Source organism: Callithrix jacchus, chromosome 3 (assembly GCF_049354715.1).
Source record: "Callithrix jacchus isolate 240 chromosome 3, calJac240_pri, whole genome shotgun sequence".
NCBI lineage: Eukaryota > Metazoa > Chordata > Mammalia > Primates > Cebidae > Callithrix > Callithrix jacchus.
The window spans coordinates 171327320-171615677 of NC_133504.1; the positions used below are offsets into that span (position 1 = coordinate 171327320).

The 288358-nt window shown below is 39.1% G+C and overlaps 1 protein-coding gene and 1 pseudogene across 2 annotated transcripts; one reads left to right on the forward strand and one right to left on the reverse strand.

Moving 5' to 3' along the window:
• Positions 1-4799: 4799 nt before the first annotated feature.
• On the forward strand, positions 4800-138412 carry ADGRA3 (adhesion G protein-coupled receptor A3). 2 transcript variants are annotated; one of them, XM_002745946.6, is made up of 19 exons: positions 4800-5308; positions 46885-46956; positions 55962-56033; positions 62368-62439; positions 76956-77027; positions 79297-79457; positions 81572-81785; positions 86066-86230; positions 87439-87640; positions 88619-88774; positions 100837-100998; positions 103882-104085; positions 111443-111656; positions 111865-112073; positions 122076-122200; positions 123633-123756; positions 132894-133039; positions 136608-136703; positions 136843-138412. In XM_002745946.6, exons 1-19 carry the CDS (start codon positions 5058-5060, stop codon positions 138080-138082), a joined length of 3957 nt encoding a protein of 1318 aa, XP_002745992.4. In that variant the 5' UTR covers positions 4800-5057; the 3' UTR covers positions 138083-138412. The 2 variants fall into 2 exon arrangements, with proteins under 2 accessions (XP_002745992.4, XP_035149846.3); XM_035293955.3 differs by lacking the exon at positions 46885-46956.
• Positions 138413-182589: 44177 nt separating this feature from the next.
• On the reverse strand, positions 182590-182687 carry LOC118152642 (small nucleolar RNA U13; annotated as a pseudogene).
• Positions 182688-288358: the final 105671 nt, after the last annotated feature.

The window sequence follows — 288358 nt, forward strand, 5'->3', positions numbered from 1 at the left end:
GAGCAGAATAATGGACTGGCAAAAAAAGAATTCACTCCTTGAAAAAAAGAGAGGACAAACTTTTGCCTATCACAGCAAGTTTACACTTAGGACGTGTGCTTGCAACATTAGCACATCCCAGCCCAGCTATTCTGTCCATGGCATGTTTAATTCCTAGAGAGGCTGTCTCATCTGCCACAGTCAGTGTCTTTCTGGGACAATGATGCCAAAATAGTGATGTTTCTTCAGCATTATAGACTTCTTCCGGCATCCAATTTTCATCAACGATGATCTTGGCAAACTCGTTAATGACTTTTCCCACAGCTTTCTGATCAGCAGATGCTTTATCACCACAAATCCTTAAACATTTAATGCTGTGTCTTTTCTTAAATTTCTTCAATCAGCCTGTCGAATAGTCACAGTTCCCTTCAATTTTCAATTCATCGTCATAGATCTCTGCTTGTTTCATGATGAGTATACCATTAACTGGCATGTGGTCACTGTGATGCTGATGGATCCACTCTTTCAATACACAATTGAGATCTTCGTATTTTGCATCATGCAGTGTTTTTCTATTTTTCATTAACTTGTGTTCATCACTTTTTTTTTTTTTGAGACAAATTCTCACTCTGTTGACCAACCTGGAGTTCAGTGGTGTCATCTCAGCTCACTGCAACCTCCACCTCCTGGGTTTAAGCAATTCTGACTCAGCCTCCTGGGTAGCTGGGACTAAAGGCACAGCTAATTTTTTGTTAATTTTTATTAGAGATGGTATTTCACTATGTTGGCCAGGCTGGTCTTGAATTCCTGACCTCATGATCTGACTGCCTTGGCCTCCCAAAGTGCTGGGATTACAGGCGTGAGTCACCACGCCCGGCCATGTTCATCGCTTTTAGCATAGATCTTCAACAGTTTATTTTCTGTTTCTTCAGATTATACACGGCAGTCATTCTAACTCTGCACTTTTCTGTAAGACATTTCACACCTACACCATCGTCCAGTTTCCCTAACAGCTTGACTCTCTGTTGAATAAACATATTAAATGCTTCCTCTTTTTCTTATCACTGATACCGATAGGATTAACTCCAGGCTTTTTTGATATTTCTTTTCTTTTTCTTTTTTGAGACAGAGTCTTGCACTGTCACCCAGGCTAGAGTACAGTGGTGTGATCTCAACCCACTGCAACCTCCACCTCCCAGGTTCAAGCGATTCTCCTACCTTAGTCTCCCGAGTAGCTGGGAATACAGGTGCTGGCCAACATGTCCAGCTAAATTTTTGTATTTTTAGTAGAGATAGGGTTTCACTATGTTGGCCAGGCTGGTCTCAAACTCCTGACCTTGTGATTCACCTGCCTCAGTCTCCCAAAGTGCTGGAATTACAGTGTGAGCCACTGCACTGGGCCTGATATTTCTTTAACCAACAATATCTTCACACCACAGAGCAAAATAAATAAATAAATAAAACAAAAACAAAAAAACAACAAAAAAAGCAAACCCACAGTGAATAATGCATGTAGATAAAGACCCCATCTGGGCATTGTGGGGAACTTGCGCTTGGTGAATCCAGCCTGCGCACATGCCATTTTATTACCTTTGTGGGGCGTGCTTGCATGGGGGCATGCCCTGAAAAGATATGTAGCAGCAGAAAGGGGCTTGGAGGGTCTTTTTCCCCTTGGGGATGCTAGTAAACTGTGTAGTATGCCTGCATTTTGATGGTGACCTATCACATGTGATCAGGTGTGGAATTTTCCAATTGAGGTATTACTTGTCAGAACTCAAAAAGTTTTTGATTTTGGAGCATTTCAGGTTTTGGATTTTTGGATTAGGGATGCTCAATGCTCAATCTGTAATACATTTTTATCTTAATTAAAAAAACAGATAATGATTTTGTTAGGGAATAATAATTCTTCAAATAAATTCAAGAGAAATGTAATCCATTTCACCTACCTTAACACAGAGGCACCAGTTTGCCTTCTAAGGTTATTGATCTGAAGTCTCTTAATGGTGGGGATAATCTCCCACATTTTCTGTCCATCATAGTGTCTGGACTAGTGTTCAACACCAATAGGGTAGTCACTGGGCATTTATTTATTTATTTATTGGGATAGAGTCTCGCTCTGTCACCAGGTACCAGGCTGGAGTGCAGTGGTGCAATCTCAGCTCACTGCAACCTCCGCCTCCCAGGTTCAAGCAATTCTCCTGCCTCAGCCTCCCGGGTGGCTGGGACTACAGGTACATGCCACCATATCCAGCTAACTTTTTTGTATTTTTAGTAGAGACAGGGTTTCACCAGCTTCCACTGGGCATTTAAATTCAAATGTAAATTCATTAAAGTGAAATGAAAAATTTACTTCTCATTACACACTCTCTACCTTCCACACACTATATAGCCACAGTTGGCCACCATATTAGACAGTAAATAACTAAAACAGAAGGGCCGGGTGCGGTGGCTCAAGCCTGTAATCCCAGCACTTTGGGAGGCCGAGGCGGGTGAATCATGAGGTCAAGAGATCAAGACCATCCTGGTCAACATGCTGAAACCCCGTCTCTACTAAAAATACAAAAAATGAGCTGGGCATGGTGGCGCGTGCCTGTAATCCCAGCTACTCAGGAGGCTGAGGCGGGAGAATTGCCTGAACCCAGGAGACGGAGGTTGCGGTGAGCCGAGATCGCGCCATTGCACTCCAGCCTGGGTAACAAGAGCGAAACTCCATCTCAAAAAAAAAAAAAAAGAACTTAAAAAAAACCCAGAAAACCAAATGTCAGATGTTCCCACTCATAAGTGGGAGTTGAACAATGAGAACACATGGACACAGGGAGGGGAACATTGCACACTGGAGCCTGTCGGGGGCTTGGGGCTTGGGGAGGGATAGCATTTGGAAAAATACCTAATGTAGATGACGGGTTGATGGGTGCAGCAAACCACCATGGCACGTGTATACCTATGTAACAAACCTGCACATTCTATTATACAATCATAGAATGTATTATTAGACAGCCCTGGACATGGTTGGGTTGGTCAAATGAACTGCTATTCAAATTTAAATACAACAGTGTATGATAAATAGAGACAATTTATTTGCTTCCCAATGAGAAAGCTCTAGCCAGATAGATTCCTGGAAATTGTTCCTTGTCATAAATTTTGTAGGGACCAAAGGTAGTAGTGCCCTTGGACCCAGGTCAGAAAAACTGTGCTCTGGGCCCCCATTTTACAGGACACCAACCTGACTCTTCTTATGGGGTGACAAATCTCCAGGCCAGCACCCAAAGCCTAGGTACCCACTAAGTCCCCAAGACCCAGGACCCGGGGATTCCCTGACTGATATTACCAAAGCCACTTCTTGGCCCTGAGCTAGCCACTTCTGAGAACTGTCCTCCCAATGAAGGACCCAACAACTAATATAGGCATGCCTGGGCTCGAGCAGCAAAGTGTGGCAGTTAGAAGGTGTGAACAGAACTTGGGTTCTCGGGGTGCGATATTCACACACAGGTACAAAAATCCCCTCTTGTCCCTGAAGCTAGCTGGGCACAGGAAGTGAAGGTGGTGAGAGTATACAGGCCAAAGATTTGGATCTCTGACTCTCTCCTACCTGCCATGTTTCAGGGAGAAACTCCAAGGTGTCTGAGAATTCTACTTACAAACCTTTCAGGTTGTTACAAAGGTAATTTCTCAAGGCAGGAGCACAGAACATATTTTATTTGTTAGCAGGATACAGTCCTTGTCAAATTTTAAACATAGGGTAGGTAAGCCCTGGGCTTGCAAATGTTAGGGGGAAGCTGGAAGTCAGAGTAATCAATTCTGTTGGGGTTTCTCGGAGGGTTTGTTCATTATTGCTCGAACTGGTGAACACCTGCGGTATCTTTGCATGTGAAATTTCTTCCTTCCTTCCTTCCTTTTTTTTTTTTTTTTGAGACGAAGTCTCTCTCTGTCACCAGCTGGAGTGCAGTGGCGAGATCTTGGTCACTGCCACTTCCGCCTCCCGATTCAAGCGATTCTCCTGCCTCAGCCTCCCGAGTAGCTGGGTTTACAGGTGGCCGCCACCGCGCCCACCTAATTTTTATATGTTTAGTAGAGACGGGATTTCCCGATCTTGGCCAGGCTGGTCTCGAACTCCTGACCTGGTGATCCACCCACCTTGGCCTCCCAAAGTGCTGGGATTACAGGCGTGAGCCACCGCCGGCCCAGCATGTCAAATTTCTTTCAAAAGGCTGCCTTTATAGTGAGGTCCGGATGCATACTCTAGAGACCAGAGTTGTTGCTGAAGGCCAGAAACAGCTTCGGATTGTTGATGGTATTGAAGAGGGTACCTGTTTCCTGGCTCCAGTGTATTTGGGACAAATGAGATTACCATAGTGAGGAGAGAAGGCGATTCCTTCCCAGGTAACTTGGTTTTGGGTACTTTCCCCATAGGGTTGGTCAAGGAAATTCCCTGCTTTCCTCCCTACTCCATCCTCCGGGCCAGGTTCTTTGGGCCACATGGGCAGTTTTCAGAAGCGCACAGGACGGCTTTGTCTGGAGCGCGGTGGAGGCGAAGGGAAACGAGCAGGAGAGTGGCCACCGCGGCTGGAGTTTGGACTCAAACTTTCCTTCTTTCTCTCCACGAGTTACCGCCTTCCCGCGGGCCCCCCACAACTCCTGCCAGGAGGCTGAGGCCCGGGCGCGCAGTCGGACTCAGCTGGTCCCGGGAGCGCGCGCCTCCTCTCGGGGCCCCCGGCGGCGGCAGACGCGGGGAGAGCCGGGGAGGAGGAGGGGAAGGGGAGGGTGCGGGGGCGGGCGGGGAGGAGCCGCCGCAGGTTCTGGCCGGGGGAGGAGGCGGCGGTGGAGGAGGAGGAGGCGGTGCTCGCGCCGGGCGGTAGAGAATCGCTGGGACCCGTGTGGCCGTGACCCCCGGCTCCCTGGAGGCCCAGCGCAGCCGCAGCGGACAAAGGAGCATGTCGGCGCCGGGGAGGGCCCGTCCTCCGGCCGCCATGAGGCTCCGGGCGCCTCTGGGCCCGCGCCGCGCTCCTGCCCGCCCGGGCTCCGGGGCGGCCCGCTAGGCCAGTGCGCCGCCGCTCGTCCCGCAGGCCCCGGCCCGAAGCATGGAGCCGCCCGAACGCCTGAGGGGCCGCGCGCAGCCGCCGCTGCTGCTGCCGCTCGCGCTGTTAGCGCTGCTCGCGCTGCTGGGAGGCGGTGGCGGCGCCGCGGCGCTGCCCGCCGGCTGCAAGCACGATGGGCGGCCCCGAGGGGCTGGCAGGGCGGCGGGCGCCGCCGAGGGCAAGGTTGTGTGCAGCAGCCTGGAGCTCGCGCAGGTCCTGCCCCCAGACACTCTGCCCAACCGCACGGTCACCCTGTGAGTATCGCCCGGGCGCTCGATCCTCTCCCGCTCGGCTCTTATCTCTCCGCTCAACTTTGGAGAGGGGTCCTGCCGGCACCCACGCGCCTTTGTGTGGAGCTGTAGTCAGGGGGTGGTGCTAGGAAAGAGCTCGTGTGCTTGGCATGGGTGCAGTCCAGGGAAAGGCAACCCAATCTGCGTCCGAGCTGCTTCCCAGCTCCGCTAGTTGCAAAGTAAAGTTTTCGGGTTCTCAGGCGCGCCCCGCGCTGTCCCGAGCGCAGCGCTAGTGCTGCGCGGTGCCACGTGAGGAGGCGAGTAAACACGCTGTTGGCAGAGTTAAAGCTCATTCATCCTGGGCTGGGGTTTCCAGAAAACACAATGCTCGATTACAAGCGCCAGTCCTTCTGCTTCTTTGCAAATTAAATTACACGTATGCGGTAGAGTTTGCAGAACACAGGGACTGTGTGCGAGCCCAAACCCCAAGACGCTTCCTTTGCCTTTTGCTATCTTAGTTTTATTGCAGCTAAAGAGCACCTTTTAAGATAGAGTTGTTATTGAGGGCTGAAAACATTTCAGATCAGTCTGTGCATGTACCTTGCAGTCCCGTTTTCATGTCTGTGAGGCCTCATATTTAAAAGCCAGGAACTTTGGAACTGAAAACTGGGGGTTTGTTGAGCCTTCCAACTCGAGGGACTTTTGGTTTTCGGATTGAGTTTCCACCTGGAAGGAAAAATTTTGGTTACTCACTTGTGCTGGGATTCTCGGTTCGGTTTTGCAAACATCTTTCTGCCAATTTAGCTGAACAGTTGGCCCCAGTGACTGTCGACTTTGTTTTCGGAAGGATGAATTGGTTTGGAAACTTTTGAGTCTTAGTGTTTCTCATGGATATTTTGTTCAACTGAAATGTGAGTCCCTTGGCTCCGCGTTCCTCTGTGTTGTCTTGGTTGGTTTCCTAAAAAAAGAAAGCGGCCACTATACAAACAAGGCAAGGGCCGCAGCATGATCTATGAAAACACTTGAAGTATGGTTTTAAATGTAACCCCAATTTAGCAGGAGTATATACAGGTAGGCCAGGCATGCAGTTCATTGCTAACACCTTTGTTTCCATTTTTTGAATTAGGAAACATTTAACCATGAAAACTGTGTCTACGTGTCTATTAATGGAAGCATGAAGATGGGTGAAAGGGTTTTTGTTTTGTTTGCCTCTTTTACTAACCCGTTACCATTTGGTGGTGGCAGCAGTTATATTTATTTATCTCTTAGCCAGATTCTTTGAAGTGGAAATTTTGGGTATAGGACTTTAATTACACTCCATGTGGAGAGAATCCCAATGTTGGAGAAGATTTTCTAAAACTAGTCAATCGTGCAGTTACGTTATAAACATTTAGGTTTTGGGTCAATGAGTGGCATTTATGTTGACTCATGTTTAGGTGCAGTTTTTCTGACCTAAAAGTGTCAACAATTCCAGCTGGAATTGGTCAGCTACTTGTAAATTGTTGATTTTGCTTTGCAGAAAAAAATAGGGGAAATTGATTTTCAGCATATTATCAATTAAACTATTTCACTGCCTTTTATATGAACTGGTTAAAATATAAGTAACTATGAAATGTCATTTTTATCCAGGTTTTATTTTGGTGCCGGAAAGCTCTTTAGATGAAAATAAAATCAAGGTGGGGGATGGTAGCTCACACCTGTAATCCCAGCACTTGGTGAGGCTGATGCGGGTGGATCACTTGAGACCGGCCTGGCCAACATGGCAAAACCCCATAAAATACAAAAATCAGCCAGGTGTGGTGGCGTGTGCCTGCCATTCCAATTACTTGGGAGGGTGAGGCGGAGAATTGCTTGAATCCCAGAGATGGAGATTGCAGTGAGGTAAGACTGTGCCACTGCACTCCAGCCTGAGCTACAGAGTGGGACTCAGATTAAAAATAAATAAATAAATAAAATTTATTCGGTGAATAGAAAGAAGATACAATTAAGGATCAATTTAAGTTGTTCTGCTGTGGTGGCTCACGCCTGTAATTCCAACACTTTGGGAGGCTGAGGCCAGTAGATCAGCTGAGGTCAGGAGTTTGAGACCAGGCTGGCCAACATGGTGAAACCCTGTCTTTACTAAAAATACAAAAAATTAGCCAGGCGCAGTGGTGGGGGCCTGTAATCCCAGCTACTCGGGAGGCTAAGGCAGGAGAATTGCTTGAACCCAGGAGGCAGAGTTTGCAGTGATCTGAGATGGTGCCATTTCACTCCAGCCTGGATAACAAATGCAAAACTCTGTCTCAAAAAGAAAGAAGGAAAAAAGAAGAAAGCTGTTCTGGCTGAAGAGGGTTCAATGTATATGAGACTCCCCCCATATAGAGTCTTATAGGCCAGTTTCCTCATTTTACTAAAGCAAGAGTTAGAGTTACTGTAAATAAGGGACTCCCCAGAATTCTCATAGTGGAGTAGCATCTGAGTCCAAGTCCCAGACTCCCGCCAGACTCCCGTCCTGCAGTTCAGATGCTGCTTTCTCATTAACCCGTCTTGCCTTCATCTTAGTTGAACACAGTTTTTGTTGATGGCCCCTAGGTAGTAGGTAGCCTGTTGAAGTTTGGACTGGGTGTTAGTGCCTAGGGCTGCTGCAGATTACTACAGACTTGATGGCTTGAAACAACAAATTTAATCTCATAGTTCTGGAGGCCACAAGTCCAAAATCAGTGTATGAGCAGGGCCATTCTCTCTCTGAGGACGTTGGGAAGAATTCATGCTTGCTTCTCTCAACTTTGGGTTTTCCTTGGGTTAGGGCAGCATCACACTGAAGCAGGAAAGGCTGTGAAACAAACCTCTGGAACACCAGACTGGGAAGGAAGTCGTGATTTATTTGGCCGGGACTTGCAGCGGGTCTGGTTGCCCCAAATAGGAGAGCTCCCCTAACAAAGAAAATCCCTGCTCTTATAAAGGCTTACAACTCTAGAAATTATGTGTGATAGGGTCTTGGTCCACGGAGAAGGGGTGGGGTATGTGACTTAGGTGGGGGTTTGATCGTGTTTAAGTAAAAACAATGCCTTCCGGAAAGATTCCTCCATGCCATGCCTTTGGGCGATTAAAGGTGGCCCCCAGTCAGCCAGCCTTTACTTTATTGAAATGCAGTGTGGAAGTTAAGGGGGAGGTGGTCTTAGATGCCTAGCGTGATTAAGGGTTTCCTTCCTCAACTTCAGTCTCTGCATCTCTCTTCCCTTGGCCTTCTCCCTATGTGTCTGTGTGTCTCAAATCCTCTTTTTTCTCTTTTAAGGATACCAGTTATTGAATTTAGGGTCCACTCCTAGGTCCAGGATGATTCATCTCAAGATTCTTTACTTAAATACATCTGCAAAGACCCTGTTTCCAAATAAGATTACGTTAAAAAGTCAGGACTTGGGTATTTTTTTCTATGAGACACTGTGCAGCTCATGACAAAATACAAATAAGAACATGGTCTTTCTTCTCCAGGAACTTACAGATATTTGGGGAGAAAGATTCATGACTAAGTCCCAGAACAGTATAGTCAATGCGCTATTACCAGGGTGCACATGTAGCAAGAGAAACCCAGAGGAGGGTAAGCAAGGCTGCCTTCTCCCTCAATCCTAGTGGAATTGAGGATCCTGAGCCAATTCTGGAAAGAAGAAAAAGGTAAGTGTGGGCCTGGCACAGTGGTTCACACCTATTATCCCAGCACTTTGGGAGGCTCTGGCGGGCAGATCACTTGAGGCCAGGAATTCGAGGTCAGCTTGACCAACATGACGAAAACCCATCTCAACCAAAAATACAAATATTAGCTGGGCGTGATGGCTTGCACCTGTAATCCCAACTACTAGGGAGGCTGAGGCTGGAGAATCGCTTGAACCCTGGAGGCGGAGGTCGCAGTGAGCACTGGTCATGCGCTCTACTCCAGCCTGAGTGACAGAGTGAGACTCTGTCTAAAAAAAAAAAGTGACCGTGAAGAAAATGGTGAGGGGACAAGGGGAGGAAATGATGGGGTTGGAAGTGGAGGACCCCAGGTGCCCATGGGTATGGAGAGGACAGTATCTGGTTATGCTGCTGTGCAGTTGGTGTTGCTGGAATGCCAAAGGCAAGTGTCTAGTGCCCAAGGTGGTCAGAGAGGAGTCTGTAGGGGCTGAGTCGAGGACAGGAAGGCTCCCTGGTTTGAACCTTTATCACTTAGGTGTGGCCAGGCATTTCTAGCTGAGTTGTGATGTGGCCACAGAGAGGAAAATTAATGGATGGGAATTGGGAGAATGCCAAAGATGAGACAGAATTTATTTTTAATCATGAAAAGTAAAGCTATTTCTATTTACTGGATGAACTGGTCTTCATCGTAGCCTATAAATCAGACCCTTCAACAGTATTAATGAACAACATTTGTTTCTGTAGCTATGCTTTAAGAGAGGTCTGGCAGATACCCTCGGCTTAACTGTGTATTCCCCATGTCTCAGGTAGACTTTTGTACTGAGGGATTAAACTGCCTCTATTATTTTTTTTAATTTTATTTTACTTTATTTTTTTGACATGGAGTCTTACTCTGCTGCCAGGCTGGAGGGCAATGGCATGATCTCTGCTCACTGCAACCTCTGACTCCCTGGTTCAAGCGTTTCTCCTGCCTCAGCCTTCTGAGTAGCTAGGATTACAGGCATGTGCCACCATGCCCAGCCAATTTTTGTATTTTTAGTAGAGACGGGGTTTCACCATGTTGGCCCGGATAGTCTTGATCTCCTGTCCTCGTGATCCGCCTGCCTCAGCCTCAGCTGGGATTATAGGTGTGAGCCACTGCACCTGGCCTATTTTTTTTTTTTTTTTTTTGAGACAGAGCCTTGCTCTTTCAAACCCAGGATGGAGTGCAGTGGCATGATGTTGGCTCACTGGAACCTCTGCCTTCCAGGTTCAAGCAGTTCTCCTGCCTCAGCCTCCTGAGTAGCTGGGACTACAGGCACCCGCCCCCACGCCTGGCTAATTTTTCTGTTTTTGTTAGAGACGGAGTCTCACCATATTGGCCAGGCTGGTCTCGAACTCCTGACCTCGTGATCTGGCCTCCCACAGTGCTAGGATTACAGGGCATGGACCACTGCCCTGCCTCTATTATAATACACAAATTGAACAAAAATTTACCTACACTTAATGTTTTTGTTGAAAATATACTTATTTCCTATATTTCTGTGATTTATATTCAATCTTGCTCAATATTGTAAGTTTTGAAAGTTCTGAGGACTTCATTGAAAGAAACTTTTACAAATGTATCACTGCTTTTCTAAATGCGGTTTCCTCATGAGGCTACATGGTGATTCTAAACAAATAAAAACATTAAAAAAATTACTTGCAATTTGTCAGATAACTTCCAGGTTTTTCTCAGAAGAACACATTAAAATAGTGTGTAGAGTTTTGGTTCTTCATGTTCGTTATCAAATAACTAATAATTATTTGGACATAGCCGGTGTGGCTCAGTACCAAGTACAAGAAAAATGCTCGTATTGTTCAAAATCTTAAATCTAGTTGGGAAGGAAGGATTAGCACAGTAGGATGCAGACATTTAGGGAACAATTAAAAGACTGTCCCTAATTAAGTAATAAATCCTGTGCTGGAGACTGTTTCAGTGCTTCAGGAAGCCCAAACGGGAGAGATCAGTGTGGGAAGTCATGGGAAGGTATTTTATTTTCCTGGAGAAGTTAGGACTTGAGCATAGCCTGAAGGGAGGGAAGGATTGGATTGAGTGGGGAGAGGGTGGAAAAAGGGTGGCAGGTGTTGGCTGGCCCACCTGAAGTAGAGAGACTCTATCAGGCGACTAGTGGAGAGAGCTTTACACAGGCCTGGCTGGGGGCCAGTTAGGGGAGAGTGAGCAGAGGGGAGAGGAGGTGGCCCAGGCAGGACCACACTGCAGCATGGAGGAGCCTGAAAAGGAGGCTGAGAAGGAGCCTCTGCAGAGGCTGGAGGGAGCACCAGGAGAGAATCTCATCCCAGAAGGTAAGACAAGTTTACGTGTCAAGACTGGAATGGCCTCCTCAGTTGAGGTGCTGAGATCAAGCCAGAAAGACCAAGGAATAGCCAGCACTGGATTTGATGGCCGGGAGTCTGGTGCCCTCCTAAACAGTGTCCCTGCATCACAGGTGAATAAGCCAGGTTGGGTGGCCTGAGGAGAGAAGTGGGGTTGGGAGCACAGATGAAGCGTTTGGCTTTTGATGGCAGCAGGGAAGTTCAATCCCCATGTGTGTAATCAGCACACCAGATAGTAATAACAAGCTTAGCCTGAGAATGACTGCATGCAGGTGCGTCTGAATGTGGTTTGGCGTTCCAAGCTAGGGAGCCCCAGAGTGACCCACCTGGAAAGCCATTTTTCTTAATCTATGAGGAACATGGGAGTCTCCATCTTTTCCCATGGACATGGGCCATATTGGGGATCAGGGCCCTTTGTTTGGGGTTAATTGAAGGTTGTCAGGTGGAAACAGTTAGTGGGAGGGTGCTAAGTGAAGATGCTGCGTGAACTGCATGCTTTTTGCAAGTTGCAAGGTTCTCTGCTCTGCCTGTAGCCACTGGGCTGTGCAGTTATCCTGCCCAGCCGACCACCACTGAACTGTCTCCCCTGCATGTAAGCCCTCAGTGAAACTCCACGTTGTCTGTTCCGTAGCCCTGAGTTTTTCTTCTTGAACCTGGTGTGATCCCTTATGGACTGGGTAGGGTTCAGCACAACACCTAGTCATGGGAGAAAGGGTGGAACACGGGTGTCAAGGCAGGTGGGAGGGCAGTGGGGTGCAGGTGGGAAGAAGAAGGAATTCTAGCCCCATTGCTTTTGTTTTCTCAAAGACATTTAGGTAGGGCGAGGGAAAAGGGGGCCAAGAGGAAGGTGAAAGAGAAGAGAAATGGTTCTTTTGGAATGTCAACCTACTGGGGATTGCTGGAAAGTCAGCAGGGAGGATCTTTTTCCAGTTTTGCCTTCTGATCAGATTGAAAGGGAGATGGACAGCGCGATTGTTTTTCTCCACCTGGATTCAGCCTAGAAATGGGAATCCTTGGGTGTGGCCAGATTGTTTCTTTGCCAGGTGAGTGGAGCCAAGGGAGAGAGGAGCAAAGTGATTGTAATCAGTAGGCCAGCAAGACGCCATGGCCCGAATTCTCACCAGCAGAGCCACTGGATCAAGAGTAAGATTGTTATCTTTGAATGCAATATCTTACATACCTCTGCAGCCTGATTTCTCAATACCCAGCACAGATTACTTTTTCCCTGGACGTCGGTTGAGGCGGTGTTATGTTGTAAACACAGTGCCAGGGGTTCAGGGTTAAAATTTGACGTGATGCTTTCATCCAAGCATCAGTCTTCTCTACAAATGCAACGTTCCCTGAGTAGAGTTTGTACTTTGCTTCCTGTGTGCCTTGGGTAAGGCACCTTTGCCTTGGAATCTCAGTCTGGGAAATTCTGGGATATTCTTCAATAACCGACTCGGTTGCTACAAACTCTTCACTGTTCTGGCATTTTGATCCTTTCCATCTCTGAATCCAGGCAGCTATTAGTGTTCGTGCTCTTGTGTTGCTTTCTATGATACTGGTGCTGCTCTCGGAATGCACATAATCCTGAAAGGAAGGACTCTGACTTGTCTTTGCACAGCGCCTCGAGTATGGGTGGGTACATAATTGTTCTTTATTGGCAAGAGTAATGCTAACAGTGATCCTGCTAGGTGATGGAAAAGCAGGAAAAGTTGGGGACAGAAGACGGCTGCAAATTCACATGTTTACCTTATTAAAGCAAATGATAACATATGTTTATTTAGTTTGTTAGGTTCATAGCTGTGGGATCCCTGATTCAAGGATGGGTATATTAAATCTATCTGCGGTCACATGTGATCTACTTGGCAAACACACGTAGACTGTGTTAGGAAGTGGCTTGAATTCCTACCAGGAATATTGCTCAGAAATCTTGCAGGATTGAGGGCACAGTTTGGCATTTGGTCCGTTAATGCAAGTTGCACACTTTTCTGATAGGATGATAGGGTTGCGTATCACCCAGCCTCGAAGTCCTGTTGTTTCTTGCCTGCTTGGAGTCCTCCAGCACCGGGAAAGTACGTGAGAGACGTTGGTGGGTTTGGCAAGATAGCAAGTCCCAAAACAAATGAGTCTGGTAACATTTGGTGAGGTTGCTCCCAAAGCAGCTCCAGCTTCTGTTCCCAGGAGCCTGTAAAGATGGTTTAAAAAACAGACAAAGACAGAAATAAGAACTCCAGAAAGTAGCTCAGAAAATGATACATGATGAAGGTTCTTGGAAGACTATTCGGTGACTTCTTTTTCCTTTCGGCTGCTTCTCAGGAAGCAGTCGTTTACTGACTTGATGCTGTGGGGGAATCTTAAATCCAGAGAACATAGCTCATTTATTGTGTCAACATTTGTCTTATACACAAAGATTAGAATACAGAGTGCTTTGAGTATTAGTAGCTTATTAACTCGGTTTTGGCAAAGATTTGGAAGCTATAGATGCAAACTTGCTCAGTAAGTTTTTAACGTTAAGACAATATAATTTTAATTCTTGATGTATGGGTATGGTTTGGCTTGCATTTGTATTCACATACAGCCAATTTTAGTCTGAAGAGGAAGCTTTACAAAGTACACTATTCCTCCCAAGGTTTCTTGACTAAAGTTTCAGAAATGTTGCATGTCTAGTAAGGGAATTAACCTACGTGTAGCGGTAGAGTGGGACAGAGATGAGGTAGGTGGCTCCCAGAAGGCACATGTCTGTCTTGGCCACTTCTAGTACCACGCTGAGCACATTGCAGATACCAAGCTTTGCTTTTGCCTTGTCTTTTTTTTTTTAGATAGGGTCTCACTCTGTCACCCAGACTGGAGGGCAGTGGCATGATCTTGGCTCAGTGTAACCTCCGCCTCCCGGTCTCAATTCTCCTTCTCAGCTTCCCGAATAGCTCTGACCACAGGCATGCGCCACCATACCCGACTAAGTTTTTGTATTTTTGCTAGAGATGGGGTTTCACCACGTTGGCCAGGCTGGTCTCAAAACTCCTGACTGCAAGTGATCTGTCTGCCTTGGCCTCCCGAAGTGCTGGGATTACAGGCATGAGCCACTGTGCCCAGCCTGCTTTTGCTTTTCATCCAGCAAAGCATTTCTTCTCACATCCTTCCTGTTCACGGTCTGAAGGGTAAAAATGGAAGGTTTAAGAGGTTGATAGAAAAATACTCCAGCACCACCTTCCTCCTTCTCCCCTGATCTTCAACACATTGATCTTCTTGTTCTTATTTGTATGTAAATGGTGAATCCCAGGGTAAATCTGTGCCTTCCTATATACAGTGTGGGCTGGCCAAAGACCAAAAATGTCACTTTTGATTTTTACTCTTCTCCAGTCACATTCTTGATAATCTGTTCTCCGGTTTCCTAAATTTATCCTGAACTTGCTTTTGCATTCACTTAGCGAAGAGTTATTCAGTGCCACCCCTGCTTGTGGATGTATGTGACTTCTTGTCTCTGGCTTGACTTTTCTTTGGGTCTGTTAGACCAGTTTTATCTTAGTTTTGTACCTCTTCCTAGCCTCTTGCCTTCTAGCTATTCATTATCTGTCATATCTCTCCCTGGTTAGATGTGACCATCCAGCTCCTCTTGATGTGATTTAACCTGCACCTTCCTTCATTGTTATACTCAACAGGGGGATAGCAGGTGGAATTTTAGAAATTCTTTTTTTTTTTTAAGACAGGGTCTTGCTCTGTTGCCCAGTCTGGAGTGCAGTGGTGTGATGTCTGATCACTGCAACCTCCGCCTCCTGGGCTCAAGCAATTCTCCTGTGTTATCCTCCCAAATAGCTGGGATTACAGGTGCCCACCACCACATCCAGCCAGTTTTTGTATTTTTTGTAGAGACAGGGTTTCACCATGTTGGACAGGCTGGTCTCGAACACCTGACTGCAAATGATTCACCCTCCTCAGCCTCCCAAAGTTCTGGGATTACAGGTGTAAGCCATGGCGCCTGGCCGGAATTTCAGAAATTCTAAATGGGCAATGGGAGTTTCTAAAGGAAAATTTGCAAGACTGTTTTAAGCACAACCTTGCTAAAAGGACCGATGGGTTTTTTTTTTTTTTTTTGCTCTATGACCATCATGGCTTTTCTTCCCATCTCCCACTGCTGGGCACAAAACCTGTCCTCTATCTAGAATGTCTTAGACTTGTTAGTCGACTTACACAGTCATCTGCCTTATTTACAGCAGTTCTAGCCAAGATTTTTCATGCCATGACACAGATAGACGATGATGATATCCGTACTGGAATGAAATGGTGAAGGATGCTCCTGGCCAGAGCCCTTTGCGCTAGGCTTGCATCCATTTAGGTCCCAGGGTCAGGGGAGTACTTATCCCCACCTTCTGATAACCTGGTTGGTCAGTCTGCAGTTGAGGCTTTTTCAACTTTGCATTTGAATCAACAGAGAGCATTAAAAGTTCAGATGCTTGGGCCACAGACCCCATGTTCTGATGCATTGTTCCGGGATGGAGCCTGGATGTTGGTATTTTTCGGAGCCCCATGGGGTGGTTCTGTTATCACCTGGGTTGAGAACCTGCTGCTTCATATTCCAGTGATCTGAAGGGTTAACCCTAGTCACCGTCTGTCATCTGCCACAACAGAAGAAAGTAGAAGAAAGCACAGGAGCCAGTTGAGGGCAGCTGCCTCATGTGGGAGGGAGTGGCTGGTCCAAGTAGATCAAACACGGTGAAATCAAGAGACATTTGTAGGACACAGAGCTGAGAGCTTCTAGACAGGGCCTTATTCATAAGAGCCAAGAAAAACAGCCATTGGTAAAGCCGAGAGTGACGTGCAGAAGCCAGGGTTAAGGACAATAAGGTTTTAGAGATGTATTGTGGAGTTAAATGAATAAAACAAGGAGGTCTAACCACAGCAAGCATCTGTGTAACTGTATTTGAGGGCCTGCTATTGACAGGCATCTCGGAGACACATGAGATTTTGTCAGGACATGTAGGTTTGCTGCCAGGCTGCAAAACTGAACCAACTTGGGTATCAGGCATTTGCTAGTTTCTTTTAATGCCTCATCATTTCAGATGACTGACATTCTTGGTTCTTAATTTAAATACAATTTTTAAAACTTAACATATTTTTCCTTTCCCCTGTTTTGTCTTCTGAAGTTTAAATTGCATAATGTTTGAATCGTTATGCACCTTAACAATCTTTTGTCTTGAGTGCTCACCATGGTTGAGTGCAGATAGAATTGTGTATTACACACACAGAAGGCTAACTTATCCATAACCCTCACCATGGACAATTTAGGCTTCAGTCTATTTAGGTTTTTAAGCCCTTTTTATGATTCTGCTTGAAGACAGTAATGTGTTAAGCATGAGAAAATCTTTTCTCAGGATTGCTAACTCTGTATGTAAACGTACTTTCCCCACCTGTTTAAGAATTGTACTTGAAAGCTAAGATGTCTCTACCCAAGAAGAATAAATGTGTCCCCTATCACGGCTGGGGGATGTAGAGGTTCCCTTAAGTTGTCTAAGCTCCCCAATCCCAGTGCCATTCTCTGCCCTCTCCCCAAGCACTGGAAATCATACACAGTATGTGATTAGTAAAGGCGATTGCTAAATGTTTGAATTAAATTCACTCCTGATATGAGAACATTCCTCAGTTAGAATACATGGTTCCAAGTATGTGACCTGGTCCTATCTGGAATGTCAGTTCTTTTTGTTGTTGTCACCCAGGCTGGAGTGCAATGGTGCAATCTCAGCTCACTGCAACCTCCGCCTCCTGGGTTCAAGCAATTCTCCTGCCTCAGCCTTCCAAGTAGCTGGGATTACAGGCAAGTGCCACTGTACTCAGCTAATATTTTTGTACTTTTAGTAGAGATGGGGTTTCTCCACGTTGGTCAGGCTGGTCTCGAACTCCCGACCTCAGGTGATCTGCCTGCCTCAGCCTCCCAAAGTGCTGGGATTACAGGTGTGAGCCACCGTGCCCGGCAGAATGTCAGTTCTGTTGAGGTGACAGACTTCGTTTCCTCTTATATCTGTATCACCTAGTATAGTGACAGGCATTTAACAGCCTCGGCTGCCATGGTCTCGTATTGTGGGTGGGATAATAGAAAGCAGGTTGTACGTTGTGCTGGAAATGATACTTCAGTCTAAACCCTCCTTCTATTTAATTGAAAAAAAGTTAGAGCAACTATGGAGATGTAACTGTAATGCAGGTTCTTTAACATAGTTGTTAAAATGTTCTTTCTGTAAGCCTGCTTGGATCTAAGTCTAATTAAACTGATTCATTATCCATCAAGATAAGACTTAAAAGCATTCTTTGTTTTCTTGTGCAATTCTTTCTGATTCTTTTCTCATGAAAAAGGCAAAGAGAAATTGATTACTGGTGTATTCATCTCCAGGGCGGTGTTTAAGATGGATATCCTTTCTATTAGATTTATTATTATCATTTTTGGTGTTAAAGATGGATATCCTTTCTATTAGATTTATTATTATTATTTTGAACCTGCTGTTTGTTTATTTGTTTTAAATGAGACCAAATGTAAAGTCTTCCTGTATGACCAAGAGGCAGTTAGAATTCTAAAGTCTTTCCGGTAACCTGGAAGTGCATGTAGTCTAGCCCAGTGGACAGTGTTAGTCTGGCTCCTCTATTCCTTGGGACGACCTCCTACCTCCTGTTTGCTTGCATTATGACAGCTGTCATACTGTTTTGGAATTATTTATTTGCAACCCTGCTTCTCCTACCAGATTGTAGACTCTTGATGGCCATATTTATCTCTGCATCCCTAGTGTCCAGCACATGAGCACTCAGTAAATCTTTGTACAAAGAGGTCTCATTTTTCTTACTATTTGTTTTTCCTTAAGTAGGACTGGGAAGAATCTGTCACGGATAAATTTGAGACTCTTCAAAGCAGCATAACCAACATACAAGGTCAAGGCTTAAACTCCCACTCTTCATCTGATAGTAAAAAGTGTTTTTACCCGGATTTTTTTTTTTTATTTCTTGATCCAGTTTTCACCTATCTCTTGAGAAGCCATCGCTTTTCTTTTTTTATCTTGAACTTCTCCTCGAGTTTGTAATGGTTCTCCTCATTGTATGTAGCCACTTCCTTTCCTCCTCTGTTAAAAAAGCTCTTCTTCTTAAAATACTCCCTTGCAGCATCATGACTGAATGACCACTCTTTCCTTCACAAGTGAACTTCTTGAAAACTAGCTTGAATCCATCGTCTTCATTTCCTTACCTCTTATTTCATTTTCAGCCTGTTGCTGTCTAGTTTCTGTCCCATGTTCTTGCGGAAGTCTGCCTAGATCAGAACGTTTTAAAGTTCATCACTACATACTTCTTTCTCTTGTGGTCCTTTAGCTTGATGGACACATCCGGTTTCACCCTTACTAATTATTGCATTTGGCAACTGTATTTGCAACTTAAACCATTCTTTCACCCTCACATGGTTTGGGGTGGGTATAGCTCCCAGGAGGACCTGGCTAGCTTGGCTGCGTGGTTCCCTGCCAAGATAGACACCGGAAGGAGGGTTGTACCTCCTAGGGGATGCTATACTTTTTGCGATAAGGCTCCTGGGAATTGGTGTCATCTAGTCTGAACCTATGAGAAATAGAGATTGCTTGAGATTATTGCCTATTTAAAGAACCTTAGTGAACTTTTCTATGAGGATTTGACTTTTCAGGGTTCCTTGATGAAAAAAAAATTACACATTTGGGTGCTTCCCTCGAGGATAAAGTTGAAAAACTTGTCCATCAGCTTAGCTAGAAGTTAGCAACCACAGACAGAAACTTTGTAAGACTTTTTTTTTTAAAAAGCTTTGTAATATTCTTAGTTCTTTTATTAGTTTTTTCCATCTTTTCCCTTTTTAGTGATTATAAAACCCTTTACATTGGAATTGTTCTCTTGTTACTGTGTGTAGCAAAAATGAGAGGGAAAATTCTATACTAAGTCTTAGTATATGTAGAGGGAGAGTAGATGGTGGCAGCCTTAAAATGGAAGGGAAACGTGGGGAGTCTCCAGGACCTGCAGTCAATGAATAACAGGCTCCCTCTGTGGCTGGTGAGAGAATTTTGGGAGGTGAGCACAACATGGCTCATTCAGGTACTTTCTTGCTCTTTAATTTCTATGATATTTTGCTGATCTGTGAAAATGATAAGCCTAATGGTTGTATTTTATTCTGACCCAGAGTTTATTTTCTAGTGCTGCCTTTATTTTTTTGTTGGGATGTTGCTGGATAGTAAAGTAGAACTGGAGATCCTGGCCTTTCTCATTGTTCTCCTTCAAGAAAATGGATTTCAGAAAACACTTCTCTTTAACCTTCTCATGACATTAATTTCATAGACCTGTTTGTCATTGTCATGTAACCCCGGTAGAGTTACCTAATACAAAAGTGTATTAATATTTTCTAGGGAAACAGAACCATTGGGATAGATGAAGAGATACGAAGAGATTTTTTTTTCTTTTGGAGGTGGAATCTCCCTTTTGTCACCCAGGCTGGAGTGCAATGGTGTGATCTCAGCTTATTGCAACCTCTGCCTCCTGGGTTCACGCAGTTCTCCTGTCTCAGCCTCCCAAGTAGCTGGGACTGCATGCACCTGCCACCATGCCCAGCTAATTTTTGTACTTTTAGTAGAGACAGGGTTTCGCCATATTGGTCAGGCTGGTCTCAAACTCCTGACCTCAGGTGATCTGCCTGCCTCGGCCTCCCAAAGTGCTGGGGGATTACAGATGTAAGCCACCGCGACTGGCCGAAGAGATAGATTTAAGAGGAGAATTGTAGGAATTGGCTCACATGGTTATAAGGAAGTCCCATGATCTATAGCCTGGAGGACTAGGACAGCTGGTGGTGGTGGTGTTCAGACCAGGTTGAAAGGCCTGAGAGTCTGAGAATCAGGTGGAGGGGAGGGTGTGAGTCGTGGGCTGGATCTGAAAGCCTAAGAACTTAAGCCGGGAAGCCTGGGTGTCTGAGGGCAGGAGATGAGTGTCTCAGCCTTAGCGGAGAGCGAATTTGCCCTGCTGCCTTTTTGTTTATTCAGGCCCCCAGTGTATTGGTTGATGCCCACTTAAAGTAAGCAATCTACTTAAAGAGGACCAGTCTACTTTGGTCTTCCCCAAAGTGGATTAGAGAGGATCATCTACTTTATTCAGTTACCAATTTTAAATGCTAATCTCTTCTGGAACCGCTCCCATAGACATACCCTGAAATAAGGTGTTACCAGCTATCTGGACACCTCTGAGTTTACATTCACGAGTAAAATTACAACAGAGTAAAAATTCTGTTTTTTTTTTTTTTTAAAGGAGAGATTTATTTCTGCTGCTAGTTGACTCTGATAAAACTGGTAACATTTGTGAACTACTCTGAGAGAGAAGCTCCAGGTGTCTGTGGAGTTCTTTGACTTTCAGAACTTCGTTGTTAGCGTCCTTAACTGATTTAAAAGTTCTAATAACAACCAACATTGGAATATTTATCATGTGCTAGGTACTGTGCCAAATACTTCCGTACAACTTCTCACTTGATCGCTGAAACAGCTTTATGAGCTCCGTATAGTTTACATTTTACGGGAGTGCTAACTGAAGCGTGGACAAGTAAATTGACCTTCTCAGGTTACACATAGGCTGCTGGGCCTGGCTCCTGGCCTTCAATTCTAACTGTTGTTATGTTCATAAAAGTCACACGTCAAGTGCTTTCTTTGGTGGTGGTGGTGTGGGGGTAAGCCTTTGTGGAGCAGTTGGTACAGAAGACTTGTTTACATTGAAGGATTCCTTTAGAGATGGCTGACAGATGGGAAACCAAAGTGCAGGCTGAGATTCTCAAATATGAAAATAGGAAATCCTAAATGCTCCAAAATCCAAAACTTCTTGGGACTGACATGATGTTCACAGGAAATGCTCTTTGGAGCATTTTGGATTTCAGATTATTGGGTTCAGGGTGTTCAGCCAGTAAGTATAATGCAAATATTCCAAATTCTGAAAAGACCTGAAATTAGAAACAGTCTTGGTCCCAAACGTTTTGAATGAGGGATATGCAGCCTGTAACCGAGAATTTTCACCGAGTGCGTATTATGTCCAAGTAACCAACTGTTGAAGGAATGAATTTTAACATCCCATTTTGCTATCATCTAGTGGTCGTGGAAATGACCAAGGGCACTTATACTTAGGTTTGCAACATAACCTGTTTATTATACAATCAGTGTTTCTTTGCTTATCTGCTGCATTCTTGAGATTGAAAATTTTATCGTGGAATGATAAATGACCCTATCTCAAACAGCTGCGGTATTAAGATGAAAGGAATGAGAACATCGTAGGGCGAGTAGATGCATTTTTGGGAGGTGTCCATCTGAAGTGACATCAATTCATAACACTCTAGTTCTCTCTACATATCGTGCTGTTGCTGGGTGAGCAGGGAACCGTCATTCCTACTCTTTATTTAATGAAGATGACCAGAATGGAGGATACAGGGGAAATAGCATGAGATGGAATGGATGTGGGGATTCACGTTGGTTTTGCTACCAAGTAGAATTGTGTCGCCCAGTAAATCACAACATTTATGGCCTTCACTTTCCTGACTAGTAAAGTGAGGTTTTTTAACTAGGCTATCTTTAATGATTCTTTAACTGCTAAAGTTATATGATTTTACATATGAAACCAAACCTAACAACATTGCTAACATATATTTTTTAAAGCCACAGAAGTTACATGCACATTTAATGAAGTGCTTTATTAGAAGTGGTTGATTGTACCATGATAATGCATTAGAATAGTAATGGTGAGGGTTGTTTACTTGTTAGGGGGAGGGGGACATTGGGGCAACTGGTAATTAAGCTTCAGGCCTGCCTGGTTCCTCAGCTTTGCTTGTCTTTTGTCACCATTAATTGCCCCTCACTTACAAGCTAAGACCTGCCCTCCTTCCCTGGGGCTAATGCCAGCTTTGGGACCTTGAGCTCTCTTTTTGTTAACTGGTTTTCTTTTTTTGTCCTTGAGTTCCGTCTTTAAGATCTGAGCATTTGCTCCCCCACCTTTTTTTTTCTGAGACAGAGTTTCATTCTTGTTGCCCAGGCTGGAGTGCAATGGCTTAGTCTCGGCTCACTGCAACCTCCACCTCCTGGGTTCAAGTGATTCTTCTGCCTCAGTCTCCAAAGTAGCTGGGATTACAGGAGTGCACCACCATGCCCGGCTTATTTTGTATTTTTAGTAGAGATGGGTTTTCTCCATGTTGGTCAGGCTGGTCTTACTCCTGAACTCAGGTGATCCTCTTGCCTTGGCCTCCCAAAGTGGTGGGGTTACAGATGTGAGCCACCGTGCCTAGTCCTTTTTTTTTTTTGAGGTAGAGTTTCACTTTTGTTGCCCAGACTAGAGTGCAATGGTGTGATCATGGCTCACTGCAACCTCCGCCTCCTGGGTTCAAGCAAATCTCCTGCCTTAGCCTCCTGAGTAGCTGGGATTATAGGCTTCTGCCACTACACCAGCTAATTTTTGTATTTTTCCATAGAGATGTAGTTCGCCATGTTGGCCAGGCTGATCTTGAACTCCTGACCTCAGATGATCTCCCTGCCTCAGCTTCCCAAAGTGCTGGGATTACAGGTGTGAGGCACTATGCCCCGACCTTTTTTTTTTTTTTTGAGAAAGGTTCTTGTTCTTTTGTCCAGGCTAGAGTGCAGTGGTTTGATCATAGCTCACTGGAGCCTTGAACTCCCACCTCAAACAATCTCCTCCCACCTCAGCCTCCCAAAGCACTGGGATTATAGGCATGAGCCACCACACCTGACCTGAACACTTGAGCTCTTTCTCTCTCTCTTTTTTTTGAAACAGTGTTTTGCTCTCGTCACCCAGGATGGAGTGCAATGGCATGACCTTGGCTCACTGCAACCTCAGCCTCCCAAGTAGGTGGGATCATAGGCACCTGCCAATAGGCCCAGCTATTTTAAAAAATATTTTTAGTAGAGACAGGTTTTCACCATGTTGGCTAGGCTGGTCTTGAACTTCTGACCTCAGGTGATCTGTCCACCTCGGCCTTGCAAACTGCTGGAATTACTGGTGTGAGCCACTGTGCCAGGCCTCACTTGAGCTCTTTTTATAGGTGAACTCTGGTTACCCCTTTGCATATCTCTGTTCCTCCCCCTGCTATAGGAATATAGGTTTTTAAACCCCAAATCCATGAGTAGACCAGCCTGGTTCTCTGAATTCTGAGAATTTAGAGAATTCATGTGACTTCAGATAAACCTGTAGCGTGTCATGTCAGAAACATAGACTTTTTTTTCGTAGTGAAGATGTCCTTTATGACAGTGTACACAAACACACACATATATATTTTTTAAAAAAAATTAATATCCAGACTTTATGGACATCATGCAGATTCTATATCACATCACAGTGTTACTTTTTTTGGATTTTCCCCCACCTTTTATGGCTTTGCCTGTATTACCACATATTTATTACAGAATCCTTCGACACCAGTGTTCTGGCTGATTGTGTTTGATGGCAGTTCCCCATCGACCATCTGTCGTCTCTCCTGGTTCCCCACCTAACTCTAAGTGGGCAGACCTGTTTTTGGTTATGATTCCCCCCACCACTTGTAAAAGTACATTTGGATCATAGTTGCCTTTGATGGGTTCTGCAGTAGAGTCAGTGGGACCAGGTGATTTCTTGAATGTCTGCCCCAGTGAATTGGGAGTAGCTATCGGAAGTGGTTTGTGAGCTTATCAGGGAAATGACAGGACTGAATGATAATCTGTCACGGGCATGGTTAAGGGGGTGGCGGCACACGTGCTATCATTTGCCAGTGGCTCTGGAAGCCCCAAAACTCTGTTAATATACCTTGGTTGTACACCATTGGACTCATAATGGCCTTTTGTACCTATCAGGGTTCCTCAGAGTTCGAAGTAGAGTTTCAGTACTTTTAACAGTGGCTCAAGCCACTTATATTTATAAAAGGTCTCAAGATTTCTTACTGGTAGAACTATTTAGATTTTGTACTTAATGCTAAGCAATTTCATTTTTGAGTCATGATTTCCAAAGTGTGCTTTTCCAGTATATTCTGTTAGAGAGAGGCTTCCAGGATTTGGACCAGGGACTGTATTGAGGAAAGGTGCTGGTTCCTAGGTCTTAAGAACTGATGTAGATTAGTAAGAAAAGACAGACGATCCATTGAAAATGTGGCATGATAATAACATTTAATGTTTGCTGAGCGTGCCAGATCCAGTAGTAAGTGTTTTAAATGTTGTGTTGGTTGCTTTTCATAGTTCCCTAATGTGATCAGTATGATTATTCCTATTTTATGCCTGAGGAAGTGAGGCATAGAAGCCCATTAATTTCCCTGAGATCACCAAGACATAAGTGGTGAAACCAGGACTTGAGCCTACACAGCCTGTCTCCAGAGCCTGTCCTCACAAGCAGTTGTCCTAAAGGTCAGAGGAGGTTTCTGGATCTTCATAGAAAGAGAACACAAATTTACATGGACTGATATAAATTATTTTGAGGTACCACTTTTCACTCCTGAGATTCAAGTGTGACTCTGACAAAAAGCTGATATATATACTTACATTAATGGGATATATAATATCTTTTTAAAAAAGTGATGTTTAGCAGCTGTTGCTATTGTTGCCTAAATCAATTATATCATTATTAGTTGCAGAATGATGATACTCTAATTTTATCGTTATTTTTTCATGTATTAACTCTGATACTTTTATAAAAGAAATTTATTGCTGATCAATTACTTTGCTTTTTGGAAGTCACTTTATCCAGGAAGGCCAAGATAAGTCCTTGTTTGTTTTCCTTTTTTATCTATTTCCAAAATACTAGTCCCCCCCTTGTTCATGGTTTTGCTTTCTGTAGTTTCAGTTAAATGGAAAATTTCAGCAATAAATAGTTCATAAGTTTTACTTATTTATTTTTTGTAGAGACAGGGTTTCACCAGGTTGTCTAGGCTGATCCCAGACTCCTGGGCTCAAGCAGTCTGCGTCCCAATGTGCTGGGGTTATAGGTGTGCACCACTGCACCCAGCCATAAGATTTAGGTTGTGCACCATTTGAGTAGCAGGATGAAATCTTGGGCTGTTCCGCTCCATCCTGCCCGGAACTTGAATCAGACCTTTGTCAAAGGCATCCCTGCTGTCTATGCTACCAGTCTGTTAGTTATTTAGTAACTGGCTTACTTATTAGATGGATGGATCATAAGAAGAGTGAACAGAGTACAATGGGATGTGATGAGAGAGACAGAGAAACCACAGTCACATAATTTTTATTATAGTACATTGTTATAATTGTTCTATTTTGTGATTTAGTTGTTGTTAATCTCCTACTGTACCTGATTTATACATGTGTAGGAAAAAACACAGCGTATGTGTAATTTGCTACTATCCATGGTTTTAAGTATCTATTAGGGGTCTTGGGACGTATGCCCCGCATATAAGGGAGTCTGCCGAAATAAGTTGGTTCTCTTTGTGTATAGTTTTCACCTTTGAAATCGATAAATGTATTATTTAGTTAAAAATAACTAAAAATAATATTTTAAATGGAAAGCGAACACACAGAAGATTTAATTAGAATTTAGGATTTTGACTATATAACTTTAGTTTTCTAACAAAATAACTTAAAAAAATGTAAAACTTCACTCAGTTTATAGTAATTTGTAGTGGTTTTATTTAGGGTCATTTATGTTGTAGTTTTCTTGATTGTAAGAGATAGCATATGTTACTCAGGAGGTTCTCAAATTGTTACAGGAAAGAGATCCTGATCCAGACCCCAAGAGATGGTTCTTGGATCTCACCTAAGAAGAAATTTAGGGGGAGTCCATAGAGTTAACTGAAAGCAAGTTTATTAAGAACATTCAAAAATAATAGAATGTCTACTCCATGGAGGAGCCCCTAAGAGCTGCTGGTTGCTCATTTTTATGGTTAGTTTGTGATGATATAAACACAAAATAATCCGCCTGTAAACAAGGGGCAGATTATTTATTCACGCCTCCCATTTTTAGACCATACAGCGTAACTTCCTGATGTTGCCATGGCATTTGTAAACTGTGATGGCATTGGTGGGAGTGTAGCAGTGAGGACGACCAGAGGGCAGTCTTGTGGCCATCTTGGTTTTGGTGAGTTTTGGCTGGCTTCCTCGCTACAACCTGTTTTTTTAGTGAGGTTTTTATGACCTGTATCTTGTCCTATGACGTAGAATGCCTGTCTGGGAATACAGCCCAGTAGGTCTTAACCTCATTCTGCCCAGCTCCTACTCAAGATGGATTTGCTCTGGTTCACATGCCTCTTGACAAAATGAGTACACATTAAATCCTCTGGCAGGGCTTGTTAAAACAGATTGCTAGGCCCCACCTTTGATAAAACTCCCAATGCTTTACCACATTGGTAACCTAGTCCAAGGCACAAAAAGGCTGGGAGTCTCTGCTTTGGATCCAACGCCAACTCTGCAGGAATTAGCGGGAGAGCAGAGAAACTATCAAAACAGCACCACGAAGACCCACCAAACCAGTCATTCTTTTTTTTGTCTAACAAAAATAGAGGTTGGATGGTGCCGTCATGTTGCAAGGGACATGCTCAGGATACATGTGTGGTCTTAGATACTGGTTTGGATAAATCAACTATGAAGGATCTTTTTGAAAGATCATTGGAGGTCTTCTTTTAGAAACTTGATTATTGCCTGAGTATTACGTGAGATTAAAAAAATACTGAAATGGAAAGATGGAGGCCGGGCACAGTGGCTCACGCCTGCCATCCCAGTGCTTTGGGAAGCTGAGTCAGAAGGATTGCTTGAGGCCAGGAGTTTGGGACTGTAACCGGGTGTTTTGGGGTGCGGGTAAGGCATAGTTTCCCAGCAAGAACATTGTAGGTTCTTGTTCTCTGCCCCCTCAAGAATGAGAGAGGGGACCACAGCAGGTACATGGTAAGCTCATAAATACCAGACCCAAGAAGCGTTGCAGAAAAGTTATTTTAGGTAGAAAAAGAGAAGAAAGGAGAAGAGAGAAAGATTTCCACTAGAGAGAGAGAGAGTGTGTGTGTGGAAGGGGATCCAAACATGAAGTCTGAAGGTATGGAAGAAGGGGACTTTTAACCTGGGAGGAACCCCCACCTTCTCTAAGACTCCAGGCCAATGAAAGGAGTTCCTTAGAACTTCCGCTGGAGTGATTGACTTTTGATTCTTAACGCCCAGCGAAAATGAAAGCAGAGATCATTAAGTCTCCCTTATGGAGAGAGATGGGAGTGGGGCGTGGCGCTGGGAAGTTTTGCCCTTAAAACTATGGCCCCTTGTGGACCCGGAAAGAAAACACATTCCCTTAGTACCAGCCTGGGCAACATGGCGAGACACCATCTCTACCCTCCCCCCTCAAAAAAAATTAGCTGGGCCTGGTGTTGCGCACTTGTGGTCCCAGCAACTTGAGAGACTGAGGTGGGGGATTTCTTGAGCATGGGAATTGGATGCTGCAGTGAGCTGTGATTGTGCCACTGCACTCCACCCTGGGTGACAGAGTGAAACCGTCTATGTATGCAAAATGCACACTCGTAAATATATGTGGGTGAGAAGAAGCTTTTTTTTTTTTTTTTGAGACGGAGTTTCGCTCTTGTTACCCAGGCTGGAGTGCAATGGCGCGATCTCGGCTTACCGCAACCACCGCCTCCTGGGTTCAGGCAATTCTCCTGCCTCAGCCTCCCGAGTAGCTGGGATTACAGGCGTGCGCCACTATGTCCAGCTAATTTTTTGTATTTTTAGTAGAGACGGGGTTTCACCATGTTGACCAGGATGGTCTCGATCTCTTGACCTCGTGATCCACCCGCCTCGGCTTCCCAAAGTGCTGGGATTACAGGCGTGAGCCACCGCTTCCGGCCCAAGAAGCTTTATTAAGGTGTTAAAATGGTCATCTGTAGATGATGGGGATATACTTTTATTTTCTTGGTTTGGCTAGTCTTTGTTTGCATTGCACACCTGCTACTGTAAAATAAAAATCATTTAGAGAAAAAGCCATGTTTTCAGGGAGAATGTCATTTACCACACTCTTTAAAAAAGAGAAATCCATCCAGCTGCACTTCCATGTCACTGTTTCTTATGTTATTTTTCTCAACAGAAATTTTCATCAGCTAACATATTCTACATTTTGCTTATTTATTTTTTCTTCCACCCACTAGCACATAAACTCCATAAGGGCAGGACCTACTTTGTTCTGTTTTCTCCAGCACCCTGAATGCTATCAAGCACATGGTAGGCACTCAGTAAATCTAAAATTAAATATGTGAATGAATATCCAATGTCTATGTATATTGGGTTATTGAAGGAAAATAGTGAGTTGCAGTCAGGTTTAAAAACCACTGTGCACACAATTAAAAGTTCCAGCCAGGCCTAGTTATATAGCCAGTAGGTTTCTGTTATTTCAGATCGATCTATTTCAGTATTCTCTTTTTTTTTTTAATGGAACTGGTCTTAAGGAAATAGGGGGAGACAAAGGGCTGGATGGGATGGGCTTTCTTCCTTGATGTACTTTTTCCCCTGAGGCTTTTTCCGTGTTCCTGCATTCCCTCCTGAGCTACAAATGGAGTTTTTCCAATGCTACTGTGGTACTGTCACATGGGGAGTGTATTTGGAGGGAATATGTATATTAGGATTTCTTAGCAATTGTATTTTCTCTATCTTGTGCATTCTCAAGAGCCAGGATCAACAGACTACAGCCCTACCTGTTTTTATGTAGCTTGTGAGCTAAGAGTAGATTTATTCATTGGCAGTTGATCTGATGATTGGGAGCTCCGATTAAGTGAAATGCTATACCCCCAACAAAAATAAATCCATTCTTCTTATAGTTGACCAGTGTGTTAAAGTAAAAAACTATTTCAATACTTGTTAAAATGGTAAGGAAGACTTTATTTAGGACTGTTGTGATGGGTATAAAGATTATCACAGGTATGGGAGGAAGATTGGGTTCAACTCCAGATACAACAAGAACAAGTAGAGGTTTATAGCCAAAGAGGTTGGAGAGTCAGTGGATGGGAAATTACTAAGAGGAGACATCAAGGGTATCGAGATTCTCGCTAAAGGACCCTGAGAGGATTCTTACTGAAGGCAAGCCAGGGTGATCAGATATCACCTGGGGGGTGTTGGAAGAGATCCCCCAGATATCACCTGGGGGATGTTGACTCAGATATTGTGGGTGAGAGCACTATGTCAAAATTGACTTTGGATGATTCTTGCTAAAACAACTCTGCAGGGACAGGCATTGAAGGGTAAAGTGGAGGTCCCCTCGAGAAGAGGGCTCATGGAGCCTGACTAAGGGTTTGGTTGAGAGCATCTAAGAGTACTAGAAAAAATTATACTCAATTGATATATTTTTATTTTTGTCAATAAAAACTTGTATTTGTATGCTGTCATTATATAAGTACCGACACTGTATTGTGGATCTTGCCTCTTGGCCTGCAAAGCCTAAAGCATTTGCTGTCTGGCACTTGGCAAGTTTCTTGACTTCTGCTCTAGAGTTTTATTACTCCTCTCGTGAATTTTAACAGGCTTACATTTAAACAAAGTTTTCCATTGTTAGGAGGCCCTTATGCTCATTGTTCTGGGAGTGCTGGCTACAGGCAGAAAGAGCTTATCTCATTTAGCCCACATAGTTTTCCAGTTTTTTTCCCTGGATGTTTTCAGCTAGACACCCAGAATGTCTGCCTGCCTGTCTTTTTCTGACCACTTGTTTGCCTTCTCCCTCCCTACTTTGCCCCATTCATGAACTCAGGAACACCTTCACTATTGGTATCTCGGTTCTCTGGCTTGAGGATCTGCTTACTCTGACTAGAGGATCTGCTTACTCTGTGCCTGGACTTCCTACCTACAGAACTGTGAGCTAATAAACAGGTATGGATTTATGTAGCTCAGTGGTAACTTGTTACGCAGCAATAGAAAATGAGTCCAGGCTCTGTGGCTCATGCCTGTAATTCCAGCACCTTGGCAGGCCGAGGCAGACAGATCATGAGGTCAGGAGTTCGAGACCAGCCTGGCCAACATGATGAAACCCCGTCTGTATTAGAAATACAAAAATTAGCTGGGTGTGGCGGCACACATCTGTCATCCCAGCTACCCAGGAGGCTGAGGCAGGAGAATCACTTGAACTCGGGAGGCGAGGTTGCAGTGAGCTGAGATGGTGCCATTGCACTCCAGCCTGGTTGACAAGAGCAAGACTCCATCTCAAAACAAAACAAAACAAGGTTATCTCACTTTAAATGATTTTCCCCTTGTCTGTCCTTTAAATTTCCACCAGTTTTTTTTTTCTTTCTACAGCAGAGTTCAGAAATATTTCCTCTAATTATCTTACTTTTCAGCAACATTGAAACTCTGTATTCCCCTGGGATCAGTTATGTATCCCTCTTGTGGCACTTAACACTTAGTGTACACATGTGTAATATTAGTCTTTGAGGTCTGTTTTTGTATCTCTGCTGTCACTCCCAGCACACACTAGTTGCGCAAATATATTCTAAAATAATGAGTAATAGGTATGACATCAAGAATTTTGACTGAAAAAAGTCAGAGACTCAAACCCCTACAAGAACCATAGGATGGATGGTCCCAGTAGAAAGCTTTCAATTAGGTTAAAATGCCAAATAAAGTTGCTTTTATTATATTCATAAATATTAAGTGTTCAGTGTTCTTTGTGATATGCAGACACCTTAAAAAATAGGCTATCTTTTCTCATGAAGCTAATGTGTTCATAAGATATGATAAAGTGTTATTTAGTAAACAGTTTTCATTTTTAGGCATTTTTGAAAGATACCTGGTATGGCATTACAAGCACTTCAATTTTTCTTAACCAGATGCTATTTAATTTCATACAGTTTAATGCTAAGGCAGAAAAATATGTTATTTCCTTTTTATTTATAAGACTGCTAAATAAAGAATTGAAAATAGTAAGAAAAAATCAGACCTTCTTTATTTATTTTAAAATGTCAGATCTTTGATAAGAATGCCTGGAAACTTGAATGGTTATTTATTGAAACATTTTAGGAGTTAGGGGTAACCATGAGTCCAGGTTGGAATCTGTTGTCTCTGTAGTTATTAATGGCAACATTTTTTATTCTCAAGTGTGTTTGCTGATAAATTATAATGTGACCCTATAGTAGTATGTTACCTGTTGATAGGTTTGACTTGCTGTCTCATTTTGAATAATTGCTAACCTTGCAGAGATTAAAACTAGAAGCACTATTGTAGACGGTTTGGGAAGGCAGAATATATTGAACTTTCCCCTATTCACCAGATTTGTAGGAAAGATACTAAAACCAAGTGATAGAAATACCTACCCATTTTCATGTCTGTTTGGAAACTTGAAGGATCATTTTTCTTTATTATGGAATTTGGAAATTTTAATAGAATGTGTCCAGATATGCTTCTTTTTCATCAGTTTCCCTGGCCCATAGTTAGTCTTACAAGTCTGTCTTCAAATGAAAGGTATTTCCTTTTCAGTTTTTTTTTTTTTGTTCGTGTACACATTTACATTTATACATTACTTTTTTTTGTTGTGGGGAAACATACATGTTTATCATTCTAACTGTTTGCAAGTGTTCAATTTAGTGCCATTAAAGACATTTGCCTGTGGTATAAACATCATGATCTGTACCCAAAATATTTTCATAATTCCTGATATGGTTTGGCTATGTTCCCACTCATATCTCGTCTTTACTTGTAGCTCCCCCATAATTCCCATGTGTTATGGGAGGGACCTGGTGGGAGATAATTAAATCATCAGCTGTTTCCTCCATACTGTTCTCAGGGTATTGAGTAAGTCTGACGAGATCTGATGGTTTTATGAGGGGTTTCCCATTTCTCTTGGCTCTCATTCTTTCTTGCCTGCTGCCATGTAGGATGTGCCTTTCACTTTCTGCCATGGTTGTGAGGCCTAACCAGCCAAGTGGAACTGTGAGTCCATGAAACCTCTTTCCTTTATAAATTGCCCAGTCTCAGATATGTCTTCATCATCAGCATGAAAACAAACTAAAACAATTTCCAACATAAACTCTGTGCCAATTAAATAATATCTCCCCAATCTCTCTGTAATCTCTATGCTGCTTTCTATGGAGGCATTTCCTTTTTTAATTCTTTAATTATTGCCACTCTTCTCCTCTTTACTCTCAGGAGACTTCTGTTACCTGCATATACTGTAGGTGTCTTCATGATTTGCTTCCCAGTAGTGGCTTTTGTTTATCTACTGAATTAAGAGAGTCAAATTATGTTTTCCCCCAATTTTTAATTTTCTGTGCTGTTATGGAATCTTCTTAGGTTGACTCATTTCTCTCTGTCTGCTTTTATATTTCTGTACAGTTACCTTATATCCCCTCTGATAGCCCCATTTCCTTAGAAGCAGACTTCTGGGTTGTTCCTGTGTTTTCTCTGGCCTCTAGATCCCTGAAGTAGCCATGATTTTCTCTGCCTCCCATAGTCCTCTTCACATTTAAATTAACTCCTTATAGCTCTTAGAGCTCTGTTAGCCTGTGAGTTGTGTGAGGCTCAGGGATGGTCCCAGCACCCTGAAGCCTGGTGCCGTAGGCGCCAGCAGAGCTCATCTGGGGAGATAAGTGATGTCAGATCTCCACAGCCTAAGATTTTGAGTCAGTTGTTTCGGGGGGTACCACGGCTTTGGCTTTTTTTTTTTTTAGCTTCATAAATGATTTTGATGTGCAGCCAGATTTGAGAACCAATGCTCTGCACCAAGGGTTGGCAAACTCCTGCTGTCTAGGCCTGGCTAGTAGATATTTTAGGTGTACAGTCTCTGCTGCAGCTATACAACTCTATACATGTGAAAGCAGCCATAAAACAATTCACAGATGAGTGAATGTGGCTGGGCTCCAATAAACCTTGTTTATAAAAACAGTTTACGGGCTACAGTTTGCTGACCCCTGCTCTACACAAATCAGCACCATTATCCCCATCTATGGATTCTGACACTGAAGGTCAGAGCAGGGATCACTTGTCACTTAACAGGTTATACTCATGTCAGGTGGCTGCATGGATTCAGATCCAGCCACCCTGATATCCAGCACCCCAAGCTCTGGCTTCACTAGCCACACCTTGCCTTTTGATTTCCAGGCACCTGGCAACTGTACTTCAACTTTCTGTGAAGTGGGTGTGGCAGGCCATGCAGTGTTGTCACTTCAAAGAGTTTCTTGGTTAAATAAATTGGAGAAATATTGAATAGCACAAATTTGAGTAAGTATCTTCAATTTAGAATGGTTTGATTTGGCAGGTAGTGCGTGCTGAATGCATTTGGCCAAAGAGCCTTTTGGAGAGGCAATGTCTTCAAACTCTCATCCTGCTCTGTGGCTCTTTTGTTGGTGAAAATAGTATACAGTTTCCAACTTGAAATGGGTGCAGTGTGCCATCATCCTACTTTGTCATTAGATTCCACTTATACTGTTATTTAGACCAAGGGTCACCAACCTCTGGGGTGTACCAGTCCATGGCCTGTTAGGAACAGGGGCTGAACAGCAGCAGGTGAGTGGCAGGTGAGCAGGTGTTACTGGCTAAGCTCTACCTCCCTCTGTGTGTCAGAATTCTCATAGGAGTGCGAACCCTATTATGAATTGCCCAAGCAAAGGATCTAGGTTGTGGGCTGCTTTTGAGAACCTAATGCCTTTGAAACCATCCCTGCTTCCCCATGGAAAGACATGGAAAAATTGTCTTCCATGAAACCAATCCCTGGTACTAAAAAGGTTGGGGACCACTGATTTAGGATATATTGTTTCAATTTTAATTTTACTCATTTAAAAATACTTATCTAAATAGTACCTGTAAGTTGTAGGTTGGAGTTATTTTGCCATGTTAGTGAAAACATGTTAGTGGCATGTTTATGAACCCCTAGAGGTGTGAGTAACAGTTGGGAGAGACTGGTGTGGTGCAACAGATGCCGTTGACTTTGTTGGGAAAGAGCATAGTAGCCCAGCCTGGTTGGTATTCAACCAGTACATGCTGCTGATGAAAACATCTAGTATCAGCTTTATTATTCCCTAGCTGGGAGGTCTAGTTGCTTGGATCTTAGAAAGTAGCCATTGGGCCTGCTTTAAGTGCTTCACCACACATTCTCATTCAGATTTACAAAAGCCTTGTATTGTCTCTTAGAAAGGCCTGAGATGATATACAGATGAGGCATTAAGTAACTGAGAGTTTAAGAACTTGTCCAAAGTCCTGAAGCCAAAACCTGGTGTTAACATTCTAATTCAAGTATTTTGTATTCCAGAGTCTGCCTTCTGTGGTTACTATTAAATACTCAGTAATTACTGAGGGAGGGCAGAGACTAGAAAAATGACCCTAAGTACAGAATGGGTTAGAGTTGCCAGCCAGGCCACCAAACCACATCCTCAGGCCTCGCAGTTTCCCCTCCTCTTTCTAAGTCGTCGGAGCAGGATGACTGTACACTTTAAGGATGGCACATCCTCACACTTTGCAGGTCCCCCTGCCTCTCTCTCTTTGAGCTGTTGGAGCAGGATGACTGTGCACTTTAAGGATGGCACATCCTCACACCTTGCAGGTCCCCCTCCTCTCTCTCTGAGCTGTTGGAGCAGGATGACTATGCACTTTACGAATGGTTGTGGTCAGGGACATCTGACTGTTTTACAAAGCTGGGACTTTAGCTTCGGTTGACATATGAGGTTTTCCTGTTTTACGCAGTTACCCTTGTGATTGAACGTAATAATTGTTTTAAATGAAAGGTGGTTAAGCTTTTTCTATGAGTTGTAGCTTTCCCTGCACGATGGGGGAAAAATGGGCTAGAAACCAAACCTTCCATGAATCACTTAGTATCCAGAGAGGACATATAAAAAAGGATGGAGATTCTACTTTTAGGAAATGACCCCTTTATGGCCCCCTAAGTGGGTATACAGTGAGCCACGTCTGTTTACTTTTTCTCCTTTCCTTTCAAAATTCTGTTGAAAACAATAGAAGAAACATAAAAACGTGAAAAGACTCATAACAGGGCTGAAAAATGAGAAAGCTGCTCTAGAGGCCCCGGAAGCATTGAGGACGTTGTGGAATAAGTAAAGCAGATGGGATCAGATTGATGGTGAAACTCCACAGCAAAGGAACTTACAACCCAATAGAGACTGAAGTGGGAATACCTAGAAAAATGGATTTTCTTAACAGCATCCTGGATGATTCCCAAGAACTGAAACCGTAGTGGGTGGCAACAAAAGTGGCTAATGAGAGCTCCGGCCAGGAATTAATAACCTGAAACAGCTGCTCCAGTTCTGCTCAGTCTGGCTCTGAGGGGATGGTGGTCCAGTTTGCTTCTGCGACAAAGCCATTTAGCTTAGTTTTAAATAATCTGGGAGGTTTGCCAAGGCAGAATATAGTGGGTGACTGTGTAGCAGGAGGGAGAAGTTGTAGCAGGTGCCAGGTATCTTTTGTGTCTCCATCTCCAAGGATATGAGGTTTCTGAGTCAAGGCAGTTTTGCTCTATTCATTCACTATTATTTTCATGTGTGCTAAAGAAACCCTCTGCAGCAACTAATAGTGAGCATTCCAGCCCCACATTTGTAAATATGAGCCAGCAACCAAGAAAGATTATCAGACGTTTGAGAAGAAATCAACAGAATGAGAGGCCACCAAACAAGTCCTGTGAAGCCACTGGGGAAAAGTTAACTCAGGAAAATTCTAATTTATAGTCTCAGATCCCAAGAGCACAGCAACTGATAAAGTAAAACAAAAACAAAAACACATCTCTTGGGAAAGGTAGAGAGAGCAAAGGAGTCCTCACAGTTAAGTGAGGGATTATAATGAAGAAGCGCTGGTATGGGCCAGGTGTGGTGGTTCAAGCCTGTAATCCCAGCACTTTAGGAGGCCAAGGTGGGTGGATCACTTGAGGCCGGGAGTTCGAGACCAGCCTGGCCAACATGGTGAAACCCTGTCAGGCATAATGGCCCACGCCCACGATCCCAACTACTTGGGAGGCTGAGGCAGGAGAATCTTTTGAACCCGGGAGGCAGAGGTTGCAGTGACCTGAGATGGCACCACTGCACTCCAGTGTGGGTGACAGAGTGAGACCCTGTCTTACAAAAAGTAGTGCTGCTGCGGGTGTGAGGTCAGTAGGTGGGCTGAAGGGAGAAATGGAAATAACTGAGGACTTAAGAAAATTAGTGGTCTGGAAAATTAAGCAAAGGATTTATTCCAAAATTTAAAGCAGAAGGATTAAGATGAAAATTCTGAAGCAGAATTAAGAAATGTGAAGGTTGGAACTAAGAGATGGAATATCCAACTAAGGAGCAGATGGAGAAAAAAAAATGCACCCTAAACAATTCTTTGATTTAAAGATGCTATCAACAGTCAGATGCCTATTTCCAAACAACTTTTCAGCGAGGAAGCCAGAGACATAATTATTCTTAGGAGCTTATTTCTCTAAACGGGTATATATTTTTTTCCCACCTCATGAAATGCCACTGTCTTAGTGCCTGTATCACCCCCAGCCTTCTCAATCATTAAACCATTTGTGTTCTGCATAGTGTCATTTTAATGCAAAGCTGCTTATACTTTTTTTTGAAACAGGGTCTCATTCTATTGCCCAGGCTGGAGTGAGGTGATAACCTCACTGCAACTTCCACCTCGTGGGCTCAAGTGATTCTCTTGTCTCAGCCTCCCGAGTAGCTGGGATTATAGGTGTCCGCCACCACGCCCAGCTGATTTTTGTATTTTTAGTAGAGACAGGGTTTCACCATGTTGGTCAGGCTGGTTTTGAACTCCTGACCTCAAGTGATCCTCCTGCCTCGGCCTCCAAAGTGCTTGGTGTATAGCTGTGAGCCACGGCACCTGGCCTGCTTACACTTTTTATTTGAAAATAATTTCAAACTCACAGGAATATTAAAAGAATAAGAATAATGGGTAGAACCTCTGTATATTTTTTACCCAGATTTACCTGATTTTACTATTATTAGCATTTTACCGCTTTATTATTCTTTTTAAATTTTATATATGCATGGTAAATATATTTAACATCATTTTAGAGTATGTTGACTGCATCTTATATATTGCACAATTCATAAAAATGATCCCGACGTTTTCTTTAGCATCTTTAGGTTATGATAATTTGGATGTCTGTGTTAGGTTTTGCATTTTTTTAACTTGGTTAATTTAACAAGCTTTAAAAAATGTAATCATGCATCATTGGAAGTTTGGCTGTGTTTCGGATAAGTTAGCTGGCAGCTTACCAGAGTTGTGAGCTACTTGAATGATAGTTCTCTGACACACGAATGAATCCCTCCAGCCTCTCCTAAATGTCAAATTCTGAGAGATTTGATATTTCTCTGCCTTTAATTACGCTGACTGTCATAGCATATGCAATCTTCTATTACGCGACTTGTTTATTTCAGTGCTGCATCATAGTGAAATCTTAATGTATAAACATTAAGCCATAATTAAGGATCCAGACTTAAAATTCAACCACAGTTTGTATGTGTGCCAACAATGACAACCACTGATAAATGCTTAACTTCCTCCTTTTCCTGATTGCTGGAAGATTCTTTTTCAATCAGTTTTAAGATGATTTTAAGTTTAGAAGGTCTAACATGTAGAAAAAGTAGCTTAGGACACTTTTATTGCAGTATGAAGAGAAGAAAGACTACTAGACATACTCTGGTAGAATTTTTGATTTTCAAAAAGAATCCCATAAGTCTTAGAGGAAGGAATAAGGCTGGGACTGAAATTTGTATTTCTGATCTGTCCCACTGGATGCCAGTAAATTATAGGTGCTATGTCATTATGTCCTCAGGGAAGGATCTTTGAACATAGAAACTGAAACCCAGTTTTATTTTTTATTTCATTCAATCATTGCACAGACGTTGTGGGACCTGGTCTGTTGGGTTTCCTGGGAAGCATATTCCAGTGTGGAGCTAGGCATCTAAGATGTTTACTAGGGGGAATTACTATGAGAAATCAAGAGAGAGAAAACAGAAGCAGGCATGAGAAGCCTTCAGGTGGGAATTGCAGGTCTAGCACCTGTGAAAGGAGAGGGGCAGGGAAGGTCTGAGACTGCCTTACAGCCGTGAGAAAAGTTTGGCCAGCCCTTTGCGAAGCTCTGGTATTGATCGCCCACCAGAAGTCTACTGGATAGAAATGCAGAGCCCCACTAACACTGCTGTGCTGAGTGTGGTCTAGACCCGGCCTGCAAAGTGCATGGCCTCTGCTCGAAAATCCAAACGGAGGCAGGTCCTCTAGACATCTGTGGCTGGGGCCCTCGGCTAACTGCCCTCCTGCCCCAAGGCCTCTCTTGGCAAAACAGACGAGTAGGGCCATGTGGTTGCAACAGTCACTCATACCTGACATTGTTGGAATGTTAACTCTGCCATTTAGTCTGCATGTGAACCTGAGCAAGTTAGCTAACTTCTTTTGTCTTGCAAATTGTTGTTGTAAGTGTTTTGAAGAAAACAATAATATCTACATCATGGGTTTTGTTTTGTTTTGTTTTGTTTGAGACAGGATCTTGGTCTGTTGCTCAGGCTGGATGCAGTGGCACAATTATAGCTCACTGCAGCCTCTATCTCCTGGGCTTGAGCAATCCTCCTCAGTCAGTCCTCCAAGGATCTGGGACTACAGGCTCACACCACCATCCCTGGCTATTGTCTTTACTTTTTAGAGTCGGGGTCTCACTCTGTTGCCAAGGCTGGTCTCTAACTCCTGGGCTCAAGCAATCCTCCTGCCTCAGCCTCCCAAATTTCTGGGATTACAGGTGTGAGCCTCCGAACTCAGTTATATCATAGGGGTCTGGTGAAAAGTAATTGAGTGTATCACAATGTGATCACTCAGATATTCACCATTATGTTCTTTTTTTATGGGGATGTAATTATTGTCAAATGGAAAAAGATTTCTATACTTTATGGAGTTTCTCTTGTGGGAGAAATGGTAGATACACAAGTGCTTGAACAGAGTGATTTCAAATAATGAGAAGTGTTAAAACTAGGTGAGTAGAGTGAAGGCAAAACATTTCTTGACATGCAAGAGCTAAAGCATACCACCCAGAATTATTTTCTGAAAAAATGAATGAATGAGTCAGTGCATCCAAAGGAGGACACATTGCTGAACAAAGTAACTTACTGTGCTTATGACAAAAATGTATGTAATCACTGATGCTATGTGGAATTAAATGTAATTTTTAATATGAAGAATAATCAGATGGAGAATTTTGAGATTCAGTAGATACTATCATTTTTGCTAGAAAGAATTTATTTTAGAAAATAGCATTTGATTTGCATTTATCTGAAAACAGAATAAGCTGAGACAGAGAAAAACAGGAATTGGCAATCTTTTACTGTAAAAGATCAGTTAGTAAATATTTAGGTTTTACAGGCCAGAATGTCGGTTACCACTACTCGACTCTGCTGTCCTAGCACATCCTCAATATTTGGTAACTCCTGGCCCTATTAGATGTCTTCTGAAAGGGAAAATTTAGGGAAAAGCCTTTGTACAAGGCTGGTTTGCTCTGTAAAACTTTCACAAGAACTTATAAATAAATGAGAAAAAAAAAAGCAGCTATTGGCAATATGTAAACGAATGGGCATGGTTGTTCTCAGCTAATTTTTTTTTTTTTTTTTTGAGACGGAGTTTCGCTCTTGTTACCCAGGCTGGAGTGCAATGGCACAATCTTGGCTCACCGCAACCTCCGCCTCCTGGGTTCAGGCAATTCTCCTGCCTCAGCCTCCTGAGTAGCTGGGATTACAGGCATGTGCCACCATGCCCAGCTAATTTTTTGTACTTTTAGTAGAGACGGGGTTTCACCATATTGACCAGGATGGTCTCGATCTGTTGACCTCGTGATCCACCCGCCTTGGCCTCCCAAAGTGCTGGGATTACAGGCTTGAGCCACGGCACCTGGCCATTCTCAGCTAATTTTTAAGGGCATTGAAATTTGAATTTCATACAATTTTCATGTGTCACGGGGTAGTATTGTTCTGATTTTCTTTCATGCGTTTAAAAATTTAAACACATTTCTTAGAGGTCTTAGGCTTTAAAGAAAATCAGCGGCTGATTGGGTTTGGTTGGTTTCTGAACTAGAACTTTGAAGAATGTTGGGAGTCAGTCACCAATTTTCCTTAGCAGAGTAAATGAAGGAAAGCACTAAAAATTCGTTTTTGACTAGATATCGTTTCTGATTTTTTGCTTGTCACAGGTGGCCCAAAAAATTTAAAATGTGTGCCAGTTGAAGTTAGTGACTCACCTGGCCCCAAATCTAGCCAAATTTCCTTTCTTATCTCTTTTTCTTATACTTGATGAAGAATGTTGTAGTAATAACACATATTATTATATGTGCTAAATACATATTATTATTATACGTGCTAAATCTAACACAGTATCAATTTACATTGTACAGTTTGTAAAATGGCAAATCAGAAATGTCAAGGAGTAGAAACTTTTTTTATTGTTTTGAGACAGGGTCTCGCTGTGTCACCCAGGCTGCAGGGCAGTGGCCAGATCCTAGCTCACTGTAAACTCAAACTCCTGGGCTCAAGTGATCCTCCTGCCTTGGCCTTCCAAAGCACTGGGATTACAGGTGCACCAGGGCCTCAGGGAGTGGAAATTTTAAATACGTAAATGTATGCCTTGATCTTCCTGTGTGAACAGCTAAAGTGCTTCCTCTCCCTATGTTGTACAAGCCTCCATCTTTCTGGTATTTCATTTGGTAGATAGACAAAAGAATTCCATAATATTCTCTACTACTGGAACCAACATAAATATCCAGCAATTAGCTTTTACAGACAGTAGTGCAATGAATAATTTTGTTGTATAAGTATATAATTGTATAAGATGTAATATGTAATATACTTTGTGCAAGTGCAAGTTGGTCTTTAGAGTCAATTTTCGGAAGAGGAATAAATGGATGAAATAGTATATATGTGTTTGTACTTTTACCCTCTGTAGTGATTGTTTTGATTTGTTTTGTTTTGTTTTTTAGAGGCAGGGTCTTGCTATATATCACCCATGTTGATGTTGAACTCCTGGGCTCAAGCAATCATCCTACCTTTGCCTCCTGAGTAGCTGGGACTACAGGAGTTAAGATGCCATGCCCAGCTGATTGTACTGATTTATAGCAAAATATGAGTGGCTCTCTCCCTCAGAATATAAAATGTGTGATCACATTTTACCCCCACCGTGAAAAGTTATTTGTGGCATCTTATTTTAATTTGTATTTCCTTCAGAACTGAGATTGTCGGACCTTCATTTGATTGTGATCCACTTGTGTTTATTTTTTCTGAACTATCTGTTGAGGGATTTTGCCTTTTTTTTTTTTTTTTTTTTGAGACGGAGTTTCGCTCTTGCTACCCAGGCTGGAGTGCAATGGCGCGATCTCGGCTCACTGCAACCTCCGCCCCCTGGGTTCAGGCAATTCTCCTGCCTCAGCCTCCCGAGCAGCTGGGATTACAGGCACGCGCCACCATGCCCAGCTAATTTTTTGTAATTTTAGTAGAGACGGGGTTTCACGATGTTGACCAAGATGGTCTCGATCTGTTGACCTCGTGATCCACCCGCCTCGGCCTCCCAAAGTGCTGGGATTACAGGCTTGAGCCACCGCGCCCGGCCTGCCTTTTTTTTTTTATCTTAAATTATACTTTAAGTTATAGGATACATGTGTAGAAAGTGCAGGATTGTTAACATAGGTATACGCGTGCCATGGTGCTTTGCTGCACCCATCAACACGTCATCTACATTAAGTATTTCTCCTAATGCTATCCCTCCCTAGACCCCATCCCCAAGAGGCCCCAGTGTGTGATATTCCCCTCCATATATCCATGTGTTCTCATTGTTCAACACCCACTTATGTGTGAGAACATACGGTGTTTGGTTTTCTGTTCCTGTGTTACTTTGCTGAGAATGATGGTTTTTAGCTTCATCCATGTCTGCAAAGGACATGAACTCATCCTTTTTTATGGCTGCATAGTATTCCATGGTGTATATGTACCACATTTTCTTTATCCAGTCTATCATTGATGGGCATTTGGGTCCAAGTCTTTGCTGTTGCGAACAGTATTGCAATAAACATACATGGTCATGTGTCTTTATAATAGAATGATTTATAATCCTTTGGGTATATCCCCAGTAATGAGATTGCTGGGTCAAATGGTATTTCTGGTTCTAGATCCTTGAGGAAATACCACACTGTCTTCCATAATGGTTGAACTAATTTACGCTCCTGCCAACAGTGTAAAAGCATTTCTATTTCTCCACATCCTCTCGAGCATCTGTTGTTTCCTGACTTTGTAATGATCGCCATTCTAACTGGCGTGCCATCGTGGTTTTGATTTGCATTTCTCTAGTGATAGCGATGATGAGCTTTTTTTCGTATGTTTGTTGACCACATCTATTGGGGAGCTTTTTCTTCTTCTTTTTTTTTTTTTTAAAGAGTTCTTTGTGTATCTATATTTTAAAGACTTCTTTGTGTGTTTGGAAAATTAGTCCTTTGCCTTTAATAGGAGTTATAAATATTGGTTGTTTATTTTTAACATTGCTTATGGATTTAAAAAAATCAAATAGTAATTTTAAAAATGTACTACATTTTAAAATGTATTTGCTCTTTAACTTAGTTCTGGGAAATCTTTAGCTTTTATGGGTTGTGAATCTGGTTGTCTTCACCCTTTTGTCTCTTTCTGAGGCTCATCCCTGCCTTCATCTTCACAGAGCCTTGAACTTTATCTTCTCTTCTTCCATTTTAAGACGCTTGCATTGGGTTTAGGGCCTACCCTAACTCAGGATGTTCTCTTAGAACCTTAAATTACAACCACAAATACATTTCTTTCTTTTTTTTTTTTTTTAGACGAAGTCTTGCTCTGTCACCCAGGGTTGAGTGCGGTGGCACAATTTTTGCTCACTGCAACCTCTGCTTCCCTGGTTCAAGCGATTCACCTGCCTCAGCCTTTCGAGTAGATGAGACTGCAGGCACCCACCACCACGCCTGGCTAATTTTTTTGTATTTTTAGTAGGGATGAGTTTCACCCTGTTAGCCAGGATGGTCTCGATCTCCTGACCTCATGAGCCACCTGCCTTGGCTTCCCAAAGTGCTGGGATTACAGGCATGAGCCAATGCGCCCGGGCCAAACACTCTTTTTGTAAACAAGGTCATATTCACAGCTCATATTCCAGTCACATTTACAGGTTCCAGGTAGATGTCTTTCAACCCACTTCAGCCATGCAAGCCTCTACGATAATCCTATGAGATTGTTTATCTGATTTTTCCCTACAATGGTTGATGCCAAAAATTATATAATTCTAACATATTTGATCTGAATATTTAATACTCTTGAAATTGATTTTCAAATTTCTCAAAAGGATAATTATTTTGTGCCTTCTTGCCATACAAGGTATGAGTGCTTTCAGTGATTCACTCCATTCTGGGACTTGTAGTAGCAAGCAACTGAGAACTTCTAATACTACTTAATTTTCATTTCTTCTGCTTCATAAACTTTTGATTTTTTAAAAGACATGTCCATAGTAAGTCTCACTCCTGTTCTCATATTCCAGCATGAGCAATATACCGAACTTAAACTTGGTACTGTGTTAAATGGTAGCGACGGACATCAAGGACTTCCTCATGGTGATTAAATTCAAGGGACGAGAGCTCCTTTTTTTTTGAAAAAAAGGAAGAAAGAAAGAGAGAGAGAAAGAAAAAAAAAATGAAGGAGAGGAAGAAAGAGGAAGAGAGAATGGGAGTGTTGTTTTATTGCCCAGGCTAGAATGCAGTCTAAAAATGGGTATTGAAAACCTCTTTTATGCCAATAGTTGTGCTTAATAATAGAGACTGTGAAAAATGAGGGAAGAAAATAACAAACAAGCAGCCAACCAATATTTCATTTAAACCTGTGAGTAGGTGTGATGTGGTACTGATAAGAGTGTATATCCCGTGTATTTAAAGTGGAGAGTTCTATAAACGTTTATTAAGTTTACTTGTTCCAGATCTGAGTTCAAGTCCTGGATATCCTTGTTAATTTTCTGTCTCATTGATCTATCTAATATTGATGTTAAGAAGCTCTCACTCTTGAGGCGAGAGCTTCAAGTAGCGTTTCTAAGCATTGTCTATAGATCATGTGCGGTAACGTCATTAGTATAGAATAGAAATGGGTGTATATAAGCTTTATGGCTTCAGTCAAGTTTTGTATTTTTCATTTAGTTACCTCCTACAAAGTTTGAAATTTCAACGATGTCAGCAAAAATATTGATTATGAATGGGTTTTAGGTTTCTAATGATACATGATATTACGCCTTCGCTAGTTCCACAGTCCCCATTTCAAAATTGAGTATAAAGCTGTCTGCAGAGTAGATTTATTCATACTGATCCTGTTTTCTCGCACAAAATCCTTAAACACATCAAATAATGTGTAGACTGAATATATTAACTTGAGGTTGTAAACTGTATTTTTAAGGTTACAGTTATAACTTTTTAAGTGTGATGAAATGCCTTCCTTTTTATTTTCCTCAATAAAATCTATCATTTCTCGTACTAAAGCTTTTATGACTGAGCAAATGACAGTCCTTTGGCTGAAGCATTCCTGAATTGCAGTGAGTGTAATTCAGTCACTACCTTGGCCGTTCTTTATAAGCTACTTCATTCTTTACTCAGAAACAGGACGCTGATGTCACTGAGCTTGGTAGTTTGTGTAGTTTTCATTTCCCGGTTCTTTGGTTTACTGTAAGTTCTTAGTCACCATAAAGTTTGACAGCTTTACTCATTAAAACATAATAATTAAATATAGAAAATTAAAACTAGCTGGAAGGGATCTCAGTAACCACTAGTTTTTTTTTTTTTTTGTCTTAAAGATGAAGTTGAAGTCCACCTAGAAAAGTGAAGTGACTGTCACACAAACTGAATCATTTATTCCTTGAGGGGTTGCGGCTAAAACCCTAGACTCTGAATGCAGCACCGTTGTTTTGTGCACTACTTTTAGTGCCTGTTAAGTTTCTCATGTCAGTCACTATATAAACACTTACCGAAATAAAAATTTCAATAAATAAATGGGACCCTTTAATCTCAAAGCACACATTATTCTTCACTTGTTTTTATTTCTAAGATATACTCAAAAATAATCTCAACCTCAAGCTGTACTTAGCAATTAAGATTCTTATATTTATTACCAGGAGGAAAAATACTTAGAATATAAGTCTTATTTTAGAGATTTCAAAAGATATTGCAGGATTATAAAAAATAAAAGGTAAATTGGCCTGGTGTGGTGGGCCACACTTGTAATTCCAGGACTTTGGGAGGCCGAGGTGGGTAGATCAGCTGAGGTCAGGAGTTCCAAGACCAGCCTGGCCAACATGGTGAAACCCCATCTCTACTAAAAATACAAAAATTAGCTGGCTGTGGTGGTGGGCACCCAAATTCTTGGAGGCTGAGGCATGAGAATCGCTTGATTCTGGGAGGTGAAGGTTGCAGTGAGCCAAGATCGCGCCACTGTACTCCAGCCTCGGTGACAAGAGGGGAAACTCTGTCTCAAAACAACAACAACGACAACAAAAAACCAAGAAATAATAAAAGATAAATTAATCGAAACTCATCACTAAAGTAGTGAGCATTTTGATATGTCTTCTTCCCAATTATTATTTTTGACTATGCAATGACTCTTTTCAATCAGTGATACCGGTTTTGGTGTTTGCTTTTTTTTTTTGAGATGGAGTCTCGCTCTGTCGCCCAGGCTGTAGTGCAGTGGCACTATCTTGGCTCACTGCAACCTCTGCCTCTCTGGCTCAAGCAGTTCTTCTGCCAACACCCCCAAGTAGCTGCCACTAGAGGTGTGAATCTTGCTTTTAGTAACTAACAAACAGCTTGTGGGGGTGGGATGGGGACAGAATATAATTCAGTAATATACTTGGATTGTAAGATACATCTGGACTTCAGAAAACTTCTTTTTTAAAAATTATTTATTTCAATAGGTTTTGGGGAAACAGGTGGTGTTTAGTTAATGAATAAGTTCTTTAGTGGTGATTTCTGAGATTTGATGCACCCAACGTGTAGTCTTTTATCCCTCACCCGTCTCTCACCTTTTCCTCAAAGTCCATTGTGTCATTCTTATGCCTCTGCATCTCACAGCTTAGCTCCCATTTGTGAGTGAGAACATATGGTGTTTGATTTTCCATTCCTGAGTTACTTCAGAAAACATTTAAATGAAGGAGGGTGTGTGTCTCAGAACCAAGGAAACAATTTGAATCTTAATGGCTACTCATTGAGTATGTCATGTTAAATTACAAATAATATTCGGCATTATCAAAATAATATCTAGAAGATAACCATTTCTTTATAAAGTATTTTGCAAGATCATAGGTTATGCATTTTTTCTGTTAAATTTCCAGTTTTAAAATGAGTTTTCAACTTGCATAATTTGATTAATTATATAAACATACATGGTTTCGTATTCTTTACACTTATGTTGAACTTAGAGCTATTACATACTGACTTTTTTCTCTTTTAAAGTTTTGATTATTTGTGATGGAAATAATTTAGATGTGACAAGATGCATGAATGAACTAAATAGTTGGTTTCTCAGAGAAAGGGGAAGACACGCATTTTTTGTCAGCCAACTCAAACGTTCTAGCTAATAAATGCTGTTTTAGAATTCCTCATAGTTTTAAGCTAAATTACTTTGATATTGGTAGTATATATTATGCAACTTATGGTTTTTTTTGGTATTTTTTTAGGATTCTCAGTAACAATAAGATATCTGAGCTGAAGAACGGCTCATTTTCTGGGTTAAGTCTCCTTGAAAGATTGTGAGTATTCTTTAATTATCATCTCATTATTATTTTGTTTAATGTGTTTTCATTGTAAACCTATTACTAAACTCCCAAGTATTCAAAACAAAAAGAGTTTTTCTGACTTTTTTTAATGAAAAGTTTTAATAATTTATTTTAAAAAACAAGTAATGATCTAAATTCTGTAAAGGGCCAGATAGTAAGTAAATTGGGTTTTCACAGCTGGCCACAAGTGACTCACCTCTGCCATTGAAGTGTGATTGAAGCCTTAGATAATAAGCCAATGACTATTGCATAAGACAATACTTAGGAATAATAAATGAATTGATGTGGATGTCTGCCAATAAGTCTTTACTTATACCAGAGGTCATGGACCATACTTGGTTGACCTTAAAGTATGCTAGCTTAAAGCATAGATGCTGTGTTGAAATTCTGTATCCTGAAATATGTATGCTATGTTAGGCCATGCTTGCATTGTTATGGAGAAATACCTGATACTGAGTAATCTACCAAGAAGAGAGATTTAATTGGGTTACAGTTCTGCAGGCTGTACGGGAAGCATGGTGCTGGCATCTGCTCTGCTTCATAGGAGCCCCAGGAAGCTTACAGTCATGGTGGCAGGCCAAGCTTGCATGTCACATGCCGAAAACAGCAGCAGGGGTCGGATGTCAAGGGGAAAAACACTTGTATAAACTTTGATATTTTATTCAGGTGTGTTTGAATGTGATATGTGTATATATATATTTTTTTCTTAGCAATTAGGTCTAGTTTTGCTTGTGGTATGTTACAGGTAGCATTCATATTTTTGGTTAGGTGAGTTTCAGACCATGGGCATTTAATTGACTTGTATTCTGAATGCTCTTCCGGGGTCACGTTTCAAATTCCCCTGTAACTCCTGTATTTAGGATACAATTTCAAAATACATAAGGGAGCTACACTGTGAAACCATCTCCGTTTCCGTGGAATTACAGACTGTCCTCATTTCTCTTAATTCTCTTTGCTCAGCTTCACTTTCTCCACTTCTCTCCATGGCCTTTTCTTGACCCTTTCACCTAGAGGCTTCTCCTGTGATTGAACTCCCGAAGGACTTCAGTGCTTAGGTTTCTGATATGTTATATAAATATATATGATATAGAGTTCTTCATTTTTTTTTTTTTTTTTTTTGAGATGGAGTCTCACTCTGTTGCCCAGCCTGGAGCGCAGTGGCATGGCCTTGGCTCACTGCAACCCCTGCTTCCCAGGTTCAAGTGATTCTTTTGCTCAGCTTCCTGAGTAGCTGGGATTACAGGCACGTGCCAGCACGCCTGGCTGATTTTTGTATTTTTAGTAGAGACGGCGTTTTACCATGTTGGTCAGGCTGCTCTCGAGCTCCTGACCTCGTGATCTGCCCTCCTTGGCCTCCTAAAATGCTGGGATTGTGGGAGTGAGCCACTGTGCCCAGCTAGAGTTCTTCTTTCATTTAGATCAGATGTCTTTAAGTTAGGTTGTTTACACGCATATATAGATACATACAGAAACACACAGGAATATTTTAAAATGTACTTGGCACGGTAGCACTTTATTTCAATATTCCTGTCATGGTCTACGTTGTCCATGTGCTTTAGACTATGCTGATCACACCCTTGGCTCTAGGCCTGCCTAAGCTAAGGACGGTCCTTCATATACATTTCATGGTTCAGGAATGGACATTTGGGGCCATCAGGAAAGCAGACAGGAAGCCTCGGAGGACCTGGCAATGCATGACTGCCTTAAATCATTGTGTGAGACTGTACATTCTTATATTTTTCATTCCTTGCAAAGAAAAGTTAATGGGTTGACAGATATCCTTTGCATATAATGCATTGTCGGGCATTTAGTATGTGCTTGGTTGATAATGAAAGGAATTAGTGTGGTCTTCCCTTTCCAAAGGAAGGATGGCAGGCACTCCTAGGTTATAAATAGTGTCTGCTGTGTTTAGAAACACATTTTATTTTTGGCACCTAGGATTGATGTGGCTGTTCATGTACACCGTAAAAAGTATAGACAGCACAGCTAATGTTCTGTGCTGTGGTGTGAATTACTACTCTTTTTGCATCTATTTCTTAATTTCCCTTGTCTTTGACCTTATTTTCGGCCATTTAAAGCTGATAAATCTCTGCACATGTTGGAAACCAATTAAGTAGCCATTTTGGGTGATACTGAGGTGCTGTGATTGTTTTTAGCCAGGGGTCTGTTTATTCCTGAATCGCAGAATACTTCCCCACTCCTTTGTGGGACCAGAGAGATAAATATATAGATAAGGGACCTTGAAAGACTATTTTATTAGTGGGGGCTTCAGTGTGAAAGCCCAGTATTGACCCTGCGACCTGGACCTCTTGTGTTGGAGAACGTCTTTACCTACGCTGGCCCTAAGCTCAGTATATCTGAAGTTCACACACGTCAAGGTCCAGACCTGGTCTTAGCTTCAGTCCAGCAGTGTGGGGGAGGCCATGCCTGCTCAGGTGCGACCTGCCTCCCGTACTGTCTTTGTCATAGAGCAGCCCACTTTAGAAAGAAAGAGAAAGTAATGAAAGGACTGGGCTCTTCTTTTCCCCTGTATATACTTTTTCATTTTAATTTTTAAAGAAGTAGCTGGGATTACCGGTGTATGCCACCACACCTAATTTTTTATTGTGGGTAGAGATGTGATTTCACCACGTTGACCAGGCTGGTCTCAATCTCCTGACCTCAAGTGATCTGCCCGCCTCGGACTCCCAAAGTGTTGGGATTACATGCATGAGCCACTGCGCCCGGCCCCATCTCTGTCTTCATTGCATAGAATTGCCATTCTTATATAATGCTGTATATTTAGTTACTGGTATTTAGTGACATGCCTCCCCCGTTTCCTCTAACTGCTGACACTACAGTTGCCTCCTCATCAGTGTGTCTGACTTTCCAGTGTTCATCCTACCCCTAGGCCACCAAGGTCATTCAGTTTCTCTTCCAGCTATTGACAGAGTCTGTCATAGTCAATAAGAGATGAGGAGCAGAGCAGCCTGCTGTGGGGTTTGGAGAAGGATTTCCTAGCTTTGAAGGAGAAGTATGAGAAGAAAGTGTTCCTTTTTGACTTTGCCTTGGAGGTGATTTCTGAACCTGGGATACCATGTTGTGAGTGAGGCTCAGCCTGGAGGCACAGTTGCATTCTGCAGATGGTGGATCTGAGAGATGGATGGAACCAACCACCAGCCCGATTTCTTGATGGTTGGTAATGCCAGAGAATTGCTTTTGTGATTGTTGAAGCTGTTTCGAGTTCAGGGTTCTGATACTTGGAGTTAAAGGTATCTTGCCTGGTATACTTCATGTTCTTTCCTAAAGGAGGTCATTCTTTTGCCAGCACTTAAAATATTCCTTTAGTTCTATTTAAGCAATTCGTGTGCTTTTTATTTCATTTATGCTTTAATGATCCAATATATTCATATTTAGCCATAGGTCCTGAAGTCAGACTCCTGTCTCCTAGAGAAGCTGTGGGTTAGTTGGTGGGGGTGGGGGTGGGTGGGTGGAAAGGGGATGGTAAACAAGAGAATCTGACTATAAATATCTTTTGGCAATGCCTGATTAATATGGCTGTTATTAAATGTTATATAATATGTCAAGAATTTTTTATTAGAGAAAAAGAACATATTTAAATTATATTACAGTGTCCTCAGTTATTCATGAGAGGTATTTTGTAGAAACATATGCAGTTCATCACTGACTCCAAATTAATGTACTGCTTTACCTAAATCAGTTCCTTGTAGATGCTGTTTAAAATCTGAAAAGGGAAACCTATGTTTTAAAAAAAATGGAACTGACATTATATATTTCTGTTTACAGAGCTTTTTAGCTTATGCAAAACAAGTCAGAAACATAGAGGTTTAATTTTTTCATAAAATCATCTTATCTTCTTGAAGTGAGGGTCGGCTGGGGAGTTGGATGGAGGGAGATAGGAACTAGTAAGTCAAGCCTGATGAGTAACTTTATTCCTGGGACATAAAACACTGGGGATTAAAAATTCGATTATGAACATTTTGAAACATACAGAAGAATTGGAATGGCAATGCCATAATCTTTCATATTACCAATTTACTGACGCAGATTCAACAATTCAATAATTATTAACAATAGTGCCATCATTTTTTCTTCTGTATTGGAATATACCTACACATGTTTGGTGAATTATTTGAAGGTCAGCGGCAGACATCGTGACTATCTACTTTTATGGAGAAATGTAAATGATTCTGAATGAGATACTGCATTCTCTTCATTATCTGGGTTTATGAACATCCTTGTAATTTTGTAGCCAACCATAATTTACTAAAAATATTTTCATTGAAAGGTTAATGTAATTCTGTCTCCCAGCCTTGGTGTGTTCTTTCATTCATTAACATATCCATCCACACGTTCTATATTGAATGTCTCCCTCTCGCTGAGTGGAGCAGATCCTGCTTTCTTGGAACTCGTGGTATTTCAGTAAAGACAGTTTAACTGAGGTCCACTTGGTACAGCGTGAGAAGAGATGCCACAGGACAGGGTGCAGAGCTCTGTTGTTCACAGGTATTTTTCTGGAGGAAGGAATGGAGTTTCATCCAAGGCCTCAAGGATGTGTGGATGAAGAGAGATGGAGGTGAAGGTGTGAGCTGGAGGAGATTGAGATGTGTTCAGGACAGGGAATCCAAAGTGTAGAGGTCTAGAGGTGAGAGGAAATACCCTTTCTAGAAACAACTTGCCGTATGACTGATATAAATGAAGAAAGACAGGGTGAGCGTTAAGGGAAGATGCTGAGCAGATGGGAAGTGAGAATTGTAGAAGGAAAGGTGGGCAAGGCCAGGACCATGGGTAGCCTTGGAAGTTACCTTAATGCACCTGAACTTCCTTCTGAGGAGACTGTGGATCTTTTTGAGGTTTAAATCAGAGCAGAGAGTTGATCAGGTCTGAGTTTAAGAAAGATCACTTCAAATGGAGAATCAGACACAGGTGAGTACTTGTGTGGTTTACAACCTGGGCAAGGGTAATAATAATGACCAGGACAGAGAGGCAGTGACTTTGAGGCCTAGTTGGAAGACTGGGTGATACCACATAAAATAACTTAGTTTTTCAAACATATGGAGAAGTTGAAAGAATTTTATCTCTAGCAACACATGACCAACTTTTCAGTGTGTTTGCTTTACCTGTTTCCCTATTATTGTAGCTATACATTTACTTGGTTTCTTTAGTGAATCTCCACTGCCTCAATCAGAAAGATACACTTAAATCTTGGCCACTTATTACGATCAAGAACTTGGCCGAATTTCTTAATCTGTGTGTGAGTTTCCTCACCTGAAACAATGACACTGCCTCTTTGAGTGATTGTAAGGTCTTAATGGTATGATAAGTGATAGATACCAACTCACTGGATTTAGTGGTTTGTGTAACTGCACAGCCCAGAGTCATAGGTGGATTTCAGGCTTGGCTGGATCTCAGTGCTCACCATTTTTCTCTTCCCCTCTGTTGGCTTCTTCAGATTGTGGCAAGAGTACCATTAGCAGCTCCAGACTCAGATCTTGACCTCTTATCAAACCAGTGGGGGCTGGGCGCGGTGGCTCAAGCCTGTAATCCCAGCACTTTGGGTGGGAGGCCGAGGCAGGTGGATCACGAGGTCAAAAGATCGAGACCATCCTGGTCAACGTGGTGAAACCCTGTCTCTACTAAAAATACAAAAAAATTAGCTGGACATGGTGGTGCATGCCTGTAATCCCAGCTACTCAGGAAGCTGAGGCAGGAGAATTGCCTGAACCCAGGAGGCGGAGGTTGTGGTGAGCCGAGATCACACCATTGCACTCCAACCAGGGTAACAAGAGCGAAACTCCGTCTCAAAAAAAAAAAAAAAAAAAAAAAAGAAACCAGTGGGAATGTTTATGCTCATACCTCCCTCCCCTACAAGTCCTAGGTTTAGTTAGACCAAAGTCATATAATTACTAAGGCCAGGGTATTTGAAAAATCTGGACAAGATTGATCAGGTGTCATCCCTGAAGGGATGGTGCTGAAAATTTGGGGGCACGACCTGTACGATATGGAGAAGTAGAGGGGTTTCCACCTCAAAGCAGTGGAGAAGGCTGACACCCCAAAAGAGAAAATCTAAACATTAAATAATTGATAGCAATCACTAGTGTTATTACTGTTAAATTTTGGAATCTTTGATAGTTTCAAACCTTTCCCACTTTCACTCACTGTAGAATTTTTGAATGTTTGAGTGGCTTCTGGTTTACACCTTTCTGCTCTTTATCCTCAGAATGGAGTGGACAGAGTTTCCTTAGGTCTCTGCTTGGCCTGGACACTGGCTAGTTCACAGCAGGGAACTTATCCTCTGAATAATATTCCTCTTTCTGTTGAAATTGCTACACCAAGGACCATCTTCTTACTCCAAGTTAAGAGGAGAACTTAAAAGCTGGTTTGAAGTCCAGAGAGAAGGATGGGATTTGTGAGTTTACCGAACTCCTAAGAGCTTTTGTGACCATTTAAGTGTATTCTGTGAAGCTCTGACTTCTTCAGATCTTTTCAGATACTTTATTTAGAAAATGGCTTAGAGGCCAGGGTGCAAAAAGCAAAAAAGTTAGGGTAGCTACCAGCATTGACAAAGCTGTTTTCATCTTGTGGAATATGAAGTTTTCAGAATCCTGATTAATGAAGTACTTATTCAGTGATGGTAATCAGAGCGTGGACTTAATACTGAAGTTTAATGATCATTTTGTTTTTTAAAATATTGTGAGGTACTGGTGGTGGTGGCGGCAGGGGTTCAGTTTTATTTAGGAACACCTGGCTCTGATTGTGGGGAGGTGGTAGAATTGCAACTCCAGCCCTCGCTACTGAGGAATGCCTGTTAAAATGAGGATGAGATGCAAGAAAGACCATAGAATTTCTGGAAACCACAGTGATCCCAGGATTTATGGTTGCATTTCCAGAGCAACGTCCTTGGGAATTTCTAGTCCAGTCTCTATCACCACGTACTAAATAGCACCCAAGTGTGGGAAGCCTCAGTGCCACGCACATCAAAAATGCTGGGCTTACGGTAAATGAGTGACAGCTGCTGTTGAGCAAAGGGCCAACCTCCTCAGGATGTTTTTGTGAAATTTCTGGGAAATCTGTCCAGAAACCAACTTTGATGTTGTAATTTTTGCATCTGGATGGAATGAGCCTGAGAAAAACCTGGTGTGTTATGAGTCATGTCATATATAGCAGTTAGCTTTCAGTAGCTGGTGGGACAGTAAAGCTGAATGTGCCTCTCATTGGATGGAAGAAAACACATGAATCTGTGCTTATTGCAGCGAGACTTCCTCAGAGTCCTTTTCTGTGACATAAGTAGAGAAGGGATACGCACTGCTTTTTGATTTGGAGAGGATGGAGAAGGCAAACTGGGGATTTTCCTCTACATAATTTAGACTGCCTCGGCACAGGTGAGAATGTCCATGAAGGAGCAATTGTTAATCGAGAGCCTAGCACAGTGGTGTGCTGACAGGTGGCGCCAGTGGTCCAGGGTCCACTTCCAGGAAGGTCTTGTACATTTCAAGTAAGTAATAGACTGAGGAACCCTGGAGATACTGGTTACCTTGGCTTCTACTGAGCATTTCTCTACATGTCTGTTTGTTTCACCAACGGCATGCGCATCCTTAAATGAAGAGTAGTGTTGGAAGCTGACACGTGGCTGTGTAAGGAAGGGGCAAGGATGCCGCTGTTAGGTAAGGATGTCAGGAAAAGAAAAACTGAAAAGAGTTTCAGTTCACCATCTGGCTTCAGCTTCCCTGAGAGATGAGCAGAGGCCACTCTGGCTTCAGTAGACGAGGTTGTAGGTGAGTCCTGACAAACAGATCCAGCTGAGGGTGTCCCATAAAGCTGAAGTATGCACCAGCCGCTCGCAGGATTGTGGTCTAGGGGAAAAGGCTGTATTTAGACTGTTAGCTTTCTGCAGAGGTCTAGCCAAACACTTGTAAAGGCAACTGGCGATTCCCTGCCTGAGCCCAGCCACCAGGAGGGGAGCTGTAGGCAGAGCCTGTCTCCAAAACCACACGGAAGACACTCACTGCTGCCTCCCACTCCCACGTGGTCATGCTCTTGCCTGAAGGTGCCAGCATATTTGAGAATAATGAGGATCAATGGTGACTGCTATTAAATACCACATGGTATGAAGCTTGTGCATCTTTGCTTTGAGTTATATATTGTGGTTTACCACACATGTATTTTATATCCTCACTTCATAGAAAACCTAACCATAGGCTGGGCGTGGTGGCTTATGCCTGTAATTCCAGCACTTTGAGAGACTGAGGCAGGCAGATTGCTTGAAGTCAGGAGTTTGAGACCAGTCTGGCCAACATGGCAAAAACCTGTCTCTACAAAAAATACAAAAAATTAGCTGGGTATGGTGGCATGTGCCTGTAACCTCAGCTAATCTGGAGGCTGAGGCACAAGAATTGCTTGAGCTGGGAGGCGGAGGTTGCAGTGAGCTGAGATCACGCCACTGCACTCCAGCCTGGGTAACAGGGCGAAACTGTCTGAAACGATGACAACAACAAAAAACCCCCAAAAACCTAAATATAGAAGGCCAGAGAAGGGAAAGTATATGACCAACCAAAAGATATGAATTTAAGAGTGTATATTTTGGAAGATGGTTTTAAAAAATTCAATTGAACGATATTTGTCGCAATTGTAATTAGATTTACTTTGATATCCAAAGTATGGCATACTAAGGAAGAAATTGATCGTGGTTCCTTGATAATTGTGGAGTTGAATGATACTACATCACGTATTTCTTTTATGACATATATTTTTATTCTTATAGTGACCAAAACAAAAGGCTTTGGAGCCAGATTTGTCAAATTTGAATTCTGACTCTGCCGTTTACTGCTGGGCTGATCTTGGCTTAACCATTTTGGCATCAGTTTCCTCCCATTATTATTCTACCTTTTTTTTTTTTTTTGTATAGCCGGTAAGTGTAATGTGCCTGAATACTTGTTACAGTGTTGATATGCAAATAACTTTTCTTTTATTTTTAACAGGGACCTCCGAAACAATCTTATTAGTAGTATAGATCCAGGTGCCTTTTGGGGACTGTCATCTCTAAAAAGATTGTAAGTGTTTGAATTGCTTGTTTATGAGTTTGAATTGTTCCTTGTATAAGTAGCTGTCAACTTTAGCATGATGAAAATGGACATTTAATAACTTTCAGAGCTTCACTTGGCCAGGTCCCGATAGAGAAATGGAAAGAGGCTAGGCGCTGTGGTTCACTCCTGTAATTCTAGCACTTTGGGAGGCTGAGGCGGGAGGATCATCTGAGGTAAGGGATTCAAGACCAGCCTGGCCAACACGGTAAAACCCCATCTCCACTAAAACTACAAAAATTAGCCAGGCGTGGTGGTGCCTGCCTGTAGTCCAAGTAACCTGGGAGGCTGAGGCAGGTGAATCACTGGAACCCGGGACGAGGAGGCTAGAAGGAGCTGAGATCACACCACTGCACGACAGAGCGAGACTGTCTCAAAAAAACTAAAAGAAAAAGAAAAACAGAAAGAATATTTTATAGAAGTAGCTGAGAAGAGTAGCTGTCTCTCCATTCTTTATTCTTTCAGAAAGCATTTACTGAGCACTGGCCACTTACCATTCCCTGACTTCTTTGGAAGATCTTGCAGACTCTTGGGTAGGGGGGTAACATAATATAAGGGAGGAAAAATAATTCTCCCTCCACCCTTCTAGTTTCTCAGCTTGGACTTCTGACAAAAGACAGATTAACAAGAGAAAAACAGAAGCTCAGGAAAAGAGTAACTCTCAAAAGAGGTGGCTTAGAACTCTGGCTTACGTAGCATTTCAGCAAGGAGCAATACATTTTCAGAGAAGTGCCAAGACAAAGGAAAAGGACCTTGAGTCTCTTAAGGGAAAGCAAATTGTAGGAAGGCAAATATATGGGAGACTAAGGGTAGATAAAGTCTAATTAGTAATGTTTGTTATGTAGATTCCTTTGGTGCCTTGTCTAAGCTGATAAGGGTCTAAAGCCCTCTCCTGGGAGGAACTTTTGTCCTTTCTGGTGGAGAGGGGAGGAGACACACCTTTGTTAATTTATGTCGTGCTTTTAGTCAGATAGGGTAGAGCAGAGAGCTTTTCTTATATCTGTCTGCTTCTTTTCAATTGCCTGTAGCTCAAAATAATCCTTATGCCAGCATGACATGTTTTTGGGTGGCATGCTCTGCTGCCTTCAGTCGTTAGTGAAAATACATGTGAACATGCACACAGGCGCTGTAACAGGTAAAATCATAAACGTAACCTGCTAGGGAAAGGAGAGAGCACTTGCAATGGAAACAGCCTGTCAGGAGAGCCACTGACTTGTTTAGATTCGAACTTGCTCCTAAGGGCTGAATATGTATTAAAAAGGCCTTCCAAACAGGGTGAGCGCAGGTGTGCAAGAATGTTTCTCTTGGGACAGAACTTTTTGAATATGGAATTGACATGATGAGATTTGTATTTCCGAATATTTCTGATGGCAGTAAGGAGAAATCACGTAAGTGTAGGGAGACCAGGGACAAAAGATCAGGGAGAGAGACCAGATGTTTGGTTTTATTTTCCTTATAGTCATCCTGTTGGCTGGCTCTAGCTCTTGTTTTTTGGGGGTTCTTACATACTTAACTTTGAGTTTTCTTTTTTTCTCCCTCCAATGTATGTGGGTATTTTTTGTGTCTTACTGGTTTTCTATAGTATTTGTATAATAACACTGGGTATGGTTGCTTTTAGTGTAATTATGCTGTGTCTTAAATGTTGACATTGACTTTCCATCCTAATACATTTTACATCTTCTATTTTATTTAGTCATTTAAAACATTTCTTTTTGTTTTCAACTTTTTAGTTCAGCGATACAAGTTCAGGTTTGTTGCATAGGTAAAGTTGTGTCATGGGTGTTTGCTGTATAGATTATTTCATCACCCAGGTGTTAGGCCTAGTATTCGTTAGTTGTTTTTCTTGATCCTCTCCCTCCCCCCATCCTCCTCCCTCCAAAAGTCCCCAGTGTGTATTGTTTCCCTCTATGTTTCCATGTGTTCTAAACATTTAGCTCCCACTTATAAGTGAGGACATGTGATACTTGCAAAACCTATTTCTTTTTTTGTCAAATCCAATTGTAGAAATTGGACATGCTGTTTTTGCAGAAGATTTTTTTTGTTACTGTTTTTGCAAGTAAGATAGATACCTTTCATCTAAAATCTATCATCTGTAGCTTTCCTCCCATTTCTTTCTCTTAGGCAGTCTTAAGGGTCAGAAGTCTGTAAGATTAAGAATGGTAGGAGTTAAAGGATTTTCTCTTTGTTTTTTAAAATTAGTTACAATTTGAAACAGTAGGGGATTTTAATACCTGTAGTTTTTGCTGGGGGTGGGTGGTGGTTCCCTGTGTTTATCAGTCTTTGTCTGCTCTCATTAGAAGCTCAGGGACATCTGGAGGAGATCTTACTATTAATCAATTTTCTTCTCTTCCACTTATTTTGCACTTTATTATTTTTCAGTGGAGGCTTTTAATGAAACGAGTTAGAAAAACTGGCTGGTCTGGGGTAGGTGATAGTGGAGACTGGAGCTCTAGGTAAGGAAGAGAAGAGGGTGGATATTATAGGAGTTATAGGAGGGTGGGTATTAGGCATCAGATTGCATGGGACCAAGCCAGGTTTACCACTCAGTACAAGTGCTGTCAGCCAGGTATAGCAGCACAAAGTGGGTAAGGCAGTGATCGGCATCCGTTCAATTCAACAAAAATTCATAACATCTATCCTGTGAGCCCAACTATTGATGCTCTGGGAAACAATTTCATTACAGCTATACTTACTTAAAATGGTACTTAGATATTGATAATGGGTTTTTATTTGGATTGAGAATCAACTTAAATTTGTTGATAAAACAAAAGAGAAACTAATGGATCTAGGATTCATGGAAGGCTCTAGAACAAGGCTATGGAGACACACAAGTAAGTCAGGAACCTCTTGAGGGGTTTGCAGTCTGATGGAATTGCAAACACCGACCAAGAACCTGGATATGGAGTTGAAATGCAATTACAAAGAGATGAAACAGTAGCTAGAGTTTAGCTGCAAAGTGTCTTGGATGTTGTTAGGCCTCAGCTATCCAGACACAGGCAGGGGATATGGAGCATGACCATAAACAGGCAGTGCCTCCAGACACAGGGTCACTAGGGAGTGGAGGGCAGCAGCAGATGAGCATGATTTATAGCAGTGAGTCACTTTCTTTATGCTTCTGTATATGCCCGGAGCCAGTTTTGCACCCATGTCAAGTAGGAAGCAAAAGTGCAGGGGCTATGGCCTACCCTAGCAGAAACTCTGGGGCTGCTGCTAGGTGATCTTCAGCCATCCCTCCCAGGGATTCTGATGTGAAAGTATGAGAACTTTTTAGAACATATTCCCCTCCAATCTGTCTTTACCTCAGTGGGAGGAATGTGAAATTACACTATCAGACAGGTTCTTTTCTTATCTCCTCCCTCTGTGTTCCACACTATTGTAGTCACAGCTTTTAGGTAATAAAAATGTTGATGCTGATTATCATATCTCTATGCTGAGATATACGTTGAAGAAAACATGGCTGTTAATAAAAAGCAGTTTCTTCAGGATGTTTTAGATACTGCAGACTATCTTAGATTCTCCATCTAGTTCTTTATCTTGCAGGAAAAATCTCTTAAACACTGCCATCCGAAATGAATTTTAAAAATTCTCGTTTAGGAGTATTTCATGTAATTACTGATATTGTACCAGCCATTGCCTTAGTGGTCTTTCATTGCATTACATGTTAAGTAGTCTCTTGTGTTATTGCTTAAGAAGGTAATTGCCATTCATAATATTCTTCCCACTAGAAGATACATTCTTAATTCCAAATAGATGACTTATAATTAGCTTAGGATACACAACTTGCAAGCTGAAGAAGTCCTGTATGTAAACTCAACCGCAGATAAAGATATTTGGCAGAAGTAATGTTTGCTAATTGCTTGTAGATAGAGACCCTTTTTCTTATGGGTTCTTAAGTCATTAATTTCAATTGTGCATCTCCCTTAACAAGCACGCATAAAGTATTTTTGTTATGATACCATGCCTTTGCCTTTAGTTTATAGATAATTTGAATCAGGAAGTTGAAGTGACTTTCTGAAGAATATACCATCAGAAGTAGATGAAACCTAGATCCATCAGTTTCTTTTGTTTATCAACAAATTTAAGTTCTCAATCCAAATAAAAACCCATTATCAATATCTAACTACCAATTTAAGTAGGTATAACTGTACTGAAATTGTTTCTCAGAGAATCAATGGTAATTGAACCATTTAAAGCTCAGAATTGAGACAAGATTATAAATAGAGCCCAGATATGCTTTTTAAAGCAACAATTTACAAGATGATGCCTAATTTTCTTAAACAGTGATATCCAGAAAGTAAAGGAAAATCAACTGAAATTTAAAAAAAAGCCCCAAATGATTAAATACTTAGGAGCTACAGAACAAGGACAGATAAAGCCTTGCATTGCTTAAGATTCTTTGATGAAAAGTTGCCATAAGAGTGGGAAGGTAGAACTGTGAAATTACTGAAGACCAGGATTACTTAAGGTGCTGTATTAGGCTTCTCCAGAGAGAGAACCAGTAGGAGATATGAGAGGGGATTTATTCGGGGGAATTGGCTCCCATTATCACGGAGGGAGAGAGGTCCTACAGGAGGCTTTCTGCAAGCTGGAGGGCCTGTGAATCCTGTAGCATGGCTCAGTCTAAGTCTGGGGGCCTCAGAACTGGAGAAGCTGACGTTGCAGTCCCCAGTCCAAGGCCAGAGGCCTGTATACCCTGGGAAGCGCATTGATGTGAGTTCCAGAGTCCAAAAGACAAAGAACCTGTAGACTGATGTTCAGCAAGAGAAGGAGAAGAGGTGTCCTACTCTGGAAGCAGGAGAGAGAGCAGAGAGAGACAAGCCCTCTCTTTTGCCTGTTTGTCCCAATGGGGCCCCAGCTGATTGGATGGTGCCCACCCATGTTGAGGGTAGGTCCTTCTTCTCTGCCCACTGATCCCATACCAGTCTGCCCTGGAACACCATCACAGACACACCCAAACCAATGCTTTGCCAGCCATTGAGGCCACTGAGTCCAGTCAAGTTGACACCTAAAATTAACCGTCTCATTTTAACTTTTGCAATTGTCAAGGAAAAAAAAATGAGTAGGTACCCAATTCAGATGCTGTGCTCTTAGAGTTTCTGGCGAGACCAATACATCTTCTGCCATTACCAAGTACACAGTTCAGAATCCAGTAGTTTTAGTTAGAAATGGATGGTCTAGATTACCTTAATGAAGAGTAACTCAAAGAATGTGTACTTCTCTATGACAGAGAATAATAGGGACATTGAAGGAAATACAGTGAAAACATTTTTGAAAGTCTGACTTACGGAGCTTATTCTAATTATTTTGTCAGAATTCAAAGTGTGATGATGATTCCAAATCTAACAACTAATAAAATTTGAGATTCATACCTTTAGGGTTTTCTCGCATACGACTTACTAAGTTCACTGAAAACAGTGATGAAAGTCATGCCATCCCAGATATTGTCAGTTGTTATCTTCCAACATAAAGTTTTTACTTTTAAATCAGTGCAGGCCTCTGATTAAATGTAAAAACGAAATTGTGTTCATGGTCCTTGGTGTCAAGCAAAGTCAATGAATAAGAGTAGAACAAAATAGTAACTAAAACTTTTACATAGGTAAAAAGAAACGGTTTCGTTGATTGAGGAGAAGTAAAAAATATTTAGAAGGTAGCATTTAATAGAAAATAGAAATGAGGAGTGATTGCAAAAATAATTGGGCCGTATCATAGATATTGTTAAAGTACTTTGGCTTGGAGTCTAAATGATAGATCTGTAAACTGAAAGCTAACACAGTTGTTTCTTTCATTATAGTTGAAACTTCTGAGTATTTAAGGAATAAAGTTAGACAGAAAGTGGTATTTGCAGATGGTCTTGAGGAAATGAAATTTCCATCATTCTAATAATTTGCCCTTTTCCCCATTGTCTGTCATTTATTGGCTGAATTTGGGTCAGTTCTCCAACTGCCCCAGCATAATTAACTGTGTAGGTCATCTAAGGAATTGTATTGCAGGCAGCAGGATAGATTGAGTTTCATTTTTACTACTCCAGTTTTATCTTGAGTAATTTTGCAAGAGTAAGTGCTTGAAATATAGAGGGCAGTATAATTGAGCAGCGTTGAGTCTGTGTGTGCCAGCAATTAGTGAAAGCAAGGATCATTTTCGCCCTCACTGCCATCCTTGTCTCACTTGAGTTGGATAAATATCTCAGAGATGCTAGAATAAAGGTCTTGTGCAATACCTGGGTGCTGTTCTTGAATACTGAATGCATGAGACCTTCATTAACCAAGAGAACTAATTGAAGACACTTTTCCATCCTTCTCCTTAGGGACCTGACAAACAATCGAATAGGATGTCTGAATGCAGACATATTTCGAGGACTCACAAATCTGGTTCGGCTGTAAGTACGTCTTTTCTTTCCCATTAAAAGATAAGGAAGCATTTGAGCCAGTACCTAAATACATATGAAACCTAAGATATATTTAATTATAAGTAGCAAATGTAGGGTTTTTAGTAGCCATAAGGAACACGGAGCTCACAATGTAATAATGGGGATGTAATGCCCTCAGAATATAATGGTACATTGTCACACCACCCACATGGACACATGTACACACATACCACATAACACAGTGTAGTACATGCAACAGAGAGCACGTTCATCCTGAGAGGTACTATCAAAAGCTTTGCTAGTCTGGGAGAATTTCTAGGAAGTGGTAAAATACAAGCTGATGGCCCAGAAGATTTGTAGAGATCTGGATATTTAGAAAGGAAAAGAAGCCAAACCAATGATACATGGCGGTGGGAAGAAGAACAAAACCATTCGTCAAGGGGAAGGCTGGTGGATTAGAGTAAAGTAACCATTTGAATTGTGCCTCTGACCATGTGATTTGGAGGGAGTTGTTTGATTTTTTGAACTTTTCTGCTTTTCACCTACAAAGTAGGATTAATAGTACCTCAGTTATTATAATGATTATTTAAAATTTAAGTCATCTATATCTGTTTATTTTTATTATAATTTATATAGAATATAAATGTGGACGAACTTTGTATAAGTCATCAGGTATGTTTTTATCTTTTGTTTTTAAATACAGAAGTTTCTAAGCCAGGCATGGTGGCTCATGCCTGTAATCCCAGCACTTTGGGAGGTCGACGTGAACAGATCACTTGAGGTCAGGAGTTCGAGACCAGCCTGGCCAACATGGTGAAACCCCATTTCTACTAAAAATACAAAAATTAGCTGGGCATGGTGGCACACGCCTGTAGTCCCAGCTACTCGGGAGGATGAGGCATGAGAATCGCTTGAACCTGGGAGGTGGAAGTTGCAGTGAGCTGAGATTGCGCCACTGCACTCCAGCTCTGGGTGACAGCGAGACTGTCTCAACAAAATTAAAAATAATGGTAATAAAAAAGAAATTCTGTCTGGGAGTAATTAGACATAAGACTGATTATTTATAATAGAGCTTAATTTTGAAATGTATGAAAAGTAGATAAGGGCTTAGAACTGATTAAACAGTGGGAAGGCACTGAAAGACATTTATGTTGGAAAATGGCATGAAATCATGTTTTAGAGGCAAGCAGTCTGGGAATAGGGCTCCGCATGAAATGCCAGATGTGGAGTGGAAGGTCATTGTAAGGATTGTCTACTTGTGATGCTTTCTCCTTGTAGGTTTTTAGAATGTTTCTTGTATTTCAAGTTACCTTTGAAAAACCAATTAGGGGCTTAAGTGATGGGATTCTTTCATCTATACAGTAAGGGAGGAGACTTCAAATCAGTGATTAGAGTAGAACAGAACGTTCTTGCTTTGTAGGAAATTTGTAACTGTTTCAGTGTGTCCTTTCATTTTCAGGGAAAGGTATATGGCCTGATTTTTTTTTTTTTTTAATTTTTATTATTATTTATTTAAAAATTTTTTTTATTGCATTTTAGGTTTTGGGGTACATGTGAAGAACATGCAAGGTTGTTGCATAGGTACACACATGGCAGTGTGATTTGCTGCCTTCCTTCCCATCACCTAAATCTGGCATTTCTCCCCATGCTATCTCTCCCCAACTCCCCACCTTGATTTTTCTTTTTAAGTAAAACACTAATTTGGTGTACACCTTTACTCATGACTTGCAGCTACTTAAATTAGTTGCATCGTAACCCCTTTGTAACTGTCTTGCAAACGTTTCTATCTCAGTGCTTTTTAAAATCTCTTCTTGAGATTTTTGTATTTTTACCTTTGAAGACTGCGTTAGAATTGACAAAATCATACATTTATAAAGGAAGCCTTTGTTATATGTTTGGGTAGGTATGACTGAAGTAATGAAAAACAAAATAGTAAACTGGAGTCTACTATTTTGTTGATTTTTAGTTTTAGATTGATTTCTAGCTTTGGCCTGGGGATTTGACACCACATCAACAAATGTTCTTTAGGCAAAAGAGCTGGTGGGACAGGAGTGAGGGCAGGTTGCTATTTTCTTAGTATTTTTGTTGCCTCCTTTGTCAATAATTAAAATTTTTGGAAGGTCTAGAACTTGGGTTGTCTTTTACATTTTTACCAATTATCTGATACCTGTTGTGAGACTTTATACGTCATGGAACACAATGAACATCATCCAAGTAAAACATTAAAACATAAAAATAACATTCCCAAGCTTCCCACTTTGAGATTTGATTGAGAGGATCTTATAGCTCACGTAATAGATTTTTGTGGCTTTAAATTTGATTTATTTTTATATAGACTTTTGGGGTACAAGTACGGTTTTGTTATAAGCATAGATTGCATGGTGGTCACGTCAGGGCTTTTAGGGTATCTATCACCTGAATAACATACATTATACCCATTAAGTAATTTCTCATCCACCCTCCTCCCACCCCCTCATGCTTGTGATTCTCCACTGTCTGTCATTCCTATTGTGGATCTTCTAAATGGAACAGTCTGTGTGGCATATACAGCAGTATACCTGGCTTACATCTTTTAAATACTTTTTAAAGACAGCACGGCAATTAAGGAAACGACTTACCATTCAGCACTATATTTCAGTGACACTGCTGATCATAATTTGGGTTGATATAGGTCTAGAGATGTGGATCAGGAAACTTTTAAGTGTTTTGCATGGGCTGCTGCTGTCCCCAGATTTTTGAGCTCTTGAGCCAGGCCATATGTAGGTTGTGAAGGCTGGTAACAGCTCAGATTTCAGATGTGGAGAATAGTGTTTTCTCAGTCCAGTGTGTGGAAAAGAGAATCTGATTAGGAATAGAGCATGCAGTACATTTTTTAAGATTAGGAATCAGAGATCTTCTTCTTACTATTTCCCACCCAAAAGAGAAGGTATATAAAAAGAAGTAATTCTAGAGTAGATCTAGGAAATAGTCCCCAGCTATTTCCTCTGGTAGCTCTTCAGTTGGGGGCCTCGAACTGAATGGATCCCTTAGCCAAGGAAGTTGGAATCTGAGGTCCTTTAGTACGTTGTTGAGACCTTGGTGGACAGCCTAGGCATTCTCGCCCAGATTTCTCATCATTTTAGAAGAAGTCTTGGCTTTGAAAATCTAAGTTAAGAATTTTTTTTTTAAAAAAAACAACGCTTTCTTTAAGTGTGTCAGAGGCCTTAGTAGACAAGGGTGGGGTGGGGTTATAAAATTGATTAATTCTATATATTGATCTCTGCCTTTGCTGATGGAGAAGTTCTCTTGAACAATCTCAGAGAAATATAGTCATAAAGGTTCTCACTCTGTCCTGCTGTAACAGTGGACAAGCTGGCAGACCAAATGGGGAGCCGATAATGGACATCTGTGAAGCCTGTGGAGGTTAATTACTTAGGAGGTTAATTTCCAGAGAAATTGTCAGGAGATCTACAGACCCAAAACTTTTCAAATCATCTATATGATCAAGCTAATACCTGTATTTTTTCCTCAAGAATTATACCTTTAGTATTTCCTAATCAGAAATAGGTACGTTTATAAGAACTTCCCTTTACAATTTCCTTTATATAAAAATGTGTTGTATGTGTACATATTTATGTATATAAATATACATATACAACTTATATATATGTATGTGTATAAAGAACTGTATGTAGAAAAAAGTGGATGTTATTGAGTAATAAAATCATGTGAATGAAAAATTAAATTTCCCTTCATCACTTCATCACATCATCCTGAGATAACTTGTATTAATGATCTGTTGTACACACACACACACACACACATTTTTTTCTGTTATACCCAGAAATGCATAGACACAAATACAGGACTCTAAAAATGCTCTCTACTTGGCAACTCAGTTTAAAAATAATTTACCAACATATTAACATCTTTTTAATAGAGTACATGTTGATTTAGTTCATGCTTGTCAGTGGCTACGGAATATTCTAGATGTAGAACAGACTATAACTTAGTCATTCCTCTGTAGATGGAGATTGCATTGAATTGCATTTTCCTTTCTTTTACCAAATCTGCCCTGATAAAGGCTCTTGTATAAGAGAAGATGCATCATATACACATACAACTCTAAAGAATTCAAATATATCTGTTTAGCAAAACATAAGTAAATAAAGTCAAATTGAGAGTAAAAAACAATGATGTCTAGGCACAGTGGCTCACACCTGTAATCCCAGCACTTTGGTAGGCCAAGACGAGTGGATCACTTGAGGTCAGGAGTTTGAGACCAGCTTGGCCAACATGATAAAACTCCATCTCTACTAAAAATATAAAAGTTAGCTGGGCATAGTGGCATGTGCATGTAGTCTCAGCTGCTCCCGAAGCTGAGGCATGAGAATCAGTTAAAGCCAGGAGGCGGAGGTTGCAGTGAGCCACTACACTCCATCCACTGCACTCCAGCCTGGGCGACAGAGTGAGACTTATCTCAAAAAAAGAAAGAAAACAGGATAGGAGTGGGCGGGTAACTCAACTGCTACTCCTTTCTGTGAGCTTATTCTGACATGGGAGCAGTGACTATGCTGTTGTTATTCTCAATTCCCTCTTAGTTTTATTTATTTATGTATTTATTTGGTGAGCATCTCAGAGCTGGACTATGATTGTAATGTTTTAAATGTGTCATTGTTTATGGTCCCCAAATCCAAGCCAGCTACTTCACTTGTGTTCAGCTATACAAATAGCAGTCTGTTCCAACACTCAAGGAAAAATGACTTTGCATTGGGATTTACTGAGAGGATGGCATGTCCTTCTCTAATGTGATCCCTTCCTTTGTGATTTCCAGGGGAGATATCTAATAATATGCATATTAGAACTTATTGGTAGCTGGGCACGGTGGCTCACGCCTGAAATCCTAGCACTTTGGGAGGCTAAGGTGGGCAGATCACAAGGTCGGGTGTTCAAGACCAGCCTGACCAACGTGGTGCAACACTGTCTCTTCTTAAAAATACAAAAATTAGCTGGGTGTGGTGGTGTGCACATGTAATCCCAACTACCTGGGAGGCTGAGGCAGGAGAATTGCTTGAATCTGGGAGGCAGAGGTTGCGGTGAGCTGAGAGTGCACCATTATAATCCAGCCTGGGTGACAGAGTGAGACTCTGTGTCAAAAAAATAAATAAATAAAAGAATAAAAAAAGGGGGGAGGACTCAAGATGGCGCTGTGAGAACAACCCAGAATTGAAGCTCTCGCTGGATGCGCGGAGAAGGTGAGTCGGGGACGCATTTCCAGACGGATCTTAATTGCCCACAGAACGGGGAAATTCCCAGGTATAAAAGAGACGCGGGACGCCAGGCAGAGGTCTCGGCTGGTGTAGGTGGCAGCCAGTGTGGCTCCGGCCTGCGTTGGAGCGCAGAGGCACTCCACAGCGCTCCATACAAAAGCGCACTGTTACAGGTGCCCTGTTGAACCGGCAAACTGAGACCTGGGAGGGCTGAACTTGAGACTGAACGGGACGTGGGCAGTGATCCAGCCCAGGAAATCCCAGGGACAAAGCATCTGGGCTAGCGCAGTGTGACAAACAAAATGGCGATTCCAAACCCTCCCGGTGAGGAGGTTTTCTTAAAGCGCAGCTCCACGGGGGAGGGGCGTTCACCATTATCGAGGCAATCAGCCCGCACTGAGGTACACGACCATTACTGACGTAGCCTGCCGTTGCCGAAGCAACCCGGTACAACAGAGAGACTCCGCTACAGGACGTAGCCCGTGGCAACAGGGTGGAGACCTTGGCAACAGGGCGGAGACCGCAGCAGAAGGGCAGAGCCTGCAGCAACAGGGCGAACCTCACACCAGCAGGGCGGAGCCTCGGCAGGCAAATAGTGATTTGACTGCCTCCTAGCTGGACAGGACAGCGAGGTGGACACTCACAAGGAAAGCCTCAACCCCCCCCCCCCCCAGACAGAGCATCTGAGGAAAAAAGGGTTTATATCAGCCTATCAGCCCTGAATGAACAACAGAGCTCACAGCTCAGCATTGAGCTCCTACAAAGTACAGATTGTCTCCTCAAGCAGCTCCCTGACCCCTCTATATCCAAAAGACTGACATTTGGCAGGCATCATTCTGGGACAAAGATAGCAGAAAAAGAAACTGGTAGCATCCCTTGCTTTTCCGCAGCTGCTATAGGTGCACCCCAGACAAGCAGGGCCTGGAGTGGACATCAGCAGTCGTACAGCAAAGGGGCTAGACTGGTAGAAGGAAAACCAAGTAACAGAAATACTTCATCATCAATAATCTGGGTGTCCACTCAGAGACCCAATCGAACAGTCAGCAACTACGCAGACGACAAGTGGATAAATCCACAAAGATGGGAAGAAACCAGCGCAAAAAGGAGGAAAACACCTGAAACCAGAATACCTCGCCTCCTAGAAAGGACCAAAACTCCTCACCAGCAAGGGAACAAAGCTGGACGGAGAATGACTGTGATGAAATGACGGAATTAGACTTCAGAAGGTGGATAATGAGAAACTTTTGTGAGCTAAAAGAACATGTATTAAATCAATGCAAAGAAACTAAGAACCTTGAAAAATATGAAAAAAAGATTTGAGGAAATGATAACAAGAATGGATAACTTAGAGAGGACTATGAATGAATTAAAGGAGCTGAAAAACACAATACGAGAACTTTGCGAAGCATGCACAAGTTTCAATAGCCGAATTGACCAAGCAGAAGAAAGAATATCAGAAGTCAAAGATGAACTCAATGAAATAAAATGAGAAACCAAGATCAGAGAAAAAAGCGCAAAAAGGAATGAACAAAGTCTCCAAGAAATGTGGGACTATGTGAAAAGACCTAACCTACGTTTGATAGGTGTACCAGAAGGGGACGAAGAGAATGAATCCAAGCTGGAAAATACTCTTCAGGACATCATCCAGGAAAATTTCCCCCACCTAGCAAGACAGACCAACACTCAAATGCAGGAAATACAGAGAACACCACAAAGATATTCCACAAGAAGAGCAACCCCAAGACACATAATCGTCAGATTCAACAAGGTTGAAATAAAGGAGAAAATACTAAGGGCAGCCAGAGAGAAAGGTCGGGTCACCCACAAAGGGAAGCCCATCAGACTCACAGCAGATCTCTCGGCAGAAACACTACAAGCCAGAAGAGAGTGGGGGCCAATATTCAACATTCTTAAAGAAAAGAACTTTCAACCCAGAATTTCATATCCAGCCAAACTGAGCTTCAGAAGTGAAGGAAAAATAAAATCCTTGCGAACAAGCAAGTACTCAGAGATTTTGTCACCACCAGCCCTGCTTTACAAGATCTCCTGAAAGAGGCACTACACATAGAAAGGAACAACCAGCACCAGCCATTCCAAAATCACACTAAATGCTAAAGAGCATCAACATAATGAAGAGTCTACAACAACTAAAGGGCAAAACAGCCACTTAGCATCAAAATGGCAGTATCAAATTCACACATAACAATATTAACCCTAAATGTAAATGGACTAAATGCACCAATGAAAAGACACAGACTGGCAAATTGGATAAAAATTCAAAACCCATCAGTGTGCTGTATCCAGGAAACCCAACTCACATGCAAGGATACACAAAGGCTCAAAATAAAGGGATGGAGGAAGATTTACCAAGCAAATGGAGAGCAAAAAAAAGCAGGAGTTGCAATTCTCATCTCTGATAAAATAGACTTTAAAGCAACAAAGATCAAAAGAGACAAAGAAGGCCATTACATAATGCTAAAAGGATCGATACAACAAGAAGAGCTAACAATCCTAAACGTATATGGGCCCAATGCAGGAGCACCCAGATACATAAGGCAAGTTCTTAATGACTTACAAAGAGACTTAGACTCCCACACAATAATAGTGGGAAACTTTAACACTCCACTGTCAATATTAGACAGATCAACCAGACAGAAAATCAAGAAGGATATTCAGGGCTTGAACTCAGACCTGGAGCAAGCAAACCTGATAGACATTTACAGAACTCTCCACCCCAAATACACAGAATACACATTCTTCTCAGCACCACATCATACCTACTCTAAAATTGACCACATAATTGGAAGTAAAGCACTGCTCAGCAAATGCAAAACAACTGAAATCATAACAAACAGCCTCTCAGACCACAGTGCAATCAAGTTAGAACTCAGAATTCAGAAACCAACCTAGAACTGCACAGCTTCATGGAAACTGAAAACTGGCTCTTGAATATTGACTGGGTAAACAATGAAATGAAGGCAGAAATAAAGAAGTTCTTCGAAACCAATGAGAACGAAGACACAACATGCCAGAATCTCTGGGACACATTTAAAGCAGTCTCTAGAGGAAAGTATATAGCAATAAGTGCCCATATGAGAAGAATGGAGAGATCCAAAATTGACACCCTATCGTCAAAATTGAAAGAGCTAGAGGAGCAAGATCAAAAAAAACTCAAAACCCAGCAGAAGACAAGAAATAACTAAGATCAGAGCTGAACTGAAGGAGATTGAGACATGAAAAACCCTTCAAAAAAATCAATAAATCCAAGAGCTGGTTTTTTGAAAAGATCAACAAAATAGACAGACCACTAGCCAGATTGATTAAAAAGAAAAGAGAGAACAACCAAATAGATGCAATAAAAAATGATAAAGGGGAAATCACCACAGATTCCACAGAAATTCAAACCATCATCAGAGAATATTACAAACAACTCTATGCACATAAACTAGTAAACCTGGAAGAAATGGATAAATTCCTGGACTCCTGTGTCCTCCCAAGCCTAAACCAGGAGGAAGCTGAAACTATGAATAGACCAATAACAAGGTCAGAAGTCGAGGCAGCAATTAAGAGCCTACCACACAAAAAAAGCCCAGGTCCAGACGGGTTCACAGCCGAATTCTACCAGACACACAAAGAGGAGCTGGTACCATTCCTTCTAAAACTATTCCAAATAATCCAAAAAGAGGGAATCCTTCCCAAATCATTTTATGAGACCAACATCATCCTGATACCAAAACCCGGCAGAGACCCAACAAGAAAAGAAAACTTCAGGCCAATATCCATGATGAACATAGATGCAAAAATCTTCAATAAAATATTGGCAAGCCGATTGCAACAGCAAATCAAAAAACTTATTCATCATGATCAAGTAGGATACATCCCAGGGATGCAAGGCTGGTTCAACATACGCAAGTCTATAAACGTAATTCACCACATAAACAGAACCAAAAACAAAAACCACATGATTATCTCAATTGACGCAGAGAAGGCATTTGACAAAATTCAACAGCCCTTTATGCTAAAAACCCTCAATAAACTTGGTATCGATGGAACGTATCTCAAAGTAATAAAAGCTATTTACGACAAACCAACAGCCAATATCATACTGAATGGGCAAAAACTGGAAGCATTCCCTTTGAAATCCGGCCCTAGACAAGGATGCCCTCTTTCAGCACTCCTATTCAATATAGTACTGGAAGTTCTAGCCAGAGCAATCAGGCAAGAAAAAGAAATAAAGGGTATTCAAATAGGAAAGGTGGAAGCCAAATTGTCTCTATTTGCAGACGACATGATAGTATACCTAGAAGACCCCATCGCCTCAGCCCAAAAACTCCTGAAACTGATAAACAACTTCAGCAAAGTCTCAGGATATAAAATGAATGTGCAAAAATCACAAGCATTCCTCTACACCAATAACAGACTTAAAGGAAGTCAAATCAAGAACGAACTGCCATTCACAATTCCTACAAAAAGAATAAAATACCTTGGAATACACTCACAAGGAACGTAAGGGACCTCTTCAAGGAGAACTACAAACCACTGCTCAACGAAATCAGAGAGGACACAAACAGATGGAGAAATATTCCATGTTCATGGTTAGGAAGAATTAATATCGTGAAAATGGCTATACTGCCCAAAGTAATTTACAGAATCAACGCTATCCCCATCAAGCTACCATTGACTTTCTTCACAGAACTGGAAAAAACCACCATGAACTTCATATGGAACCAAAAGAGAGCCCGCATAGCCAAGTCAATTCTAAGCAAAAAGAACACAGCGGGGGGCATCACACTACCGGATTTCAAACTATACTACAAGGCTACAGTAATCAAAACAGCATGGTACTGGTACCAAAACAGAGATAGAGACCAATGGAACAAAACAGAGGCACCGGAGGCAACACAACATATCTACAACTATACAATCTTTGATAAACCTGACAAAAACAAGCAATGGGGAAAGGATTCCCTGTTTAACAAATGGTGTTGGGAAAACTGGCTAGCCATGTGCAGAAAGCAGAAACTGGACCCCTTCCTGACACCTTACACTAAAATTAACTCCAGATGGATTAAAGACTTAAACATAAGACCTGGCACAATAAAAACCCTAGAAGGAAATCTAGGCAAAACTATCCAGGACATAGGAGTAGGCAAGGACTTCATGACCAAAACACCAAAAGCATTGGCAACAAAAGCCAAAATAGACAATGGGACCTAATGAAACTCCACAGCTTCTGCACGGCAAAAGAAACAGTCACTAGAGTGAATTGGCAACCAACAGAATGGGAAAAAATTTTTGCAGTTTACCCATCTGACAAAGGGCTGATATCCAGAATTTACAAAGAACTCAAACAGATTTACAGGAAAAAAACAAACAAGCCCATTCAAAAGTGGGCAAAGGATACGAACAGACACTTTACGAAAGAAGACATATATGAGGCCAACAGTCATATGAAAAAATGCTCATCGTCACTGGTCATCAGAGAGATGCAAATCAAAACCACATTGAGATACCATCTCACGCCAGTTAGAATGGCGATCATTAAAAAATCTGGAGACAACAGATGCTGGAGAGGATGTGGAGAAAAAGGAACACTTTTACACTGTTGGGAGTGTAAATTAGTTCAACCATTGTGAAAGACAGTGTGGCGATTCCTCAAGGCCTTAGAAATAGAAATTCCATTTGACCCAGCAATCCCATTACTGGGTATATATCCAAAGGACTATAAATCGTTCTACTATAAGGACACATGTACAGGAATGATCATTGCAGCACTGTTTACAATAGCAAAGACCTGGAATCAACCCAAATGCCCATTGATAATAGACTGGATTGGAAAAATGTGGCACATATACACCATGGAATATTATGCAGCAATCAGAAATGATGAGTTTGTGTCGTTTGTAGGGACATGGATAAATCTGGAGAACATCATCAGCAAACTGACACAAGAACAGAAAATGAAACACCACATATTCTCACTCATAGGCGGGTGATTAAAAATGAGAACACGTGGACACAGGGAGGGGAGTACTAAACACTGGGGTCTACTGGGGGGGAAAGGGGAGGGCCAGTGGGAGGGGGAGGTGGGGAGGGATAGCCTGGGGAGAAATGCCAAATGTGGGTGAAGGGGAGAAAGGAAGCAAAACACACTGCCATGTGTGTACCTACGCAACTGTCTTGCATGTTCTGCTCATGTACCCCAAAACCTAAAATGCAATAAAAAATTAAAAAAAAAAACAAAAAAAAGAATAAAAAAAAAAAAGAACCTAGTAGTTGCTGTAAAATGCAATTCTTTTTTTTTTTCTTTTTTCTGGCAAACATGAGTTTTACTTTGTCACACCCAGGCTGGAGGACAGTGGTACCATCTTGGTTCACTGCAACCTCCGCTTCCCAGGTTCAAGGAGTTCTCCCACCTTAGCCTCCCAATAGCAGGGACTACAGGCACACCATCATACCTGGTTGATTTTTGTATTTTAAGTAGAGACGGGGTTTCACCATGTTGGCCAGGCTGATCTTAAACTCCTGACCTCAGGCAATCTGCCTGCCTTGACCTCCCAAAGTACTGGATTACAGGTGTGAGCCACTGCACCTGACCCGGTTCTTCTGTTTATAGTTAAGTCCTTCATTTGTACGATAGATGTTTATTTCCAATTTACTCTTATGGAATCTTGCAAACATTTAAAGAAAATAAGAGACAATTGTAAATATAAGGAATGTCTGTGTACCCATTGCCCTGTTTCAGTGCTTTAGTTTTACCTATCATGTCTTGTCTTCTAACCTGCATGATTTTAAACATATTCCAGTAATCATGTAACCAAAATGAGATAGCTTTATAAACATACACAATTCTTGATTGTAATTTCATATAAGTTACTTTCTTAAAGTTGTTTTTTTTTTTTTGAGATGGAGTCTTGCTCTGTCGCCTGGGCTGGAGTGCTGTGGTCTGATCTTGGCTCACTACAACTTCCATCTCCCAGGTTCAAGCAATTCTCCTGTCTCAGCCTCCCAAGTAGCTGGGATTATAGGCGCTTACCACCACACCCAGCTAATTTTTGTATTTTTAGTAGAGAGGAGGTTTCATCATGTTGGCCAGGCTGGTCTTGGACTGACCTCCAGTTATCTGCCTCGGCATCCCAAAGTATTGGGATTACAAGTGTGAGCCATCACACCTGGCCCTTAAATTTTTTTTTTTTTTGAGATGGAGTCTTACTCTGTTGCCCAGGCTGGAGTGCAGTGGCATGATCCTGGCTCACTGCAACCTCTGCCTCCCAGGTTGAAGTGATTCTCCTGCCTCAGCCTCCAGAGTAGCTGGGATTTTAGGCACGCACCGCTATGTCCAGCTAATTTTGTAGTTTTAGTAGGGATGGAGTTTCACCATGTTAGTCAAGCTGGTCTCAAACTCCTGACCTCAGGTGATCCGCCCACTTCGCCCCTCCCTAAGTGCTGAGATTATAGGTGTGAGCCACCATGCCGGACCAAAATGTTTTTTATCTTTTTTACTTCCTTAAAGTGTTAACGTGATTTATACTTCCATGAACATATCTTTCTCACAATTCACAATTGGTATCTGCTCTGATAGGCCAAAAAAAAAAAAGAAAAAAAAGGAAAAAAGACATCCCTTTCCTTCTTTCAATTTTCAAATAAATACTCATTTCTGTTTAAGTTCCTAGGTACTTCTATGAGAGTCCTTGAATTCAGCCTTGTTACTACAAAAAAATTATGACACATATATAAAAACCAATGCAGTGTTGTTCTTCTTGAAGGTCATTGTGTATTAATTTGTAAAGTGTTGGCTATGGTGAGGTATCAGGTCTTCGCATCCAGTAACGTGTTGCTACAGGTGTCCCTGGAACAGCTGACCTCTCCCTGATCTGGTCTTTTCTCTGTCTCCACTTGGAAATCCATCTGCCTGATGGTTACTCTCTCCCACATATGAAGGATTCAGACCAGATTCCAGAGAAGACGTTGTAGGTCATGGGATTTCTATCCCATCCTCTGCTGTGTTCCACCCCACCATCTCATTTCTAGAACTCTAGGTCTAAATTCTGTCTGTTCTCGATCCCACAACAGGCATAGAACAGGTCCTGTGGTGGTTGAGCATATGCCATTTTTCCAGAGCTCTCAGTCTCCTCTTAGCATTAGAAGTTCCCTGAAGGTGAGGTGTACATCCTGAGCCATCAGCAAATACTGAGCACCATTTATACTGCAGCATGTTACTGGCTGTCAGAAGTGCCTGCATAAACAGGCCCTCCTCCTCCAGCTCCAGAGCTCATAGTCCACGGAAGAAATACTTCGGTCAAATCATTTTATGTGTAACAAACAACTCAAATTGTAGAATAGGGGTTTCTGAATTCCATTTATTCAAAACGCTGTAAGGCTCAGGTTATGTATTGAAGTCCTCAAACACAAGGAAAAACTAGAGAAGTGATTTGCCCAAGAGTAACGTGTTATTTCTCATTTTAAGCCCTGAACTCATTCCTCACTCCTCATGTTTTTCTGTCATGCACAGTATGCTCCTGCTGCTGATCATTGAGGCCATCCTTTTCCTTTTGCCATTTTTTAAAGTTTTAATTATTTGTTATTTTCTATTTGTTTTTACATTTTTATTTGCTGCTTTCCTTTTTTTTTTTTTTTTTTTTTTTGAGACAGAGTCTTACTTTGTCGCCAGGTGCCAGGCTGGAGTGCAGTGGCACGATCTCGGCTCACTGCAACCTCTGCCTTCTGGGTTCAGGCAATTCTCCTGCCTCAGCCTCCTGAGTAACTGGGACTACAGGTAAACGCCACCACGCCCAGCTAATTTTTGTATTTTTAGTAGAGACGGGGTTTCACCATGTTGGTCAGGATGGTCTCGATCTCTTGACCTCGTGATCCACCTGCCTCGGCCTCCCAAAGTGCTGGGATTACAGGCTTGAGCCACAGCGCCCGGCCTGTTTTCTTAAATTAGATGAGAATGAACACCTAGAGTAATTCTAGTGGGAATTCAGAAACGTATCTTTTAGGTTCAGCTGGTATGTGACAGAAAATTTTTTATCTAGCATTAATATGTTTTTTAATAATTGTATTTATTACTTTGTATAAGGTGAAGAATAATTTTCTTCTTTAACCTTGGAGGAAGTATTTGCTAATTGCTCTCTCTTTATAAGCATTAAAATAACTTTTATGACTTCTTTATAACATTATTTAATGAATGTAGGATGCTTTAGAAAATAGGAAATAGGATAAAATGATAGATACTTATATATTTAAAAAGTGGAATTATTGTCTGTTTTTCAGAAACCTGTCGGGGAATTTGTTTTCTTCATTATCTCAAGGAACTTTTGATTATCTTGGCTCATTACGGTCTTTGTAAGTAAGAATTTTCTCTTTTGATTTTCACATCTTTTTGAAAATTAAAAACATTTATTATATGGTTTCAGAGACCTTGTGAGGACAATATTGTCAATTTTCAAAAGTTAGAATCTCACTTGAGAGCTGGTATTCACATAGAAAAACACACAGGAAGCCTGAATAATGTAGTTTAGACTAGGACAGCCATTTTCTGCTTAGGATACTGTTATCACTCTATATTTAGAGTAAATAAACTGGTAATTGTTTCTTTTTAACTTTATTTCAAATTATAAAATGTTGTATTGTTGGACTAATTAAATTTCCAAAGTATAAAATATCCCTATGAAGAATTTGTAAGAATATTTTGTGCTTTAGGAATTAAATTTTATCCTGTAAACCCACCCTCCCGCCCCTCACTTAAAATCAAATTTACAGCTTATTACTGATGTTTCTAGGGATGTTTATTTAGAATGCCTACTTTATGAAATCAGTTTAAGTTCTGATTTACACAGAGCTTTAGAATTGGTTGATTTTTTTTTTCCGGACTGTTTTGTTAACTGAGATTGCATAGAAGTTACTTTTGAAAGTAACCATTTTCAGATAAACCTTAACATATCTCAGACTATAAATTATCATTAGTTTATTGGAATTACAGTTAAATATAATGTTTTTCAGATTTTCGTTGTGAGTAATTTACAGGATTGAGTATCTTTCTTCTAGGGAAAGAGTTTTTCTCTCCTGATTCCTCTGTTCAGTGTACCCTGACTTCTCTCATCTCTATTTCTTTCCTACAACTATCATTTAAATCTCATTTAGGAGTCTTCCTTTGGATGTAGCTAACAGGTTAGAAGCCCCGACTAGCTCCTCACCATCACAGCAGGCATGTGTATGTATTTCTGGAGTCACTTTGGCTCATACTCCATCTTGTTTCTCTTTGTGGCACCCTTATCATTCTTATCCAGACTATGTTTGAGCAGAAACATCTCCTTTTGGCATATTTAGTGGGCTCAAGCCAGCCATTTCTGCAAAGATTAGGAAATAAAAAAGAAAAGATAGTCTGGCTTTTGAGATCCTGGGTAGCAGGAACATGGGAATTATTTTCATCCCCCAGATGGGGAATATTGCCAGTGTTTTTACCTGGTAATGTTAGGAACTGACCAGAAGGTGGTGCTTAGGAATTAGGAGTCTGTTTTGTCCTCTTTCTGGTATTGTTTAAATTTATTTTCTATGCTGTATTCCATCAGACCCCCTTTCTTTTTTCCTTATTCTTTTTTGCCAAAACTGAGGAGGTGAACCCTGAGCTAACACTCTAGCTGTCTTAGAAGCACACACGCTTACATTATTGCACTTTGTTGATTTATTTTTATAGAACATGTTGCATTCTATTTTACCTATGTTTACATTTTGATTCTTCTGTGATATGGTGCCCTCCATATTGGCAGGAACGGGGTCCTGCATTTATTTTTATTAGCTGGACTTAGCAAACGTGTGGCACATGAATAGTCAGCACCTAGTAATTACAGTGTTTAAGAGATTTTTGTGCTTGTATCTCAGCTCTGTTTATCCATTTTTTCTTCTTGCACCCAAGTGCCAAATTATAAAGCTTTTTGCTTCATATAAAGACATGCCTTTACTATCTGTTACATCAAAGCTGACACAGTCTTATTTGTATGCTTTTGATTTGTTGGGTCTTTATCTCTTACATTTGTAAATATCTGTGATGTCACTTGGTGCATAGCAGAAAGGGGTCAGAAACAGTCCCTACCCTAGGGGAGCTCACAGTTTAGACATACAGAATATAACCATGCAAAACAATCTGTATTGCTTTAGGTTGCTGTTTCATTGCCCAAATCAACAGAGTTTGTAGGCATTTAGGCCAAGAATATGGCAGTAATGCTGGAAAATTGACGATGGCTTCAAGATCCAATATTAATGCCACACACTTCATGATAAATGGTAGAAGCTTGATAGACAGGATTGGGATTTGGGATCAGAAACCTGGTGTTCAGTAGCTTGTCACATAGAAGAGGGATATCTGCCAAAGAGTCTTCACCTACCAAATTTCATCTAAAACAGAAACCCAGGATCAGCTAGGAACAGTGTTGGAGTCCACCACTCTGCAATTCAGCTCCCTGGAGAAGAACTGTAACTAGTCGATGGAATGTACTGTAGGTGTGGTATGGGTGAACAGTATTGTGCTTGCCACCAGAAATGTAACCCAATATAAAACAAAAGTGCTATTTAATTTTACTCACTATAATCTCTAAGTTTTATTTGCATATTACAGGGAATTCCAGACTGAGTATCTTTTGTGTGACTGTAACATACTGTGGATGCATCGCTGGGTAAAGGAGAGGAACGTCACAGTACGGGATACCAGGTGTGTTTATCCTAAGTCACTGCAGGCCCAGCCAGTCACAGGCGTGAAGCAGGAGCTGTTGACATGCGGTAAGGGAGAAATCCAGACGGAGAAAGCATTTGCCGTATTTTGACTTCCCACCGTGTTTTTCTTGACAAATTGTAAGATTCTGTTTATACTTGGACAGAACTAGTATGCAGCCATTAATCATTATGGATTTGATAATATTTAGTTTATGCCAACAATTAAGCCAGCTAGATTAAACGACCTTTTTTTTTTTCCCAATTGATCTTTAAGGTAGCTGTGTTTAGGTTCCCAACAGCTTTCTTTAGGCAAAGCAATTTCAAAGAATAGATTTTCAAATTTTCATGAGTTGGCAACTCGTGAATTTGTCAGTAGTAACACAATCTCAGGATGCACAATCCTGTTTGTGGGTGGGAATGTGAATGTTACAGCTTTTTTGAAGCAACAGGTTTCAGTGTTCTTAAAAGACTGATACAGGCTGGGTGTGATGGCTCATACCTGTAATCCCAGCACTTGGGGAGGAGGCAGGTGGATCACCTGAAGTCAGGAGTTCAAGACTAGCCTGGCTAACATGTGAAACTCTATCTCTACTAAAAATACAAAAATTAGCTGGGTGTGGTGGCGGGTGCCCGTAATCCCAGCTATTTATGAAGTGAGGCAGGAGAATTGCTTAAACCTGGGAGGTAGAGGTTGCAGTGAGCAGAGCTCATGCCATTGTACTCCAGCCTGGGTGACAAGAGTGAAAGTCTGTTTCAAAATAAAAAAAAGGTGATATGGTTAGATCTAGTAATTCTACATCTTGTAGTTAATTCTTAGGAAATGATCAGCTGTGTATGTAAATCTTTAGACTCTGTGTATAAGCATATTCTAAATTCTCAAAAATAGGGGATTGGTTTAATTACTAGTGACATATGTATTCAATGAATGTAACTATTGAAAATCGTAATTTCGAAGCATATCTGAGGGAAATGACATATTTGCCACGTGTTAAATGGAGAAAACAGAAAAACACACACCTACACACACAACCCCATAAAACCAAAACGGTCCTAAAACGATGACGGGAGGTCCCAGTTTAGTCTTTGTTTTGAAATGAAAACTCTATCATATTTGTTTCCTTTTCTCTTTATTACTATTTTTGTATCACAAGTAAAATATGCTCACTAAATGAAAATTAAGATTTGTGGAAAGAAGAAAATGAAAAGAAGGAGAGAAACAAAGCCCATGTTTATGTTCGTGACTGAAAGATAGCTTGTGTTAAGACCCTTTTGTATCATCTTCTGTGACTTTTTGGTATATTTTAACAAAAATATTGTCATACTCTAATAATATTTTATAACCTTTTTAAAGTTGAATTAATGTAAACATATTTTCTTATTTAAAATAAATGCATATCAATCCATTCTCTAGATGTAGCCATAATTTAACAACTTCTATATTACTGCATGTTTCACTTGTTAATAATTTCTTGCTTCATAAATGATGGAAGGACTAATTTCTTTGTATGCATTTTTGCATATTTTCTATTATTCTTCCGGATACACTACCACTAAAAGAATTGTCATGTTAGAAAAATGGACTAAATATTTTAAAGTCTTTTAATGACCAATTTGTGTACATTTTTGTACATATATTTAAAATCTTTCCCTTTTATTTTTCTGACTGAAAGGATAAAAACTGATTATAATATATGGGATCTTAAAATACTGGTTTTTCCTTTTTTCTTTAAATGTTCTGATTTTTCTGCAAGGAACATGCATAGTTTTACAGCCAAAAACCTGTGTTGTAATCAAAGGTTATACAGTTTCCAAAGTGTATTTTAAAGTCGTAAATATCAGCATTTACTTATCATTGATGCCATTTTCTAGAGCACAGCTTGTTCTCTTAGTTCATTTCTGTAATTATCTGATAGTGTTGTGATCCACTGAAGAGGAATAACACTAAATGTCAGAACTGAGTAGGAAATGGTTTCTTTTTAATTTCGTTTTTATCTGTTACCACTAAACTCAGTAGCAGCCTGGTTGGTATTAGCATTAGAATGCTGGTTACTAGGGAATATTTGTTGTTCTATTTTTATAATTTTCTGTAGAATTTCTGTAAAAGTAAAATTCTGTAGAATTTTAGTTATGGTGTTTGAAAATGGTATTTGTTTACTGAGTCTTTGTTTCGCTGTCTCTAGGTCCTCCACTTGAATTGCCATCTTTCTACATGACTCCATCTCATCGCCAAGTTGTGTTTGAAGGTGACAGCCTTCCTTTCCAGTGCATGGCTTCGTATATTGATCAGGACATGCAAGTGTTGTGGTATCAGGATGGGAGAATAGTTGAAACTGATGAATCTCAGGGTATTTTTGTTGAAAAGAACATGATTCACAACTGCTCCTTGATTGCAAGGTAAACTTTTTTTGTTTTAATGAAGAATTGTGCCTGTATATTTTATTTATCCTTTTGGAGTTGAAATGTTTAGTGGAATTTGAATTACTATTTTATCTTCTTATATTTAAAAATGCAGACATCAGGTATTTCCTTTTCCTGGTTTTTATTCATCTTCTGAAATTAAATAGCCATCTTTTTATCCAGTTTTTAAAGAAAAGGCTTAATATAAAAGACAAACTTTAGAAATTAGACTCTGTAAAAGTTTTTGGAGGAAAAATGTAAACTTTTAGTGCTAAACCTAATTTCTAACTATATCTTGCTGCTAAGCTTATCTATTCTCTTTTAGTAGCCACATGATACTGACTCTAGTCAAAATATTGACTAATATGATATTTTAAGGTGCTTGCCCTCTCCGCCTACTAGTATAAAAGAATATAACATCTATATGTACTATCAACCTCAAGACTGGTGTGGATGCCAAAGTAATTAATTCAAATAAACTTTATAAAGTATAATAGACTAGGAAAATATATGATATTACCACTTACTGGATATTTTATTTTGGTAAAATTTTTACCTCTGGACATTGAGTTTTCCCCTCCCTTTCTTCTTTTCTTCCACCTACATAGAACTTGGCTTATATTCTTATTTCAGTAAAGCTACAGCTTTCAAACTCTCTGCTAGGACCTCCTAAGGTAACATCACAGCAAATTCACAGGGGTGCTATGAAAGATTACTGAAAAACTAAAGGTTTTGAGTTGACATTCAAGTCTCAGGGGTTCTCTGAGTTGAAATTCATAACTTATCAAGTCAGTTATTTTATAATTTCTATTTTATAATTTTTTTTTGAGATTTCATGTCTACTAGAAGTGTATTTTCATTTGTATATTCTAACATTTAGAGTAGTAGATGCTTGATGTTTTTAAATCCTTTTCTGCTAATTCCAACATGTGGATCATCTTGTGGTTATCACCATTGGTTGCTTTTCTTTTAAATATGGTTCATATTTTCTTTTTTTAAAAAAATGTTATTTATATGTCTGGCAATGTTGGGTCATAGACTGGATGTTATGAATGATTTGCTGTGGAGGAGAGATTGGTAAAGTACAGTCTATGAACCAAATCTGGCCCACTGGGCCCGTGAACTAAGAATGTTATTTACATTTTTAAATGGTTATGTTTCAGATGGTTACATAATTACCTACTTAATATTCTCAATATTGCTTTGTAGCCATCAAAGCCTAAAATATTTACTGTCTGGCCATTGAAGAAAAAGTCTGCTGACCTCTGACTCTGGATTCTGTTGTATTCCCCTGAAGAGAGATAACTTTTGTTTGGTTAGACAGTTAGCTTGGCTGAACTGACTCCTAGCTCTGTCCCCTCTGGTAAGCAGAAGCTAAAGTCTTGGTTTCTGCCCTACCTACAAGTGTAGTTCAGAATCAGTAAGAGATCTTAGTGCATTTTATACATGGAAGTTTGGACTTGCAGCCAGACTTCTTTCTACCTCTGTCTTGTGATTTTTTAAGCCAATAAGATTGTAAGTTTCTCTTTGAATGGGGCCTATCTCTGGACAAAAATCATTAACAAAAAATCTCATAGTTACTTCCCAAATTAAATCCCGAAAACCCTTGTTTCTCATATTAACTCTTCACTTATTGCCTGCTTTTGATGAATCTTCATGTGTTTGAATGATTGTTGTTTTATAATTTGTCAGGGGCATATAATTGTTAGCCATGGGAAGAGTATAAATATGAGCTACTCAGTGATTACTAGAAGCAGAATTCCTTTATTAGGGGATAAGATTAATCATTAGAAATGATATATTTATTGTTACACTAGTTTTACTGTAGCAGTAATTTCACATGCATATACATATGTCAGAATTCATCACATTGTACACTAAGCAGTTTATTGTATAAACACAATAATTGATGTATAATTCAACAATAAAGTCTTAAAAGTGGAACAATTTCTGTGTAAAAGAGCTTTGATTAATTTAGAACTCTAAATTATTTGACTATAAAATAGGTAGATTTACTTTATAAATCTATTTCTGCAGGTCATGCTTAAATTAATCTAAATTATGTATAGCAATACAAAAAAAGTTAATTCGAAGGATGGTAAGTTAGCCTAAAAGTTTTTTTGGTAGGGACATTTGACTAACATGAAAATCTTTCATGTGAAGACTGAGAAAGTTCATTATCTATATTTTGCCCCAGAATAATAGTAGAGGAAAGAAATATGTGGTTATTGCATTGGTTAATCTGAGATTCCTATTGATTTTTCATTGATCTCCTCATGTCTTTGCTTCCTCATCAGTAAGAAACAGCATTTTTCTTAGGAGATGAAATTGAAGGTATTTCTTATTCTTTTTTTTTAATGTCCAAATCTGCTTCTTTGAGGATTCCTGGAAATTTTATTCCAGTGATTGGTTTTAGACATTAAAAGTATTATTAAAGTTATCCAGAAAAATTTGCAGATTTGGAGATTGAAGGAGAAAAAAGTAGTAAGAAAACTGCAAACTCTGCTTCGATAGTGTCATACGTTGGGATACTGGGCTTTGGGCAGTTACTGTGGTACAAAGTGAGTAGTGTGATTCATAGTCACTGTAGAACAAGAAATGAGCATCGTTGTCTGATCCGAATCTGAGGTTAGATTGATTTTAGAGTGTCCAGTAGGCACCCATATCTCATTAAGAAGTAGTTCTGGTTATTTAAGAATGTAAGAACACTTTTATTTCAAATTTATATGTGTTACTTTATCAAATGGATACTAAAGAATTTGAATATAGATATACATTTTTGGGATTTAATTTAGCAATAGGAACCACCATAGGTATTTTTTTGAGCTGGGGGGCACCATGAAAAAGTGACCATGTCAGTGAAGGTTCTGTGAAGTAAGACAGTGTTTTGGAACCTCTGGATTAAGGAATGATTTTTTTATTGCCAAAATATATTTCTTCCTAGTTCAGTAAAGCCTTGTAAAGTAGAATGTTGGACAAAGTTAAATTTAATGTCAAACTCTTTTTTTTTGTAACACTGTATCTTAAAACTATTAATTATAGTATGTTTCTTTTTCTAATTTAGTAAAGACAATAAACATTTTCTTTGATGACTCATAATATAAAAGTGTCTTGAGTCTTTATTAGAACATTTGCTGTAGTCATCAATTATTTAGGAGACCGGACACATGTATATTAACTTCAGACATAATTTTATAAGTTAATTAAAATGATACATACTTTCTGTCTAATTATTTCTTATCATTTGTGTCTACATTAACCAGCAAAGCATACTGGGTCCTGTGGGGGGAATAAAGGTTAATTGAAGGCTCTGACATTTGCTCCTTAATTAATCGGTTTTATATTAGAGAATTATGATTTCATCTTGGAAATTGGATTTACTGACAGCCATTTAGAAATACAGCTGTTTTATAAATTGAAATATACCTTAACATAGAAACCTTTTGTGAAAGTATTAATTGGTAATTTACTAAATCTTTTTAGAGAGGCAACTTGTTGTTTCTAGTGTAACCCTTCATATTTTACCTTAAACATTTTTTTAATTATGTAACTTGATAATTTTTTTTTCATGTTTGAATATTTTCTTCAGTCTGTGAAAAGGGAGATGTAGCTTGGAAACTTCTCCAAGTTTTGCTAAAGAATGTATGATGATGTTTCTGCCTTTGGGCTTGCCATTCTGGTTTTTTTTTAAATTTTTTATTTTTGTGAGGTCTCGCTCTGTTACCCAGGCTGAAATTCAGTGGTGCTCTCTTGGCTCACTGCAACCTCCGTCTCCTGGATTCAAGCCATCCTCCAACCTCAACCTCCCAAGTAGCTGGGATTACAAGCATGCAACACAATACCCGGCTAACTTTTTCTGTATCTTTAGTATAGATGGCATTTCACCATGTTGACCAGGCTGGTCTTGAACTCCTGACCTCAAATGATCCACCTGCCTCAGCCTGCCGGAGTGCTGGGATTATTTGCCATTCCTGTTCTGTAAAGTGTTCTCTTCTCCCTATTTCTTCAAGGAGAATTCTCATGCACCATATAGCACTGCATTTGATTCATATCAATCAGGTCTCTTATTACCCCGATCGTATATTTTACAGATCTCTTTGCTTTTTTGTCTTGACATTGAAGGACTTAAAATCATTTCTTAAATCCATTTTTATATAGCAAGTGCTTACCCCACAATGCACATTCAAAAGTATCTGCTAAATGAATGATTGAGGCCTATTATTGTCTCCCTTTTTGCCTAATTATATTTTCTCTTTTTGAAATCTTTCTTTATGCAGCGCCCTAACCATTTCTAATATTCAGGCTGGATCTACTGGAAATTGGGGCTGTCATGTCCAGACCAAACGTGGGAATAATACGAGGACGGTGGATATTGTGGTATTGGAGAGTTCTGCACAGTACTGTCCTCCAGAGAGGGTGGTCAACAACAAAGGTGATTTCAGGTCAGTGTCATGGAAAATACTGGCAAAGTTTAATTTGCCCCAGATCCTTTTATTGTCTAAGACACATTATTGGTTTCCTATCCTGAGTAACACAGTTTGAGAACCATCTGTGTCTGAGGACTACCACTAGAATAATGATTTGAGAATCACTTACAGAGATGAACAAAAGAGTTGCTTGAACTGTATCTCAGACCTGTTGATTTCAGAGTCTCTGAAAGTACAGTCATTTTTAATAAATGGTTTTGTTGTGTAAGAGCCACTGCCTTAGGGAAAAATTTGGGATATTCTAGTATAGAATTCAAACAGGTTAAGGTATTTTCTGTGTTTTTTCCCCCAGTGGCTCTTTTATAGATGAACATTGGAAGGTCTTATATTGCTAAGGTACTTTTCACTACTGGTGGTCAGTAGGTCTCATAATTAGAAGAAGCACATACCTAATTTTCTCCCCTTGTTCAGTTCTTCTGGAAATCAAAAAAGAAGGACTTTGGGAGATACTGGTTGGCTGCTTGTTTGGTATTTTCCTCCCTTATTCCTTCCTGTCTCCATTGTTAAGCACAATTATTGGCATAAAAGAGGTTTTTAATACCTATTTTTAGACTGTAATCTAGCCTGGGCAATAGAGTAAGATTTCTGTTCTCTCTTCCGCTTTCTTTTCCTCTTTATTTCTCTCTTTCATTCTTTTTATCTTTCTTTCTCTCTTTCTTCCTTTCTTCTTTTCTTTCTTTCTTTCTTTAAAAAAAAATGTTGCAAGCCTGGGTCTAAATAAATAAATGAGTAAATGTGAGCCTTCCTCTAAATAATTCGATAGCTAGATAGATAAACACATAAATCCAAGCCTGCCAAAAAAAAAAAAAGATATTATGCAATTAAACTCCCATTGCATTAATAAGATTGAGTTTAGTGTTGCATGATCTATTTATGTGATTTTTGACGTGAATTCTATTTTGGTGTAACTGATAGTATAATTTAGTGTATTCTATGATTAGCATCAGTGGTAACCTGTATGAAACATGTTGGATTTCATGCCCAGTTTTGAAGACATAGAGCTCAAATAACAAAGGTTTCTCCCAGCCCAGTTTTGATGATCCGTGTCATAGGTTGTATTGACATGACATGCCCTCCTCTTTGATTTTTTTTCTCTGCTATTGTTATTTCCAATATACCTGTGTCATTTAGATTTTCTTGTATAATTTTGTCTTTATCTCTAGATGGCCCAGAACACTGGCGGGCATTACTGCATATCTGCAGTGTACACGGAACTCCCATGGCAGTGGGATATATCCCGGAAGCCCACAGGATGAGAGAAAAGCTTGGCGCAGATGTGATAGAGGCGGCTTTTGGGCAGATGATGATTATTCTCGCTGCCAGTATGCAAATGATGTCACTAGAGTTCTTTATATGTTTAATCAGGTAACTAGAAAGTCTTCAAGTTTACTTGGGTTGTGGAGAAAACATGGTATTCAAACCAAATACATAAGTTTTTTTTTTTTTACTACTAGGTAAAATATAAGGATTTGGTGTTTTTACTTTAGTTGACTTAACTGTCTTCAGGATCAGGTCTATCTTAACCACTAATCAAGGTCCTCTACGAATTCTTCCTTTCCAGTCACCTTCTCCCTTTTTGCCTTTGTTTGAAGACCTTTTTGAATTTGCATCCAGCCACTGGACAGAGTTCTAACCATCCTTCAAGTTCATGTTGAAAGCCACCTCTTGGATTCCTTTTATAACCCCTTTGTCTAAAGCTATCATTTAGAATACTTGAACTACTTTTTGAGCGAGCATTTTGTTATCTTGGGTTCTATGCATTTCTTTAAACCTTACCAGACTATAAGCAAGTGGAAGATGGCTTCTGTGTGATGTATTTTCTTTTGCCCCTTAGCACCTCGTAAACCTTTTTGCAATGTTTGGTGCTAAGTCAGTGTTAGAGAGAATAGATAAACAAATGTAAAACATTAGTGGCTGGGCATGGCAATAAAGGTAAGTGCCAAATAACTAGTCCATACTCTTGTGCAGTAGGAGTTCCTGGGGAGGTATTGATCACTTGCAGCAGGAATACTCAGGAAAGGCTTTATTAAGCAATTGGGATTGAGGTGTGTGTAGAATCTGGATAGGCAGAGAAGATATAGATGGTGAAACTTGTTAACCTCATGTATTTTTATGTATTATTGTATTTCACTCCAAGCTTAAAAAAATTTCCCTCAAGTGAGTTTCCATTAAAATTCCAGTTTTCTTGAGTTTGTAAAAGCATTTTTAAGAAGGCCATGATGAGTAAAAAATAAAGTTTTTATTATTTGTTGCTGTTTGGAATTGCAAAGTTAAAATGTCAAGATTATGTTGATCATTTTGCTAATGACCTTTCTGTTGATCATTTGTGCCTTTGAAATGTAGATGCCCCTTAATCTAACCAATGCTGTGGCAACAGCTCGGCAGTTACTGGCTTACACTGTGGAAGCAGCCAACTTTTCTGACAAAATGGATGTTATATTTGTGGCAGAAATGATTGAAAAATTTGGAAGATTTACGAAAGAGGAAAAATCAAAAGAGGTACTTTTCAAAATTCAGATGTGTAGCATACAGTGTCAACAAATGGTAATGTGACATAGTTCAATCTGATTTTTTAAAACCCGTGTATGTTGTCATCTTTTTTTAAATTTCCAGGATTGTTTTGTTAAGAAACTTCTGCCTCTTCTCTTATAATGACCTGTTTGTTACTGGGATGGGGACAGTTGAACTCTCAGTTCTTGGACATTAAGGTCCAGAGATACGGCAGAGGTAGCTGGTGAGAAAGCAGTGTTCTGCCTCCACACTGTGGCTTAGGCAGGGCTGCTTAGCTCAGCCTGCTTCATTTCTCTTCACACACCCTTCGCTCGTCATTTGTAACAGGAGTTTTAATCACCCAAATCTTGTAGTAAGTTTCTTTTAATTGTCCTTGTAATGTCTTAGAGCAATGAGAGTCTGTTGGGGCACTGTGTTGAAGTTCCAAATGGTTAGAATATATAAGTTTTAAACATGCAATGAATTCTAAAAGTGGCATATTTTAACAGAACCACATTAAAACCATGAGATGCTTGTCCACGTAATATCCTTTAGGGGAACAAAATTGACAAGCACAGTTTTCAGAATGAATGAGCAGCAAATTAACAATGTTTTGAATAATTTGCAAGGAGCAGAATTAATGTGTTCTTAAGCTTTACATTTAAAGCTTCAGGAGAACTTTATATGTACAATTTCTTTTGTAATATAATCACTTATAAAGAAATGAATTCTAGAGGTAGAGGGAACCTCAAGCAAGTGGTAAACTGCAGCCCACACTTAGGTTAGGGCAGGCCTGAAACCAGAGCCCAGAGCCCTGACTCATCCATAAGAGTTTTCTGTAGTATCACTTTCACCTTTTCATGTAATGTGGTCCTGTCTTTTTTTTTTTTAATTATACTTTTAAGTTCTGGAGTACATGTGCAGAATGTGCAGATTTGTTACATAGGTGTACACGTGCCATAGTGGTTTGCTGCATCCATCACCCCGTCATCTATATTAGGTGTTTCTCCTAATGTTATCCCTCCCCTATCCTCCCACTCCCTGCTGTCCCTCCCCTTGCCCCCCACCCTGACAGGCCCTGGTGTGTGATGTTCCCCTCCCTGTGTCCATGTGTTCTCATTGTTCAACTCCCACTTATGAGTGAGAACATGCAGTGTTTAGTTTTCTGTTCTTGTGTCAGTTTGCTGAAAAAGCAATGGGGCAATTGCTTTTTAATCTGATTGAGCCTGGTCAACATAAGCTGGTGCTTTTGTTTTCTCAGGATAGGACTAAAAGCTATCAAACTGCCAGATCTAAGTGATGTATTTAGTGGAGCCTTTTAAAAACAGTTGAAGGTTGTCTGTCCAGCTTTATCTATGTCCCTGCAAAGGACATGAACTCATCGTTTTTTATGGCTGCGTAGTATTCCATGGTGTATATGTGCCACATTTTCTTTATCCAGTCTATCATTGATGGGCATTTGGGTTGGTTCCAAGTCTTTGCTATTGTGCACAGTGCCGTCAAAAACATACGTGTGCATGTGTCTTTATAGTAGAATGATTTATAATCCTTAGGTATATACCCAGTAATGGGATTGCTGGGTCGAATGGCATTTCTATTTCTAGATCCTTGATTCTAAAAGTGCTCTGTACACAACTGTGGAGAAAGCACTGGACTAAACAAAACCTGCATATTTCTATAATGTAGAACTTCTTAGATCCATTAATATTGCTGAAATGTAAATAATAAGACTTGTTTCTATGAATCATTTAATATGTTTTTATATATCAATTGCCCACACACACTTATACATCACATATATATTCTAATATATATTATATATTATATAGAATGCTCTTTTAGATTTATCTGAATATATATCATTAAGATTTAAATGTAATATTGCTTATAATTCAGTGACTGACGTACAGTTCTTTGGCAGTTTAAACCACAGGCCAGAGCTTTCACTGTTCATTAGTGTAGTGAAAAGAAATTAGAAGACTTAAGGGCTTCATTTATTTATATCCAAATATATGTTATATATCTTTATATTAATATAGATATGTTCTTATATACTAGATCTATCTATAATGTAATATGTTAGATATATTCTCAGATATCTACATATTATATATATGTAAATAGATGTATTCTTTTATATATGTAATATATATATAAGAATTACTATCTTGCATTCTGGTGGAACTGTAGCCCTAGTACATTAGGTACTTTACTTGGTAGGATGTGGTTATTAAGGGAAGGAAAACAGATATTTGTATATAAATGGGACTTAGGCAGATAGGCCAACTCACTTGTCAATGGGGTAACATTTCATTTGTTTTCTGAACTTCGGGGGCCATGATTTTCTAATAACTGCCTCGATACTTGATTGTGTCTCTGAGCTACAGCCCTCTTTCCTGCAGTGAATTTTCCTTGCACTGGGAGAAGCTGTTTGAATTCTGGCTCTGTGATTAATATTGTGCTCCATTTTTGCTTAAGATCACAGGTTAGCTGCCCACAGGATTAGCAGTCGTTTCTGGTAGTGGGATGTGTCTAGTTACTAGAATAATTGCAGTGGTATTTGGAATGAGGACATGGAAGAACATTCACCATCGAGGAATACATGTTTATGATGTGACTCTGTTTTGCTCACCTCTCAATTTGAGCCACGTGGTATCCAGAGGTATATACTGAACTGTTTGCCAGCATATGGAAGAATGGTTGGGTGCACTGACAGGTTCTTAGGTGGAAGCATTGTGAACTGGAAATAGACATGGTTTCATTAGTTATTAATTAACCATGGGGCCATTCCTCATTTTTCAAATGGGGATGTTATTTTCTCTGTATAACTTGAAAAGTGTATGTGTACAAATACAGGTGAACAATTTTGCAAAATACTTGCAAAACTTGGGCATAATTTTAATAGGTCATGAAATTTAACATTTTTATAACTCAGAAGCTAAGAAGAAAGTCCATTTAAACAATCACGAGTTCACCAGTTACTTCTTAAAAATTTAGTTTGAAGAAGATTGCTGCCACTTTTACTGGTTAACATAGGATGGCAAAGTTACAATTATCTTTGGAAGCAAGTGATGGCAACTTATTAACTGTCAGCATGAGAAACAGGAAGATATTCAGGATTGAATAATTGAGATATAAATGTAATACTGCTTGTGATGCAGTGACCGACATACAATTCTTTGGCAATTTAAACCACAGGCCATAGCTTTCACCATTTATTAGTGTAGTGAAAAGAAATTAGGAGAGTTAAGGGCTTCATTTGAAGTTAATTACCACAGCATGCAATTATGCCAAATTATCCTAAAATGCATATAGCTTAGATAGACAAATAATTAATTAAATTGATTTTTGTATTATGTCTAAAAGTTATTCTTTTATGGGTGATTTTATAACTAAAGTATTTTGGGGCAATTGCTTTTTAATCTGTGATTGAGCCTGGCCAACACAAGCTGGTACTTTTGTTGTCTCAGGATAGGCACTAAAAGCTATCAAACTGCCAGATCTAAGTGATGTGTTTAGTGAAGCCTTTTAAAAACAGTTGAAGGTTGTCTGTCAGGCAACCGAAGCGTCTGTTATGTATTTACTAAAGTGATTTTTCTTATGAAAACAGTATATGTATTCATTTTATAAGATGAGAAAGTTATATTTAAAGATCAGATCTGATGATGCTTGTTGGCACCCTTATTGTCTCTTACTTTAAAATATGTGAGTGAGATGTGCGCCTTACATGAGTTTATATATAGATTTTTACACGTGTATGGCTTTTTCATTTATTTTAAAGTGTCATCACTTCTGTGTTGACAGTTATGATTTTCTTTTTTTTCTTAATCTTACTTGCCACACTTTTCTGTATGATTAAGCTTTTCCACCACATTGTTCCTAAAACTTGACCATGCATCAGAATCACCTGCTGGATTTGTTAAACGCAGAGATTGCTGCCTGAGTTTCCCCTCCCTGCCATTCCCAGTTACCATTTCAGCAGGTCTAAAGTGGGTTCAGAGAATTTGCATTTCTAGGGGCAGCATGACTTTGACACAGGCTTTGAGAACCCCTGTAGCATCTTCATTTTATATTGTTGCTTAAACTATTTTTGGGGGGGAGGGTCAACTTTTTAAGAACCTTTTCTTGAAAATTTCAAGAAATTTATTATCATTAATACCTATGTTGTACCTTTGCTTAGCTTCAACAATTTTCAATGCAGCAAGCCCTCACTTAAGGTCATCGATAGGTTCTTGGAAATCGGTAGGTTCTTAGAAACTGCAGCTTTTAAGTGAAATAATCTATAACAAATCCAAATTGGCCATCTGCTAATTGATGTAACTAAGACTTATAAAATTCCTAGAGGTCATTTCTTGTCACAGAAACACCAAACTTTCAAATAAGGACTCTAAACATTTCTAATATTAAACACTGAAATAAGTGTGAGCCATACCTATGTTTAAGAAAGATTAATAAAACAAGATAATTATTTACTGTATTACTCAGTTTTCATGCTGCTAACAATGACATACCCAAGACTGGGTAATTTATAAAGGAAAGATGTTTAATTGACTCACAGTTCAGCACATCTGAGGAGGCCTCACAGTCATGACAGAAGGCAAAGGAAGAGCAAAGTCATGTCTTACATGGTGTCAGGCAAAGAGAGAATGAGAACCAAGTGAAATGGGAAACCCTGTATAAAACCATCAGATCTTGTGAGACTTATTCACATGGCAGCGGAGCAGTCAAATCTTAAAGCTGTAAAATGATCTCCTGAGACTCCAAGTCTCACATCCAGGTCACATTGATGCAAGGGGTGGGTTTCCATGATCTTGGACAGCTCTGCCCCTGTGGCTTTGCAGGGTATAGCTTCCCTTCCAGCTGCTTTCACAGGCTGGCATTGAGTGTCTGTGGCTTTTCCAGGTGCACAGTGCAAGCTGTTGGTGCATCTGTCATTCTGGGGTCTGGAGGACAGTGGACCTTTTCTTGTACCTCCACTAGGTGGTGCCCCAGTAGGGACTCTCTGTGGAGGGCTCCAACCCCACATTTCCCTTCTGCACTGCCCTAGCAGAGGTTCTCCATGAGAGCCCCACCCCTGCAGCAAACTTCTGCCTTACATTCAGGCATTTCCATATATCCTCTGAAATCTAGATGGGGGTTCCCAACCTCATTTCTTGACTTCTGTGCACTCACAGACTCAACACCATGTGGAAGCTGCCAAGCCTGGGGCCTGTACCCTCTGAAGCGACAGCCTGAGCTATACCTTGGCCCCTTTTAGTCATGGCTGGAGCAGCTGGGACACACGGCATCAAGTTCCTAAACTGCACACAGCATGTGGACCCTGGGCCCAGCCCATGAAACCGTTTTTTTCTTCTATGCCTCCAAGCCTGTGATGAGAGGGGCTGCCATGAAGACCTTTGACATGCCCTGGAGACATTTAATTTCTGCAGCCCATTTGAATTTCTTCTCAGAAAATGGGATTTTCTTTTCTGTCACATTGTGGGGGTGCAAATTTTCCAAACTTTTATGCTCTGCTTCCCTTACAAAATGGAATGCCTTTTACGGCACCCAAGTCACCTCTTGAATGCTTTGCTGCTTGGAAATTTCTTCCACCAGATACTGTAAATCATCTCTCTTAAGTTCAAAGTTCCACAAATCTCTAGAGCAGTAGCAAAATGCTGCCAGTCTCTTTGCCCTAGTTCCCAACAAGTTCCTCATCTCCATCTCAGACCACCTCAGCCTGGACCTACAAAAGTCTCTAGGAAGTTCCAAACTTTCCCACATTTTCCTGTCTTCTTCTGAGCTTTCCAAACTATTTCAACTCTACTTGTTACCCAGTTCCAAAGTAATGTCCACATTTTTGGGTATGCCCCAAATTTTTCAGCAACACCCCAGTCTACTGGTACCAATTTATGGTGTTAGTCTGTTTTTACACTACTGATAAAGACATACCTAAGACTTGGAAGAAAAAGAGGTTTAATGGACTTACAGTTCCACATGGCTGGGCCTCCCCTCACAATTATGGCAGAAGGCATGGAGGAGCAAGTCAGATGGTGGCAGGCAAAGAGAGAGAGCTTGTGTAGGAAAGCTTCTCTTTATAATACCATCAGATATTGTAAGACTTATTCACTCGCCATCATGAGAACAGCATGAGAAAAACCTGCCTCTGTGATTCAATTACCTCCCACTTGGTCCTTCTCACAACATGTGGGAATAGTGGGAGTTACAATTCAAGAAGAGATTTGGGTGGGGACACAGCCAAACTATATGAATAAATGTTGGTAGATTGGGGACATTAATGAGAATGGCCTAATGTATCCTTAAATGTGATATTTGCTTGCTTCTGCCATGTGTCCAGGATCAATACCAGAGTAAGGGACTCACTTTAAAATTAATTCCTAGCTTGAGGCTTTTCAGAACACAAAGGTAGTGTGCAGGACCTGTTTGAAGGTCAACTTGTGTTTCCAAATTGTCAGAGAATAATTTTTGTTTACCTCCTTGTACCTCTTGCCCAGGTTCCTTGCTGTCTCCTTCCATGAAGCTGAGTGGTTGCTGGCTAGGCCTGGTGCTGGAGGTGGTGTCCTTTGAGTTTCTAGCTTTTTAATGGGATCTTCTCCTGGTAGCCTGTGTTGGCATGGCCAAGACCCCAGTGGAAATCAAAACATACTTCATGGTCATCAGAGTTCAACCTCAGAGCTTTTCGGATTTCTGCTCTTCTCTGGCGGCTGGGTTTTGGAGGAGGCTGTATTTTCCTACTTCTCAGTGATGCATTTGCAAAGATAACTGTTTTCCTTTCAGCATTTTTCACTTTCTGCTGGAGAGTTCTTCAGAGTACTCAGTCCTCTGTACTTCCAGAAAAGGAAGGGCGCATACATGTTTATAATCTCATGTATTTCAGTAACACCTTAGGATAGAATCAGTATTTTGGAGTATTTTACCTTTTAATATAAAGATATTTACAGATTAGCACAATTACAACTAAATTTATTGTTTTTTTTTTTTTAAGTCTTGAATGTGTGGACTTTATGAGGATAAGGCGTGAGACCTGATGGTAACATATCATCTCACGTGAAGAATTATGGTTATTACATAATCTGAGAACTACTGCCATGCCCCATGTGCTATATTCTTCCCAATCTCTTTTTCCATTTCCACCCATTTCTTCAGTTCCTCCACTGTAATCCTCATCCTCATCATTCTCATTACTCCTATGCCTCAGTAAAATCAGAGCTTTAATCTTTGCCACAACCCTGATGATGATCAGTCGGAGTCTTGTTAATATCGATTGAATCCTTACCTAAGCAACCTGCTGAAAGCGTAGGATCTAGTGGTGCGTAAGGCCAGACATGAGTTAAGAGTGACAAATACGCTTCTAAAACTTGATTTTCAAAATGCAGCAGTTCCATAGTTAATCAGTGTAATAACATATCTTGAAATAGGTGTGATCTCAGTAGTATCCTTAATTTGGAACCAGGAGAACATTGTGAAGACGACTTAATAGGATCAGCTGCTTCAGTAATGATGATGCTGTCAAGCTTGAACTTCATTTCCTGCAGGTTCCTCTATTTGTCTTCTCCAAAACCATTGCTCCTCCTATGCCTGTGTTTCTTAATTCTTGCTTTTCTGGTTATTAAAATTGACAAAAGTGTTCCTTTGCTGCTTGATGATTGAAAATGTACACATGAGAGGGCATAGATCACTTGGCCTTTTTAAAGATCTCCAAGAATTGCTGAGTTTATATTTTTACTGGGTATGTGAAGATATTTTTCTTTTGCTTTTCTTTTTTTCTTATTTTACCATAGGGTGAGATGTTCTGAGCACTTATAGGGTTCTTGGTCCCATTGTACACATGAGTAAGCTGAGGAGGCTGATTTGCTCGGGGACATCTAAACTTGTGACAGACTTGAGATCTCAACCCAGGAGTGGTTAACTCCAAGGCATATAGATATTATGTCTTCAGTGTTAAACACTATACATTAAATATCATCAAGTTTAGTTTATGTATTATCCATTTAATATAACATCAGAAATTTGTTAAATTAATAGATGTTTTAGACCTAATTTTGGTAAAACTTGCAAGTTACTTGTATATTAAGAACATGAAATATCCTGTCTCTTACAACATTTGACATTGAGCACTTTCATTCCCATTGCATGGCGTATTTGTTTCTTCCCCATTTCATCCTTGATAAAGTCCATTCACTCATGTTTTCGGTTGATCCTCCCACTTTAGTGTGACAGGTGCAAGAGCAGGTGCCTGAGTCCTTCTGACCCTTTTGTGGCTGGAGTAGCCTTCAGGGAATGAGGCCAAGGAGAAATCTAATGCTTTCTCTTTACACTGGTTCCAGTTTTTAAATGAGCTTTGTGTATCAGATTTCAGGAATATTTTTTAATCCAATGTAATTTTTCATGCGTTGTTACCCCTTTTGTGTCCCTTTCTGCCACTGTGACGGATTCAGAGCTATTTCTGTAACCAAGCTACAGAAGCATATAGCATTTTATGATTGTCTGCTCTAGGAAGTGTTTTGTCAACAAATCCCTTTCCTCCATTCTTAGCCATTTGGAGTGAAATAATGAGAAAAACAGCTTGTTCTTAACTAAGGCAATTACTCTTGTTAGCCCTGTACCTTCTTGGAGGTTTTTGTGGTTTTTTATAATTATTAACACAAGTTAATTTCTTTACTGGCATTATCTAGCAGAGCATAGCAGTAGTTCTTTGATCATGTAATAATGATGCTTTTCAAGAGAGATGATGTCCCCATGAGGTCTCATGTCAGGTCTCCATAAAATTTCTACATTTAAAACTTCAAAGAAGTATTAAACAGTAAGTTTAGTTGTAACTTTGCTAATCTATAATCACCTCCTATATTTCAGTGGTGTCTTAGAATAAAATCAATTATTTTTATGTATTTTAAAGTTTTGCATCCATTGGGAATTTTATTAATATTTTTGATAGCCATAAAGCATATTTCACCACATTATCTCTTTTACCTTTTATTTTTGTGTAAAATCTTAAAATAACAGTAAGTCAGAATAATAGACAAAATCTTAACTAAGTTGTTCCAACTACTGTGAATTCCCATTAAGAGCTGGGACTTATTAGTCTAGCATCTGTATAAACGCTGTTTGACAGATTCAGTAATTGACATAGCAAGAGTCAATACCCATCTTTATAGCTCCAGAAGTAAGGGCTTCTAATAGAATGACATTTACCCCCATACCTGTTTGTTACTAGGAGCATGTACTAGGATGCTCATGTTCCAATGAATCATATCAAATGAACCAACTGAGGATTCTGCAAAGCTTGATTCCAGGCTCTTCATAATTATTTGTCAGTTGATCGTGTTAATGACTTTGGCTTGGGGGGGATACACCCCTTGAGAATGTGTTAGTTCATTAAAATAGGGTGTTTGGATTAAATTTCATTACTCTATATCCTACATTCCTCTGCGTATTTCCTTCGTAGCAGTTATCACAGTCTAAATCCCTTTTATAAAACAGATTTATATGCTTGTTTTGCATTTTCTTCTCCAGACTATAAGGTGGAAGATAGAGCTTGTTTCTTTCTTTCATTGCTGTATTCCTGTTGCTCCAGACAGTATCTGGCTCACATTGGCCCTCAGTAAAATATTTAGTCATTGGCCTTCAGTAAAATATTTAGTCAGTGAACAGTAATCATGAACATGTCAAATGAATTTTGATACATATTGAATAAATGGACATTAATAACTATTGGCTTCTATATCAGCTTTTGTACTCGTGAATAAGGATATAAATAAAAGATATTGTGTTGTCTCTACCCTCAAGATGTTTACATTGGAAGTAAAATAAGGAATACGTTGTGATACACTATGGTTGGGGCAGTAAAAAGTCAGAAAACTTCGTAGGATTAAGCTGAGAGAGTGGGATTTCACAGAGGATCAAGTGGCAGTTAAGTTGGATGCATTGCTCTTGTTTTTATGTGAATATAGGCATACAAATACAACCCTCCTACTACATTTAGAGTCTATCATCTTAAAAGAGAGGCCCGTTTTGGAATTAAAACAATAAAAGTGCCAACATTTTTAGTGCTTGCTATGTGCCAGGCACGGTTTCGGGAACGTGTTTATTACTGAAACTTAATCTCCACAATATTAAAAAAAAATAGACCATTATTATCCATTTTTATACAGAAAGGAAGCGGAGATACTGAGATGTGAAGTTTCAGCCCAGGTACTCACGGTCAGCATTTGAAGTCCTGTCCCTCATCTGTGTATTTGCTGTAGTTGCCTCACCCTGTGGTTCCAGGGTTGGGATCTGGTGGATTTCCAAAGGCCTGACTTTTTTTGTAAAGTGAACCAGCATGCATGGACTGAACTTCTTCTAAACCCTCTTCAACCCCCATAATTATACATCGTGTGCAGTGTATTGGATACCAAACGGGATTGAAATCTCAGCTGAGATCTTCTGGGATGATCAAAAGACATCTGTTAAGACAGCCCTGGCTTTCTGGCTTCACACTGGGGCTTAACGCCTTTCAATGCTTACTTCTTGATTAGAGGTCCAGCCAGCTTGCAAATTCTCTGATCTTACCTCTGGAATGTTTCTGTTGTTCTGTCTGCCACACCTCTCCCTCTTGGGAACGTTTTGCTCAATACAAAATCCTCCTGATACCAGTACCTCTCATTAGCCCTGGACAGTTCAATGTATTTCTCTGAGGTGGGATGTACAAGTCACAGTAAACAATAGTCGGTTGACTTTTCCGTGGCATTGCCTGGCAGATGTTTACATCTGTAAGTTATGAAGTGAGTGAAAAAAAAAGAATCCCATAAATGAAACAAATAAAAAAAACAAGCAGTGGGAAAGTGCATTTATTTTATCGAATTGGATCTTAAAAGCATTCACTGAGTTGGGAGAAAGGGAAGAAGCCGTTCATTCAAGGCAGAGGAAACCATGTGTACAAGGGGATGGGGGTGAGATCACACAACATATACAAGGACCTTGCAGTAGCTGGACATGCCTAGAATGTTGAACATGAGCAGAGACTAAAGAGGTAGACAGTGTGTATTTCTTCCTTTTTTCTTTTCTTCTTCTTCTTTTTGAGACAGTCTTGCTCTGTCACCCAGGCTGGAGTCTGTGGCACAATCTCAGCTCACTGCAACCTCCACCTCCTGGGTTCAAGTGATTCTCCTGCCTTAGCCTCCTGAGTAGCTGGGATTACAGGCATGCACTACCACGCCTAGCTCATTTTTTGTATTTTTAGTAGAGACAGGGTTTCATCATGTTGGTCAGGTTGGTCTCGAACTCCTGAGCTCAAATGATCCACCTGCCTCGGCCTCCCAAAATGCTGCGATTATAGGTGTGAGCCGCTGTGCTTGGCTGGCAGTGTGTATTTCTTAATAATAATAGTTTCGTTTAAGCTAATGCATGCAGAAAAAGAAGTGTTTGTAAATGGTTTGCTAGATGAACAGTCAATATCTTTATATTCTGGTACAGTGTGACATCTTTCCTTCTCGCTCTCTCTCTTTTTTTTTTTTTAAATGGAGTCTCACTCTGTTGTCCAGGTTGGAGTGCAGTGGCACAATCTCGGCTCACCACAACCTCCACCTCCTGGTTTCAAGTGATTCTCCTACCTCAGCCTCCTGAGTAGCTGAGATTACAGGTGCCAGCCACCACACTCGGCTAATTTTGTATTTTTATTAGAGATGGGGTTTCTTCATGTTGGCCAGGCTGGTCTTGAACTCCTGACCTCAGGTGATCTGCCTGCCTCAGCCTCCTAAAGTGCTGGGATTACTACACGCGTGATCCTTCTATTTAATTAATCTAATTGACTGCCTTTTCCTCCCTTTGAGATACCACCCGGCAGTCTTTTTGCCAGTGATGTGGTGGCCGCTTACATATGCTCTTTTGAGCTAGGTATTACCAAAGGGCTATACTTGAATGTACTGTTCGTAGCTAAAGATGTTTTCATGAGAAACAAGTAAAGTGCCTGTTGGGTTCTCATATGGAATTGGAGACTGAAGGCCAGTTTCACCCTCTCATTAGGATTTTGTTTCTACAAAATAGTTTGTTGGTTTTACTGACCTTTCTTTTTTCTCCTGAACCCCTGCTAGCTAGGTGATGTGATGGTTGACATCGCAAGTAACATCATGTTGGCTGATGAACGCGTCCTGTGGCTGGCTCAGAGGGAAGCTAAAGCCTGCAGTAGGATTGTGCAGTGTCTCCAGCGCGTTGCTACCTACCGGCTAGCCAGTGGAGCTCACGTTTATTCAACAGTAAGTGTAACATTATCAGAGACTCCTGAGAACAAAGTGTATTTCACGCAGCTCTCTCCTGAACGAGATAGGTGTCTTCTCCATTATGGGGTGGCTATCTTCCCTAATTGCTGATTATTGCAGAGTTTCTTTGCTAAAATGTTTTAAAAGTTAATTTTGCTTTTGAGTAATGTTTCCTTGGGAACTGGAAAATATTTGTTAATCTGTAATTGGAATGTTTATCACCATCAAATCCACCGAAACTGTTTCTGCAATGGAAAATAAGACTATTGTATTGCCCCACTGGCACATACCCATGGTCCATCTGAGCTAATATTCTGTTCTGGGCCCTGAAGGATATTTTGAGAGAATGTCTGATTGGTTGCCCAGGTTTCAGTCTCAGAAGAGAACTGGGATGCCCTCCAACACCTGTGAAGCTATTGGCATTTTCCATCAAGCCCACTCTTGGGATAATGAGTTATTAATAAATAATGATCATTCAGTTAACTAGTATTAAATTTTATTTATGCTAAATTGAACTGTGGTGAAGTTCTTGATATACTGCCTACTTGTTTTGTCCTAAAAAGGTGGTGGAAATAGTAAATAATGAGTTACTCCCTTAGCAGCCATAGTTTGGTCCACGATTTTCATTTCCTAATTATTTTAGTGGGCTGACCTAGTGTAGAATAGTCTACACTTCCTCCTGTGATTTTACACAGTTCAAGATTACTATTTTCCTGTTGATTTCTGAGACTTTTTTAATGTTACCACGTTTTATTGCTCCCTTTGCTCAATTAAGTTTAATATTTCTTTCCTGAATAATAAATAAAATGAAGCCTCAGCTTGGCTACTGTCTTTGTTTTTTATTGCTGTAGGTCTTTTATTTTTAATTTTTGTATTTATTTATTCATTTATCTATTTTTGAGCCTCGCTCTGAAACCCAAGCTGGTATGATCTTAGCTCACTGCAGCCTCCGCCTCCCATGTTCAAGCAATTATCATGCCTCAGCCTCCCAAGTAGCTGGGATTACAGGCGAGCACCACTATGCCTGGCTAATTTTAGTATTTTTCGTAAAGACGGGGTTTCATTATCTTGACCAGGCTGATCTCAAACTCCTGACCTCAAGTTATCTGCCTGCCTCAGCCTCCCAAAGGATTTTGGGATTATAGGCATGAGCCACCACAAAGAGGAGTCTCTCAGATTTGTGACCTCATTTGAGGCTAGCTTGCCATGTTTATGTCCTCCTCGGCCATTAAGATCCATTTTAAATCTCATCCTTTAGCCATGCTTATTAATCAGCTGGACGAACTTTCTCCTTTTCTCTGAACTGCACTGGTTTTTCTGATAACCCAAGGGTACAATAAAGGTCATAGTAGGAATTTGCATACCTCGTCAACGTGTAAACAGAGTTCCAGGAGATGATATATCTACTTACACTAAGTAAAATGATACAGCTTCACAGGTGCCTCACAATGACAGATTTCTTTCTTTCAACCAAGGTTTCATGTGTTGGGCATGGTGACTGCTGCTTGTCAGAAGGTCTGGTGGTTGTTTACATGTGTGTTTGAAATTCGAATACTCATTACTAGTTAACAAATTGAATTAATAAAACTTTTCACAATGTTTGCATTGTGAGGCAAAAACTAATACAAAGATTCTTTATGCTTGAAATGTTTGGGAACCACTGTTTATTTTCTATCACATGTAAAGCACTTGCCAAATTCTGCTTAACTTTTTATATTTTTAAGTTTGTGTCTTATTTTCTAATAGATTTTAAGCATCATGCACCAAAGTTTCATGCTTTAAAGAAAAAGAAAGACATCCATAGGTAATACTTAGAATGGTGCCTTGCCTGTGGGAAAGGCGTATACTTAATCATCCTTAAAGGAGGGAGATGCCATGTTATCCCTAGAACCCTGTCACCCTGCTGGATGGGAAGGTGTGGCTCCTTGTCACTTCTCACACCCACTCTGTCCTCCATCAAGTCACCCTGGTGGCTGCCTGTATTGACAAGTCATATGTTTTGGTGGTTCCCTTTCGTTCATTCTTATTCCTGAATTCCTTTAAAACTCTGTGCATATTTTTCAGATGATTTTTCTGACCTAATTTGCTTTTTTTTTTTTTGAGACCGAGTCTCATTCTGTTGCCCAGGCTAGAGTGCAGTGGCACAATCTCAGCTCACTGCAACCTCTGCCTCGTGAGTTCAAGCGATTCTCCTGCCTCAGCCTCATGAGTAGCTAGGACTACAGGTGTGTACCACCACACGTGGCTAATTTTTTGTATTTTTAGTAAAGATGAGGTTTTACCATGTTGACCAGGCTAATTTGCTTTATAAATCTGTTCATTTCCTATTATTTAAACTAACATTTCTCTTCCTTTTCTGAAGAAACAGCTTTGGAGAGAATCTTTTTAAAGCTTTTATTGGTAAAACTTAATGCAAAGAGTTAATGATCTTTATGTAAAGGAAAAAAGTGAATTTGGCCAGATGTGTTTGAGTGCATTTCCCAAACTCTAATAATTAGCTTTCATTCTTCCTGTAAGTTGAGCATTTAGAGGGTCTACTGATATCTCTAGCTGATTTTATTTTTTTTTAGGAAACTTCCATTTTTAGCTTGTTTCCTTCAAAGTGCTCCTTAAATTATTTTTAATTGACTTCTTAGACCTGATCTTCCATACTTAATGACTTCTTTTCCTCTTGTTTGGTCTCCCTTCTATTTTAGGACACCCTTTTCATTCCAGGGTCTTTTTCATTCTGCCAGTTACCTACACAGTGATTTTGTTTAGGAAGAACCTGGGCTTTCTGGTTTGACTGATGCATTGTGTTTTGTGTTTGAAAAGTCTTTGAAAGTGCTTTTTTTTTGTTCTATAAATCGTTCATAACTCCTGTTTGATTGACTTTTGAAGTATTCACCCAATATTGCTCTGGAAGCTTATGTCATCAAGCCCACTGGCTTCTCGGGGATGACCTGTACCGTGTTCCAGAAAGTGGCAGCCTCTGATCGTACAGGATTTTCGGATTATGGGAGGCGGGATCCAGATGGAAACCTGGATAAACAGCTGAGCTTTAAGTGCAATGTTTCAAATACATTTTCGAGTCTGGCATTAAAGGTATGTTCCATTCTGCAATCATTTAAGACTATTTACAGTTAAATTAGAGTGCTCCAAATGTTCTGCTTTGCAAAATAACCTTATCAAAAGATCTTTTTGCAGGGAGATAGGTCTTACTGATTTTGCTATTGTTTTAAAGAAAACTGACCAGGAGGAACTGCGTTACAACTTTCATAGGCTCTAGGCTTTTTTGCCGTTTGGTTCCCTTTCTCCCAACAAAAATAACAAAAATTACATTTTATAACTGCAGTAGTATAAACACAAATATAATAATTTAACATGTTAAAATATTTTATTTGACTTAAACGTTTATTTCTTTTTGCTCCTGATTTTAAGACAGTATGATGTTTTCACTGGCCCCTAAAAGTATCGTGAGCCTTTGGCACTGTGCCTGCCAAGCCTAGTGGAAAAGTCAACCCCAAGGCCAGGCGTTTAATAGGCAAGCTGTATATCAAAGTTTTTGGTAGAAAATACAAATGTGTCATATATGTTAAAAAAAAAAGTGTTTCATTAAAGCAAACAAAATGAAAGCATTTTTACTGATGTTTAAAATTGGGGGTTTAAATATATTTGACTACACTGCATTGAAGCAATCCTGCATATTTGAGAATCTCTGGCCTTCTCTCAATACTACCCCCTAAGCCTGCTTTGCACTCCCATCCTCTATTGCCCAAACCACTGTAACTTCCTAGTTAGTCTCTGTGTCTCTAGGCTGTACCTTAAAAATTCATCTTTCTCACACAGATTGGTCAGCCTAGGGCTGACATTTGGCTAACACGTATCAGTACAATGATGCCACGTAGTAAGATATTGATATACTTCCTTACCATTTAGCAAATAGCTGCTGCCACAGTTCTCTGTGTGCAAATAGTGGATCCAAAACTCCAGCACCCTAATGGCACCACATATTTTTCGTTTAGCGTTCTGTGGGCATGTGTAATTGTATCCTCTGCGGTTTTTAATTTCACAGTACTTTGTTTCTGCCTTGCCCCTGAATAATACCACAAACAGTATTCCAGTCATTTTAATGGCTTCATAATAACTGATCTGATAGGTGTTAGGTGTTCTGGTTTAGTTTGAGCACTCAATAAATATTGAATGAATGAATGAATTAGTGTATTTTTGTATACTTTTTCCTGGTGACCACTATTTAAGAGAGCCAATTTGCTAAATTTAGAAAATCTCAACTAGGTCACAATGTCTGATAATAATATATTTACTTGATACCCTATACTCAGAGGAGAATTGGCAAGATTTGCCTGTTAATATTGGTGCTAAGAGAGATTGTGTACTGCCCCACACTCCTGTAGACCTGCTCAACTTTCCTTATTATGTCTTATATTGGGCGGGGGGGAGGGGAAGAAACATACTATAAAAGACTAGAAACAGCAACACAGACAAGCCCATGAGATAAATGTGTTTTTTTTTTTTTTTTTTTTTTGAGGAACTCTTAAAATTGATGAACACTTCTGTCTTAGATGATCAGTTGGTAGAAAGCGATTAAAAATGATGAAACCCTACATTTCATCAGTTTCACAACTTACCCCTCTGGGTAAAGAGTTTCTACTTGCTAAAGTAGAGGGCTTTAGATGGACTCTTAGATTTGTCAATTTCATGCTATTCTATCCTTTTAAGATCATTCTGTGGCCAGAGAGCAAGGACACAATGTTATTCGTATTATTTGTGCTTCATAGGTGGACACGGTTAAACTGAATGAAAAAGGAATGCATCTCTCATGACACAAATTAGTTAAAAATTCTGATGTTAACGGCATAAAATGTACTTTAGCACTTGAACAGAAAAGGAACTGTACCATTTAAATTTTATACTAGGGCCATTTTTGATCTTTCTGTGCATTCTTTAAAAAATAAATCCCTTGAATATACTAACTAGAAAACCTGAACATCTGAAAACTGATTGCACTGCCTTTAAATGGGAGCATATGCTAGTATGTGAAGTTAAACCCATAAAGAGGCAGTCATTACTTAGCAATAGGTGCCTCCTTGATTTGCTTCCTGCATATTTCAGAATCTCTGGCCTTCCCTCAATACTACCCCCTAAGCCTGCTTTGCACTCCCATCCTCTGTTGCCCAAACCATTGTAACTTCCTAGTTAGTCTCTGTGTCTCTAGGCTGTACCTTAAAATTCATCTTTCTCACACAGATTGGTCAGCCTAGGGCTGACATTTGGCTAACACGTATCAGTACAATGATGCCACGTAGTAAGATATTGAAGCACTTCCTTACCATTTAGCAAATAGCTGCTGCCACAGTTCTCTGCGTGCTTCCTTGGCCCTCCTGATCCTTCCATCAGGACCACCACACAGAACTGTTTTCACCATTTCGCACCTGAAGGCCTGGTGCCTGCAGAGCAGGAGGTCTCTGGGAGCCTTCCCCTCTGTGCAGGCTGTTCTGATTGTCAGTGCCTGTACCGTTTCATGTTGTTAATGTTGTGAGCATTCTACCCAGATCCACCCCAAATGGAAATTGACCTTGTGCACCCCTTCATAAATGCGTCATGTCTCTCCAGAGACTGTTGAATAGCTTCATCATTTGATGTCTTCCCTCTCTCTCCACAGCACTTCCTACCTCTTCCTTTGCTGTCCAGCGACAGCAAACTTTCCTTGGTTTCTCTTCCTACCACCTGGTCATTCTCAAGCAGGCTCCTGTTAATTCTCCTACCAGAATCCCTGCTCTTTCCCTCCCTTCCCAGCTCCTTGGTGATAACACTCATCAGAAATGTCACTCCAAGAAATTTTGCCTAATCTCATCCAGATCTCCACTCCCACCCTCATCTCCTTTATATTTCCTCCTCGTTTTCCCATAATACTTTGTTCTTCTCTCTCTCATTGCCTGTCACACATGGGAACCTGGGAGCCAAGATGGGTTTCTTGGTTGCCTGAGGGCAGCACTAGTGATGGAGTCATCAGTGACTTCGTGACCTGGCTTCAGTTGGTCACCAGTTGGTGACAGAATTGCCTGATACTTGCCTCTTACTGACGGCATCAGTCAAATCTCTTCCAATTTTTTTCTCAATGAAATGTTTCCTGTCACTGTAGATCCCATAGTTCAGATATGTTAGCATAACAAAATGATACCTGTTTTCAGTGATCTACTTTAGTTTTACTGAGATTTTGGAAATTAGCTGGTGTTTTGAGTTCAAGTATAGTAGAGCCAAAAAGAAAAATTCATTAGTTCTTTGTTATTTACTTGATCAGAATTATCAGTTTTTCTTTATACATCCCAGACATTTAGAGCTTTATTCCACCCAAAGTCTCTTGAATTTTTCAGGCTAGTCATTACGCATCTTCCTGCTTCCTGCCTTCAATTTTGCCCTTTTCCAGTCCATCCCTGCTTGGCGAAATTCCTGCTCTTCTCTTTCTAAAATTGCATTTGGATTCTTCCTTCAGTTCCTCAGACAGAATTAACCATTGCCTATTAATCCCCTTGGGTTTTGTTCATTCTTCAGAATAATTATAAGGTGATACAGTGATGGAGCGAGCTGCAGCAAGAAGCCATATGATGCGGTGACTAAGACTGTGGTTTCTCTGCAGCCAGACACTCTGGGTTTAGGTTCTCTCCCCGTTAACAGCTGTGCAAACGTGGGCAACTACCTTTACCTTTCTGAATGTCAGTTCCTCAGCTGTTATGTAGATCCTGAAATGGTGCTTAACTCGAAGGGTCGTTGAGAGGGTTAAGTGAGGTAAATATGTAGACATTCACCGCAGTGCCTGGCGCAGAGTAAGCCCTCAGTAAGTGGTAGCTCTTATTGTTTTGTTACTGTTATCTCTTCTTTTTTAGATTATGAATTTTGGAAGACAGGGACCACAGCTAATATATTGCATTGTATGTCTCCAGGTTCTGCTTAGTTCCAAGCCCAGAGTAACTAACCATTCAATAAGTATTGAATAAAGTTAACAGTCAAACTTAATTAGCAGAGAAAGTCAGTTAAGAAATTAATTCTGAAGTCAAATGTAATTGATATTAATCTTCAGCAGTGAGAAAATCAAAAGGTGGTAGCAGTTAATAATTATACACCATAAAATCATTAGGATATATTACAGTATCTGTTTAAAGTCAAGTAAGTGATCAAGAAAAACAGATACATGAGGATTTTATTGTTTTGAATCAGATGCTTCTTCGGCTCATTCTGATTTTCATACTAGAATTCTATAGATTTTAACCCACAAAGATATCTGAAAATTTTATTAACTACATAAGGGAGGAAGTCCAGACTTTTTGATAAGAAAAAATATTAGAATCTAGTGAAAGTATTTGACTTAACCTTCATTTTGCTTCTTATCATATTCCTTTTAGTTTCATGTCATTATAAATAGTGAAATATAGATGAATTTAGCAAAAACAAAAAAGATCTGTGTCATTTCATGTGTGTTCACATTTCATCAATTTTTCGTGTTAAAATGGATACTGAAACTGAATGGTAGAAGTCGAAACATGAGGACGTCCAAGATTGTTGTTGGCAAGTTAGTTAAGGCACTACCTCTCCCCGAGTCCCCAGATAACCATCTTCCACCGTGCTGCAGTAACACGGTGAGCAGATACCACCGCCAGCTCCCTAGCCTTTTGGGCTTGTCATGTTCATGATCCCATCTTGTCTTCACAACCATTTGTTAGAAAGATCATTAGCTGTGTTTGACAGACAAGACTCAGAGAGGTTAAACAACACTATACACTGTTAACCAGATGCTAAATGGTGAGGCTGGGACCCGAATCCTTTGTTATTTCAGATCCCATGTTCTCTCCATGGCATATGATTTTTCAGTGGTAAATATTGGAAACTGAAAACTTGTTTTTCCCAAAGGATCTAAAAAGGGATTTTTCTGCTTTATTAACTCTCATTCATGTGTTTGTTATCTATTTCCATTGCTGTATCCATATTTACTTTGCGCTTGCCACCCTTGGGCCAAGTAGAAAAGGTGTAATCATGATAAATGCACCAAATTAAGTAAGTGTTTTGCTGTGACTAATACATTTAAAACCTCTCTGTAAATAATGATAAACATTTCTTTTAAAGAAATTAAATGCACAAGTGTTACATTGTTACTATAAAAATCTAAAAAAATCTACACATCGATAGGGCTGAAGTTTGCCTTACTGGCACCCCTAGGCCACTCTCTATATCCCAGAGAACCTGCAGTATTATTTAGTAATGTTTTATTGGATTTTTAGAGGCCATAAGTGTGTAACAGCCATGAGCATATAGCTCTGGCCCCACCGTAATATGCCCATACTCCTGGGATTTTTTTTTTTAAATTGTTCTTTTTTAGTTGGTTTTACAAATTTAAACTCATGTAGGAGACCTTTTTTTAATTTCTAGAAAGTACAGATGTCATTTCCTTTTTTAACTTTATTTTAGAAAATTGAAATGACTTCTTGTAAACCAATTTGATTTATCGTGACTAATACTTCCCCAAAGAGCTACGCTTTGTTTTCAAGTCATTTTGTGTGTGACAATATTATTTTATGAATTTTATAGTTTTTGAGTTCTAATAAATGTGCATTATGTGGTACTTTATCAGGATTTTGAACTTTTAACTAATCCATTTTCTCTCTTTGCATGTGTTATTATGTACTTAGGAGAAATTTATGTACTGAATAGAAATCTAGATTAGTGAATAAATTTATAACAAACTTTTTTTCACATTAGATTATATTTTTGAGTGAGAATAGCAGAAACCTCTTTTATACATTTTCTCTAAGAAAATATTTCTACTAAATATTTTCTTGGCATCTTCAATTTAAAAGTTATATTCAAACTTCCAAAATACTTACGTTGAAAACATATTTATAGGTATCTGCTATGACCTAACATTGTTAATTTTAAAATCAATCATTTGCTTAAGTAGAATCATTTTTAAAATAAACATACCATATAGACATTTTTCATTTCATAACCAGCGAGCTATTTTGATTAAATACGAGTGCTAGGAACCATTAACACAGAGGTTTGAAAAAGGGAATTAGATTGTCTCCACCCCAAATCCTCATACTCTGGTTAGAGGAACAGACAGTGAGCTGCACCATGGGGCTGCAAGTGTGCCTTATGAATAACGTGTGGGGAGTGTTGTGTGAGTCCAGAAGAGGGAGCAGCTAAACTGGAGAAGCAACACACTAAGGAGATGTAATTAACCGTCCATAAAAGCCGTATATCAAGGACTCTGGGTAAAGTCTTCCCTCTGACTCCTAACCTTTTTTATTCTGATCCACTTTCCATTACGCCAGTTTAAAAGTTAGTGAGACAAAAGAATAGTGGAGCATTTCAGGTAGAGATGCTGGTCTGTGCAGTATGTAAAAAGAATGTAGAAGAACTTGAATTGATAAGCTCAGTGTAGCTGTGTTTTAGGTTGTGATATAGGAGTGTTCAGAAGAAATATCTGAGAAATAGATTTTCATCAAATTTTATGGCGAACTTAGGATTTGGGGGCAGTATTATTTAAACATTGCAAAACCAAGGTGTTATTTAAACTGGAATAACATGATTCGATTTGTTTCTTAAGGGGAAATTCTGTTGAATATGGAATTGAAGGAAGAGAGGCTGGAGGCCAACAGAAAGTTTTGTAATAAATTCTTCAACTATGGAATGTTTTTAGATGGTTAATTGTTTGCTTCTTCGGTGTATAGATTTTTTTTTACTGAATGCTGAATAATTTATTATTTAAAAATCCTCAGTAAAGAAATCTGAAAAGCATTCATTATCAGTCAGCATTTTCAGTTGTTCCTTTGTGTTATTATGTGTTTTTTCTAAATGTGTTTGCTAGTCTCAAGGAAATTTCTTTTAAGTTTACTGAATCTAAACCTCTATTATGTTTGTATAATTTCATTCTTTTGTTGTTTGATGGTTTGAATTCATCATAAATCACCTTAAAGTTTCATAAGCCCAAATTAATTATGCTCACATTTGTGATATGCTACATGTGTGCTTCTTTATCATGTTTTATCATTGTAAAATTGATAGAGCATGATTACTGAGATCCTTGATGTGTTTAATGCTGTCTGCTTCAACATATGAATGATATCATGGGAAAATTAACTTTGTAATTGGAAACACTTTTCTTGTTTACTTATTTAACTGTTTAGAGTTTGCATTTCTGTTTTATGCTTCTATTAATCTATGTTGTTATGTGGTATTGATATTTCATTTAACTGATGATTTTTTTAACTATTAAATTTTGTATGTACAATTTAAAAAATGAAGTCAACCTAGTTAGACCATTTTTGTAACTGTCTGACATATTTTTTTCTTATTTCTACATACTAATGTCGTGAGCTTTATGTGTGTGTGTGTGTGTGTGGGTGTATATATATATATATATATTTTTTTTTTTTCTTTTTTTCAGAATACTATTGTGGAGGCTTCTATTCAGCTTCCCCCTTCCCTTTTTTCACCAAAGCAAAAAAGAGAACTCAGACCAACTGATGACTCTCTTTATAAGCTTCAACTCTTGGCATTCCGCAATGGAAAGCTTTTCCCAGCCACTGGAAATTCAACAAATTTGGCCGATGATGGAAAACGACGTACTGTGGTTACCCCTGTGATTCTCACCAAAATAGGTTTGTGTGTGACATGTGTCATCCTGTAGTCAGCTGACAATAAGGCCTTGTAGTTGACTGTTCCTAAAAATGCTCATTGTAGTGTTTTCTCATTTTAATGGGTCACTAGTGAAAAAAGATCTTGCAGAGTACCCATTACTGTATAAGTTGACATTTAATTGTTTATGATGTTTGTTTCAGAAATATTTGTATTTCCCATTTTCTCCAGATGGTGTGAATGTAGATACTCACCACATCCCTGTTAATGTGACACTTCGTCGAATTGCACATGGAGCAGATGCTGTTGCAGCCCGGTGGGATTTTGATTTGCTGAATGGACAAGGAGGCTGGAAATCAGATGGGTGCCATATACTCTACTCAGATGAAAATATCACTACGATTCAGTGCTACTCCCTTAGTAACTATGCAGTTTTAATGGTATGGTGGTTGTTAACTTTATGCATAAACACTATTCTAAATTTTTCCTGTGCATAATTAAGCTCTAATGATTTTTTTTTACTCTTAATGTAATTTGCTCCCTTTAATTATACGAGAAGATATTTGTTCTAATTCTGATTTTAAAGGGAAATTAAGTTACTACCAAGTGCAATGTATGGGATTGAATTTGGTATGTAGGAATTTTAAATTCACTTTATAAGTGAATCAGTTAAGCTAGACTTTGACCTTAAAACTTGGAGAGATCTTGATCAGATTCTCTCTGCCCAGAAAGAGTGATTTCATTTGCCCAAGGATACCCAGTGAATAGTGAAAGATTTCCTGCTTTGCAATCTAGTGCTGTTTCCCACTGCATGTCGTCATTGATAGACTCTTATTTGAATTTAGCACTAATCACGATAATTTCATTTTTGTCATTGCAAGTGACAGTATTGACACAAAGAATATCTTTTCAGTTTTAATGCCAATCAATCCAGTGTTGTTTTCTGTTATTTGCCATTGTTAACACTTAATTACAGATTGAGTCTTATTTCTTAACTGAAATGCTTGGGACCAAAAAAGTTTTGGACTCTGGATTTTTTTCAGATTTTGGAATATTTGCATTATACTTAGCAGTTCACCATTCCTAATCCAAAAACCTGAAATCCTCCAAGGAGCATTGTCTTTGAAAAGTTTCAGATTTTGAAGCATTTTGGATTTGGATTTTTGGGTTAGGGATACTCAACCTGTAATTTTTTGGGGGTAAAATAACAGTTATTCATTTACAGAAACAAGTCTTTTTATTAATGAGGTCTTTAAATGAATCTGACTCCTGAGCAGGTAATTGTGAAATTAACCATGCTAGTTCTTATTTTATATTGTAATTATTATAAATACTGACATCATGGAGCATATTTGGAGTATAGTAGAAGGAATTACTGATGAGTGTGAAAGTCATTTCCCAGAAGTGGTTTGAGGTCAGTCTGATGTGAGGAACTTCTCTGTTATTTCTGATTCCCGCTGTAAGTCTGTTTTCCAGAAAATGTTTTATCAAAGTGCTAAATACCTTGAAACATGATATATTTTACATTTTGTGAATTTTCCTTTTTTCAAAATATAGCATTTAGCACCAGAAATGATCTTGAAGTAAGCCTGAATTATAAATAATTTTATTTGACTCTTGCTTTTGTTTTTCTTTTCTATTCAACTTATACCTTACCTGCTACACTGGTCAAGCAAGCAGAGAGGTGACTGGATTATTTAGCAGGGCAAAGGGATTATTTTTTCAGTGTCATAATTGAGCATTTTATATAAGTGCAGGCAAATATATTTAAACATGTATGTTATCTGGCCCAGCTGACAGTGGGTGGATTTTACGCTAGTTAGACTTGCTGTATTTATATAGGCCCTTTATTCCTTTGGGAGTAACTTTAGTGTTGATAGTTTATGATTCTGATTCTCTTTCTAAATGGAGGAGGTCTTTATTTCTGTAAGTCTGAGTCTGGTTTCTGTAAGTTCACATTTTATTATCGTGTAGTCACCTTTTATTTTTTTGAGACAGAGTCTCACTCTGGTTTCCCAGGCTGGAGTGCAGTGGTGCAATCTTGGCTCAGTGCAACTTCTACCTCCTGGGCTAAGGTGATTCTCTTACCTCAGCCTCTCGAGTAGCTGGGATTACAGGAGTGCACCGCCATACCCAGCTAAATTTTATAATTTTAGTGGAGACAGGGTTTCACCATGTTGCCCAGGCTGGTGTCAAACTCCTATTGGCTCAAGTAATCTGCTGGCAAAGTGCTGGGATTATAGACATGAGCCACTGCCACCTTTTAAATTAAAGCATGAAGTGTTAAAGTATGTGGCATTTTCTCTTCTATTTTGAAAGTGTTTCGTCATTCGGATTTTGAGCATGAAATAAACTGTGATGTACTGACGAGAAATAATAGAGATTCAACATTGTCAGAAATTTATATAATAGTTAACAAGAAAAAATTGAGCAAAATGAATGAAACACAAAACATACACAAAAATACATTTTATAAGCCTTTGCTCTGATATTGCACCATGTGAAACTTTTATTTTTATTTGATGCCAGTTTAAAGCATCTATTTTTGAACTTCCTAGCTGTTCTTCTAAACTATTTAAATTAGTATAATCCTTTTCTGGAAGGAATAAGCTACTCTTTTATCTTTCAGACTTTTAATCTCTTAAAAAATGTAACACACAATTATTTAAAGCTAAAATGGAGTAGTACTAAGATTTTTTTTTTTTCTTTTTCAGACTTTTTTCTTTTCTTAAATGTTATTGTGCCATCTAGAGGCGGCAAAGAGAATGTATTTGAAATTGTTGACAAAATTATGTTATAGTTACTGCATGGGAGCTAGAGATGCTAATTAAACATAAAGGAAAAGTTAATGAAATTATACCCACTTTTAAGTAGTTAAAGTTATGTTTAGGATTGAAGAAATAGCTTTTAAAAGTTAGAAAGCAATATCTTTTTTCTTATATCTTTTAAAAATTAATAAAATCCAATTTTTCTTGAATACCATCTTAATATATCATTTTATATAGCAAGTCTAAATTCCTATTTTGGACTAGAGTCCATAAAACTTTTCTTTATCTGGTTTCAAAGAGTTTTGAATTTTTAAAAAATGAGACATAAAGAATATACTTGTTCATAAGTCTGGGGTAGATACCAAAGTTTGATTTAGTGTACATCCTGTCATACCAGTTACTTACTAAGGTCTCACTGGGAGCAAGAAAAAGAAAAATTAAGCAGAAATTAGGTTTGCTTCAATGTTATGATCTGAAATAGCCGTTTAGGGCAGGAAGATTCACAGGAGCTGGTGTCTGTAGGAAAGCACAAAGAAAACTGAATGGAGTAGGGTAATGATTAGGTTCAAAGTATGTCTTAGTACTTTAATCAGTAATGGTGAAAATAAGGTAATTTATATACATTGATTTCTCTTTTGTTACTGTGTTTCATTTTCATAAAAATAGGAAACTAGAGCATTCATTTTCTTTTTCTAGTGATGCTTTTACATTTGTTTATATAAAACGTGCTGAATACCATCATAATATGTCATTTTATAGATTAAGATCGTATTCAGATCAACTTTGATTTCATTTACTCTGTAATTGAACATACATCCTAGTGATGTTTTTGTTTAAATAATTTTCAATAAGTACTATACTCATGTGGATCGAATGTCTTATTTATTTCTACACATTAACATGCAGTGAAAGCTAGAACTCCTACCCATTTCTCCGTCCCACCCATAAGTAACTGCTATTTCTTTCTTGCATATTGTTGAGGAGACCCTCGTGTTTTGGAAACAAAAAAATGAATATATGGTCCTATTTTCTCGCATTTTTGCACAAAGGTTGCATGCTGCACACACTGTTCTAAACCATGTTCTTTTCTGGGGAAGAACTTAACTAAGTATGTACTGATGATACATAGTTACGATGGATCTTAAAGAGGATGACGATGGGGGTAGTGGTGGCCAGTCTTCATTAAGTGCTTATGTGTCAGCCTCTCCTTGTTGTCTTTATATGCATTCACTTACCCAGCTCTTAAAACAGCCTCATGAGGTATATAGTATTGTCATCATCACCCCCAGTGGACAAATGCAGAAACTCGGGCACAGAGATTAAATGCCATGCTTACAAAGCTAGTGTTGGAACTGAGATTGGAATTTACAGTCTCATTTTAGAATCTGTGTTATTAATACCCCTGCTGAATCTCCTTTCTGAAATCCTCTCAAATCAATATATCAGTTTCCTCATTCTTTCTTATCTCTGGATATTATGTTTCTACCATAATTTATTTAGATATTTCTCTATTGTGTTTGTTTCCAGTGGGTTGTACAATATCATTTTGCACATTTAATTGAGCATCTGCGGGACGAATTCTCCAGAGTGGAATTAATAATCAAAGAGACCAACTGTTTTTCCTTTTTTATTAAACTGAGGTATTGAGTAAAGTGCACAAATATTGATATTTTTACAGAAGAATGTATATGAAGAAGATTTGTACCAAAGTCCTGGGTAGTGCTCTTGTGTTTCATTGTATTCAGTTTCTGCCACCGTCTCTAGATTCCACTCTTTTGATGTCTCTCACCATAGATAAGTTTGGCCTGTTTTTAGACTTTAGATGTGTGATACGTACACTTGTGTCTTGTTTCTTTCTTATCATTACGTGGATGAGATTTATCTTTGTTTTTGCCTTTAGCAGCAGTTTTTTTCTTTTCCATTGCTAAGTAGTAGTTCATTGCATGAATATGCCAAAGTTTGTTCATTTTATCATTGATAGCCATTTCTGTTTCTAGGTTTTGGCTGTCAAGAAAAAGCTGCTGTGAGTACTCATGTATATGTTTTATGATGGGCATGTACACTCAGGAGTGAAATTGCTAGGTTGTAGGACTTCCATACATTTAGATTGAAGTAGCTGAAGCCATGCAATTGACCAGAGTGGTTCTACTGGTTTATGGGCTCAACAGTTACGAGAGTTCCGGGTGCTCTACATTTCTCCCATGCTTGGAATTGTCAGTCTTCAGTTTTAGTCTTCTGATGGTAGTATTGTGATATATCATTGCCATTTTAATTTTCATTTCTCTGGTGACTGTTGATGTTGGGCACTTCTTTATTTTTTTATTGGCGGTTTGGGTATCCCCTTTTTGTGAAGTTTCTGTTCCAGTCTTGCTGCCTATTTTACATTTTGTTGTCTCTCATTTTCTTTAATTATTTATAGGACTTCTCAATACGAGTTCTGAATATGAGCTCCATTAGAGTTATGTGTTGCATATATCCTCTCCCAATTCATGCCTTTTTTTCCCTCAATGTTGTCTTTTTATGAAGAGAGTTTCTTAATTTTTCTGAAGTACAATTTCTTAGTGTTTTTTTTTTTTTTTAGTTAATGCTGTTTATGTCCTAGTTAAGAAATCGTTTTCTACCCCAAGATTATGAAGATATTCTCTTTTGTTTTCTTCAAGAACTTTAATGTGTTTTACCTTTTACATTTAGATCCATGATTTGACTGGAATTGATTTTTTGTTGGTGTGAGGTAGAGGGAATAAAATCTTTAAATTTATATTCTTTGTTCCTTGGCAGGGGGAAAAAATAGAAGTAAGTCATAGTCCATAGTCCTCTTTTAAAATTTTTGTGTTTTTTTTTTTACATTTCTGATTTCAGATCTATTTTAAAATTTTATTGGTAAACTCTTATTATAATTCTTTATACCCTGACACACAGGGTGCCCTGATGTTTTGAGTTCTTTTCCATTGTTCAGATCCTGGTGAATTTAGACAATTGCTAATTTTAATTATTCTTATTATTGATACAGTGATAATTATGGAAATCTTCTACTGATTTTATTTTCAGAAATTCTCAGGCTTGAAGTGATACCTGTAAATATATGCGTCTCTGTCAAGTAAACAGTTTTAAAAACTCTTTCCATTTATTTGAGTCTTAGTAATGATCATCTTTGTCATTTTTAACACACTTTTGATGTTTAATTTCTCTGCATTGGTGCCGCTAACTTCTGTGGAGAACTTTATTTTTCACTTCCTGGCTTAGTTATTAAAGTTTGTATCACACAGAAGATTAACTAAGATTACTATTTAGTGGTGGACTGTGGTCATGTGGGTGCTGGAGGGCAGAGACATTTTCTATTTTATTTATTACTGTGTTGCAAATGTGAGCAACAGGTCTGCTTTTTCTACTCCAAGGTGCCTCACGCTACCATTTTTGTATAGTGTGTTCAGTAATGTTTTTGTCGTTATCATAAAGCCTATGTTTATTTACTACCACAATTGAAAATAATTTGATTTAGATTTCTGCTTCCGCTCTCTCATTATAGAGTTTAACTTGTTTACCGTCTTGGTATCCTAAAATTCCCAGTTGCCTTACATATTTTTATATTGTTTTGTATTACCCAATCTAGCCAGATTTTTTTTTTAAGGTGGGAAAGCTAAGAATGGCTTTTACATTTTTTAGTAGTTCTATTTTACACGGTTAGTACTACCTGCATAACAGTTTTGATTTGCCTCTTGGCCCCCAAAGTCCACAGTGTTTACTATCTGACCCTGTATACTTTCCCTAGGTTCAGTTTTCAGCAAGGGACCTCTTTGCATGTGGGCAGGTCAAAATGCTCTTCTGAAATAAATAATAGAATAATAAGGAACTGAAACAACTCAACGTTTAAAAAGAATGTGAGTTTAGAAATGGGCAAATGGTCTGACTAGACATTCTGAAAAGACATACAAATGACTAACAGGTATATGAAAAAATACCATCACTAGTCTTCAGGAAAATACAAATCAAAACCACAATGAGGTATCTCACCCCAGTTAAATGGTTTGTATCAAAAGAAACAAAAATAGGAGAATGTGGAGAAGGGAACTCTTAAATATTATTGGTGGGGCTGTAAATTAGTACGACAATTACAGAAAATAGTTTGTAAGTTTCTTAAAAAGCTAAACGTAGAGCCACCGTATGATCCAGCAATTTCACTGCTGAGTATCTATTCAACAGAAAGGAAATCAGTATATTGAAGAGATACCTTCACTCACATTTACTGCGGCACTGTCCACAATAGCCAAGCTATAGAATCAACCTAAGTGTCCATCAGTCCATTGACAGGCAAATGGGTAAAGCAAATGCGGTATATATACACACAGTTTGGTATATATACACAAAAGCAAATATACTATTCATTCATAAAAAAGAATGAAATCTTGTCATTTGCAGCAATGTGTATGAGCCTGGAAGTCATTTTGTTCAGTGAAATAAGCCAGGTACAGAGTGACAAATAGTGTGTATTTTCACTCATATGTGGGAACTGAAAAAGTTGATCGCACGGAGTTAGCAAGTAAAATGGTCAATACCAGAGGCTGGGAAGGGAAGGATCTGGGAAGAGGGGGTGAAGAGATGTTGGCTAGTGAGTACACAAATATAGATAGAAGGAGTAAATTCTGATGTTCGATAGCATGGTAGGATGACTGTAGTTATCAATAATTTATTGCATATTTCATATTTCCCAATTACTTTTATTTGGTCATTATATATTGTATGTATGGATCAAAATATTACATGTATGGCATCAATATGTACAGTTATTATGTATCAATAAAAACATGTTGAGGAAAAAATGCCCCTGTGGAATCAGTGCCCTGTGTGACCAGTGACAGAGGTACTCATGCCTTTCTTCAGTCCTTGTTGCCCTCTGTTTCAACATCTTGTTTCTTTTTCATTCTATGTCACATTTATTTGGCTATTGAAAAATATGTTTCTTTTGAATTTTAACTTATTATTTGTTTAGATAAGTGTCTCGCTCTGTTGCCCAGGTTGGAGTGCAGTGGTGCCATCTCAGCTCACTGCAGCCTCAACCTCCCTAGCTCAAGTGATCCTCCTACCTCAGCCTCTCGAGTAGTTGGGATTATAGGCGCACAGCACCATGCCTGGCTAATGTTTTTATTTTTGTTTTTTGGAGAGATGGATATCACTGTGTTGCTCAGGCTGGTTTCGAACTCCTGGCCTCAAGCAATCCTCTTGCCTTGAGCCTCCCAAAACTCGGAAATTAGAGGCATGAGTCACTGTGCCTGGCCAGAAATAACTGATTTCTTTCCAATTTGAATGCCATATAGAGTATATTTTGAGAACAAAATTGGCTCTAGTCAAATGTTTTATTTGATGATATCCAGCTCCCTGTGTTGTTACTCTCTGCCAAGGGCTATGGAAGGCACTTTTACCGCCTTTGTTCTACCCCTTCTCCAACCTCCCTGAGATGATTAGAGGAGTCTCCATTTTCTAGTGAGGTAACTGCCCCAAGTCTTACAGCTGGTAAATGGCAATGTGTTATTGAACATTTCCTGCAGTCATCTAAAGCAGACAAAGAGTTGAGAAGCTAACTAAATATTGAAAATTTATCCTGTTATTAGTTCTGTACTGGAATAGAAGCTTTTCATTGAAATTGGATGAAAATAGGTTTAGTCTCACTAGCATCGAACTGATTTTCATTGTCTCAACATTTCTTTGAATTTCCCCATAATATTTTAGACTTTTAACAGAATGCAAATATTTTGAGGCCATGTATTACAGACTAGTGTTACGGTCATCTCACAAAGGCAAATTGCTCAGAATTGGTCCTGATAGGCTTTTCTCTGGTCTTTTCCCTTCTGTGTACTTAATTTATAGACTGCAGGGCCTCAAAGGACTGGAACTGTGTTCTGCCGATTCCTGTATATCCATGACTTGGCACCGTGCCTGGTCGTGGCAGGTACTCAGCATTTGTCAAGTAAATGGGTGAATTGTAAGTTTGCGGCTCATCGGAGTACAGGGGAGTCGTTTAGCTGGAATTCAGTTTCCTGTGTTCTCAGCTTTGCTTCCCACTTACTGAGATTTTTTCATTAGCTGTTCAGCATCTTGATATGATCTTTTTAGATCTATAATTGTAGATTGTGAACTTCTGATTCTTCCCTGGGAAAATTTGCCCCTTCCTTTCCTGCTCTATTGAGGTCATCTTCCATTTCCTTGTCTGGATGTCACCTATTCTTTCTTTCTTTTTTTTTTTAATCTAGCTTTTCTTGTTTCAGATACTTTGTTAATAAGAACTTCCTACATGGAGGTAAATCCACTGTGGGCTCCTTCCTTATTCAGTAGTCACATTTTAGCTTTAAGAGCACAGAAAGAGAATTTAGTGAAGAGATCTGGTTAACCTCCAGCTTTGGTTCCTACAGCCTCAGTTATCTGGCATGACAGCCAGGGTGGAGGTGTTTTTCCAGCTTGCTCTGGTCCTTTTTAAAGAGAGTAGCTTTAAGATGCCCATTGTTCTCATTTCAGAGAGGCAGTTGTATTTGGGAGCAGGGACTTGGCAACCAAGCTACTTTGAATCTAATCCTTAAGGCATGTAACTTCTGTGCCTCAGGTTTTTAACTTACAAAATGGGGCTAATATAACATACTTACCTCATACAGTTATGGTGCTGGACACAGTCAATGCTGGGATTATGGTAAATGTTCTATAAGTGGCATGCTGTTATTGCTTATTTGTTATTTTAAATTATTTTTCTTTTGAGAAAGGGTCTTGGTATGTGGCCCAGACTGGAGTGCAGTGGTGCTATCTCGGATCACTGCAGCCTTGACCTCCTGGGCTCAAGCAGTCCCCCACCTCAGCCTACTGAGTAGCTGGGACTACAGGTGCATACCATCATGCCTGTCTAATTTTTAAAAATATACTTTTTATAGAAGTGGGATCTCCTTGTATTGCCCATGGTGGTCTCAAGCTCCTGGGCTCACGCCATCTGTCCACCTCAGCCTCTCAAAGTGCTGGGATTACAGGTGTGAGCCACTGTGCTCGGCTATTTATTGATTTTTGGGCTCTTACAATGCTCTCCCTCTTTGCTGCCATAACTGTGCCATACTTCATCAAACATTGTTATGATATGGGTGTACATGTGTCTCCCCTGTGATTTTCACCTCTTCAGGGAGAGGAACCATGTTTTGTCTTATCATATCTCCAGTGCCCTATGCAGTATATGGTCCATTTGTATTTGAGGAACTTGAAGTTGAACTTGACTACACATAGAGAGGTGTCTTTGGGCTTTGTAGACTCAAAGATACTGCTCTCATTATGTGTGATCAGCTAGTGAATATGTATAGTGATAACTGAGCTTAAATGGCATTGAAAAGGATGAAGTCCGGTTATCCTTTCTGAATTGTCCAAATATAGGGGGTTCCTTTCTCTTTTACCCTCATAGCAGAGTCACCATTCCAGTTTATAAAGTAGATGGTCCACTGTAAAATGAGGGTATGCCATAAGCAGTTAACACAATAGAAGTTAGGAAAGCAGAGTGTTAGGAAAACAGCATGAAACATTAATCTGAATAAAATAGAGAGACATAAGGGCCAGAGTTTTTGTTTATTGATATGTTTTGGTCACTCAAAAAAATCTCAGTAGTTAAATGTCGAGAGAAGTGCTGCTAGAATGAATCTTTCTTTTTGCACCTAGGATTTGACGGGATCTGAACTATACACCCAGGCGGCCAGCCTCCTGCATCCTATGGTTTATACTACTGCTATCATTCTCCTCTTATGTCTCTTAGCCGTCATTGTCAGTTACATATACCATCACAGGTAAGAAATACAGCTTGACAAACTAGATCCACGGACTTTGATTCGAAGGACTTTATTTCACATGTAATTTGGATAAAAGTGAGTTTGTTACCATGCTGTGTTTCCAAAGTAAGGACGATTACTTTAGAATACATTCATGCCTTCTTCATTTTGTGCAATTAGAGACACACATAATTAGTATTTGGGATGATAAATTCAATTTTTACAGTATCTAGTCTGTTTGCTGCGTTCATATCTAGAAAAGAATATGGGAAATATATGTTGGAGACTGTGGGGCCGCTCACAGGAGCAACAGGATGTAAAGTAAGGCAGACGTTTCTTACCTGCAGAGGCACCTAAAGAGGCATCTCTAGGTATCAGACTATTATTATTACTCTTATTTTATGACTTTTTGCCTATTATGATAGTCTTTATTTTACAGATGGCATTTTAAAGAAAGTTTGTGCCATTTAAGCATGGGATATTTTTTTTGTTAATTGGAGGCAAAGCTACAGAAACTTGTATTTTGTGGTAGGAAATAATGAACTAAAAGGATTTGCTAAGCAGAAGTTCACTTTATACAGTGTTTTGCTAGAATGGATTTTCCTTTTTGAGCTAGACATATGTGGCATTTCTTGACATTTAGTTAAGAAACAAAAGATTTGAGATATATATATGAGAGACTTCACCATTTCATTATGAAAGTCCAGGAAGAAATGCATTGAGTTTTAGACCTATGCCAGTAGTTCAAAAAAAGACCCATTTGTGTGGTGCAGAAGTCTGTAGGTAGCCAAGCAGGTAATCCAGTCATCTTAAGACATCATAGTAATAAAAACCCAGGTATTTCTTTCTTTCTTTTTTTTGTTTTTTCTCAGAGTCTCACTCTCTCACCCAGGCTGGAGTGTGGTGGTGTGATCTGGGCTTACCACAACCTCCACCTCCCAGGTTTGACAATTCTTCTGCCTCAGCCTCCCAAGTAGCTGGGTTTAAAGGCACGTGCCACCACACCTGGCTAATTTTTATATTTTTAGTAGAGATAGGGTTTCACCATGTTAGCCAGGCTGGTCTTGAACTCCTGACCTCTTGATCTGCCCGCCTCGGCCTCCCAAAGTGCTGGGATTACAGGTGTGAGCCACCGTGCCCAGCCAAGCCCATGTGTTTCTTATTGTGGAGAATTTATTTAGCATTTAGTGGATGCTATGGTTCCATACATGACTTTTTTTTTTAAGTGCATAAAGTTGAATGTTAAGAAACTAGATTGAGCTAAATGATTCCTCAGATCTGTGTATGTATGTGTGTGTGTGTTTGGTAGCATATGTTTGTTAAATAAAATGTTTAAATATAAAATATTTAATTTTTGCCTTTTATGCAGTTGGAATTAAGATGCACATCATAGTTTCCTCCTTCATAGGTACTAGACTGAATATTAATATTTTCTCTCTTCTTTAAACAGTTTGATTAGAATCAGCCTCAAGAGCTGGCACATGCTTGTGAACTTGTGCTTTCATATTTTCCTAACCTGTGTGGTCTTTGTGGGAGGAATAACCCAGACCAGGAATGCCAGCGTCTGCCAAGCAGTAAGTCAGAGTGAAAAATTGAAATGGAAACAATTACTGGTATTAGAAAATAATTTCATTAACTATAAAAAGAAAAAAATTATTCTTTACATTTAACTTTAATCAGTTAAAGAAAAGGTGTTAATGTCTGTCACTTAAATAATTTGCCAGTGAACTTCGTGTTTTAAATTACCACTTTGCAACTAAATGTGTAACTTCAACAGCTCATCCCTTTATTATTGGGAATTCAGAATTACACATTATAGCTATTGCTACAATGCCTATTATTTATTTTTAAAATTATAAAATTCTGACTTTGGCTGAAAGAGAAGTGATGTTTTCTGATAGTAGAATTTAAAAATTATTTTATGCGCTAATGAGCACATCCAAATTGGAAAAAAGTTAACTGTAAAGATATAAAAATAGCACTAGGTTAGATAATATGAAGAATTAAAAAAATTCTACTCTTAGTTTCCAATAAATTATTGCATATGTAGCCTTAGTGAACAGTTTTCTTGCAGCATAAATATAAAAATGGAAACTCTTCAATATATGAATAGAAAATATGGAAAATTTTATTTCTGTGTTTTATTTTTCACCTGCATGAGAGCAAGACGTTTAACAGTAATTGAAAGTTCAGGCGGCCTGGATTTGGATATCAGTTTACAATTTACTGGCTGTGTTTCTGTGGGCGATCTGTTTAACCTTTCTTTTTTTTTTTTTTTTTTGCTTTTAAAACTGTGATTAAAAAACACATAACATGTGATCTACTCTGAAAGCAAATTGTTCATTGTGCAGTAAAATATTTTTACCCGTAAACACAATGTTACAGAGCAGGTACCTAGAACTTTTCATCTTGTATGATTGAAACTCAGTATGCATTGAACAATGACTACCCTTTTCTTCTCCCCCAGTCCTGTGGCAATCCCCATTCTCTTCTTGGCTTCTATGATCTTGACTGCTTTAGATACTGCATATAAGTGTGGTCATGCAGTATTTATCCTTCTATTACTTAATTTCATTTAGCATAAAGTTTCAAGGTTCATCTATGTTGGTGAATATGATTTTCCTCTTTTATTTTGGCTGAATAATACTCCATTGTATGTAGAGACCATGTTTTCTTTATTTGTTGTTGATGGACCTACAAGTTATTTATATCTCTTGGCTACTGTGAGTAATGCTTCAGGGAATGCAAGAGTGTGGGTATCTCTTTGAGATTTTGATTTTAATGTGTTATTCTTCTGTGTCTCAGCTTTCTCACCTATAAATTGGGAATGATAATGGAGTTGGATGATGTGATTATTTATATTAAAAAGCTAATTTCCACAAAATTACTTAGAAGTAATAGGAGAGTTTAGCAAAGAGCGGCTGCTAGTATGCAGAAATACAACTGTGAGAAAACATAATGAGAAGGTAGCATTTACATAGTGTCAAAGACTATCAGGTACCTAGAAATAATGAAAGATGTTCAAGATTTACGGGTTAAATTAAAATATGTATTAAAGAAGACCTAAATAAATGGAAAGATATAATAGATGAAAGGATAGGAAGACTTAATATCAGCAAGATGGCAGTCCTTCTAAGATTAATCTGTAGAACTTTTTATGAAACTCAGTAAGATGATTTTTAAATTTATGTGAAAATAAATGGCTAAAGAAAGACAAGACACTGATGAAAAGGAGGAGCAGAGCCAGAAGACTGTCTTCTAGTCATCAGTGTTTATGAGGCTTTGGAAATTAAACCAGTGTGATAATAGCTGTAAGCAGAGATCAATTGGCCAATCGGATAGAATAGAGAGTCCAGAGGCAGACCATGGGAACTCTGACATTCAACAGAGGGAATGTGCCTTGTCACCTGGGGAAGAGAGACCACCATTCAGTAAATGGAGCCAGAGAAAGTCCATTTGGAAAAAGGTTAAACTGTGTCTATACCTCATGCCACATTAAAAAAAAAGTCAACTATAGGTTTTTTAAAGACTTACATATCCAAGCCAACATCTTAAAATCCTTTTAAAAAAATGTTGGAGACCTTAAGATAAAGAAGGCCAATCAGACAGTGAAAGCCATCCACTAGAAAAGAGGTAACTGTGACTAAAAATAAGAACTCAGGTTTATCGAGAGTTCTTAAAGAGGCTTATCAAAAGATAAGTTACAAATTGGAGGAATCTATTGACAGTCCATGCAACTAACAGAGCATTCGAGTAAAAAATATATCAATAGCTGTAATTGGTGATAACGCTACAACCGGAAGAAAAAGTAGCAAGAGAATGGACAAGCATGTCATAGAAGAGCGAACTCACAGGGCCAGCACATGTGCAGAAATGCTCAACACCATGGGGGGCCTGGAGATGCCAGTGAAGGCAATTAGTTACCATTTTATGGCTTTTCTGTCAGCAAAAATTAAGCCTGACAATCCCAAGTCTTGATGAACATATGAACCCACAGGATCCTTTTATATAGTTGGTGGGAATGTAAGTGGACATCCTCTTGGTGGGGCATTGCCTTCTATAGTAATGTGTTAATATACTCTGGAACCCAGCAGGCCCACTCCTGACCTCAGAGAGTAACCTTGCTGGTGTGCACATGAATAGGAGTATAGATATGAATATTCATTGCAGCACTGTACATAATATCAAAAACCTGGAAGCAACCCAAATGCCCAACACAGAGAGTGAACAAACAAATTCTATGGTATTATACAAGTGTCAGAACCAATGAATTATAGCAATGCAGAATAGCACAAATTAGTTTTAAGTGAAAAGTAAGCCCTATAAATTAAAATTCACCATGTTTTTCTTTAATGTAAAGGTACAAATCACCAAAGCAGGCAGCCCACTTTTAACAAAAAAATAGGTGCAATAAAACTATAAAAGAGAAAGCAAGGGAGTGATGAACAGAGGATGTGGGGTGATGATACGTAGTCTATAGTAGGGTGATAGTTACCTCTGATGAGGGGGTCGTATGATTAGATACAGGTTATTGACAAGGTCCTGCCTTGTGTCTTGCTGGTAGATTCATGGATGAGTATCATACTATTAATAATAACTAATTAAATAAAGGCATGCTGTGCTTGGCTCACTCATTAGAATGTGTCATGATACTGTGGCTTATGATTAATCCATAATTGTATACCTGAGATCCAATTTAAAATGTAGGTACATAGGAATATTTGAGAGGATTAAATGACTCAAGCATCTCAAGAGAACCAGTCATATGCTGACTGTTCAATAAATGTTTCCTGTTACCATTATTATATTAGTATTGATGAAATTACCTCTCATCTGTGTAGTATGTTTCTGTTTTAGGCTATTACTATACATTTGTAAACAAACTACCTATAAGAAGTCAGATGATGGGTTTCAGATCAGCTAAATCCATGTATAGAAGATAGCTCCTCGGTGTTCTCAGTCTTTCTCCCCTTCTTCATGTGGCTGACTCCCACTTACCTTATGGATTTCACTTTATCGATCTGAGATGGGTAGTTTAATTGACTCACAGTTCCACATGGCTGGGAGGCCTCAAAATCATGGGGGAAGGCATAGGAAGAGCGAAGTCATGTCTTTCATGGCAGCAGGCAAGAGAGAGCATGTGCAGGGACCTCCCTTTTATAAAAACCATCATATCTCGTTAAAGTTATTCACGATCAGGAGAACAGCATGGGAAAGATTGGCCCTCATGGTTCAGTTACCTCCCACTTGGTTCCTCCCACAACAGATGAGAAGTACAGGAGCTACAGTTCAAGATTTGGGTGGGGACACAACTAAACCGCCTTAGTTCCTTACTAAAATTCCATGCTGCCTACAAAACTTTATGATTTACTGTTTACGCTCTCTGAACCGTAAGCTCTCCCTGGACTCCATGTTTTACAAGCATAAGAATTATAATAGTTGATTCACTGGTGTTTATCCACGGACCAGCACAACACCTGACCCATAGTAGGTGCTGAGCAAATGTTTGCTGGATGAATGAACAAAAGAAGCCCTTGTTTGCACATAGTAGAAGGCATTCAAACCTGGAGCCATTTTGAGCATAGACTCTATTAGAAGAGTACTCAGCACACATTGGCAATAAAGGTCTCCATTTTATCTCAAAGTATGCATTGATTTCATGAAGCAGACACAAATTTATTTCACTAAGGAAATGAATAGAAAGAAGCCATTGTAAAGATGACTGCCTTTCATTGTCCTGAGTGGAATTTTATACCATTTCTTTTCTTTTCTTTTTTTTGAGACGGAGTCTTGCTCTGTCACCCAGTGGCACGATCTCGGCTCACTACATCCTCTGCCTCCCAGGTTCAAGCAATTCTTCTGCTTCAGCCTCCCAAGTAGCTTGGACTACAGGCGTGTGCCACTACGCCCAGCTAATTTTTATATTTTTAGTAGAGACAGGGTTTCACCATATTGGTCAGGCTGATCTCAAACTCCTAACCTCGTGATCTGTCTGCCAGTGCCTCCCAAAGTGCTGGGATTACAGGCATGAGCCACTGTGTCTGGCTGCATTTCTAAATGGAAAAAGAGAGGAATTGCAATGAGTTTTTAGGGCTTCAAGAACAAATGCCATTAAAGATTTACAAAAGAAAAGGGAAAGGCCAGCCTAGATGTTTCACAGTTGTTTTCTTCTGTGTTTATAATGTGCTTCCCTTCGATGAAAGACATAGCATCATTCTTGTGTTTCTCACTCAGACATTCCTTGCTTCACTTTGCCATTGTAATACTCAATTCAGGTAATCAGCAGCTGAGCACAGAGTGGTAGAATGTAGGATTCCAGATCCTAGTAGGTAGGTTCTAATTTTGTGTCTGCCGGAACAACTTATGTTAATAGTCTCTTAACCTAGTAGGGGCTTAAAGTTTCTTCTATAAAACAATGGGTCAGCTAGTTAATTGATTGTTAAAGTTCTTCCCTCTCAGAAACTGAGCCCTCATGTGCACATGTTTTTATGTGCAGTTTGTATTTGTACATAATCCATGGCATTTTGTCTTTATTACCTCCCTTTGCGAGCTCACATGTTTTATGAACAGTATTAATGGGTCATAATATAGTTTCTCCCACACAGTGATTGCTTGAGGTTATTAAAGGTGCTGCCAGCCAGGTACTTCTCACTCTTCTCACTCTGGTTCCTGAGTTCATTTCAGGTAGGATCTTAGGTGCTCTCTCCGGCCTTTAACTCTCTTTTGCTATGGGTGCTGAGCGAAAACCAAGAAGTTGAGTGAGGAAGTGCAAGGGCCATTGACTCGAGCCTGGAAGGGAGCTGTGTTCTGGTTCATGATATGCTGCCAAATAATTGGTGGCTACATTTTTGGTCCTTGGTTTTCTTAACCATGCAGTGAGAGGATTCAGCTGGATCTTATGTAAGATACCTTGTTGTTCCACCACTCCATGATTAAATTCATTAAATACAGTGCCAGCCACCCTTGTCAGGTGCCCTTGAGATCTGTTATTTAGAGGATCGCTGCAATGGCACAAGAGATATATTTGGAAAAATCTAATCAGTGAATATTAAGACCATTCTACTTGCCAACTGCTGTGCATGTGTTATGTCTTAACTTTCATATTAGCCCTAGGAGGTAGTTTTTCTTCATATATTTTATAACTATATAAATTGAATCATAGACAATTGAAATAACTTGCCCTGGGTCACTCGGGCCATTAGGTGGAAGAGGCATGATTCAAAAGTAGTCTGTTTGATTCTGAGTGCCTCTCAGCCCCGTCACTATGCTTTAGTACTTAGTAGAGGCCAGCGTAGGAGAGTAGAAAGGGCAAGGACTTTGGAACCATCTAACCTGAATTTGAATCATAGCTGTGCTACTGACCGTGTGATCTCTGGTAGATGACTTCTCTCAGTCTTAGTCTGTGTTTTTGTGTCTCAAGGTTAACACTGACCTCATGATGATGGTAAAAGGATAAAGTGAAATCACATGCAAGAATACATTTTTTAATACATAGCAGGCATTTATTAATGTAAGCTGTTAAAATTTTAGTTATGTGTTCATTGTCTATATGTTTGTATTCATCACAAAGTTTGTTTTGCACAGTTGCTATGTATGAGGCACTGCTGTAGGCTTATTGGTGGTTAAATGAACTCTAATATGTGAGAGTTTATAGTTAGATAACAAACATATAGAGTGGAACTTTTTTGGATAATTATTTTACACCCATGTTACAACTTTGGAAATTAGCTTCCCGAGGTAAGCTGGCTTTCTTGAGTAATAATCTACTGCATTTAACTAATTATTTACATGCCTTATGAATTGGATTACTTCTAAACAATTTACAGAATTTTCATGTCCATCTCTGATTTATTTGGAAGAAAATGTGATAGCAAGGTTGTACTTCATGGAGACGAAGTGTCAGATGGAGAATACAATAGGAAGTACTACATTCCAAAAGACGGGAAAATCTTTCCTACTAGATATCAGTCACTCCTTTTTTTTCTGAATATTTTAGAATGTTTAGTGATTTGCTTTCGTGACTGTGCTAGCAATGTCATCATACCCCTCAATTCCACCACTGGTGATAATCAGGCTTCAGTATCTTTAAGAGTAAACCTCCTCTGGAAATTTAGAAATGCCATAGAAAACACTTCAGTGCCAATAGATGGTTTTTTTCCCCCCGTGGAAAGTTCTTTGACACCTCCTGTGTTGAAGTTCTCTGTTTTTGCTTATGTATTTGCGGCTCATTCTTTGGACGTTTGTGTTAGAGACACCTCCAGCAAGAGCAGAGTTGGCCATTTTGAGTCAGTATCTGATTTGTTTTGAATTTTTTGGTTTCTATGCATCAAATTCATTTATACTGTTTTTACTTACATTATTTGGTATGACATTAGATAGTTCAATGGGTTATTTTATGCTTTCTGTTCCATTTCTGTCTATAAATTTGGCTTTCGCAGTGCAGTCAGCAAGACTAATGGGAACCAAGAAGCGGCTTTTCTCTTCAAGAACACTTCTGAGTTTTGTAGTTGGGCCAATCTTGATCCTCCCTTCCAGCACCTCCAGAGGCATTGCAAGGTTTATCTGGAGAGGGAAGACCCCGGTTTTCCCCTGCAAAATAAGATTGGGGCTTCTGGGTCATCAAGTTTTTGCTGCAGATTGGTTCTCATTAAAATAAACTCTGGACAGTCGTCCATGTTCTTGTTATTATTATTATTACTTTGAAAAGGAGTCTTGCTCTGTCACCCAGGCTGGAGTGCAGTGGCTCAATTTTAGCTCACTGCAACATCTGCCTCTCTGGTTCAAGTGATTCTCCAGAGTAGCTGGGGCTACAGGTGTGCGCCACCATGCCTGGCTAAATTTTTGTATTTTTGGTAGAGACGGTTTCACCATATGGGCCAGGCTGGTGTTGAACTCCTGCCCTCATGATCTGCCCGCCTCATGCCTCCCTGGGCCATGTTTTTATTATTGACCTTTGATTTTCTTGAGGTTGGAGAGGCATCCCTTTAGAATGACAAATTTTTTCTTGGATTTTTGTTAACAGAATTTTACCTGTAGTAATTATGTAAACAAGTGATTAGAAAACAGAGTAAGTTACTAGTTAAGAAAGCTGGATTGTGTCGTTGATACTACAGTGACATAGGACGTTTATTTTTCTTAAACTAAAATTTAAGCCTCTCTTATTTTCTCACATCTTCACTTAGGTTTTTATTCTCAACTAGAGTTGTTTCATATACAGGTCATTTGATAAACAGAAACTTAAGACATACATCATGTGCATGTATTGCTGTCGTCTTATACTTACTGAGTACCTATTATATCCCAGGTATTGTGCCCATTCAATTTCTATGAAACTCCCAGAGGTGACGATTGGTAATTTTCCCACTATTAAATTGAGGAAAGTTAATTTTAGGGAGGTTATATTATTTCTTTAAAATCACATTTTAATAGGAAACAATATAGTTTTTTCTGCTAATTGCTTGTCACATACTAGGTGATTTGCTAAATGCTTAATGTGGACTATCTTACTTATCCCCATAGTATTTTTACATTATTCTTGGTTCCCAAGTGTGGAAGCCAACACTTTACATGTTATGTGACTTTGCTCAGGTCACCTAGCAGGCAAGAGGTGGATACCACTTTAAAAACCAAGGAAAATTTGATTCTGAGTTCACCCTCTTAACCATCGATATATTATTATATTGCTTCATCACTGCTACAGTTAAATCTCAGTCTCTTACTCTGCAACTTACTCTCTGTGTGTTGTGGCTTTCACCCAGTAGTTACTTGTACCCTCTATATATTCCTCCTTAAAAAGAATTTTAGAAAATGAACTCTAGACTGGGCATAGTGGCTCATGCCTGTAATCCCAGCACTTTGGGAGGCTGAGGTGGGTGGATCACCTGAGGTCAGGAGTTTGAGACCAGCCTGGCCAACATGGCGAAACCCTGTTGGGCATTGTGGCCCAGGCTTGTGATCCCAGCTACTTGGAAGGCTGAGGCAGGAGAATCCCTTGAACCTGGGAGGCAGAGGTTGCAGTGAGCCAAGACGCCACTGCACTCCAGCCTGGGTGACAGCAAGGTTCGGTCTCAAAAACAGAAAATGAACTCTAATTTATAATGTGGCATTTATAAAAAACACGCTTTTGGTTTAATGTTCTGTCCTGTATTAAAGGTCATCTTGGGTATAAGTGGTAGTTTGTGAGCTTCATAGAGCCAGGTGTTGGTTTGTGTATTTGAGGAACGTGATCCCCTGTCATGCTTCTGTTAGAATGTGGTGTTGCATTAGCAGGCGACAGAGTTGATTATTAGGATAGGCCTTCCTGCTGCTTTTGAATCATACTTCTGAAAGTTACTTACCAATTTTTAGATAAGCCTTAGTGGAAATGTGTGTATATATATATATATTTTGAGATGGAGTCTCGCTCTGTCGCCTGGCCTGGGGTGCAGTGGCACGATCTGGGCTTACTGCCACTTCTGCCTCCCGGGTTCAAGCAATGCTCCTGCCTCAGCCTCCTGATTACAGGTGTGCATCACTACGCCTGACTAATTTTTGTACTTTTTCTATTTTTAGTAGCGATGGGTTTTACCATGTTTGCCAAGCTGGTCTAGAACTCCTGACCTTGTGATCCACCCGTCTCGGCCTCCCAAAGTGCTGGGATTATAGGCATGAGCCACTTTGCCCGGCCCATTTTTTTTCTTTTAATTTATGTATTCTTTGATTTTCCTTGTAGGTTGGGATAATTCTTCACTATTCCACCCTTGCCACAGTACTATGGATAGGAGTGACCGCTCGAAATATCTACAAACAAGTCACTAAAAAAGCTAAAAGGTGCCAGGATCCTGATGAACCACCACCTCCACCAAGACCAATGCTCAGGTATCTCATATCTTCGTTGTATTACCTTAAAGGTGAACTAAGTGTTTTGATTGCTTTCACTGATGCATCATTATAAATCATAATGAAATTGCTGAGTGAATTATGGGAAGTCAAAGAATGGATTTATATGCAGCAGAGCCTGGTTTTGAAAATGGCTTACACATCCTCTGAGCTGCAAGTCCTCAGTCAACTTCTGTGCCCTCTCTGAGCCTTCCATGCCATGCTCATCTCAAAAGGGGCTGATTCTTTCATCCTACAGTTGTGAGGAGTAAATGAGGAAATGGGCAAAGCACTTAAGATGGTATTGGCCATCTAAGAGGCACTATGAAAATATCAGCTGTTTTTATTTCCTTGAGGTCCTATGTCATAGGTTTTAATCTGCTCAAGTATGTATCAACTTAATTATTCTGTGCAAAGGACAAAAATACTTGTAGTATGTATTTTCCTATCCATTATAACATGAAAAATTGTAAATGGATTATCCTGCTAGATGAATAAAATCTATCAGTGAGGACCAGGCTTATTGAATGCCTGATATGTAACTGGCCCTGGGCCAGGGATTTAGAGAAGACCCCCTTGCCCTTCAGGAGTTTATAGTTTGCAGGAGGAGCAGACTGGGCTGTGTGAGAAGTGTAGTGGAGATAGGTTCTTTGAAAGTGCAAAAGAAGAAGCCCTTAATGTTGGGGTTGTGGTGTTAGGAAATGCTGGACCAGTGGCACAAACCTTACTGTGATCAAGACAGAGTGTAAAAGTAACACTTCCAAATAGAAGAGTGAGCAGAGGAAACCTTGAGAAATGCAGTTTGGTTGGAGCCTCGGGTGTATTTGGTGTTAAGTAGCAGAAATCAAGGAAGCAACCTGGCTTTGAGGTGTTGTGGATCCTATTTAAAATGTGGGCAACCACTGTTGATTTTTTTTTTTTTTTTGAGACAGTCTTGCTCTGTCACCAGGCTTGAGTGCAGTGGCGTGATCTCTGCCTCACTGCAACCTCTGCCTCCCAGGTTGAAGCGATTCTCCTGCCTCCTGAGTAGCTGGGAATACGGCCATGTAACACCATGCCCAGCTAATTTTTGTATTTTTAGTAGAGACGGGGCTTCACCATGTTGGCCAGGATGGTCTCGATCTCTTGACCTCGTGATCCACCCACCTTGGACTCCCAGAGTGCTGGGATTACAGGTGAGAGCCACCGCGCCCAGCCTACTGAGGATTTTTAACTAAGGGAGTGGCCTGAGACAGTGTCATTTTAGGATAGCTATGGCTCTAGTATGAAGTATAAATCAGAATACCCAAGAATAAGGTTATTAGGGCAGCCCCTATGAAGGTCAGAACAGTGTCAGGGAAAACAGAGAGGAGGACACATGTTTGAGAGGCTTGAGGCAATTTCTCTAGGGTTGATGTCCAGCTGGACTTAAGAGATGTGAGAGGGAGAGAAGTTTGAAGGTGGCTGCAAGTTGTCTATGCTAGCCTAGCTAGTATGCCTGGATAGATGGGGTTTCCATCAACTGAGAAATAAGATAGGCAAAACAGAAAGGGCAGGTGGGTGGGGGAGACGGGGAGAGGGGGGACAGGGTGCTAGGCTCATCAATACTTTCTTGTGGAATGTTTACATTTTTAGAAGTTCAGGGCTTAGCAGAGAGGACAAGCCAGACGTTGTCTAGGAGGAGCAGGAGACATTTCCTTATGTGGTAATTGAAGCCATGATAATGAACAGGATCTCCCAGGGAGAAGATAGTTAAGAAAAGAATGATACTCGGACCACATTAATGTTTAATAGATGGGTTGTGGAAAAATCACTGGATTTTTGGCCGTGGAAAGAGAACACCCACGAACATGGAAGACTTTGGGGAGAGTGGTTCTGTGTTTGACAAGGAGCAGCGGGGGGGGTGCTCGGTGGCCCCAGACTTACATTCTAGGATGAGATTTGACACCTCCCTCACTTCTATTAAAAGAAAGGAGAGAAGGTGGTGTTTTGGCTCAGAAACTTGGGAATCTCAACCTGAAGCAGCTGTTCCTTCCTATAAGGTTCTGAGAACAAAGATAACGAGTTAAGGAAAAGGCAGCTTGGGTTTCAGCCGCTCTGCAGTACCCAGATGACACACAAGCATCCTCTTTGCATTAGACAGCTTAAGCTCCGCCCTCTAGCCCTGCTTTCCCCGTATCCTTGAGTTTAAGGAAACCTGAGCAACACTGCTGCCTGGAGGGTGGGACACAGGATTTGCCCATGAGTCTCTTCTGACCCCAAAGAGGGCGTTTTTAGTATCATGGTGGTGAGTGGGTGCAGCTGACAATAAGGTGGTAAAGGCAAGGAAGTTGTAGTACCAGTGTTTGCAGAGGGAAGAGAGAAAAGAAGTGGTAGTTCAAGGAAAGTTTTAGAAGATGGGGAAACTTGGAAAAAAAAAATATATATATATATATATACATAAAGCTGGAAATAAGAACCAGTACAGAAGACTTTAAAGATGTAAAATAGGGTTATTTGATAACAGAAAGACTGGGGAGCCAGGGGGAGGTGAAACAAGAGTCACAGAGAGGGTGATAGAACCCAAGATTAATTTTGGAAATAATGTTTTTTTTTCCCCCGGTAACAAGCAGATATGAATTAGCATAGCAGGAAGAAGGGGACGATCACATATTATTGGCATCTCTGTAATGTGGAATAGAGGGCAGAGTTAGAGTTTTATAGGGTAATTAGTTTTCTTTTCAGCAGTTCTAACAATATGTTAAAGGATTTTAGTAACAAGGTACGACGAAGGAGCAATATATGGACAGATGTATCACAGATATTGCCTTTATCCACCCAACACAAGATTTGGGGCTCTGTCTCAGGAAGGAGCAGATGCAAAATTAAGATTCTGACTCCCCAGGAGTATCCATCTGGATGGAAATTTCTTTTCAGAGAGATCAAGGAGCTCAGAGATGACCACAAAGTTTTTCTTTGTAGGACCAGTCACTGCTCTGTTTCAGTAGTTTTTATTGCACCATCATTTCCCTTGTTCTCCCCAGCTACTCTGTGGAGAAGGGGTCAAGCAGGGGCTTTGCACTCTGTGAAGCTGCTGCGATCCAGATACTTCCTTGCCTCAATCTCAGAAGACTGGGAATGAGATACGCAGTAGTGGGAGGTCCTGGGACATGCAGGCCGAGCTGAAAATTAATCAGTAATTAATATGCCATTACTTTTTTAGTATGAATGATGGCACTTTTTAGTTCACCTACTGAATCTAAAAGAAGCCAGTTACCCCTTAAAAAAAAAAAAAAAAAAAAAAAAAAAAAAAAAAAGCTGAACTACTTGCAGGCACAGAGTGTTACTTTGCCTGTCCACAAGGTGGCAGAAGCTGATCAGCTTTCCTCTCCTTGGAAACAGTGCTTTAAAACGAGAAATCTATAAAAACAAAACAAAAACACATTACTGCTAATAAATCAGCCTCCCCCAACTTAACTCTCAACTTACTATTGGAATAAAAATAATAACTAATCTTCAGGGAATTAGTTTTGAAGTACTGAGATATTATGATAGATACATGTTAAAAAATGGAATGATGGGTGGTATTTCCTGTGATTCCTCTTTTTAGGTTTTACCTGATTGGTGGTGGTATCCCCATCATCGTTTGTGGCATAACCGCAGCAGCGAACATTAGGAATTACGGTAGTCGGCCAAATGCACCCTAGTGAGTATTTTATATTCTCTGTGTACTTGACCCAGTTGCTTCTCTTTTAAGTATTTTCTAGTTATTAGGTGATTGCAGTTTCTTAAATAATTTGTTGAAACATGTAGCATCTGACCTGGTTTATCATTTTCTTTTCCAGTTGCTGGATGGCGTGGGAACCCTCCTTGGGAGCCTTCTACGGGCCTGCCAGCTTCATCACTTTTGTAAACTGCATGTACTTTTTGAGCATATTTATTCAGTTGAAAAGACACCCTGAGCGCAAATATGAGCTTAAGGAGCCCACGGAGGAGCAACAGAGATTGGCAGCCAATGAAAATGGCGAAATAAATCATCAGGATTCAATGTCTTTGTCTCTGATTTCTACATCGGTCTTGGAAAATGAGCACACTTTTCATTCTCAGCTTTTGGGGGCCAGCCTTACTTTGCTCTTATATGTTGCATTGTGGATGTTTGGGGCCTTGGCTGTTTCTTTGTATTACCCTTTGGATTTGGTTTTTAGCTTCGTTTTTGGAGCCACATGTTTAAGCTTCAGTGCGTTCTTCATGGTCCACCATTGTGTTAATAGGGAGGATGTGAGACTTGCGTGGATCATGACTTGCTGCCCAGGACGGAGCTCCTATTCAGTGCAAGTCAATGTCCAGCCCCCCAACTCTAGCGGGACAAACGGAGAGGCTCCCAAGTGCCCCAATAGCAGCGCAGAGTCTTCATGCACAAACAAAAGTGCTTCAAGCTTCAAAAATTCCTCCCAGGGCTGCAAATTAACAAACTTGCAGGCAGCTGCAGCTCAGTGCCATGCCAATTCTTTACCTTTGAACACACCTCAGCTCGATAATAGTCAGACAGAACATTCGATGGACAATGATATTAAAATGCACGTGGCGCCTTTAGAAGTTCAGTTTCGAACAAATGTGCACTCGAGCCGCCATCATAAAAACAGAAGTAAAGGACACCGGGCAAGCCGACTCACAGTATTGAGAGAATACGCCTATGATGTCCCAACAAGCGTGGAAGGGAGCGTCCAGAATGGCTTACCTAAAAGCCGGCTGGGCAGTAACGAAGGACACTCAAGGAGCCGAAGAGCATATTTAGCCTACAGAGAGAGACAGTACAACCCACCGCAGCAAGACAGCAGTGATGCTTGTAGCACACTTCCCAAAAGCAGCAGAAATTTTGAAAAGCCAGTTTCAACCAGTAGTAAAAAAGATATGTTAAGGAAGCCAGCTGTGGTTGAACTTGAAAATCAGCAGAAGTCTTATGGCCTCAACCTGGCCATTCAGAATGGACCAATTAAAAGCAATGGGCAGGAGGGACCCTTGCTCAGTACCGATGGCACCGGCAATGTTAGGACTGGATTATGGAAACACGAAACTACTGTGTAACATTGCTGGACTTCCTGGCCAGAAATTCATATAAACTGGGATATTCACATTCCTTTAACCTATGAACACTTAAAAACTGTTTACAACCACCATAGGGATTCAAAAGAATTTGGAATAAACTTTGAAGTTTTGGATTTTACTTATTTTTATCCCCAAATTGTTACTATTTTTTAGGCTCTGAAAACAAAACATCTTTCTAAAACATTGTTTTAGTTGTCAAAGCACCGACAGGACATTTTGAGATCTGAAATGTAATTCCTTGGAATCCACAATGTGTACTTAACATTTCAGGCTTGTATTTAATATAATAAATAGGTGTTTGTTACTGTGTCAGTCTGTTATTTTTATGGTTTACAATACAAGCATTTAGTTCTATTTTAATGAAATCAGTGGTTTGAGGTATTTTAATGAGTTACACATAAATCAAAATCAGTTATATAACATGGTTAAGTGTATTGATTATGGCATGTAAATCAAAGTGGTTTTTTGGTTGCTGTATTTTATAAGTCTAGTTTTAAATGCTACCAAGTTTTTTTGTTTTGTTTCGTTTGTGTGTGTGTGTGTGTGTATGTGACTGAGTCTTACTCTGTCACCAGTGCAGTGGTGTGACCTTAGCTCACTGCAACCTCCGCCTATTGGGTTCAAGCAATTCATCTGCCTCAGCCTCCTGAGCAACTGGGACTACAGGCACCTGCCACTACACCTGGATAATTTTTGCATTTTTAGTAGAGATAGCGTTTCACCATGTTGGCCAGGATGGTCTCAATCTCCACCTCGTGACCCGCTTGGCTTGGCCTCCTGAAGTGCTAGGATTACAAGCGTGAGCCACCTACCACCATGTTTTAAAAGGATCTCTCAGGATGTTTTTTGAAAATGGAAATAACCTCAACCCCCCCCCCACCTTACATTACTTCCGCATTATTCCTTGGATCCTATTAATATTATTTTCAAAATGGTTGTGGCTTTTTCATTGCTTTGTATTTGGGTTTAAGTTCCTTACTCTTTTTGGTGGGGCGAGGTGGGAGTAATTCCTGCACAAAAGTTATTCTTGAATGCAAAGGAGGAGCTACCGTATGAGGTTCACATTCTTCAATATTGGCTATTATATTGACTTTTATTTTGTACTTAAACAGGTAAAGTTCCTTAGATTTATGATGAAGTGCTGATCTTTAAATCTGATTCCAAAATTCTAAAAACAGCTCTGCTGCAAAAGTTATTGGTCTTCACTACACTGCAGTCTAACCCATCTCCACTCCTGAGTCTCACGGGGTTCTCAGTTCCCTTGCATGCAAGACAAAGTCTGCAAAATTGACACAGCTTAGATCTCTTTTCACCAGAAGACTAAAGGTCTGAATCACATCAGATTCGAAAGTACATATTCAAGAAATGCCAAAAAGAGTCAAGCCGTTTAGCTTGATAACCTTAAAATTCTGAGAGATTAACTGCTTCTATCCAGAGAACAATTCTCTGAGCCATCATGAGATTACCCATTCTAGTGTAAATGTTCATTTTTCACTGGGTTACTGTATTGGAAATGTTATTTTACTTGACGCTAATAAAATCGATAGTTCTTTTTAAGCCTTTTAGGTTTGAGTTTTAGAGACATTCTTTTCTGGTGGGGGAATAAAGCAACCAGTAGTTAGATTTGGATATACATCCTGGCTTATGATCTGGTAAATTGATATGTACAAGATGGTATTTGGAAATGACGAAGATAGAGTAATGAGAAATGGAGTGAATAATTCTTATTTATCACTATGATTTAAAAAATTTTTAAATTTGTTTGACCTGTTGGTCAGCGGTACATAGGGAGATAATTTTCTTGTTCTTCTTTTTCCTACCTCTGTATCGAACATGAGGAATTTTCCTTCTTGGAAGATGTTACCCATTCAGCAAGCATTTATTAATTTAAACATCACTTATTTTAGGTAATAGAACACTAGTTGGGGGAGGGGGAAGGACTGGAAAATAAATCAAACACTTGGAAGAAGATGAAGATTTCACTAAATGTTCAAGGGGATTTTGTTACTCATAGCATGGAAAGTGATGTATGATCACTTAGTATTTCAATTAGAGTTTTGATATTTGTATATAGCAAGTGAGTAATATATTGCCCCCCCTTTGTCATTTATGATTTATAGCTGAGTTTCTCAATTTTTCATAGAATTGTAAACTTAACAGAGGTTTCAGTTTTCTTAGATATCAGCATGATTATTTTCCTAATTTACAAAATTTGACAACTGAGATCCAAAGCATTTCTGACTTGCTGGACATGCTGGCAGTTATACCATGTCCAGGGCTAGAACCATGTTTTACCAAGGCCGCCATGCTTGGAAACACATTTCGTTGCTTCTATGGTGTTTGTTATCTGTAATTGTAGCAGACTTTATTCTTATCCTCGTTGTTTTGAGTTTTAGTTTCATAATAAGGTATAATTGACTATGTTCTACTTAAGGAAACATTTATGATACTTTTATTTATGACAGTTTCTTTTTTTCTCTGTTGCCCAGGCTGGAGTGCAGTGGTGGGATCATAGTTCACTGTAACCTTGAGCTGTTGGGCTCAAGCATTCCTCCCACCTCAGCCTCCTGAGTGGCTAGAACTACAGGTACAAGCCAACAGCTCAGCCATTTTTATATTTATATTTGTAGAGATGAGTCTTACTATGTTGCCCTGGCTGGTTTCAAACTCCTGGCCTCAGCGATCCTCCCACCCTTGCTTCCCAAATTGTTGAGATTACGGATGGGAGCCACTGAGCCCAGCCAAAAGGTATTTTCTTAATGTAAACATTATATCTACAGATTATATACATAATGTTATATACTAATCTCCTTTTTACGTAACAATTAAATTTGTGTATGAATATTTTTGTGACTAGATTTATATACTAATGTAAATGTATATTAATATTTCAGGTCATTAATAGGTGGCAGCTGGTTTCTAAATTTCAGGATATTTTAGAAAAATGTAACATAACTATGTTCAAAATATTTATATTAGTAATATATACAGATGGCAACTTAGGTATAGATGCCGATTGGAATCTATACATAGGTCTCGTTATAGAGTAGTAATAGTGTTAGAACAGACGTGTTTCAAGTATTGAGTTCAGAATTCCTAAACTGAATTTGCTTGAGAACATAAAAAATTAAGAAGTAAAAACATTAACTGAAAACATCTTATGCAGAAATTAAACCAAGTCATCAAGGAAAGTGAGGCATGCAACAGCAATCCAAAATTTAAAACAAATCTTAATTCTGTTTTGTTTTTGTTTTTGGATTCCAGTAATTATTTAGTTATTTTAATATTGACCTCAGTGCTTTTATCTGAGAGGTCATTTGATTGTTCATAATGTTCATAATCAGTGTTTTCCAAACTTGAGTAATTCCATCACTTTTGCTAATTTTGTTACATGTTTCTCAACACCTGTATTAATGCTGTCGCATGGATTATTGCTTATATTGGAATATAAGCAATAATAAACTCGATTTATTTGTGTAAACAAAGCAAACTCCTTGAGATATTTTTCATTGTAATCTGCCAGTGCTAAAAATATGACAGCATGTTTCTGGGGCTTAGACAACGGTGATACTGTAACCAATAAAATTCTATTTTTTGTTTTTTTTAGTTTTGGTATAAACTCTCTTGAATCCTTCTAACCTACTCAGATCAGTTTATAGCCATGTCTTTTATTGACCATTGGAAGCTCCTAGGTAGTGGTCATAACTGGGCTATGGGAGACATTGATTGATAAACATGTACAGTGTATATTAACTTAGTTGTTGTAGGCTGATAAAGGTGGTCTTTCCACCTTTGTAGAGCTGACCCAGCTTTGTATTATGTGAGGCCCCAGGCAGCCTTTGGTAAAGCTTTTTCCCAGCCTCCTTTCACTGGAGATGCCAGATGCTTAGAAGTACATACTGAGTGTGAATTTACAGGACCGTAGTATTAAGAAACTCACATTTATAGAGTCAGTGATGGAGATAGACCACTACCTTCTCTCATAAAGTTGAATGCTTAGAATTAGTTATTGGCCAAAATCTCATTAAATTTCTGTTCAGTGAACTTGTTTCATGCTTCTTGAAACACATATTGACCTAATTGGATCATATTTACAAAATGGTAGGAGAAATGAGTGTGCGTATGTATGCATATTTAATTTATTATTTGCTTCTGCTATCTGGTTTAAGAAGATAGGGATGAAGATTATTATCAGGTATTTTCAGAAAGTTCAAAATGTTTTCAGAAGACTCTTCAGATGTATTCCAAAGAATCCAGCTAATCACATCATCAATTTTGTAATCATTGTATTCACCCTGTTTTGGCGGATAATACTGATGAAAGTTTGCTTTTTTTTTTTTTTTTTGTGACGGAGTTTCGCTCCTGTTACCCAGGCTGGAGTGCAATGGCGTGATCTCGGCTCACCGCAACCTCCGCCTCCTGGGTTCAGGCAATTCTGCTGCCTCAGCCTCCTGAGTAGCTGGGATTACAGGCATGTGCTACTATGCCCAGCTAATTTTTTGTATTTTTAGTAGAGATGGGTTTCACCATGTTGACCAAGATGGTCTAGATCTCTTGACCTCGTGATCCACCTGCCTCAGCCTCCCGAAGTGCTGGGATTACAGGATTGAGCCACTGCGCCCGGCCCGAAGGTTTGCTTTTATGGATAAATTTCAATTGTTCTAATTAGGACCTATATTTGCAAGACTTGATTGCTTGCAAAACTGGGCTTGGTCATGAATACTGTGAAAGGAAATTTAATCTCAGGAATCCCAAATCACAAAGCCAAAGGGAAAAGTCAAGCTGGGAACTGCATGGGACAAACCAGACTCCCGTTCTGTTCCTAAAATAGGATAGTTATGAAGATAAAAAAGCTACATACTTCCCTCACAATTTGGCCACAAGGAAATTCCTTGTGGACAAAGGACAAACAGAACTTAAAGTCATCCCTCCACTCATGTGAGACAAAGGCATATCTAATTGCTTTTTTTGCCCTGTTGTTTCACTAAGCCAGACTAAGGCATAAGTGATTATTTCTGTAAATTGTGTATTCAGTGAAAGGCTAATCGGAAATTCAAAAGAATGCAATAGTTTGTGTCTCTTATCTACCTATGACCTGGAAGCCCCCTCCTGGCTTTCCAGACTGAGTTGTCTCACCTTTTCAGACCAAACCAATGTACATCTTACACATACTGATTGATATCTAATGTGTCCCTAAAATGTGAAAAATCAAGCTGTACCCCTACCACTTTGGACACACGTAATCAGGACCTGCTGAGGTTTGTTATGGGCGCATCCTTAATATTAGCAAAATAAACTTTCTAAGTTAACTGAGACCTGTCTCAGATATTTTGGGTACACAGTGTTACCGGAAAGGAGTCCTGATCCAGATTCTAAGAAAGGGTTCTTGGATCTCATGCAAGAAAAAATTCAGGGCAAGTCCACAGTGCAAAGTGAAAGCAAGTTTATTAAGAAAGTGATGGAATAAAAGAATGGCTGCTCCGTAGACAGAGTAGCCCTGAAGGCTGCTAGTTGCCATTTTTATAGTTTTTTGATGATATGCTAAACAAGGGGTGGATTATTTATGCTTCCCCTTTTTAGACCATATAGGGTAACTCCCTGATGTTGCCGTGGTATTTGTAGACTGTCATGGGTGCTGATGGGAGTGTAGCAGTAGGGATGACCAGAGGTCACTCTCTTGGCCATTTTGGTTTTGGTGGGTTTTGGCTGGTTCCTTTACTGAAAACTCTTTTATCAGCAAAGCCTTTATTTTGTGTGGTCCTCTTCTCTCTTCCTGTGACTTAGAATGCCTTAACCAACTGGGAATACAGCCCAGTAGGTTTCAGCCTCATTTTACCCAGCTCCTATTTAAGATGGAGTTGCTCTGGTTTACACACCTCTGTTCAGGAACACACACAGCAGGAAAACTGTGAGCTTCAGTACTAAATATGATATTTTGGTACTGATGTCCACTCCTTTATGCAACTGAATAAAAATGTTAATTTAGTGGTCAACCATGACTGGCAATCTTTACTGCTGTAAAAAATACTTTCATGTTGAGTCTGGGTCAACTGCTATTTAAAAAAGAATTCAGTATCTCTGAAGCTTAACACAAAAGTTTCTCACTGAATAATTGTCTGGCATGTATGTTACTAAGCTGGCAGCTCTCCTCAGGGGCTCTCCTCACACAGGCATCTGCCATTATGTGGCTCTGTCCTCTAGGTCATTACTCAAACAATAGAGGTTAGCACATGGGAGGGTTTTATGGATCACACCTGAAAATGGCTTTTGTCATTTGTATCCACAGTCCACTGGCCAGAATGCAGTTGTGGCCATGCCTAATTGCAAAGAAACTTAGGGAATGTAGCCTGGCTGTGTGTCCAGGAAAGAAAGGGAAATGGTTTGCTCCATAAATAAACGGACTTCCCTAGGGATAGATTCCCAGTATGTACAACAGTGAGCTTTATTCCTATCTATGTACAACAGGGAGCTTTATTCCTATCTAGTCTGTCACTATGAATAATGTGCTTGTAATGATCCATTGTTGGTCTTAACCAGAAATGTTAGATTTCAAGTAAGGTTAAAAATTATATGATGGTCAATGTCTTAGTCAGCTTGGGCTGCTGTAACAAAAGTAATATAGACTCATGATTACACTCATCAATACTACTCATTATGACACCACCGGCTTTTCTGGGTTTCCAGCTTGCAGAGGGCAGATTGTGGGACTTCTCAGCCTTCATAGTCATGTGTGCTACGTCTTACAGTCTCTTCTTTATCTCCATCACTATATCTGTATCTATCTACTATTCTGTCTTCAGAGAACCCTAACACAATCAATATTTTAAAAAATGGACACATACTAATTGTACATATTTATATGGTGCATAATGATGTTTTGATGCATACAGTATCCATCACCTCTAACATTTATTAAATCCAAGTAATTTAGCACATTCATCACCTCAAGCATTTATCATTTTTTTACTTTGGGAAGCATTCAAAGTCCTGTTTTCTATTTGAAAAAATACGATAAATTATTGTTAACTATAGTCAACCTACAGTGGTATAGAACAGCAGAACTCATTTCTTCTATGTAGCTGTAATTTCATGTCTTTTAACCAGTCTCTCCCTGTTCCCCCACCCCCACCCTTCCCATCCTCTAGTAATCATTATTCTATACTCTACTTCTTTGGGATCAACTTTCCTAACTTTGGCATATGAGTGACAACATGAGATATTTATGTTTCTGTTCCTGGCTTATTTCACTCAACATAATGTCCTCCAGGCTCATCCATATTGCTGTGAATGACAGGATTTCATTCTTTTTTATGGCTTAATAGTGTTCCATGTGTATATATTTTCTTTATTGCTTTATATGTTAATGAGCACTTAGGTGGATTTCGTACTTTGGCCATTGTGAATAGTCCTGCAGTAAACATGGGGTTGCAGATATTTCTTTGATATACTAATTTCCTTCCTTTTGGATATGCATGAGTTCGTTCTCACATTGCTATAAAAATCTATCTGAGACTGGGTAGTGTATAAAGAAAAGAGGTTTAATTGACTCACAGTTCCACAGGTTGTATAGCAAGCATTGTGGGGAGGCCTCAGGAAACTAACAATCATGGTGGAAAGCTAAGAGGAAGGAGGCACATCTTCATCTGGCCAGAGCAGGGGGAAGAGAAAGAAGAGGGAGGTGCTACACACTTCGACCACATCTCATGAGAACTCACTATCATGAGAACAACGGGGGGACGGGGAACCTGCCCCCATGATCGAATCACCTCCCACCCAGGCCCCTCCTCCAACACCAGGGATTAACCGTTTGACATGAGATTTGGGTGGGAGCACAAATCCAAACCAGGATGTATACCCAGGAGTGGGATTGCTGGCTCATATGGTACTTCTATTTGTAGTTTTTTGAAAAATCTTTATACTGTTCTCCATGATAGCTGTACTAGTTTACACTCACACCAACATTTTATAAGAGTTCCCTTTTTTTGACATCCTTGTCAGCATTTGTTATGTTTTGTCTTTTTGACAGTAAACATTCTAACTAAGGTGAAATGACATTTCATTGTGGTTTTGATTTTCATTGCCCTGATTAAAGATGTTAGATGTTGAGCATTTTTTTATATGTTTATTGGTCATTTCTCTATCTTCTTCTAAGAAATATCTAGTTCATTTGCCCAGTTTTTGAATCAGATTCTTTTTTGCTATTGAGTTTTTGAGTTTCTTATATATTCTAGATATTAATTCCCTGTCAGATGAGTAGTTTGCTGACATTTTCTTCCATTCTGCAGTTTGCCTTTTCACTTTGTTGGTTGTTCCCTTTGTGTGTGAAAGCTTTTCAGTTTGACTTAATCCCATTTGTCTATTTTTGCTTCTTTAGTCTGTGCTTTTGAAGTCTTATTTATAATGTCTTATCCCAGACCAATGTCCTGAAGTGTTTTCTCTATTTTCTTATAGCAGATTCATGGTTTGGGGTCTTACATTTAAATCTTTAATCCATTTTGAGTTGTTTTTTTGTATTAATGGGAGAGACAGGGACCTAGTTTCATTCTTGTGCATATGGATACAGGTTTTAACAGCACCACTTATTGAGAAGACTGTCCTTTCCTCAATAAATGTTGTTAGCACATTTGTCAAATATTATTTGGCTGTAAATAAATACATTTATTTCTGGAGGCTCTATTCCCTATTCTGTTTCATTGGTGTACGTATCCGATTTTATACCAATACTATATTGTTTTGATTACAATAGTCTTGTAATATATTTTGAGGTCAGGTAGTGTGACACCTCCGGCTTTGTCCTGTTAACTCAGGATTGCTTTGGTTATTTGGGCTCTTTTGGGGCTCTGTACAAATTTTAGGATTAAAAAAATTTTTGTGAAGAATGTCATTGGTACTTTGATAGGGATTGCATTGCATCTTTAGATTGCTTTGGGTAGTAATGAAGCAAGATATTTCCCTGACCCCTTCATGGGTGGGAACTGGAGTGTGACATGCTGGAGTTAGCCAGCCACTTTGGTGCCAGCAGGCTCGAGCTCCACTCACTCACTGCTCCAGCCCTTGTTTGCGAGGAGTGGAGGTGAGTGAGTGCAGGGGCCAGGGTGAGTGGTTTTGGGCGCTAGCAGAAGTGAACCCCTGTGGCAGTGCCTGGGGGCAGTGCTTTTGACCCCTCAAGCCCCAGAGGAAGTGTTAGAGTTTCCTTTTAGTTCTTCCATCTGTGGACAGCTTATGTGTTAACAGCTCAGTGGAGGGTCAGTGTGATAGCCTTTTGCACCTGCACTTGGGGTGTCTGAGTTCTTGTCTGGCATCATGGAGAAATGAGGTTGCAAGAATAAATTGAAGATGGTAAATGAGAGGGATTTTATTGCTGATGAAAGTGGCTCTCAGTGGGTAGGTAATCTTGCCCTGAAGTCTGGCTGTTCCTGGTTGGACTCCTCTCTGAAGCTACTCCATCAATCTGTCCTTCTGAAGCTAAGCTGCTTCTCTCTGACATCCAACCATAGACTCTGATATTCTGTTGCTTCTCCTCACTGCTGACTGAGTTCTGGGATTTTTATAGGCACAGGATTGGGGATAAGGTGGACCATGGATGGTTTTTGAAAAGGTAACTTTCAAACAGAAAAACAGGGATGTAAATTCTCACTTTGGGCTGCGGTTCCAGGTTTTTCAGCTTGAGGGTGGGGCCCTCACTGGGGACTTGCCCTCTTCTGCCCAGAATTTTTCTTCCTCCTGTCCCTAGCAGTATGGTAATTTTAATTAACTAATTTTTTCAGTCTAAGAACATGGCATGTCTTCCATTTTTTGTGTGGTGTGTCCTTTTCAATATTTTTCATTTGTGTTTTATAGTTTTTCTCAGAGACCTTTTACCTCCTTAGTTAAATTTATTTCTAGTTTATTTTTTGTAGCCACCAACACAGTCAACATTTTGAGGTATATTTGCAAAGAATTCAGTAATTAAATAAAAAATTAGTATCTATTATAATGGCCTAAAATATTTATATTAAAAATGATTGTATTGGAAGGCTCATTTCCTAAAACTTTGACTTGGTCATAATAATGCTACAGCATTGAATTATAATTTATTAAGTTTGTAAAAAACAGATTGCATGGGAGCTGTTTCTTAAAATTGTTTTTTATTTAATATATAGTAAAATGCACACATGTTATGTATATGGTTTGCTGAACTCTCACATATGTTAACAATCATTTAAGTATCATCGATATCAGGTGTAGAATATTGCAAGTGCTCCAGCAAGCTCCCTTGTGACCCCCTCTAGTCAACATGTTCCTAAAAGGTAACCACCAATATAACCTCCATCACCATATATTAGTTTACTTTTTGTTTGCACACTTTACAGATAGAATCTTATTCTGTATATCTTATATCTTTTTTGTGTTTGCTTTCTTTTGTTCAACATTATGCTATTTATCCATATTGTGTATAGTGGGAATTCATTCTTTTTCTATTGCAGTATTTTAATATTTCACCATCATAAATTCCATTATTGTATATTGAACATTCTTACATTTGTCTGTTGGTGGACACAAGGACTCATTTCTCTTGGATATATGCTGAGATCATAGAACATCTGCTTATTTAAAATAGTTAAACCACTCATATCAGCAATGTAGGAATTCTAGCTACTCCACATTGTCACCAGTGTTAGCCATCTGGTAGAGGCAGAATGATATCTCATAGGTTGTAACTTGCATTTTCCTGATGGTTAATGATATTGTGTACCTTTTCATATGCTTATTGATCATTTGTATATTTTGTTAGGTCCTTGTTCAAGACTCAAGATTTGTTCTAAAGATTGAGTTGTCAGTCTTTTTTCTTATAAGAGGCCTTTGTCAGATATATGTATTTTAAATATTTATCCCAGTCTCAGCCTTGCTAGCCGTTTTAGTCTCTTAATGTGTTTTGTTGAATAAAAGTTCTTAATTTTAATGAAGTTCAGCTTATCACTCTTTTATGTTAGCATTTAATGTCTTATGTTTGAAAAATCATTGCCTACCACAAAGTTATGATGGTATGCCTCAAATTAATTTTTGTAGTTTGAGTGAGGTAAGAAACAAAGTTCTATGACTCTCTGGCAGTATCACATTCTTTTGATTACTGTAGCATTGTAATCAGAAAGTGTAAGATCTACAAATTTTATTTTTTTTAAGATGCTATATTAGTTTGCTAAGGCTACCATAACAAAATATCACAGACTGAGTGGATTAACCCACAGACATTTATTTTCTTTTCTCAGCTTGGGCCAGAAGTTTAAGTTCACGTTGGACAGCCTTGTTTGTTGCTGAGGTTGGCTTGCAGATGACCATCTTCTTGCTTGTTTTCACTTTGCTTTTCCTCTGTGTCCTCACATCTCTGATGTCCTTTTATGTATAAAATTTATCTCTTCTTATAAGGACATCATTCAGATTTTATTAGAGCCCACACCAAAGGCATCACTTTAGCTTAATTACACTTTTAGTTTCTATCTACAAATACAGTCATATTTTGAGGTACTGAGATTTAAGACTTTAATATACAAATTGTGGGTGGTCACAATTCAGCAAATAATAACTTTGGCTATTTGGAGTCCCTTGAGATTTCATATGAATTTTAGGATGGATTTTTCTATTTTTTTGCAAAAAATGCTGCTGGGGTTTTGCTATGAATTACATTCAGTCTAGGGATCACTTTAGGTAGCAATGACGTATTAACAATGTTAAGTCTTCCAATCCATGAACAGGGATGTCTTTCCATGTATTTGTGCCACCTTTAGTTTCTTTCATTGATGTGTTACAGTTTTCAGTATACAAACTTTGACTTCCTTGATTAATTTATTTCTAAGTATTTTATTATTTTAATGCCAATATAAATGGGATTGCTTTCCTAATTTCCTCCTCAGATTATTCATTGTTAGTGTATAGAAATGCAACTGATTTTTGCATGTTTTGCAGCGTTGCTGAATTCATTTAGAGTTTTCCCCATGTACTATACTGTCATCTTTGAATACAGGTAATTTTACTTCCTTTCCAGTTTGTGTACCTCTTATTTCTTTCCTAATTGCTCTGGCTAGGACTTCCAGTATTATGTTGAATAGAAGTGGTAAAAGCAAGAATCTTTGTCTTGTTGCTGATCTTAGAGGAAAAGTTGTTAATGTTTTTACAAGTGACTACGATGTTAGCTGTGGGCTTTCACATATGGTCTGTATTATGCTGAGACACTTTCCTTCTGTTTTTAGTGAGATAGCATATATCATGAAAGGGCGCTAAATTTTTTATACATTTTTGTATCAATTGAGATAATAATCTTTTCTTTCATTTTGTTACCATGGCATTAATTTGCATATATTGAACCATCCCTGTATTCCAGAAATGTATCTCAGTTGTTTGTGGTATATAATCCATTCAATTTGCTTCAACTGATATTTTGATCAAGATTTTCACATCATGGTAAAAGGATCAATGCAACAACAGGAGTCAATGATCATAAATATATATGCACCCAATATAGGAACACCCAGATATATAAGACAAGTTCTTAATGAATTATAAAGAGAATTGGACTCCCACACAATAATAGCGAGAGAATTTGACACCACGTTGTTAATATTCGATGGATCAACGAGATAGAAATTTAACAGGGACATCTAGGATTTGAACTCAGACCTGGAACAAGTAAACTAAGTGAATATTTCTAGAATTCTTCACCCCAGGTCCACAGAACATACATTTTTCTCAGTATCACATTACACCTATTTTGAAAGTGACCACATAATTGGAAGTAACCCACACTTCAGCATTTGCATAGCATTTCACAGACTTAAATGAAATATTGGTTGTCTGTTTTTTTCTTCCTTTATTCCTTCCTGTCTCTGCTGTTAAGCACAATTATTGGCAAAAAAGAGGTTTTTAATACCTATTTTTAGATTGCATTCCAGCCTGAGAAATAGAGAAAGACTCCCATTCTCTCTCCCCCTTTCTCTTTCTCTTTCTTACTTTTTTAAAAAAAAAGATTTTCACATCAATAGTCATTCTTTATTTCTCCTTTTTAATATATTAGATGTAGTGTTTTATAGATACATTTTATGATATTAGGAAAATTTTCTTATCCCAAGTTTGCTTAGTTTTTACTAAGAATAAAATTTAGATTTTATTAAGTGCCTTTTCTGTATTTATTAAAATGTTTTTCTCCTTTTTTTATTGCATTTTAGGTTTTGGGGTACATGTGAAGAACATGCAAGATACTTGCATGGGTACACACATGGCATTGTGATTTGCTGCCTTCCTCCTCTTCATCTATATCTGGCATTTCTCCCCATGCTATCTGTCCCCAACTCTCCACCCTCCGCTGTCCCTCCCCTATTCACCCCAACCGACCCTAGTGTATAGTGCTCCCCTCCCTGTGTCCATCTGTTCTCATTGTTCAACACCCGCCTATGAATGAGAACATGCGGTATTTCATTTTCTGTTCTTGAGTCAGTTTGCTGAGAATGATGTTCTCCAGGTTCATCCATGTCCCTACAAAGGACATGAACTCATCGTTTTTGATTGCTGCATAATATTCCATGGTGTATATGTGTCACATTTTCCCAGTTCAGTCTATCATCGATGGGCATTTGGGTTGATTCCAGGTCTTTGCTATTGTAAACAGTGCTGCAATGAACATTCGTGTGCATGTGTCCTTATAGTAGAATGATTTATAGTCCTTTGGATATATACCAGTAATGGGATTGCTGGGTCAAATGGAATTTCTATTTCTGGGTCCTTGAGGAATCGCCACACTGTCTTCCACAATGATTGAACTCATTTACACTCCAACCAGCAGTGTAAAAGTATTCCTTTTTCTCCACATCCTCTCTAGCAACTGTTGTCTTCAGATTTTTTAATGAATGCCATTCTAACTGGTGTGAGATGGTATCTCAATGTGGTTTTGATTTGCATCTCTCTAATGACCAGTGATGATGAGCATTTTTTCATATGTTTGTTGGCCTCATGTATGTCTTCTTTTGTAAAGTGTCTGTTCATATCCTTTGCCCACTTTTGAATGGGCTTGTTTGTTTTTTTCTGGTAAATCTGTTTGAGTTCTTTGTAAATTCTGGATATCAGCCCTTTGTGAGATGGGTAAACTGCAAAAATTGTTTCCCATTCTGTTGGTTGCCGATTGACTCTAGTGACTGTTTCTTTTGCCATGCAGAAGCTGTGGAGTTTGGTTAAGTCCCATTTGTCTATTTTGGCTTTTGTTGCCAATGCTTTTGGTGTTTTGGTCATGAGGTGCTTGCCTACTCCTATGTCCTGAATGGTTTTGCCTAGATTTCCTTCTAGGGTTTTTATGGTGCCAGGCCTTATGTTTAAGTCTTTAATCCATCTGGAGTTAATTTTAGTGTAAGGTGTCAGGAAGGGGTCCAGCTTCTGCTTTCTGCACATGGCTAGCCAGTTTTCCCAACACCATTTATTAAACAGGGAGTCCTTTCCCCCTGGCTTGTTTTTGTCAGGTTTATCAAAGATTGTATGGTGGTAGATATGTTGTGTTGTCTCCGATGCCTCTGTTCTGTTTCATTGGTCTATATCTCTGTTTTGGTACCAGTACCATGCTGTTTTGATTACTGTAGTCTTGTAGTATAGTTTGATGTCTGGTAGTGTGATGCCTGCTGCTGTGTTCTTTTTACTTAGAATTGACTTGGCTCTGCGGGCTCTCTTTTAGTCCATATGAAATTTAAGGTAGCTTTTTCCAGTTCTGTGAAGAAGGTCATTGGTAGCTTGATGGGGATAGCGTTGAATCTGTAAATTACTTTGGGCATTATGGCCATTTTCATGATATTGATTCTTCTTATCCATGAACATGGAATGTTTCACTATCTGTTTGTGTCCTCTCTTATTTCGTTGAGCAGTGGTTTGTAGTTTTCCTTGAAGTGGTCCTTCACATTTCTTGTTAGTTGTATTCCTAGGTATTTTATTCTCTTTGTAGCAATTGTGAATGGCAGTTCATTCTTGATTTGGCTCTCTTTAAGTCTGTTATTGGCGTATAGGAATGCTTGTAATTTTTGTACATTGATTTTATATCCTGAGACTTTGCAGAAGTTGCTTATCAGTTTCAGGAGATTTTGGGCTGAGATGAAGGGGTCTTCTAGATATACAATCATGTCGTCTGCAAATAGAGACAATTTGGCTTCCACCTTTCCTATTTGAATACCCTTTATTTCTTTTTCTTGCCTGATTGCTCTGGCTAGAACTTCCAGTGCTATATTGAATAGGAGCAGTGAGAGAGGGCATCCTTGTCTCATGCCTGATTTCAAAGTGAATGCTTCTAGTTTTTGCCTATTCAGTATGATATTTGCTGTTGGTTTGTCATAAATAGGTTTTATTATTTTGAGATACGTTTCATCAATACCTAGATTATTGAGGGTTTTTAGCATAAAGAGCTGTTGAATTTTGTCAAAGGCCTTCTCTGTGTCAATTGAGATAATCATGTGTTTTTTGTTTTTGGTTCTGTTTATGTGGTGAATTATGTGTATAGACTTGTGTATGTTGAACCAGCCTTGCATCCCCAGGATGAATCCTCCTTGATCATGGTGGATAGGCTTTTTGATGTGCTGTTGCAATCAGCTTGCCAGTATTTTATTGAATATTTTTGTGTCTATGTTCATCATGGATATTGGCCTGAAGTTTTCTTTTCTTGTTGAGTCTCTGCCGGGTTTTGGTATCAAAATGATGTTGGTCTCATAAAATGATTTGGGAAGGATTCCCTCTTTTTGGATTATTTGGAATAGTTTCAGGAGGTATGGTAACAGTTCCTCTTTGTGTGTCTGGTAGAATTCAGCTGTGAACCCATCTGGACCTGGGCTTTTTTTGTGTGGTAGGTTCTTAATTGCTGCCTCAACTTCAGCTCTTGTTATTGGTCTATTCATGGTTTTGACTCTTCCTGGTTTAGGCTTGGGAGGGTGCAAGTGTCCAGGAATTTATCCATTTCTTCCAGGTTTACTAGTTTATGTGCATTGAGTTGTTTGTAATATTCTGTGATGATGGTTTGAATTTCTGTGGAATCTGTGGTGATTTCCCCTTTATCATTTTTTATTGCATCTATTTGTTTATTCTCTCTCTTTTTTTAAATTAATCTGGTTTATGGGTCTGTCTATTTTGTTGATTTTTTTGAAAAACCAGCTCCTGGTTTCAAATAACATCTTTATTTTTGCCTTCATTTTATTGTTTATCTAGTCAACATTCAAGAGCCAGTTGTTCAGTTTCCATGAAGCTGTGCGGTTCTGGGTTAGTTTCTGAATTCTGAGTTCTAACTTGATTGCACTGTGTTCTTAGAGACTGTTTGTTATGATTTCCATTCTTTTGCATTTGCTAAGGAGTGATTTACTTCCAATTATGTGGTTAATTTTAGAGTAGGTGTGATGAGGTGCTGAGTAGAATGTATATTCTGTGGATTTGGGGTGGAGAGTTCTGTAAATGTCTATTAGGTTTGCTTGTTCCAGGTCTGAGTTCAGGTCCTGGATATCCTTGTTAATTTTCTGTCTGGTTGATCTAATATTGGCAATGGAGTGTTAACGTCAATCACTATTATTGTGTTGGAGTCTAAGTCTCTTTGTAAGTCATTAAGAACTTGCCTTATGTATCTGGGTACTCCTGTACTGGGTTCGTATATATTTATGATCATTAGCCCTTCTTGTTGCATTGATCTTTTTACCATTATGTACTGTCCTTCTTCGCCTCTTTTGATCTTTTTTGGCTTAAAGTCTATTTTATCAGACACGAGAATTGCAACCTCTGCTTTTATTTGCTCTCCATTTGCTTGGTAAATCTTCCTCCATCCCTTTATTTTGAGCCTTTGTGTATCCTTGTATGTGAGATGGGTTTCCTGGATACAGCACACCGATGGGTTTGGGATTTTTATCCAATTTGCCAGTCTGTGTCTTTTGATTGGGGCATTTAGCCCATTTACACTTAGGGTTAATATTGTTATGTGTGAATTTGATCCTGCCATTTTGATGCTAACTGGCTGTTTTGCCCATTAGTTGATGCAGATTCTTCATTTTGTTGATGCTCTTTAGCATTTGGTATGTTTTTGGAATGGCTGGTACTGGTTGTTCCTTTCTATGTGTAGTGCCTCTTTCAGGAGCTCTTGTAAAGCAGGCCTGATGGTGACAAAATCTTTGAGTACTTGCTTGTTTGCAAAGGATTTTATTTTTCATTCACTTGTGAAGCTCAGTTTGTCTGGATATGAAATTCTGGGTTGAAAGTGCTTTTCTTTATGGATGTTGAATATTGGCCCCCACTTTCTTCTGGTTTGTAGGGTTTCTGCCAAGAGATCTGCTGTGAGTCTTATGGGCTTCCCTTTGTGGATAACCCAGCTTTTCTCTCTGGCTGCCCTTAGCATTTTCTCCTTCATTTCAACCCTGGTGAATATGATGATTACATGCCTTCTGGTTGTTCTTCTTGAGGATATCTTTGTGGTGTTCTCTGTATTTCCTGGACTTGAATATTGGCCTGCCTTGCTAGGTTGGGGAAGTTTTCCTGGATAATATCTTGAAGAGTATTTTCCAGCTTGGATTCATTCTCTTTGTCACATTCAGGTACACCTATCAAATGTAGATTAGGTCTCTTCACATAGTCCCACATTTCTTTGAGACTTTGTTCATTGATTTTTGTGCTTTTTTCTCTAATCTTGCATTCTCATTTTATTTCATTTAGTTGATCTTCTACCTATGATATCCTTTCTTCTGCTTGGTCAATTCGGCTGTTGAAACTGGTGCATGCTTCATGAAGTTCTTGTTTTGTGTTTTTCAGCTCCATCAATACACTCATATTCCTCTCTAAGTTGTCCATTCTTGTTATCATTTCCTCAAATCTTTTTTCAATGTTCATTCCATTGAGTTAGAACATGTTCTTTTAGCTCACAGAAATTTGTCATTACCCACCTTCTGAATTCTGATTCTGTCATTCCATCACACTCATTCTCTATCCACCTTTGTTCCCTTGCTGGTGAGGAGTTGTGATCCCTTGTAGGAGGAGAGGTTTTCTGGTTTTGGGTGTTTTCCTCCTTTTTGTGCTGGTTTCTTCCCATCTTTATGGATTTATCCACCTATTGTCTGTGTAGTTGCTGATTTTCAGATTGGGTCTCTGAGTGGACATCCAGGTTGTTGATGATGAAGTTATTTCTGTTTCTTAGTTTTCCTTCTAACAGTCTGGTCCCTCTGCTGTAGGACTGCTGAGCTCCGCTCCAGACCCTGCTTGCCTGGGGATCACCTGCAGCAGCTGCAGAACAGTAAGGGTTGCTACCAGTTTCTTCTTCTGCTATCTTTGTCCCAGAATGATGCCCGCCAAATGTCTGTCTGATCAGTCTTTTGTGAGATGACTCTTTGGATGTATGGGGGTCAGGGAGCTGCTTGAGGAGACAGTCTGTTCTTTTTAGGAGCTCAAGTGTTGAGCTGTGAGCTCCATTGTTCTTTCAGAGCTGATAGGCAGGTACGTTTAAGTCTGCTGCAGCAGAACTCATAAACCACCTTTTTTTCCCCAGGTGCTCTGTCCCAGGGAGTTAGTGATTTATTTATGAGTGTCTGTTGTGCTGCTGCCTTTTTTTTTAAGGGCTCCCCTGCCCAGCAAGGAGGCAGCCTAGCTGAGCTTCCCTGTAGTCCTGTTTATATGGGTGTGGATAGAACTGCCTCAACAATGGTGGCCCCCCCTCTGTAATGGCGGAGTCTTTCTGTTGTGGCAGGTTGCCTCGGCAATGGCGGGTTGCCTCGGCAATGGCAAGCTGCCTCAGCAATGGCGGACTACCTCCATAGGAGTGGAGTGCCTCGGTAATGGTGGACGCCCCTCCTCCACTGAGCTGCATCGTCCTGGGTTCAGCTGTGCTTGCTGTGAAACTCTCAACACTGAGTGTTTCCAATTGCTGGGTTTTTTTTTGTTTGTTTTTGTGGGGGTGGGACCCGCTGAGCCTGATCACCTGGCTCTCTGCCTCAGAGACTTTTTTTTTTTTAAGTTGAATGGTTGACTCTCTCCTAGGTGTTCCAGTCGACTACTGAAAGGGTGCTGGGATCTGTATGATCTCTCATGTGGCAACCCACTGCACTGGCTGAAACAACGGCACTGCTGGGGAATCTCCTGGCCAGCTTAAAAGGGCAATCAGACCAGTGTATTTTGTATGGAGAGCTGCTGCACCATGGTGCCGGCAATACAGCCGCACTGGCCAAAACAGCTGCACTGGCAACCCACAGGGCTCCTCTGCCTAGGAATCTCCTGGTCTGTGGGCAATAAAGATCCATTTGGAAATGCGGTGTCCACTCACCCTCTGCGCCTTCACTGGGAGCTGCAATCCTGAGCTGCTTCTAAAAGGGAAGCAGGAAGATCATCTTGGATCTTCCATCGTTTTTCTCCTTTTTATACTGTTACTGTTGTCAAGCACATTGAATCAAAGTTGAATATTTAAGCTAACCTTGCATTTCTGGAATAAACACTGTTTGATAATAAAATATCCTTCCTATGTATCATTGCATTTGATTTGGTTGTGTATTTTTAAAAATTTTTATTTATATTTATGGATGAAGTTGGTCTATAATTTCCTTTTAATTCCTTATTATGTTGTAGGTCAATATTGTACTGGCCTCATAAAATAAATTGTGATGTTTTCATCATTCTCATCATTCTCTATTCTAAGGAGTAGTGTTTTTAAGATTGGTATTATTTATTCCTTAAGTATTTGGAAGAGTTTTAAGTGAAGTCATTTGGGCCTCAACTTTTCTTTCATGTCAACTTTTCACTTAAAGACTCAATTTACAGATAGATAATGAGGTATTAAATATTTTCTATACTGTTCAGTCATGGCAAGTTATATTATTTTCTTAAGAAATATGTCTTATTTAAATTGATGAATTTATTCATAATATTCTCTCTTCTTTTAAAAGTGTGTGTTAATATCACTTTTTTCATTCCTGATAATGTTGTTTTGTTCTCTTTTTCATTTAAACAATTCGGGAATTACTTTTATTAACCTTTTTAGAAAACCAGTGCTGGCATTGTTGATGTTCTTTATTGAATGCTTGCTTTCTACTATTATTGCCTTTTGCTTTTATTTCCTTATTTATATGTTTTTGTAATTTAAATTCTTCTTTCTTTCTAACTTTTTAAAGTGGGTTTTTAAATCTTTTACTTCTTAAATATATATATATATATATGTATTCTTTCAGTATATACATATATATATATATTGAACATTGTTTTGAAACAATGGAGATTATAAGATTTATCTCTGCTCTTAAATTAGCATCTAAATTTTATGAACTCTGTTTAAATACCTTCATCTTGTTTTCTTTTTAAAATAAAAGACTACTTTTACCCTTCTTCCAAAGATGATTCCCTATCTTCACATATGTAATATATAATTATGTATATATAATTATGTATATTTTATATATATACATAGGATATATATATATACACATATATGTGTGTGTGTGTGTGTGTGTGTGTGTGTGTGTGTGTATATATACACACATATATACAAACACTGTTTTAAGACAGGGTCTTGCTCTGTCATCCAGGCTGGTATGCAGTGTTGTGATCACAGCTCATTGCAGCCTCAGCGTCCTAGGCTCAAGTGATTCTTGCACCTTAACCTCCTGAGTAGCTGGGACTATAGGCATATGCTACTGCACCTGGATTATTTTTAAATTTTTTGTAGAGATGGGGTCTTTCTATGTTGCCTAGGTTGGTCTCTAACTCCAGACCTTGAGTGATCCTCCTGCCCTGGACTCCCAAAATTCTAGGATTACAGTTGTGAGCTACCATGCTTGCTTTTGCTTATATTTTATAACTCCTAATTCTGATAGATTTTTTCTTCTTATTCTGTGACATTAGTGATTTCAGAAGTGAATCCCATTTGGTGAAGATTCTTGAATGTGCTTTCATTTGAGTATACATTATATAATGTACATTTTCCTCAGCATAGGCAAAAATCCTAGGGGGATATATAGAACAGTTTGAGCCATGTTTCTGAAGACATATGATTTAGATTATCCCCTCACATAGGGTAATTTCTGAAATAGTTTATCTTCATGGAAAGCAAAAGGAAACCTAAACTATTTCAGGGATTACTCTTAAACATTCTTTAGAATGATTATAATCAACAAGCAAAAACAGAATAAAAGGGTAAAATAATTTGAGTCAATTTTTTATTACAATTTAAAGTTCCTGACATTAAATACAAATCATGTTTAATAAGTGGTGTTTATATGAGATTTTCCTAGACTTCCTTCACTTCAGGTTTAAACTGATAAGTTGGCATCATGGTAACCTGGAGAGTTTTGCAAACTAAAGGCCTTGTCTCTTAACAACCATTCAGGGACAGGCCAAAGGATGCATAGAGAAGCAACGAGTTGGAACCGAGATGACTAAATAAAGCTGAGTCCCTCAAATGGTCACATCCACTGGAAAATATTAACCCATGTTTAGGGGTAGAGCACTGGGAGCTTTGTAAGTCATAATTCAGAGTCTAGTTTGTCTCTTCTACAAGTATATGACCACTTGGATTTGGCAGTTAACTTTGTACTGCCTGCATCCCCCTGTGGTTTTTGCAACCAGATATAATAACATAAAAAGTGGCCTTTCTAGGTGCCACTTCTGGAAATAGAAGAAGCAAACATAATACAACCCTGAAAATAGACACTTTAAATGACCTCTGTGGTATTTATGTGTCCAGATGTGAACAGCCTCTTTAAGTATTCAGCACTGGTCTATCCAAACACTTTTTTGGAATGGCCTGCTATAGTCATCTTTCTTGGACCCCTTTATCTTACAGCAGGATTCAGCATGGACACAGCAGGAGTAACCATCATGCAATGTGATCACTCTTGGCCATAATCAGTTATCCAGGAATGGGTACCTGAGCCAAGCCAGGGTAGGTAGTCTCTTCCCTGAGAACTTGAACTAAGAAAAAGTTTTGTGTGTTTTTTTTTTCCTATTGGCTGAATTGGTAATTTAGAAACTCTTCTTGGTGAATTAAACCATTTAACATTACATAATCCATCTTTTAAATCTTTCTTGGTTTAACGTCTGTTTTGTCAGAAACTAAAATCAAACCCCTGCTTTTTTCATGCTTTCCATTTGCTTCATAGATTTTCTCCCTCCCTTTATTTTGAGCCTATGTGTGTCATTGTGTGTGAGATTTGGAAAGGTTTGGCAGTGAGGAATTCTCCTATTTAACATGCAGTCAGAGAAGATGATAGAGAGAAAAAGATGATAAAGAGACAAAAAAGTCCCAAGGTCTTTCAGTGCTTAGGTTTAACATTCTCTCATTGAATTCCTTTCTCACACTCTGCCTTGTTGCTGTTGTGGAAACTAGAGTTGATTTCTGTTACTTTCATCCAAAAAAAACTTAAATTAATACACCAAGAGAACCTCGATTTCATTCTTTGCTTATTCTCAGAGATGTTTAATTTCAATGCTTGATGGAAGAAATACTCCAGATCTGATAATGAAATGCTGTAATTTTATATTTTAGATAAACTTTCTAATTTATTCTTGCCATTGGAATAAAAATGTGAATATAATTTATTTTATTATAATTTTATAGATTTCTAAAGTGATTTTAACCATCCATTATACCACTAGAGAAATTTAAGAATAAAGAAATACAGTTCTTTCAGCAGAATAGAGTATGCCAGTCTCACATATCTGCATTTAATATTTTGCAGGTGAGGTTTGCTCTCCAGCTAAAATTATTCTCTTTCATATGAACAGGAGATTGGTTGAGTGATAGTTCTTATTTGAAGAAGGAACAGTGTAACTGTGACTGAAAAGCTATTCAGAAGCAAAAATATTCTTCTAAAAATAGGTTTGTGTCTTATAGAATGTTACTCATTGAATAGTCACCTTTGAATATTGAAATTTCCTTTGACTCATGAGATACATTCTGTCATGACATAAAAGACATGCTTTAAGAATTTAGGAATTCTTGAAGAATATTTATAATGTCATATTTCTACTTTAGGGAAATAGTCATGGGCAGAATATTGGAATGCAACTCTCCCTGCTTCAGTGTCAACTGAGGCATCAATTCAGTGACTATCAGGGCACCAAATGGTATGAAAGCATCACATGAAAATTTTATTTAAAAAAGTTTAATGGGAACTGTTTCAGAATACTAGATCCATCTGATGAACTAAGGATAAAAGGAGAGGTCAGACAGACTTTTGTGAAGGGGACTGGGGATGACAGATCTTTGCAGAAGTTATTGCCATGGTTGGAGAGGAGAAGGGAGTGCTACTTTCTGGACCTTGAGCCTAGTGGGAGGGATTTCCATAAAGAGACCTAGAAAGGCGACTATGTTTTTCTTTTTCTTTTTTTTTTGAAATTGAGGCATAATAAATAATATATAACTTAAGTAATAACTTACCTACTCCCAAGAAATGTAGAGAGAGAAAGGATGTGGCGGGCAGAATGCTAGTTCTCCAAATAATCAGTTACCTCATGTGGCAAAAAGGACTTCGCAAATGTGATTTAGTTAAGGACATTGAGATGAGGGGATTATTCTGGATAATCTGGGTGGGCCTGAAGTAATTGCTAGGGTCTTTTTGAAAGGGAGAGAGGATTGTCAGAATCGGAGAAGGAGATGTGACAATGGAAGCAGTGGTCAGAGTAATGTGGCAGGAACCAAGGAATGTGACAGTCTCTAGAGGCTGGAAAAGGTGGGAAACAGGCTCTCCCCATTTCACCAGAGCCTTTGGAAGTAAGTAACTGATTTCAAGCATCTGATCCGCAGAACTATGTGTGATATGATAATTTGTTACTAAAGTAACAGAGAAAGAATACATAGGCTGATGCTTGGCAGAACTCAGCAATGAAGGCCAACAGTGGCCATGTGCACCGTCTATGTCAAGGGAAATGGAGCAGAGTGGGGCCCAGAAAACTGAAGGCCAACTTGATGACACCTCCACTCACCTTCCCAACATGTAAGTCCTGATAGAGGATAAAGCCATCTTTAGACTGAGGTGGAAGATAAGGTGTAGAAATGGAGAAACTAATTATCATCTCATTTATATTCCAGGCTTTGAACCATAGCAGTTTCAACAATCTGGAAGATAGAAGACTTGATGTTAAAGCCAGCTTACAACTTTATTATCTTATACCAGACTTTCTAATACTGAATCAAGAATTTTTAATGGTACAAAGTGACTATGGAACTTTCCAGAATTTTCTAGGAATAATCTTTTTGTTTTACTGCATAAACAAGAAAGTAGAAGACAAAATATAGTTATGCTTTCAAATTCTGTTAATGTTTTCAAATATTTTAAAAATTTGAGAAGAATAATGAATTTTCTTCTTTTATGGACTTAATTGAGTCTCCCCCAGATTCACATGTTGAAGCCATAATCTGTTATGTGAGGTTTTTGGAGCTAGAGCTTTTAGGAGGTAATTAAAGAAAAGAAAATGGGTTCATTAGAGTGGGGTCCTAATCCAATAGTGTTTGTGGCCTTATAGGAAAAAGACAGAGAGAGAGAGAGAGAGAGAGAGAGACTGACTGAGATTTCTGTCTCTTCAATGTGCACACAAGAGGAAAAGCCTGGTAAGCACACAGTGTGAGGCTGGCCACCTACCTGCATTGTTATGGTTTCTGAGATATGATTAACTGAAGGTTCTATTTTCAATATAGTGCACGAGGAGGCTGGATAGCAAATTAGCAGTTGAGAGCTAGAAGTAGGAGAAAGTAAAACAGAATTAAAAAGAAAAGCAACAGGATAAAATACAGGTAAACAATAGATTTATGTAAATATTGATTACTTAAATATTGTCATAAATTTCTATGTACATGATCATGTTGCCTACAAATAATGACAGTTTTAAATTGTTCTTTTTAGATGCTCTTTATCAAATTGAATCCATTTCTTTCTATTCTTTAATATATGTATGTATTTATATATATAATAAATAAATAGATTTTTAAATTTCAGTTTTTATTTTTGATACAAAGAGTAACTGTGAAGGATTGTTACATGTGTATATTACACCCAGGTAGTGAACATAATACCCAATATGTAGTTTTTCAATCCACACCCACCCTCCTTCCCTCTCTACTCTAGTAATCTGTAATGTCTATTGCTCTCATGTTTACATCCATGGTGATCAATGTGTAGCTCCCACTTATAAGCGCGAACATGCATTTGCATCCTGTGTTAATTCCTTTAGGATTATGGCCTCCAGCTCCATCCATGTTGCTGCATTAGACATATTTCATTCTTTTTTATGGCTGTGCAGTATTTCATGGTATATATGTTGCACATTTTCTTAATACAATCCACCATTGATGGGCACCTAGGTTTATTCCATGCTTTTGCTATAGTGAATAGCATGGCAACAAACATATGAATGCATGTGTCTTTTTGGTATAATGATCTAAATTATTTTGGGTATATTCCCAGTAATAAGATTGCTCGGTTGAATGTCAGCTCTTTGAGAAATCTCCAAACTGCTTTCCAAAGTGGCTGAACTAATTTGCATTTCCATCAACAGTATATAAGCATTCTCTTTTCTCATCAGTCTCTGTTATATTTTAATTTCTTAAAATAACAGCCATTCTGGCTGGTGTGAGAAAGTATCTCATAGGGGTTTTGATTTGCATTTCTCTACTTAGTGATCATGAGCATTTTTCATGTTTGTTGGCTACTTGCCTATCTTTTTTTGAGAAGTGTCTGTTCATGTTCTTTGCTCATTATTAATGGGGTTGTTTTTTTTTTTCTTGTTGAATTATGTTTCTTACAGATTCTGTATAGAACTTTGTCAGATGTAGAGTTTGTGAATGTTTTCTCACAATTTGTAGGTTGTCTGTTTCCTCTGTGGATAGTTTCTTTCACTGTGCAGAAGCTCTTTAATTTATTTAGGTCTCAGTTGTCATTTATTGTTGTTGTTGTTTCAGTTGCTTTTAGGATGTAGCCAAGAATTCTTTGCCAAGGCCAACATCAGGGAGGGTATTTCATAGATTTTCTTCTAGGATTTTTATAGTTTGAGGTCTTATATGTAAACATTTAATCTATCTTGGGTTAATTTTTATACATGGTGAAAGGTAAGGGTCTAGCTTCATTCTTCTCCCTATTGCTAACCAGTCATCCCAGCACCCACTTATTGATTAGTGAGTCTTTTTTCCCATTTCTTGTTTTTGTTGAGCTTGTTAAGATCAGTAGGTTGTAGATGTGTGGTTTTGTTTCTGGGTTCTCTTTTCATTGGTCTATGTGTCTCTTTTTGTATCAGCACCATGCTGTTTTGATTAGTGTAATCTTGTGGTATAGTTTGAAGTTGAGTACTATGATGTCCTCAGCTTTGTTCTTTTTGCTTATCATTGCTTTGGCTATTTTTTGATCCACATGAATTTTAGAATGGTGTTTTCTAATTCTGTAAAGAATGATATTGGTAATTTGATAGGAATAGCATTGAATTTGTAAATCAATGCTAGGACTTCTTTGGCTATGTTGAATAGGAGTCATGAGAATGGGCACCATTTCCTTGTTTTAGTTCTCAAGGGGAATGGTTCTAGCTTTTGCCTATTCAGTGTGATGTTGGCTGTGGGTTTGTCATAAATGACTCTTAGTATTTTGAGATATGTTCCTTTTATGTATAGTCTGTTGAAGGTTTTTACCATGAAAGGTTATTAAATTTTATCAAAAGTTTTTTCTGCATCTATTAAGATAATGAATGGTTTTTTGGTTTTAATTCTGTTTATGTGGTGAATCACATTCACTGACTTGCATATGTTGAACTGAACTTGCATCCCAGGAATAAAGCCTACTTCATTATAATGAATTAATTTTTTGATGTGCTGCTGGATTTAGTTTCCTAGTATTTTGTTGAGGATTTTTGCAGCTACATTCATCAGGGACATTGGTCTAAAGTTTTCTTTGTTTGTTGTATCTCTACCAGATTTTGGTATTAGGCTGATGCTGGCTTCACCTCTTCTTTGATTTTTGTTTGGAATACTTTCATTAGGAGTGATAGTGGCTTTTCTTTGTATGTCTGGTAAAATTTAGCTGTGAATCAATCTGGTCTAGGGCATTTTTTCAGTGTTTCAATTTCAGAGCTTGATATTGGTCTATCCAAGGTTTTAACCTCTTCCCAACTCAATCTTGGGAGATAATGTGTTTTCAGGAATTTATCTATTTTCTCTAGATTTTATCATTTGTGTGCATAGAGTTGTTCATAGTATTCTCTGAGGATCTTTTCCATGGGATTAGTTGTAATATCATCTTTATCATTATTGATTAGACTTATTTGGGTCTTCTCTCTTTTTTCTTTGATAATCTATCTATTATCTATTTATCTATCATCTATCTATCTATCTTCTTTATTTTTTCAAAGAACCAACTCTTGGTTTTATTGATCTTTTTTATGGATGTTTACATTTCAATTTAAGATATTTTTCTGATTTTAGTTTTTAATTTTGCTAGATTTGAGGGTTTTTTTGTAGTGTAAGTGCAAGTTTAGATTATTAATTTGACATCTTTTTAACTTCTTGATGAAGGCATTTGGGGCTATAAGCTTTCCTCTTAACACTGCTTTAGCTGCATCCCAGAGATTTTGGTAAGTTGTGTTCCAATTTTCATTGATTTCAAATAACTTTATGATCTGCCTTAATTATGATATTCACTCAGGTGTTATTCAGGAGAAAGTATTTTACTTTTTATATATTTGTTTGGCTTTGAGAGATCTTCTTGATATTGACTTCTATTTTGATTGCACTGTTGTTTAAGAGTGTGTTTTGTATGATTTCAATTTTTTTTTTTTTTTAGTTTACTGAGAGTTGTTGTATAACCAAGCATGTTTTCAACCTTAGCAAAAGATTGTTAGCCTGATGGGGTTCTCTCTGTATGACTTGACTCTTTTCTAGTTGCCTTTAAGGTTTTTTTTTTTTCTTTTGCATTGACCTTGATGAATCTGTGCCTTGAGGATGTGCCTTGAGGATCGTCACCTTTTATAATAGCAACCTGTATAAATGAAATTTTCCATATTTCTTGGATTTATGTGTCTACCTCTGTAATGACATTAGGGACAATTGTGTGAACTATATCCTCAAATATATATTTCATATTACTTCTCTCTCCTCTCTCAGGAATGCACTGAGTCATAGATTTAGTCTCTTTACATAATCCTGTAGGTCTTAAAATTTTATTCATTTTTCTAAATTCTTATCTTCTCATTTTTGTCTGAGTTGATTGGAAGAACCAGTTGTTGAGTTCTGGGTTTCTTTCCTCAGTTTGGTCTATTATTCTGTTAATATTTTTATTGTATTATAAAATTTTTGCAGGGAGTTTTTTAGCTCTAGAGGGAATTTCAGTTTGAGTCTTTCTTAAAATGGTTATTTTATTTTTCGGCTCTTCAATAATTTTACTGGATTTTTTTGAATTGTGTTTCAACTTTCCCCTGGATCTTGGTGAGCTTCCTTGCCATTCAAATTCTGCATGTTATGTCTGTCATTTCAGCCATTGCAGACCGGTTAAGAATCATGGATAGGAAGCTAGTGGACTTGTTTGTAAGTATGTGGACACACTGGGATTTTGGATTGCCAGTGTTCTTGTACTAATTCTTTCCCGTTGGTGTTCCTCTAACTGTGGTAGAAGTTGAGTATAGTCAGTTGGCTTGGTTTAATGCTTTCAGACAAACTAAGTGGCTGAGTTCCTTTTTTTAGAACTATACTTTAAGTTCTGGGATACAAGTGCAGAACTTGCAGGTTTGTTACATAGATATATACATGCCATGGTGGTTTGCTGCACCCATCAACACATAATCTACATTAGGAATTTCTCCTAATGCTCTCTCCCCTACCCTCACACCTCACCCCACCCATGGCAGGCCCTGGTGTGCAATATTTTTCTCCATTTGTCTATTTGTTCTCATTGTACAACACCCACTTATGAGGGAGAACATGCAGTGTTTGGTTTTCTGTTCCTGTGTTAGTTTCCTGAGAATGATGGTTTTCAGCTTCATTCATGTCCCTGCAAAGGACATGAACTAATTTTTTTAATGGCTGCATAGTATTCCATGGTGTATATGTGCCACATTTTCTTTATCCAGTCTATCACTGATGGGCATTTGGGTTGGTTCCAAGTTTTTGCTATTGTGAACAGTGCTGCAATAATCATACATGTGCATGTGTCCTTATACTAGAATGATTTAAAATCCTTTGGGTATATACCCAGTAATGGAAGTGCTATGCATGGTATTTCTGATTCTAGATCTTTGAGGAATTGCCACACTGTCTTCAACATAGTTGAACTAATTTACACTCCCACCAACAATGTAAAAGAATTTCTATTTCTCCAAATCCTCTTCAGTTTCTGTTGTTTCCTGGCTATTTAATGATCACCATTTTAACTGGAGTGAGATGATATCTCATTGTGGTTATGATTTGCATTTCTCTAATGACCAGTAATGAGCTTTTAAAAGTATGATTCTTGGCTGCATAAATGTCATTTTTTGAGTAGTGTTTGTTCATATCTATCACTCACTTTTTGATGAGGTTGTTTTTTTTTCTTGTAAAATTGTTGAATTTCTTTGTAGATTCTGGATATTACCCCTTTCGTCAGATAGATAGATTGCAAAAATTTTCTCCCATTCTGCAGGTTGCCTGTTCACTCTGATGAAGTTTCTTTTGCTGTGCAGAAGCTCTTTAGTTTAATTAGATCCCAGTTGTCAATTCTGGCTTTTGTTCCCATTCTTTTTAGTGTTTTAGTCATGAAGTCTTTGCCCGTGCCTATGTTCTGTATGGTACTGCCTAGCTTTTCTTCTAGGGTTTTTATTTATTTATTTTTTATTGCATTTTAGGTTTTGGGATACATGTGCAGAACTTGCAAGATAGTTGCATAGGTACACACGTGGCAGTGTGTTTTGCTGCCTTCCTCCCCTTCACCCACATTTGGCATTTCTCCCTTTGCTATCCCTTCCCAGCTCCCCTCCCCACTGTCCCTCCCCTATTTCCCCTCAATAGACCCCAGTGTGTAGTGCTCCCTTCCCTGTGTCCATGTGTTCTCATTGTTCATTACCCACCTATGAGTGAGAATATGTGGTATTTCATTTTCTGTTCTTGTGTCTGTTTGCTCAGAATGATGTTCTCCAGATTCATCCATGGCCCTACAAAGGACATGAACTCATCATTTTTGATTGCTGCATAATATTCCATGGCGTATATGTGCCACATTTTCCCAGTCCAGTCTATCATCGATGGGCATTTGGGTTGGTTCCAGGTCTTTGCTATTGTAAACAGTGCTGCAATAAACATTCATGTGCATGTGTTCTTATAATAGACCAATTTATAGTCCTTTGGATATATACCAGTAATGGGATTGCTGGGTCAAATGGAATTTCTATTTCTAGGTCCTTGAGGAATCGCCACACTGTCTTCCACAAATGGTTGAACTAAATTAAACTCCCACCAACAGTGTAAAATTGTTCCTATTTCTCCACATCCTCTCCAGCATCTGTTGTGTCCAGATTTTTTAATGATCGCCATTCTAACTGACGTAAGATGGTATCTCAATGTGGTTTTGATTTACATCTCTCTAATGACCAGTGATGATGAGCATTTTTTCATATGTTTCTTGGCCTCATGTATGTCTTCTTTCATAAAGTGTCTGTTCATATCCTTTGCCCACTTTCGAATGGGCTTGTTTTTCCTGTAAATCTGTTTGAGTTTTTTTATAAATTCTGGATATCAGCCCATTGTCAGATGGGTAAACTGCAAAAGTTTTTTCCCATTCTGTTGGTTGCCGATTCACTTTAGTGACTGTTTCTTTTGCCATGCAGAAGCTGTGGAATTTGATTAGGTCCCATTTTTTTTATTTTGGCTTTTGTTGCCAATGCTTTTGGTGTTTTGGTTATGAAGTCCTTGCCTACTCCTATGTCCTGAATGGTTTTGTCTAGATTTCCTGCTAGGGTTTTTATGGTGCCAGGCCTTATGTTTAAGTCTTTAATCCATCTGGAGTTAATTTTAGTGTAAGGTGTCAGGAAGGGGTCCAGTTTCTGCTTTCTGCACATGGCTAGCCAGTTTTCCCAACACCATTTATTGAACAGGGAGTCCTTTCCCCATGGCTTGTTTTTGTCAGGTTTATCAAAGATTGTATGGTGGTAGATATGTTGTGTTGCCTCCGGTGTCTCTGTTCTGTTCCATTGGTCTATATCTCTGTTTTGGTACCAATACCAATCTGTTTTGATTACTGTAGGCTTGTAGTATAGTTTGATGTCTGGTAGTGTGATGCCTCCTGCTGTGATCTTTTTGCTTAGAATTGAGTTGGCTATGCAATCTCTCTTTTGGTTCCATATGAAGTTCAAGGTGGTTTTTTCCAGTTCTGTGAAGAAAGTCAATTGTAGCTTGATGGGGATAGCGTTGAATCTGTAAATTACTTTAGGCAGTATGGCCATTTTCATGGTATTGATTCTTCCTAACCATGAACATGGAATGTTTCACCATCTGTTTGTGTTCTCTCTTATTTTGTTGAGCAGTGGTTTGTAGTTTTCCTTGAAGAGGTCCCTTACGTTCCTTGTAAGTAGTATTCCTAGGTATTTTATTCTCTTTGTAGCAATTGTGAATGGCAGTTCATTCTTCATTTGGCTCTCTTTAAGTCTGTTGTTGGTGTATAGGAATGCTTGTGATTTTGGCACATTGATTTTATATTCTGAGACTTTGCAGAAGTTGCTTATCAGTTTCAGGAGTTTTTGGGCTGAGATGATGGGGTCTTCTAGGTATACTATCATGTCATCTGCAAATAGAGACAATTTGGCTTCCTCCTTTCCTATTTGAATACTCTTTATTTCTTTTTCTTGCCTGATTTGCTCTGACTAGAACTTCCAGTACTATATTGAATAGGAGCAGTGAGAGAGGGCATCCTTGTCTCATGCCCGATTTCTAAGGGAATGCTTCCAGTTTTTGCCCATTCAGTATATTTGCTGTTGGTTTGTCATAAATAGCTTTTATTATTTTGAGATACATTTCATCAATACCGAGTTTATTGAGGGTTTTTAGCATAAAGGGCTGTTGAATTTTGTCAAAGGCCTTCTCTGCATCAATTGAGATAACCATGTGGTTTTTGTTTTTGGTTCTGTTTATGTGGTGAATTACGTTTATAGACTAGCATATGTTGAACCAACCTTGCATTCCCGGGATGAATCCTACTTGATCATGATGGTTAAGCTTTGTGATATGCTGTTGCAATTGGGTTGCTAGTATTTTATTGAAGATTTTTGCATCTATGTTCATCATGGATATTGGCCTGAGGTTTTCTTTTCTTGTTGAGTCTCTGCTGGGTTTTGGTATCAGGATGATGTTGGTCTCATAAAATGATTTGGGAAGGACTCCCTCTTTTTGGATTATTTGGAATAGTTTCAGAAGGAATGGTACCAGCTCCTCTTTGTGTGTCTGGTAGAATTCGGCTGTGAGCCCATCTGGACCTGGGCTTTTTTTGTGTGGTAGGCTCTTAATTGCTGCCTCAACTTCAGACCTTGTTACTGGTCTATTCATAGTTTTGGCTTCCTCCTGGTTTAGGCTTGGGAGGACACAAGTGTCCAGGAATTTATCCATTTCTTCCAGGTTTACTAGTTTATGTGCATAGAGTTGTTTGTAATATTCTCTGATGATGGTTTGAATTTCTGTGGAATCTGTAGTGATTTCCCCTTTATCATTTTTTATTGCATCTAATTGGTTATTCTCTCTTTTCTTTTTTATCAGTCTGGCTAGTGGTCTGTCTATTTTGTTGATCTTTTCAACAAACCAGCTCTTGGGTTTATTAATTTTTTGAAGGGTTTTTTGTGTCTCTATCTCCTTCAGTTCTGCTCTGATCTTTGTTATTTCTTGTCTTCTGCTAGGTTTTTATTTATTTATTTTTATCTTTCTCCTCTAGCTCTTTCAGTTATGATGATAGGGTATCAACTTTGGATCTCTCCACTCTTCTCATGTGGGCACTTATTGCTATATATTTTCCTCTAGAGACTGCTTTAAATGTGTCCCAGAGATTCTGATATGTTGTGTCTTTGTTCTCATTGGTTTCGAAGAACTTCTTTATTTCTGCCTTCATTTCATTGTTTATCCAATCAACATTCAAGAGCCAGTTGTTCAGTTTCCATGAAGCTGTGCGGTTCTGAGTTAGAATTCTGAGTTCTAACTTGATTGCACTGTGTTCTTAGAGACTGTTTGTTATGATTTCCATTCTTTTGTATTTGCTGAGGAGTGATTTACTTCCAAATATGTGGTCAGTTTTTGAGTAGGTGTGATGTGGTGCTGAGAAGAATGTATATTCTGTGGATTCAGACTCACAGCAGATCTCTCGGCAGAAACCCAGCCAGGCTCTGCATCAGGGGACCCTACAGCCTAAAACACCTACAAAAAGAAATGCAGGTAGAGCATTTCTTGTCCATTAGTTGATGAAGATTCTTCATTTTGTTGATGCTCTTTAGCATTTGGTATGTTTTTGGAATGGCTGGTACTGGTTGTTCCTTTCTATGTGTAGTGCCTCTTTCAGGAGCTCTTGTGAAGCAGGCCTTGTGGTGACAAAATCTCTGAGTACTTGCTTGTTTGCAAAGGATTTTATTTTTCCTTCACTTGTGAAGCTCAGTTTGGCTGGATATGAAATTCTGGGTTGAAAGTTCTTTTTTTTAAGAACGTTGAATATTGGCCCACACTCTCTTCTGGCTTGTAGGGTTTAAGCTGAGAGATCCACTGTGAGTCTGATGGCCTTTCCTTTGTGGGTAACCCAACCTTTCTCTCTGGCTGCCCTTGGCATTTTTTCCTTCATTTCAACCTTGTTAAATCTGACTATTATGTGCCTTAGGATTGCCTTTGTTGAGGAATATCTTTGTGGTGTTCTCTGTATTTCCTGTACCTGAATATTGGCCTGCCTTGCTAGGTTGGGGAAGTTTTTAGATTGATTAATGTCTGAAGAGTGTTTTCCAGCTTGGATTCATTCTCTCCATCATATTCAGGTACACCTATCAAATGTAGATTAGGTCTTTTCACATAATCCCATATTTTTTGGAGGCTTGCTCATTTATTTTCAGTTTTTTTTCTCTAATTTTGCCTTCTCATTTTGTGGCATTGAGTTGATCTTCAATCTCTAATATCCTTTCTTATGCTCGTTCAATTCAGCTATTGAAACTTGTGTATGCTTCATGAAATTCTCATGATGTGTTGTTCAGCTCCATCAATTCATTTATATTTCTCTCTAAGCTGTTTATTCTCATTAGTATTTCTTCAAACCTTTTTTCAAAGTTCTTACTTTCTTTGCATTGGGTTAGAACATTTTCTTTTAGCTCAGAGAAGTTTGTCATTACCCACCTTCTGAAGCCTGTTTCTGTCAATTCATCAGACTCATTCTCCATTCAGCCTTCTTCCCTTGCTGGTGAGGAGTTGTGATCCTTTGGAGGAGGAGAGGTGTTCTGGTTTTGGATGTTTTCATCCTTTTTGCACTGGTTTCTTCCCATCTAGTGGCTTTATCTACCTCTGGTCTTTGTAGTTGGTGACTTTCTGATGGGGTCTCTGAGTGGATGCCCTTTTTGTTGATGATGAAATTATTTCTTTCTGTTTCTTAGTTTTCCTTCTAATAGTTAGGGCCCTCTCCTGTAGGACTGCTGGAGGTCCTCTCCAGACCCTGCTTGCCTGGGGATCACCTGCAGTAGCTGCAGACCAGTAAGGGTTTTTGCCAGTTTCTTCTTCTGTTATCTTTGTCCCAGAAGGATACCTGCCAGATGTCAGTGTGAACTCTCCTTTATGAGGTGACTTTTTGGATATATGGGGGTTGGGGAGCTGCTTGAGGAGATGGTCTGTCTGTTATAGGGGCTCAAGTGGTGAGCTGTGAGCTCTGTTGTTCTGTTCAGAGCTGGTACGTTTAAGTCTGCTGCAGCAGAACTCATAACCACCTGTTTTTCCCAGGTGCTCTGTCCCAGGAAGGTGAGACTTTATTTATAAGTTCCCTATGTGCTGCTGCCTTTTTTCAGAGATGCCCTGCCCAGCAAGGAGGTAGGCTAGTCACAATCTGCCAGCAGAGGCATTGCTGAACTGCCATGGGCTCTGCCCAGCTGCTGTGTGAACTTTCTCGCAGTTTTGTTTATAGAGGTACAGTTAGAACTGTCTCAGAAATGGCAGTCTGCCTCAGTAATGGCAGACTGTCTCTGTATTGGTGGATTGCCTCAGTAATGGTGGACTGCCTTAGTAATGGCAGACTGCCTTGGTAGTGGTGGATTGCCTCATTAATGGTGGATGCCCTTCCCCTCACAGAGCTGGACTGTCCCAGGTCAAGCTTTGCTTGCTGTGAAATTCTCAGTTCAGAGCATTTCAGATTGCTGGTCTTTGTGGGGTTGGGACCAGCAGAGCCAGATCACCTGGCCCCCTGTTTCAGCCCCTCATTTTTCAGTTGAATGGGCCACTCTGTCTCTCAGGCATTCCAGCTGCCAGTTGAAACGGTGCCCGGATTTGTGTGAGCGTTTATGCAGAGACTCATTGCACCGGCTAAAATGGCCGTGCTGGAAACTCATGTCACTTTTCCACCTGGGAATCTCCTGGTCTCTGGGCAGTAAAAATTCATTTTGAAATGTGGTGATCACTCACCCTCTGCATTTTTGCTGGGACCTGCAATCCAGAGCTGTCAGGAAATGGGAGTTTATCTATAAGCCCCTGACTGGGGATGCTGCCTTTCAGAGATGCCCTGCCTGGAGAGGAGGAATCTAGAGGGGCTGTCTGGCTACAGCGGCTTTGCCAAGCTGCAGTGGGCTCTGCCCAGTTAGAACTTCCTGGCAGCTTTGTTTGCCCTGTGAGGGGAAAACTCCTAGCTCAGTGTCTGCCCAAGTGGCCACCCAGTTTTGTGCTTGAAATCCAGGGACCTGGTGGCATAGGCACCAGAGGGAATCTCCCGGTCTACAGGTTGCACATACCATGGGAAAAGCATAGTATCTGCGCTAGAGTGAATCATTTCTCATGGCACAGTCCTTCGTGGCTTCCCTTGGCTAGGGGAGGGAGTTCTCTGACCCCTTGCGCTTCCTGGGTGAGGCGATGCCCCACCCTGTTTTGGCTCACACTCTGAGGGCTTCACCCACTGTCTAACCAGTCCCAATTAGATGAGCTGTGTACCTCAGTTGGAAATGCAGAAATCACCCACTTTCTGCATTGATCTCGCTGGGAGATGCAGACTGGAGCTGTTTCTATTTGGCCATCTTGCCAGCCACCTGTATGGGTGAATTCTTGAGCTTGGTTTCACAGACATTATTTTTGGCATTATAGTTTAGGCTGTTATCCAGTAGATGGCGCTTAAGAGCAATGGCTGGTAGCTAGGTTAATATCTAGCCTTGTAACCCTTTTGTACTTTCTCCTGTTTGCAGGCCTGCTCTGTTGTAGGCAGGAGAGAGAGAGATGGCCTCCTTACCAGGTCCTCTCTGGGATTTGGGGGAGTCCCCACTGATCAGTGGTGCTCTACCTGCATTTCTTTTTGTAGGTGTTTTAGGCTGCAGGGTCCCCTGAGGCAGAGGCTGGCTGGGATATATTCCACATTCTTTCTGGACTGGCTCTGCAGATGATGGTAATGCACTGCCACTGCCCCAGCCTAGGAACACATGCTTCTTACCCATCTCAGTGCTCTGAGGGTGGGGGCTGCTTCTCTGCTTGAGGACCAGCCACAGATCTCAGCTCCATAATCCCAACTGCATGTTACAGCCCTGGGGCACTGGGATGTCCTGCAGCTCAGGTTGGGGTTCTGGATCTGATGTGCTCCTGGGTTGCCAGGAAAGTGTCAGGTGCAGCTGTGCACCAGCTCCTGCAGGGCAGCTTGGTATGGACCTTGGGAGGGGCCAAGAAGCGGGAGAGTGTGTAGAGCAGACATACCTCAGTCCCATTGGGAAGCTGCCCATTATCTTCTGGCTGGAAGGGTAGCTGGGGCCCATGCCTTCTGCACCCTCCACCAGAGCTGCCCAGTGCACAAAAGCTCCTGTGCTTTGTGCCATATGAAGGCCTGCCTGTCTTTCCCTGCTTCCCAAGGATATCCCCTGCCAGCTCATGCATCTATGGGGACATGAGGTCTCCTGTAGCTAGGATCTCAAAGTTCCATTGTGAGAGTGAGCTATCCCTCAATTCCCTCACTCACCCCTTTCCCAGTTGACATTTGAAGTTGGGAACTAATATCTGGGTTTGGGATCCTGTGCAGGGTTCCCTGTGTCCTTTCTCTTCAGCCTTGGCTTCAGTCTTGTCTTTCCATCCACTTTTGGCATTTTCTTTCTGAAGATCTGCCCAAATTTTGGTGGTTTACTTAATAATTTGATTCCTCTGGGTAGCAGCAGCACTTTTTGGCTGCATCCAGTTAGCCATCTTGTCCCCTTCCTCCTTCTATTCTTAAGGTGGAAATTTTGTTCATTAATATTAGACCTTTCTTTTTACCTAGCATAAGTATCTAGAGCTATATATTGTCTTCAAAATTCTGCATTAGCTTCATCCCCCAAATTAAAAAAAATGTCAGCTACTTTGAAATATTTTCTAATTTTCCTTGTCATTTCTTCTTCGACTCTTGCATTGTCTAGAAGTATGTTAGGAGATTTCTAGATACGGTTATTGTTATTGAATTCTAATTTAGTTCCTTAAGCATTAAACGACATACTTTTATGTCTTTAATCCTGTCGAATTTGAAACTTATTATGCTGAGTATGTGATCTACCTTGAGTATTTCACGAGCATGGTAAAGAATGCGCATTATGCTGGTGTTGGATGTGGTGTTCTCTGAAGTTATATTAGATTAGATTTTCAGTGTTGTTCAAGGTGTCTCTATTCTTGTTGGTTTCTGTCTACTTTTTCTCTCAGTTGCTGAGAGAGGGGTGTTGAAAACTTCTAACCAAAATTTGTATCTGTCTACTTCTCCTTTCTGCTATGTTGTTTTCTTTCTTAATGTATTTGAAATCCTGGAACTAGATACATGCAAACAGGACTGTTAGGTCTGTTATGAATTAACAATTTTGTTATTAGAAAACATGTGAGTTTATTTTTGGTAATATTTCTTGTTTCAAAGTCTATTTGACTCCTATTAATATAGCCTTTCCAGTTTTCTTCTTCTTTCTTCTTCTTCTTTTTTTTTTTTTTTTGACAGAGTCTTTTTCTGTCACAGAGGCTAGAGTGCAGTGGTGTGATCTTGGCTGACTGCAGACTCTGCCTTACAGGTTCAAGTGATTCTCCTGCCTCAGCCTCCCGAGTAGCTGGGACTAGATTGTGCACCACCGCACCTGGCTAATTTTTGTATTTTTAGTAGAGACAGGGTTTCACCATGTTGGCCAGTATGGTCTTGATCTTCTGACTTCATGATCCACCAACCGAGGCCTCCCAAAGTACTGGGACTACAGGTATGAGCACCACACCGCAGTTTCTTATTATTAAATTTTTCATATATCCTTTTTGCATCTTTTTATTTTAACCCATCTTTATGGATTCAAAATGAATTTTTAAAATATATCACATACAGTTGAATCTTGCTTTATAAAAATTACAATCTGAAAATCACTGCCTTTTGTTGGAGCATTTGGTTTATATTTAATATTATTAATATTGCTGGGTTAAAATCTTACTGTTTGTTTTCTGTTGTCCCATTTCTTCTTTGTTCCTTTTTACCATTATACCGGGCTCTCTTTTTTGATAGAGTATTTTTAATATTTCCTTTTATCTTCACTATTGGCTTGTTTAATCTTTTTTTCTTTTCCTACTGGATATTTCAGTGTTTGCAAAACACGTATCTAATTTCTTTCTCTTGTTTAACTTTTATTTTAGGTTTGAGAGTATTTGTGCTGGTTTGTTATATAGGTAAACTCATGTCACAGGGATTTGCTGTACAGACTATTCCACCACCCAGGTATTAAGCCTAGTAGCCATTAGTTATTTTGTCTGCTTCTTTCCCTCCTACCACCCTCCACTCTCAAGTAGACCCCAGTGTCTGTTCCCTTCTTTGTGTTCAGAAGTTCTCATCATTTAACTTCCACTTATCAGTGAGAACATGTGCTATATGGTTTTTTGTTCCTGTGTTAGCTTGCTAAGGATGATAGCCTGCAGCTCCAACCATGTTCTCACAAAAGATGTAATCTTGTTTCTTTTATGGATGCATAGTATTCCATGGTGTATATGCACCATGGTTGCTTTATCTGATCTGTCATTTTTGGACATTTAGGTTGGTTTCATGTCTTTGTTATTGTGAATAGTGCTGCAATGAACATTTGAGTACATGTATTTTTTTGGTGGAATGATTTATAGCCCGCTGGGTATATACCCAGTGATAGAATTGCCTGGTTGAATGGTAGTTCTCTTTTAGCACTTTGAGAAATTGCAAAATTGTTTTCTGCAATTGCTGAATAATTAATACTCCCACCAACAGTATGTAAGTGTTCCCTTTTGTCCGCAACCTCACCAGCATTTGTTATTTTTGATTGGCGTAAGATAGTATCTCATTGTGGTTTTGATTCACATTTCTCTAAGGATCACTGGTATTGTTAATTTTATGCCTTGATGATCTGTCTAATACTGTAAGTGATTTGTTGAAACCTCCCATCATTATTTTGTGGGAGTCTATATCTCTTTGAAGGGCTCTAAGAATTTGCTTTATGAATCTGGGCTTCCATGTTGGATGCATATATATATATATATATATATATATATATATATATATATAAATATAAATATATTCCATGTTGGATGCATATATATATATTTTTTTATAAATATAAATATATATATATTTTTTTTGGCAATGAAGTTTCGCTCTTGTTACCCAGGCTGGAGTGCAATGGCACAATCTCGGCTCACCGCAACCTCCACCTCCTGGGTTTAGGCAATTCTCCTGCCTCAGCCTCCGGAGCAGCTGGAATTACAGGCACGTGCCACCATGCCCAGCTAATTTTTTTGTATTTTTAGTAGAGACGGGGTTTCACCATGTTGACCAGGATGGTCTTGATCTCTTGACTTCGTGATCCACCTGCCTCGGCCTCCCAAAGTGCTGGGATTACAGGCTTGAGCCACCGCGCCTGGCCAGATGCATATATATTTAAGATAGTTAGGTCTTGTTGAATTAAATTCTTTATTGTTACATAATGCCTTTCTTTGTCTTTTTTGATATTTATTGATTTAGAGTCGGTTTAATTGGAAATTTGGATTGTAACCCCTGCTTTTTTCTGTTTTCCATTTGCTTGGTAGATTTTCCCTCATCCCTTTATTTTGAACGTATTTGTGTCATGGGTTTCTTAAAGACAGAATAACATTGAGTCTTGGTTTTTTTACTTCAGCTTGCCATTCTGTGCCTTTTTTCATAGGTTATTTAGCCCATTTACATTTAAGATTAGTATTGATATTTGTGGATATAATCCTGTTGTTGTGTAGTTAGCTAATTATTGTGCTTGCTTATTTGTATGGTTGCTCTATAGTGTTACTGGTCTTTGCATTTAAGTGTAATTTTGTATTAGCTGATTGTGGCTTTCCTTTCTGTATTTAATGCTCCTTTCAAGATCTCCTGTAAGGCAGATTTGGTGGTAATAAACTCCTCAACAGTTGCTTATCTGAAAAAGATCTTATTTCTCACTTGCTTATGAAACTTAGTTTGGCTGGATACAAAACTCTTCGTTGAAGTTTTTTTTTTTTGTGGAATGTGAAATGTAGTTCTCTGGCTTGTAGGGTGTCATTCTTTCTTTCATTTCAACCTTAGAAAATATTATGATTATGTGTCTCAAGATTATCTTCTTCTGTAGAATCTTGCAGGAGTTCTCTATATTTCCTGAATTTGATTATTGGTCTCCGTGACAAAGTTGGGAATATGTTCATGTACAATATTTTAAAACATGTTTTCCAAGTTTTTTTTTCTCTCCCTTTCAGGGAAGCCAGTGAATCATAGATTTGGCCTTTTTACATAGTCCCATAATTCTTGGAGGTTTTATTCAATCCTCTCCTTATTTTTTCTTTATTTTTGTTTACTGTCTTATTTCAGAGAGCCAGGCTTTAAGTGCTGAGATTTTTTTCCTCACCTTGGTCTATTCCACTGTTAGTACTTATGATTGCATTGTAAAATTCTTATATTGTGTTTTTCAGCTTTGCCAGATTTATTATGTTTCTTTTCATACTGGCTATTTCATCCTCAACTCCTGTATTGTTTATGATTCTTAGTTTTCTTGGTTTTGGTTTTGCTCTTCTCATGAATCTCACTGATCTTTGTTTCTACACATATTCCGAATTCTGTTTCTGTCACTTCAGCCAGCTTAGCCTGGTTAAGAACTCCTGTTGGAGAACTGGTACAGTTGTTTGGAGGACATATGACACTCTGTCCATTTGAGCTATCCGAGTTCTTGCATTGGTATTTTATCATCTCAGTATGTGGATGTCCTTTAACTGCAGTGGAGATTGAGTATAGTCAATAAACTTTACTGGATGCTTTCTCAGTGCTGTGCTTTGTGCAGTCTTTATTTAAAGCTGACTTCTTGTCTTTGGTCTCACATGGGGGTATATTAGCAAGGTATTTTTGGTATTGAAGCTTTGGGGTGTGATCCAGTAGATGGTGCTTAGGCTTATTGGTCAGTTGGTAGACTTTTGCTTGGTTCTGTGGCTCCCCTGTGTTTCCTCACAGTTGCAACTGGGTTCTCTCTTAATGGTTTGAAAACGTGGGCTCTTCTCTCTCTTGATGTCTGGCTGTAGATTGCAGCATGTCACTCCTGCACTGCTCAGTGAATCTCTAGAGCAATCTTAGGGTTTATGTTTCTCCCCAACTTGGAGACAACAGAGGAAGGGACCTTAGTAGTGGTTGTGGCCAAGAGTCTTTTGCTTGTCTCCTGAGGGCTCCACCCCAGAAAGATGGAGGTCAACAATTGCTCAGTGCAATCATCTCGGGATGGAGAATCTGTGATGTGGGCCCAAAGCCAAGGGTTTCTTGACCGGTGATGAGCAACATAGGGTGGGGGTGGGTGCAGAACCTATAAGAGATGGATCTCTTCTCCTTGGGTCAACTGTAGCTTGTTAGAGATATGGATAAGGCACTTAGGATCTTTGCTCCTTCGTTAGTCCTAGGGTAGCAAATGCAGTTCTACTGCAAAGGGCAGAGAGGCTTTCAGTTGTCACCCGGGGGTGGGGGCATCTGTCCAGGTTGTTCCAAAGCTGCTAAAGCTGCTACTGGTTCAATAGCCTTGGCAGGGGATGGCTGAAAGCTCAGGCCTGGAGGACCTGTCTGGTGAAGAGCTATGGGGACAAGCACCTACATAACAGTCTGGTCACTTTTCCAAGGGGCTGCTTCTGTATGCTGGGGGTCTACTCTAGTCTCTAGTCACCTCAGATTTTCTAGTACCTGGAGGTATCAACAGTGAAGACTGAAACAGCAAAGATGGTGGCCTGCCCCTCCCTCTGGGAGCTCTGTCCCAGGGAGATTTCAAAACTCTGTCTGCTGGAGAACACTGGTCAGGGTACCTGGAGACCCCAGTTGGAAGGTCCTGCCCAGTGAAGAGAAACAGGTTTGGAGATCTGCTTAAAAAAAAAAGCACTTTGGCCACATTTGTATATAGCCACTGTGCTGTGCTGGGGGCCCACTTCAGGCCCCAGTCACCTCAGACTATCCAAAGCCTGAAGGCTGAAATGGCTAAGTCAGCCAAACAGCAAAGGTGGTGGCTGGCACTTCCTGCTGGGAGGTCCTTTTCAGGGAAATGTAGCACTGCTACCAGTGGCTGACGGAGTTCCGGGACAGTGGGTCTTATCCTGTGAGGTGCCATGGAAGCAGGATTCATAGACTATTGCTGCTCATCCCACTGGATTCTGCCCCTTTTCAAGTGGTATGTATGGGGGCCTGACCTCCTGCTTTGCCAGAATTTCAGCTGCTTTTGCTAGGAAGCCCGGAAAGCCCACGTATCTGAGACTCCCAGGTCTCTGCATATGCCTGAGCAGAGATTCTATGCTCTGCTGTGATTCCATGTAGGTCTGTGTGTCAGACTGAAGGGCCGGGCGGAATGGGTTCATGAGGATATCTACTGACCTGAGAGTTGCAAATATCTGTGGGAGAAGCGTGGGTTCCCAGGGTTGCATATTTACTCATCGCTGCCCTGGGTTGGGGAGGTTCCCCTGTGTTAAAGAGGTCCTGTTCCTCTCCATGGTATCAGCACAAACTAGCTGCTTTCAGATGACCATCTTGGCTACCCTCTCTAGTTTCTTACAGCATTCTAATGACACAACTACTTCATAGACAATGAAGAAATCTTGCAGTGGTATTCTATCCCATACTCACTTCCATATTTTGTTCTATTCCTAGATATACTTTATTTCTCTGTATTTTATAAACCACAGAGTTCATTGCTGTTATTTTTTCTTACATAACAAAATATCTTTAAAAAATTTAAAAACAAGAAAAAGTTTCAAATTTTACCCACATATTATCCATTTTCAGCACTCTTTATTCCTTTATATAGATTTAGGTTTCTATCTACTATTTTTCTACATCCTGAAAACATTTTGATATTTTTTATAGTTCCAGAAAAACCCTTAGAATTTAATTCTTTTATTGATTTCTATGAAAAAGTATTTTGTCTTTAGTTTTGAAGACCGTTTTTACTTGATATAAATTTCTAGGTTAACTTTTTTTCCGGGACTTAAACGATGTTGCTCCATTGTCTTATGGCTTGCATTTTTCTGATGAGAATGCTAATAATTCTTTGCATTTTTCAACTGTATATGATGTCTCTTTTTTATCTTTGATTACTTTAAAATTTTTGGGTTTTTTTTCTTGGTCTTCAGCAATTTTATTATAATGTGTTTGGTGTGTTTTTCTTAGTGGATTTTTTTGGGGGAGGTATTTGTGTGTTGTTTTCATGAAATTTATCAAACTCACAACCTTATTCCTTGAATATTTTTCTTTTTCCTATAAGTTAAGCCTAATGTTGTCCAAAAAACACTAAAGTTTTTTTGTGGTTGTTTGTTTTTGTTTTTTGAGACAGAGTCTCACTTTGTCACCCAGGCTGGAGTGCAATAGAGAGATCTTGGCTCACTGCAACTTCCACCTCCTGGGCTCAAGCAATCCTCCCACCTCAGCCTCCTGCATAGCTGAGAGTATAGGAACATGCCACCTCACCTGGCTAATACAGATGGGGTTTCACAGTGTTGCCAAAGCTAGTCCCAAACTTCTGGGCTCAAGCAATCTGCCCGCCTCAGCCTCCCAAAGTGCTAGGATTATAGGCAAGAGCCATCATGCCCGACCTCTGTTTATTTTTCTTTCATATATTTTTCTTTCCATGTCTTAATTTGTAAAGTTTCTATTACTCTGTCTTCAAGTTTACCAGTCTTCTGCAGTATCTAATTTATACTAAGTCAATCCAGTAAAATTTTTATCTTGAATATTGTGTTCTTCATCTTTAGGACTTGATTTTGTTAATTGTATTTTGTATTATGTATATGTTTTTATTTAAAATTAAATATTCATTGAATTGACTCTAGCCCTTATAAATCCCTGTTTGGTAATTTTATAATATAATTCATTTCTAGCTTTTTAATTTTTCTTTCAGGTCAGATGCCTATTGTTCAGACAGGACAAGCTTCCAGTGTGGCACATCACATGTGCATGAAAAACCTAGTCATCATGTTCATAAACTACCAGAGGATCATAATTTCTAGTTTTAAAACTTTTTTTTTTAATTGAGACAATCTTACTCAGCAATCATGACTCACACAGCAACTTCTGCTTCCTGGGTTTAAGTGATTCTCGTGCCTCAGCCTCCCAAGTAGCTGGCATTATAGGTATGCACCACTACACCTGACTATTTTTTGTATTTTTGGTAGAGACAGGATTTTACCATGTTGGTCAGGCTGGTCTCAAACTCCTGACCTCTGATGATCCACCTGCCTCGGCCTCCCAAAGTGCTGGGATCACAGGTGTGAGCCACTGCGCCTGGCCTATAACATTTTTTAATGACTTTTTTTTCTTGTATACTGGGTTCTATTTTCCAGCTTCTCAATCAATTATTATTATTATTATTAGTTTACTTAATACTCATGTTTTGATTCTTGTTATTGAGTGTTGACTTTTAGGTTGCTGAATTTTCTTACGGAGCACTAGCATTTTTTTTTCCTGGAAGGCCGTTACATTTCTTGCAGATGTGCTTGATCTTTTAGAGGCCTGTTTTAAAAGGCATGTCCAGCGTAGCCTTTACTGCAAGGCTAGTTTACCCCTATTATGTAGAAATGATAAGTCTCAGGTCTCTACTTTTGGTGGAAATATTGTACGTGGGTGATGCAGCCCCTCCAACAGTAGTTTGTTAAAACTTAGAAGTCTCTCATTCCTGTGTGAGCTCTGAGAATTGTCTCCTTTATATTTTCTAATTGTTTTTTTCCTGACATTGTGGAATTTTACCCTATGCAAGCACAACTTAGTATCAGTTATAGTTTGGAGCAGATCCCTATCAGATTCCCGGAACCCTTTCCTTTCATGGTCCCCTCACCTCTGGTTCTTTCCTACAAATTCCAACCATATGAGCATCCTTGAATTCCAATCTTCCCTTCACAAGTTTAGTTTCTCTCCTATGTATGCTCTGGTTGGGTTCTTTCTTCCAGCATGGATTGTGAAGTGCTAGCCAGAATGATTTTATTGTCCAGTTGATTATTTCTCTTATCTTAGGGGTCACAGTTGTTTAATGTATCTTCTCCAATTTCCAGAAACAGTTGTTTCACATATTTAGTCCATTTTTATCGTTCTTTTATGATGGGTGGACATGTCTATCTAAGTTACTCCCTCACAACTGGAGTAATGTCCTCCACTCCATTAGATTTTGAGATAACTTATAACATGGTTTATTAATTATCTCAAGGTAACCAAGGCATATAAAACTGTTTGCACAAATGTGTTTTCTATTCATATGATAGAAATTTTATCACTCTTGCAAATTAAAGGAACTTATTGCAAAAGAGCTTCAGAACTGATGGTTGATAGAGGCTTCAGTAGCTAATAAGAATGTCTCTCAGTTAGCAAAATAAAACCATATAATTAAGGATCATTTGAGCAGTCAAGGAAGCATTGTTTTTGAGAATCTCTATAATTTGTTACTGTCTTCTGAATTTGGCAGAACATTTTTTCATTGTCCATACACATTATAATAATGTCACTGATTTTTATCATTTTCTAAAGACTGAGTCTGATTATATTTTGAGGAACCATTAATTCTTGGCTTACACGGCTTTTAGAAAACCTTTTTTTTTTCCGGAATCAATTTGTCCAATTTAAAATGATATAAATTTCTTTTCTCTCCTCTCTTTTGCCCTGAAGAGTCTTGGGACATTAATTTGGAATCATTCATTTATTTAGAGAAATCAAAGAAAGCTAGCTAAGGATTTGGTTTCTTTTCATTTTCTTCATAGAAATTCCATTTTCGCAGATTTTGACAATCTGTCCCTAATAAGTGCATACTAAAAGGTTAGACTTTTTGGATAAACAGGGAAGAATCTTTAGAAGTGAAGAATCTCATACTACTGCAGATGCAATTAAAACATATAAACATAAAAACAAAAAATAAGTGTGTCAGATTCTATATTTCTTATCCTGCCTATTCCGGACACCTCAAGCTCATCAGAAATTTCTTAATAAAATGACCATATCAAAATCCGTCTTTTATACTGCTGCCACTGGTATGCACACAATCAACCAGAAACCATCAGAATCGGAACCGGAAACAAAAAAAAGAGTCAGATTTAGCACCAGTCGATTGCTCAGTTACTTGATACATGGTGCAATACACAGAGGCCTGTCAGATAATCATAGATGTGGTTTTTGGAGTATGAAGTAAACTCAAATAAGTTTCATAGGACAAACATATAATTTTAGAGAGAAGTATGCCAGTACAAGCACTGACAGCTGGAACCAAAAGGGACAGAAACAATGAAATGAAAAAAGACCTTTGGGATCTCAACTTCCTATGATCAAGAGGGAGGCTGAGGAGCAGTCGGCTATGAATGTGGAACATTTTTTATTAAAAAAAAAAGAATACTCAGAGGAAGAAGACAAGAGCTTTGAGGGTGGGGCAGAGGGTAACCACTCCCAGGGAGAGGAACTGGGTCCTGATGATCACAATCAAGGAATATTTCCTGCTCCCTGATGACATATGCTTGGCTGGATTTCATGATTGATATAGACAGGTATATTAGGCCATTCTCGCATTATTGTAAAGAAATACCTGAGACTATGTACTTTATTTTCAAAAGGGTTTTAATTGGCTCATTGTTCTGCGGGCTGTACAGAAGTCATGATGTTAGCATCTGCTTGGCTTCTGGGGAGCCCTCAGAAACTTACAATTATGGCAGAAGGTGAAGGAGAAGTGGGTATGTTACCTGGCCAGAGCAAGGGAAAAAGAGGGGAGTAGGGGAGGTGCCACACACTATTAAATAACCAGATCTCATGAGAATTAATTCACTAACATGATAATGGCACCAAGGGATTAGTGCTAAGCCATTCATGAGAAACCAGCCCCATGTAGTTCAATCACCTTTCACTAGGTCCCATCTCCAGCACTGGGGATTACAATTCAACATGAAATTTGATGAGGGCATAGATCCAAGCCATATCAACTGGTGTCTGCCATTTGCATCCTGCCTTTCCTCTTTTTGAATGGGAGTATTCATTGTGGTTAACCTGGAAGGCTATCTTTGTGGGTGTCCTTATCATACTAACTAGCCTGCCAACTGTGAGATACATGAATGAGTCTATTGTAGACCACCTAGTCCTGGCAGTGCTGGCACAGAACAGAGAAAGTCCTTAACAAACCCAGAAAACCCTGAAAAATAAAAAGCTATTACATTTTGGGATGCTTTTTTTGTGCAGCAAAACTAACTAATACAGGTAACTATGAAGAAGAGTGAATGTGGGGATATGGGCTCCTTGGACAATGGAGACATGGGCAAAGGTATTACTCCTAGATATTTGATACTTTTTTCACTTTAGATGAACATGATACTGTGCTCATGGAAAACTTGGTTCAAGAAATACTCAAACAGATTTACAGGAAAAAAACAAGCCCATTCAAAATTGGGCAAAGGATATGAACAGACACTTTACAAAAGGACATATATGAGGCCAACAATCATATGAAAAAATGCTCTCGTCACTGGTCATCAGAGTGACCAGAAATCAAAACCACATTGAGACACCATCTCACGCCAGTTAGAATGGTGATCATTAAAAAATCTGGAGACAACAGAGGCTGGAGAGGATGTGGAGAAAAAGGAACACCTTTACACTGTTGGTGGGAGTGTAAATTAGTTCAACCATTGTGGAAGACAGTGTGGCGATTCCTCAAGGCCTTAGAAATAGAAATTCCATTTGACCCAGCAATCCCATTACTGGGTATATATCCAAAGGACTATAAATCGTTCTACTATAAGGACACATGCACACGAATGTTCATTGCAGCACTGTTTACAATAGCAAAGACCTGGAATCAACCCAAATGCCCATTGATGATAGACTGGTTTGGGAAAATGTGGCACATATACACCATGGAATATTATGCAGCAATCAGAAATGATGAGTTTGTGTCATTTGTAGGGACATGGATGAATCTGGATAACATCATTCTCAGCAAACTGACACAAGAACAGAAAATGAAACACCGCATATTCTCACTCATAGGCGGTTGATGAAAAATGAGAACACATGGACACAGGGAGGGGAGTACTAAACACTGGGGTCTATTGGGGGGAAAAGGGGAGGGCCAGTGGGAGGGGGAGGTGGGGAGGGATAGCCTCGGGAGAAATGCCAAATGTGGGTGAAGGGGAGAAAGGAAGCAAAACACACTGCCATGTGTGTACCTATGCAACTGTCTTGCATGTTCTGCACATGTACCCAAAACCTAAAATGCAATAAAAAATAAAAAAAAAGAAATAAGACACCTCAATATTAGTAAATCTTCCTTAAATAGAATAAATAATAAATTGTTAGCATAAGCTTTTTAAGAATCATGATGTATGCCCTGACAATAAGACTTATGAAATTAGCAAATATTTACCTATTTTCTCAAATCCCCTTCCTGGGTAGAGAGTAACACTGAAAGAAACTAATTGGTGATTAGCTAGAGATTAGTGATTGTTAATAAGAGATTTCTAATCATCTTCCAGCATCCATACTCCTGTGTGGTTTTCAGGGAGTATAGCTTCCTACCTATTTTGGACTACCTGTCAATTCTGGGCCGTAACATGAGACAATTGTGAACTTCTGTCTTGTTTGAGCCATGATTTGGTTCTCTTTTTTAGACCCTTAGCCTGTACTCTAAGTCAGTGCCGCATTAGCAACAAGAAAAAGGTCAATGTGGGTATATTTGTTATTCATTTGTTATTCCTCAGGTTAGAACATTTCTTTCTTTTAGCCTTATGTTTTTGACTAAATAATTTGGGAAATTATAGTAGATCAGTATGTTCAGTCTCTTTGCTCAATTCTATAACATCTGGAGAGGTGTAGAAAACTTGTAAAGAAATTCGTGATATGTAAACTCAGTTTGTCATTGTAATGTATATAATTTTTGAGTCATGATTTCTCTCCATTGGACTTTGCTTGTAAAATTTGAGTTTATATGTGTTAATGAAACAGGGCCATGGCACAAGTATCCTAAATTCAATTTATCTAATATTAATTGAATAGGTACTTAATGAATACTCAAAATGTGCCAGAAATAACTCTACATGGGGCACAGAGTTATAAAACATAGTTCTTATCCTTGGGGAGTTAACCTTTTGATAAAGGAGAAGGGAGATTCTTAATTATAATTTCCCTAAATAGCAATTTCATTAAGAGTGGTATAAATGGTGATTAATTTAATTTTAGAGGAAAAGCTGCGATGCTTCATGAAGCAAATAAAAAGTAATGCAAAATTTACTTCGATGTGGCTTTGGAATGCATCCAGTTATTTTTTCACAAGATCACATTAAAATTAATTTTCCCCCAAGGCACATTCAGGTGACAGAGAAAGAGGGATAGAAACATGACCTTGAAGGCAGAGGGCTGCTCTATGAGGTGTAAAAAATTGTCATTAAATACTATTGTAGTTTACAGAGTTAACTTTTTTGGTTCCATTATACCTTCTTTCCTTACCAAAGATTTCCTATTCTAGTACTAGAGGTAAGCCTTAATCAACAAGAAATTATATACAAAACAATTAGCTTAAAATGACCATGTTTTCTTTCCTATGTTATGAGAAGGAGAAAAACTATTTTAAATAGAATCATGCCTGGATTGGTGGAATCCTCACGTTTCCTAAAATCCCTCAGTACTAGAAAAGTTTGTGCCAACACATTCCCACTATAGTTTCAAGTCGGTGGTGCACAGAAATTTTATTTTTGGCTTTGTCTTTGGACTCAAGTGATTACATTAAGTGAAATTTCATAAAATTTATAATAAAGAGAAATTTAAATCATAAAATAGCAACTTAAGTTCTGAGCTATTAAACACTAAGCTTATGCTATTAAAAAAATTTGGATACAACTGTTTAGTCTATAGATTCTTTTTCTTCTCTGAGACAATTCAGGTCAGTAATACCAATCATAAAATGTTCATTGAGCTACTGCTAATATATAAGGCAAAGTGCTATGTAGGCCCAAGAGTTAAAGGCAGTTTCAAAGTAGGAGGATAAATGTACATATTATATGATAGACATGTCAAATCAAGTTTAAATCAAGTCCTATGGGTCTGCCACGGAGAGAGTGATTTATTCTAATATGAGAAGTGTCCAGTAATATATTCACCTGGGATGTGGCATTTAAATTGGCCTTGAATGCTGTATTAGTTTTGTAGGACTTCCATAACAAAGTACCACAAACTTAATGGCTTAAAGCAACAGAAATTTATTCTCTCATTTTTCTGGAAGCCAGATGTCTGAAATCAAGGTGTCATCAAGGCAATGCTACCTCTAAAGGCTTGAAGAGAGGATCTTTCCTTGCCTCCTTCAACTTTTGGTTGCCCGAGGCATCACTTGTCTGTGACATTATCACCACCTTCTCTGTCTCTATCTTCCCATGGCTGTCTTCCCCTGTGCATCTCCATCTCCACACGGTGTTCTCTACCCTGTGTCTCTTTCTTTTCTCTTAAGGACACCAATCATATTGGATTGGGAACCACCTTAATCTGTGATGATATTTTGATTACAATTACAAAGATCCTTTTACATTTCCAAACAAGGTCTTATTTTCAGACAGCAGGGGTTAAGACTATTTTTTTGGAGGACATAATTCAAGCTATAGTATTGTAAAAGATGATGCCCTTAGTTCATGGATACATTTCTCATTCTCTTCCTCTATGTTCTGTCTTTGCTACCCAAATTCCCTAACAATTTTGCACCATCTGGTCTGCTTTTGTTTAACCCCAATTTCAGGAAGCTCTTCATACTGGATCAGTTAAGGTTGTTTGGAACGATGACTTAGACTTTGTAGGCTTGGAGACAATTGGATTGTGAACTGATGGAGTGTTAGGATCAAGCCTTGTTCTTCTTATGATAATTAAAAGTATTTAACCTTTTAAAGTACCACTTCAATAATATGAAAATGGACACAATAATAATGAAATATACCTTATAAAGCTGTAGTGAGGGTCAAAAGGCTTCATATATAAAAATAACGAGTACATATTAAGGATCTTTGATAAGTGTTAACCCTTCAGTAAGTGTCTGAGTGTCCCTGGTAAGTCACTATTTGGTAAGAGTTTGAATAAATGAATGAATGCCTGCCTTGATGTAAAATAGAGTTATCCAACAGTCAGAAAGCTGGGAAATTTAGAATTAGAACTTTCGTGCAGTGGACTAATGGCAGGTCAAGTTTCCATAGGCAACATAGGCTCAAACATGAAATGAACTTGGATAAGAGTGACATGTTCAAATAGGTGAAAAGATTACAAGAATGCAACTAGCAACAACTCACTGTTATATATTATAACCTTTTGGCTGTGGTGACTTGCAGCCCAGGGTGCTAAGACAAATTGTGAATGAAACTGTCAAATGGCTGTGGACATTCTTTAAGGAATTCTGAGAAGTAGAAAAATTCAGAGAGAATCAGGTAAATTCATTTTTATTTTTCTTAAAAAGAAAGATCCACAAACTGTCAGGCTCACACACACTTGCAAAATAAGGCAGAGGCAAAGCCCAATGATTAACTAGAATTTGGATTTGGACTTTTTATTACTTTTTATTACTGAGTGTGGGAGTTCTATTAGCTACTAAGTATTTCTATGCCAATTATGCATTCTGGCACTAGAGAAATGACCACAGAATTAGTCTGAGGACCAACTAGACCCACTGTAAGTTGGACCTGAGCTAAAACTCCATTAATTACCTGACCTCCATAAGCCCCTACTTTAACTAGAGGACCACAATGATGTTTTGGGTCCCCTGAAATCAACATCAGCTTCGAGCCAGCATCCAGCAGTCCCTGAGGCCTGATCATTTTTTCCCTTTCTCTAATGTATAGTTACCCTGGTAAAAGGGCAGATGTCTCCTTGGGGAAAGATGGAAAAATGATTAACAGTGTAAATTTTTGGTAATGTATTGAGGTTCTTCCTCAAGGGGACATGGTCTCCGCTTCATTCCACGGGTTATGGATCTGTAAACTGGTTTAAGTCAAGAAATTGATTGAAGGACCATAATTTCTGTTTTTATAATTTGAATTACTCTCTTATCCACTCCACCTGGAAGTTTTCTACTTATATAAATTAAGTAAGAATGCAGTAGGCTTCCTGTCAATTTCACTTCTAGGAACATGTGATTAGCCAATGCCAGAGCTCTACACGAGTCAGACTATTCTGGTTGCTGCTTTGCCTCTGCTGTCCATTATCATTATGATAGCTATGCAACATTGCCTTTGATGGTTAACTGCTACCACTTGGCCACCACCACCTCAGGATCCAATTATTCCCATTGCATTTTAATTTTGTAGTTGAGTGACTGTGGTTCTCACTATAAAATCTAGCATACAGAGTAGAGCAATTATAGGGCTCTTCAAGGATGCAGGTTCTGCCCTCACAAATCTATTTTGCAAAGTATTGGTGAAGGGTATATCTTTTGGACCCTCCTAGTTGGGATGAGTAGATCTAAAATGACTAATCCACTCCAGCATCCCAATCTCCCTTAGCCTTTGGATCCCTCCCTCTACATTAAACCAAGGGAGATCAGGCACTTCCAGATCACCCACAGTGGGCCATCTTTTGATCCATGGTTCAGCTAACCAAACAAATCAACTATTGGAATATTTTTTTAACTCCCTGTGCTGCAACATTAAATGCAGAATACCTGTTTAGTAGCCCCATATCAATAAATTCAACCTGATCTAACTTTACATCTTTCCCACTATCCCATTATCCCACATCCATTCCCATTCTGTTCTTCAGATTTTTGCTTCTATAAATTAGAAAACTGAAGCAGTAACAGACTGCCTCGTGAGTCACACTCTGAACATCACCTCTAGGGGGACTGCCAGAATTTTAGTCTAGTTATAGGTCTAGAACCAAACAGGATGGTTGGGGAGTGGGTCTTGAGGAGAATTAACATTGTCTTGCCTGGCAACTGCCTCGGGGGAGGCCATCACTGGTTGCATCAGGCAGTGTGGGGTTAATCTCTTAACAAAAGTGGAAAGGCTGGGTTGGGGAGGGGACATTGCTACCACTGGGGGTGAGGAGGCTGTTTCCCTGGCAAAAATAAGGCTCATCAGACTTTAGAAACTTAGTGCTTATGGCATCATCAGGGTCCCCTCACATGACCCCATCCCAAGTTACAGGGTCTCATTCTTTTTTTTTTAATTTTTAAAATTTATTTTGATTTATATATATATTTTTTATTGCACTTTAGGTTCTGGGGTACATGTGCAGAACATGCAGGATTGTTGCATAGGTACATGCATGGCAATGTGGTTTGCAGTCTCCATCCCCATCACCTACATCTGGCATTTCTCCCCATGTTATCCCTCCTGAACTCCCTACCCCCCGCTGTCCCTCCTCTAGTTCCCTCCAGCAGACCCTAGTGTGTGATGCTCCCCTCCCTGTGTCCATGTGTTCTCATTGTTCAACACCTAACTATGAGTGAGAACATGCAGTGTTTGATTTTCTGTTCTTGCATCAGTTTTTTGAGAATGATGGTTTCCAGGTTCATCCATGTCCCTACAAAGGACACAAACTCATCATTTTTTATGGCTGCATAGTATTCCATGGTGTATATGTGCCACACTTTCCTTGTCCAGTCTATCATCGATGGGCATTTGGGTTGGTTCCAGGTCTTTGCTGTTGTAAACAGTACCACAATGAACATATGTGTGCATGTGTCTTTATGATAGAAAAATTTATAATTCTTTGGATATAGACCCAGTAATGGGATTGCTGGGTCAAATGGAATTTCTATTTCTAGGTCCTTGAGGGATGGCCACACTGTCTTCCACAATGGTTGAACTAATTTACACTCCCACCAACAGTGTAAAAGTGTTCCTATTTCTCCACATCCTCTCCAGCATCTGCTGTCTCCAGATTTTTAATGATCACCATTCTAACTGGCATGAGATGGTATCTCAATGTGGTTTTGATTTGCATTTCTCTAGTGACCAGTGATGATGAGCATTTTTTCGTGTTTATTGGCCTCATATATGTCTTCTTTTGAAAAGTGTCTGTTCATATCCTTTGCCCACTTTTGAATGGTTTTTTTTTTTTTCTTTCTTGTAAATCTGTTTTAGTTCTTTGTAGATTCTGGATATTAACCCTTTGTCAGATGCATAGATTGCAAAAAATTTTCCCCATTCTGTTGGTTGCCAGTTCACTCTAATAATTGTTTCTTTTGCTGTGCAGAAGCTCTGGAGTTTAATAAGGCCCCATTTGTCTATTTTGGCTTTTGTTGCCAATGCTTTTGGTGTTTTAGTCATGAAATCCTTGCCTATGTCTATGTCCTGAATGGTTTTCCCTAGATTTTTTTCTAGGGTTTATATGGTGTTAGGTCTTATGTTTAAGTCTTTAATCCATCTGGAGTTAATTTAAGTGTGAGGTGTCAGGAAGGAGTCTAGTTTCTGCTTTCTGCACATGGCTAGCCAGTTCTTCCAACACCATTTATTAAATAAGGAACCCTTTCCCCTTTGCTTGTTTCTGTGAGGTTTGTCAAAGATCAGGTGGTTGTAGATGTGTGGCATTGCCTCTGAGGCCTCTGTTCTGTTCCATTGTTCTATACCTCTGTTTTGGTACCAGTACCATGCGGTGTTGATTACTGTATCCTTGTAGCATAGTTTGAAGTCAGGTAGTGTGATGCCTCCAGCTTTGCTCTTTTTGCTTAGGATTGACTTGGCTATGCGGGCTCTCTTTTGGTTCCATATGAAGTTTAAGGTGGTTTTTTCCAGTTCTGTGAAGTGGGTCATAGGTAGTTTGATGAGGATAGTGTTGAATCTATAAATTACTTTGGGCAATATGGCCATTTTCACAATATTGATTCTTCCTAACCAAGATCATTGAATGTTTCTCTGTTTGTGTCTTTTATTGTTTTCTTGAGCAGTGGTTTGTAGTTCTCCTTGAAGAGGTTCTTCATATCCTTTGTTAGTTGTATTCCTAGGTATTTTATTCTCTTTGTAGCAATTGTGAATGGCAGATCATTCCTGACTTGGCTCTCTTTAAGTTTGTTAATGGTGTATAGAAATTCTTGTGATTTCTGCATGTTGATTTTGTATCCTGAGACTTTGCTGAAGTTGCTTATCATCTTAAGGAGATTTGGAGCTGAGATGATGAGGTTTTCTAAATATACAATTATGTCATTTGCAAATAGAGACAATTTGACTTCCTCCCTTCCAAATTGAATACCCTTTATTTCTTTTTCTTGCCTGATTTCTCTGGCTAGAATTTCCAGTACTATGTTGAATAGGAGTGGGGAGAGAGGGCATCCTTGTCTAGGGCTCTTTTTCAACCAATGCCCTTACTTTAACAGTAGACACTTGGCAAGGCTGTGCGTGCATCTTTCATTGCACGTGAGCCACTTGCATGATAAGAGCTTGCATCTGATTTTCCACAATTTCAGCCCTTTCTCTACAGGAGATAAGACTCTTAGGACAATCTGAGAAGATCTGAGGCTCAGTATGTGTTTCTGGAGCTGAGAGGTAGAATCCCAAGTTCAACATTTTCTTTTATCACTTTGTCTAGTGAACTTAGGAGCAACTAGCCACCTTCGTCATATTCCTTGGTTCCCACATATGGTCAAAGATATTATGTATAGAATCTCTAAACTCCTTGCCTCTCATGAGTGGAGAGACAAAGGTATCAAATGCACTTATTTTGATAAATGTCTAAACAATTCATGCCAAAAACTCTCCGCATTTTCCATACTAGTAGAAATAGAGTCCTCAGCACTTTTTTGGGTCTAGTCATATTAAGCAGCTAACTCCAGAAACCGCAAAACCAACTGAACCCCAAATATATATATATATATATATATATATATATATATATATATATGAATTTATTGAGAAGTGTTGACTCAGATAATCACAAGGTGAAGTTCCACAATAGGCCATCTGCAAGTTGAGGAGCAGAGAATCCAGTCCAATTCCCAAGACCTCAAAAGTAGGGAAACTGACAGTGCAGCCTTCAGTCAGAGGCCAAAGGCCTGAGAGCCCTTGGCAAACCACTGGTGCAGGTCCAAGAGTCCAAAAGCTGAAAAATTTGAAATCCAATATTTGAGGGCAGGAAGCATCCAGAAAAGGAGAAAGTTGGAGGCCAGAAGACTCAGCCAGTCTAGTCCTTCCCCATTCCTCTGCCTGCTTTTATCCTAGCCATGCTGGCAGCTGATTAGATGGTGCCTACCCAGATTAAGAGTGGATCTGCCTCTCCGAGTCCACTGATTCAAATGTTAATCTCCTTTGGCAACATCCTCATAGACACACCCAGGCACAACACCTTGCATCCTTCAATTCAAGCGAGTTGACATTCAATATTAACCATCAACCCTAGAGAGAACAGAAGAATAAGCCGAAGTGTCCAGCTCCCAGGTGCTTGTCCCGCACACCAAAAAGGATGACACAGAAACAAATGGGAGTAATGACAGCAACATGAGTTGTGAGACATTCCATTTACTTGGCTAAGGAACCAAATTTAGACCCCAGCTAAGCAGTTTTATTTTCCACAGCTCTCTTCTGGGTTTATGGCAGAAAGGTCTAGAATTCTTCCAAATGCAGGAGGCTATGAGAAGCTGTCTCATGACATCCTTTCAGAAAGGTGAGTGGAAGGTGGCCTCGTGACAGCTCCTGAGAACTTCCCATCCTCCCTGTTCCAGGATTATGTTCTGCCAAGACTCAGATAAGCTGTGCTTCAAGCTTTGTTTATACGGATATGTGCAAGGTAGCCAGGGCATCAAGCCAGAGCTGTTCCCCTAGACAAATCAGAAAACTTGGATGCATCTACAGAAAAATCTTAAACAGATTATTAATGACAAATGAGATGATTTGTGAACATACAGAAGAGATAATGAGCTGAAGATGTAGATGCTAACAAAATAAAATGTAACATAAATAAATGAATAATTATAACTTTTTGCTACTGGAAACTGACCTTCCAAAATGTAGGTAGGAATGAGAACTGGCTCAGCAGAAATCTCCAAAGAGAAAGACTCAAGAGTCAAGAAGACTCAGGGGATTTAATTGACAGCTTTTTCTGAATTTATTGTTATGTGAATGCCAAAAGACTGAATGGGATATTAGATTCTGTTATTAGAATGTATGCTTCCAACTCATAGAAGTGATAGGCTTTGCCTAATTCATGCATATAGGCATACTATATCACTTTAAGGACATATAGCTTAGGCTAAGGGTACTGAAACAATGTCAAAAAAGAGTGTAAGAGTTTTCTAGTCTAGAGAAGAATGTTAATGGATTATTATCAGTATTAGTATTAAGTAAAGCTGTACTATGTGCTAGATACTGCATTATGTGCTTTACAGAAATTATAACACTAAACCCTTACAATAATCATGCTAATTACTGTTATTATCATTATATGTTACCATTACCATATTGAGTATTGCCATTATTACCATTATTATTCTTATTTTCCAGATGAGACAATAAAAACCCTGTAAGATTAAATGGCTGCACAAAGCTGGACATGTTGTTTACTAGTGCCTGAGCTAGGATTTGAACCAGATGGTCTAACTCTAAATTCACACTCCTAACCAGTACTGTAGTATCTTGCTGCAATTTTCTAATAATTGAATGGCTTTAATGCTTAAAAAGAGTGTTATGGACTAACTTGTGTGCCCCCAAATTTATGTTGAAGTCCTAATCCCAAAAGTGACTGTATTGGAAAGGTCTTTAAAGAAGTAAATTTAGGTGAAATAATGTCAAAAGGGTAGGGTCCTACTCCAATAGGACTAAGTCCGTCTAAGAAGAGGGAGAAACTCCAGGGATGTGCACGCTCAGAGAAAAGACCATGTGAGGACACAGAAAGAGGCTGGCCCTCTATGACCCAAGGAGAGAGGGAGAGGTCTCCAGAGAAATCAAAACTGTCAACACCTTGATTTTGGACCTAGCCTCCAGAACTGTAAGAAAATACACAATTGGCTCTTGAACAACACAAGTTTGAACAGTGTGGATTCATTTTTATCTGGATTTTCTTCTGCCTCTGCCATCCCTGAGACAACAAGACTATTCCCTCTTCTCCTTCTCAGCCTCCTCAACATGAAGATGGTGAGGATGAAGACCTTTAGGACAATCCATTTCCAATCTTCCAGTTAATAAACAGTAAATATATTTGTCTTCCCTATTACTTTAAAAATCTTTTCTTTTCTCTAGCTTACTTTATTGTAAGAACACAGCATGTAATACATGCCTTATACAAAATATGTGTAACTCAACTGTTTATGTTACCAGTAAGGCTTCTGGTCAACAGTAGGCTATTAGTAGCTAAGTTTTGAGAAAGCCAAAAGTTACATGCAGAGTTTTGACTTCATGGGGGTTGGTGCCCCTAACCCCCAAATTATTCAAGGGTTTACTATATTTCTATTGTTTAAGCCACAAAGCCTGTGGTCTTTTATTATGGCAGCTCTGAAGGAAAAGTTAAATATTAAATTTGAACTCAATTGAACACGGACAAAACTGGTCACAAAGTCCCAGAACAGGTTGTAGGAGCACATTGAGACATTCCTTCAGTGCTGTTTTGGGGAAATCTATATTTTAACCTATTCCTATAAGTTAGTTATTGAAAAACAATAGACAATCACAAAAACAAGTTGACCTTTTTGTGTTCCTTGAGCCCAGCTGTGAAGGGCCCTCATGACTGGGCCTCATGCCAAATAACTCATTACGAAAAGAGCTGGGGTCCCAGACTGCCCTGAAGCTTCATGAGACTCTCCACATATGTGCATGGATGAGTGGCCTACTCTGGAGCCCAGGGTGTTTCTTCACAGCCTCATGTGAATCCTCCATAGACTGGTGAGTGTAAATATATCTTTTCCCTTCTCCCCTTACTATTATAATTTGCTTATTATATTAATTTGCTCATTATATCATTTGCTTATTATATCTGCATTTCCATTTATGTGGGATAAAGCTTGCTTACCCTTAAAGATATTGTTTGTGTGTCTCTTCTTCTCCCCTCACTTGTTTCCCACACATAACATTTTCAGCATCACCAACAGGATTTGAAAGCAAAAGCATGCTATTTTTTGGCCACAGGGACCGGACTGGGAACTCGGGGTCTTCCCCTATTCCAGAATGGGAACTCCCCGAGTTCTCCTTCTTGGTGACTGAATGGTCCAGGGGAACTAGACTTTGTGACAATTGGGAATGTAAATTAGTGCAATTTGAACCTTTGACTGTGTATGAAGTGCTGCAGGGAATCCCAGTTGGTAGAGGAGATGCTGAGGGAATTTCCCAGTGTGGATGCTGCTTGCTTACTGCTTATAAGTTAATGTGTCAAGATAGGGACTGGTTGCTTCAAGAGAAATGTAAGCTGTAAAAGAAAATTCTAATCTGACTTCTAGACTGGCCCTGGCTCAATGACAGGCCTATGTCTTGGCTGATCAGGTTCAAAGCTATCAGCCTATTGTGGAAAGGAGCAGCTGTCCGAATGGCCCAGACAGGGCAAAAATGAAGAACTAGTCAGCTGGGGTTTGGAGCAGGTAAAAACCCAGCTCCTATCTGAAGGACGGGAAATTAACCCTAGTAAAATTCAAGGACCTGCACAAACTGTAAAATTCCTTGGCATCCTATGGAATAAGGGAAATAGCCCATTTTACCAAAGGCTGAGGCTAAAATCTAGAATTTGCAACCCCTACCACTAAGAAGGAGGCCCAGAAATGTACTGCCTTGTTTGGATTCTGGAAATATCATATTCCCCACTTGGGTAACATGTTGGCACCTCTGCATTCAGTCGCTAGCAAACACCACCTGGGGAGAGAAAGAGAGCATGGCTTTGAACAAGCTAAACAAGCAGTGCAACTGTCCCTGTGTCTACAGCCCACCTGGGATGGACCAGAAGAACTGAAAGTAGCTGTCCTAGATCAAAATGTAATTGGAGCCTTAGGCAGAAACAAGATGCAAAGGGGGTACCTTTGGGGTTTTGGACCTGAAAACTGCCAGAGGCTGGCAAAGCTTATAGTCCTTTCAAAAATCAACTGTTAGCTTGTTATTGGGCTTCTCCAGAAATGAAGCACCTCTGCTTCAACCATGATGTTTTTATGATTATGACTTAGGTCATGAGTTCCCCCAAAACTCACGGGTTCTGATGAAGGAAGTGGTGGGAGCAACTAGCTGGCTGAAGAGGTAGCTGTCCTCCAAGCTATTCAGCGGGAGGCCAGAGGAATTTGTCACTCACACACCAACTCTTGGTCAGTAGCAAAGGATCTTGCTACCTGGATGCCCCAATAGCAACAAAACAAATGGTTAATTGGGAATAAAGAGGTTTGGGGAAAGCAATACTGGGAAGGTACCTGAATCCTGGTGCACACTACCATTATCACTGTTTTCCATGTTGATGCTCATGCATCTCTGCTTTCTCTTAATGGACTATTTAATCAGCAGGCACATCAACAGGCCAAAATTTCCACCATAACTAAAAACTTGTGGATGAATGGATTGCAACACGTTCAAGCCTTGCAATGAGAAGCATTATTATAATGTGGTAACAAGGTGAAATGCATGGTGGTAAAATTGATAGTGATTACTGGGGAGAGTTAAAATAATATTTTATACATTACCACTCCAGGTTCTTTTACTATGAAACTGCAGATGTGGATTGCTCAACTGTTAGTGGTACCTTGTCAACCCCTGAGAAAATTTCTGCCTGAATAGAAACAACATATAGAACTGGAGAATTTGGGTCTACTAGAGTGGGCAACATAAATCCTGGAGCCAAAATATGGGCACAGTGTTCATCAGATCCTGTCCCTAAGGCTGGTGACCTTGTAGCTAGGGAGCAGAAAATGAAGACATAGTACAATTTCCTAAAGATGAAAAGCAATATTATGTTCCCCTCTATTTTTGTTATTACAGAGAATAACCTGTCTGCTAGTCATCAGGACCTGGGTCATCATGTCTGAGGCCGAGAATGAGTTCATCAACTGGGTAGCCACTGCTGCAACAGAAGCCAACTGCAGTCAGTGCTGGCTATGTGTCGGGTTGCTAGAGGCCTCGGAGAAACATCCCTGCTAACATTTCTGAATGGATATCCCAATACCAAGGGGGGTGGGATAATTACACTTGTAATCCAACCTCAACTTCTTTTAACCAAACCAGTCTATTTTCTGCCCAAGCCCAAATGAAACACAACACCTTTGTTAATTAAATTACACACTACAGCAATACAATTATAGGAGAACTTGTTCTGTTCCCTGGGGGCCCTCTGAGTATATGGATTCTATGGGTGGTGATACCTGCCCCCACATTGGATGGGAGATGCACTGGGGGTGGCCATTAATTCCATTCACCATCCAGGATAATATTCCCCTCCCAAGTTATCTAAATAAACATCATTGGTTATGAATGCCCCCCACTCTATTTCTGGTGGTGGTGCCCTATCACAGTATTCTCCCCTGTCACCAATACAATCCTGCTACAGCAATAAATTACAATATTAAGCTTACATGTAAAAACAGTTCTTAATGATAGCAGCACTGAACTTACGTTGTTATCAGATAAATTTGCTCAGCTGCATACTGTTGTGTTGCAAAATGGAATGGCATTACATATGCTTACCGCAGCCCAATGAGAGGTTTACTCTTTACTGTATGCTGAATGTTATGTTTATATCCCTGACAATTCTCACAATATTACTCTTCTTGAGAAGCCATGGTAGGTGTGGTTTTTATTAATTGTGTTTTTAATCCTACTGTGCTTAGCCTGTATCTTTAGTATATATCAACTGAGCCTTTCCCTGTGTATCTGTAAGGATATTTTCCTACAACTAAGTATCAGATTTTTAGAGTGTACTTCTAATTGAGGCCAAATGTGGAGGAAATATTAAATATTAAATTTGAACTCAATTGAACATGGACACAAAAAATGGTCACGAAGTTCCAGAACAGGTTGTGTGAGCCCCTTGAGACATTCATCCAGCACTGTTTTGGAGAAATCTCTATTTTGATCTATTCCTATATGTTAGTTATTGAGAAACAGTAGACAATTACAAAAACAAGTTGACGTTTCTGTGTTCCCTGAGCCCAGTCATGAAGGGCCCTTGTGATTGGGCCTCATGCCAAACCACTTGTTACAAAAGAAGCTAGGGTCCCAGACTGTGCTGAAGCTTCGTGAGACCTCTCCTCATGTGTGCACGGATGAGAGGCCAACTCTGGAGCCCAGGGTGTTGCTTTTCAGCCTGGTGGGGAATCCTTCATAGTCTGGTGAGTGTGGTGTCTGACTCTGGAGCCCAGGTTTTGCGACCCAGCCTGGTGGTGAATGCTCCATACTCTGATGAGTGTATATATATATATATATATATATATATATATATATATATATATCTTTTATCTTCACTCTTCCGATTGCAATTTGCTTATTACATTAATTCACTTATTATATCATTTTCTCATTATATCTGCATTGCCATTTACATGGGATAAAGCTTGTTTACCCTTAAAGGTATTGTGTGTGTGTGTGTCTTTTCTTCTCCCCTTTCATGTTTCCTGAAGAGAACAGCAGCCTGGAAAACTACTACAAGAAATTCTATTTGTTTTATATGTAACAGGTATTGGGTAGAGAGTATAAAGATAGAAGAGTCCTAGTCCTTGAGGAGTTAAGGGCTTACTAGGAACCCAAGAATGTCTCCAAATGGAATCCACAGAGAGAGAGATTTGGACTTAAGAAAAAAGAGTAATTTTCTCTTAGAGGAGTCCCAAAAATATACCTACTGGGTTGCCTTGGCTTAGAGATTTTTCTGATGAAATACAATTCAAGGGTATCCAGACTAGGGAATTCCTTATTGGTGATGTTGATGAAAAGACTCTGACACTCAGCAGTTGTTTGGACTATATAATCTTTAAAGGTTCATGTAATTTTCACTTGTTATTGCTGCTCTTTGTAACTTGAGCTTTGAATATATATTTTGAAATGCAATCATGCCTTGCTTAATAACAGGGATATGTTCTGAGATACTCATCATTAAGCAATTTTGTCATTGTACAAACATCATAGAGTTTACTTACACAAACCTGGATGTTACAGCCTCCTACACACTTAAGCTATGGTTTAGCCTATTGGTCCTCGGCTACAAATGTGTACAGCATGTTACTGTACTGAATACTGTGGCAATTGCCACACAATGGAAAGTATGTGTGTATCTAAGCAGATCTAAACATACAAAAGGTACAGTAAGTATATGGTATAACAGATAAGAAATGGTGCACTTGTTTAGGGTACTTACCGTGAATGGAGATTGCAGAACTGAGGTCGCTCTGGGTGAGTGAGTGGTGAGTGGTTAATGAATGTGAAAACCTAGGACATCACTATATACTACTGTATACTTCATAAACACTATACACTTAGGCTATGCTAAATTTAATCGAGCACGTTTTCTTTCTTCAATAATACATTAACCTTAGCTTTTTTTTTTAAATTTTTTATTGGATTTTAGGTTTTGGGGTACATGAGCAGAGCATGTAAGACAGTTGCATAGGAACACACATGGCAGTGTGCTTTTCTTTCCTTCTCCCCTTCACCCACATTTGGCATTTCTCCCCAGGCTATCCCTCCCCACCTCCCCCTCCCACTGGCCCTCCCCTTTAGCTTATGGTAACATTTTTATTTTATAAAATTTTAAAATTTCCAAAGCCTTTTGACTCTTCTAATAACAGTTTAAAACACAAACACATTGTACAGCTATACAAAAATATTTTCTTTCTTTATACCCTCATTCTATGAGCTTTTTTCTATTTCTAACTTTTAAAGACTTTCTGTAATTTTCAAATGTTTTTGTTAAAAACTAAGACAAACACAGCATTAGCCTCTGCCTGTGCAGGTCAGGGTCATTAATATCACCATCTTTCACCTCAACATCTTGTCCCACTGGAAGCTCTTCAGCGGCAATAGCACTCATGGAGCTGTCATCTCCTAGGACAACAGATATCTTCTTCTGACATATGTCCTGCAAGACCTTCCTGAAGCTATTTTATAGTTAACTTAAAGAAATTAAGTGGAAGAAGTACACTCTAAAATAATAGCAAATCATTATATTTGAATAATGGTAAATATATAAACCAATAATGTAGTTGTTATAATTATCAAGTATTATGTGCTGTATGTAATTGTATGTGCTATGCTTTTATATGACTAGCAGCCAGTAGATTTGTTTAAACCAGCATCACCACAAACATGTGAATTATGCATTATTCTACAACACTACTGAATTAGTTCATTCTTGCTCTGCTATAAAGAAATATCTGAGACTGGATAATTTATTTAAAAATGGGGGGGTGTTAATTGGCTCACAGTTCCATGGGCTGTACAGGAAGCATGGCTAGAGAGGCCTCAGGAAACTTAGAGTTGTGGCAGAAGGTGAAGGGGAAGCAGGCAGGAGCTGGAATCATGGTCAGAGGAAGAAGAGAGCACAGGGCAAGGTGATGCACACGTTTAAACAACCAGATCTCATGAGAATTCACTCAGTATCCTGAGAACAACAAGGGAAAAATCCACCCTATGATCCAGTCACCTCCCACCAGGCCCCTTTTCCAACATTGAGGATTACAATTTGACATAGGATTTGGCTGAGCATACAAATTCAAACCATATCAGCTACCTTGGCTCTGACATAACAAGGAAATAGAAAATTTCCAGCTCCACTATAATCTTACAGGACCGCCTTCCTATATTTGTTACAGCCTTTCTGCTCCTTGACTTAGCTAGGTTCGAGTTCTTGTCTTGTGACCAGGAAGAATTAGGCTCGTGGACATCAAAGTGTGCGTGAAGTAGAATTTATTAAGCAAAAGGAAAATTCTCATTGGAGAGGGGAAAATCCCTCCATGTGGATGGACCTGGGGCCTTCATGGACTCAGAATGGGGAGTGCATGCATGTTGATTGTTTTGTGACTATGCAAAAAAGGTTAAAGCAAAGACACCACTCAAAGGCGGGCATGACAGTGTAGAAAACCAATTAGGGAAGAGTAGGTATATGTAAAATAGGTGAAGGTAGGGGATCCATCAGAGGAAAGTACACCAAACAGGAAGACAAGTTCTCAATCTGGTCTGAGGATTTAACTTATAGCTTGGCTTTCGGGCTTTAAACTATCTTCAGCTTGGAGGTGGGGTTTCAGCAGAGACCATCCCCAATCTGCCTAGGCATTTGGCTTCTTCCTCTCCCTATCATTTGCAGTCAGCTGTTGACTGAAACATTCTTATGCAGCTCATAACTGTAGTTTTATTATAATTACAAAGAAGTTTCAGGGACAGTATAGAGAGTTCCTGTACACATACCTCCATATTTCCCTTTCCTTTAAAAAAATTATGTATTTAGTCTAGAAACAGGGTCTTACTCTGTCACCCAGGCTGGAGTACAGTGGCATAATCTCGGCTAACTGTAGCCTTGAACTCCTGGGCTCAAGCAAACCTTCTGCCTTAGCCTCCTGAGTAGCTGGGACTACAGGCATTCGCCACCATGCCTGACTATTTTTATTTTAAAATAAAGATTGGGTCTTGCTACATTGACCAGGCTGGTGTCAAACTCCTGGCCTCGAGACATTCCTCATGTTTTGGCTTCTTAGAGTGCTGGGATTACAGGCATGAGCCACCATGCATGGGCCTTTTCCTTTTTGTTAATATCTTACATTTGTCACAACTAATGAACCAATATTCACTTGAGCTTTGGGACTTATTTATTTTAGAAAAAATTGCAACTTTATTTTGTTTTCAGTTTAATCACACTGATGTGTTTCCTTGCTTTGAAAGCAGTCATCAAAAATACAAATCTGAATGGTGCTTTTAACAAGAAATTTGGTTGGGACTTTTAACTGAGTAAAAATGTTGCAAGAAACAGCAAAAACTTACCCCCCATCCCCGCCACGAATATCACAAAAGTGGATGAAACAAAACCTTTAAAATCTTGAGAAATGTTAGATATTCCAAAATGGAGACTGTGTAGGCTCTGATATATAAATTCTGATATATGTCTGAGAAAGAAAAGTAAAACACAGCTGCTTCTAGAGCTCTGTGATATGAATATAACTAGAATGAACTTCAGCTAAAGCAGAAGGCAGAGAGTGGCTCTACTTTTTTTGGTTGTCGATGTTGTTAAAATACATAGCCTTAAAGGCAAAACCAAGATTTTATTTTGTTTTCTTTGTATTCAGAATAACAGATTTCTCTCATACTTTTTAATGTAGTTGAAATATGGAGATCCTTTCTGATTGACTTCAGAAGCTTCCTACACCATACTTTTGGGTTGCAGATGTTTGACCTTGAATATTTTTGGGTTTCCTGTGTGGATTCCAGTTCCCAGTGGTGCAGATTACTTGAGAGTTTATATCTCCGCACCTGAGGTGCATTAGAGAGACCAGAGGCGCTTATTGTAGAAGTATAAAAGTAACTGACTCTTTCACTTAGCACTTTATTGTTTTTTAATTAAAAATTTTCAGATTAAAAACCATACAATGAAGGATGTAAAGAAAAAACATATCATCATGCTATTTATCCCCTTTTCCTAGAAAATTAAATTATCCCTGAAAGAAATAATTGGAAAAAATAATCAGTTGTCTCTGTACAAGTCTCGGTGTGTTGACAATTGTTTTTTTTATGACAGGTTATCTCCACCTAAAAAAAAATCCAATTTGTGAAATTCCAAACTTTCCAAGAACACTAAAAACATCTTTCTTTTCCATTTTAACCTGCAACCTCAACCAGTAAATTTTCATGCAACTCTGTCTGTATCACAAAAGAACCAACAGAGTAACATTAAGCTTGTGCAACCCACACAGAAGGGGGAATGAAGGGGAAATGCTATGTTTAAATAGCAGCATCCTTGTGGGCACTGGATTATGTGACACCTGCTAAAAACAGTCAAACCTTCTGCCCATTGTTGGGAACTGTTTCAGACATTGCTCCATTTGGCAGCCCTTCTCTTCCTGTGAAAAGGGCTCTTCCTGTCTCTATCATCCTCACTGGTTCATAACAAAGATGATATCCATCCCCATCTGTCACAGCTGGACATGGTCAACATATCACCAAGTTGGAGAAAAAACAAAAATGTTAATTCCACACAGATCTGTATGGTACTTAGTAAAAATATGAATAACCAAAGATATAGATGTGTAACTTGATGAAGATCTTTATGAACAATTAGAAATAGTCTAAAAATATTAAAATTAGCACAGTATACCACGTGCCAGAATTAGCATTCACATTTATGAGGCAAGATAAGAATCAGTTGATCCCATTAAGCTAAATCAAATCAATGAGAAATGGTGCAATAAGAGACCAAAAACATTACCCCAGACTCATTAGGCCAAACTTCTTTAGTCCTTCAGTGAAGAGGGATTAGAAATTAACAGCTCCTGAAAATTTGCTGTATACATGTTTACTATTGAGTAAATAATAAATATTTTATTCTACATTCCAGATTGAGTCATTTTCAACTATTTTTTGTGTTGTTTTTTGAAATCTCAAGTCATTGACTCCTTCAGCAGTGGTTTAAGAAAGTATCTTAATTTTTTAGTCACATGTTGACCATGCAGCCAATTGTTCTCCTGTAGAGTGAACAAAACCAGGTAAAAGGACTTCTTTCTAGGTGCTACTTGAGCAAAGCATGCATGTCTGAAACAGCCATACATTACCCTGTCTTCATTTGCCTCTGATCTGTGTTTTCCTAAGTGTGATGGGCTGACCATTTGTGTCAGAATTCCCACAGTGATAATTTAAATTACAGATTGGGACTGGGTAAAGAAAATATGGTACATATGTAGCATGGAATACTACACAGCCATGAAAAAGAATGAAATCACATCTTTTGCTGTAACATGGATGCAGCTGGAGGATATTATCCTAAGCAAATGAATGCAGAAACAGAAAACCAAATAACATATATGTTCTCATTTAAAAATGGAAACTAAACATTGAGTACACATAGACATAAAGATGGGAACAAGACACACTGGGGACTACTAGATAAGGGAGTGTTGGGGGGGGCAGGGGTTGAAAAGCCATGTATTGAGTACTATACTCACTACCTGGATGATGTGATAATTTATACCTTGAAATTCAGCTTCATGCAATTTACCCAGGTAACAAACCTGCACGTGTACCCACCGAACCTAAAATAAAATTTAAAAGAAAAAGTCATCAAAATGCTATTCCTATCAATAAAATACCAAAATATCTCATGTACACACACACACACACACACACACACACACACACACACACACAAATATTTAGATACTGATGAGATAAAGGAGAAATTAATTCTGTATAGAAAGTCTATGGGAAACCAAAGGTAATTACTAGTTTGTTATTTTTCCTCTGTAAAAGTTCTATTTGTATCCATAGATGATTCTCTCTGGAAGACTTTATTTGAATGTTGAGAATATTTATACAATTTATGGAGGTAGCTATCATTACATACCTAAGTATGACATAAATATGTGGTATAGCTGCAGATGATTTTCAAATTATTCCAGCAATGTATAAAGCGCTTATTTAAGAACTTAATTGAAATACAACTGAGACAAATCTATTTTGAAAATTCCACATTTCTTCAGGTATCTAACAACCACCTACATATTTTCATAGCAAGTTTATGCAGTTTTGTAAATCATCAATGTAAATCAGGGCAATTTTCTACTTACTGAGTGTCACTCCGCTGAGAGTCTAACAGAAAATATTCTCAATATGATTTCATTTTCACTGGACATAGGTAATTCTGCTTTGGGAGCTGGGCCAGTACAGGAGCCAAGAAATCTTGATTTTTAATTTCCCGACTTATATGAAATGATCTTTCCCTACAAGGCGATCATATCAAAATAATATTGATATTGAAACAATACCCAGAAGTGTTGTTGCTATTGTTTTAATTAGGAGAAATAGTAATTCATCAAAACTAAGAACATTATATCTTTAAAATGTGGAGTGGTGATCAAGAGTGTAGAATTGGAACTGGACAGATTAGACACAAAATTCTAGGTTCACCAGTGTCACCTTGGCCGAAATACTCCTCTGCACCTTGGTTTTCTTACCTGTAGAATGGTGAAAATAACTGCACCTTTCTCATTGGGCTGTTGTGAAGATTATATAAGTTATATGTTTAAAAACAAAAGTTATGTGTTTAAAGGCCACATAGTAAGCACTCAATAAAGTGCTTTATTTATTTTTATTATTAGTAATAATATTATTTTATTATTAATGTGTTTAATAACCCGGTAAGGGTATGTCTCGGGCAATTAGTCTTTGTTTTCTATGTATTTTCCTATCCTTTTTTTTTCTCACTAGTGTCTTGAGGGTTCTTTTCCCTACTTCAGCCCAAACCAATGCTGAAAAAAAGATTCTAAGAAACTATTGACTTACATGCTAAACAGATTTTTGGGTCATGTTTTGTTTTGTTTTCCTACAGACCATAAGATTGAGGGCTTGGAGCAGGAGAAAGAGAAAAGGCAGACTGTGACTCTATAGGGAAAGAACTGAAAGACAACACTAGGAATTCCCAAAGTGAGAGGAAAGGGAAGGCCTTTTTTCGGAAATGGCCTCTGATAAACACACCTTCCAGGGTTACACCTGCCACTGTATGTATGGACAGACGAGCGGCACGTTAGCAGTCCTGAATACCTGCAAACTTCCTTCAACAGAGAGTGGGGAATCTGTCATCCTGCATGATGGGAGCTTGAAGGAAAAATCTCAGCCTTCCAGAAGGTTATATAAAACCAGTTAAGAATTTTCCTAAGAATGGAGCAGTCGACAAACAATTGCTGTTGTAACCCAAATACATGAGTCTACCTACGTGATGGAGAAATGCTAACTTACAAAAAGGTCAGACTGTTGTTTGAATGGTTTTAATTTCCTACCATGAAATTACAGGAATCTCTCTCTCTCCTATTTTAAACATGTATAAACAGGGACTTAGAGAACTTCAGTCATTTTCTCTAAGTCATGTCATTGTTAAGCAGTGGAGCCAGGAATCAAAACAAGTTTTTTTTTTGTGACTCCAAAGATATTGACAACAGTGTCAAATAGATTCTCCAGTGGTCAATCAATGAATACTTGCGAATGATTGGATAAATAAAAAATAGTGGATAAAAGAGTAAAGACTTTTTTGTTTGAATTGATTCATATCAGCAAATTAAACTTATCCATTCATATTGGGATGATATCCTGTATTTGAGTTGTGCAAATATGTTTATCCAGTATTTTGAGATAATTGTGTGTGTGTGTGTGTGTGCACATATGCATCAGAATGACTTAATTTCTCTCCTAAACTCCTTGGTCAGGCCTGGCTTTCCTAAGCAGGAGCTGAGCAAGGATCGGGACCTGGATGCGACTCCCCTGCCACAGCTCTGACCTGGGCAAGGTTGGAAGCTGGCATTGTAATGGATGAGGGAAGGGGCGAGGACCTGAGGGTCCCCTGCCTAGGTCCCAGTACCTTGGACAGGTTGGCCTTGTCCTGACTTAAACTTGTGGTGTAAGGCATTATTTGGTGTAATGGTATAAGGCATTATTTAGATCAATAAATGAGCATCATTAAAGAACCTCATAGTAACCATTGTCTGTGCTCTATCCAGATTTGCTATCATGCCTTTTAGCTGTTCCTGTGTGTGTCCAGACTTTCAAATACTTTTGTTCACATCATTCGTAAACTATAGGAATTTTTTTGAGGATGTTTTTCAGCCTACTGGATCCTTTGATTGAACATACAGGAATTCCATCCTCCTGGTGTGACCCTTGGCCCATGACTATGTGGGAATTTGAAAGCCCAATTCTCTTGACACAGATTAGGATGAGTGTGACATGTAACTTTCTCTCCAGAGTTCCCCTGTGGGATCAGGTTGAGGTTATCCTGTATGGGAAAGGCTTGAGGTCACACTCTTATCTCGATTCCTCCCCTTAACTTTCCTGCTTACTTCATCCTTTTATTAGTTTTGCTGATAAGCATTTAGTTGATAAATCACTTGCCTATGAACCGTCATCTCAGGGTCTGCTTCTGGAGAAACTGACCTAGAAAAAAATCGTACACCGAGGCCTAATGGGAGAGCTCATTTTTTCCTCTTAAGTCAACGTTAGTTTTTTTTTTTTCAACCTTTAACATATGTGCACTTTCCTACTTTGTTTGAGGTGAAAAAATAAATCAACAACCAACATTACATGCAGGATCATATTTAAATGCCCTCTGTTATTATACAAGTTTTCATGAGTTATAATTTAACCTGTAAAATTTTTGTAGCAAGCCATGCAGAAAAATTTTCTACTGGGAGTATTCATGTATAAAAGTACAGCGTATATATTTACTATGTAAAAACCAAAAATTGCTTAAAAAATTCCACCATCAAATTTCTGGGAGTTTGAAATGCTGTTCTTCAGTCGTATTCTAAATATAGTTAATGTGCTTTTGTCATGTGGGTAATTTTTGAATTCATATGGTTTGGATAATTCTATTTCTCCCAATATTATGCACAAAACATTGATATGCTTTCTTTATTTCCCAAGCTGAGCATTTTCTTTCTTCCACCAGGACTGTAGACAAGCAAATCATTCCAAATACAGCACAGGGAAACATCTTATGTTTAAATCGTAAGTGTTTTTATGGTTTTGTGCCGTTTGCCAGCTTCATCCTCCACTTTGTTTCAGGTAACATTCTGAGTGATGGCAGTTACTTCTGTACTGAGACTGGTGATGATGAGAAATTCTCTCGACTGTCTAGGCCTTAAACATATCTCGTATTCTTTAAATGGAGATCAATGGTCCTCATATCTTGCAAACTAGTTGGTCCCCTTTTCTTCCACCCACTTTCCTTAGATTGTAAGCAATTAATGTGACCCCATCAGCATCCTAAACCTACTCTTGGGACTGAGTCCACTCGCATGGAATGGAGCTACCAGACCTAGAAATTCTCCTTAAACTTGTGGAAGAAACAGAATGAGGAGAGATTTTAGTTTAGGAGAATATATATATTCATTCTTAGTCCTTTTCCAATACACAGTACTAGCTTCCTATGTTTTAGAAGCTACATTTTAAATCCTGATTAAGGTATGTCCTAAAGCTTCACAGTAGAGGAGATGCTCTTTTCTTAGGTTGTTATGCAAAATTATGGCCCATTGTTTTGGACAGAGCCTCTGTACGAGGCCCCTGTAGCCCAGACCAAACAAAACTGGAATCACTTAGGCTAAATGCCACATTATCAAATTGAAACTTTAAGGAAGCACCTTGATTTCTATACAGACTGTTTTATTTTCTTTGAAAACAGAAGATTCTAGTCTACCTGAGCCAGCATAACAAGAAAGTCCCCTCTGCATTAACCCTTCCCAAAAAAAGTAACTTGAGGTAACCTGGTGTTAACCAATCAGTTTATTCTATTTTTTTTCTTGTTCCCACCTTATAAATCCCACTGCTCTGCCATTTCCCAGTGGGATCCCTCATTTTGTTTTGTTGAATGAAGGATGCTCAAATTCATGCATCACAAATAAAGTCAATTGGTTCTGAAACTAAATTGGTTGTAATTTTGTCTTTTGAAAAGGTGTTAGCTGATCTCCCCTCATGGGAGGGCAGGGTGTGGCAATTCAGGAAAACGAGCCAAAGATAAGAGAAGCAGATGAGAGAAGCAGATAAAAGATGGAAGATTAAGACCCAACAATGACTAAGGAGAAATGCTGAGATTAAACTGCCATCAAGTTCTATGGCCCATTGGATGCTGGTCATGAGAAACGAATATAAAAGGGCAGGAATTTATTAAGGCTAGGAAATGGATGGGCAGGTGAAGGAAATAACAGGAATGAGGCAGGAAGTATTGGGACATTTATAACACTTTGAACTGAGCTGACAGAGGCCATCTCATTATGCTTTGGTAGTTTGGTCCCTGTTAACACTGTAGGATCAGAAAAACAAGTAACATATTAAACTCCTCTCATGTAATAGTTAAGAATGATTCACTCTGTAATCAAGGGGCACAGCAGTAGGCAATGGGGTTATAACTAACAATAATGATCATAATCATCATTGTGATACTAATAGTAATAAAAATAGCTCATACATACATGAGGCTTACTTGTATGACGTATATTATGTACTGGATGTTTTTTCAAGGACTTACATATATTAACTCCTTACAATTACCTTATGAGGTGTTACCATTATGATTTCTATTGCATAGATAATTAATCAGAAACACAAAAAGGTGAAGTGCTTTGCTTAAGGTCACTCAGCAGGTAAGTGGTGGAGCCAGAATTCAAATCCAGGAAGTCTGGCTGAAAGTCTGTAATAGACTACCCAACACTGACATTTAGATGAAGAGGCAGGAAATATACATAACCATGTATATTAGTCTGTTCTCATGCTGCTAATAAAGACATATCTGAGACTGAGTAATTTTTAAAAGAAAGAAGTTTAATGGACTCACAGTTTCACATGATTGGGGAAGCCTCACAATCATGGTGGAAGAAGAAAGGGGGGCAATGTCACATCTTACATGGAGGCAGGCAAGAGAGCATGTGCAGGGTAATTGCCCTTTATAAAACCATCAGATCCTGTGGGACTTACTCACTATCATGAGAACAGCATGGAAAATATCTGCCCGCATGATTCAGTTACCTCCCCTGGGTCCCTCTCATGCACATGGGAATTGTGGGAGCTACAATTCAAGATGAGATTTGGGTGGGGACACAGCCAAACCATATCACCATAGAAATGACGGTATAAGTCAGTTTGCCATAAACACCGAATTGGTATAATGCACAATAGAGGACTCAGAGGCATGTAGGTGGAAAGAATGTTGTGGGTGGTTATTTAAAAAGATGGTGAGTCTTTAAGGATTTAAAAATCAAACTCAAACTTACATAGAGAAGGGGATTTATTGATGTTGTACCTAAAAACATAGGAGTTCATCTTCTGGCATGGATGTATCTCAGAACTCAAATGACATTATCAAGAATGCTTCTCCTTTCTTGTACTGAACTTTCTTTCTTATTTTGGCTTAATTGTCATGCATGTTTCTCTCATCTGGGCCTCCTAGCAGCTTTGTCACAACCAATAAGGAGCCGATCCTACCCCATGTTTTCAGCAATAGTTCAGGACTGATTCTTATTGATTATAATGCCAACAGCTATAGAGACATGTTTACTTCAGAGTCAACTACTGTGTGTTGGCTTGGGTACATGCCTGGGTTACTTAAGTAGCTCATGCCTCAGAGAGGTGTCTTTCCCAAAATTATACAAATTAAAAGCATAGGAGAGGCAGTTGTCCAAAAGAAAATCTAAGTTTAGTGGCTGGAGAAAGACAAGAAGATGGACTCTGAGAGAAGATAAAACAAAATAACAGGTCTCTTGTCTCTACATTTCCATGTAATATATTGATTAAACCAAGTTGGGTATATAGATAACTAGAATATAGGCAGCATATACAAGTCAAACAACAAAAGGCAAACAGAATAAATAGACAAACTAAAGCATGGAAGAAAATATTTGCAAAGTATGCATCTGACAAAGGACTAATATCCAGGGTCTACAAAGAAGTCACAAAAATCAGCAAGGGAAAAAATTTCCCTTTAAAATTGGGCAAATGACATGAACAGGTATTTCTCAAAAGAAAATATATAATGGCCAAGAAGGAAATTAAAAAATGTTTAACATTATTAATCACCAGGGAAATGCAAATTAAAACCACAAGAGGATTCTCCCTTACCCCTGAAAGAATGACCATTATTAAAAAGTCAAAATAAACAGATGTTGGCACAGATGTGGTGAAAAGAAAATGCTTATGCACTATTGGTGGGAATGTACATTAACACAATATTTATGGAAAATAGTATGGATATTTCTCAAAAAACTAAAAGTAGATTTCTGTTCAATCCAGCTGTCTCATTCTTGGGTATCTATCCAAAGGAAAAGAAGTTGTTATATCATAAAGACACCTGCATTCATTTGCTGATCTCAGCACAAATTCACAATTGCAAAGATATGGAACCAACCTAAGTGCCCAGGAACAAAGGAGTGGATAAATAAAATGGAGTATAAACTATGGGATACCACTGAGGCATAAAAAAGAACAAAATCATGTCTTTTGCTGCAACTTAGGTGGAACAGAAGGCCATTGGCTTAAGTGAAGTAACTCAGGAATTGAAAATCAAATACAGCATGTTCTGACTTATAGGTGGGAGCTCTGTTAGGGTATGCAGCCACACAGAGTGCTGTAATAGAAACTGGAGGCTCAGAAGAGGTGAGGTACACAAAATCACCTTTTGGGTAAAATGTACACTATTTGGATGGTGGGTACACTAAAAGCTCAGACTTCACCATGATATAATTCATCCACTTAACCAAAAAAACACTTGTACTCCTAAGGCTATTGAAATAAAAAATAACATAAAATTTCATATCTGATTTAAAAAAAAGTGCCAAACCTCTTGGGCAGTGAAAAAAGGACTTTATAGAGAAATTGAGATTAGAGTTGGATTGTAGAGGTAACTTTGAGAGTTAAGCCCCAGAGAACATAAAGGGAAGGCAAAGGTCCTTTTCAGTATCTGGGAAGGCAGTATCAGAGCCACATAAAACAAAAGAGAATGTGTTATGAGAATGGCAAATAGTTTAACATGATGAGAAAAAAAGTGTGATAATGAGAGGAAAGCTGAAAATTATTATTTTGACAAGATTATGGGGAGACCTTGATGCCAGGTTAAGAAATATTTAGATTTTGTTATTTAAGCAATGAATAAATAGATAAGAACTGCATATTTTTCTGCAGAGAAATAAAATAAATCTAACACTAATTTCATAAGATTAATCTAGCAGAGATGACTAGCAAATCATGGATTCCCAAATCATTTATGAGTTTTATGACTGCTTGTACCCATGCAGTTAAGATTTGCTGGAGGAAATTACACAATTGGGCAGATTGATTTGTGAATAAATTTTTGTGCATCAAACACAAGTGAATACATGCACTGCTGGACCATTCTGATCACTTTCTTTAGTAACTCTCACTTTTCCACTTTCTGAAATGAAGATTTTGCACCATTTCCTCCCTTCTCCAAACTCTAGCCCCTTATCCTGCCTCTCAGGCACATCCCCCATCCTCACTGCCACCGTATCAGTCCAAGCATCCTTCCATTTTCACACGGACTATTGCAACACCTGATAATATCAGTGCCCTTAATTCCACCCTTCTTTTTTTTTTACTTGCCTCATCTTGTAGCTCCAGCCCAAGTGCAAAGTATTGGGGATCAGGTGGTGGAGTCAGTCATCAAAAAATAATAAAGTCCCAGAGTAAAGGAAAAGAGGTATAGAAAGACAGGAGCATATTTTTAGTCTGAAGAGTTAAAGTGTATAGAGAAAATTAAGATGCAATGGAAAAAATTATTAATGGATCAAGTCTCCAGAGTAGAGAAATATGATGGTGTCTCAGTTTGAGCTGCTATAACAAATTACCACAGACCAGGTGGCTTAAACATTTATTTCTCACAATTTTGGAAGCTGAAATTCTGAGATGAGTGTAAGAAGATCTGTAGTCTGGTGAGGACTCACTTCCTAGTCTGCAGAGGGTGATCTTTTTGCTATTTCCTTATATGGCAAAGAGCAGAGAAAGAAAGGAAGCAAGCTCTCTCAATTCTAATCATGAGCACTCTGCCCTGATGACCTAAACACCTCCCCAAGACACCACCTCTAATGCCATCACCTTAGGGGGATAGCATTTCAACATAAAAATTTGGGGCAGCACAGACCTTTGGTTCATAACAGATGGTTTTTCAGTAAGGATGCCTCTGCCACTAAAACAAGTAAACATGAACAAGTACTTGCTGAATGATTTTAGTTGGGAAATGGTGAGGCAGTTGGCTTCCTAACTGAACTCAAATCTGGAGATGCTACAGAATTTAACAGGCACTAGAAAAATGTATTCAATACATTATTAAACCACCTTTTAGGCCTTCCTCTGCATATTAAACTTAATGGTGAACCTAACACAAGAGTACAGGTTGTATGCATGGGAAAGAGGCTGGGGCAGATTTTTAATATATGTTTCTGTTTCTTGGTGGCTTGAGGCTTATGCCTGAGCCATTGTGAGACCTTAAACCCACAGATCTGACTTTGCCTTGGCCAAGGTTTATGGGATAATGTTTAAGTGGTGCTGAAATTCATCTTAGTTTGATAGCATTTAACACTAGAAGAAAGCTAATGATTTGGATCCAGTAGCAACACCACATGTACAGTAAGAAGACAGTGGAGGAGTATTTTAGGATGTTTCTTATAGCCAAATACAAACAGACAAAAATTTAGCAAAATAGAAGATTTGAATAATACAACTAATATGTCTTATATCCAGAATAACCAATATATTATTGTGGCACTGTTCACAATAGCAAAGACTTGGAACCAACCCAAATGCCCACCAATGATAGACTGGATAAAGAAAATGTGACACATATACACCATGGAATACTATGCAACCATAAAAAAGGGATGAGTTCATGTCCTTTGCAAGGACATGGATAAAGCTGGAAACCATCATTCTAAGCAAACTGACACAAGACTAGAAAACCAAACACCATATGTTCTGACTCATAAGTGGGTGTTGGACAATGAGAACACATGGACACAGGGAGGGGAACATCACACACTGGGGCCTGTCGGGGGGTGGAGGGGATGGGGAGGGATAGCAGGGGGTGGAGTGATTGGGGAGGGATAGCATTAGGAGAAATACCTAATGTAGATGACAGGGTGATAGACGCAGCAAACCACCATGGCACGAGTATACCTATGTAACAAAACCTGCATGTTCTGCACATATACCCCAGAATTTAAAGTATATAATAAACAAAAAGAAATGAAGCATATACAGAATTTTTTTGGTATTGTTGAGTGCCCATAAAACATGTGCAAAAAATATGCAAATACTATGTGACAATAAAGTTTTGATAAATAAAAGACTCAAAATCTACTAGAGGGTGCAGGGATAGAGAGGGGCATGAGTTGAAAAGCTACCTATTGGGTAATATGCTAACTACTTAGGTCCAATATCCTCATGTAACAATTCTACATATGTAACTCCTGCATCTCAAGTAAAAGCTGATATTAAAAGAAATTAAAAACATGATAATTCAATAAAATTAGAAATTGATGACAAAAGGAAGGCTTGAAAGCTGATACATGTTTGGAAGCTAAAAATCATACTATTAGGCCAGGTGCAGTGGCTCACACCTGTAATCCCAGCACTTTGGGAGGCCGAGGCGGGTGGATCACAAGGTCAAGTGATCGAAACCATCCTGGTCAACACGGTGAAACTCCGTCTCTACTAAAAAATACGAAAATTAGCTGGGCGTGGTGGCCTGCGCCTGTAGTCCTGACTACTTGGAAGGCTGAGGCAGGAGAATTGCTTGAACCTGGGAGGTGTAGATTTCAGTGAGCTGAGATTGCGCCACTGCACTCCAGCCTGCTGCCTGGAGACAGAGCAAGACTCTGTCTCAAAAAAAAAAAAAAAAAAAGCATACTATTAACTAACCCTTGGATAGAAGAGCTTATTTCATAATGGTAAAATCATGAAATAATAAGAACTAATATTAAAATTATTACATAATAAGATTTATGAAATATAGCCAAGGCATTTTCCAGTGAGAAATTTGTAGCTTTTATAACATTTACAATAAAAATGGAAGCCAAATGAGCTAACTGTGCAACTGAAAACACTGAATATTATATAAAAGAGTTAAGCTCAAGTAAGATATAAGAAAATGAAAATTATGACAAAAAGTTTTGTGTGTAACATTTATTGATGCAAGCATTTTTTCTAATGCTTACCTCACCTGATCTACAGCAATAATGATACATGTGGAAGTCAATAAAACTGAGTAAAAATAAGAGATCAAACCAAAAATTAAAATAGTTTTAAAATATCAAATTAAAATAATTAAGACAGTTTTTCCTTTGAGTTCTAACTATCAAGGAAGCATTCATTTTTACTCTAATCCTCGCCACCAGAGAGCCCCTTCCTAATTTATTTTATTGACTAGAAAATCCATACATCCAAAAATGAAAATAATATGATAAATACAATTATAGACCTTTTCCACTTACAGATTTAAGTGCAGAACTGCAAATAAAAATTAAATCCAACAATATAGCATATTATGATTAAGCAAGAGTTTAGCTGAGGAATTAAAATATAGTGAATAACAGAGATTCATTTCACTACTGGATTAAAGGAGAAAAATCACATTAACTGAATAGGTGCCATGGCATCCAATTTCTATTTGTGATAAAAATTCTACATAACTATAAATAAATTGTAAATTACTTAATTTCTAGAGGCTTATGATAAACAATATTTAATGCCACTTAATAATACGAGGGTCTCTACTTCCACCTTGTGTTATCTGCCTCATGGTATTGGAGAGCCTGACTCAAGGCAATCAGCGAAAAAAAAACAAGAACCATATTAATCAGAATGGGCTCACTTATGTTGCATTTCATAATTCTCAAGCATTATAGTTGTTTAAGTATCACAGGAATTTGCATCTTGCTCATGCTAAATGATCTACATGGACTGGCAGAAGGGCTGGGCTCATTATCACTCAGGTGATGATGGAATAACCACAATCTTAAAGATGCCAGTCATGGTATCTAAGGGAAAATAACAGCTTAGGCACATGTAGCATCTAAAATTAAATGCTCAAATCTTCATTTTTCAGCAATGGTTATGTGGGCTCATTGAGGAGCAGGGGAGCTACTAAGGAAAATCCTTATACAGACCCAGAAGGGAGAAGATACAAAAATATTGATGGGTAGTACTAATCGCTATTACAGAGGGATATCGGTTGTAAAGGAAGACAAGATATAAAACTCTCCTTTGCAGATATACGAGTATCTACATAAACTAACAAGAACTACAAAAAAATCCAAATTATCATTACTGATAAAATATTGTAGCAATGTTGCTGAATACATGATCATTTTACAAAACAGAGAAATATGATATGTCATGGATAGTGCTCCTATTCATCCCATTATGGAGATAAGTATGTGTGTGTGTGTGTGTGTGTGTGTGTGTGTATACCATTTTCCTATCCAGATACATATATATATATATAGAGAGAGAGAGATAGATAGGAAAATGGTTACTATAGTGAAACAATTTAACATATCCAGAACTCAAAATGTTACCCTTTTATGTGTGTCTGTGTGTGTGTGTGTGGGTGGGGGGTGGTGGTGCAAAATCACTTAAATCTACAGATTTAACAAAAATCGCAAATACAATAAAATATTGTTAACTATAGTCCTCACATTCTACACTAGATACCTAGATTTGTTCATTCTACATATAATGCTACTTTGTATCCAAAAAAAGTCAAATAGAAAGAGAATAATACCTTTCTTTGTCTCTTGAGCCCATAGTCTTACATTTATTTTCCCACATCAACAGCCCATTTGTTCACTAATGTCAATTCAAAAAGTTCTTCATTTCCCCCATTGGTTTGGGGTACAACTTTTATCATTCAATAAGAACTGAATTCTTGGTTCTTCATTGTATTTCATTAGCCCTTTGAATTTCTTTATTTCATTATTCAGTAATTCACTTGAAAAATATTTGTTGAGCACCTACTATGACCTAGAATTATACTTGCTGGAGAAATAGAAAAAAATCTTGACTGTAAAAGTGTTATATACACTTTGTTTTATCTAATCCTCTAAACAACCTTATGTGATGCTAATTGCTGCTGTTAGACCTCCACCTTATCAGTGAGGAAACCATGGCATAGGTAGCTTTTGTAACCTACCCAATGGTCATGCAGCTGCTTAGTGACTAAAGTGACTAAGCTGAGATTCGATTCTCATCAGTATGATTCTGGAGCCTGTGCTCTTATGCACTGCCCTGCACTGCCTCTGAGCAAAATGGGCAACCACCAGAAGAGTCCATGATTGACTAAGACATTGACCCAGATATTAGAAGGTTTACTACTCAGCTGTGTTGAAATTAGGCAGCAAGTAGGCAAGAGTAGAAGAAAAGAGACAAATTAAAGACTATTTCAATCGTTCAAACAAGAGATGATGGTAATTTGAGTGAGCTAGCAGCAATGGAGCAGATGAGGAGTAAGAACTCTGGATTCTGAAGCTGGTTATGGCTGAAGACTTGAGGACTACTGAGAAGGCTTCTGCCCTTTAGTGCAGATCATCACATCAGGAAAGAAGAAACTGGCATCTGTAGAATCTCTTAGCATAGAGTTCCTTCAGAAATGTAGGTGAGGTGATGTATGGATTCACAGGAGATCACATTTAGAGCAGAAGAGAAATGGAAAGTGTGGAAGAAAAATGTTGTTTATATCTAAGTAACAAAAAAAAGGGCCACGATTTGCAATCTTTATAAAGTACAGTTTCTAAAATTGCCGTGATGATGCCTTAGATTTTTTGTGTCAGATATTAACCACAGTCTTTAGTCTTTGTCTTTCTTAAAATATAGCTATACTGCTTGAGCTCTTACTATGAACTGTGGAACATAAGCTGATAGCTACATCTCCTGTTCATATTTCAATCAAACCAATGTAAACAGTTCATAGATTGCTTTGTATACCCATCAGAAAATGTCTTTGTCAGTCTGGTCTGTGATTTAACTTGTGTTTAAAAATTTAAATCTCCAATTTTATAAGCAGTTCTCCAACTATAAACCATTTTTATTAAAAAAAATATTTTGGGAGCTTATTGTTTGAAAAGGAGAATGTCTTTTCACATAAAAAGAATATTATAAATGGTTGTAGTTTTCCAGCTCAACCTGCTTTCCTGGGCACTGGGCCCACCATAAGCAAAATTTTGAAAAGTCTGACATTTATTCTTGGCACTTTCCCTGTAGTAGTTGTAGGTTGTTCTTCATATGCCTGGCATTCCTACACACAAGCACACACCTGCACACAAGGAAATTATGTTGATTTTTAAAGTAACGAGATAATGGGGAGGAAATGCAGGCAAAGTAATGAATACGAATATATTCTTCCCTTACTCAGTGGATCTCCCTCCTGTGTGGGTGTCAAAATCATCTCTACGTGTTCTTCAGAGGAGGAAATCAGAATCCCTACAGGTAGGGTGCAGGTACAGAAATTATACATATGATTCTGCTGCACAGCAGCAATGCAAACCAGCACCATGGTGATTCAAATTTGCTATTCTTTCTTGAGCTAAATTGTGATGTTAACCAATGCTGTAGGAACAGCAGGCAACAACAGGCATCCTTTGCTGTAAAAAGTGAATTTAGGGTGAAAAAGTGCCTTAGTGATCACTTACAGGTGACTTGAAGATCCTTGTTAGTTGGTGGAATTTATCTCATGCCCAGATGGACAATCCCTTATTTTATGATAAACCCTTACCTGCATCTATATGAGATTCTCATGAAAATAATAGACCTTCCTTTGTTTTTATAATGGGTGAATAGAATTTTTACTTTTGCTTTCAGCAAACATAATAAAAGAAAAGTTAAACCACATTGTCTGAAGGGAGAAGCAGGTCAAATCCCAACACGTTTTCATTGACAGGTAGGCTGCCATTCGTTCATTCATTTGTTCTTGCATTCCATCCACAAATGCTTCCTGGAGAGTCTGTTCTGATCCAGGCACTTCTCTAGACTCTGGAGCTATAGAGGCAAACAAAGCGGATAGAAGTCCCCGCTCCAGTGATGAGGACAGAAAGGAAAAATGCAAGGTGTGTAAAATGTATGTGAGATGACAATAAGTGATAAAGAAGTGAGTAAGTCAGAAAAGAGGCCTAGGGAATTTTTAGAGGTGGGTGTGGAGTAGGAAGGCCTCATGAGAAGGCAGTTGAGTAAAGACTTGAATAGGAGAGGACATGCCATTTGGAAAAGCAGGTGACATGTTTGAGGCAGTGGAAAAATGGTAGACATAGATAGCCTGGGTGGAGAGAAGGAAGGAGAATTGAATAGAAATAACAAGAAACGGGAAATAAGATTTGTTTGATTTAAATAAAAAATTAAAAACCCTTTAGAGACAAAGAAGGGATACAATATTCCCTCTCTCAATACACTCTAATCAAGACTAAAATGGTCTAGGTTCTTATTTTCCCACATCCCCTAATAAGGTAACATAATAGTCTTAACCATGACTTCTCCCACTTTCTTCCTCAAATTGCTCATATTCCCTGGTTGTTTTCCTCTCTTCCCTCTTAAACAAAATCCCATGCTTCCATGAAGATGAAAGTAGCAGTGTGTTAGGAAAACCAATCTAATCTAGCTCTCACTAAGGTGCTTGCCAGTAAGAAGAAATCTCTAACTGAAATTACATTGCGTCCTGGGAGGAACAGAGCTCCTGAACTGCTGCTTTCACCTGGAAATAGGCTCTAAGGTCAGGGGCCTTAACTGTGTTTTTCTCGTAGTATTTTTCCTTCCTTACTTTGAAAATCACAATCTCAAGTGTCAGGAACTCTGCTTGTTGGTTCTTTGGAAATGATGGCTCGTGTCCTTCAGTGGGAAGGGCCAAAAACATGACTGGCCCTTGGACAGAAACTTCCTCTGTGAGTTGGCATTTGTGGTTTGTTATCTGTAGCACTCTCTAAGCTGAAGACACCCCCTCAGTGAACTCATGAGCCCAGCACGGGCTTCTGGAAGAAAGCATCACAGAATGCCCTAAGCCTTTGCTGTTATGTCAAAGTGACTCAGGGAGCATGAGGTGGAGGAGGCAGCTGGAGAGAAAAGCAGAGAAGAGGATAAATTAGTCCATGAAACAGCAGGCCCTGATTTCCAGAGGAGCTGCTGTTCCTGCATTACTGCTTTGAAGTGAAAAAAAGCAACCAGGCTAGAGTCAAATGGCTCAAAGGGAGTGAGAGGCGGGAGAAGGAACATTCTCAGAGCCCCATCAGTACCAAAATAGGTTTTAATTCAGGATGATACAAAGGCTAAAAGATCAGACACAAATTATCTGTCTATCTATCATCTATCTATCTATCTATCTATCTATCTATCTATCATCTATCTATATCTATCTATCTATCTATCATCTATCATCTTTCTATCAATTATCTCGCAAAAGGAAAAGTCAACCCACATTGTCTAGAAGGAGCAGATGTTTCCTCTGGCATCCAGGCTGTAATTAAGAGATAATTAACGGATTCATTCACTCTCTCAAAAGGTATTTATTGTTTGCTATGAGTCATAAAACACAGTCACGTACACAGGTGGGTACACACACACACACACACACACACCCCTACAAGGATAATTGTCACTTTTTATTGGAATATCAGAGGAATACATGCACACAGATGTATAAAGTCCCAAAGCCACTTCCAAGACCTAAGTGAAAATTTAAAGTTTTGACTAATTTGGGTTTTAACTCAAGGTTTCTACAGGTCGCTTGGAGGACTTCCAGGACACTACAAGGAAGTCAGGACTGAAACAGTGAGCGCCAGGGCCTGGGGCAGCACTGAGATATGAATACATCCCTTAGCCTCATCTTCCAGCCACGGCTGCGAATTGCTAGCAGGGAAAATACCAAACACTACATTTTTAGAGACATGACATGGCAAAAGAAAAGGACTTTGAGTCTCTTAGGTTGACAACTTGTGGAAAGGCAAATAAATGGCACATAAAGACCAGTTAGGAAAGCCTGTCAATGTAGGTTCCCCCTGTGCCATCCATAGGCTGGGAAGGGTCTCAAGTTGTGTTCAGCCATTAACCTTTGTTCTCCCTAGTAGAATAGGCATGTGAGGTGGGATACCTTTTATCTTTTTAAATTTATGTCCTGCTTTTACGCAAGTAGGAAGGGCACAGAGCTTTCCTGCATCTGCTTTTTTTAAAAAAATTACCTTCAACTCAAAACAATCCGATGCAAAACAGGTATATTTTAGGGTAACATATTGTGGTTTACCATATGATCTAAGGTAATTTGAGGAAAATGTATGAAATATATGGAGATATTTTTGGTAATGTGATAGAAATCATAAGATCATGGAAAAGCATTCAAAACAGTTTGCATTATCATTAAAGATTATTTTTGCATAAATGCTTTATTTGGATTATTCATAATAATGAGATTTGTGATACAAAATTTGGTTTGATTGATTTCCATTATGTTTTCCCCTCAGCTCCCCCTTACATACCATTTACATAGCATTGTGAGGTTAATCAAATGTTTTAAGTAGATAACCTCAGATCCGTGTCTAGACACAGTCAAGTCTTTGAATAGATTCCTATGTAGTAAATTAATGAATCAAAAAAAAGTTTTGTATTAGAATAGTTTTTTAAAGCAAAATCAGCAAAATTAAGAAAATGAAAAGAGAATGGGAAAAATTGCTTTGTTTAAATTGTGAAATTTAAAAGATGTTGATAGAAAGCAAAAATACAGTGCATATTCTTAGCTGTGGCAGATTGGAACCTAAAAGTAAATACAAAAAGAAAGAATATTTTATAGTGCATCATATCATACCCTTGGAGTTGATATTAGGTTTATAATTCGGTAAGGTTCAGTATATACTGTGTATTTTGGCTAATCGTTTATTACTGTGGTAAATATTGCAGCAAATTACTAATAAATTTTAAAAAGTAATCTCCTAAAGATTTGAGGGAAATTAGAATGTTTTTTGTTAAAGTCCTGAAGGAGGAAACAAGTTGACCTCAAAACATAATTAACTGAAACAACAACAAACATGAGGTAATTAAAACATTTTTTTTCTGCTATATCTTTAATTATCCTGGTATAGAGAAATCCAGGTTGCTACTACCAATATTTCAAACACATAAACATTAGAAAACTATTGATTAGTCTTTTTAGAATTGTTTACTGAAATCATTTTCCCTCCAGTTTCTCCTGCCACTAGGTTATCCTTCCAGAAAATACCAGTTGACAGTGAACTCTCCCTGCTCCCAAACAGTCAATAGTTTTGTCTGATGCAGCATTTCCCAAAGTGTACAAAGTGTATAAAGATAGCACAGTAGTGTTCCACAAGATGTTAAGAGATGTTTCTTTCAAAAAGGGCGTTGTGATTCAATAGTATTTGAGAAGTGGTAAATTAAATGAATTTATTACTTCAGGATTGGTCAGTGCTTTAAAAATCGTTATATACATTAAAAAAATCACAAAAATAGTCATAACATGCAGTATTTTCTACATTATTTGGCCCCAAAACATTTTTACTCTTTCACACTGATAAACCTCATGAGTCACTAGCATTCTACAGAAGAGTCTGGAAATAAGGAATAAAGAATAAAAAAAATAAAGTCTAAGCTTCCAAGGATGATATTTAGAGAGAGGTCTCCAAGATTCAGCCTTACTTTTGCCTTCGGATATTTTCTTCTAAGGTAAGCAACATTAACTATTTATTAAACATATTAAAAATATCTACTATATGTCAGGCACTGTTCTTGGTGCTGAAATTTCACAATTGACAAAAATAGAGTCTTGGCCCTAATGAAGTTTAAAATACAGTGGAAAAAAGACATGGCACCACAGTCATACATATCCGTATATAATTATAATTGTGACATAGTTATTGTGATAGACTGCGAGTTATTTCCAATGTCCTTTCTTCTCTCCTTTGTAATAAAACCTTGATTTTGAAAATAAAATATGGGAAAAAAGCCCCGAAGAATAGTAACTATATTTCTCAGTCTCTGTTATAGCAAGATGTGAGTAAATGACAAAGAACTGACCAATAAGACATGAATAAAAGAGCTCTCTGCACTTTCTGCATGTTTTTTTCTATAAAGCTAAAACTGCCCTAAAAAATTGAGTCTATTAAAAAAAAAAAAGAAAGATGGTGCAGCTTCCAGTGGTTAAGAGTGCGGCTAGCTATGGCAGTGAACTGTTCTGAACCATGTGGAACGGGCAATATTCTAGCGCTGAAGGAAAAACAAGCAGAAAGGAGCACTGGTTTCTGCTGGCTTAGCGGTAAGGAATTTTATATGGGAGACAAAAATAAAGTGATATCTTGTTTAGGCCGTTGTTATTTTAGATCTCTCAGACTGCTGCCAAACTACTGGCCTACCTTGTTCAGAATTCTACACTTTGAATTGGAGTGCTTTTTTAACAGAACCTAAAAATGTGAATTTGGCTTAGCAACCGGTGGTGAGCAACAGGGACACAGATGTTCAGGTTGGAACGCTGGTGCCTCTTGTTATGTGTGTATGCTGCGGTAAAACAGCAATCCTTTTACTAGTGATGCCTTTGAAAACTGATCACATGCTAAGTCTTTAGCTTTAGGGAAAACAAAAATATTCGGAATGTGGAATGTGTTCTTGTTGCTTTTTTGCTATTGTTGTTTTCTGACAACAATAGCAAAAAAGTTTAAAATTTTTTTAATTGACAAATAATAATTGCATATATATGTTTTAATTTCTTGTTGCTTTTTTCAGTCAAGTCCCACGTAAAAGACTGAACTGAGGCCAGAGGTAGCCAATCTGCAGTCAGAGAAGGAAGGAAACGTAACTGCTCATAAGGCTCTTTTCCACAGACGAAGATGTTAAATGACAGAGAATTAAGTCATTTGGGGTGAAATACAGCTCTGCACTCCACATGGAATCAGTTAACAGGTGGCTCCAAAGAGGAAACTTAGCAAGACATGTTCTCAAACCTTTTCTCCAAACCTCCTGCTGTGATCTATGGCAGAAAATATGAGAAAACCCTGTAGCAAAAATCAGATTTGGAATGCTATCTTTTCACCTGATCTAGGTTTTCACAAGGCCTTTTGGTACCCACGCGAAAAGCTAGGGGTTAAGAGAATAGGTACACCAGTTAATCAGAGGTCGGTTTCCTTTCCATCCATCAGGCTCATCTGTTTTCATAGTTTGCATAATCACTTGTTTAAATGACACACCCATGGCCAGGCTATCCTTCTTACCCAAGCACCAGGCCCACGGCCTTAAATCACCACAGGACATTTCCATGCAGAAGCTTCACTACCCGATAAAGTTCAGTAAGCCCCACCTTATTCAAGACTGCCTCTGATATCCACTTATGTCTATCCTTCTCCCCATCATTCCCTCCCCCATATTTTTTTCCATCGTGCCCTCATTTCTTCCATTTATCAGGTAACACAGACTTCAGTATTACATACTGGGTTAACCTCATCTTCTAGGCATCTTGATTACATTTGTACAGATACTACCACACCTGAATCAAGCCAGTAATGCTCTTACCTCCCTCTCTGTTTCTTATTTATTTTCCCTTCAAACCCAAATATATTTTTCAAAGATAGTGTTTTCAGCATAAGAAAGACTAGAAAGAGATCCAAGAACAGCTCTTCATTTACCACAAAAAGAGGAGCTTCATGTGATCTGTTGAGAGAATTCTCAATAGCTGATCTTAGTGTGTAGGGCTCCACCTTTATTTCTGGTAAGCCTGCCATCTAGGTCATCTTGTCTTCTTGCTGTCCTCTCTCATTTTTTCAGGTGGCCCTCTGTCATTTTCACCCTGGATGGCTTCCTCTCTTTTAATCACTTACCCAAGGTTATTTCTCCTTCAAAGCACTTGTCAAACCTCATCTGCTCAGAGAAATGTTCTCTGGCCACTCAACATCCATTTTTGTCTTTGGCAGTATACGCTCATGTGTTGTTTTCTGTGCCTGAATCTTGTCTCCTTCATAAGAACATGGGTTCTATAAGCCAGGGATGCCCGTGTCGCAGTGTCTTTCACAGAGCTAAGCACTATTTTAGTTTTAATTAATTAATCAATTTTTTGAAATGGAGTCTCTCTCTGTCACCCAGGCTGGAGTGCAGTGGTGTGATCTTGGCTCACCGCAACCTCCACCTCCCAGGCTCAAGAGATTCTACCACCTCAGCCTCCTGAGTAGCTGGAATTACAGGTGAGCACCACCACACCCAGCTTTCATTTCTTTCTATTTTTTGTGTTTTTGTAGAGATAGGGTTTTACCATGTTGGCCAGGCTAGTCTCGAACTCCTGATCTCAAGTGATCTGCCTATCTTGGCCTCCCAAAGTGCTGGGATTACAGGCATGATCAACTGTGTTTGGCTAAGCATTAAAAAAAAAACCTTAATAAACATTGAGAAATCAGTATTTATATATCAACAAAGAATCTGTCTAGTATATATGCTCTATAAGGGAAGGACTCATGACTGTTCTGTTCTCAATTTCACATCTAGTGAGTAACACAATGCCTGGTACCTAGATGTCCAAATATATATATGATTGAGAGAATTAATAAACAATAACTAAGAGAATCACTTGCAACAGTAAAACTCTCCCATGTCTATATTTATATGGCCCCTTTAAAAGCAAGGATAATCAAGAGAAAGAAAGGTACCTCAGATAGAATCTCAATTCCAATGCCACCTAAAAATAGGTTGAAAATAGATAGTAGTGACATTGAAAAAGCTATCATAGGAATAGACATCATGACCATGAGAATCCACCTGTTGAACCCTGTCACTTTGAGATTTTGACAACCTTTGGTCAGGTCTGGGGTGGAGGCGAGGGTGGGGGTGTCAGGGAACAAGAATCTATAGTTGCTTCAGATGGTTGGAAAGCATGGTCAAGTCTACGAGGAGTAGGTCACATTCCAGGAAGCCAGTGGAGCTGCCCAAAGACAGATGTTCACTGTTGAGATTCACTCAGCATGGCTGGCAAAATATTAGGGAAAGTTATAGATTAGTCTCAAATCTTTTGAAAGGTTGAAAGATTTTATTGGGACAGGCTGAAGGCAGCTGGTTCATTTACATTAGATTAGGAAAAAGATAAGGATGATAAGAGGCTTTTCCTGTTTATCCCACATCCCTTTATCTCTACTCTGTTTATTCATGTAAACTTTGTGCTGGATGGTCCTCTCATGGGGAGGTCAAAAGGGAATTACCCTGTTAATGGTGTTTACTCTGGGTCCCGGAACCTAAAGCTTTTATAATTCACAAAACCACTCTTTTAATCATGTTAATGATTCACAAACATGTTGACTTAAAACCTCTGTTATAAAATTCATACTAAATGTGAGGATGGAGAGGGAGTCTTGGTTGGTTGGCTGCATTTGCCCTCTAAAGGCAGCCCGACTACGATCCCTACCCCACTTGAATCACTAAAATAGGTGTGACAGTGCATTTATTCATCCGTCATTAAGTCAGGGTCTGCAGTACAGACCCGCACAGTGGTGATCAACATCTCAGGTGGTGACCCCGATGTGATCACATTCACTGCTCTGCCATATGTTCTTAAAGAAGATAGTATTTTAGTTATCTCCTCCTCAGTTTTATGGTTATGTCTACATGCTAAATGCTCTTATTTCGTATTCTGTATTCTATATAAACATTAGCTACAGCTGCATTAACATGGTTTTTTGTTTGATTTATTGCTCATATCTGTCACGCTTGCAAAGTGGAAGCTCTAAGAAGGCCTTTTACGTCTCCCATACATAGAATGGAGCATGAAACATAGTAGGTGCTCAATACATATTGGTTGAATGAATGAGTGAGGAACTCTAGGTCTACGCTTTAAGAAGTGTGTGCATGTGTGTATATGTGTGCGTGTGTAACAGAAAGAGAGAGAGAAAGAGAGAAAGAAAGCTCTGGGTAGATCTAAAGACTCTGAGAAGATCTCAGAGAAGCAGTCAAACTCAGAAGGAAAAAGAAAATAAGTGCTAAGAGAAAAAAATGTCAGAGTTGATGTGAAATTTAAAAACAACAATGTTATAGAATGAAGCAGCTCTGTGAAGCAAAAGTACCTATTTCTACCTGTCTTTTTTCATTTGTATCTGCAAAGTGGGGATAATAGCAGTTTCCCCAGACATTAGGGTTAATTGAGGTTGTGTATATGAAGCATTGAACCCAGTGCTCAGTTCCTACATGAGTAATTGCTCAGCCTTTGACAATTTTATTTTAATTCATGATCTCATAGGCTACTTTTTGGGGAATGTTGTGAAACAAACTTTAGATAAAAAGAGAAAAACAAACAAAACACAGTGTAATAGAATGGATTGTATATGTTCAAAATCATGAAAGCCTTGTAAAAAGTAACTAGAAAATGTTTCCTCTGATTTTATCCCATCCTAACTACTATATTGGAGTGTGTGTGTTTATCTTACACAGTCTTCTATATTCTATCTTCTATTTATCCCCACAACTCAGACGGCACTCATCTCTATGGTTTAATTAGTAATAGATTCCTTAGTATCAGTAAGTAAATAAGTTTAAAAATGCAACTTTGTTAAACAAACAAGAGATTAAAACTAATCTTCTTGTTCTTCTTTTTCAACGAAACTAACTAGATCAAAATAAATACCAAAATACTTTTTCCCTGTTACTTTTGAATAACTTATACAGTTTTGACAAATGTAAAATTTTTCTTCAGGCACTAAGGTCAACAATTAAGTTTTTTTTTTTTGAGACAGAGTTTCACTCTTGTTACCCAGGCTGGAGTGCAATGGTGTGATCTCAGCTCACGGCAACCTCTGCCTCCTGGGTTCAGGCAATTCTCCTGCCTCAGCCTCCTGAGTAGCTGGGATTACAGGCACATGCCACCATGCCCAGCTAATTTTTTGTACTTTTAGTAGAGATGGGGTTTCACCATGCTGACCCAAGGTAAGTTTTACTGACTTCTACCTCTGGTGCAGGATGTTTTCCTTTATTTATTGGCTGGGCAACAAAAAATTCGTAAAGGAATTTCTCCATGACCTAAGTGCCCAGCATGGTTGTATTAGTCTGTTTTTATGGTGCTGATAATGACATACCTGAGCTTGGGCAATTACAAAAGAAAGAGACTTATTGGACTTACAGTTCCACCTGACTGGGGAGGCCTCACAATCATGGTGGAAGGAAAGGAGAAGCAAGTCACATCTTAAATGGTGGTAGGCAAAATGAGATTTGGGTGGGGACATAGCCAAACCATATCATTCAGCCCTGGCCCCTCCCAAATCTCATATCTTCACATTTCTTTTTCTTTTCATTTCTTTTCTTTTTTTTTTCTTATTGTACTTTAGGCTCTAGGGTACATGTGCAGATCATGCAGGATTGTTGCATAGGTACATACATGGCAAGGTGATTTCCTGCCTTCACCCCCCCATCACCTGTATCTGGTATTTCTCCCTGTGTTACCCTCCCCATTCTCTCCACCCACCACTGTCCCTCCCCTAGTCCTCCCCAACTAACCAGACTGTGTAATGCTACCCTCCTTGTGTCCATGTATTTTCATCATTCAACACCCACCTACAAGTGAGAACATGCAGTGTTTGGTTTTCTGCTCTTGTGTCAGTTTGCTGAGAATGATGGTTTCCAGATTCATCCATGTTCCTATGAAGGACACGCACTCATCATATTTTATGGCTGCATAGTATTCCATGGTATATATGTGCCACATTTTCTTTATCCAGTCTATTGTTGATGGACATTTGAGTTGGTTCCAGGTCTTTGCTATTGTAAACAGTGCCACAATGAACATACATGTGCATGTGTCTTTATAATAGAACAATTTATAATTCTTCGGATATATACCCAGTAGGATTGCTGGGTAGAATGGTATTTCAATTTCTAGGTTCTTGAGGAATCGCCACACTATCTTCCACAATGTTTGCACTAATTTACACTCCTGCCAACAATGTAAAAGTGTTCCTATTTCTCTACATCCTCTCCAGCATCTGTTGTCTCCAGGTTTTTTAATGATTGCCATTCTAACTGGCATGAGATGGTACCTCAGTGTGGTTTTGATTTGCCTTTCTCTAATGACCAGTGATGCTAAGCATTTCTTCATTTGTTTGTTGCCCTCATATATATCCTCTTTTGGAAAGTGTCTGTTCATATTCTTTGCCCACTTTTGAATGGGTTTGTTTTTTTCTTGTAAATCTGTTTTAGTTCTTTGTAGATTCTGGATATTAGTCCTTTGTCAGATGAGTAGATTGCAAAATTTTTTTCCCATTCTGTTGGTTGCTGGTTCATTCCAATGATCATTTCTTTTGCTGTACAGAAGCTCTGGAGTTTAATTAGATCCCATTTGTCTATTTTGGCTTTTGTTGCCATTGCTTTTGGTATTTTAGTCATGAAGTACTTGCCTATGCCTATATCCTGAATGGTTTTGCCTAGGTTTTCTTCTAGGGTTTTTAAGGTGTTATGTTTTATGTTTAGATCTTTAATCCATCTGGAGTTAATTTTAGTGTAAGGTGTCAGGAAGGGGTCCAGTTTCTGCTTTCTGCATATGGCTAGTCAGTTATCCCAACACCATTTATTAAACAGGGAATTCTTTCCCCATTGCTTGTTTTTGTGAGGTTTGTCAAAGATCAGATAGTTGTAGACGTGTGGTGTTGCTTCTGAGTCCTCTGTTCTGTTTCATTGGTCTATGCCTCTGTTTTGGTACCAGTACCATGCTGTTTTGATTACTGTGGCCTTGTAATATAGTTTGAACAAAGCCTCTTTCTTTGTTCTTTTTGCTTAGAATTGTTTTGGCTATGTGGGCTCTCTTTAGGTTCCATATGAAATTTGAAGTGGTTTTGTTCAGTTCTGTGAAGAAGGTCATTGATAGCTTGATGGGGATAGCATTGAATTTATAAATTACTTTGGGTAGTAAGGCCATTTTTACAATATTGATTCTTCCCAACTATGAGCTTGAAATGTTTTTCCATCTGTGTGTGTCCTTTCTTATTTCATCGAGCAGTGGTTTGTAGTTCTCCTTGAAGAGGTCCTTTACATCCTTTGTTAGTTTTATTCCTAGGTATTTTATTATCTTTCTAGCAGTTGTGAATGGGAGTTTGCTTTTGATTTGGCTCTCTATTTGTCTGTTATTGGTGTATAGGAATGCTTATGAGTTCTGCACATTGATTTTGTATTCTGAGACTTTGCTGAAGTTGCTTATCAGTTTCAGGAGATTTTGTGCTGAGATAATGGGGTCTTCTAAATATAAAATCACATCATCTGCAAATAGGGACAATTTGACTTCTTATTTTCCTAATTGAATGCCTTTACTTATTTTTCTTGCCTAATTACTCTTGCTAGAACTTCCAATACTATATTGAATAGGAGTGGTAAGAGAGGGCATTCTTATCTAGTGCCAGATTTCAAAGGGAATGCTTCAAGATTTTGCCCATTCAGTAAGATGTGGTTGTGGGTTTGTCATAAATAGCTTTTATTATTTTGTGATATGTTGCATCAATACCTGGTTTATTGAGAGATTTTAGCATAAAGGGCTGTTGAATTTTGTGAAAGGTCTTCTCAGCATCTATTGAGATACTCAGGTGGTTTTGTCTTTGGTTCTGTTTATGTGGTGGATTATGTTTATAGACTAGTGTATGTTGAATCAGCCTTGCATCCCCAGGATGATGCCTACTTGATCTTGATCAATAAGCTTTTTGATTTGCTCTTTCATTTGGTTTGCCAGTAGTTTTTTTGAAGCTTTTTTCATCAATGTTCATCATAAATATTGGCCTGAAGTTTTCTTTTTTAGTTGAGTCTCTGCCTGGTTTTGGTATCAGGATGATGTTGGTCTCATAAACTGGGTTGTGGAGAATTCCCTTGTTTTGTATTGTTTGGAATAGTTTCAGAAGGAATGGTACCAGCTCCTCTTGTATTTCTGGTAGAATTCAGCTGTAAACCAATCTGGACTTGGATTCTTTTTGGTTGGTAGTCTATTAATTCCTGCCTCAACTTTAGCCCTTTTTATTGGTCTATTCAGGGTTTCAACTTCTTCCTGGTTTAGTCTTGGGAGAAGGCAAGTGTCCAGGAATTTATCCATTTCTTTCAGGTTTACTGGTTTGTGTGCATAGAGATGTTTGTAGTAATCTCTGGTGGTAGTTTGTATTTCTGTGAAATCAGTGGTGATGTCCCCTTTACTGTTTTTTATTGCATCTATTTGATTCTTCTCCCTTTTTTATTAGTCTGGCCAGCAGTCTATCTATTCTATTGATCTTTTCAAAAAACCAGGTCCTGGATTTGTTGTTTTTTTTTAAGGACTTTTCATGTCTCTATCTCCTTCAGTTATGTTCTGATCTTAGTTACTTTTTGCTTTCTGCTAGCTTTTGAGTTTTTTTGATCTTGCTCCTCTAACTCTTTCAAATTTGATGATAGGGTGTTGATTTTAGATTTTTCTTTGCTACTCATGTGAACATTTATTGCTATGAATTTCCCTCTAGACACTGCTTTAAATATGTCCCACAGATTCTGATAAGCTGTGTCTTCATTCTTGTTGGTTTCAAAGAACATCTTTATTTCTGCCTTCATTTTGTTGTTTATCCAGTTGACATTCAGGAGCCAGTTGTTCAGTTTCCATTAAGTTGTGCAGTTTTGAGTTAGTTTCTTAATTCTCAGTTCTAATTTGATTGCCCTGTGGTCTGAGAGACTGTTTGTTATGATTTCCATTCTTTTGCATTTGCTGAGGAGGGGTTCACTTCCAATTATGTGGTCAATTTTAGAGTGAGTGTGATGTGGTGCTAAGAAGAATGTATATTCTGTGGATTTTAGGTGAAGAGTTCTGTACATGTCTATTAGGTTTGTTTGGTCCAGACCTGCATGCAAGTCCTGGATTTCCTTGTTGATTTTCTGTCTCATCGATCTATCTAATATTGACAGTGGAGTGTTAAAGTTTCCCACTATTATTGTGTGGGAGTCTAAGTCTCTTTGTAGGTCATTAAGGACTTGCTTTATGTATCTGGGTGCTCCTGTATTGAATGTATATATATTTAGAATAGTTAACTCTTCTTGTTGCATTGATCCTTTTACCCTTATATAATGCCCTTATTTGTCTCTTTTGATTTTTGTTGGTTTAAAGTCTGTTTTATCAGAGGCTAGGATTGCCACCCCTGCTTTTTTATGCTCTCCATTTGCTTGGTAAATTGTCTTCCATTCCTTTATTTTGAGTCTATGTGTGTCTTTGCACATGAGATGGGTCTCCTGAATATAGCTCACTGATGGTTCTTGGCTTTCTATCCAATTTGCCAGTCTGTGTCTTTTGACTGGGGCATTTAGTCCATTTATATTTAAGGTTGATGTTGTTATATGTGAATTTGATCATGCCATTTTGTTTCTGGTTGGTTGTTTTGCCCTTTTGTTGGCATAATTTCTTCATTGCATTATTGGTCTTTATCATTTGGTTCTTTTATGCAGTGGCTGGTACTGGTTTTTCCTTTCTGTGTTTAGTGCTTCCTTCAGGAGCTCTCGTAGGGCAGTTCTGGTATTGAAAAAAATCTCTCAGCAATTGATTCACCTTAAAGCATTTTATTTCTCCTTCACTTATGAAGCTTAGTTTGGCTGGATATGAAATTCTGGGTTGAAAGTGCTTTTCTTTAAGGATGTTGAATATTGGTCCCCACTCTCTTCTGGCTTGTAGGGTTTTTGCCAAGAGATCTGCTGTGGGTCTGATGGGCTTCCCTTTGTGGGTGACCCGACCTTTCTGTCTGGCTGCCCTAAGCATTTTTTCCTTCATTTCAACCCTGGTGAATCTGACGATTATGTGCCTTGGGGTTGCTCTTCTTGAGGAATATCTTTGTGGTGTTCTCTGTATTTCTTGTATTTGAATGTTGGCCTGCCTTGCTAGGTTGGGGAAGTTTTTCTGGATAATATTCTGAAGACTGCTTTCCAGCTCGGATTCATTCTCCCTGTCATCTTTCAGTACACTGATCAAGTGTAGATTAGGTCTTTTCACATAATCCATATTTCTTGGAGGCTTTATTTCTTTTCCCTTTTTTTTCCTTTTCTTGCCTTCCTGTTTTATTTCATTGAGTTGATATTCAATCTTTGATATCCTTTCTTCTGCTTGATCTATTCAGCTTTTGAAACTTGTGTATGCTTCATGAAGTTCTTGTGCTGTGTTTTTCGGCTCCATGAAGTCTTTTATGTTATTCTCTAAGCTGATTATTCTAGTTAGCATTTCATCTAACCTTTTTTCAAGGTTTTTAGTTTCTTTGCATTGGATTAGAACATGTTCCTTTAACTCAGAGAAGTTTGCTATTACCCACCTTCTGAAGCCTGCTTGTCAATTCATCAAATTTGTTCTCCAACCTGCTCTGTTCCCTTGCTGGTGAGGAGTTGTGATCTTGTGGTAGGGGAGAGGCGTTCTGGTTTTTGATGGTTTCATCCTTCTCGCACTGGTTTCTTCCCATCTTGTTGGATTTATATAGCTTTGATCTCAAGTAGCTCCTTGAGGAAGCAACATTTCCCTTGTCTGCCTGCAGAGACACTGCTGGTTTGCCACGGATTCAGTGGAACTGCTGCATATTTTTCCTGTGTCTTATATTTACTCAGGAAAATTAGGCTGGCTTCTACAATGGTGGCTGCCCTTCTCCCTGCCAAGCTCCCTTGTTCCTGATCACTTTCTAACTGATGTTCTGGGTGCTAAATCCTGAAGTGAGAGTTATTTAGCCTGATAGGCTTTGTTGGGGGGAGCTCTGTCCTGCTGCATGGCCTAATTCCCTGCTTTCAGTTCCCCTTCTTTCTGGGGGGCAAGTAGCTCCGTCCTGCCATCTTTCTGGCTTTTCAGCATCAGCCAGTGTTTCTACCTAGATTTGTGCTGACAGCCCCAGTGCTGGCCAAAGTTGCTCTTCTGCCCTGTTCAGGCAGCTTGCTGAGGGTTTTCAGCCCGGCAAAGATCTCCTGTTCTGTGGGTTGTAGAGGACTTGGGTGGAGCACTGTATACAAAATGAAGTCCCAGAGTGGGAGATCCCCCAGTCCCCCAGTCAGCTGCATGCACCTCCTGGGTGGGGCAGTGCCCTGTGTTGCCTCAACTTGCTCTATTTGGTTTATACCCACTGTCCAACCAGACCCACAAAATGAACCTGGTACTTCGTTTGGAATTGTGGAGACCACTCGGCTTCTGCATATCTCTCACTGGGAGCTGCATTCTGGGGCTGCCTTTTATTCAGCCATCTTGGCACCCCCCACATATCTTCAAATTTCAAAACCAATCATGTTTTCCCCACAGCTCCCACAAGTCTTAACTCATTTCAGCAGTCACTCAAAAGTCCACAGTTCAACATCTCACCTGAGACAAGGCAAGTCCTTTCTGCCTATAAGCCTGTACAGTCAAAAGCAAGATACTTACTTCCTAGATACAATGGGGGTACAGGCATTGGGTAAATACACCCATTCCAAAAGGGAGAAATTGGCCAAAATAAAGGGCTACAGACTCCATGCAAGTTTGAAATGCAGTGGAGCAGTCAAAATCTTAAAGCTCCAAAATGATCTCCTCTGACTCCTTATCTCACATCCAGGTCACAGAGGTGTAAGGGGTGGGCTCCCATGGCCTTGGGTATCCTCACCCCTGTGGCTTTGCAGGGTATGGCCCACCTCCTGGATGCTTTTATGGGGTCGCATTGAGTCTATGGCTTTTCTTGGCACACAATGAAAGTTATCAGTGGATCTACCTACCATTCTGGGGTCTGAGGCTTGTGGCCCTCTTCTCACAGCTCTACTAGGGAATACCTCAGTAGGGACTCTGTGTGGGGGCTCATAGCCTACATTTCCCTTCTGCACTGCCCTAGTAGATGTTCTCCATGAGGTCCCCACTCTTGTAGCAGACTTCCACCTGGGCATCCCAGCATTTTCATACATGCTCTGAAATCTAGGTGGAAGTTTCCAAACCTCAATTGACTTCCGTGGAAGTTGCAGGCTCAATGCCAGTCCTTGGTAGCTTCCACCCTCTGAAGTAACAGGCTGAGCTGTACCTCGGTTTCTTTTAGTCACAGCTGGAGCAGCTGGAATGCAGAACAACAGGTCCCTAGATTTCACACAGCAGGGGGGCCCTGGGCCCAGCCCATAAAACTATTTTTTTCCTCCTAGGCCTATAATTGGAGGGGCTGCCTCAAAGGCCTCTGATATGCAATGGAGACATGTTTCCCACTGTTGAGGATCAATATTTGGGTCTTTGTTACTTCTGCAAATTTCTGTAGCTGGCTTGGATTTCTCCTCAGAAAATTGGATTTTCTTTTCTCTTGCATCCATAAATTTTCCAAACTTTTATGCTCTGTTTTCCTTTTAAAATTGAATGCCTTTAACAGTACCCAAGTCATTTCTTGAATGGTTTGCTGCTTAGAAATTTCTTCTTCCAGATACCCTAAATCATCTTTCTAAAGTTGAACGTTCCACAAATCTCTAGGGCAGGAGCAAAATGCTCCCAGTTTTGCTAAAACATAACAAGACTCACCATTGCTCCACTTCCCAACAAGTTCCTGATCTCCACCTGAGAACACCTCAACCTGAACTTTATTGTCCAAATCATTATTAGCATATTATTTAAAGCCATTCAACAAGTCTCTATGAAGTTCCAAACCTTCCTGCATTTTCTCGTCTTCTTCTGAGTCTTCCAAACTTTTCCGACCTTTGCCTGTTTCCCAGTTCCAAAGTTGCTTCCACATTTTTGGGTATTTTTTCAGCAGCATCCCACTCGACTGATACCAATGTACTGCATTAGTCTGTTTTCACAGTGCTGATAAAGACATACTTGGGACTGGGCAATTTACAAAATAAAGTTTACTGGACTTACAGTTTCACACAGCTGGGAAGGCCTCATAATCATGGTGGAAGGCAAGGAGGAGCAAGTCACATCTTACATGAATGGCAGCAGACAAAAAATAAGAGCTTGTGCAGGGGAACTGCCATTTTTAAAACCATCAGATCTTGTGAGACTAATTTACTATCACGAGAACAATGCAAGAAGACCCACTTCCATAATTCAATCACCACCCACCAGGTTCCTCCTCTGACACATGGGAATCATGGTAGTTACAATTCAAGATGAGATTTGTGTGGGACATAGCCAAACCATATCAATGGTGGCATAATAACATGTGTGGTTCTTAACTAACCACATTCCAATGGGAAATTTGATGGAATTAACATAATTGTGGGCTGGGATCTTTTCTGAAATATGTAGGAAGAAATTTAAGATCTCCCTATTGAAATTAAAATTATTTTAAAAAATCTTTTGAGATTAAAAATGATTTTGTTAATAACTTTGACTGCATTAGTCAAAACTCTTTCTCAACCAAAGCCTTGAATACAGCTCCACTGTATTATCAAAAGAATAATAACAATAAAATAAAATAAAACTATGCTTAGAAGTAAGATTTAGGTGATGAGCAAAAAATGTGAAATAAAACCATTTTCCTTCCAATAGTTTGTTAGGTTTTTGTCATTTAACAATGAGATAACTACTAATACCACATATTGTGTATTTAACATGTACCAGAAATTTTGCATATGTTACTGAATCTTAGCAACAACTTTGTGTGATAAATCTTACTTCTATTTTTGTGATTCCTCTTTTATAGATGAGCAGAGAGAGGCACAGAGAGATCAATGATCACACTCATGCCACACAACCAAGAAGTGGCAAAGCCAGGGTTTAAACTCAGGCAAATGAATTCCCAAGACCATATACTTAACCGCTACGCAATTGTGCTATTGTTGACTCATCTCTAAAACAATCAAAATCTGTCCTTAGATTAGGGGCCACCAGTGTCCTGGTTATATATGACTGTTTTTTTAAATGATCCAGACAAAGAGCTATTTTGTTTTATTAACTTCTGGTGGAAAACTAGTGCTTGCTTTCTGCCAAGGAATGAGGAAACTTAACCTCCATCAATGTCTCAATACTTGACGTGACCTATGTGATAATTTACTTGATTTGTAGTTTGCCTGTTGCTGACTTACAACAGTAGCATCTGGCTTTGCTTCCTGGAAAGCAAGGGCTCATGATTGACTGCCTTTGCCTGCGCTTTTCCCAGAGCTATCTGCATCTGCTGTATTTTACAACTGGAATTTCCAGACCAACTCTTCCTGACATGAGAATTCACTTTCCTACATACAGGAGTTTTATAGCAAATGGGAAAATGAGTGGAGGTTATCATCATTTAGGGCTAGGTTCAAAGAAGCAGAGCTCCAAATAACTCATGGATTACATCTGTTTAGACCAAGTCCTTAAAAAAAAAACCCCCAGTAAGTTGACAGGTAAAATTAATTGCCCGTTCAAGTATTCTTGCACAGTGAACATCACTAACCACACTATTAGGGTGTGTTTGAGCATGTGGAAAGGGACTTATGGAAGTCATGAAAATTTTCCTGAAGGTTCTTGAAGAAAGAGGACTTGTCAAGGCTAGCATTTTGGAAGGGCAATGTGTTTTAGGCAGGGACGGGACAGGAACATGAGCACAAGTACAGAGATGTGGGAGGAAACAGAGAAGTTTAACAAGGCTGGAAGACCACGTGGGAGGGGCAGAGTGGCTGGCCAGATAGGTGGGAGGCAGATCTGGAAAAATCTTTTACATTATGCAAAGGAGTCTAATTTTGTTCTATAAAGAAGGAACCCATAAAACAGTGTTAAGCAAAGTCACAGCTTGATTAGTTTCAGATTTTAGAAAGTTCTCTGTGGAAGCATGGTGATTGTTGAATTAGACAGAAGTAAGAACGGAGTCAGAGAGAACTAGTCAGGAGGCTGTTGGAACCACCCTTGGAAGAAAAGATGCGGGCTTGAACTGAAGCAGGGACAATGAAATGGGACTGGAGATAGGTGTAAGAGGTCCTTAGGAGTCAGACTCTCTGGCATGGTGAGAGATTGCGGTGGTGGAGAAGAGGCAAGGATGACTACTAGGTTTCTGACTTGGGTACCAGGAGAATGAGAGAGACTCATGTATGTTTGTAAGCTAGAGCAAGGACTGATGGAAGCTGTTTGATGATGTGAGATCTTGGAGAAGCATGAGGACATGGATACCAATGGGAGGAAAAATATCACATTTCCCAAGTTGGGAGAGGGAGAATAAAAAAGGAAGAAGGTACAGATAAATCTGTGCTGACTCAGTAGATGAGATTGCAATATTGACAAAGTTGAGGGACTTGTTAAACTTTTCTGAGAGGTAAGAGACAAGATTTTGGCTATGAAAGCTGAGGTGTTACAGTTAAAGACGTGAGGGGTGTGGTCAAGGTTTGAACTACTGGGAATGATACAAGGAGATATTGCTTAGGAAGAGGCAGAGGGGTAACTGAACAGGTTGGCAGCTTTGAATGAGCTGAAGGAAACTATAAACTTGTCGTGGCACACCACTCCATTCATCCTGTGACGCATAGCTTCACCCTCTGTTGTATTATAACTATTCCCGAGACCACAGTGATGGCAAGGACCATATCTCATGTTACCTAGAGAATCTTCAGTGTTCAGAACAGCACATGACTCATATTAGATGCTCCATATATTTTTATTGACTTGAAATTTGTGGAGCTATAGAGCAGAAGACATGAAATACTATTAGAAAACAGAATTTTTAAAATTCTTTTTTTATTCAAGTGCGTTAAATGGCAGTACCTTGGAGAACACTGAAAAGTAGAACAGTCAATATTTTAGGATAAGTCTCCCAGTAGTGACTGTTTGCTGTGCGAACAGGTGTATTTGAAAAGACCAGTTTGCTGCCGTTAGTCACTTTTCTGCCATAGACTCAGGGTTTAATGATTTAAGGCAAGGCAGAGCACCTGGCATTGTTTACAATGCTCTTTCTTCACAAAGTGACAATCTAAAAGAGTCTGCATTGTGGTTTCAGGGAGAAAAGTGAAGGGAACTGGAAAAAGGGATAAAAAGGGCTAATGATGGAGAAGAGTGAACTGCAGCTAACTGCCAATTGAAAGTTGTTGATTGACACTTAAGAGCATATGCGGTAAGGCAAAGAACACAAAGTTGGAGGGAAAGAAAACACTCATGTTCTCAGTTTCAGCTCAGCCTGAAAGTTTTCTGAGACTCTCTCCCATCAGTTTTCTGAGACTCAAGTTATTTTTGAAGAGAAGTCATGCTCCTCGCCTCAGATGATTCCCTCAGTAAATACACTGTGGATGTTCCAGCATTCTACAGATGTGTTTTATTAGTATTGTTTAAGGCTACAGATAAGAACATTGGTCCCAAGAAAACTTGAGTTGCAGGCATGACATTTCCATCTCTTTTCCCACTGCATTTAATTGGAAAACTGCAGTTTCCCCTTTGCTTCTGCCCACCTCATACCCAATTTGTCTCTGTCTCTTTTTCATCAATGTCTTCAGAATTTTATTTCCAGAAAATCATTACATAGAAGTTGAAAGTTAACATTTGCTTCCCAAGATATCCTTTTCAGTTTATTATTATCTATCCAGTCTCTGAAAATTTGTAAAATATGAAGTTGTTTGTCAATGCAATTCAACAAATGCTTATTGAATTGCTATTATTTGCCAAATTCTGCTAGGTGCAGGAATACAGGGATGAGGTATGATAAGGAAGGTAGACACAACTGATTCTGTTTAAATAGATGCTAAATATTTCTATTAAAGTATAATATAAAGTATTAATAGAAACTCAGAAAACAGTGATTAAGTCTATCTGGGCAATTTAAAGAAAGTTTCCTAGAGGCTTTGATATCTGATGTTGGCCATAAAGGATAAAACAAGTGATACAATTTCCACCAGACAGAGAAGAGGCAAAAGACATTTCAGGTAGAGAAATGAGCATGGGCAGAGGCACAGAGCTAGACCAGACTGTAGTGTGTTGACAGGAATGGCAAGTACTCTAGCTGCTGGATCGCTATTCTCTAATGGTAAGTTTTATTAGTAGAACAAAAAAATTAAACATGGACACAAAGGCCTCAAAAAGGGCAACTTTCATTGCTTTTGGAGGGTTGTGGCTATCAGAGCATCAGGAAGTGTTACATAGATGGGTAGTGATGCTTTCTGTTTAGCATCCAACAAGAGCTATTACTAGGCCAGGCGCGGTGGCTCAAGCCTGTAATCCCAGCACTTTGGGAGGCCGAGGCGGGTGGATCACGAGGTCAAGAGATCGAGACCATCCTGGTCAACATGGTGAAACCCCGGCTCTACTAAAAATACAAAAAATTAGCTGTGCATGTGGCTCATGCCTGTAGTCCCAGCTACTTAGGAGGCTGAGGCAGGAGAATTACCTGAACCCAGGAGGCGGATGTTGTGGTGAGCCAAGATCGTGCTAGTGCACTCCAGCCTGGGTAACAAGAGAGAAACTTCATCTCAAAAAAAAAGAGCTATCACTAGGAGCAACACCGGGGACCAGTGGACTAAGACCCATATTTTGTGGAAGGACCCAAAGATGGCTAAATATTTGCTGTGACTTAGGAAAAATGTAATAAAGGAGAAAAAATGAGCAAATGAGCTCATGTCTTTCAGACAGACACACACACACACACCCTTACCCTGTAATCACTTGAGATGTTGGGATACCTGTAATGTGTATGGATGGCCACTCTTTCTCCCTAAATTTGTCTAAATCTCATGGAAATTTCATAGCTATTGCTTATTCATAAGAACTCAAGGTGAAGCTGTATTTAATCCCAGTCTTTGCTACTTGTTATATGTGGGAACATATCCAAATTATTTGACTTCTATAAACCTCATTTAGCTCATTTGTTGGAAAGGATGGAAATGAGAATACTTTTATAGGATCGTGGTGAGCATTCACAATGAGATATGCAAAGCAACCTGCAGTATGCTTTACATTTGCAATGTGCTCAATGAATGGTGCCCATATTGCTGTTGTCTCATCCTATTGCCTTTGCTCCATATTTAATAATCATGATGGTTTAATATGGCAAATTTTACCTCCAGATCTGAAACTGTATTTTAAATAACATTATTCCAAGGTAGCTGAGTTTGTTGGTGCCACAGCTCCTGAATAGGAATTGATATGGGTAATAATTTCCTTGTGAGAAGAGAGGAAGAGTTGTGATTTACCAGCTGATACTGAGGAAGAAACCTGGATGTACCCCAAGAAATTCAAACTCTGAACTAAAACTATGACTAAATGTCTTTTCCTCCAAACTTGCAGACTCTCTCATCTGCTTCTTCACTCTTGTCCGTTCAACCATATGTCACCAGAGTGCTGAAAGGAACACTTACAAAACTCTTTGTGTACCTCTACTAGCATTTCACAAAGAACAAGTCCTTTAGAAATATCCAATTTGAAAGGAACAAGAGCAATAACCAAACAAGGGATTATACTTAATCATATCAAATCAAAGACTTTATATATATATATCTGGTAATGGTAAAAGGAAAGAGTAATTCACTTTTGTGCTTCTAAAATTTGATTTTTCCAAAGATCAAAAGAAACTAGAGCTCAATTCTTTGGACTCACGTGGATAATACTGTTGCTAACAGAGAACGCCTGGAGCAAGAACTGAAGCCGCTGAATGTTGAATACCTTCCCTCTAAATTTATTGTTCCATTTACGTGTTTGAAAATCAGAACTGTAAAAGGAATAATATGTCTCAGGTAGGCATGACCTTATATAAGATTTTTCATTTTGGAAATTTAATAATATTTTTTGGCAATTCTTCCTTCATGAGAAAGGTAGTGGTGGCACACCATTTAATAAGTCTATAGTGGCATTAAGCTTATTGATCTGAATTAGTATATCTGTTTTTGTTCTGATAGTTTATTACTGTGATTCACAGGTAGCAAGATGTACAGCCACCCCATTTTTATTGAGTATGCTAGAAAACATATTATGTGTCACTGAATATATTGTAAAGCATAGGGATAATTTACACAGCAGTATTTTGTTTGCATATATTAATTTTTTATCCTGGCACTAAAATCAGTGCATAAATACATAAAATAATGCTCAGTAAAAACTGAGTAAATGAATGAATAAATGAATAAATATTTTGTATAAAATTAAAGAAAATAAGTGATGGATTCAATATTAAAGGTTTGATTAATTCAATATTAATATTTGAGGCTGGACACAGTGGCTCATACCTGTAATCCCAGCACTTTCGGAGGCCAAGGCAGGAAGATCACTTGAGGTCAGGCATTGGAGACCAGTCTGGCCAACATGGTGAAGCCCTGTCTCTACTAAAAATACAAAAGAAAAATTAGCTGGGCATAGTGGCACATGCCTGTAGTCCCAGATACTTGGGAGGCTGAGGTAGAAGAATCATCTGAACCCAGGAGGCAGATGTTAACATGAGCAGAGATCATGCCACTGCATTTCAGCCTGCGCGACAGAGCGAGACTCCATCTCAAAAAATAAAAAAAGGTTTATGCTTGAGAATGTGCAAGAACTCTGATTAAGGAGAATGAAGTCAATTGGTTAGGCCAGGGTGAAGCTCAATAGGTTGCAATTCAGATCTTGTACTACTTTGGCTACATATTCTCCTTACACAGGGTTTAGTTCAGGAGAGCCAATAAAACTGATGTGTGTCAGATTTCCTGAGGCAGCATTAGTAGCTACAGATACCAACGTGATAGAATATGAATATCAATAGGGAACTAGATTTAAAAACAGATTCAGAGACTGGTTAGCTATAATTGAGGAAATTCCTGGGAGATTGTTGTGAACATGTGCAGGTGTCTGTGGTTGACTTTACTTGATATATATGAGTATGTTCTTTTGCTAAAAGCTACCAGGTCAAGATAGATTAAAAGTATTATACCCCATGGAATATTATGCAGCCATCAAAAATGATGAGTTAATGTCCTTTGTAGGGACATAGATGAACCTGGAGACCATCATTCTCAGCAAACTGACACAAGAATAGAAAATGAAATACTGCATGTTCTCACTCATAGGCGGGTGTTGAACAATGAGAACACATGAACACAGGGAGGGGAGCACTACCCACTGGGGTCTGTTGGGGGAATAGGGGAGGGACAGGAGAGGGTGGGGAGTTGGGGAGAGATAGCACAGGGAGAAATGCCAGATATAGGTGAAGGGGAGGAAGGCAGCAAATCACACTGCCACGTGTGTACCTATGCAACTATATTGCATGTTCTTCACATGTACCCCAAAACCTAAAATGCAATTAAAAAAAGTATTATAGAATTTGGTTTTGAGATACAATATGACAGACATAGTGCTAAACTTTTCTATGGATTATCCTACTTGAACCTAATATTCTTATTATCCTCTGTAGATATGGGATGCTGAGACCTACAGAGTTTTGATAATGTGCACAAGGTCAAGAAAGTGATAAGGTCAGAACTTAAAACATGTATTATTGATATTATTTTTTAAATCATACTTTAAGTTATGAAATACAAGTGCAGAATGTACAGGTTTGTTACATAGGCATACACATGCCATGGTGGTTTACTGCACCTATCAACCCATCATCCAGGTTTTAAGCCCCCCATGCATTAGGTATTTGTCCTAATGCTATCCCTCCCCTGCCTGCTCCCAGCCCCTGACAGGCCCCAGTGTGTGATGTCCCTTCCCTGGTCCATGTGTTCTCATTTTTCAACTCCCACTTATGAGTAAGAACATGTGGTGTTTGGTTTTCTGTTCCTGTGTTAGTTTGCCGAGATTGATGGTTTCCAGTTTTATCCATGTCCCTGCAAAGAACATGAACTCATTCTTTTTTATGGCTGCATAGTATTCCATGGTGTATATTCCATATACACCATGGAATGTGTGCATATGTTTTATAGTAGAATGACTTATAATCCTTTGAGTATATACCCAGTAATGGGATTGCTGGGTCAAATCATATTTCTGGTTCTAGATCCTTGAGGAATCACCACACTGTCTTCCATAATGGTTGAACTAATATACACTCCCACCAACAGTGTAAAAGCATCACTATTTTTCCACATCCTTGCCAGCATCTGTTGTTTTCTGACTTTTTAATAATCATCATTTTAACTGGCATGAGATGGTATCTCACTGTGGTTTTGATTTGTATTTCTCTAATGACCAGTGATGATGAGCTTTTTAAAAAATCTTTCTTGGCTGCATAAATATCTTCTTTTGAGAACTGTCTGTTCATATCCTTTGTTTACTTTTTGGTGGGGTTGTTTTTTTCTTGTAAATTTGTTTTAGTTTCTTGTAGATTCTGGATATTCGACCTTTGTCAGATGGGTAGATTGCAAACATTTTCTCCTTTTCCATGGGTTGCCTAGAACTTGAAACTTCAGAAGCTGACTCCAGGGCACAGTCTCCAAATAAGAAGTCTCCAAAGGTAGGGCCTAACCTAGCCTTGCTGGGGAACATTTTTCTGATTTTTTCCTGTCCCCTATATCTAGTATGTTTCTTTTTTTAAAGAAAGAAATTCCAACAGTGATTTTTGTGAGAAGAAATAAATAAAAGATTTTACCCTAAAAAACAACAACAAAAAACAAACAAAACAAAGAGAAAGCTCATCTTTGGAACACAATTCTACTTTAAAGTCACCACTTCCCTAAATTGGGATCATGTGTATTTGGTGTTTTGTATTAAAGTCTGCATTGACTCACGCATTCAATATTTATTGAGAGCTCACAATGTGCCAGATAGTGTTTGAGGTGTTGAATTCCATGATGAATAATACTGACAAAGATCCTTGGCCTCATGAATCTTACATTCTAGCAGTGGAGATTAAAAAAATAAAAAAAAATAGAGCATAAAAATTACCTGTAAGGCTTATCAAAAATAGCATGACCAGCTCAAGTTTCATTGAGAAGGTGATAGTCAAACAAAGGCTTGAAGTAGGTGTCTAGGTGCAATGATGATTATTGTGACCTGAAAGCTGAGTGATCTTAGATATTTAACCTAGGAGACTAAGGGTGAACCTGTGGCCATGGGCATAGTGGGAGTTAAAAGTTCTATATGTAAATTGGTCCTATAACCTTGGCTTCATCAGACTTCTGAGAAAATTAGACATAATCTGACATGTATTAGCAACATATTAGCTTTACCTTAGGGTGGTCACAAGCTTCTTCCAAAGAGCTCATAAACCCTGTAGTCAGCAAGAGCCCTCAGCATGGGCCCTTCTCAAGAACGATATCCCAATTGCCTAATTTGGGGGTTCCTCATTTGTGAGTCCCAGTGTGGTGGGGTCAGCACTCCAACCTTTAGGGGGAGTTTAAGGGATTCTTTCCCTACTACTTTCTTAACTCATCAACTGCTTCTCACCCCTTAATATTCTGACTTTCTCATCCTCTGAGATGTTAAGTCCTCAGACAGTATTAGACCTCTGTGCTAAGGGTTGGGGCTTTCTGGATATGAATACATTAATTTAGAAAGATGATACTGATGCATTCTTGCTAATCAGAATCCCTGGTATTCACATGGGCCTGCAATAAATAAAAATGATGAGATGAATTGTTACTTTCCAAATGCAATATGCAGGGCCAATTATTTCAGAAGATGTGTTTTATGGAGAGAATACCTGTTCACCAGATGAGGGCAGCTCTATTTTCAGTTTACAATTTATATTATTGTTCTCTTTCTTCTCTCACTGAAGCTCTGGCCTTCAACTAGGGTTGGCTATTTGACAGCTGAACCAAGAAATCAGGATAAAAGTAAGAACTGACAAGAAGATAGTCATATTCAGGTCATGGTCTTGTTGAGGTTGGGTTGGCGATCTAGGAGAAGAGATTTTTTCTTTGCAGAAACTTTTACACTAAAACTGGCCTTCTTGACGGGGGTTTGTTTAGCTATAAGCAGTTGTCAAATGCTGTGAAGTCTCTGAAGAATGCTGACATAGGCCTCTGTTCAGGGCCCTGTCAACACTTAGTGTCAAGCAGATGAAAACTGACTTTTAATTATTCATAGAATCTTAGGTGAATAGGGGTATGTGTGTGTGTGTGTGCGAATTTGTGTTTGGATTTCTGATGAAATTTTATGTTAGATTAACTGTGGACAAAATAGAGAGTTCCCTATCCCTGATGTGGTTGAAGAGATGCTTAGCATGGTTTAGTGCAAATGAGAGATTCTGGAGTCTAGCAAAGACTGGGTTAAAGTGCACATCACATCTTATCTGTACAGACCACGTGTTCATCTTTTTCACATCTGCTTTGTGATCATAGGCAAATTGCTTAATCATAGAAATCCAGTTTCCTGATTTCTAAGAATCAGTATTGAAACAGTTCCCACTTTGCAGGTTTTTATGAAGACTAAATGAGAGGAGATATGGGTGATAAAGTTAAAAGCAATCTACGACCCCATGCAAGGCCCTTGATTTCCATATAAGGAAACTGCAGTTGATTTCTTAACAAGATGTAAACCCAGGACCCCATCTTCACATGCTTAACTTAGCACAGTGGTTTCTCCCACATATGCTGAGGACTGAAAAACACTTACAAAGGACACATGTTATGTAACTATACTCAGTTCAAAAGAATACACGTTATCTTCTAGTTTTAACTCTGTGAAGCTGGATTCCAACAGGTTAAAAGGATGTAGGAAGTGACTGCAGCTAGTTGGATTTCTAAACAGCCCATCATGGGTGAAGGGTGGTAGAGCAGATTAAGTTGTAGCTTCCAAAAAGATGACCACTAGTCTATGCATGTGCCCTTATTTAGGTTATAACCTATAAGGGCATGTGCCCTTATAACCAAATATAATCAGGTTAAGGATGTTGAGATGAAGTGATCATCCTAAATTATCTGGACCCTAAATCTAATGGCAGTAATCCTTATAAGAGAAACCCAGGGGCAGACACACAAACAGGAGCAGGTGGCGTGATCCTAGAGGCAGAGATTAGAGTCCTGCAGCAACAAGCTCAGAGATGCCAGCAGCCCCCAGGAGCTGGGAGAGGTGAGAATGTTCCCTAGAAGCTCCGAAAAGATCACAGTTTCACCAACACCTTGATTTTGGCTCTGTGATACTGATTTCAGACTTTTGACCTCCAGAACGAAGTGAATAAATTTCCAACATAAATTTATGTTACCAAGTCTGTGGTAATTTTATATCAAGTTATGGCACTCCTAGGAAATTAACAAGGGTTGTGAAAAAATCTGAGACAAAGAACCGAAAGCAGTTGTGTGCTAGCTAGAACGTCAGTCACATGCAAGCAATGGCAGGTGGAGAGGATAAAGCAGCCCTTTAAAAAAAATCTCTGCTTGCTTACATTCAACAGGCAGTTGAAATGCTTTATTGGAGCACCGTGTCTTCACACATTAATACAACAAATATTTGAGAAATATAGGACGCTCACCTTCAAGTTACTTAAAGTCGTTGACTAGTCAACAGATGCACTGAAAAATCAGTTGCAATACAACACACTAAGGCCAATGGTAGAGGGAGTATATGAATGCTGTGAGTTGCAGAGAGAAAGGGAGCTCAAGATCTTGTCAGGACCGGGGAGCCACCAGGACAACCTCAGAGAGGAAATTATGCCTAAGTTGCAACCTGAACTTGTGGACTTAGAGACAGAAAGGTTTTCCTGAGAGGAGGAGCAGGGTGTGCTATTTTCTCCATTTACATGGAAATCCTGAAGCCTAGAAGTTCTGTCTATCATGTGTATTTCCTCTTTCCCATGACCTGACATATCTACCTAAGAAACGCTGTAGTTGTTTGCTGGATTGAGATAAATATTAAACAAAGACGTGTGCCTGACTAACAGAGGTGAGCCAGGTGTTTTGGAAAGATAAGCTCAGAAGCGGGTAAGGACAGAGTCATGGTGATGTAGGATGGAGAGCTTCCATTGTCCAGGAGGGAGCTTATCCAGCTAGACAGTTGTCAGTTTTGCCTGCGGCATAATTGTTCCTTTCTCAGAAGCCCTGCCCACTCCTAACTCCAGCCTCTAGCTGCCCTTCAATATATCACTCTAATCCCATTGTGGACAATGGAACTAAGCAGGAAAGTGAGGAACAAATCCTTTTTTGCATGTGGCAGCATTATGCTAATTTATTTACACATGAAATCTGATTTTGTCCTCAAGACAGTCCTCTGGGAAAAGTATTTCAAGATCTATTTTTCAAAGGAACTGAAAGGCATGGAAGTCCTTCAAAGACCTGGCTTTTATTTGCTTCTCCATCTCCCATACTGTCTTCCATACACTCTTTGTTTCCTGTAACTATACCAACCTGCTTCAAGTTCTTCCTCCCATGCTTAGTTTAGTGTCTCTTAACATGAGGGCGATTTTGTCTCACAGAAGTAAAATTTGAGATGTCTGGAGACATTTATGATTGTTGTAACTGGGGGAGGGAATGCTACTGTCACCTCATTAACAAGGGTCAAGCATGCTGCCAAACATTGGACAATGTAATGCCCTCTCACTCTAGCTAAGAATTATCTGGCCCAAAATGTGAGGAGTGCTGAGATTGAGAAGCTCTGCATTGGAACATATTATTTTCTCGGTCTGGACTGTCCCTATCTCTCTTCTCCTCTGAGCCAGATCCTTCCTTTCCATTGGAAACCCAGATGAGGCGTTACTCTTTCTAGGAACCTGTTCTAATCTTTCCAGGCTGAGCGAGGTGCTCCAGCTCTGTGTCCTTACACACTGCCTACCTAGCACTGAACTTGTTATTGGTTCTACACTGTTCCACTCATAAATCAGAGGCTCCTACTGGGCAAGAAACCACATTCCATCCATCCTTACGTCTTTAGATACTAATGTAGAGCCTGGCAGGCCTTAAAGTATATTTGTTGGATGAATTTGTTGGTAAGTTTGGATTTATACAGTACATAGAAAGAAACATGGGAAGAACTGAAAGACTGGTTCTCAGTGCAGAGTGATTGGTATGAAACAAGATGGCAGATCAAAACTACATGATTATCTTAATAGATGCAGAAAAGGCCTTCAATAAAATTCAACATCCCTTCATTTTAAAAACTCTCAATGCACTGGTGTTAGAGGAACATATCTCAAAGTCATAAGAGCCAGATATGACAAACTCATAGCCAATATAATACCAAATGGGAAAAAGCTGGAAGAGTTCACCTTGAAAACTGATATAAGACCAGAATTCCCTCTCTCACCCTTCTTATTCAACATAGTATTGGAAGTTCTGGCCAAGGCAATCAATCAGGCAAGAGAAAGCAATAAAGGTATTCAAATACAAAGAGAGAAAGTCAAATTATCTTTGCTTGCAGATAACATTATCCTCCCTCTAGAAGACCCCACTGTCTCAATCCAAAAGCTTCTTAAACTGATAAGCAACTTCAGCAAAGTCTCAGGATACAAAATCAATGTGCAAAAATTGTTAGCATTTCTGTACATCAACAACAGGCAAGTAGAGTGCCAATTATGAATGTACTCCCATTCACAATTACGACAAAGAGAATAAAATACCTGGGAATACAGCTAACAAGGAGAGGGAAGGGCCATTTCAAGGAGGACAACTAGCCACTGCTCAAAGAAATCAGAGAGGACACAGACAAATGGAAAACTGTCTCACAGTCATGGATAAGAATCAATATCATGAAAATGGCCTTACTGCATCAAATAATTTATAGACTCAATGCTATTACCATTAAACCACTGTTGACATTCTTCACATAATTAAAAACTATTTTAAATTTTATATGGAACCAAAAAAAGAGCCTGAAAAGCCAATAGCCAAGACAATTCTAAGCAAAAAGAATAAAGTTGGAGTAGTCATGCTACCTAACTTCAAACTACGCTACAAGGCTATAGCAACCAAAAGACCAGGGCACTGATACAAGAACAGACAGAGACCAATCAAACAGATTAGAGAACTCAGAAATAATACTGCACACTTACAACCATATGATCTCCAACAAATGACAAAAACAAGCAATGGAGAACAGACTTCCTATTTAATAAATGAGGCTGAGAGTTCTGGTTAGCCATATGCAGAAAACTGAAACTGAATCCATTCCTTACACCTTATAAAAAATTAACTCAAGATGGATTAAAGAGTTTTATGTAAAACCCATAGGCATAAAAACCCTGGAAGAAAATTTAGGCAATACCATTCAGGACATAGGTACAGGCAAATATTTCATAATGAAAACACAAAAACAGTGGCCACGAAAGCAAAAATTGACAAATAAGATCTAATTAAACTAAAGAGTTTCTGCATGGCAAAAGAAACTATCAGAGTGAACAGAAAACCTACAGAATGGGAGAAAATTTTGCAATCTATTCATCTGACAAGGTCTAATATCCAGAGTCTACAAGGAACTTAAACAAATTTACAAGAAAAAGAAATCCATTAAAAAGTGGGCAAAGAACATGAATAGACAATTCTCAAAAGAAGACATTCATGCAGCCAACAAACATATAATAAAAAGCTCAGTACCACTGGTCATTAGAGAAATGCAAATCAAAACCACAATGAGATAGCATCTCATGCCAGAATGACTGTTACTAAAAAGTTAAAAGAACAACAGATGCTAGTGAGGTTGTAGAGAAAAAAAAGAAATGTTTTTACACCCTTAGTGGTAGTATAAATTATTTCAACCATGGTGGAAAACAGTGTGGCAATTCCTCAAAGACCTAGAGGCAGAAATACCATTTGACCCAGCAATTCTATTATCAGGTATATACCCAAAGGGATATAAATTATTCTATTTTAAAGATACATGCATGAGTATGTTCATTGCAGCACTATTCACAATAGCAAAGAGACAAAATCAACCTAAAGGCCCATCAGTGATAGACTAGATAAAGAAAATGTGGTACATATAAATGATGGAATAGTATGCAGTCATATAAAGGAACCAGATCATGTCCTTTGCAGGGACATGGATGAATCTGGAAGCCATTATCTTCAGCAAACAAGTGGGAGCTGATTGATGAGAATACATGAACACATGGTGGGGAACAACACACACTAGGGCTTGTCAGTGGGGGGCATGGGGAAGGGACAGCATCAGGAAGAATATCTAATGGATTCTGGGCTAAATCCCTAGGTGATGGGATGATCTGCGCAGCAAATCACCCTGGTACACATTTACCTATGTAACAAACCTGCCCATCCTGAACATGTACCCCTGAACTTGAAAGTGGAAGAATACGTGCACGTGCACACACACACACACACACACACACACACACACACACAAAGAATGGCAGCAACTGCCACTGCAGGGATCCAGACCCATTTCTACTGCTTTACCTCTGGTTTCCTGAACGTAACTTTATAGAATAAAGAGGGTCTCAGAGAAAATAAAATGTAACAGAATATGCTAGATGCAGGTTCTTTTCTTCTTAACCTCCTATTTCTTCCTTATGCTGTGATAATTGAAGGAAAGACAAAAACATCCTAACTTGAACTGAAAAAAGAGAATAAAAAATTAGGGCTAACTGTTGTAGCCTCAACAGCTTTCAGACACATTGGAGGAAGTATGGAGAAGTGATAGTGTTTGTGCAAGGTCGCCATTTCGGGAAAACCTAGTTGGCCCTTTCCTTGTCTCTGTTAGAGAAATTCAAGTGACAATGTGCTTGTGAAAGCTGCCAAAGGAATTGGCTGAAAGTTTAAGACACTGGAGGCACCTGACATGCTATTTCTTTTACGGAGCACCTTCATGACAGCCTGTGAGCTCCCCGATCCCCTCTGGCACCTGGAAGCAATGGCAGTCAAAGGAACATTGAGAACCAATCTTCATTGCTTTTCTGTTGCACAATCTTAGAATTTAGAACAGCACAGGCATAGAAAAAAAGGTGCCTGCAACTGATTTAGTCAGGCTGTCCTACTTGTAGCAAATGAAGCACCAAAGTTGAGGAAATGGAACCTGGTTAAGTATGAACACCCAGGAGCTTCCACCACTGTAGTCTAAATCCAAATATGGCTCTAGAAATTCTTACAGGATTTTAAATATCTGAATCTTTGGATACTATTTTTCATATTTTAACTTCATTTCTTTTTATAAACAGGAGCATAAACTTTGAACATAAAGTAGTTACTGAAAATTCAATGAACTGTCATAGCACCCTTGCAGGAAAGTTGTGTGAAAATGGTCATCTTTTCTCCCACACTGATTTCTCCCTCCGAGTCCAAATTATCCCTTCTTTCTAATACTCACACAAGTCTTTTTCTTCTTAAATAAAAATGTTTGTGGTTACAAATATTATACAAGGACAGACAAAGACATTCTTTCATGGGTCATGATATGCTACATGGAACAGGTACTGTCCAACAGCCTTGGGAATAAAATGATTACAAAGTAAGACTGAGTTTCTTCTGTCAAGGAGGATACTGAACAGTGTTGTATAGGAAGTGCTCAGTGTCCATCTTCTATACACGGACCATCTGTCTTTATATTATAGCCAATCTTGAAGTTATTACTTCTGAGAGGACAATATGTAACATTCTCCTCTCACTCTTAGTGCATCCACAGAGGTCAGACTGGAGAAGGGGAGGAGCTGGGATGAATACGGAGACAGTTGAGTGGAGTCTAAGAGAAACAGAGCAGAGTTTAAAATTTTAATCAAAAATTTAAATGTTAATGTAATTAAAAGGTCAGGTTTTTCCTCTAGAATATGGGCTTTTCAAATAAATACTTTCGCCCGAGATTAATTTTTTTTTTCTTTTTTCATCTAAACGTTTTGAAGTTTTGTTTGTATGTATGTTTTTAATCTACTGGGATTTTTTCTGGTTTGCTTTGGTACAAATGATATAGGACTTCATTTGTGTCTTAGTCCATATAGTTGACAAATGATTCCAACTAACCTATATGAAGTAGTCTGTTTCTCACTTGTGGTAGGATTGCTAGAAAGTTAATAAAATGTAGGCTTCAGGGACCATCACTTGAATGGACTCTTTCCATGGTCCTGAAAATAAATTTAGCAATGTGGTCACATACTCATATATTTCTGTCAATTCTCCCCAAATATTTTTCTATTATTTTTCTTAAAGAGAGCACCTTTGCTAATTTGTATAAGCTTTGGTCTTCACATAACTTGAATGCTTCTGGTGCACACTGATTTAAAAATTTTTTTTTTTTAATTTTTGTAGTAAGCAGTATAGTAGTCTCCTCAAGTCATCCCAATCCTCAGAATCTATAAATATGTTGGGTTACAAGCAGATGGAAATTAATATTGCAGATGGAATTAAGAATGTAATCACTTGACATTAAGATATGGGGTTTAGCCTGAATTATCCAGGAAAACTGAGTGAAATCACAAAGATCCTTAAAGGTAGAAGAGAAAGGCAGAAGAAGAGAGTCAAAGGAATTAGAATGGTTAGAGAGAAGCCATGTTGCTGGCTTCAAAGATGGAGGAAGGGGCCATGAGTCAAAGAATGTGGCTGGCTACTAGAAGTGGGAATATACAAAGAAACTGATTCACCCTTAGATTCCCAAAACAAACATCATCCTGCCAACATATTCATTTTAGTCCAACAAAATCTGTGTTGGACTTTTAATCTGTAGAGATGTAAGAATAACAAATTTGTGCTATTTAAGTCATGACATTTCTGGTGGTTTGTTATGCAGCAATAGAAAACTAATATAATGCCTTTAGTTGTCATACAAGCAAAAGTTTGTTTCTGTGCTTTCTGTTTTATTCCACTGGCCTCTCCATCTTTCTCAATCATTTAACTTAGTAAAAATTTATAATATCAGATGAGGAAATTATCTTACTTTCTTCAAAAATATCTTATCTTCCACATGAAATTTACACTTGGCTTGCCATGCTGTCTATAGAAAAACAAAATGATACAAAGCAACAAAACAACGCTCTGTGGTGAACATTTGATTAAAACTGCATTGCATTCAATTTAAAGATAAATTTGGAAAAAATTATATTCCAAGGTTTTGATTTTTCCTATTTGGTAATATAGTATATTTCTTTATTTGTTAAGAGCAGCCTCTTCTTTAAATTTTTCCCTTTTTAGTAATGGTTAATAATTTTCTTCACAATTTTTTTTTTGCTGATACTATAAATAAAATATTTTCTATTATATTTTCTAATTGTTATTAAGTGTGTAAGAAAGGCTTTTCATTTTTTTTCCATTTCACCTAGAAAATTTTCTAAATTATTTTAATTTTTCTGTTAGTTTGTTGGTAGATTATCTAAGAATTTCTACAATTGTATTGTTTGCAAACTGACATACAGTTTCCTATTACCTTTTAATTCTTTAAAACAAATATTATTTGTTTCTCTTGGCAATGACCTTATACATTGTTGAATGTAAACAATGTTAGTTGTATAATTCTTTTACCCTTTTATTCTAAGAAATTGTTCTAAAGTTTGGTCACATTAAAAAAATTTAGTGTGGTTTTTGATATATGACTTTTACTAAGAAAAACAATGTTTCTTCTTTTTTAGTTGGTTTAAATATTTTTATTATGAAATTATTTTTGTCAGAATGATTTTTCTACATTTGCTGAAATAATTATAGTATTTAAAAATGTTAGTCTGGTGATTGATAGATTTGCTAATGTAGAATTATTTTTACAGTACTAGAATTAATCCATCTTAGTTACAGCATATATTTTCAACAGAGTACTAAATTTATTTTACTAGTATGTGTTTAAAACTTTATTTCTGTATTTTTATGTGAGATTGACTTAAATACATTTTTCTTGTGCTATTTTTCTCTTATTTTGAATGTTACACTAGTTTTGAATAATGAATTTGGAGCTTCTTTTACATTCTGTGAAGCAACTTGCATAAGACGAAGATCATTTGTTGTTGAAATGGTTCAGAAAAATCAATCCTAAAACCATCTAGACCTTATATTTTCTGGATTTAAGTTTCTTTCTTTTTTCTTTTTTTGAGATGGAGTTTCGCTCTTGTTACCCAGGCTGGAGTGCAATGGCGCGATCTTGGCTCAACGCAACCTCCGCCTCCCAGGTTCAGGCAATTCTCCTGCCTCAGCCTCCTGAGTAGCTGGGATTACAGGTATGCGCCACCATGCCCAGCTAATTTTTTGTATTTTTAGTAGAGATGGGGTTTCACCATGTTGACCAGGATGGTCTTGAACTCTTGACCTCGTGATCCACCCACCTCAGCCTCCCAAAGTGCTGGGATTACAGGCGTGAGCCACCACGCCCGGCCAGATTTAAGTTTCACATTTGCTAAACTCTGCTCCTTGTGTCTTATCTTGAGCCTTCAACTGAAGGATAAAATTCTATTTGAGACATGCTGTTCTCATGGGGGTGGGGGAAGAAGCAAGAGACTAAACGAAACTGTGCAAGCATGTGTATAACTTCTTCTCAGAGGCAGCAGAGAAAATCACTCTGCCAGACAAAATATGGTGCCATGATATTTGCTTAGCAATTGTGTGGCAAGTGGTGAGAACATAGATAGAAATCTAGATGGCTTAAGGTCCACTCTCTGTAGTACCAATTTGCTGTATTAGTCTGTTCTCATGCTGCTAATAAAGACATACCTGAGACTGAGTAATTTATAAAGGAAAGAGTTTTAACTGCCTCACACTTCAGCATGGCTGGGGAGGCCTCAGGAAACTTACAATCATGACAGACGGGAAAGCAACATATCCTTCTTCACATGTCAGCATCAAGGAGAAGTGCTGAGTAAAGGTGAAAAGCCCCTTATAAAACCATTAGATCTCATGAAAACCAACTCACTACTACAATAACAGCATGAGGGTGACCACTCCCATCACTCAATTACCTCCCACCAGGTCACTTCCACAGCATGTGGGGATTATGGGAACTACAATTCAAGATGAGATTTGAGTGAGGAAACATCCAAATCATATCATTCTGCCCCTAGTCCCTTCCAAATCTCATGTCTTCACATTTCAAAACACAATCATGCCCTTACAACAGTCTCCCAAACTCTTAAGTCATTCCAGCATTAACTCAAAAATCCAAGTCCAAAGTCTTGTCTGAGTCAAGGCAAGTCTCTTCTGCCTATGAGCCTGTAAAATCAAAAGCAAGTTAATTACTTCTTAGACACAATAGCGGTGCAAACATTGGGTAAATATACCCTTTCCAAATGAGAGAAATTGGCCAAAACAAAGAGGCTACAGGCCCCATGCAAGTCTAAAATCCATTGAGGCAGTAATTAAATCTTAAAGCTCTGAAATAATCTTCTTTGACTCCATGTTTCACATTCAGGTCACACTGATGAGACAGCTGGGCTCCAATGGCTTTGGGAAGCTCTTCCCCTGTGACTCTGCAGGGCATAGTCCCCATCCTGGCTGCTTTCACAGGCTGGTATTGAGTGTCTGCAGTTTCCCAGGCACACAGTGCAAGCTGTTGGTGGATCTACATGCTGGGGTCTGGAGGATGGTGGCACTCTTCTCACAGCTTCTCTAGGCAGTGTCCCTGTGGGACTCTGTGGGGGTTCTGAGCCCACATTTTCCTTCTGCACTGCCCTAGCAGAGGTTCTCCCTGAGGGCTTCACCCCCATAGTAAACTTCTGCCTGGGCTTTCATGCATTTTCATATATTGTCTGAAATCTAGGTGCAGGTTCCAAAGCTCAATTTTTTACTTCTGTGCATCCACAGACTCAACACCACATAAAAGCTGCCAGGGCTTGGGGCTTGCATCTCTGAAATCATGGCATGAGCTATATACCTTGGCCGCTTTTAGCCATGGCTGGAGTGGCTGAGACACAGATCATCAAGTCCCTAGGCTGCACACAGCAGGGGAACACATTAAACCATTTCTGCCTTCTAAGCTTCTAGGCCTGTAATGAAAGGGGCTGCCATGAAGTTCTCTGCCATGCCCTGGAGTCATTGTCCCCTTTGACTTGGTATTTAACATTTGGCTCCTAGTAACTTACGCAAATTTCTGCAGCTGGCTTGAATTTCTCTCCAGAAAATGGGTTTCTCTCTTCTATTGCATCATCAGGCTGCCAATTTTCCAAACTTTTATGCTCCTCTTCTTGAACACTTTGCTGCTTAGAAATTTCTTCAACCAGATACCCTAAATCATCTCTCTCAAGTTCAAAGATCCACAGATATTTAGGGCAGGGAAAAATGCCTCCAGTCCCTTTACACAGCAAGAGTGACATTTACTCCAGTTCCCAACATGTTCTTCATCTCCATCTGAGACCACTTCAGCCTGGACTTCATTGTCCATATCACTAACAGCACGTTTGTCAGAGCCATTCAACAAGTCTCTAAGAAAGTTCCAAACCTTTCCACATATTCCTGTCTTCCGAGTCCTCCAAACTGTTACAACCTCTGACTGTTACCCAGTTCCAAAATTGCTTCCACGTTTTTTACTATCCTGAAAGCAGCACCCCATTCTCAGTACCAACTTACTATATTAGTCAATTCTCAAATTGCTAATAAAGACATACCTGGAACTGGATAATTTATAAAGGAAAGAGGTTTAATTAACTCACAGTTTATCATGGCTGGGGAAGCCTCAGTAAACTTACAATCATGGTGGAAAGAGAAGTGAACATGTCCTTCTTCACAAGGTGGCATCAAGGAGAAGTGCTGAGCAAAGGGGCAAAAGGCCCTTATAAAATCATCAGATCTCTTGAGAACTCACTCATACCACAAGAACAGCATGAGGGTAACCACTCCCCTGATTCAATTACCTCCCACTGGCTCCCTCCCATGACACCTGGGGATTTTGGGAACTACAATTCAAGATGAGATTTTGGTGGGGCACAGCCAAATCATATTAGATATGGTGGCAAAACTTAGGCAAAGAAAGATGAGTTCAGGAAAAACCTGGACAGTTTATAAGTAAAAATAAAGAAGAAAAAGTTCTAAAAGCCAGGACCCTGAACTGTTAAAAAAGTCAAGTACTTCTAGATCCCAAGAAAAAGATGTGATTTTAAAAGGCTCTGAGAGACAAAGACCCAGTGAGATTTCTTAGTTGAATGGAGTGACACAGCTTAGAGGCAGATACCAGTTTTGAGGCAGACAGGTAGCCAGCCTACTCACGCCTAGTAGCCTCAAGCTAGCTGCCACTACATTGAGAGAGGAAGGCATGGGGGTGAGGAAGTGTAAAAGTAAAAAGATCTATGTTCCAAATTCAAAAAAGCTCTTTGAATATAGTTAACAGCCCATGGATCTAACTCGAAGTAAATAAATCAGAAGCATGCTAATAATTTCAGGGAGTTTGCTACCAAATAATTCTTGAGCCTTACCTAAGAGAAGCCTATTACTGCTGACTGAGTCTTAAAACAGCTCTCATACAGGATGTGGACCGTGGGAGCTGTGCAGTTCTCAAGGAGGGCACACACTCCAGCACCCACAGCAGAGGTGGCCAACATGCATAATAAACCAGAAAGGATGTTTCTGAGTGCAGCCTAAGATCATGAAGAACAAAAAGCAAGTGAGTTTTTCCTTGAGAGAGGAGAATCGGGGTTTATTCAAAAAGCTTTTCTCCCTTTCATGATAAATAACCTTACAGCATAGGCCAAGTGGCATTTCAGAATTGCTACAGACCAGGGACTACTTACTAAGCATCTTTCAGTGAAGCACTCTTCTGAGTGGTAGTGTCCATATGGCTATTCTGCCTCTGCCCCACCACTGCCCATTGTATATGGGAGTGCAGGAGAATAACTTGTCTTTTTAGTTCATACAGTGTTGCACCATAAGAAGTCACATCAGATGTAAATGAAGATGGTGACCTTGAAATCCTGGGCTTTGAGCTAGTGTCAATGCAGATTGGATCCCTTCGTTGCTGCCTTTGGAAAGGCATGAACATGCTCTACTTATAGGAGAAAGAATGAAATGCGTATTTGATGACAGGAAGTAGGGACTATTGCAGTGGCTATGCTAGGTATTTATTAAACTCATTTCATTTTCTTGCTGATTACATTGGACGATCATCTTGATGGCACTACTGTGTTAGTGGAGCCATATGACTGAGTTCTGGCTAATGGATTTTGGGTGGAGGTGATGTGCACCTCTTCCAGATCTGGCCATCAAATCCCCCACATAATCCTCTGTGTTATCTTTCTCCTTTAAATAAACTTAGAAGCTTTGTGTTGACCTGAAAAAAGCCTTATTGAATGGCCATAAAAACCAAAACAGGGAAATGCAACTCCATCCCAGCTCCCTTCCACTAGTGATTTTGGTCAAGAGTGAGCAATAAAATTTAGTTGTCTTAAAATGAGACTTTGTTTTTTATTTGTTACTGCAGAATAACTTAGCCTAGCCTAATTAATACAATCAATCAATTTCCCTGCATTGGATTATTTTTATTGGCTTACTATATATTCATTAATATTGCCTTTGAAAATATCTTTCTCTGAGCCTCAGTGACTCCTTCAGCCTATTTCTGCTCGTTGCTGAAAGCACAACTGTGTGAAATCGTCTGCTTCTTCCCTCAAAGGCTCCACTTCCTCCCTCTCTTATTAATACCAAGCCCAATGTTTGTTTCTTTGCTCTTATTTAATCCGAACCCCTATCATGGGTTGTAATCGTTGACCATGCCCTGCTTTTGGGTTTTCTTTCTATCATATTGCCATTTCTTCTTGACTGCCTTCCTGGCTTCATCTGTTCTCCAGATCTCAGAATGCAGGTACAACCCAGAGCTTCTCTTAGTTATCAAAGTTATACCCATGGTGATCTCAGTCACATCCATGACTCTACAGTGCACTATACTTATAGCAGGTGAACCCAAATCTATCAGTTTAGCTCAAAACTAACCTGAGAACAAGATCCCCATATTCAACTCTCTACTCAATATCTCAGTGGAGGCCTAATCAGTATGTTAAACTTAACATGAACAAACAGAACTACTCATAGTCCCTGCCATCATATTTATTCTTCCCCAAGATTTTTCATCTCTATAAACGTCATCACTGTCTTTGGCCCTAAACCTAGGATTCCTCTTTGACTTTTCAATGATTCATCCTTTTCTCATATCCTTTAGTCAATCCATCAGAATTTCTCCTCATCATCTCTACCTAACAAACTGTAATGAAGCCACTGTCATCATTTGGCTTTATAATGCTTCCTAGCTGAACTTGGTGCTGCTTTTATAGTCTCCTTAGAGCAGCCAGTGGGACCTTTTGTAAATATAAATCAGAGAATGTCACCTTTCTGCTAAAAGCCATTAGGAGCCTCTTAATGCCACCACAATACAATCTAGATTCCTTACTTCACCCCACAGGTCCTTACATAATCTGTCCCCTCACAGCCTCCCTAATCCCATCTCTTCCACTTGCTGCCTCACATGGTAAATCTCACTCTTACTGCTCCTCTTATTGTTCTGCAGTCATGTAAAGTTTATTCCTATCCCAGGACCTTTGCACTTCCTTTTCCTTTTGCTTGGAATGTTTTTCTTTCTGATCTGATCAGGCCTGGCTCTTTCTCACCATTCTGATTTCCTTGTGAATGTCCTTACCTCAGAGAAGTAAACAGATAATCCCTCTAGCAGTTTTCCACCACTTTAACCAATCTTCTTTTCTTCATAGCACATATCTGGAACTGAATTTATTAATTATTCTTTATTTGTGACTCTTTGACTATAAGGAGGTTTGATTATATTTTAATAAGAAATATGTTTCCAGTATTTTAGCTTCAATCATTATATTATTATTTATGAACAAGTAAAGAAAACTTTGGATGTTTAGCCTTTCTACTAGGAAATGTCAAGCAGGAACTAATTATAAGGAATGTGTCAGAAATTGAAGAGAGACACTGGCTTTTGTGCAGAGAAACTTACTAAAACCATCGCTTCAAATAATTACTTAATTATAGTATGCCACAGTTTGAATGCCACTTGATTATGGCTCCATTTCCATTCACAGTCAAGATTCTGGTGCAACCAGCACTTTGAAATGCCATGGCAACACGGGCTGCTGGAACGTCTTATCCTTGGTGAAAATGCTTTCTATTCTTTCTGGTTGCTTGCGTACCACTTTCGTTACATTGCTATCAAATCTTTTCCCTACAACACTTCTATTTTCAGAGGTAGTCTTGTCCTTTAAGCATTCATCTTTCACTTGACAGAATCACATGCTCACCTTTCAAAGCCATACTCAGGTGGAACTCTCTGTGATGGAGGCTTTAGTCTGGCTTCAGTCCTCACTTCCCCATTATCAGCTCTTAGTCCTGTCTCATCCCTGCTTTTCTTCCTCCAGTCCTGCTGAACATGTGACTCAGTTTTTCCAGCCTCACCTCTTTCTTTCTGATCAGCCACTTCCAAGGGTATAAGAGTAGTCTACTCACCAATTTCCTCGTTGTTAAAACTATGTCACTTCTTATTCTTGCATCCAGATTCCTGGGTAGCACTCACTGAACACACAGCCTAGAGGGTAGTCTCAGACATTGTCTGACATTTAGGGTGTTCTCTAAAAACTTCAGATCTTACAATAGTAAGGGAGATTCAAATGCTTAGAAACTTAACAGAAAATTGTTCTGTAATTTTTACCCAGAGTCTTAATTCTTTCCATTAAATCAGTTTATGAGAAATCAGAGCAATTCTGTATTGTTCAGGGTGATTTCAAAGATGTCAGTTGAGCCTTAACTGATACAAACACCTTTTAGAGAACTATTTTGCTTCTAGACTTCCATCAGACCAATCCACTTGGCAGAAGTCCTGAGAGATCTAATCTGAATTAACACTAACTACCTTTTTGAATAGATCAAAAAGTTTAAGAGCTAAACTTTTAAGTTTGAAAAATGAATAGACCCATCTGAAGGGAAAAATACTCTTCTTATTCTTGATGAGGTCTGTGGTTTTTTGCTAGGGCTAGCACAACAAAGTGTCATTGACGGGTGTCTCACAGCTTTGAAGACTAGAAATTCAAAATCAAACTTTTGGCAGGGTTGGTTTATTCTAAGGGACCTGAGAGAAGGATCCTTTCCAGGCTTTTCTTGGCTTTTCAATGGCAATCTTATCCCCTTGTCTTCATATTGTGTTCCCTCTGTACATGTCTGTATCCAACTTTTCAGTCATATTGGATTAGAGTGCATCCTAATGATTTCATTTTAACTTAATTACCTCTTAAATATCCTGTCCCAAATATGGTCACATGCTAAGGTTCGTAGGGTTAGGACTTCAACATGTGAACTTCAGAGGGGACACAATTAAGCCCACCTGAAGACCTGTAGCCTTTAAAAAAAACCCCATTAAAAGTTTCATTATGTGGCTACTGTTAAAAAGTCAACAAATAACAGATGTTAGCAAGGTTGCAAGTAACAAAGAATGCTTATACACAGTTGGTAGAAATGCAAATTAGCTCAGCCCCTTTGGAAAGCAGTGGGGAGATCTCTCAAATAAATAAAAATAGGAGGGTGGAATCAAGATGGCCGAGAGGAGGCAACGCTGTAAAGCAGCTCCCAGCAAATGAAATGCAGAGGGCTAGAGGACCTCATGATTCCAAGTGAGGTGCAGGGTTCATTTTGGGGTGACTGGAAGGACTCTGAAAGTAGCCAGGGAGGGAGCCAAAGCAGGGTGAGAGCTGCCCTGGGAGAATGAACCAAGAGAGGGCAGGGCGCATCCCCACCTGGAATATGCAACCAGCTTGGAGGGTCAGAGGATTTCAACCCCTTGGTGCTCCTATTTGGATCCTGTGCTTACCTTGTCCCTGCTGCAACCCATGGTCCATGAGAGCCCCACCATACTGAGGGGCACTGTGGATTGTCAGTGCAAATCTGAGTGATGGCACCTGCCTGGTGCTGCCAGTTGTCAGCCGGACATGGGCGGAACTTTGGACTAGTGCCAGTGGGACAGAACAACCTGTCCCACAGAAATAGGCAGAGCTGAAAGCAGGGAAACAGGTTATAAGGCCTGGTAGGTCCCACCCCACATAAAACTCAAACTGAAGTCCACACACCAGAGAGCTTGGCAGCAAATACACTAGTTTGACCCTAACCAGGAAGATTGAGCTCAGGAAAGGAGAGAGGTCATTGGGAAGGTGGGGCTAATTTCACCTGCAAACAAACCCCAGGTGAAGAACACCCAACCAGCAATCTGACTGATCCAAGGTAGTCAAGCAGTGCCTCTACAGGCCAAAAAAGATATAGCTACAACTGAAACAGAATGGATGTCCACTCAGAGATTTCTCCCGAAATCACAACTTCAAAGATCAATGGGAGATAACTTTATGAACATAGGGGGAAAAAAGGACAGAAAGGACGAAAACTTCAAAGACTAGAACACCTCTTTCCCTCAGGATCACAACTCCTCATAATCAAGAGAACAAGACAGAAAATGAGTGTGACAAATTGACAGAAACAGGCTTCAGAAGGTGGATGATAACAAACTTCTCTGAGTTAAAAGACCATGTTCTAACCCAAGGCAAAGACACTAAGAACCTTGAAGAACAGTTAGATGAAATACTAACAAGAACAACCAGCTTAGAGAAGAGCATACATGACTTGATGGAGCTGAAAAACACAGCATGAGAACCTCACAAGGCATGCACAAGTTTCAACAGCAGAATTGATCAAGCAGAAGAAAGGATATCAGAGATAGAAGATCAAATCAAAGAAATAAAACAAGAAGGCAAGATTAGAGAAAAAAGAGTGAAAAGAAACAAAGGAAGCCTACAAGAACTATAGGATTATGTGAAAAGACCTAATCTATGCTTGATTGGCATACCTGAGTGTGACAGGGAGAATGAATCCAAGTTGGAAAACACTCCTCAGGATATTATCCAAGAGAACTTCCCCAACCTAACAAGAAAGGCAAACATTCAAATCCAGGAAATACAGAGAACACCACAAAGATATTCCTCAAGAAGAGCAACCCCAAGGCACATAATCAACAGATTCACCAGGAAGGAAAATATCCTAAGGGCAGCCAGAGAGAAAGGTTGAGTAACCTACAAGGGAAAGACCATCAGACTCACATTAGGTCTCTTGGCAGAAACTCTACAAGCTAGAAGGGAGTGGGGGCCAATATTCAACATACTTAAAGAAAAGAACTTTCAACCCAGAAATCTATATGCTGCTAAACTAAGCTGCATAAGTGAAGGAGAAATAAAATCCTTTACGTACAAGCAATTGCTGAGAGATTTAGTTGCTATAAGACCTGCCTTACAAGAACTCCTGAAGGAAGTACTCAACATGGAAAGGAATAACCAGTACCAGCCACTGCAAAAATGTACCAAATGGTAAAGAACAATGATGCAATGAAGAAACCAGGTCAACTAATGGGCAAAACAAGCAGCCAGTAACAAAATGGCAGGATCAAATTCAAACATAACATGACGTATTAACTTTGAATGTAAATGGTCTAAATGCCCCATTTAAAAGATACAGACTGGCAAGCTGGATAAAAAGTCAAGATCCAACAGTGTGCTGTATTCAGGAGACCAATCTCACATGCGAAGACTCACACAGACTCAAAATAAAGGGATGGGCGAAGATCTACCAAGCAAATGGAGAGCAAAAAATAGCAGGGGTAGCAATCCTAGTCTCTGATAAAATGGACCTTAAACCAACAAAGATCAAAAGAGACAAAGAGGGGCATTACATAATGGTAAAAGGATCAATGCAACAAGAAGAACTAACTATCTTAAATATATATGCACCCAATGCAGGAGCACCCAGATACATAAAGCAAGTTCTTAGTGACCTACAAAGAGACTTAGACTCCTGCACAATAATAGTGGAAGATTTTAACACCCCATTGTCAATACTACACAGATCAATGAGACAGAAAATTAACAAGGATATGAAGGGCTTGAATGGAGATCTGGACCAAGCTAATAGACATCTACAGAACTCTCCACCCCAAATCCACAGAATACATGTTCTTCTCAGCACCACATCACAATTACTCTAAAATTGACCACATAATTGTAAGTAAATCACTCCTCAGCAAACGCAAGAGAACAGAAATCATAACAAACAGTTTCTCAGATCACAGCACAATCAAATTAGAACAGAGGGTTAAGAAAAGCACTCAAAACTGCACAATCACATGGAAACTAAACAATTTGCTCCTGAAAAATGAATGGATAAACAATGAAATGAAAGCAGAAATAAAAATATTCTTGGAAACCCAGGAGAATGAAGACACAACATACCAGAATCTCTGGAACACATTTAAAGCAGTGTCTAGAGGGAAATTTATAGCAATAAATGTCCACATGAGAAGTGAGGAAAGATCTAAAATCGACACCATTGTCAAAATTGAAAGAGCTAGAGGAGCAAGATCATAAAAACACAAAGCTACCAGAAGACAAGAAATAACTAAGATCAGAGCAGAACTGAAGGAGACAGAGATACAAAAAAAAAAAAAATTCTTTAAAAAAGTAATAAATCTAGGAGCTGTTTTTTTCAAAAAGATCAACAAAATAGACAGACCACTAGCCAGATTAATAAAAAGAAAAGAGAGAAGAATAAAATAGATGAACTAATAAATGATAAAGGGGATATCACCACTGATTCTACAAAATACAAACTATAATCAGAGGTTACTACAAACAAATCTATGCACATAAACCAGTAAACCAGGAAGAAATAGGTAAATTCCTGGACACTTGCACCCCCTGCAATCCTAAACCAGGAAGAAATGTTGAAACCTTGAATATACCAATAACAAGGGCTGAACTTGAGACAGCAATTAATACTCTACCAACTAAAAAAAGTCCAGGTCCAGACAGGTTTACAGCTGAATTCTACCAAATGTACAAAAAGGAGCTGGTAGCATCCCTTCTGAAACTATTTCAAACAATATACAAAGAGGGAATCCTCCCCAACTCATTTTATGAGACCAACAGCATCCTGATACCAAAAAGAGGCAGTCTCAACAAAAAAGAAAACTTCAGGTCAATGTCCATGATGAACAGAGATGCAAAAATCTTCAGTAAAATACTAGCAAACAGATTGCAACAGCACCTCAAAAAGCTTATCCATCATGGTCATGTAGGCTTCAACCCAGGGATGCAAGACTGGCTCAACATATGCAAGTCTATAGACGTAATCCACCACATAAATAGAACCAAAGAAAAAAACCACATGATTATCTCAATAGATGTAGAGAAGGCCTTTGAAAAAATTCAACAGCACTTTATACTAAAAACTCTCAATAATCTAGGTATCAAGGGAATATATGTCAAAACAATAAAATCTATTTATGACAAACGTAAAGCCAATATCATACTGAATGGACAAAAACTGGAAGCATTCCCTTTGAAATCTGGCAGTAGACAAAGATGCCCACTCTCACCACTGCTATTCAATATAGTATTGGAAGTTCTAGCCAGAGCAATTAGGCAAGAAAAAAAAGGTATTCCATTAGGATAAGAGGAAGTCAAATTGTCTCTATTCTCAGATGACATCATTGTATATTTTGAAGACCCCATCATCTCATCCCCAAGTCTCCTTAAACTGATAAGCAACTTCAGCAAAGTCTCAGGATACAAAATCAATGTGCAGAAATCACAAACATTCTTATACACCAATAACAGACTAACAGAGAGCCAAATCATGAGCAAACTCCCATTCACAATTGCTACAAAGAGAATAAAATACCTAGGAATACAACTAACAAAGCATGTAAAGGACCTATTCAAGGAGAACTACAAACCACTGCTCAACAAAATAACAGAGGACACAAACAGATGGAGGAACATTCCATGTTCATGGATAGGAAGAATCAATATTGTGAAAATGGCAATACTGCCCAAAGTAATTTATAGATTCAATGCTATCCTGATCAAGCTACAAATGACCTTCTTCCCAGAACTGGAAAAAACCACCTTAAATTTCATATGGAATGAAAAGAGAGCCCACATAGCCAAGACAATCCTAGAAAAAAAAAATCTGGAGGCATCACACTACCTGACTTTAAACTATACTACAAGGCAACAGTAATCAAAACAACATGGTACTGGTACCAAAACAGGAATACAGACCAATGGAATAGAACAGAGGCCTCACAAACAAGGCCACACATCTATAACCATCTGATATTTGGCAAACCTGACAAAAACAAGCAATGGGGAAAGGATTCCCTGTTTAATAAATGATGTTGCAAAAACTGGCTACCAATAGGAAGGAAACTGAAACTGAACCCCTTCCTTACACCTTATACAAAAATTTTCTTACACCTTATACAAAAATTAACTCCAGATAGATTAACAATTTAAACATAAGACCTAACACCATAAAAACTCAAGAAGAAAACCTAGGAAACACCATTCAGGACATAGGCACAGACAAGGATTTCATGACTCAAACACCAAAAGCAATGGCAACAAAAGCCAAAGTAGATAAATGGGATCTAATTAAACTCCAGAGCTTCTGTACAGCAAAAGAAACAATCAGTACAGTGAACCGGCAACCAACAGAATGGGAAAAATTTTTGCAATCTACCCATCTGGCAAAGGGCTAATATCTAGAATCTACAAAGAACTAAAGCAGATTTACAAGGAAAAAACAAACAAACCCAGGCAAAAGTGGGTAAAGGATATGAACAGGCATTTTTCAAAAGAAGACATATATGCAGCCAACAAACATGAAAAAATGCTCCTCATAATTGGTCATCAGAGAAACGCAAATCAAAACCACATTTAGATACCATCTCATGCCAGTTAGAATGGCGATCATTAAAAAATCTGGAGACAATAGATGCTAGAGAGGATGTGGAGAAAAAGGAACACTTTTACACTGTTGGTGGGAGTGTAAATTAGTTCAACCATTGTGGAAGATGGTGTGGCGATTCCTCAAGGACCTAGAAATAGAAATCCCATTTGACCCAGCAATCCTATTACTGGGTACACACCCAGAGGATTATAAACGCTCTATTACAAAGACACGCGCACACGTATGTTTGTTGCAGCGCTGCTTTACTATAGCAAAGACCCAAAGACTTGGAACCAACCCAATGCCCATCAATGATAGACTGGACAAAGAAAATGTGACACATATACACCACGGAATACTATGCAGCTATAAAAATTGATGATTTTGTGTCCTTTGTAGAGACATGGATGAATCTAGAAACCATCATTCTCAGGAAACTGACACTGGAACAGAAAATCAAACACTGCATATTTTCTCTCATAGGTGGGTGATGACCAATGAGAACACTTGGGCACAGGGAAGAGAACAACACTCACTGGGGTAGGTATGGCGGTGGAGGGGAGGGAGAGAAAGCAGGGGGGTGGGGAGTATGGAGAGGGATAACACCAGAAGAAATGCCTAATGTAGGAGCTGGGGGGCGGGTTGGGGAATGGAGACATCAAACCACCATGGCATGTATGTACCTATACAACAATCCTGAAGGATGCAGGATGTGCACATGTACACCAGAGCCCAAAATACAATAAAAAAAGAGAAATAAATGTAGAACTACTATTCAACCCAGAAACATCTTAACTGTATCTATAACTAAAGGAAAATAAGCTGTTCTACCCAAAAGTCACCTGTACTCATACATTTATCATAGCACTACTCACTAGCAAAGACATCAAACAAACCAAGATGCCTAGCAATGGTGGATTGGATAAAGAAAATGTGGTACATACACACCATGGAATACTATGCACTCATAAAACAGAATGAAAGCATGTCCTTTGCAGCAACATGGATGCAGATGGAGGCCATTATCCTAAGTGAATGAATATAGAAACAGAAGACCAAATACCACATATTCTCACTTATAAGTGAGAGCTAAACATTGAATACATACAGACATAAAGATGGGAAAAATAGACACTTGGTATTCCAAAGGTGAGGGTGAGGGGAAAGAAGGATTGAAAAACTATCTATTGGGTACTATGTTCACTATTTGGGTGGTGGGATTGATAGAAACCCAAATCCCACCATCACACAATATACCCTTGTACCAAACCTGCACATGTACCCTTGAATCTAAATATTCCATCCTGTTTCTTATATGATCTTCTGTAGCTGAACAAGTAAAATATTATGAACACCTTAGTTCGTTCCTGCCCAGAAATGTTTGTACTGGCTCTTCCTTTAATCTGGATTTTTTTCCCCCAACTTGTCATGTGGCTTGCTCCAATACTTGCTTCAGGCTTCTAAGTAAGTATCACTTTCACAGAGAGGATCTCCCAGACCACTAGTTAGTTCCTTCCTTTTACCCCCATCACCTTCTACTATTGATCATTTTATTCTGCTTTATATTTGTCCATAGTCCTCAGTAATAGACAAAATTAACATTTTAAAATTTACTTGAAAAATACAGACATAACAATAACAACAACCATATCTAGAATGTCCTGTGTGTTTACTGTATGCTAGCTCCTTCTCTAAGCACCTCATATATATATTATTTTATTCACATCTAGCAACCATTTGAAGTGGTCTCTGTTTATTTTTAATTGAAAAATTATAAGCATATATATTTATGGGATACAATGTGACATTTTGATCCATATATACATTATAGAGAGAGTCAATAAAACTAACATATTCATTGCCTCACCAAATTATTTTTTGTGGTTAGAATGTTAAAAATATATTTCAGCAATTTTGAGGTATGCAATACATTAGCTGTGGTTATCATACAGTGCAATAGATCACTAAAGATATTCCTTTAGTCTAACTGCAACTTTGTACCCTTGTCAACATCTCTCCTTTCCCCATTTCTCCCTCCCCAACCCCACCTCCACCATCATCTTGTAACTACTTTTTACTCTGTGTTTCTATAACAACATTTTTAGATTTGACATTTAAGTGAGATCATACAGTACTTGTCTTTCTGAGCCTGGCTTAGTTCACTTAGCATAATGTCCTCTATTTCAAATCATATTGTTGCAAATCACAGAATTTCCTTTTTTTTAAAGATTGTACAGTATTTCATTGTGTATATATCATATTTTATTTGTCAAGTTATCAATTGATATACACTTAGGTTGTTTTTGTATCTTGGCTATTGTGAATACCGGTGAGATAAACATGGGAGTGCAGATATCTCTTTAATATACTGATTTCAATTCCTTCAGATATCTGCCTAGAAGTGGGATTTCTGGACCATATGATAATTCCACTTTTTAAGTTTTTTGAGAAACCTCCATACTGTTTTCCAAAATGACTATAGTCATTTACATTCCCAGCAGTGTACATGAGTTTCCTTTCCTCCACATCTTTGCCAACACCTACTATTTGTTTTTTTGTTTTATTTCATTTTTTAAATAGTTTTTGCCTTTTTTATTTTTCAGTAAGTTATTGGGGTACAGGTAGTGTTTGGTAACATGAGTAAGTTCCTTAGCAGTAATCTGAGATTTTGGTGCATTCATCACCTGAGCAGTACACACTGCACCCTATTTGTAGTCTATTATCTCTCCCTCACCATTCACCCTTTCCCTCACCTTTCACCCTTTCCTTCCACAAGAAGTCCATTGTATCATTCTTAGGCTTTGCGTCCTCACAGCTTAGCTCCCATATAGCAGTGAGAACATATGATGTTTGGTTTTCCATTCTTGAATTACTTCACTTAGAATAATAGTCTCCAATTTCATCCAGGTCACTGCAAATGCCTTTAATTCATTCCTTTTTATGGCTGAGTAGTATTCAATCACATACGTACATCACAGTTTCTTTATCCACTCATTGATTGATGGGCTTTGTTTGTTCTGTGGTATTTCAATTGCAAACTGTGCTGCTATAAACATGAATGTGCAAGTATCTTTTTCATATAATGACTTCTTTTCTTCTGGGTAGATAACCAGTGGTGGGATTGCTGGATCAAATAATAGCTCTACTTTTAGTTCTTTAAGTAATGTCCAAACTCTTTTCCATAGGGGCTTTACTAGTTTACATTCCCACAAGCCATATAGAAGTGTTCCCTGATTGTTGCAACCAAACCAACATCTACTGTTTTTTGATTTTTTTTTTAAAATTATCACCATTCTTGCGAAAGTAAGGTAGTTTTGCACTGTGGTTTTAATTTGCATTTCCCTGGTCATTAGGGAGGTTGAGCATTTTTTTCATATATTTGCTGGCAATTTGTATATCTTCTTTTTTTTTTTTTTTTTTTTTTGAGATGGAGTTTCACTCTTGTTATGCAGGCTGAAGTGCAATGGCCCAATCTCGGCTCACCGCAACCTCAGCCTCCTGGGTTCAGGCAATTCTCCTGCCTCAGCCTCCTGAGTAGCTGGGATTACAGGCACGTGCCACCATGCCCAGCTAATTTTTTGTATTTTTAATAGAGACGGGGTTTCACCATGTTGATCAGGATGGTCTCGATCTCTTGACCTTGTGATCTACCCGCCTCAGACTCCCAATGTATATCTTCTTTTGAGAATTGTCTATTCATGCCCTAGCCCACTTTTTGATGGGATTGTTTTGTTTTTTTTTTTTTCTTACTGATTTGTTTGAGTTTGTTGTGGATTCTGGATATTAGTCCTTTGCTAGATGTATAGATTGTGATGATTTTCTCCCACTTTGTAGGTTGTCTGTTTACTCTACTGACTGTTCCTTTTGCTGTGCAAAATCTATTTAAGTAAGTCTGAGCTATTTATCTTTGTTTTTATTGAATTTGCTTTTGGGTTCTTAGTCATGAAATCCTTGCACAAGCCAATGTCTAGAAGGGTTTTTCCAATATTATCTTCTAGAATTTTTATAGTTACAGAAGTCCTTAATTTATCTTGAGTTAATTTTTGTATAAGGTAAGAGATGAGGATTCAAGTTCATTCTCCTACCTGTGGCTAGCCAATTATACCAGCAACAGTTGTTAAAAAGAATGCCCTTTGCACGCTTTATGTTTTTGTTTGTTTTGTCAAATATTAGTGGGCTGTAAGTATTTGACTTTATTTCTGGGCTCTCTATTCTGTTCCATTGGTGTGTGTACCTATTTTTATACCAGTATCATGTTGTTTTGGTGACTATGGCCTTATAGTATAGTTTGAAATCAGGTAGTGTAATGCCTTTCAGATTTGTTCTTTTTACTTAGTCTTGCTTTGGCTATGCAGCCTCTTTTTTGAAATATTTTAGAATTGTTTTTTCTAATTCTGTGAAGAATGATGGTGGTATTTTGATGGAGATTGCATTAAATTTGTACATTGCTTTTGGCAGTATGGCCATTTTCACAATATTCATTCTACCCATCCATGAGCATGGGATGCGTTTCCATTTGTTTGAGTCATCTATGATTTCTTTGAGTAGTGTTTTGTAGTTTTCCTTGTAGAGGTCTTTCACCTACTTTAATATCCCTAAGTATTTTATTTTATTGCAGCTATTGTCAAAGGGGTTGAGTCTTCGAGTTGATTCTCTGTTGGTCGCTGTTGGTGTATAGAAAAGCTACTGATTTGTGTACATTAATCTTGTATCTGGAAACTGCTGAATTCTTTTATAAGTTCTAGGAGCCTTCTAGAGGATTATCTAGGGTTTTCAAGGTAAATAATCATATCAGCAAGAAATGGTTAAACTTTGAAATACTTTTTACCGATTTGGATGTGCTTTATTTTTTTCTTTTGTCTGCTCGCTCTGGCTAGAACTTCCAGTACTATGTAGAAGAGGAGTGATAAGAGTGAGTATCCTTGTCTTGTTCTAGTTCTCAGAGGGAATGTTTTCAACTTTTCCCCATTCAGTATTATGTTTGCTCTGGGTTTAACATAGATGGCTTTTATTACATTGAAGTATGTCCCTTGTATGCTGCTGAGAGTTTGAATCATAAAGTGATGCCTGATTTTGTCAAATCCTTTTTCTGCATTTATTGAGATGATCATGTGATTTTTATTTTAAATTCTGTTTATGTGGTGTATCACATTTATTGACTTGTGTATGTTAAATCATTCTTACATCCCTGGTATGAAACCCACTTAATCTTGGTGGATTACCTTTTTGATGTATATTGGATTTGGTTAGCTAGTATTTTATTAAGTATTTTGGCTATGTTAATCAGGGGTTTTTATCTGTAGTTTTCTTTTTTGGTTTTGTCCTTTCTTGATTTTGGCTTCATAGAATAAATTAGGGAGTATTCCCTCTTCTCTCTCTTGTGGAATAATGTCAAAAGGATTAGTACCAATTCTTCTTTGAATGTATGGTAGAGTTCTGCTGTGAATCCATCTGGTCCTGGACATTTTTTGCAGGTAATTTTTAAATTACCATTTCAATATTACTGCTTGTTATTGGTCTGCTCAGGTTATCTAATTCCTGATTTAAGCTAGAGGGTTGTACTTTTTCAGAAATTTATCCATCTCTTGTAGGTTTTCTAGTTTTTGTGTGTAAAGGTGTTCATAGTTGCCTTGAATGATCTTTTGTATTTCAGTAGTGTGAGTTGTAATATTTCCCATTTTGTTTCTTAATAAGATTATTTGGATCTTCTCTCATTTTTTTCTTGGTTAATCTTGCTAGTGGTCTATCAGTTTTATTTATCTTTTCAAAGAATCACCTATATGTTTCTTTTATCTTTTGTATTTTTTTTTTCAATTTTATTTAGTTCTGCTCTGCTCTTGGTTGTTTCCTTTCTTCTGCTGGGCTTGGGTTTGTTTTGCTCTTGTTTCTCTAGTTCCTTGAGGTGTGACCTTAGAATGCCAGTTTGTGCTCTTTCAGTATTTTTGATGTAGGTATTTAGGGCTATAAACTTTGGTCTTAGCACTGCCTTTGCTCTATCCCAGAGGTTTTGATAGCCTGTGTAATTATTGTCATTGAGTTTGAAGAATTTTTTAATTTCCATCTTGATTTTGCTTTTGACCCAATGCATGTTTAGAAGCACATTATTTAAGTTCCATGTATTTGCATGGTTGTGAAGGTTCCCTTTGGAGCTGATTTTCAGTTTTATTCCAATGTGGTCTGAGAGTGTGCTTGACATAAATTCAATTTTCTTAAATTTACTGAGGCTTATTTTGTGGCCTATCTTATGGTCTATCTTGGAGAAAGTTCCATGTGCTGTTGAGTAGAATGTGTATTCTGTGGTCGTTGGATGAAATGTTCTGTGTGTATCTGTTAAGGCCATTTGTTCCAAGGTATAGTTAAAATCCATTGTTTCTTTGTTGACTTTCTGTCTTGATGTCCTGTATTGAAGTCCACCACTATTATTGTGCAGCTGTCTATCTCATTTCTTAAGTCTATTAGCAATTGTTTTATAAATGTGCAAGCTCCAGTGTTAGGTGCATATATTTTAGGATTGTGATATTTTCCTGTTGGACAAGGCCTTTTACCATTAGGTAATGTCCCTTTTTGTTTCTTTTAATTGCTGTTCCTTTATAGTTTGTTTTGTCTGATGTAAGAATAGACACCCCTGCTTTTGGTGTCCATTTGCATGAAATGTCTTTTTCCACCCCTTTGAGTTTATGTGAGTGCTTATATGTTAGACAAGTCTCCTGAAGGCAGCAGATGGTTGGTTGGTGAGTTCTTATTCATTCTGCAGTTCTGTATGTTTTAAATGGAGTATTTAGGCCATTTACATTCAGTGTTAGTATTGAGATGTGAGGTAGCATTCCATCCAACGTGTTATTTGTTGCCTGTGTATCTTGTGTATTTTTGTTTTTGTTTTTGCTTTTTAAATCGTATTTTTGTTTTATAGGTCCTGTATAATTCACGCTTTAAAGAGGTTCTGTTTTGATGGGTTTTCAGGATTTGTTTTAATATTTAGAGCTTCTTTTAGCAGTTCTTGTAGTGGTGGCATGGTAGTGGTGAATTCTTCCAATATTTGTTCTGAAAAGGACTGTATCTTTCTTCATATATAGTGCTAGTTTCATTGCCTACAGAATTCTTTGTTGATAATTGTTTTGTTTGAGGAGGCTGAAGATAGGGCCCCAATATCTTCTAGCTTATAGGGTTTCTGCTGGGAAATCTGTTAATCTGATAGGGTTTTCTTTATAGGTTACCTTGTGCTTTTGTGTCACAGCTCTTAAGATTCTTGCCTTCATCTTAACTTTAGATAACCTGATGACAATGTGCCTCGGTGATGATCCTTTCGTGATGAATTTCCCAGGTGTTCTTTGTGCTTCATGTATTGAGATATCTAGGTCTCCAGCAAGGCCAGGGAAGTTTTCCTTAATTATTCCCCCAAATATGCTTTCCAAATTTTTAGATTTCTCTTCTTTCTCAGGAACGCTGATTATTCTTAGGTTTGATTATTTAACACAATCCCAGACTTCTTAGAGACTTTGTTCATATTTTCTTATTCTTTTTTCCTTTGTTTTAGTTGGATTGGGTTAATTCAAAGACCTCATCTTCAAGCCCTGAATTTCTTTCTTCTAGTTGTTCAGTTCCATTGCTAACACTTTCCAGAGCATTTCACATTTCTATAAGTGTATCCAATATTTCCTAAAGTTTTGATTTTCTAATTTATTCTATTTTCTTGAATATTTCTCTCTTAATTTCTTGTATCATTTTTTTTGAATTTCCATGCATTAGGCTTTGTCTTTCTTTGCTTCCCTGATTAGCTTAAAAATTATTTTCCTGAATTCAGGTAAATCAGTGATTTTTCTTGGTTTGGATTCATTGCCGGTGAGCTGATGAGCTAATGTGATTTTGGGGAGAGGTGTTAAAGAGCCTTATTTTGACATATTGCCAGGGTTGTTTTTCTGGTTCCTTCTCATTTGAGTAGGCTCTGTCAGAGGAAAAGTCTAGGGTAAAGGCTGTTGTTCAGATTCTTTTGTCCCACAGGTTGTTCCCTTGATGTAGTACTCTCTTCTTTTTCTATAGATATGGCTTCTTGAGAGCCCATCGGCATTGATTGCTGTCTCCTTTCTGGATCTAGCCTCCCAGCAAATCTACCAGGCTTGAGGCTGGTACTGGGGTTTGTCTTCACAGGGTCTTGTGATGTGAACTGTCTATGGGTCTCTCAGCTGTGGATACCAGCACCTGTTCTGGAGGAGATGGCAGGGCAGTAAAATGGACTCTGTGAGTGTTCTTAGCTTTGGTACTTTAATGTTCAATTTTTGTGCTGCTTGGTTTCCTGATAGGAGGTGGCACTTTCCAGAGAGTATCAGCTGTGGTAATATCAAGAGGAAATGGTGGTGAGAGGGGCCCTAGAACTTTCAAGAGTATATACCCTTTGTCTTCAGCTACCAGGGTGGGTAGAAAAGGACCATCAGGTGGGGCAGGAATAGGCATGTCAGCTCAGACTCTCTTGGGCAGGTCTTGCTGTGGCTGCTCTCAGGGGTGGGAGTGAGTTTTCCCAGCCAATGAAGTTGTGTACCTAGGATCATTATGGCTGCCTCTGCTGAGTCATGCAAGATGTCAGGGAAGTGGGGTAAAGCCAGCAGTTACAGGCTTCACCCAGCTCCCACACAATCTGAAGGGGCAGTCTCACTCCCACTGTGGCACCCCCAATAGCACCAAGTCTATTTCTTAATAGGCCTTGGGTGAGCAGGGCTTGAGAACTTGTCTGGGGCTACCCACCTCCCACCTGCAAGAAAAAAAGGGCTCTGGTTCTTCCCCTGCCTGTGGAGTCTACATGCCAGATTTATGCCCTCCCCTGAGTTCTGGCCAGATGGCCTCTCACCTGGTTCAAATTGTTACAAAGTTCAGCTGGAGACCTCCCAATCCCTGTGGTGATCCCTCTGTACCTCTTGTCAGCCTCCTAAAAGGATTCCTGTGATGCCTGGCAATAATGGCCTGCCTGGGTACCCAGCAAGCTCCCAGGGCCCCTCCCACTTCCTCCCCAACCTCTGTATTCCACTCAGCTCTCTAAATTGACTCAGCCCCAGGCAAGGTTGGAAACTTCTCCCGCAAACTAGACCTTCAGTTTCCCCACACCCAGTGGGGGTGTGTGTTTTGGAGTGGAGGATCTCCCATCCCCACTTCTGCAGTTTGGGCACTTACAGTATTTGGAGTGTCTCCAGGTTCTGCAGGAGGAGTCCACTTCCTTCAGAGGGTCTATAGGTTCTCTTGGGATTCCTGGTTTGTTCTTGTAGTTGTTCAGGAGCTAAAATTCATGATGCAAGTCTTCACCTTCTGCTCTGTCTGTCTGAGTCAGAGCTGTAAACTAGACCTGCTTCTGGTCCACCATGATCATTTTTGACTATTTGTTTTTTTGATAATAGTTATCCTAACAGGCATAAGGTGATATTTTATTGGGGTTTTAATTTGTATTTCTCTGATGATTAGAGAAATGTTGAGCAGTCTTCCATATGTCTGTTGGCTATTCACAGTTTTTTCTTTGAGAAATACCTGCTTAGATCCTTTGCCCATTTCTAATTGGGTTATTTATTATATTGCTATTGAGTTTCTTGAGTTCCTTATATATTTTACATATTATCCCTTTATCAGATATATGGTTTGCAAATATTTTCTTCTAATCTCCTGTGGGTTCTCTCTTCACACTGTTAATTGTTTCCCTTGCTGTGAAGACACTTTTTAGTTTGATGCAGTCCCATTTATTTTTACTTTCGTTGCCTGTGCTGTTGAAGTCTTATCTCAGAAATAATTTCCCAGACAGTATCATGAAATTTGTTCCTATGTTTTCTTTTAGTAGCTTTGTAGTTTTTGGTCTTATGGTTACATTTCTACTAGTTTTTACTTGATTTTTAAATATGTTTTGAGATAATGGTGTAATGTCGTTCTTCTGCATATGGATATTCAGTTTTCTCAACACTAATTATTAAAGAGATCATGCCTCCCTCATTTCATGTTCTTGGAATCTTTGTTGAAAATTAATTGAGGTAATTAGTATTTTTAACACCATTTTTCTAATGCAGAAACATGCTTATTTTCTTATTTGTCATTGTACATTGTGTAACATATGTCAGGAACATAAATATTTGTTGAATGGTTAAAAATACAAAGTTGAAATAGAAATTGTTAAAGCCAGCTGGCAGAGCTTGGTTATTCATATCCAGAATTGATGTAGAGTAATAATCAGTTTTCTGTTGCTAGAACTGAATGCTGAAGACTGGGTAATTGACAAAGAATAGAAGTGTATTTGGCTCATGGTTCTGGAGGCTGAAACTCCAAGGGCATGGCGGCAGCTCTGGTAAGGGCCTCATGCCACATCATACATGGGAGAGAAGCATGTTTTGCAACAGTAGCAAAACATGAGAGGAAGCCTTACTTTATAATAACCTGCTCCAGCCATAACTAATCCAGACCCTTGAGAGTGAGAACTCACTTTCTTGAGAATTAGCCTAGTCCCATAGCAGTGGCATTAATCCCTTCATGAGGATGAAGTCCTGATAACCCAAATACTTCTTAAAGGTCCCATCACTTCTCAACACAGTTACATTGGGAATCAAATTTCAACATGAGTTTCATAAGGGAAAAACAATATTCAAAGCATAGCAGTAATTTTAAAAATATTGAAATGAGAGCACAACACTGAAAACTTCTTATAGATCTCATAAAATCTGAGAATGTATACAGGGACTTTCATGGCATAAGATTGCTAAATTGAGATCAGTGGTTCTCAACTAAAAGTGTGTATTGGAACCAACTGAGAAACTTTAGATAACTATAACTGCCCGGCTTCCAGACCCACTGACTTAAAATTCTTTGAGAAGGGTCAAAGTATGTGAGTTTTGAACTCTAGACTGAAACTTCAAACTAAACCTAGAGGCAGAAATAAAAACTTTACTGCCTTGGGGGTCAGGGTGATCATAACTTGCTAGTCAGACAGTGAAGTAGCTTATTGAAACCAGCATAGACTTCAGAAGTAGTTTGACCAGGGTTTAAATCATGGCTCCAGTGCTATGAACTGACTGTTTATGTCTTCTGAAATTTATATATTAAAGTCTACTTCCTAATGCTACTTAAGGAGGTGATTAGACCATGAGGGTGGAACCCTTATAAATGGGATTAGTGAACTCATATGAGGCCAGAAAGCTGGTTTGCTCTTTTTCTGCCATGTAAGGCAGACAAGAAGTTGACAGTATGCAACTCAGAAGAGGGCCTTCACCAGAAAGTAGCTATGCTAGTACCCTGATCAGAGACTTCTATCCTCCAGAATGGTGATAAATAAATCTTTGCTGTTTACAAGCCACTTGGTCTACAGCACTTTGTTGTATCATCCTGAATGAACTATAATGGGATTAGAGAAAGAAACCTTATGGCCTTGGGGTCAGGTGAACATAGCTCATCCTTGCTATGTGGGGATTGGAGTAGCATATTGGAACCATCATGGATTTTGGAAGTAATTCAGATTGGGATTTAAATCCAAACTCTATCTTGCTTTTGTTGTAAATAACTCAAACTCCCAGAGCTAAAGATTTCTCAAATGTAGAATGAACATAAAATTTCCTGTTTTATTTTTTTATTTTTAAAAATTTTTTATAGCATTTTAGGTTTTGGGGTACATGTGAAGAACATGAAAGATAGTTGCATAGGTACACACGTGGCAGTGTGATTTGCTGCCTTCCTCCCCTTCACCTATATCTGGCATTTCTCCCCATGCTACCTCTCCCCAACTCCCCACCCCCCCACTGTCCCTCCCCTATTCCCCCCAATAGAACCCAGTGTGTAGTGCACCCCTCCCTGTGTCCATGTGTTCTCATTGTTCAACACCCACCTATGAGTGAGAACATGCGGTATTTCATTTTCTGTTCTTGTGTCTGTTTGCTGAGAATGATGGTCTCCAGTTTAATCCATGTCCCTACAAAGGACACAAAGTCATCGTTTTTGATGGCTGCATAATATTCCATGGTGTATATGTACCACATTTTCCCTGTCCAGTCTATCATCGATGGGAATTTGGGTTGGTTCCAGGTCTTTGCTATTGTAAGCAGTGCTGCAATGAACATTCGTGTGCATGTGTCCTTATAGTAGAACAATTTATAATCCTTTTGATATATACCCATTAATGGGATTGCTGGGTCAAATGGAATTTCTATTTCTAGGTCCTTTATTTGCAGATGACATGATTGTATATCTATAAGATCCCATCATCTCAGCCCCAAATCTCCTGAAACTGATAAGCAACTTCAGCAAAGTCTCAGGATACAAAATCAATTTGCAAAAATCACAAGCATTCCTATATACCAATAACAGACTTAAAGAGAGCCAAATCAAGAACAAACTGCCATTCACAATTGCTACAAAGAGAATAAAATACCTAGGAATACAACTAACAAGGAATGTAAAGGACCTCTTCAAGAACTACAAACCACTGCTCAGCGAAATAAGAGAGGACACAAACAGATGGAGAAACATGCCATGTTCATGGTTAGAAAGAATCAATATCGTGAAAATAGCCATACTGCCCAAAGTAATTTATAAATTTCCTGTTTTATAATATCATTCTGAAGGTTATAGAAAATTAAACAATGTTTGATAGCATCTGGCTCAAAAGTAAGTCCTCAATACATTAAAACCACTCTCAATAGAAAGCTCAAGAGAAAGTAAGGAAATGGGGGTGGGGGTAGCTTTTTCGTTACTTGTAAGTACATTAAAACCAGTCTTTTTATTTTAATTTATTTTTTGTAGAGACTGGGCTTCCCCATGTCTGTTGCCCAGACTGGTCTCGAATTCCTGGGCTCAAGCCATCCACCTGCCTCAGCTTCCCAAAAGGCTGGAATTACAGGCATGGGCCACCACACATGGCCAAATCCTGTCTTTGAAATATCCAAAAGAACTCTTTGAGACAGAATTTGCTACTCTAAGCACACCAGAGCTTTCAGATGTCCTAAATACTAATATGACCATTGATATCAAAGTTTTTAGCTGTAGAATCACTTTCTTGGTCCTGATTAATAAAATCTCAAATCTCATAAGAAGTAAGGAATGATTTCCTTCTACCCTAGAAATTCTTGTGGCTTCTGCAAAGTAGCAGTGACCAGTATCTCCCACTCAGTTACAGAGGACCAAAGGTGATTTTAGCTACAATTGCAAGGAAATAAATTGAAGCCAACTTTTACTTTGGTCTAAATTGAATACTTTGAGAAAAATCATGAGATGTTGTTTCATTATTTCAAGTCATCCTAATATCCTAGCAAAGGAAAATCACCCATTAGGTAGATTTAAGTGGAGAAACTACTGGAAACTCAGAATAATTCTCCATCATATGGATGGCCTGGCAGGGATTCTACCGTCAAAGATACTGCCATTTCCAAATCCTGCAGAAAATCTGACATTGTCAGCCTTTTCTCTGTAGATGCAAAGGTGATTAGCACATAGTTTAAATCACTTATTCTTTCTGTTGTTCATGGGCCACAGTTTAAGTGGAAATAATTTGCATAACTGAATTTTCTCTGCTTTCGTGTTGTGCTGGGAGCTTCTTGTGAGTCACTCCATAAGGTGAATTAACTTAATGGATTCTATATGTATGAAAAATTAACAGATGTTTGATGAAGTCTAAATCTATTTTGCTTTGTTTAAAGATGTGATTTAAGCTTATCTGTCTTCAAAAACCTCCTAAGGGATTCAAATAAATAGTCAACACTAAGCATGTTACCAAGGTAAGACTCTACCCAGAGAAAGTGTGTATGCCAAATTGTGTTATAATTTTTCAAGGAAATAGATGGTTTTCATTGTTTGAGGTGCTTACCACTTCTAAGAGGAAGTTAGAGCCTATGACTTGCGGAGTTTTTCTGTAGCTTCTAGAAAATTGAGGAAACAAATTTGCCAGCAGGAGCAGTGTTCTATATTAGGAAACGTGAACATTGGCAGATGGTCAAGGGAGTGCTACCTGAGTGTGGAGAGCCATTTAGTTCTATTCAGATTTAAATCTCTAATTTTAGCTGAACACGAGAGTGAAGCAATAAACCCATTTGTCGCATTCATGCTTGGCTGAAGTCAGAGGAAATGCAATATTGGTATTATCCACTCTCATAGTTATGGACCTGCCTATTTGCAAATGGGTCATTGTTTAAATGTATTTGTATAGTAATGAAAGCATAACCTCCAACTGCATAACTTAATGGAGATAATAATACCCCTTGTCAAACATCTACTGCAGAGTGTTTACCGTGTGGTGGGTGGAATTCAGGAACAAGATTCTATAATCAAGGACACTCTTTCACAACATGACATACATCTACGTTGGCTACACAGGGCTAGAAGATACATGCAGAGCAGTTTTAGGTTTATAAAAAAAAATCATCCAGGTTTCTTTGAAAACACATTTCTATTAGTTATTCTATAAAAACTTGTGAAGCATGCAGTTTAAAAACTGAATACCTATTTCCTCTGTCCATGAACCTAAACGGAAACATTTTCTCTGCTGTTTTTTAGTGATGAATTTATTAGTGATTTAGTTACTATAGTATGGTGGGGCAAGGACATTTAACATGTATTTAGATTACAACTAACAGTTTAATTGCTATTTCAGAAGTACAAATAGTGTTGGAAGTGAAGGAATCTTAGAAGGCACTCTGGTTCAACTCCTTCATCTGACAGATAAGGAAAAACTAACTTGCTTATGGTTAAACCACTAATTAATGGCAGAATCAGAAGACAGGTCTGGGTGAGCCCAGATTAATGAGGACGATTAAATTAACAGCAGAACAAGCCCTATCAATAATTTTCCTGACAATACTTCATTCCATCAGTTTTCTTTTTGCTCACTATAAATTTATTGAAAAACAAAATTATAGATAACTTCTGTTTCCATTGCAAAATCATGTATAATTATATAAATAAACTAGAATTTCTGAATTAGTAAAAATTTCTTGAGACACACACAAAATATTTGTGAAGTCATATGGTTTCTTGATATTGCATTTCATTGACCTCCTTCTAGCTTTTCTTCTAAAGGTTACCTGAGTACTGCTGTAAAACTACTTGTCTGAAGATCCAAAGTTTTGTATAGCTTTATGGACACTTGATAGGCATATATATTAAAAATTGTAATACACCAAATCTCTAGCCAAAGCCATGATGATACTCTTGGAATTCCAGGACATATATATATATAAGTTTCTACAATAGCCCTGTATTCTCACCTCCTGCCAATAATACCCTTGATTGAGATTTTTTTCTTTATGTGAATGTTCTCATTTTATGCTACACTTAGCACACACTTCAGGTGCATGTGTACATCTTTTAATTCATATACGATTTTTTTCCCCTGTGAGACTGAATGAAGAAGATTAAAGGCTTTAATTGAAGATGGGAGTTATCTTGGATGCTCTAGATGTTTCTCTTTACTTCACTCTTGATATTTCATTCATCAACAAATCTAATATTTTACATCTTCCATATATTTTTATCTTTATTTTGAGTTCTGGGATACATGTGCAGAATGTGCAGGTTTGTTGAATAGATATGGTGTTGCAGGATTTGTTGAATAGGTGTGCCATGGGGGTTTGCTGCACCTATCAACCCATCATCTAGGTTTTAAGCCCTGCATGCACTGGATATTTGTCTTAATGCTCTCTCTCCCCTTGCCTCTCACCCCCCAGCAGGCTCCAGTGTGTGATGTTCCCCTCCCCGTGTCTATGTGTTTTCTTTTACTCCCACTCATTAGTGAGAACATGCAGTCTTTGGTTTTCTGTTCCTTTGTTAGTTTGCTGAGGATGATGGTTTCTGGCTTCATCCATGTCTCTGAAAAGAACATAAACTCATTCTTTTTTATGACTGTATAGGATTCCATGGTGTATATGTGCCACATTTTCTTTATCCAGTCTGTCATTAATCGGCATTTCAGTTGTTTCCAAGTCTTTGCTATTGTAAGTAGTGCTGCAATAAACATATGTGTGCATGTATCTTTTAAATTGCATTTTAGGTTTTGGGATACATGTGCAGAACATGCAAGCTAGTTGCATAGGTACACACATGGCAGTGTGGTTTGCTGCCTTCCTCCCCTTCACCCACATTTGGCATTTCTCCCCAGGCTATCCCTCCCCACCTCCCCCGCACTGTCCCTCCCCTATTTCCCCCAATAGACCCCAGTGTGTAGTACTCCCTTCCCTGTGTCCATGTGTTCTCATTGATCATCACCTGCCAATGAGTGAGAATATGTGGTATTTCATTTTCTGTTCTTGTGTCAGTTTGCTGAGAATGATGTTATCCAGATTCATCCATGTCCCTACAAACAACACAAACTCATCATTTTTGATTGCTGCATAATATTCCATGGTGTATATGTGCCACATTTTCCCAATCCAGTCTATCATCGATGGGCATTTGGGTTGGTTCCAGGTCTTTGCTATTGTAAACAGTGCTGCAATGAATATTCATGAGCATGTGTCCTTATAGTAGAATGATTTATAGTCCTTTGGATATATACCCAGTAATGGGATTGCTGGGTCAAATGGAATTTCTATTTCTAAGGCCTTGAGGAATCACCACACTGTCTTCCACAATGGTTGAACTAGTTTACACTCCCACCAACAGTGTAAAAAGTGTTCCTATTCTCCACATCCTCTCCAGCATCTGTTGTCTCCATATTTTTTAATGATCGCCATTCTAACTGGCGTGAGATGGCATCTCAATGTGGTTTTGATTTGCATGTCTCTAATGACCAGTGATGATGAGCATTTTTTGATATGTTTGTTGGCCTCATGTATGTCTTCTTTTGTAAAGAGTCTCTTCATATCCTTTGCCCATTTTTGAATGGGCTTCTTTGTTTTTTTACTTTACATCTGTTTGAGTTCTTTGTAAATTCTGGATATCAGCACTTTGTCAGATGGGTAAACTGCAAAAATTTTTTCCCATTCTGTTGGTTGCTGATTCACTCTAGTGACCATTTCTTTTGCCATGCAGAAGCTGTGAAGTCTGATTAGGTCTCATTTGTCTATTTTGGCTTTTGTTGCCAATGCTTTTGGTGTTTTGGTCATGAAGTGCTTGCCTACTCCTATGTCCTGAATGGTTTTGCCTAGATTTTCTTCTAGGGTTTTTATGGTGCCAGGCCTTATGTTTAAGTCTTTAATCCATCTGGACTTAATTTTAGTGTAAGGTGTCAGGAAGGGGTCCAGTTTCTGCTTTCTGCACATGGCTAGCCAGTTTTCCCAACACCAATTATTAAACGGAATCCTTTCCCCATTGCTTGTTTTTGTCAGTTTTATCAAAGATTGTATGGTTGTAGAAATGTTGTGTTGCCTCTGATGCCTCTGTTCTGTTCCATTGGTCTATATCTCTGTTTTGGTACCAGTACCATGCTGTTTTGATTACTGTAGCCTTGTAGTATAGTTTGAAGTCTGGTAGTGTGATGCCTCCTCCTATGTTCTTTTTGCTTAGAATTGAGTTGGCTATGTGGGATTGCTTTTGGTTCCATATGAAGTTCATGGTGTTTTTTTCCAGTTCTGTGAAGAAAGTCAATAGTAGCTTGATGGGGATAGCATTGATTCTGTAAATTACTTTGGGCAGTATAGCCATTTTCACGATATTGATTCTTCCTAACCATGAACATAGAATGTTTCTCCATTCACTTGTGCCCTCTCTTATTTCGTTGAGCAGTGGTTTGTAGATTTCCTTGAAGAGGTCCCTTACATTCCTTGTTAGTTACATTCCTAGGTATTTTATTCTCTTTGTAGCAATTGTGAATGGCAGTTCGTTCTTGATTTGGCTCTCTTTAAGTCTGTTATTGGTGTATAGGAATGCTTGTGATTTTCCCACATTGATTTTGTATCCTGAGACTTTGCTGAAGTTGCTTATCAGTTTCAGTTTTTGGGCTGAGGTGATGGGGTCTTCTAGGTATACTATTATGTCGTCTGCAAATAGAGACAGTTTGACTTCCACCTTTCCTATTTGAATACCCTTTATTTCTTTTTCTTTCCTGATTGCTCTGGCTAGAACTTCCAGTACTATATTGAATAGGAGTGGTGAGAGAGGGCATCCTTGTCTAGTGCTAGATTTCAAAGGGAATGCTTCCAGTTTGCCCATTCAGTATAATGTTGGCTGTTGTTTTGTCGTAAGTAGCTTTTATTACTTTGAGATACATTTCATCAATATCGAGTTTATTGAGGGTTTTTAGCATAAAGGGCTGTTGAATTTTGTCGAATGCCTTCTCTGTATCAATTGAGATAATCATATGGTTTTTGTTTTTGGTTCTGTTTATGTGGTGAATTACGTTTATAGACTTGCGTATGTTGAACCAGCCTTGCATCCCTGGGATGAATCCTACTTGATCATAATGGATAAGTTTTTTGATGTGCTGTTGCAATAGGCTTGCCAGTATTTTATGGAAGATTTTTGCATCTATGTTCATCATGGATATTGACCTGAAGTTTTTTTTTCTTGTTGAGTCTCTGCTGGGTTTTGGTATCAGGATAATGTTGGTCTCATAAAATGATTTGGGAAGGATTCCCTCTTTTTGAATTATTTGGAATAGTTTCAGAAGGAATGGTACCAGCTCCTCTTTGTGTGTCTGGTAGAATTCGGCTATGAACCCATCTGGACCTGGGCTTTTTTTGTGTGGCAGGCTCTTAATTTCTGCCTCGACTTCAGACCTTGTTATTGGTCTATTCATAGTTTCAGCTTCCTCCTGGTTTAGGCTTGGGAGGACACAGGTGTCGAGGAATTTATCCATTCCTTCCAGGTTTACTAGTTTATGGCATAGAGTTGTTTGTAAT

What these genes read in the sequence shown, in the direction of transcription:
- ADGRA3 (XM_002745946.6), top strand. Translation starts at nt 5,058, where the DNA reads ATGGAGCCGCCCGAACGCCTGAGGGGCCGCGCGCAGCCGCCGCTGCTG. An exon ending in CCCAACCGCACGGTCACCCT is followed by an intron (nt 5,309 to 46,884) that starts GTGAGTATCGCC and finishes GTATTTTTTTAG; the next exon opens with GATTCTCAGTAACAATAAGA. An exon ending in GAGCTCACGTTTATTCAACA is followed by an intron (nt 100,999 to 103,881) that starts GTAAGTGTAACA and finishes TGACTTTTGAAG; the next exon opens with TATTCACCCAATATTGCTCT.